Source organism: Condylostylus longicornis, unplaced genomic scaffold, assembly GCF_029603195.1.
Source record: "Condylostylus longicornis isolate FDR11 unplaced genomic scaffold, ASM2960319v2 ptg000027l, whole genome shotgun sequence".
Lineage (NCBI taxonomy): Eukaryota > Metazoa > Arthropoda > Insecta > Diptera > Dolichopodidae > Condylostylus > Condylostylus longicornis.
Window position 1 is genome coordinate 7,918,554 of NW_026577996.1, and position 258,052 is coordinate 8,176,605.

Below are 258,052 nucleotides of genomic sequence, written 5' to 3' on the forward strand. Positions count from 1 at the left end.
TACATACTAATTTATTTTGTATAAATATTATTTAATGACATTTTGTTATTATACTCCTACAGTCATAATTTCGAACTAAAATGTGCTATATGTTATTTCTTCAAATACAAGACGTCATCATTTACCATTATTGAAAATGTCAACAATTTTCGATCAATTAATGAAAATTTATTAAGCGTTTCACTTCAACTAAGATTCTTTTAAAATCTTATATAAGAACCTAAGTGTATAACTTATATAACAATATCAACAATATACAAACATAACAATATACACAATTAAATTGTTCATAAACTTTTTTATGTTATAAAAAATAAAAGTTTTAAAATTTGTTTTTCGAAAAATTACAACTTTTAGAATAACTAGAATTATTCACTTGTTTTTTGTTACAAAACTTATAAATTGTTAATTTAAACTTAAAAACAACCACCATAAAATTATATTATCGTCCATATTTACATTTATGTACAAGTACCTCTAGATTTATATATATATATATATATATATATACATAATTAAAATAAAAAATTAAAAGTTTTTTTTTATACCTTTTAAAAAAGATTTTTCTCTTCTCAGTACACAACCATGTTATGCTGTTAAAATTTTATGCTCTTAAGAGCAAAATAAAAAACAAAAAAATTTACAACTCTAACATTAATTTTAAAACTATAGAGAGAAATCTTTTTCTGTCCTTGTCATTTTGTTAGGAACCTTTTTTCCTCGTAAATTAAATACATACACACAAGAATTTATAAACTTGTTATATAAATAAATAAATGGAGAGAAAAAAAAAACTAAAACAAAAAGTTTAATACCTCCTTAACCCTATGTTTTGATTTTAAAATAAAATAATGATGAAAAAAAAAAAATAAAATTAATTTGACCAACTTTAGGATTAAGTGTACAAAAAATGGTGTTGAACTTTTTGACTTATTCACTGTCACTCATATTTTATTTAAGTAAGCAGTTTATTGTACTCATAAAATTCTCAAATTATATAAATTAATTTCTCTTTTTAAATTATGAACAACTTTTTCTCATTTTGAAAAAAATAGCATAAGAAAATAATTAGATCTACTTGTTTAGGGAAATTGTATCGGAATAATTTTTAGATTTAATTAAAAAAAAACTCAAAAAAAAAGAAGAACTGAGTGATAAATGAACAAATCGCTCTGTTTGTCAATAAGTGAGAAGAGGACGTGTTTGTTTATTATTTAGTAGAGAATATTCAAAATCTCACTCATTAAAATTTACTCCAATTTTAATAAATAAGCTCATCGATCATTATGTACGACGAATTCACTAACTTGTCGAATTTTTCTTGAGTTAGCGAATACGCTAGTATTTAGTCTACCATCTGGTGAGTGTATTCGTTCGGCAACTTTACGCATTTACTTTTCACAAACAAATTACTTTTCACAAAGACATACAAAACTCATCATAAAAAATCGACATACAAAACTCTAAACTGCCACACTCGTCAGATTTGTTAGCGAATTTATCATACCTACATAATAAGCATATAAAATGAATTACCTTCCATGTTTCATGATACTTTGAACGAAATATTTTTAATGTCATAAATGGAATAACTCCATTCGATTGCATTTTCCACTTTATATATACTCAAAGTACATGCTTATAAAATTTTAGATCGCATATTACTTGTAAAATGAAAAAAAAAAAGTTTTAAAATTGTTTTTAGTCCCTTATCATTCAACTAATTTTATATTAAATTTTACACAAAAAAAACACAAAATCAACAAGATATTAAATATGAAATTTTCCCGGGTTTTAGTTCGAATCTTTAGGTCGAATGGGAGTACTGCACTGTATATATATTGTAAATATAGATTTTGTAATTGCTAAGAAAATAAATTTCTAAATTTAAATATAAACTATTAGAACCTTTATGTACGGCGAATTTGTCAACTTTTCGAATTTTCTCAACAAGGCGAATTCTCGAGCTTTTGGCGAATGTATTTATTTGTGAATATTTTCTACGCAATGGCAGCCTGTTGCAACATTGATATTATTTGGAAGTAAACTGTCATATTAAAGTACTTTTGAAAAAATACGCGTTATTGTCATATCATATTTCGGTTCGCCACATTTAATTTCAAATTCGCCGTACATAACAGGCCTTTTAATCAAATAATAAATTATTTTTTGCAATTAACTTTATTAACCAAATTTGAAATATCGTAAGGCAATATATTAGGAATAGAATACACTTTAAAACTCGCTGTAGATTAATAATGTAAAAAAGTGAATTCGCTTATTGAACTTAACACATTCTCCTCTTTTAAATTAATGTTATTTAAACGGGAAAAATTATATTAATTTTAAAAATTAAATTAAAAAAAAGAAAAATATTTTTTATTAAACTAAGAAAACAAAAAATTAAAACCGTGAAAATCTGTTATCACAAGAACAACAATAAGAAGCAGCAGCAGAAATGATAAATTTTCCTTGTTTTTAATTTATGTCATTTTATTTAATCAATTTATATATTTTGTATAACCTAAAACACAAAAAAAAAAGGAGGAAAAGGAGACAATAGAAAAAAAAAAAAGAAAAAAGTCAAAAATTATCTACAAGGATATTTTCTTATAACAAGGATAATTTTTTATTCTTCTCTCTTTTTGTCCTTCTTATTTTCTTCTCTTATATTTTTTGTGCTCATAAATTATCGGTCAATGAACTGTAAATGCTTTTAGATTATGCGAAGATGCTTAAAAGCTTTCTACCATATTTTTTTTATTTTTCTTTTATTAAATAACAGTGAAATTTATTTTATAAACTTGTTTATATTATTTTTTATGCACATATACTCGTATACATACAAGCACATATATATTTCAAATATAATACAAATATATCATTAAAAAATGAAATATATAGCTGATAGTTAAGTAGGTCTTAAAGGATTTTTAAATAATATGATAAATGAAATAAATAAACACTTTGATTTTCCTACACACGGATATTATAAGTATTCAAATTCTAGAGCATTGTTATTTAACAGATTATATGTATAACGTGTAAATAAAATAAGATGATAAACAGTAACGGAACGTTAATGTTCAATCAGATCGTCCTATATTGAAGAAAGTGAATCTGGTTTTCTAATGTTAGCACAATTTAAATGTGAAATTCATTTCTGTCGATCTCAATTTTCGACATATTGTTCAGCTCAGATTTTCTAGAGTTATATTTTAGCCACATTTTCCTTTGCAGTCCTACACATGTTCTTTTCGACTTATGATCTTAAAATTTTATCTACTCCTGATTAACTTGCAAATATTAGAAAATTAATATTAAAATTAAATTTTAAAAAATTGCATATTTTTAGGGGTATATCTAAATTTTTTCTCTATATAGTGCAATTTACATATAATAATACATGAATTTACATTAAAATCTTTAATCTTTTGACTTGTGAATTTTTTAAAATATTAAGGGATATACATATTTCTTAGTGACAGATGAGCTGCGAAAAATTGATTCTAAAATAAGATACTCGAATTAGTGAATGTAAGTGTTGTGGAACTACTTTCGTAGGAATACAATAAATACTATTGTTTTGCTACGAGACCCACTGTCACCCTTATACCGCAAATTTATAATACCATATAGCAATGACCGTTCAACTCATAATGAAATATTTTGTTTAATTCGTATAACAATATAATTTCATTTAAAAATATATAAACAAATAGATAAATATATATGGGTATATATAGGAACTAAATATATATGGGGACTGAATTTGAATGATGAATTGTAAAAATTTCTTCAACCAACATTGTATACATAGCAACAATAAATTTAATTTTATAAGATAAAAGAAAAAGAAAAACTAAAATAATAAGAAAAATATAAAAAAATTTTAAAAGTAACACACCGAACCGACCCCACCAGCCCACCTATTTAAATAACAATATTAAAGAAATCTTAAAATTATATAATAACAATTATAAATATAGGTGTGTATGCATGTATGTGTGTAAAATAATTTATATACTTACAGAAATTACAGTTATAGCAGCACTCTCATAAATCCACTTTAAATTTTATGAAAAGGAATTTTTTTTTTTTTGTTTTTGAATGAAAGTAGTAAAAAAACAATAATAAAAAACACCAGTGAAAATTTTTTTTTTTTTTAATAAAAATCGAGAGAACCTTTTGTAAATCCTTTTGAATTTTTACTTATCGTTTTTAAGCTTTTCGTATATAAAGTGATTTTTCTTTTATTATTTTTTTATTTTGTTGTGTTTTTTATTTCAACCTTTCTTCTGTTATTTAAATCCTTTAGTTAATCCTTGTATTACAAGTGTATATTAAAAAAAAATTTTTTTTTAATCACTTGCTATGTGCAATTTCTCTCTCTCTCTCTTCCTCTGTTATTCCTTTTTAATTTTTATTATACAATTTTACATATACATATATGTATGTGTAATAATAACTTTTTGATTTAAGAGAATTAAAAAAATTTTTGTTCTAAAAAAAAAAATATAAAAAATAATTATAATTGTTAATTAAAAATTAATTTCTTTAATAATTTTTTTATTAGATAGTTAGGAATATTGTTTTATTTTTAAATTAATTAAAATTTCTATGTGTTTTTGTATGTATCTGAACTTATATATGTATATATAAGTATACCAGTTAATTCGTAATTGAATTCAAGTAATAGCGCTGTGCTAAAATATTTTTTAAAAAATTGCATATTTTTAGGTGCATTTTATTTAAATATTTCCACTATATTAAAATGTGTAAAATTTATTTATTTGTATTAATAAATTTTTGTTATTTAATTGAATTTGTATTAAATATTCGATTTGTTGGGCAATTTAGGGAATGCTACTTCAAAAAAAATACTTTAAAATTTATTACACTTACAATAAAAAATAATTTTTAATTCAAGGAAAATATTAGAAAATTATGTCTATCCGCAAAATAGTAGAAAAATTCTGATAAAATATGTGAAGTTTTTAGTTATTGCAATCGATTTTTGTATTACTCTATATGAGCTCTACATTAAATATAGACTTGATTAAATGCAAGGGTAATTTAAGAATATGATAACTTGCAAGCAAGTTTAAAACGCCCACTTAGATATAAACGTTAGACATCGTATAAAATTTTAATAAAATTTTTACATTAATGACATTTGATGCTAAATAAATTGTTATACAATTTGTTTTGTGGAAAAAATTACAATCATATACAATGTAATTTCGTAAAATATTTATTTTTGTACACAACTTTTTGTATCAATTGAATAAACGCAATAACGTAAACTTAAGAGAATGAGTAACAAATTCTTATAAAAAAAATTGTGTTACTATATTCAAAAATTGTACACACATAATTACGATATATGTATGTATATATAAAATTTTATTATATGTATACAATAATACAAGGTCAAGTAATCAATAATTATGTATAAACACTTAATAATTCAAGTAAGAAATAAATATTATGAAAATTTTATATACGATAATATTTAAATTATTAATTATAATACATACTTGTTGTATGTGTACGCTACGTTCTTATGTAAATTTTAAAGATTCATGTATACATAAAATATTTATAAAATAAGAAGAAATCTCAATGGGGATTCTTAAATTTTTTTTTTTTGAAAATTATTCCTTAATTATTCTTCTATATTAAAATACAAAATAAATTAAACAAAAATGTTTAGTAGAAAATTTTCCAAATTAATTTATAAATAATTTAAAATGTACTTAAAATTGAAAATTTTTTAATTAGCAATTAATAAGCAATTAAATTTGCTATATTAAAATTTTTATAAATTGAATTTTTGCATTTTACGATATTAGAAAATTATTAAAAATATAATGAAAATGAATATTATGGGAGGCATATTTGGAAATTTAATTGAAATTTTAATTGATTTTTGAAATAATATTGATAATTTCAAATAAAAATTTTGCATATTATCTTAATGTATAACAATAATATTAAAAATCAATGAAAATCTTTGTTAAATATAATAAAGAAATTCTGGTGTAGACGGCATAATTGAAAAATTCTAATAATTCTACCTCTAATACTACACTACTGGTTACATTAAATTCAAAGAAAATTTATAAGTTCCTATATAGTTGAGAAAGCTCTTATATTTAATATTGACAATACCCAACTTAAAGACTAATTGGTAACACCAACGTAGAATATTAAATTTCATATTAAATGTAAAAAAATCCTAATAAAATAGTGCAATTTCTATTGAAATCTCAATATGTAAAATTTAACATTTCATCTTAACACGTAGTTTATAATATGCAATGTGGTTAATTAAGAATTTATTTCAATTCCCTGCTGGAACAGATGACTTTTCATATCTGGTACTTAAGTCTCTCTTTCTATTGATTATGCCAAAAATTTAATAAAAAATAAAAAATTAAAATTTGGACAGCTCTTCATTAATAGTATAACAATATTATAATTCATATATGCACATAAATAATAATTAGAAATATTTAATATACAACTTGTTATATAAATAATATTGTATGTATAACAAATATAATAGTTAAATTTAATTGTATATAACAATTAAGTAAATAATCATAAATTACATTACCTATGTATTGCATTTACTCATATATCTTTATAACAAAAAATAGCAATAAATAATGAATAGAAATCATAAAAATCTTTAAGAAATTTATGGTGTCATAAAAACGATTAAAGAAAAATTATTATTAATCATTTCTATAAAATAACACACACATACAAAAAATGTGCAAAATTTTTGGATTAAATTCTTGATGTCATATATATGAATTAATCTAATAACTCTATAAGTTAAAATAGTACCACAATATATATATATATCAGATATATATCACGTATACATACATATATATCATGAGTGATTTGAAGCTACATACCATATTATCAAAAAATTCTATATTTATTTTAATTCTAATCCCCAAAAATTATTGTCTTTCTTATTTTCCATATACAATTTTATTAAGTATAGCTTTTCTATTTTTTATTTTTTGTTGTTTTTTTGCAAACAAACGATCTTCAAAAACTATATTTATACATAGATGAATTAATTTCGCATATCATCGTACAAAATTACAACTATAAACTATATATGAACTAATACATTTAAAGAAATTGCCAAGTGAAACTATTAAAATATAGTGAGTGTGTACGAGTATGTATGCACTCAGTATAATATAAAATAAAAGTTTTGTGGTAACACTAATAAAATTAATTTAAATTTTTTTTTTTTGTGTGATTTTTTGGTAACACACTCACAAAATAAGAAAATTATATTTTTTTTGGAGGTATATATATGGCTTGTAGCCATATATGTGAGAATATATTATTATGAATGTATATGTGCTATTGAAATATGACAAAATATTTTGAAAACAAAAAAGAAAGAATAAGAAAATGAAAACAAAAAAATTTTCCAGGCATTAGAGACAAGCGCAAAATGAAATTTTTGATTTTATTTTTTCCTATTTTTTTTTTTTTTTAACAAAGGAAAAAATATTTTTTTTTTCCGTATTTTATTAAATTGAGTACAAATTTTCAATAGAATTTTTAATATTATTTGTAAAATTTCCTAATTTCCTACATATATTTTTCAGTTTTCCTATTCTTTTCCTATTTTGTTTTAACACTACTACAACTAATATAAAATTTAGAGAAAAGGATCTAAAAACTTTTCTTATTGTTTATTAATAAAATTTCCTTTATTTTTATTCTATACTATTTTTGGTACCTAAATATATAATGAGAGTTTTTGTATGTTTGTGTGAGTATATTGGTATATATGAATTTTAATGAAATTAACAAAAAAATATAAACATAATAGATATTTTATTAATTAATTAATTTCTAAACTAGTAAATGTAATTTTAAATTTTTTAATTTTAGTTTTTAATTAAATATATAACATAATATAATCCGTATATAATTATTACGAATTAATACGAACAGTGATTTATTTTTCTTTATTATTATAATTATTATAACAGTTTAATAGAGTTTTAAATATTTTCAATTTTGACTTTTATAAAATATTATTTTAAATAAATTAAATATAAATATATTTTTAATATAGTTAATTTTTACTTCAAATATAATAAAAATATATATATATATTAACAAATTCATAGTATAACACATATACACATCTCCGTTATATATGAGACTTGTATATAACAGATAACAAAGAAATACCTTCAATTCGTATGTCAATTTAAAGATAATTTTGAATATTAAATATTTTTAATATCATTAAATTTAAAAACGAATAATTATAATTTAATATTGTTATACAAAAAATATTAATACATCAAAATATTTATATGAAGTTGAAAGAATAAGATACCGTTATACAATGTACATATATTATATTTAATTCGTCAAATTTAAAGAACTAAAATTTTTAATTAATTTTTAAAGTAATACAAGAAAATTCCTTCTTGATATTAACGTATAAAGAGTGACAAATAAACGAGTCTTGGGTGGATAATTAAAAAAAAAAAAGATATTTTAAAACTGGAGTTTGACTTTAATAGTACCAAACGAACTATAGTCTAAATTGTTTTATACGTATAATGCCTGAATATAAATTAAATTATATGGCAATTAATTTAAATTCATAATCATATATTTATTTAAGACTATTAGGACCGCAACTAATTATATTTATAGGCCAAATTTTAACAATTAAAGCAACAAAAAATTAATATTTGACAGTATTTGAAAAATAAAATATATTTTACAAATATATTGAATTTTAATTTCATAAAATTACTGTTATATATATTTGCATAATGAATTTACATATTTGTAATACATATATATACATAAAATATATATATATATATATACATAAATATATATATATAGATAAATATATATATATATATATATATATATATATATATATATATATATATATTATATATATATATATATATATTATATATTATATATATATATACATATTATACTGTTATTTGTATATTCTATTTACTTAAAATATAAAAATAAACAAAAAAAAGAAGAATCTTAATTTTTCAATTGATATAATGTTATTATAAAGTAAATTATGTTATACACAAAAAATTTATTAATATAAACATAAATAGTATGAAATATTAATACATATATATTTTACAATCCTGTATATATACGCATTTGTAGATACATAATATATATATATTACAGTATGGTATAAAATTGAAAATAAATAATTAAAAAAAAATCTCTGTTAATATTTTTATCAAATTAATTCCGGTTTAATAGGAAATTCACGCAATATATATATATATATATATATACATATATGTATATGAATTATTTATTTGTATATTAATATAGGTTATGTATTATATTATATAGATATACATATATGAGCTAATATAGGTTATTCATGTATAAACACAATTTTTACATAAATAATGATATATATATATATATACATATATTTATATATATTTATACATATATGTTTATACATTTTATACATATATTTATATATATATATTTATATATACATATAATTATTTATATATATATATATATATATATATATATATATGTATATATATATATATATATTTATATATAAATAATTTATTAAAATCAAAGATGTTTGCATTTCACAGTAAATTTATAGTTTATAAAAATAATATTTAACAATATTGTAAATATTTATATATATATATATATATATATATATATATATGTGCACGTATAAGAATAAGATACACGTATACACAATAATATTAAAAAAAAAATTTTTATTTCTTATTTTTCAAATAAAATTTATTAATTTTTTTTTGTGTTTTTGTGTTTTACGCTCAAATTAAAAAAATATTTTTTAATATAGAACACTCTTATTAAAATTCTTTAAGTTCTTTTTTTTGTTATTTTTAATTATATATATTAAAATTTTATTCAAAAATATTAAAAATAAATAATTTTTAATTTTAATTTTAATCCTGTAATTAAAATTTTTCATTTTTAAAAAAAAACAAGTTCAAGTGTACTTGAAAATAATTAAAACTAAGTAAATTTTTCAAATTTATAATATTATTTTATTCATATATTGTTATAACACTTAATATTTTCTATATGTACATAACAGTTTAAATATTATTCATGTAAAACAAATAAAAATTCATTCAAAATTTTTTTCCTATCTCTTGCTAACATTTTTTTTTTTTTTGTTACTTTTAAAAATAATTTTTCAATTCATGATATTTTTAAATTTTTTACAAAAAACCACAATTATTATTTTAAAATTATTTATGAAAATAAAAAAAAAACAGTTTAATTGTTTCCACTTTCAAAAAATTTAATAAACACAATCATAAGAAAAAAACAAAAGAAATAAAAAATTCACCTTTTTTTTCTGATAAAAAAAAAAAACAATTTTTTTTTTGTGTTACACAAAATGATTTCTCGAAATTCTCACTGAAAAAAAAATATCCCCAAAAGAAAAATATTTTTTTTTTCTTTATTCGTTTTTTTTTTTTTTTTTGAATCTCTGAAACGAACGTTTCAAGCTTACTTTGATAACTAAATTGAGAACCGTTACGAATGGATAACGGAAGCTATAATTTTTATTTTGTTTTTCTTTTTTTTTTCTTTTTTGTGTATCTGATATTTTATATTTATTTACTTTTTGATTCTATTTATTTTTTGTTACTCTAAAACATACTAGCACATACCAGCAACAAAGTAATATAAATTCAAATGTACATATATATAATTGTATATAATTGTATTATTATATGTATATACATATTGTTATATGTAAGTCATATATACAGACATACACATTCATAATATGAATATAGTATTAAGAATATTGCGTATATAACCACTATATATTCATATGATATATATACTTGTTATTCATTACAAAATAATCTTTATACATTTTATTCATGTAATGTAATGTGATATATGATACATTACAATTACATAATACATAAACCTAATATTTACGTAATATATACATATACATTTTATAATATAAACATATAAACCTAATTTTATCAAATATATAATTTGAAATGTGTATACTTACATATGTGTACATATTTACGCATAATATATCCATATATATATATATATATATATATATATTTATACATATTAAATTAATCTATACATACGTACATATACAGGTACTTTATATAAACTTATATATTTATATAGTATAACAATATTAATTTTATCTCTTCTTTTCAAAAATCTCAAGTACATTTTACATAATACTACAAAATCTGTTACAGTTTTATTTAAATTTTTTTTTTTTTTTTTTTATAAAAGAAAAATGTACTAAAAATTTTCTGGGAGTAATAATATTATACATATTTATATACGTACATATATATATGCTATATATATCTTCATGTATAACAAGATATATATCATATTATATTGCGCAATGGATGCTGCTCACTGTTGCTTGTTTTTTAAATATAATATAGAAAAATTTAGTGACGTCGTGTTTACACGAAAAAAAAGCAAAAAAAAAAAATTTTTTTTTGATACCGTTAGAAATATTATCTAGAATATATGAAAAAAAAAACTCTTGTCCCAATCCCAACACATATATAGTGTACTGTGAAAGTAAACATGCAAAATATGAACGGACTCAATTTTTTATATATGCGAGTTAGTACTATAATAGCATCTCCGTACTCTATCCATGTAGCCAGTAGTTACACTCAATTAGCATCAGCGTTCCCACTTGGATACAATTGTATCCATTTGGATACATTTTTGCTTTAAATTTGAGCTTGGATACAAAGATACTCAAATCTGCTAAAATGCCGAAATTGGCTACATTTTAAAATTTTGCTGAAATATGGATACATTTTTTTTCCAACACTAAATAAATATTACAAAACAGTTGAAATGCTGCTAATATTAAACCGCGAAGTTGCTTTATCTTCAATAAATGTTATTTGCTGACTATTCTAAGCAAATTTGTCCGTTTTCATGGTCAATCGTCTTTACCGCATAGTTCAACAACTACAGAAGGCATATATGCATATATTTTTTCTGACCTTAACATTTAAAATATAATAGAAGTTGTATGTGATTTCTTAAAGAATTTACTATAAATAACAAAACTCATATTGTGGAATAAAGCAAATTAATATTAATTATGGGTTAATTTGTACAAAATAAGACGACTTATTATAATAATGCTATTTTACGAGGTTGGATACATTTTGGATACATTTTTTTCTCGAAATTGGATACATTTTGTTTTTACCGAGTGGGAACACTGATTAGCATGTTCTCTCAAAGCAAAATTTTGCTTATAGAGAGAATTTTTCGCTTTACTCAATTTTTTTTTTTAACAATTGTACTAAATATTTTCTATTAAATCTAAGTATTTAATTATTATTTAATATTAATAGAAAATTTTGTTTATTTTTATTCTATTTTATTTTATAATTTTTTTTTAATTTTTCATATTATTAATTATTATTAAAGTAATTGTTAAGGATTACAAAAATATTAGGCATTTTTTAAAAATTAATAATATTTTTTTTTCTCATTTTCTTTTACGCTCCGCTTCATTCAAATCCAAATCAAACCCATTTTAGTACATTTACCCCATTTCCATTATCTTATAATATGAGTATATGAATATGAAATGAAAAATCCCTCTCTTTTTTATTCTCTCTCTCTCTCTCTATGTCTTTTTCAAATTTCCTAAATTTAAAACAAAAAAAAAATAATTATTTTGACGCTTGCGTTTTTAATGAGAAAATTTTTTGGGCGCGAAAAATAAATTTCTCTTTATTTTGTTGAAAATAATTTTTTGTTTTTCTTTTTTTAAGATTAATCTCATTATCATGTTACATGTATATTGTATGTAGCTATTCGTATTTAATTTCTATATGTGTATATACAATATTGTACAACAATACAAGATGCATTGTAATTTTCTCATTTTTAATAAAAAAAAAAAAAAACAAAATAATAACAATCAACAATTTCACATATCAAAAATACAATATTATTATATTTACATGTGTACATACATAGCTATGTATATATGTATGTTACAGCATGTTGTGTAAAATGATTTTTTCTTTTGAATTTTAACAAAAAATTTCTCTTTGATTTTTATTTTGTGTTTTTTTTTTTTTTAAATATTAAATTAATATTAATTTTTAGAGAGATGATAAATAGTGTACATATATATATGTGTATGTATATTTAATAAAATATGTAGAGAAAATATGCAAATATTTACGAAAAATAAAATAAAAAGAATTTTTGTATACAATACAAGGATAATATTTTCGTGTTAATAATATTTTTAATATTTAAGGATATACATCATATTATATGTATATATAGGGATGTGAAAAATATGGTATATGTAAAATATATTAAAATTTTTGTGTATAATACTTTCTTGTTAATATGTGTATATATATGTATCTTATATATAATATTTAATAATACTCAAATGTAGGTATATTTTAATCTTATATTATTCTAGTTAAAAATTGACACACATATAAAATTGACAAATATAAAATTGTGTATATTTACGTACAAATATTTTTAAGTATTTACGATATTTATGTTTGTTTACTCGTAAAAATTTACATACATCATATATTATAAATAACTACGCAACATGATAAATATATTTTTCTTATTTTTTTTTTTTTTGAAGAAGAAAAGGACCTCTTTAAATTTTCTTATTAAAATTTAATAGTATATATAGTATATATATATATATATATATATATATATATATATATATATATATATTAGTATATATATATATATACCTTGATGTTCTTGATTATCTCCAATTTTTATATATGTACACATAATATTTACTTACTGCATATATAATCATTCATAATATATAATTTATATTTATGTTTGTGTTTATAATATTGTAATTGAATTAGTAACTATTGGTAATTAATAAAATAAGTAAAAATAAATTTTAATATGTTCCGAAATCTTTAATTTTTAAAACCCCATTAAACTGTAAAATGTAAAGTGTTGAAATGGTTTAGGCTTAGGGTTTGGTCTTGAAAAATTGCTTAATGTAAAAAGTCTGAGAACAAAAATAAATATGTTACAAAAATTATACTCTTACTGACTTTACAACAATTCTTGTATTATAAGAGACTTCATCTTATTGTCTAAATTATTTTTAATATTTAACTACTTGCATATGCTACTTGTGAAGATTTTTTCCTATAAAATACTTATTCCATAAAACATTAAATACTTGAATGTAAGAATAATGTCTTTATTTTTTTAAAAATATTTTAAATTAATTTCGAAATTTTTAAATTAAATAAAAGAAATTCCAAACTTAAAAAAAAAAATGGGAGAACAGAAATTTTTTTTTATAAAAAATTTGTAATTACTTTCGTTCCAATTTGCCACAATATGAGCACCTGCACTTTAAAAAATTAAAAAACAAAAAACAAAAATATTCATTCATTCATACACATTCGTACATTACAAATATACCAAAGTTAAAAATTCAAAATTCTCCATATTTTTTTTTTCTTTTTTCAATTTTCTTTCATTTTATTTACGAAAAATTTATTATTTTTGAAAATATTTTATTTGTATAAGACAAAAGTAACTTAAAAAGTCAGCAATAATTTATTTTTTTAAGGGCATATGTACTTTGTACTGTTATAGTATACAGTAGAGTACATAAAATATTATTTACATTTTTATACACATTTATGTATATATATTTCAAATACAATATATTTTATTTAAGTTTTATATTATTTGTCAACAAAAATCTTATAAAAATATTTATTTATTTTCTTAAATTGCACAGAAAAGCTTTGCATTTGAGATTCTCTCATAACCAAAATGGATTGATGCAAAAAATTGCAGTATTACAATATCGTAGTAAAATTTTGAAAGCGACTGCAATATACAATATAGTCTCGATTGCTTTTCTTCTCCGTTCTCTATCTTACTGCTTAAGTTAGTTAAAATTAATATTTTAGAAATTTGAATTTTCCTACATTATGCAATGCAATGCAGTATACTGCATTAATACTGCATTTTGAATGTCAGGGAATATTATTGTACAAGTACCTTTAATTTATTTGAAAATAAAAATCCATATTAGAATTTTTTATATAAAAAGGTACACGGTACAGTAATATCAGAGAATAGACACGAATTATTTGAAAAACTCAAACACAATGTATTGGAATCTTCAATAACGAAAAATATTTCATTAAAGAAAATAAATTTCGAAAACTAGCTGGTACTTATAAAATTAATAAAACTTTTTCGAAATTTTCTGATTTTCATAAAAGCCATTAGATTTCTAGTTTTAAATAATAGCCATTAAATGAAAACTATTAAAATATCTAAGATCAAATCAAATGTTAATTGGATGTGCAAAAGAAATATTGTGGATATGATTTTGTAAAATTATGAGTTTATTATTTTAGAATTTAATAGTCAAGAACTTACAAAATTAAACTTGATTATATTGCTGTAAAAGTATTCTCCCTCAAAAATATGTAAACAAATTGAATTAAAGTAGAAGTTTCTCCTATTTGTATGTTCATAAAATAACTATTTTAGTATTTTTTTTAAATCTTAAAATTCTCATAAAATGTTACAAATTTTAATACAATACTCCTTTATTACTTTATAAAAATTTACAACAATATATGAGGTTTAATACCCTCAAAATTTTTAAATTAAAGTTCAACTTGAACTTATAAATTTCTTTTACATTGAACATATAATACAAAATTAAATACTACTATCATTATTATTGATATAGTTTTATTGGATGGTTCTATGGAAAAGTATATAATGTACAAATAAAAGAAAAATCAGTTCATTGTCCCATTTATTATCCTTTTGCTTGGATGTGTGCGTGTACCATATACCCAAAAATTTTTACACTATACAAAAATATATTTTTTATGTTCCTCTTCTTATTGTTCTCTTCTTTAAACAAAAAATAAATGAACATCTTCTTAATTTTAAATTCGAAATGAATTTGTAAAATGAAAAATATAAAATGGACAGAGATTTTTATGATACATTGATAAAAATTTTCGCTTTATCACAAATTATTGTTCAAAAACTTCTTAAGATAAACACGGTCAACATTATAACAACTAAATAATAAAAAGAGAAATGATAAAGAGGCTGAAAAAAGAAGAAGAAAAAATAAAGAAAACGGAAATGGAGAAAAAAAAAATCCAACTTTTGATATTTTCTTTTATTTATTTTTGTTTGAAAGGATATATGGTATATCAGTCCACAATAATAAAATAAGGACCGGAAATAAAGAATATCAAAATAATAAAAATAAAAGCAAAAAGAAAAACAAAAAACTTTTGAAGAGCTTTCTTTTTCTTTTCTAAATTTTTTGTAACACTTTAGAGCTACTAAAATCAAATATAAGTACAGTGATCCCTAAAAAAGAAAGGAATATATATTTTAAAATTGAGATTAGAATTGAATAAAAAATAGGTATTACTAATAATGTAAGAATTAAGTGTTTAATAATTATAAACCTTATAAAATATTAAAAATTTAATATTTGAAATAAAATTATTTAAAAAATTCTAGCATTTTCACAATAATTTTGGTGTCTATTTTGTACCAGTAAAATAACCAACATCGAATTGGTTATATTAATTTACCAGTCCAAACGAGATCCACACCTAAAACATTGGATTTGATGTTTAAACAAATTCACCTTCACATACTGTGTATTCTAAAATATCAATCTAAATTTAATCTTGTTGTACACAATAAATAAAAAAGCTTAATATTTAATAAAAAATAATTAAATTTTTTTAATAAATTGATAAATTCTTTGTATATTTTGTTTTAGTTTTCTCGAATTTCTGATTCAATAATTTGAATAAAGTGAAAATTGTGTTTAAAAGCAATGAATAAAATTTTAATGGTCCTAATAAAAATATTTTATTAAAAACCTATTTTGTATAATAAGAAGCATCTTCACAAAATTAAAAGAATGTTTTTTTTTTTCTAAAATCAAATAATAATTATTAATAATTGTTACATGTACATTTATTTTTTTGATTTTTTCAAAGAATTCTTCTTCTTTGCCATGATATCTTTTTTAACATTTTTCTTTAATTCTCCTATTGTTTTATTCTTTTGTTTTTTATCAATTTTCTTTTTCTTATCCGCTAATTTTTTTATTAATGGTGTTGATAAAGTAACATTATTTGTTTTTGATTTTAGGGCTGTTTTATCCTCACTTTGCTTTTCTAATTTTAACGAAATCTTTTTCGAATTCGATTCATCATTACCTTTTGATTTCTTAGGTGATGCTTTTGTTTCCATATTAGATTTTGCTTTAGATTTTTCTTTTAATTCATTTTTTTCCATATTATGCTGGTTTTCGTTACTTTTTCGTGAAACATCATTAGATTTTATTTTATTAGTTTGATTTTTTTTATTTTCACTATTTTCTATTGTAGCACCAATGCTGTTGGATTTTTTTGTAAATGTTCCAATTTTTTTATTTTCATCATTTTTTGTTGTATCAGTTGTTTCCGATTTCTTCTTAGGTTTTTTCACTTTGATCGGATTTTCAAACACTTTTGCAACGTATTTTTTACCTTCCTCTTCTTTCTTTTTCTTTTTCAGTTCAGTTTCTATTTCGCTCAAAATAGGTTTTCCAGCTCTTTTTTCAGCTTTTTTACTGTTACCCACATTATTTTCTATTTCATTACCATTTAAATTTCCATTTAATTCATTACCATTCTGAGAAGTACTTTCTTCTTCAATATTATCTTCAACTTCATCTTTACTGATTGGAATGCTATTTGAAAATTTTTTAAGTTTAGCAACGAAAAATCCATCCATATTATGGGTATGTGGATAATAGCGCCTAGTTAAATTCAAACTAGGATGATAACGATGCTGTCTATATTTAGTGAAACCTTCTGTTCCGAAATCAATTCCAGTTGGAACAACTTTTACATTTCTTTTTTTTAATGCATAATCTATAACCCATTCATTTTCTTCTGGTAAAACTGAGCAGGTTGAATAGACTAAATAACCACCCGTAGCAGATTTCGCATCTAAACAATCTATCGCGTTTAATAATAGTCTTCTTTGTAAATTATAACATTTTTGTACATCTACTTCGGACTTCGATGATTTAACACTTGGATCTTTAGAAACAACCCCGGTTCCGGTACAAGGTGCATCAACCAAAACCCTGTCAAAACCTGTCATAATTTGTTTAAAATTGCAACCATCTACAGTGCTTACTACAGAATTAACAACACCTAAACGATGAAAATTTGCTACAACTGCTTTTACTCGATCTGGATTTGCATCATTTGCGAAAAGAACTCCGGTATTCTTCATTATTGCGGCAATATGTGAGCTTTTACCTCCTGGAGCTGCGCACAAATCTAAAATTCTCTCATTTTCTTGTGGTGCTAATGCCATAACTGGTATCATACTTGAAGCACCTTGAATCATGTAATGACCCGCTAAATATTCCGGTGTAGCACCTATTGGTACAGAAGAGTTATAAACAACCAAACCAACATTAGTCCATTTCCCAAGGGGATCCAAATTAACACCCCTATTAATTAGAGCTCCAGCTAAATCACGTCTTCTTGTTTTTAAACTATTTGTCCGAATAGTTAACGGTCTCGGAACCTGTTCGAATATAAAAAACCAATTGCGCAATTAGATAAATTATCATATTCAATAATAAAAAACAAACCTCGGATGCTTCCAGATACTCCATTAATTCATTTAAGGAAAATGTTTCCATTAATTTACTCATAAGAAATTCATTATAACTGTAATATGTACATAAATCTTGTTTAAGCAAGTCCAAGTATTCTTGTCGAGATCTATTTTCTTGTCGGTACTTTTTAAAATCAGATAAAACTAAACAAACATCTTTTATCCTTTGTTGAACTTCCTGTATTGTCAGTTGTTGATCATCCTCGTCTTCTTCATCAGGAAAATTAAATACTTCTTGTCTGTCAATGGACATTTGCATTTCGGCATCTGCTAGTTTAGATTGTTTTTCTATGTGTTTCTTGAGTTTTTGATTAGCCTTTTCTATTGGCAATTTTTCATCATTGTCATAATCATCATCGCTGTCATTTTTATCACTGCCATCCTCTTCTTCAAAATCGTCATCATTGCTATCTTCTTTATCTCCTTTTAAATCATTTTCATATAATTCATCCGACTCTTCTCCAGAAAAATCTTCTAATTTTCCGACTTTAAAATTATCATCATCTGATTCTGCATCATCTTCGTCAAATAATTTAGTTGTGTTTTTATCTCCTGATCCGTCGTTTTGATTATCGTCCGAATCAAAGCTTGCCACATCTTTGTCACTTGAAATAAGATCTTCTTCGGATTCACCGTCACTTGTATATGATTTCGCTTTTGTTTTGATTTTTGGTTTCAGCCAACTTTTATTTTCGTCAGAGAAACCTTTTATTTCCCTTTGGGCCGAATTTTCATTTTGATCCTCCTTTTTCTGTGCAATTTGATTTGCTTTTTCTTTCGATTTTTCCGCTTGTTTTGCTAAACGTTTTGCCAATCTTTGTTTTTGATGTCGGGACAATTTTTTTTCGGCTCCATCTGGTGCTGCAGCTTAATTAGGAATGCATATGAAAAAATGTATTTAGCTTAACTTTTATTACACTTACCTTTAAAAGCTTTAATTAACTTAGGAGGTCCTTGTTTTTTCGCCTTTCTTCCTGGCCCTCTTTTAGGTTTTTCAGAAAAATTTGCCTTACGCCCCATTAAGTATTATTTCAATCTGTTTATTCAAATTAATAATATCCACCAAAAACGAAGTGGGTTTTAATTGCGAATGAATTGTGTACTTTCTCGCACGTGGTAAAACAAAAAGGTGCAAAAAAAAAATTAAAGCATCAAAATTATCGTTATTTTTGTGTGATTTTATTAGTGACAATTAAAATACTGCTAAATAAACTTATCGACATTATTTTCTGCCAAATTATTGAAAATGTCGGCGAAAATGCTAATATTGATAGACTGAATCATAATACCAAATTAATTAATTACTAGTAGACTCGCAAAATATGTTAAAAACCATAACAATATTGAAATTCTACAAAAAGCACCTAGAATTTCAAACAAATATAGAATAAAAACTGAGAATTCCCAATTTTAGTCAACATTTTTTAATTATAATTAAATCAAGAGACAAATTATCTTAATATAGCTGACACATGACATTTTACAAAACTGAACTAATGACACATGACATTTTACAAAATGAACTGTGGTAATACTGTCTTTGACACGTTAAATTTGGTGACGTTCCAAAAAATAAGTCGGCTCTGTATATTAAGTAAAGTGTTGTTTTTTATATTAATGATTAAATATTACTAAAAAGTAGCTGGTTTATAACAAAGTAAATTCAGAAAAAAATATCTTTGTTAATAATTGAATAAATCGTAATCAAAATGTTAACAAATTTCGAGTCGAAATCTGCGCGTGTTAAAGGTCTATCATTTCATCCCAAACGCCCTTGGATTCTAGCAACATTACACAGTGGAATAATTCAACTATGGGATTACCGAATGCATACATTGCTTGAAAAGTTTGATGAACACGAAGGTCCTGTAAGAGGAATAAATTTTCATTGTCAGCAACCATTATTCGTTTCTGGAGGAGATGATTTCAAAATTAAAGTGTGGAATTATAAGCAACGCAAATGTATTTTTACATTATTAGCTCATTTAGACTACGTACGTACTGTGGTATTCCATCGCGAATACCCTTGGATCTTAAGTGCATCTGACGACCAAACTATACGAATTTGGAACTGGCAATCAAGGAATTGTATATGTACCTTAACTGGACATAATCATTATGTTATGTGTGCTCAGTTCCATCCAACAGAGGATCAAATTGTTTCTGCTTCCCTTGATCAGACTGTAAGAGTATGGGATATTTCTGGTGAAACTTTCAAAAATTTATTTTAGTTCGCTTTAAAATAGAATTTTACTTATAGGAATTGCAAGTAGAGATGGAATGAAAGGATTAAAAAAAAAAGTTTTCTCGTCAGGAAATAATGCTTTGGAGGATCACATTAAATCTCCAAGTGGTGGAACAGATTTATTTGGGCAAGCTGATGCAGTTGTTAAACATGTACTAGAAGGTCATGATCGTGGTGTTAATTGGGCAAGTTTTCATCCTAGTTTACCATTAATTGCTTCGGGAGCTGATGATAGACAAGTAAAACTTTGGAGAATGAATGAATATAAAGCTTGGGAAGTTGATACATGTCGCGGACATTATCATAATGTTTCTTGTGTAATATTTCATCCACGTCAGGATTTAATAATTTCAAATAGTGAAGATAAAAGTATCAGGGTATGGGATATGACAAAAAGGCAATGCCTATTTACATTCCGTAGGGATCTAGAGCGATTTTGGATATTAGCTGCACATCCAACTTTGAATTTGTTTGCTGCTGGTCATGATGGTGGTATGATAGTGTTTAAATTAGAAAGAGAAAGGCCAGCTTACACTGTACATGGAAATATTTTATATTATGTGAAGGATCGTTTCCTTCGCAAACTAGATTTGACCACTACAAAGGATACAGTAGTAATGCAACTGAGAGGAAGTGGAAGCGGAAAGAACCCACCCGTTCATAGCATTTCATATAATCCAGCATTGAATGCAGCGTTAGTTTGCACACGTACAAGTAATTTAGAAAACTGTACTTATGATTTGTATAGCTTGCCATCAAAAGATTCAGAAAATCAGAGCTCCGAATCAGATAGCAAAAGGTCCTCAGGTAATAAATTCAAATAGATATATTGCACTTTGTTCCTAGTAACTCATTTTTCTTTCTTTCTATTTAAGGTATTACGGCAATTTGGGTGGCAAGAAATCGTTTTGCAGTGTTAGATCGTCACAATCAATTGGCTATCAAGAACTTTAAAAATGAAGTTACAAAAAAAATTCCAATGTTTTGTGAAGAAATTTTTTATGCTGGTACAGGCATGCTTTTAATCCGCGACCCTGATTATGTTACGTTATATGAAGTTCAAAGATTAATTGCAGTGGGAACAATAAAATTAGCTAAGTGTAGATATGTTGTGTGGTCCAGCGATATGGTACTTCTCGCACTTTTATGCAAACATTCAGTCACTATTTGTGATCGTCGCCTTCAACCATTGTGTACCATACAAGAAAATACCAGAGTTAAATCAGGTGCATGGGATGAGTCTGGAGTTTTCATTTACACAACTAGCAATCACATAAAATATGCTATACCAAATGGTGATCATGGAATAATTCGCACACTTGATTTGCCTATTTATTTAACCAAAATAAAGGGTAATCAAGTTTTTTGTTTGGATCGTGAATGTAGATCACGTGTTTTAAATATTGATCCCACTGAATTTAAATTTAAATTGGCTCTTATTAATCGTAAATATGATCAAGTACTCCATATGGTACGAAACGCACGTTTAGTTGGTCAGAGTATTATAGCGTATCTTCAACAAAAGGGATATCCGGAGGTAGCATTACATTTTGTTAAAGATGAAAAAACTAGATTTACTTTGGCTTTGGAGTGTGGTAATATTGAGATAGCTTTGGAGGCTGCCAAGGCTCTCGATGAAAAAACTTGTTGGGATAGATTAGGACAAGCTGCTTTAATGCAAGGGAATCATCAAGTTGTCGAAATGTGCTATCAAAGAACTAAAAATTTCGATAAATTATCATTTTTATATTTAATAACTGGAAATCTTGAGAAACTAAAAAAAATGAATAAAATCGCTGAAATTCGAAAAGATGTATCAGCTCAGTATCAAGGTGCACTCTTGTTAGGAGATATTAGGGAAAGAGTGAATATTTTAAAAAATTGTGGGCAGACATCATTGGCTTATCTGACTGCAGCAACACATCATGTGAAAGATGAAGCGGACACTCTAAGAGAGGAACTGAAAGCATCTGGAAATCCATTACCTGCCATAAAACCAGGTGCCCAATTTTTTGTTCCTCCTGTTCCGGTCCAGCAAACGGAAACTAATTGGCCTCTTCTAACAGTATCAAAAGGATTTTTCGAAGGTGTTGTTCTTCCTAAAGGTAAAAAAACTCCCTTTTTTTTTAAAGAATAAACATGACAATTGAATTTTGTAGATAAAAGAATATTGGAAGCAGCCAATATTAGTATTGCGACGATTGATGAAGGTCCTACCGATGGTTGGGGCGCTGATGCCGATTTAGATTTGGATGAAGAAAATGGCGATGATGATATTATTGTCAAAGACAATCCTGAAGATGCTGAAGGTGCTGGCTGGGATGTCGGTGATGAGGATTTAGTTGTACCAGACGAAATTGCCCAAAAAATAAAATCGGTAGCTAAATCTGGTGATTACTATGCTGTTCCAACTAGAAATAAGTCTCCAGCACAACACTGGTCCAATAGTTCGCAATTAGTGATTGATCATATTAAAGGCGGTTCTTTTGAAAGTGCTTTTAGATTGTTAAATGAGCAAATTGGGGCTGTTAATTTCCAGCCGTTCAAATCAATTTTTTTGCAAATATTCGCAGCATCAAAAACCAAGTTTCCAGGATTGCCCAATATGACTTCTTTAAATGCATATCCTTTACGTAACTGCAAAGAAACAAATATGAGCAATAGTAGGCCAGCTTTAAGCGTTAAACTGAATGATTTGGTTCAAAGATTGCAAGTGTGTTATCAATTAACAACGGGTGGTAAATTTGTGGATGCAATACAAAAATTCCAATCAATTTTACATAATGTTCCATTAATTGTCGTTGATACAAAACAGGAAGTGGCTGAAGCACAACAGTTACTTAAAATATGTAGCGATTATATAATTGGATTAAAAATGGAAACTGCTAGAAAAGCTCTACCAAAAGCAACATTAGATGAACAAAAAAGATTATGTGAAATGGCTGCATATTTTACCCATTGTAAATTACAACCAGTACATCAAATTCTAACTCTAAGAACCGCATTAAATATGTTCTTTAAATTGAAAAATTATAAAACAGCCGCATCTTTTGCCAGACGATTATTAGAGATGGGACCCCGACCAGAAGTAGCACAACAAGCTAGAAAAATTCTTCAAGCTTGTGAAGTAAATCCAACTGATGAACATGAACTATTATATGATGAATTTAATCCTTTCGATATTTGTGCTATAAGTTTCAAACCGTTATATCGAGGAAAAGCACAAGAAAAATGTCCATTCTGTTCTGCGTCATTTGATCCTAAATATAAGGGAGCTTTATGTACTGTATGTGAAATCAGTGAAGTTGGAAAATCAGTATCTGGGTTGAAAATTTCAAATATTCATGTTAGATAAATATTATTGTACGATTTCAATTAAAAATTATTTTATGTTTAGTTTTACAATACGTTTAAATAAAAAAAAAATTGTTAAATTTATAAAAATTTAATAATAATGGAAAGCGAAATATTTTAAACAACCCATAGTAAACAACTTTTTTTTAAATAAATTTTTTTTTTCATAAATACGATAAAAATAATCTATTATGTTAATCTATATTATTCTATAAAAATAAAGGAACTTAGACTGTTAAGAAAAAATATTGGCTTTAATCTATTGATTTCAACCACTGGTGCCTTAATACTTAGATTAAAACCACGTCATTGTTTACTTTATTTTCCACACCCAATGAATTGCAACACATTTCCAAATAGCAAAAAATATTTTATATAATGAAACAATCAGGGTTCACTTATATTAATTATACTTTATTTTCATTTTGAAAAGATAACATATCTAATTATATTAAAGGAACCTGAATTAAACTTATTTAGAAGTGGTTGTCAAGCATTCATGAGCTCTTCTTGTAATTGGAATAACAATTTACTGCATCAGTGGCTGTAAATTCTGTATAAGCCCTTTTACTTCCTTTGAAATTCTAAAATAATAAGACAAGTATGTACTTTGATTTAGATCTAGGATTATAAAAATTTCAAGAACGTATTTATAATAAAAATGTATTTTCTTGCTTTTATTTCCTTTTACATTTTCGCATCTACTTACTTTAAAATCACCACTTATTAGGCCCCATAAAAAAACGAATACTGATGGAATTACAACAGCTATAACAGGAGCTAAGAATACTGGAACATCAATAAGCGTTAAGGATATCATTTTCAATTATGAAAAAAAAAAAAAACTAAATATTTACTCTACAAAAAATTGTCTTATTCCTTTTTGTTATTTGCATTTGCATTATCTATGTATAACGTCATTTTTAGTTTGTCAACTTATCGTCATCCAGATTTAGTATTACCAAATTGCAAAATTTTTTACATCACATGTAGATTTAAACTTTAAAAACATTTTATGTTTTGTAAAGAAATTTTGGTTCATATTAAATAGCTGAGTAGAAATGAAAAAAAAAATTACGGTTAAAGGAAGAATATAATATTCACAATCATACAGAAAAGATAACAAAAGCAAGGATCAATATGGATTTAACAGCGTAACAATTGAAAAATTACTATTAGAGGACGAAAATTGAAGTTGATTCTTATAAGAAACTCAGCAAAATCCCAATTCAAATAAACCAATAAAGTTTTTGTAGGAGTTTTAAAAGATTTTCAACACTGTTTTCATAGAAAATGTAAAACAGAAAATAAATTATTTCGTCTTAATTCAATTGGCTTGGCAATACTAATCATGTATTATAAACTACCCGCATAGAGTTCTTACTTTATTCTTTTGGATGTATCCATCATACCGTTATTACATAATTTCTTAATCCAAAAACTAAACCCTATAGAAATGATTCATCCGATTTATGAAATTTAAAATTAAAAGCATATAACAGATATAATTCACATGTTAATACTATTATCCTTTAATAGATAAAAATTTGTACATACAAACTGCTTATAGCGCAAAACTAAATTAAATGGCAATCAGTTTTTTACTTGTATTATCCACCTTTAAAGCCTACAATTTTCTCAAGAAATTATTTTATTTGCTAAAAATTACAAAAAAAAAAAACAAGAAACTAATTTTTTAATAAAGTATTGTGAAATATTGTTTTTAACATTTTTATTTACATATTCTTAATTTAATAATATTTCGTTTAAGATTAGATATTAGGATTTAAACTGAAAAAAAAAAAAAAAAACAGTTCTAAATTTAAAATAATTATTCTGAATAAATACCACAAATGCTATCAGTTACGGTATTAAAAAAAAAATTAGTGATTTTTTTCAGTTCTCTTTTTTTTTGTTTTAATTATTTTTTATGGTACCTTCACTTTTAAGAAAAAAGTTATTATCCTTTTTTTTTTATTATTGTTGTAATGCAAAACATATAAAAAGTCGAGTTTGCACATAAACTGCATAAAAATATTTCCTTTTTTTTTTGTTTTTGTTTGTTTTATGGTTTTTTTTTTTAGCGAATCGCCAATTTAAGTCAACGTCAAACATTTAGACGAATATCTTGTAAACCTTTATTTTGCCATAAATTTGGAGTCTTCTTACAATATGATGCAGTATTATACAATGTAACTGATGCAATATAATTATTTGGCATTACTTCAAAAATAATATCCTGATATCCATAACAAAATGTTGAACCAAATGGATTTGCTGTATTTGTTGAACTAGCTCTATGAAGCACAACTGGCCTTTCTGATGGTGTTAAACGAGTACTAATTGTATCCCATTTTGAATATGCTGATATAATTACTGGCGAGTTAAGAGGTTCCTGGTTTGTTTTATCACTTGCTGTACAATTCAATTGAAATTCACATCGATGGTACATATTAAAATTATAATGTCCCGGATAATTAGTATGAAGAATAATTTTTTTGCAACGTTGTGTTATTGCATCGAAAAGAACATCAATTCCAAGTGTAAAATAATTGAAAAATATATCACTGCGTTTTGTTTGAGCACGTCTGTGAGCGCTTGGAGAATGAATTTTCATTTTATCTTCACTCTTAAAAAATATTTTATTTGGTGATCCTAAATTTGTTGATACATCTTGGCATGTATCACCAAATAAAATTTCTCTTGTAAAAGTTTGGCGACGAGGTTCTAATGCTCTTAATGATCCATCAGTAAATAATTGTAATTTTAAACCCCTTGTACCATTTGAATTTCTTAATACGCTCGCAGATTCCAAATATATTTGCCGATTATAGCAAGAAAATGGTAAGGGAGGAGCTCGAATTTCTTGCATATTGTTGCCACCTGAATAAATAGACATTTTTGAAACAACTGGTGAAGCACCACTTGGAAATATAAGAGATCCCAAGCCGTGAGCATAACCAGGATGAAGTTTGCTATCTACTGGGAAAAAAAAGCTTAAGCCTCGAAAATGAAGAGCAAATAATTGCTTGGCAGCATCATAAACTCCTGGATGAGTTGCCCCAAAAGAATGTTCAATTTGTTCGATTGATGGCACAACTTCAGGAGAATTGAAGGTTACATCACTGTACCGTAATTTAACTAATTTCATATTGAACACTTCAATAATTTTCAAACGTTGAACTACAGGATCAAAAATTAATCGAATACCATCTTGGGGTAAATTAATAACGATATCAACACCGAGAGGATTCTACGATTTCAAAAAAAAAATAATAATAATTAAATATCAAAATACATGAATAAGTAAAAAAATATAATTACTTACAGTATCTGAATACAAAACTTGCACTCCCTTAATAATACCAACTTGAGATTGAATTATAGCCACCGCTTGAGAAAAGTGCATTCCAAGAATAAATTCCCAGCTTTCACAGCCCAAAGAAATCTCTGGTACTATTTCTAAATCTAACATTTTTGCTTTTAAATTAATCACTTATTACTCAGATGTCAAGTCAAATATTCTAATTATCAATTTGTGTGACTTTCAATGAAAATTTTTATTTTCACAAAGAAACTTTTTTTTTTTCTTTTTGACTTGCCGTTTATCTCTTTGTTTTTGTTTTTCTAGACTAAAATTATTTTTCTTTTTTATCCCTAGATATATTCCTAATCTAAATTAATTTATTTATATAATTCTATTAAATTTGAAATGTTTTTTTTTCACTAAAGTACTATAATGAAATAAAAAAAAAATTCCTAAATTATAATTACGTTAATTTTTTATTTTAATGGAAAATATTACAAAATATTTACCTTTTTTGTTTCTACGTCGTAGTCCTATAAACGAGATGTCACAAACGCTTACTATGAAAGTAATCAAATGCACTCGTAATTACATACGTAATTATTTGAGTGATTTGAGTGAAATTCTGAAACAATTAAATTTTTTTCAAATTTCATATAAAAAAAAAGTTATTTTTATATTTGGATACAAAAAAAAAATTCAATTAATTGTAATGTAGTAATTATATGTAACTTTTATTGTTTATTTATTGTACTTGTTAAATGAATTAATTTTAGTTTTTTTCAACTTTAGATTGATTTGTGATTAATTATGTCCCAATTTTTTCAAATTTTATATTTGAATTAAATGAATGTACGCTTAAATAATGTAAAACTTCATTATTCTAATGTGCTGTCATATATGAAAATATGTGTCATTTTAAAAATGTGTCAAGTACAAAAAGTAAATACAAACATGTAAAATCAATTATTTTAAAATGTTTAAAGGGTAATAGTACTTGACACTAGAATAATTGTCAAAAAATTCTCTATAAGATTTTTTTATGTTTTGATGTTTTTATTTGAATAGGCACTTTACGGTCTTTCGGAATACGAGGTAATAAAAAACAACGCAAGTTAAAAATTTTGTTCCTAGCTATAAAAATATTTTGTAATGTAGACTTTGCACCTCATTCAAGAATTTATTGATGCCAATTTAATTATAAAAATGGAAGCTTGGATTAAATTAAATAGTGAAAGTATTGGTCGTGATAAAATTGCAAGGTAAAAAATATTTTTAGAGTTCAGTACCCACTAAAATTGAATAATATTCTATTTACAATTACAAAAATAGGTTAATACAATATTTCTCAAGAGCTGTTTGGGATTCTTTGGAACAAAATCATGCCAGCCCAATAACAGTCGATCAGTTTAAAACTTTGGAATATATACTGAGTTCCTTTAGAAAACGTATTATAATTTATAAATTTTTATATAACTAAAGTTTTAATATAATTTATTCATATTTCCAGTTTTACGTTTTGGGAAATGTCTTGATGTTTTTTATTCAAGTTTAAAATCATCTCATTATCCAGATATTGCACTTCGTATAACACTGACGATAGGCAAATTATCACAATCATTATTTCTTTTAGCTGATCATATAATATGGTTATCTAGAACTGGATTATTTAAAAACATAAATCCTAAAAAATGGGGAAAAATCGCAAATAAATATTGGTTGTTATCGATAATTATGAATTTAGCACGAGATGTATATGAAATTCACAGACTTATTGATTTGCACAATTCATGTGGTAAAGTTGGAATAACAAGAAGTAGGGTTCCTTTATCTATTACGTCGTCCAGAGATTTATCTCGTTTAGCTTTATATTCATATGGTATTATGCTAGGTCATCAAGATGTTGCGGTAGACACAATAAAAAATGTATGCGATTTATTCATTCCATTAACAGCTTTAGGATATACAAATTTAAGCGCAAGAACAATTGGAATATTAGGTATTCTGTCAAGTGCAGCAGGATTAGTTGCACTTATTCAGCCAAAAGCTAAGTTATTACCAGCTTAAAAGTTATACTAAATATATATATATATAGTTCAAAAATATTGTTAAGTTCTGTAGTTTTATGTATTGTTCCAATTTTTTTACTGTTAAATTATGAAAAGGGATATATGTATGTGGTAGGTGCCTACCTACCTACTCACAAATAAATCTAAAAATTTATTATGCTTCTAAGAAACATTTTAAAATATGTATTTGAAAAAAGCAGTTAAAATCTGCTGACGGGTTATTTTTAAAATAATAAATTATTTTTTATAACTATGAGAGAAATAAAAAATTTGTTTTTGTTTTGACTATGCCAAAATAAATTTATTTAAATTAAAACTTATCGTTTGGTTTTATCTTGTAATTTTTCATTTTAAAATCACATCTTATAGTACATATACAATTCAAGTTCATGACTTAGCATATTTAATTGCTTTAATGTGTGTAAAATCACATTTTATTGGCTAAATTCTAGTCAAACTCATATTCCTTATACTTAAGTTCAACTACAGTCATACAACTAACTGATTAAACGATTTTAAAATAGAATATTATTATGGTGTCACAATCTTGTACTTTTGCTTATTTTTTGGTATACATCTCCATTATATAATCACTTTGTGTTTTAGATAAGATAAAAATTGTACATGTACTTATATACACACATGTATTATTTGCAATTCCATATTAAGAACTTTAAGAAAATAGCAATGTTATTAATTTTGTAGATGAAAAAAAATAACACTTGTACTTCGAAATTTATTAGATTGTTTTTGAGACAAATTTTATTAAGAATAGTTAGAAGATGAATTAATGATTTTTTCTTTAAATTCCGGAATAAATTTTTTAAGAAAGAAAATTTTATATATTTTTCTGGTTTAACTCTAACTTATGTCTTAATATAAAGATCCATAAATGGAAAATAAAAAATCTGGAAAAGTAAAATAACTAATTAATGTAGATTTGTAAGACAAAAAGATATCTCCTCAGCTTTAGAACAAACAATTTCTGTTTTTTTCTATTTCGAAATTTTATAAAAACAAGAAAAGTTAATGTCTTGTATAACGTCTCACAATATAAGAATATGAGTTTTGCCCATATAATCTACAAATAATTTCAATCAAAAGCGAATATAATTCTAGAAATCAATTCTAATTACCAAAATAGGACATTAAACGAATATTTTTGTTTATTATTAAAGTAGTCTTTAACATTATATTATTTCCTGGTAGTAATTCCTAAACTGGAATCTCTCTTTTTGTTTTACTAAATATTAATGTATAATTTGTAAATTTTGACATGGAGCCATGTGTGATACTCGAATTTGTAAATTTTGACATGTAGCCATGGGCTTCGACACAAAAAAAAGAACAACAGTCCCTCGAAAGCTTCCCTTTTGATCAATTCGAGTATCACGGGGAGAGTCAATTGATCGCAATTATGAGGACGTAGCAATTTCTTTGTAATGTATTGGTAACAGCTTGTATAATATTAAAATAATTATTAATTTTTTTTCTTTTAATTTTATTTATAGAAGCATGAAGACATAGTTTTATTTTTTTTATATTTTTTTTTTTTTACATTTTTTGCTTTTCTTTTTATAATATGCGTTACAATTTTTTTCACATTTATATTTTTTTTTTTTTATTATTTTTGTTTTATATGAAATTATAATAATTATAAATTTTTTTTTTTTTTTTTTTTTTTTTTTTATTTTTTATATTATTCATATTATTATTACAATTTTTTTTTTAATATTATTTTTATAATTTGCTGCAATAACTTTTTCTATTTTCTATCACAGAATTTTTATTTGCAGTAAAGAAAAGTAATTTTTAATTAATTATAATTATAATTAATGTTTTTTTTTTTCAATATTTTGAACAGTGCCTATCTTCGTTAAAAAGAAGAAAAGACCTCCAAAAAAAAAAAAAAAAAAAATTTAATTTTTTTTTTTTATTTTTTTTTGAAATTTTTAATTTTTTTTTATTTTTAAAATTTTATTTATTTTTTTTTTTTTTTTAATATTATAAAATCAATTTTTGTGCTCCACAATATTTTTTTTTGTTTTTGGTTTAATGTTTAATTTTATTGGATTTTTTTCGGGTTCTTCAAATAAAATTGGAAGAAAAATTAAAATGGTGTTTTTTTTCAATGGAAATTTTAAAATATAAAGAAAGAAAAAATCTCATTATTAAAAATAATTAAAAATAAGTATATAAAATGTATATGTATATAGGTACCCAACAATATAATTTTGATAAATTATTTATATTTAATAATAATTAATAATTAATAATAGAAAATATTTGAAATGTTGAACAATGTTTTTTTTGCTTGTTTGTTTTTGAACAATTTAAGAGAGAAATTTTTCATTCACGGTTGTTTTTCTTTTAATTTTATAATTTGTATTTTTTTTTTTAATTTTTTTTGAAAAATTTTATAATTTCTTTTTTTTCATAAAAAGCATTTTTTTTTTGTATTTACGTATATAATATTTTAATTTTTTTTTTGTTGTTGTTGTTTTTCTATATAAATAATTTTTTTTCATTACTTATTTGAAATAGCTACACTAATTTCAGTGCCTTGGATCTATTTATAATAAGTACATATTAAAAAATCAGAAATTAAAACAATAGAAAAATAAAAATAATTAATTAATTAATAAAAAATAATTTCTCGTTTTCATCTCTGAATTTTAATATTATGTATTTTTTGTGTTTATAAAAAAAAAAAATATAATTTTATATTTTTCTTTTAAATTCACAGGTAATTTTTATTTTAAAAGTTATTTATGTTTATATACATATATATATAATTATTTGTTATTAATTTACAAACTATGTAATATGTATATATATATATATATTAATTCCAAAATATTCACATAACAAAATTATTTTTTTTTTTTATTTTTATATAATAATTTAAATGTAATGTGTGTATATTATGCATATTTTGTATATAATTTAATGATATAATACTACATAAGTTAACCATTGTACAAATCTTTAAAGTACTATAGTATATATAGATAATATTAATATAAAATATAAATTAGGTAGGTAAGTATACATTACATAAATTTTCTATTTAAAAAATTCTTTAATTAAGATATTGAACAATATTTTTTATATTTAAATTATGTGTACTGAAAATAAATATCAAACAGAAAGCAATTCTTAAATGAATATAATAAAATAGTATTATAAAAGATATATGAGCATGTTAAGTTAAAAATTTAGGTTAAATATATGATGGTATATAATGAATATTATGTGTGTTTTAAAACAATTTTAAAAGTTTAATTTAATTATGAAGATGGAACAACTAAAAATATCATATTAAAAAAATATTTTCAGAATCTATTATTTATAACTCTGATTAACATTAAAAAAAAAAATTTAATAATAATTTGGAAAAGACTCTTTTTAGTATTTTTCCAAGAAATTTGACAACAAGTGTATATTTTTTATTTGATTTCGAACTTTGAAATGCACAAATAGTATACACTATTGTTAACAATTAACTACAAGTACATTATGGTGTAAGGATAGCGCCGAATTCACTTATAGTAATTCACAATAATCGAAAATTAGGTTTACATTTTTTTTTAATAAAAACGGAATAAAAAAGCGAAACAATCCTTAATACATTTCGCCAATAAAATCGACCATATTTTAGTATTGAGGAATTTCAAAAAATTCATGTTAAATTTACAATCACACGAATAATTTGTTTAGTACCCAATTTGGGGCAATTATTTAATATTTATTGATGTATCCTTCTCACTATTGTAATTCATTCAAACTGGAATAATATTATAGTGACAGAAATTATTAAAAATCCGTAGAGAGTTTTCATTTGACCCTAATTTTCAGAAATTTCTATGACCATTTCAGAAATTTCTATAAAGAAAGAAAACTTTTTTGAAAAAAATAAAATAAAATTGCAAAACACACTTTATATTTTCAGAAGGATATAACCATATGGCTGTGAATTGAAATTAATTTTTAAATTTTAATTAAATAATATTTAAAAATTAAATTATATATATACATATAAAGATAATTCATATATTACATAATATGACATTTTTCTTATTATATTTACATTTTTCTATAATTCAAAGAGAACATTTTTATTGACGGCAATCATTTATATATATATATATATATATATATATATATTTATTGAGAAATAATTAAAATTACTATTCGAACAACTAAAATATAAAATTAAATAATAATAAAAAATATAAGAAATAATTTTTTATTTAAATTTTTATATAATTATTATTTGGGAATAAATTTTTCTTTATTTATTAAAAAAATAATTATAAACAATTTAAAAATTTTTAATGATTCTGTAAAAAATTATTTTATGTGAGCCTACAATAAAATTTATGTCTATATATATATATATATATATATATTATATGACTGCCAAATCGGAGGTATTTAATTAAAGTACCCTATAGTAGTATTAATTTTTTTTTTTATAATTATAAAATAATTTTGTTTTCATGTATATTATTTTTTAGATTTTTGTGAACTTTCATTAATAAAATGTGAAAATAAGAATAACCTGTACTATTTAAATTTTTATATTAATGAATATAGTGTGTTTGTGAAACGTTAATATTTTTTACAATAATTTTTTATTTAAAAAAAAAAATACGTACTAATCCGTGCACAAGACTAAATAATTTGGTTTAATGTTGAAATAATCTCAGTTTTTGCCATTCGTCATCAAAAAGTGATTCTACATTTTTAAATATAATTCTGTGAGAGATCATACAGTACTTATAATAATAAAAAAAAAATTAAAAAAAAATTTAAAGAAATTTTCTAATTTTAATTCAAATTTATCATATATAAGTAAAAAATAATAACGAATAAATATTCGTTATTTCAATTAAATATGCGAAATACAACACAAAAAAATCAAATTTGAAATATCAAAATATTTAACAAAAAAAAATTTTTAATTAAATTTTAATGTGCATACTTGTTTAACATACATATATTAAAAATTCACTTTAAGAAACTTTGAGAGTATGTAAAATTCACAATTTTAAAATAACAAATATAAAAATTAAATATTTAAAAAAATAAATATTAAAATTTCACATGATTACACAGAAGCACGAATTTCATTTTTAGAAAATTTTACACAAGCCATGATTCTGAGAAATTTTGTAATTCAATCCAAAAAATTCATTCAATAAAATCGACAAAATTAAATTATTTGTGAAATTTCAATAATTAACACAAATAATTTTTATTTTCTCTCATTCTCCAAAAATTGAGAGAAAATTGAACAAAAATATAATATTGTACTTTTACTTGCACTCATGAAAGAGTGAAAATTATGTAATGAATAGGCGTGAAATGAAACACTAAAGGTTTATATATTTGTAGTCTATGCTCAAAAATTATTCACTTCAAATCTATGAACTTGGCTACTTATATAAAATTTAAAATCAATTCTGTTTTTTAATAATGATTTTAATTTTAATACGTAATTGAGAGTGATTGAAAACAAAAAAATATTCGTGCTTCCAAATTTAGTGCTTTTTTTTTGTTATTACATCTTGTTTTTACAAAAAAAAAATTTTCTTTAGTTCTCTAGTTTTATTTTTTTTTATTGTTTTATTTAATTGCTTTCAATGGATTCTTTATTAAGTTTTTTAATTAATATATATTTATATATATATTTTAATTTTATCCACAATTTATTTATTTTTACATTTTTTTTTAATATATTTTATTTCCGTGCTAATTAGGAATTTTTTAAAAACTGTTATATTTTATATATTTATGCTTATACGTATATATTTCAAATTATAATAAATTTTTTTTATTTATTTACTTTTTTTTTTTTTGCTTTATTTGAGATATTTTTGTTTCATATTATATAGAAATACTATGTTTTACATTTTCATCTTTGGAAACATTGTAGTATGTACTAAAAAAATTTTGATTACAATTAATAGAGAAACAATAATATTTTAAAAAAAAAAAAAATAAAAAAATTAAACAAAAAAGAAAACAATAAAATAATTTTTTTTTTTTAATATTTATAAATAGTTTTTTTTACAATATTATTCAATAATTTTAATTAATATTGTAATGAACTTTTTAATTAAAATATAAGGCAATTTTTTATTTATTTATTTTGAATAATTATGCACTTCATTTATTGAGAATTTTATAAAGTTTGGCATACATTTTTCTTTTGTTTTTGTTTTTTTTTTAATTTATAATTTTTTTATCTAATCAACCAATTTATTTATATATATATACTTATAATCTAATTAATAAATGTTTTATATTCTTGAATTAAGAAAAAATTCAGAATTAAGAAAACTAAAATTTGTAATGAAAAAGTTAAAAAAAAAAACATAAAAATTTAAGCTTTTCTTCTAGTATATCATTTTGCTATCATATTTTAAAAATGTTTTTATATATATTAACGATATGTTCAAAATTAAAATAAAATTTATTATTGTTATTATTATTTTAAATTACAATATTTAAAAAATTATAATTTTTATATCAAAATTTAAAGAGATATACATAAATATAAGAGAAATTTTCAATATTAAAAATATATTTATTATTTGTATTTTGTGTATATTAAAAAAACCGATATGATTGTTTTCTTTATTCTACTGGAATTTGAAAAAAATAAAAAAAAAAAAATAAAACAATAAATTTAATTTAGATCTTCTTATAATTTTAATTTATACATTAGGGATCAAAATAAAATTAATCTAATTGTTTATCTAGCTTTATCGTCTCGCAATTTATTCACTTTCAAATCAAAATTTTCGCTCTCTTTCTCAAATCTAAAATCAACTGAAGAATCTTATCATCTTTGAAAACAAAGTAAAAATGACAAAATAAAAAACTAGATACGCAATACGATCCACTTTCTTCGCACTTTGCGAGTAAAATAACCGAGAAACACGATCTTGGCCAATATATTATTATGGTTTAGTATTAGAAAATTAAATATTAAATAGAATATGTAATTTCCGAATTTTTGCTAAAAATTCGGAATTAAAAATTTCATAATACACGAAAATTATTTTATTATTAAGTAAAAATTTAAGCTACCATTCTGATGCTTTATTAATAAAAATTAGTATGTATTGGAAATAAATTCAAAAAATTTAACATTAACCCATCTTGAATGAAAAATTGATTGCATACATTACATACTATGAAACTTCCAAATTTAGCAGTGATTTTGTTAAAATTGTGAATATTTTTATACAAAATTAATAATTAATAAATAAGAACGAAAAGTAATTCAATAATTAATAAGAGGGTTTCTGTCGTTTTTAATAACTAGGGAGGGATTCTGTCATTTTTAAAATTATATTATTAAATCGAATATAACTTTATAAAACTAATTTTTCTGATTACATAAAATGATTCTAGAAAAAAATTTTTGAATAAATTTTTATTATAATTTTGCATTAATTATAGTTTTTATTTTATTTAAATATTATTAAAAAAAAAAACATTTAATATCGAACACATAATATCGTTTTTTTTTTTTTTTTTTTTGTTTATTTTGTGTAATTTTGTGTAAAACCCAATAATTATTTCTGATTAATTTTATTTTATTTATTTAATGCAATTTATAATTTTAATATTATTAAATAATATTAGAAGCCATGATATGCCATTCTATAATTAAAATATATAAATACATACATATATATACTAATATTTTTTTTTTATACATATTATTTGTGAATTTCTTTTAAAAATATAAAAATACAAAATTATCATGACAATAATAATATTAATAATAAATATTATTAAAAAAAAAAACAAAACATGTAATTAATAAATTTTTAAAATAACATGTAAATAAATTTTAAATTTATTATAAGGCAAAAAAAATTGTTATATAACTGTTATACAAAATTCAAATAAAGCATATATTAAATTTTTTATGATTGATTTTTAATACAGAAAATATATCTTCATCGTTAATAATTAAAAAAAATATATAAATATAAAAATTTCAAAATTTAATAAAAATTTACATAAAAATTAAATTTTTTAATCGATATATACAAAAAAAAAATAATTAAAATATTTGACCAAATTAAACATAAAAAATAGGAACAAAAAAAATGGAAACAGTGAAATTCATTTTAATTAAATATTTTATTCTTTCTATCAGCCAGATTGTGTAGTTCTCTTTTTACATTCTGCAATTTAAATTTAAATTTAAAATCAGAATTGCAATTTTTTTAATCGGTCAGCTTCCAAAACGTAATAATCGGTCAGCTTCCAAAAGTAAATTAATAGAAACACAATAATCAATCTGATAAAATTCTTTCTAAATAAAATTATTTACTTTTTCCTCACCCGGTAAGTAAGTAAGGGAGGTACACAATCATACTTAATAGATATTCATTAATATATCTTGTATATTTTAATACAAATACAAAACAAATATTATACATTATTTTTTAGTACAATACCAGTAGATAAAAATACATATATGTATAAAATATTACTAAATAAAGAATAAACTTAAATACTAAAAAATTATCAAATTCAAAATTAATATTTTTATTTTTATAAACTTAATTGAGCAATTTTTTTTTTTTTATAATTATCGATAGTTAGAATTTAATTAATTTTATCCAGCATAAATATTTCAATCAAGACAAGAAAAAACAAAAAAAAACGATATAAACAAATTAATTTCCATTTGTATAATAGATAATAGGCCCTTAATTAAATAGAATAATTTTGTACGATATTTAACCAATAATATTTAATTGCAATAATTATAATAATATGTACGAATTATTATTTTAATTTATTTTCGTTTAATGATAGTAAAATTAAAATTAGATAAAGGAAAAAATTAAAATTATAAAATATAACAATAAAGAATTATAATTTTTATTATTGTTTCATTGTTTTCCCTATACTTTTTGTTTTAGATACATAATATATATATATATACAACATTTTTTTTTAAATAGAACAAAATAATTTTATATATATTATATTCAATAAATTTTCATATAAATAAAACAAAATTTTGTATAATATTATAATACTTTAAATGCATTTTAGGTCTTTCCTGCAATTTTTAATTTTATATACGTATAAAAAAAAAACTGAATTTAAATTAATAAAACAACAAAAAAACATATTTTGCAATTTTTAAAATATTCTAATATGAATAATAAACATAGCTGAAAATATAATAATATTTTTTTAAAAATTATTTTCTTTTTTTAAATCAATTGTACAATATTATAATTAACATAAATTTGTTATACATATTTTAATAATTTCATATCTCAATAAAATAATATTGGTCGTTATTAATATTTAAAGAAAAAAATAATAATTTGTGAAAATGGATAATTTTTAATAAAATTAAAAATATATAAATAATTAAAAAATTAAACTTAATTACTTTTAGTGAAAAATAATTTTACCAAACCAAAAAAAATATGCTACAGTTAAAATGATATTGTTATACAAAATTATATTAAAATGATTTAATGCCCCCTATTATTGAAATTAGTTGTATATTTTTAAAATAATGTGTTAAATAATGAGTGTTATTTGAATTATTTAGCCCATATTGGGTTTTTGAAAATTGTTCGCCGTACATCGGTATGGTGATTACTTCAATTTGATTTTGTCATATTATCAAATACATAATATGTAAATATGCATAATTGAACTTTGTATAATTCTCATAGCAGTTAATTGTTATTCGAATAGATTTCGCCTAGACACTCTATTTATTCGATGATCATTGACAAATGATTAATAAAAAATAGCTCTATAATTTTTCAAATATTATACAAATAAAGTAAATATAAAAGAAATTAATTTAAAAAAAAAATTAATATTATAATATTAAAAAATAGAAAAATTGTAAAAAAATGAGGCACTAATTTTTTTTTAATTAAAATTAAATGTTTAAATATAAACATATTTAAATATGTGAATATGCGGTAATAATAAAAAAAAATATAATAAAATAGCCTAATGTAATGTCTTACAAACTCACAAATATTATTTTGGGGGGTTAAAATCAAAAATTTTAATATATATGCGTTCTTAACAAGTTCAATATATTAACATGAACAGGGGATTAAATAAATGAACATGAACTGGGAAACTGGGGAAACTTGTGAATCATTGACCAAATTGAGAATTTATTTGAAAAATTTGAGAGAATACATTGCCTTATAAAAATTATAATTATAAATGGTAATAATTGAAAATTCAAACAATGCAAATGCAATTAAAGTACAAAAAAGTCGACAATAAAAAATAATGTTATATTTGAAGAAAACAAACTTTATCAATGTGATCTTTTTGAATATTTTTGAATATTTCTCGGGCAAACTCTGGATTAACCAAATATCGAGTATTGTGCTGTATTAAGTTAGCAAAATATTAGTTAGTTCTACTAAAAAAAAAAACTTGCATTCTTAAAATTCTTTGGAATTTTTTGCAACATTGGGCTTTAATATTGTGCACGTAGGTTCTTAAGGCTAAGTCATTTAGCATGTAAGTCACCACATTATTAATCTAAAATTTTAATATTTTTTTATTATTACCACATACATATGAAAAATATACATATTTAAAAAAAATTTTTAAATTTAAAATATATTATTACGATATTGACCATTATGATATTTTTTTTCAAATTTCATACAAAATAAAATTAAATTATCTTAAATAAAATAAAAATATTTTTTAGGTAAATTTGATTTAATTTGATTTTTTTTTTCTTTTGTGTTATTTAATTTTTGAATTCTCTTATATACATTTATTGTATTGTTAACATTTTTTATTTACTTATCTGTTTACATAAATATACATATGTATATATACTACATATTTTGTTTATCCAATTACATAAATTAAGTATATATTTTATAAAATATTAAAGTAAATATAATTAGGATTGGAGTGTTTTATTACAAAAAAAAAGGCAAGTTTTCTTTTATTTTTGCGAGAAACTTAAATTTAAAATTTAATTTATTATAAATTAGTGTTATCATTTTTGTTTTATTATTTATTTTATTTTATATTTTAAATTTTTTTACTAATATTTTTCTGTTTTAGATTTTGTGAATTTATTTTATGTTTTTATTTTGTGTTCATTTGCATTTTTGTTAAATAAAAATTAAAAAAATTAAATATTTAGTTCGGTTTTTTTTTTTTTTTGTTTTTAGCTTTCTATTTGCAGAGGAGCAACTCTTATATGAAATTTGCTTGTATTTATGAATATTGTTGGTTTACTTGTTTATGAAACTCATTTGTTTGCGAGAGATTTACCAAAAACACACAATTATTGGTTTTTAAATATATAAAGTAGGTGTAAAAGAAATATACTTATACTTATGTATCTTGTTTTACTTTTTTTTTTTGATTATTTTTATATTTATTTTCCATTTTTTTTTTATACTAAAATTTTATTTATTTAGCTATATGTTTTTTTTTTTCTTTACTACTTTAAATACAAAATATGATATGACAATAACAAAGAATTAATTTTATTTTGCTTATATATACATATATATATATATATTGTGTTTTTATATATATTTACATATATATATGACTTAAATATTATTTTAATTACATTTTATAAGATTATGCACTTTATTATTTTTATTGAATAAATACGGATTTCCAAGATAAATTTTTTGAGGTGTAGATTAAAAATTATTTAATTTTATTTTTTTGTTTTCTCTTCTTTATATATATATATAAGAAAAAAAAATTATTTAAATTATATATGTATGAAAATATAATTATATATGTATTTTAAATGTTTATAAAGCAATTATATAACAAATTTATTGAAATGTATGATTTTGCAGTTTAAAAAAAAAAATTCCTTTTTGCTTTACTAAACAAAAGAGAATGAACTGAAACAAATAACAAAAGTAAAGGGAAAAATTTAGAAAATTTATTTATTTCTCGGTTTCGGAAAGTCGATCTCGATTTATTCAAACAATAATTGATCATATCATTGACAATATACAATACATCAAAAATTTAAAAGTTTTTAAATTGTGTTTAAAAACAACATATCTTAGCAATTATGCGCTTTGAAATTAGAACTAAATTGTTGAATGAATAATATCAAAAAATGTAATGAAAGATTTTATTGTAATAAAATTCGATGCAATGCAATACGAGACTAAAAAAACTTACTTAAAACAAACTTTAAAATTGAAAAGCATTAGCTGAATTTACAAACACTTATTGAAAATTGCAGAAAACATTGCATATTTTTTAAGTCAATGCAATAAAATATGAGATCCGGGTACGATCTTTCCCTTTTATTTTTTTTTTGGTAAAACAAAAATTTAAATTAAATTAATTTTAAAATTGAAATATAATTAAAAAAAAAAAAAACCAAACAAGTTAATTAAAATTATTAAATTATGTATATGGTATTGTACGAAAGATAGAAGCAAGTTTGTTTGTTTTATATTTCACATTAATTTTCAACTCTTTCCTCTAAATTTTTAATTATAAATTAATTCAATTATTTTTATACTAAAAATGCATACATATATATTTATGTAAATATATATATACATACAAATTTGTATTGTTATGTGTTTTTTTTTTTTTTGTTTAAGTTTTTTTTTTCTGCAAAAATTTTGTTTATTTAATATTTAGTATTTTATTTTTTATTTATAATTAATTCTTATAAAATAGAAAAACTGCAAATACCTGTACAAAATACAAAGGCAAAAATTTAAATATTTTCAACAAATTACACTTTTTATTTTTTGTCCTTAATTTATTTTTAATTACACTTATTTATTTATTTTTATTTTGTTTTATTTTAACACATTTAAGTTTTTTTTTTTATAGAGGGGAGGAAATTGTAAAATCACATTTCGTTTTTCTTGTTTATATATGTATTGATATTTATATATTATATTTTTATATATATATATTATATTAAATTATTTAAAATAATTTTTAAATTCTGACTTATTTGACACATTTACAAATTTTAATATAATATGTATGTATATATTTTTTTCTCTTTAATATTATTTTTTTTTTGAAATTTTTTTTTTTGTTTTACTAGATAGTAATTTGAAATTATTGCTTTTATTGTAAAATATTGTTTTTATTTTTTTATAGATATTTTTTATATTATTTTTAATGTTTTTTTTTTGTTCTTGTATTACATGTTCGGTTGATATTATATTAAACATTCGTTGAAAAATTGATTAATATTCCTTTTATGAATATTAAAATATAGTGCTATAATTGATTTTATTGCCATTATTATTTTATTATAGAACATAATATTATAATACTTATAACACTAATGTGAGCGTAATATTTTATTAAAATTTAAAAATAAAAAAATTAATATAAAAGTTTTCTTACAATATTATAATTGAAAAAATTTGTTATACGAACAATAAGTATGAAATATTTAAAAAAAAAATATAATATTAACTTCTTTCCAAAGTAAAAAATTGTTTAAAAAATAATATTCAGAAATAGAGTTTTAGGACAACAAAAAAAAATTTAACAATATGACCAATTTTATTCGTTAAAATAAAATTGTTAAATAAAGGCAAAGTAAATAATGAAAAATATTTTATATAATCAAAGAAAAGCAAAGTTAAATTATGTAATTAAATTTTTACAAGTTTATAAATTTTTGAATAATAATACAACCTTATTGATTAGGAACAATATCATTAATGAATTAGATTAATTATAAATAAGTATGCGTAATTATTAAATTGTGATTTCATTAAAAAGAAAGCCAGATTTTGATCACAATGATTTTCTATTAATAATGAATTAATATATATATATATATATATAAAAGGTAAATCAATAATTTTTTATATAAAAAAAAAAAATTTTTAAATTTTATTCATTTAAATATTAATATTTAATTGTTTTATTATTAAATTTTTGAACTATTTTATTTAAAAATTTTGATAGTAAAAAGCTTTCTTTTCTAAATATTACATTTACATGGTATTTAAGTTTGATATGAAACCACAAAAAAAACAAAATTATTTCTTTTTATAAATGTAAACTTTATTACATTATTTATATTACAATAATTATTATTTTTCATTTTTACTTATTTCAATAATTCCCTATTAATAATTAATTATATTTAATTTTTTTTTTTTTTAAATTTTCATTACTTTGTATTTATTTCAGGTTGTGTACTACAAAAATTTTTATTAAAGGCAAAATATATATCATCAATACGATTACAATAAATTTATTCAATTTTTTTACTATTGAAATAAATTGAGGTATTTAATTTAATTAATTTGAAATATTTAAATATATATTACAAATATTTTACATAAAAAAAATTTTTAACAAGAGAATAAGCAAAAAAATTAATTTTGTTGGTAGAATTTTATAAATTACTTTGGAAAGATTTGTTTTTTTTTAAGAAGCAAAAACAAATAAAATCGAAATTATATAAATAAATATGAATTATATTTTTTAGTGAAACAAAAAAAAAAAAAGAAAAAACACCAAATATTATTAATTTTAAAATAAAGTTTTCTTCTAAACATACGATTTTTAAGATAAATAAATAATTTTAAGTAGAAAATACAAGATTCATTACAAATAATTGATTGTATTTAATAAAAAGAATGTTTAAAATGTAAATAAAAATATTTTAACTATTGTTTTTATACGCTGTTACTTATATTTTTGAGTATGTATAATGTTTTCAAAATATTGTATATAATGTTATAAAACAACTATCATATAGTTTATATATTAAGCTATTTAATTTACAATAATAATTTTAAGTATAAGAGGATATTTTATGTATTTATTTTTTTCGTTTATATTGATTTAATTTTTTTTTAGTATATTCTATATATTATGTCTTTAAATATTGACATAATATTTACGATTTATGCATAATCATAAATTAAAAAATTCTTATTAATAAATTGCATCATCACATTAGAATTTTTTTTTTAAATTAAATTTTTTTTTCTTTTCTTATTTAATTTTTTATTACAAAATGTACTTAAAATAATTGCAAAATTTATATTTTCACATTTAATTAACATGTTTTGAAATTGATTATTTCTTTTTTTTTTTTTGTTTTTATAAATTTTTTGTTTTAAACTTACACTTTTCTATCTTTCGTTTGAAAAAATTAAATCAAAATGCAAGAAAAGAAACAAAAGAATAAAAATAAAAATCTAAAATTATCTTTTCAATTTATTTTTTAATTGTTATTTTGTAACATTTTATCTTTTTTTTTCTAGAAGAATAAAACTTTTTTTAAAAAAGGGAAATAGCTATTATGTTTTTGTTATTATTTAGAAAAATAAAAATTATATTAAAACATTTTTAATTTTAATTCATATTCAATGAATTTTAAAAAGTTTGTATTATTTTCCACTTTTATTTTATTCTTTACATAATAAGTTGTACATTTACATAAAACACTTATTGTACAACTTATTATTTTATGTTATTTTCAAATGAAGGAACCAGCAAAAAAATACAACTATTTAATTTATATTTTTTGTATTTTTTTATATTATTTCAACTATACAAAATTTAATATTAATAACTAAAATTTATTCTAATTTAATATTTCCTTATACTAAACAGAGAAAATAATATTTATATTTTATTTAAAAAAATAATTGATAATAAAAAAGAAAAAAAAAATAATTGTTTTTTAAGAAGGCTTGTTGCGTGTACTCTTTCATGGAGGGAAAGATTATATAATATTATTATTTCTATAATCATAATTAATTAATAAGTAATTTGTAATATAATTTATACCATCTTGAGTAATATAATTAATTTTAGTTATGCATTTTTAGAAAATTTCAAAGTTTTACAGGGAAAATAATTTAATTATTTTATCCATAATGGTTTCAATATTTTTTTTTCCGGTTCATACCGTTTACTTTTCAGTTATAATCATTTTTTTAACTATAGTTTTTTGTGTTTTTATGTTTTTTTTTTCTTTTTATCTTTCATAAAAGGGAAATATGGAGGGGTAGAAATTTAATTGGTCCATTTATTAATGGTATTTATTACAAGATGCCATATTTTTTTTTCATTAACTTTTTTTATGTTTTTTTTTTGTTTTTTTTTTAGATTATACATATAAAAGTTATAATTTTTTTTTTATGTTTACTTTTTTTTATATAACACGTGTTTTTTTATTTTTTATTTTTTTTTTGTTTTTATTTTTTACTAATTACATAGATTAACTCGATTCATCTACAACGGATGCATTTTCATCACAACCACCATCAACATCGGTTTTATTAGTATTAGAACAAATTTCATTAGAATTAAAACTAGTGTCTTTTGCTGTTGAGCTTTTTGCATTATTTTCGTTTTCAGTATGATCATTACAATAATTTGAACTCTTTATAGCATTATCAGATACTTCAGTTGCAGACGATTTTGGTCTAGAATACGAAAGTTTTATTTTTTGAATAAAACGAAAAAAAAAAAATAAAACCCGAATCAGGATATAAAAATTTTTACTTACATAAATTCATCACTAACTGGACCATTGGAAGCGCTGTTAATTGTAATATTATTAGTATTATCTAAAACTTCTGCTTGCACTTTTTTAAAGCTATTATTTTCACCATATTTATTTACGAGTACATCATCATATTCATCAGTCTGTATTTTACCATTATCGTTTTCACTTTCAATAACATTATCCATTTCATCACCAATAATATCATTAGTATCATCATTAACAATACTTTCAATAATTTTTTCTGCATTCGTTTTTGTATCATTAAAAAAGTTATCATCATCATCAAATGATGATAGCTTATCATTACAAAATTTTTCAAAATTTGCGTTATTATCAGATTTATCTGCAATCGATTGTTCTTGACTCTGCTGAATTTCATTTAAATTTTTAGAATCTTGTTCTGTACTACTGATACCGTTGCTAATTTTTTCTGCTCCGCCATCATTAAAATGTAAATCAAAATCAGCAAAAAATTGCATAACTTCATCACTTAATTTTAAGCCTTTCACTACATCATCATCTGTAGCATTATCACTATTAGAATTACTTTCATTATTTGTATTATCAACATTTTCAACGTTGTCATTATCACCCATATCTACCAATATTTTAAGCTGTTTTAATGTCTGATTTAAGGTGATTGATAATCCAGGCGTTAGAATATCGGTTACATTCAAATAATCATCTTCAAAATTCGTTTTTTCAACAAATTGCTAAAATAAAAAAATATTTATGGAAAATAATATACGTCAAAAAATAAAACTAAAATTATGTTGTTTAAGTTAAATTAGTTACCTCATATAATACTCCAGCAGATGAAGAACCACCAAATATTTCATCATCTTCTTCTAGAAAAGCTCTGAAACGGGTTTAGGAAAATTTATAAATAAACAATATATTTTAATTTAAACTAAACTTACGGCAAGTTGGATAAAGTAGCGTTAAAGAGTTCTGACGGGAAGGTTTCGTTGTGAAATTCCTTTGCTAAATTTGTGTAAACTTCAGCTGATTCATAAGCATCACAATGTGCTAGCATTCTTTTTTGAGTATTCAAGTCTTTTATCAATTCACCTTCATCTTTGTTTGTTATCATACGCCAATTTTCTAATTCATCCTCACTCAAATTCGATTCAATTAAGGCACCCAATTTATCGGATTCTAATATTGATGTTGTGATTGTATCAAAAATTTTAATAAGATGACCCATATAGCCTAAACGACGACCTTTTGCAGATGACCTAAATATTTAAAAAGAGCAAATAAACATGTATCAATATTTGGAATAAATACTTTTATATATTTCTACTTACTGCATTTCTTTATTTAACATCCAACATTCAATAAGTTTTGATATAACTCTACAGTTAACTATTGCCTGTGAAAAATTTTAATAAAAACTAAATGGTTTATAAATAAAATTTTAACTTATTTACATATGTTTGTAAGGCAGATGGATTTATTTCAGGGTTTTCAACCGTATCACCATTGCTATTTTCATTGTCATTGTTTTCAGTTTGTTGTTGTTGTTCCTGCGGTTGCTTTTGCAACGAATTTGCTTGATTATTTTTCTTAATATTATTATTGTTATTTGAAAAAACAATTTTTAAACATTTTTCAACTTCACTATGTAAAAAATTATTCCAGCAATATTCCTTAAATAATTTGAGCAAAGTATTAAATAGATCAGTTTTACATATTCTAGAAAGAAAAAATATATTTAGCTTTTATTTAAAAATCACAATATTTTACACTTACGCATCAATTAGCCTACTGTTACCGATACGAATTAAAATGGTAAAAAGGCTACATATTTGAAGTCTTGTCAATCCAAAGGGGGGTGGTAATTCAGAATAAATATTTGAAAGATTTCTCTGTAGAGAAATAGAAAAAATTTACATTTCATTTTATACATATACATACCTTAGTACATAATACATGTATTTTGTAAATATACTTTAACTTAATATAATTAGACCTACTTGTGGTGGCTTTGATAAAAGATTATGAAAGTCATTTATTTTTGGTTCAACTACATCAATAATAATATAAATTATTCTGTCATGATTATCTTTTTCTTTATCCATTATTAACTGCAAGGCTAAATCTGATGCTGGTTCCTCACTAAAAATTAATTTCGTAAGTTTGTTTTATATTCCGCTCGAATTTTCTAATGATCAAAATACTTACACAATTGATTCATCAGCCAAGGTTAATAATACTTTAACACCAGCGACCACGGTTGTTTCTTCTGCTTCTGGTAATAACATCACGTCAACCAATTGTGATACCGCAGAATGATCCTCAATTGAAAGAAGTAACAAATTACCATTTACAAAACTTTGTTCAAACGAATCATTATCATAGGTTTGTCTTAATGATCTTCCATATCGTATTAATTCACACAGAAATTCAGATATATTTTTGTGCTTTTCAGACTCTTCTGGCTTCCCTAACATGCTAATCAGTCTTTCAACAAGATTTTGTTCCGTAAGCCACTACAAAATATTTTATATAAATCATATTTTACTGAGTCATAATTAAATGTAATATTTTTACCTCATATAAATCTTTTTTAAGTGCACCTTGAACTTCTCTGATAATTTGAAGCAGTAAATCCATAATAACTGATGTAGCAAAATGTCGAAATATTAAATCAAGAAAGTTACCACGTGATTTTATAAATTCCAATACTTGTAGGCACAATTTTTGATATAAAAACCAATCTGTTTCAGCTTTTTTTGATATTAACATACTAAACGTTTTATTAAAAAATGACGACAGGAGAGGATTTAACGGTGGTTCTTTTTCTAGATATGAATATAATGTTTGCAATATTTCTTCATCCTCTACTAGTTTCTCGTCAAGGGACGGTAAACCACTGTAAAAATAAAATTAGAACACAAAAAATTTTAGAACTATATACATATCTTTAAAATAGAATATAAAAGCTCAAACAATATAATTAAATGTGATATATGTAAATATAGTCTAACAAGATAAGAAGTACCTATTGTAAATATTATAGGAAAATTGTTACTACGTATATAAATATGTACATATAAATATGTATATCAATTTTGATAGCCTACATTATTGTCATTTACAATGATTTACTAAAAATAGAATTTTTCTTACAAAGTCAAAATTTCACATGCCATATTAGCATGTTTAAAGCGTTGTGTTATGGATACATCTTCTGGTGGTTCTGTGATTGTTAATTCAATAAGTCTCTTAATAATATCTGGACGAGTTAAGCTATAAATAAAAAAAAACTATAATACCTACTAAAAACAATTTTTTTTATTTTTGACTTACTACTGGATAAGATTTTTCTTTTGGTTTTTACATTCCTGCAGAATATCTTCATCGTCCAAAAACTCTTCTAATACTACGTTCTATATAAAAAAAAACAAAATATTCCATTAAAAATAATTATTATTTTTTAAAAATTTATATTTTTTACATCTTTTTGTAACAAATTTTCGATATTCTGTGAAGGCGTATATCCCTTATCCCAAAACATTATGCGTATGTGTGAATGTGATTTTACTACCTTATATTGGAATAAAAAAAATAATAAAACTGCAAAGTAATTTGTTCACTATTTTAATTTACTACAAAAATTAATAAAGAATTAAGCTGCTACGTATTGATATTTTATTAAAGTCGATATAAAAAATATTTTTTATTTGAAAAGAGTGGCCATTAGAATTTTCACTATTTTTCACTCAATCTTTAAATGACGTTTAAGTTTTGAATATTTTTGACATCTGTAATTGAGAATGAATTTTATATTTTATTTTTTATTCGTGTTCAATATTATATTCACAATAGCGTTATTCACAATTTATATATTATTTTTATTCATAGAAAAATAATATAAAAATTAAAAGAAATTAGAACAGAGTCCCCTTACTTTTGCGACCCTATACAACATAAAAATATTAAATTTTAATAATTCAGTTGACTTATTATCTAATAAGAAGCTTGATTTGTTAGCGGTATTTTTGACAACTTTTGGTTAAGAGCAAAAATGTTACTATCTTTCAAATAGAAGAAACGGGAAAAGATTTTTGAAATAGAAAGAACAAAAATATGCATATAATTAAAATAAAAATAATTTAATTATTTAAAGACTAACCTCAAAGTTTATCATTTAGTTAGGTCATTTTATTTAGAAAAAAAACTTTCTTAAAAAAATTTTATAAATATTAATAAAATTTAATTAAACACGTATCTTGTAAAAATATGAAAAATGAACTCTAGATTATTTATTTTGATTTTCGTTATGTAAACGAAAAGAATTTACGTAATAAAATAAAATTTTTGACAATTTATGCAATACATGACATTTTTGTGCTGAGGAATGACGCGTGGAAGCCCTTTACTTTAAAATGTCAACAATCAACAACTTTTTTTTTTCATTTTTATTTTGAATTTCAAATTAGCACTTGGCTTGCAAATCAGTGACTGAAATTAGGATCATACTCAAAATTCAAAAAAAATTTAGATAACACACAAATTTTAAGTTTTTGAGGATAAGTAGCACGAATATGGCTGTAAGTTTTTATGGGTTTTATTTTATATAAAAAGCAATAAGTATTAATATTATAGGTACAAAAGGGAAAGCAGGGTACCAAAGGTGCAAAACAAATCATAGAAGAAAATTCTGCAACTATTAAATTTTATAGAAATATGATGGCTGGCAGCGTATTATTGTATGTTTCAATTAACCTTGTGTTTTTTCAATTTACCACATTTTTAGCGGTATGGTATTAAAATCCATTAATATTTGTAATATATAATAATTCATCTAAGTATATTCTTAGGTAATGAGTGTACTTAGTTTCGCAATACTATTTGCAGCTTTTCAATTTATGAATTTCATGTCCCAACCAAAACTCTCGGAAACAGGAACGGTCATAGATAGTGGAACCGATTTAAATATGCAAGGTGGAATAGCTGAGTAAGCTACAATCTCTAAACTAAAAACTAACTGACCAAATTATTTAACGAATCTTTTGTTTTTGTTAGGAACGTGAAAGATTTAATAATTTTAACATGTGGAACACTGGTTCTCACTTTGTTATCAAACTACTTTTGGTTAACTTTATTATTAATTCCAATCAGGGCAGTTTGGATGTTATGGGGTTCTGTAATTAAACCTTGGCTGCAACAGAAAAACGAAGAACCAGAGGTTGACGAAAAGAAACAAAAGAAGATGGAAAGAAAAATGAGAAGAATGAGATGAAATACACACCATCAATATTAGGACTTTTTTATGTTTTCCCTTTTGCTTAACCTTAATTCTCTTATGAAATTTGTTTATTGTGTGTAATTATTTAAATTGATTTGTAAGATTTAGACAAAAAGATTTTTGAGAAATAAAAATTTTTTTTATAATTTTGTTATTTACATACATAAAGTTATAAAACTTATTAATTTATAATCTTTGAAAATCTTTAGATAGTATTTTACTTTAAGCGCACATTCTATTTACGAATATTAAAATAAAATATTAAAGTATTTATTCCTTGTTTAAGATATAGGTGTAAATAATTCAGCAAGATGAGTATAAGCAATTTACCTTAATAAATTATTAATAAATATTTAATTTTTTAAATTAATTAAAAAATTATGGTACATTAATTGTAGAACATATCTCTGTTTAACTACATATTACTTATTTATTTTTAGGTACTTAATTAAATAATATTAAAAATTATTTTATACAATAATATAACAATTTAAACAAATAACATGTTATAAAAAGTGCAAGTAACCGATATATATATATATATATAAATATATATATTTAAATTAAAATTAGTTTATGAATTTGCAGAAACAATCTTTTCGAGCAATATTTATTTCAAAAACGAATTCATATTCTAACAACTTAATTAAAAAATATTTACAAAAAAATTTCTTTTACATAACGTGTTTGGCAGGGTATATTAGTTGGTATTTAATGATTCATAAGCCTTACTGTAAATGTACAGGTATACAGGTATGCATATTCTTAAAAATTTTTAAATTTAATTTAATTCTGTTATTTATATATGTACATTAATTATGCCTTAAAAAATATTTCATTTGTTCATTAAATAAAAATTGAGTAAAAGCATACGTACATATTATTATCATACAGTGGGGCGTATATGATTGTATATAATTGGGCAAATTTGATACCCATATAAAAAGTAAGTACGAATAAAGTGTTTCGTTGCATATAGGTTTTGAAACACTAAAAATTTCCAATTTCTTCAAAAATTTAAAATTTGATTTTTTTTTTTATTTTGTAGCAAAAGTATTTATGCTTTAGCTTCCTATAGCTCTCATATGCATATAAATATGTACATTTATGTATAATAGCTCCTAAAATTTAAATATAATTTAATTTGTGTAAAATAGAATTCAAATTTAATATTAATTTACAAGAGTAACGCCAAAAATATCAAAAGTAAATGATTTTAAAAAACAAGAGTTCCAATTTTTTGTATAAAAAATACAAATTTCTTTTAAACTTGCGATGTGACCTGCTACGTAGTACATTAATGTACAACTTACATACAATTTGGATTACATTAAGGAATGTCGCATACATAATATTATGTTATTGTATTTGTATAGACATACTTTACGTATTCATGCATGAAAATTATAATACATATAATATAATAATAATACTTAACATTATTTTATAGGGCTAATAAGTCTACAAGACAAAAAATTCGTGTCCGTACTTTACAGTACGCTAAAAAAAATAAATAGGTAGATAGGTAAATATATATTATTTAACAAGAATTGAGTAAAAAGAGCACAATGCAAAGAATTTTCTTTAGTAAGATGCTCGCGCTGATACAAATGAAAAACTCATAAAATAAAAAGAAAAATAAGGAAAATTATTAATAAGAAAAAAAATGTTTAAATCAACTATAGGAACATTTTTATTACATAGAACTTATAAACTATACTATGAATGATTATTTTGTAATCTAATTATTTGGCCATAATATGGCTAATTTTTCGCAATAGCGCAGTTAAATCATATGATCTGCTTTAATTTTATAAAATATTTAAAAATTTATTATGTATGGCATATTTATTAATCGTCGCGTTATATTTTTTCACTATTGCTTTTCGCATTTATCATTCTGCAGTATTGCGTTTATGAAAATCGCTAAACTATAATTATATAACACAGGAACAATATTACATTTCTTTTCCATAGGAATATAAAAATCAAATATCTGAATTAATTTATTCTAATAAAATATTTAATAATATTTTATCTTTTAATATATACTAATGGGAATTAATTTAAAATAATCTAAAATTAAGCTTTGAATTTTATTTTTAATTACTTTTGAATATGACTTTTTTTATATTTTTTTAGACTAAGTAATAATATTTAAAATTTATTTTTATTACTTATAAAATTAATGTTTTAATATTTAATTATTAATTATATTTCATTACATTGTTTAATATTAAATTATACGAAATTACGATTTTATTAATATTTATTGCGTATATTACAAACGAATTATTCAATATTGAATAATGTGTAAGAAGAAAAATTTATTTAAAGAAAAGTAAAAGATATTATTTTATTATATTGGATATACTTTTGGGTTATAAAAATTTTCAAGGAAAATTTTGCTATTTCAAAAAATAATTATATTCAGTCGGAGATTATACGGGCTCCAGGTATAACATCTTGATGAGGAATTGTGAATTCGTTTAATTTACAAAACAAAAAAAAAAGTAAAGTCCTATGATTTTTTCTTTTTTTTTTTTTTTAATTTTATTTTATTAATAAATTTAAAAAAAGAAAGTAGTCTAATATTAAGAGAAATCTGGGACTCGGGAATATAATTTTAAGTTAAATATTTAATAAAATTTACATATAATAACAATATTCATGAATGTGCAGAGTTAATTGTATGATAAAGCGAAATATTATAGAAATTAAAAGATAAAAAAAATAGAGGAAAATTATAACAATTTTTCTTTTTCTATTTTACTAAATTCGTGAATTATATTATTTTAAATTAATTTATTTGAAATTTTATTTAAAAGAAAAAATATGATTAAATAGTTGTGTATTAATAAAATAAAAAATTAAATAAAAGAAATAAATAAATAATTTAATGCAGAAATTTTTAAATGTTTATTATATGCACATTTACACGTACATACATATATATATATAGAATATACATAAGTACATAAAAAAAAATATTGAAAAGTGTATTGAAATTGTTTATGAATAAAAATTTAATTATAGAATTATTTATATACAAAAATAATTATGATGGAGCCGACTACTAATGGTGTAGATCAAAAATCACCTTCAGGTAAACTAAATAAAAATAAAAAAAAAATGTGTATGTATAAATTTTTGTTTTTCCATTTTAAAAATGCATTCCTATTACGCAATACCCAGCGTGTGCAAATTCTCAAAAACGATTTATAATTTTAAAAATATATTATAAAATGAATAATTTTTAAAAAAATTATTATTTAAAATTTATTACTTATATGTGTGCTATTTAAAAAATGTTATAGGGTACTCAAATATGTATATAGTAAAATTAAGAAAAATTTTATTCATATAGCGGTTTGCAAACGATCGGAATAAATATAAAACATTTAATTTTAAATATGGGGAAAGAAATTAATTATTAATTTAATATTATAGGTATTATACTTAAGTTTAAAATATAGGAGCACTATTGAGTTACTCAATTCGTAGTAAGTATGTCAAATTTTAAGAATGACAATATTAAAAAAAATTTGAAATGGGATAATCATATTAAAAAAAATTAAAGAAAACCCTTATATCTATTAAGGTTATAAAAAGATCTGACGGTATATTCCTGAACACGCAACACAACTTGTATATAATGGCTTTATTTTATGAATAATCAGGTATAACATAATATGTAGTTGGAGTAACTGTTCAAAATTTCATGTAAAGCACTACTAATTTAAAACTGATATAATTTGTTATATATATATACACATATATGTATATTTAAATCTTGTTTTAACTTTTATAGTTTTAAATATTTTTTTCGACCTATTCTTGAAAATATCCAAATTTTGACTTTTCTTGATATTTGAATTAAAGTTATTAAATAGCGTTAGGTACTTCTATATATATTTTTTCTACATATTTCTACTAAAATAATTATGAATAGTTTTTTTGTTTTTAGGGCACCAGTTTTGATTTAAAATTATTTCGTTTACAATATTATATGTGTATTTGCATTTCTCAAAATATATTCATTGATTTATATTAAATGTGTTAACACTAACATGTACTTACTTCTTCAGTACTGGCTCTGGTACTATAGTTCTAGTGCGCTTTCAATTAATAAACAAAATGATTGCTCTAATTTTTTTTGTGAATATTTAAAAAATATTAATTTATAATTATTTAATTATCCATGATTTTAAAACTTCAATGATATTGCATTAGTTCACAATTCAGCAAACATAATTCATATGCTGAACTGCTTACGAATACCGAATACCGTATTACTGTAATTTTATATATTATATTATACACAAACCACATGCGACGAATATAATTTAAAAAAAAGTATACGCTTACATCGTGTACTTGTGTGTACTATTAAAATTTTATTGAATATATTTTTATAAAAGTTTATAAAAATTTTTTAAATATAGTGAAAATATTTAAAATATTAGATGTATTTTTTTTTTGATATTTCTGAAAGATAAGTTAATATAATAAAATATAATATTATATTAAAATATATTTTCAAGAAAAAAAAAATTTATATTTTATTTATATTCTTAATAACGTATTAAATAGGCGCGTCATAAATATCGCCCCGACCAATAAAATGAACATAAATAAAAGATTTTTTTTTTTTGTATTTTTCAAATATTTTTGCTTTGTTATACTTATATATAAATTATTATGTATATAGAATGTATACGAAAGTATTTCTAAGATATATTTACTTAAAATTGAAAATAATCTTATACCATCAGCTTTTTGCTTGATATTTCGTATATTGTTATACACTTGTACATACAAAACACAAATAAATATACTGTGCTGATATTTTGAGAGCACAAAAATCAATGTTCAATATTATTTGAATTAAATAAATGGGGTAATTTGAGTTGATAGCTGGTGGTTTTATATAACAGATTGTTATATAATGAAAACACTTTTTTTAATTGTTACATTTTAAGTAATAGAAAGGTATCAGGGCAAAAGTTCATGTGCTTACTTTAAATTAGTTTTTTGAAAAAATTTCAAGTTGACAAGTAAAGTTGATTTGAAGTGATTATATTTGTAAAGTAAGTGTTCTCACAGCGTCGGTCTCGTTAAAGAACTACTCATATTTGACAATAAAAGGTAACTCGAATATAAAAAGCCATAAAATTGAGTTAATTCTTAAAAAATTATAAAAGAAACTCCTTAATATTTAATTGTCAATAATTATTAAATTAAATAATTGTTAAATATGAAATTTGAAAAAAATTATTTAAAATGTTAGATTTGTGCGTATGTTGTGTAGGTATTTATGTAGTTTAGTTATTTTGGTTAGTTGTGTATATTCTACTGGCATAAGATTTATATTATGTGAAAATATATACATAAGTATGTTTGCATGTATGTATAAATTTCCTGTAGATTTCCTGTAAATTGTTTTTAATAATTTAATATAAAAAGGCCTGTTCAATCTTTTTGTACTAAAAATGAACTTTTTTTGCACTCCACCAACCTTATAAAAATTTATTTTATTTTAAAGTTAAAAAAATATCTTCAAAAACAAAAACAAGAAAAAAACTTAATAAACAATTTCAAATAAATAAATTAACAAAAAATTACTAAATTAGCAAATATAAAATGAATATGTTTTTCGGCATTGCTGGAAAAAGAACTAATTCAAACGACTTATTTCATATATAAAAATTGAAATAACAGTAAATAGAAATTGAAGTTTGACAAGGTGACGATTGCACGTAATAGTGTTCACCATAGCTCTAACTGAGTCGACTTCTAAGAAGTAATTTTTTAATATTTTTGTTTGTTTTTTGTTGTTCTCGGCTGTGTTTTTTTAGTAAAAGAGTTTCTTACGCGTAAAATACTTTTTTATTCTGCTCAAATAAACACATTTTTTTAATATTTATTTTTTTTTTTATAAATGAATTTAATTAATTTTATTTTATTTTAAAAATATTTATATGCTTTATTTACAAACGCTCTCAAAACAAATACCTTGATATCAGTATTGCGGTATCACCGCATTAATTACTATTAAATTGTTTATATGCAGCGCTATATACACAATTTAATAGTAATTAGTACTCAAATTACCCTGCGTCAAATGTCTGTATATTATTTTGGTATTTTGACACCATTACTTGACAGTTTTCAATATGAACTTTTAAAATGAAAAAGTTATTATAAATTAATAATGAAAATTCAATTTAATTTTAAATTTTTTTTTCAAAATGTATTAAGTTTATATCCCTATTATTATTATGGAGTTTCTTAAATTTAATATACTACCCCATGAATGAATTTACACTTATGAAATTACATGCGTATATTTAAAGTATTTCTGAAAATTTTATTTAAACTTATGTACGTACCTATATGCATTTTAAAATTTTATGCCAACTTAAAAATTCCAAATCGGATAAAAAAACAACCATAATTAATTTACAAAAATAAAACTTGTTTTTTTTTTGTTTTGTTTTTTAGATTTTTACATACCTACATATTACTAAAGTACTATATTAGAGAAAAAGTGAAAGAATTTTGGTTTTTGTTTTTTGTTCTTGGATAAAATTATATTTACAAAAATAACTTAAAAATGTTTTATAAAAATAGGAACCCTAGACGCGTGCTCAATTTAATAATAACTTCATACGTACATTTTTCCGCATTTAGTTTCATAATAGCAGCTTTTTATGTATGTATACAATGAATTATATTTGAAAGTTGTTATATATTTATTACTCCATTTATAATATTGAAGTAAATATCAATGTGGAGGAGAGTATCCACATTATTCTTTTATTATATTAAATTTTGTTTGCATGTAATTGAATAGTGAATGAGACTCAACGAAGTTTTGTTTCTTTATATTATAAAAGATTTTCATAAACGCAATTTTCAAAACCTATTTCAAAAAACTAGCCGTACTCATGATCAAATTACGCTAGCAACATTTGTTTATAAATATAAACATAGCGCAGTTTTTGCTATATATCATAATATACTGCATTCATGAAAAGGCAAAAATTATTACAAATTTCATTTTTGTTCACTAAATTTCATATTAATTCTTACATACTTATTGTTCATACTGTATAGTTGCCTTCAACTTGACTGAAATAAATTTATATCAACATTATAAATGTCTAGTGTGACAATTTATTTGAGTTTTTCAACATGATGTTTTTGTCTGACAATATTTTGTATAAAAACTGTAATAAAAAAACACATTCAAATAATTTAAAAAAGTTTTCTTCTTGCATTTTTTTAAAATAATAAGTACTTTAATATTTTGAAATATAAAGTCATTTTAATTTATTTGTACCGAATTTATAGTAATAAATATTAAATTTTAACCATTAAGAAATAAATAAATATAATTTCAACATACTTTTTGTTGTTATAAATTTAGTTTTAGAATATTCTACACAATTTTAACACAGAATTTCAACATACATAAATCTGTGTTGAAATTTTAGTGTGGTATCGGCTAGACTAATCATTTATTAGTAGGTGAAAGAGTTAAATACGAATCAAATTTATTTTATTTTAAAATTTAAAAAAAAAATCGCATATTCAAATAATTTTTAATTGCATGTTGATTAATTATTACGTTCGTAAAGAAAACCAAAATTTCGGAATTTCTATAATTTTATAAAAAAATTTTAAAAAGGTCTAAAAATCACTGATATTTCAAACCAAATCTAATTTAATTTATGACAAGATAATGACACAATTTAATGAAAATATAATTACCAAACTTGGCGAATGATTATTTTAGCATAATGTAAACCTGAATTTTAGCATAAATTTTTAAAGAGATATTGACATATCGGCTAAAAAAAAATTTCCGCTGGCTTTAAAATTGTGGTAATCAGGCAGTAGAAATACATTAATTAATGAAATTTCAAAATCCGAGACTCATTTACACATATTTCTATACACATATATATTTATTTTAATTAAATTTAATCAAAAATCATACTATCTAACAAATATTATTAAATTACAAACAAATAAATAATTTATGAACTTTTACATTCAAAGTTAATTAATGTTATTACCAACATTTCGTTGTTATATGGAAATATACATACATATAATGTACTCGTATATTATGTACAATTTTGTTTTTCTTTTTGATTTTTTTCCAAAAATAAATATTTTTAAAAATATTAATTTAATAAAGTTTCGTTTTTTTTGGCTTACTTGTTTTTGTATATATGTTTTTGTTTTTGTATTGTTCATTTAAAAATCTTCACTCTAAAAATATAAAATTGTTATTTTACCATTTTCTATTTTAGAATTTTTCTCGTACATGTACATATATTATAAATGTATATATGAACTGCTAAATTTGTATATAATTTTATAGTATATATTAATTTCTTATATATATATGTATATCTTATAATATTTAGGTAAATATACAAATATTCGTCGAATTTGGCTCATGTTTTTTTTATTACTTTCTATGAAAAAATTACCCAACAAAAAAAAAATGTATTAATAAAATAGAAAAAAGAAAACTCTATTTTGTCTACCTCAATTTTGACTTTTAATTTTAACCCCTTGAAAACTTATGGTTGACTAATATAGTTGACTTAATTATAATCATGGTTTTTATTAGTAAAAATGTACTAATTAAATAAAGCTCATCAAATAATCTACTTCATTCAGTAATTAAAAATTAATTTACTGAATAATTTGCATTTTAGTACAGACTCTTAAAAAAACTTTTGAAATAAAGATGAAGTAAAATATTTGATATCGAAATTACAATGACAATTTGTTGTTGACAAACACCAGGGATAACAGTGTTCAGTGAGAAAGATCAATCGTTTCATTGGTTGACGCAAGCGTCTATTCTTTCTCATTTATCTATGCTGTAATTTACTTGCATCCACATCAAATTTACCTTGTTATACCAGGGCGTAAAGTGTATCAGCGCATTTCTTTAGCAATTTGGATCCTACTACATCACAAACAAGGTCCCCATAAGAACAGCTTTACTGTCCGAATTAATGACAACTCTTTTTGATACATTCCAGAGCACACAATCAATTGTGTTAATTTAAAACAAAAAATTTATGGTTTATATATATATATATTTCTATATAATATTAAGTTATGCATGTCAATAAATATATAAATAAGATTAAAATAATAAAGACAATTGTTTTGAATTGGAAATGAGCAAGATTTTCTACTCTGTCTAACAACAAATTCTGGATATAAAAAAAAAATTCAATTTTATGTTTTTTTTTTCTTTTTCTATAGAAACAAAATTTAAAATAGATTAAAATCCAAATTATTTAAGTAGGTATATTATAAAAACAAATATTTTTTTTTTTACTGCGGTAAAATTTGTACATATATTGTCTATTGTAGGGTAACTATATTTAAACAAGTGTATATCATATGTAGTTCTATTTTATTATATATATTGACATATTTTTAAAACATTTTTTGTATATTCATTTTTGTGTGGAATTTTGTTCACAATTTCATAGGTATTTTATTTATTTTGTATTTTTTTAAGAAAACAAATTTATATTCTTGTATTTTATTACAAAATGAAAGAAATGCAAAAAAAAAAAATTTGTGTTTTGCAAATTAGATTTTGATCATAAAAATTTCCGAGACAATATATACAATTAAAATGAAAATTATATTAGTTAAATGGCCTGTGTAATTATAAAATAATATAATAATTAATTAATAATGACATATACAACATACTTACTTATATTTTATAGTGAAACTATTCAAATATTTATACAAAATTTTTAATTATTATGACCTTCTTTTTTTGTTTTCGTTTTATAAAGTACAATGTTTATTTTTAATGTGTCCTTTTTCACGGTTTACTACCCTAATTTTTTTTTTTCATTATATTATTGAAATTGTAAAAGAAAATTTAAAAAATTTTTAAAAAATAATAATAAAATTTAAATTATTTTAAAAATTAAATTATTTTTTTAACATAACATAACAATATACCTGTACTGTTATGCCAGAGGAACGAGCATTATACAATAAAATTTACCGGTAGCAAATTTTTTTTACTTTTTCAAAAACTATTGCATACTTTCAGGGGTACGTGACTTTAATAATATAAAATTCAAATGTTAATAAAATTAAAATCATTAAAATAATAAAAGTGAAAATTAAAAACAGAAAAGAAAATTATATTTTTAAAATAAATTTTTTGGCAAAATAGTTTTTGTTTTTTTTTTTTCATACTTGTTAACTATTAAAAATCAACTATTTTATGAGCGGTAATAAACAAACAAGTGCAATTATTTAGGTAAATAATTGGTTTAATTATTAAAATGACGACAAATTTTTTAGTTTATTTAATTATTATTTAGTCTTTGTTATTTTTATCATAACAATAAAAGATAAATTTGTCGATTTTAAATTTTATATATGTGGGTAGAACACTTTTATTTATTAATCTTATTACAATTTGGTTTGTATGTTGTACTCGTACATTATAATTAGATAGTGATGTGCTCAAATAATATTGCCCCAATTTTTATATATACAATATATTTGAAATAAAAAATTAAAATAATTTTAATTTTCGTCATTTGTTTTTTAATTTAAATAATCAAATTGTAATTTTAAATAAAATTTGTATAGAATATAAAATAGATTTTTAGAAAATTTAAATTTTGTGTTAAAACTACAAAAACTATAATAACATTTCTAACCGGAATTTTTTAATGTACAATAAATAAGATATGTATTTAAAAAATGTAAAATATTTACACAATTTATAAATATACATATATAATTTGATTACTTTATAAACGCCATTTAATTTAATTTTAAAGTGTTAATATATTTTTATATTAACAACAATATTGCACTCATTTTGAATTTTATAATTGCTTTTTTATTAAATAACAATTTAGAGGCGTTAAATAGTATGACTTTGGTGTCTGATTGACACATCTTAAACTTCAAATTGTAACCACTTAACGAATATCCGATAATTTGGAAACCATAATTGTCTATGTTACAGTCCGGTAAACACATGTTTCCATCGACCAATTTCTCCATTGCAATAGATTAATTTTTGAAAAATACAATTGTAATAAAAAAAAAAATAAATTGTTTAGAATAAAGCAAAATTAAGGAACTAGAATGCCAAGGGTCTTATGTGTGAGGAATGATTTCAAACCTTTATGCAAAAAAATACTTCTTGTAATTAGTTTTCAAAATTTTTCAGAATTTCATTGTGCATTAAATTGAATTACTGTTGATTGTCGATCCGTATAATAAAATTTATTTGATGCATATGACATTTGTAAGGACAAAAATCAAAAATAAACTGTTTAACTTCTTATATGGTGTTTTAGAATTCCATTCGAAATATAATAAACACTATAATTATAATTTATTCAATTTGATTATAACGTCACTTATGACAGGCTAATTTGGGTATTTGGTAATAACACTGAATTCACTCGCCATACATTTAAAACAGAGCTGCTTCATTTATTATTTTTGAAACAATTAATGAACTCAGCAATTCATTGTTTTGATCCACGGAGTCTTAAAGTTTTTATTTTGATTTGGTTCATCAAAGTTCAAATTTTGAAATAATTTAAAAGTTTTTCTCACTCATACAATTATTGAAAATATCAAAGTTTGATTTTAATTGTCATCTCCACCTGTATGTCAATATTATCACTTAAATTTTGTATAGCACCTCTTTGTATAAACCTTAATAATTAAGTGTTACAACAACTATAGCTATAATTTGTAAATTTTTAATTAAATTTTAAAAATTTATTTTTAATTAATTATATTTTTTTCTTATTTATTTTTATTAATTTATTTCAGATGTGGTCGCTGAATTAAATAAAATTTCAATAATTGAATCGATAAAAAATGCGGCGGCGATCACTACGAATGGTGATGCACAATCATCAACAACATCATCATCAGTATCAAAAGCGCCATTTTTAAAAAACACTGAACTTTTAGGAATTTCTTTTAATGAAAATTCAAGTTCATTGATTAGATGTGCGCCAAATGAACGTGCAACATTTTTTATAAAAATTGATTGCCCTGATGATCATGAAGCTATTCCATTTACATTTGAATGGTATGTATATATTATGTATATAAATATATATTGTAGACATTAAAAAAATTAGAAAAAAAAAATTAAATTATTTGAAATTAATTTGTTCTGTTTATTTTTGATTTAAAATATATTACATTATATTTTGGTATAAATACAAAGTATATATATAGGAATGTAAATAAATTCTTGTACATATGGGTATATTTATGTAGAGTTTATTAAAAATGTGTTAAGATTTGATATGAGAGTTTAAGACTTAAAATTATTGAAGAGCTCAAAATTTCAAATAAAACAAACTATTTTACTTAATGAAGGCTATTTGACCTATTCAACTACATTTCTAATTCTAAATTAATTCAGTAAATTTTAAAATTACAGTAGATCCAGAAAGCTCTTTCTTTTGTAGACAAAGTGTCTATGAATATCCTTCATTATTAATGTACACACATATACGTATTGTATTTTATACAAAATTTAATTAAAAATCATAAATATTTCAAGAACATATCGTTTGTTTACTGCAACACTAACATAACTCAAAATTTGCTTAATTGAAAAAATCGAATTTCAAAATTTTGAAGTTAACATGTTATTTTTCTTAGGGTTCAGTCAGACATGTAATTTTTAGTTTTGCAATTATTGCTTAGTTATAAAATCGATACGCGCATCTGTAAAAAACTAAATCGAATGCGTCAAATCAAATCGATACCGTTAACCAGTCAGTTTTTAATAAATTGTAATCAGCTTGTGAAAAAATACAAACTGTTTGATTGCTTAATTGCATGCGATCAGACAGTTGCATGTGTGCTCGCTTGAATACACACGTATCGAATACAAAACATCAATCAAACATTCGCATTCGTATGCAATTTTCAATTTTACCCAAAACGAATGTTTTAAGCCCTCATGTATAAATAACTTGGAAATCGTATATCTTTTGAGTTATGTCACTGTTGCAACAAATGAGTGATATGTTTTTATTAACACAATATAGGCATATAATGCTTTTTATTTCAAATTCAAATTAATTTAAAATTTAGAAAAAAAAAATATGTTAATGTCTATTTACCCGAATGTCTATCATTGTTGAGTACTTGGTGTTGGGACACAATCATTCAGCTGCTGCCTTTCAATCTCACTTATGCCTTTGATTTATGATTTTATGAATTTTTATAGTTCAATTTTTAAAATTTTTAATAAGATCAAGTCAAAATGTGTATATTATATTCTTTTGTATCTATTTAAGATACGTTCTTGTTTACGATTTCTAAAATATAAGTATTGTTATAGATATTTTTATCCTCCAAATATTGAGATCATTATATTACACGAAAATCAATGGTGCCGAATATTTTAGTTAAAAAATCGTATAATTGAAGTTTGATTTAATTGAATTGAGTGTAAAACGAGCAAGTGTAGTGCATTCGTAGTTGTAGCGCGTAAGTGTAGTACAAATGTACCAGTGTATTTCCTTAATTGTGCTGCATGCATTTGAAATTCTGGTGTTGAAATAACTTAAGAAAAAATTAATGATTTATTCTCTTGCAATTAGTTCTATTAATTGTCAAATCAAGAATGGTCACATTGATGAACACTTTATTTTATTATAGTGCTGCCGAGTTAAAAAAATTGATAACTGGAATTAAGTTATATTTTCAGATTTTTTTATAAAGTTCTTGAAATAAGCGCACTTAAATAACGGGGGAAAAAAAGAATGATCTCTATGTAATAATTTACAGCTCCTAACAGTCTAATATTTATACCACTATAACTACATTTCTCCAAAAAAAATTTTAATTAATTCTAAGTAATTTAAGACTTGCCGTAGTTTTCTTGAAAATTTTGTTTATTTACAAAATACTTTGGAAAAAAATTTTAATGTTCAATTTAAGAACTTTTTCAATTGAAAATGAAAAGTGAAATTATTCTTAATTCAATGATATGAAAAACTGAAGTGAACTTATTGACAAGTCATCATTATACTATAAGCAAAAGTATATGTGTGTAAAGGTACATACATATATGTATGTATTTGAAATCTGTATACAAATTGATTATATAAGAAATTGAAAAATTTTAAATAAAATATAAATAAAGTTTACTTTTATTGTTATTTTTTTTTTGAATTTCCATTTTGTAATTCCCGGAAATTCATATACAATTTTTTGTTTCTATATTTCTTTCTGTGCTAGAATATATATATATATATATATATGTACATTCAATCTTCAAAGAATTTTTTAAATATACTCGTTCTATATATCATTGTTAAAATGAGGTTTTTTTTTTGTATATCTAAAATGAAATTGTTTAAAAATTTTTTTCATTATTTCTAGGTTATTTAAATTAATCTATAAATTAAATAAGTTATGTATGCTAAATTTTTTTGCTCATATTGAAAGTACTCAATTTATATTATATTCGCGTCGAATATACGAAAAAATTCTGATATTCCTTCCTTGTAAAGATAACATGATTGGAGAATATAAATTAAGTTATTGGTGGTGTCTCAGAATATTATTTGCAAAGAATTTGTAAAGGTCATGAATTTCAATACTTTTTGAAACTAGCTTCATGAATTTAGTTCTTTGTGGTTAACGCAAGTGATTATCATGTTTTGATTATTTTTGCAATTGCTCTTGTAGTACTGCTGTAGCTCATAGGCTTTGTGGTAGCGGTAAAATGCTACAGGAATAAATTTATGCAACTACTTGGCTAAATTCCTTTTTTGGATAGACTGGTACGTTCTTATACGAATAATATTGAAATCTATTAACGTAAAATTTCGATATTTGCGTTGAAAATTTCGATATTTGCAAATTAAAATTTTTGAAACTTTTGGAACCATTTTGAAGCGAAGTGTAATCATAATAATTAAATTCTTTACATAATTTTACATTTTTTTTTAGAAATTAATGTTATAAAATATTTTACATTCATTTTAAGCAATTATTATTAGAAATATATACAAATTGTATTTATTCACATTTTCTTTAACAAAAAAAAAAACAAATTCGATTTTCAAAATTTAAAAAACAAAATTTGGAGACAAAATATATAATTGTTTACATGTATGCATGTACATATATTTTTTGTATACATATGCATATATATCTGTAATGCCTGTCATTATTCTATAGGAGCATTATATATGTATGTAAGTATGTATTATAAAATGGGTGATTTTATTATTGTTAAATTATTCTCATTTTAATTTTGACATTTAATGCGTGATTTATTACATTTATTACACAGTGATTTATTACGTCAAATGTACGCTATATTTTATTGAATTAATGCGTGAACAAATAATTTAACATTCTACATCTGCCAATTTGCAGCTGACATTATGCAATACAGAAATCTTCGTACGAACAAATAATTTTTGAGCACTTATCGATTTAAACTGTTAAGCTATCACTGAGCAATTAACTTGACGTTTTGGATTTATCAATTTGTAGCTAATATTATGCAATTTGACCGTTTCAGATTATTTTCTAGTTTAAATATTGTGCTTTTGCGGTGTTGGCATCAACAAACAGAATAACACTCATTTGGATGCCGGGACACAACAGAAATGGGGACAGCGTTCCCTTTCGTTGGGCCATCTCCTTATGTGGAATGTTAATGTCTGTCATTAAGAACATACTTGGCGCCCTGTTTGAGGGGGAATCGAATCTTAGCTCGGAGGCTATTGAGAGGTGTTATTATTCGAAGTTGTTCTCTCCATTCTGCTTAAAAAAGTTGTCCTTAGCGCTAGTTGAAATGGGCCGAAATTGGGATCGTGCTTTTTCTGCGCAAACTGGGCAAATAGGAATTTCTTTTGTGTAAATTCTGCCTGGACGACAAGGAAACGGCCCTACATATTATATGTGACTGTGACAGTCAGAAGGTGCAGATGATTTGGGCGGAGCTTTCTCAGTTTTGAGAAGCTCAAATTTAGCTCCCTTGGGTACATTTCCGAAGATTTAATTGAAACTGGAGTAGTTTACGTGTTATATGGGACGGCTACAATAAGTCATGATTGGTTGCGATGGTCGGAGGGTACAAGTTCCTTTGTTCATATCTATCTCTTAGTTTCGATATTTGAAAACTATCGATAATATCGATCGTGCAATTAACAGCTCCTCAACTCTATTTGTGGTATTTTACTTGAAAATATTGTGAGAAATGTTTTATATGTCTTAATTTAAATGTACAAATCGAAATCTTCACAAAAAAATCACCCATTTTATTTGTATATTGCAAAAAAAGAATATTCTGAAGAATTTTTTTTTAAATAAATTTATTAGAAATATGGCATTATACAACGTGATGGTTAAAATAAATATCATGCAAGCGTGTCAATATCTCATACTTTTAATGAATTTTCCTCTTGGTTTTTCTTGTTTTTCTTTTCGGTTCTTTTACTTTCTATCTAAATATATAAAATATATTTTTTTTTACTTTATTTTCTTTTCCATTATGATGAATTTTAAAATTGCGTAACATGTTTATTTTGATGGCGGCTATATAAATTGAATATTTCGTTTTTTTTTATTTTAAAATTTAAAAAAAAAATTATATTACAAACAAAATCTATCTATGTAAAAATGAAACTTTAAAATAAAAGAATTGGGAAACTAAATTTCAGATAAGGCATTGCCCCTTTGCATGAAATACTTGTGATGAAGTCATACCGAAAACATTATTAACATTTAATATGCATTCCCAAAAAATTTATTAGATACAACTGGAACACATAATTATTTTTAGAACTAACATATAAAATTATACATATATCAACATTAATGTATATGTAGATTCATATATATAAATAAAATATATTGTATATGCAGGGATAAGCGATTGTTCTTATAATTAAACGAAAAATTAGAGCTTTAAAAATATTAAAAAAAACAAAAGAAAAATAATGAAAGTCCCACATTTTATATAGGATTGGAAAAATTAACATTTTAATACTCAAAATAATTATAACAAGGAAATAAAAAGAAAAATCTTAAAAGAGTAACAGTAGAACACTTGTAAAATTAATTATAGTTATTAATTAAGATGACACATTAAAATCCTATGGCAACATCACACAAACTCGTCAATATTTTCTATTTCTAAAAGTATCACTCCAGTTTGGTAGATATTGATGTAAAGATCCATAATGTACACTAAGACTACAAAATATATCCAAATTTCTACCCTTACATTAAATAGTCTGAGCTTATCTTATCAACCGCTTGAAATCAATGCTCCATACATTTGCCAGAGTAGTAACCCCCAAAATGAAATACTCAAAGATGCCTTTATTTTTCTAAAGCCTGAAAATGAGGAACTCCTTCCCATCAATTTCTGTGGATACCGTTCCAGTGTTTCCCGCCCTCTTGTCATGAAATGAATCATTAGTTAAAGTTCATTGATGTATGGAAATCAAACAACGCTCATCTCCTTTTGAGTACAGAAAAAAAGTGCTTTTTACCAAAAAATTTACTGACTCATTTATTAGAGGTTTATTGTAAATTTTTATAAGCTAAATTTGGAAACAATATAATTAAATTTTCTAAATAGAATTTTTCTTTGTTTCATTTTTATTTTAGAACATTCAAAATTTAAGTTTGCAGTTTATATCAATTGTTATTTTAATTTATTTCATCAATATAAATTTACATAAATTAATCTTCTTTTAAAAATTTTGACATTTAAAGCACAAAACAACACAAAATGAAAAGTATTAATTATAATTTAAAACGACCGAATTTAAGATTTATTTTTTTTTTTTGATCTTACAGCGCCATATTGTTGTCGTATATTAATTACTAAAAATTTCTAATCGAATACATATAATTTATTTTGAATTCTAAAAATTGTCTTGAATTAAATTTAATAAATTAGGCTTTCTAGAGAACAAGTGAACACATTTTTTTAAAATAAAAATCTTCGCCTTAAATTAGTGTATTAAAATTTTAGTAGATATTGCATACTTTAAGGAATACGATAAAAAAAACACTGAGTTAAGACAATAGTAATTTTATTTTTTGATGGCAAAACTTTGTATATTGTTGAAAATTTTGAAAAGCTTATGCTTTTGAAGTAATAAACCAAATATTCGAATTTTGCAAATTCTGAAAGGCAAACGGATGGACGGGGTTGATAAGAAACAAATTTTGTTCTGACCAAATAAAACAATATTACTGCAAACACTTTTAGGGGGGAGTTAATTTCTGCAACGTTTAGTAAAAGGGAAAAGAAGTGAGGGAGCTACTTTTTTAGAGGAAAAACCTCTTCACAATATTCCATTTGTATTTATAGAAAATTCAGCTGTCTATCATAGAGGGTGTAGAAATTTTATAAACATACGCACAGGCAGTCTAATAAGCACAATTTCTTCTAATTTTATTGGAAATTTGTTAAGAACAAATTAAGGGTTTTTATAATTGAGAAAAGTTAATTTGATTTATTTTATTTTAGACGTTTAATTTAATGCCAAACTCTTATGTAATTATTTAAAATTATCTGATTTCGATCAAGTAGCAACTACAATAATATTAGCAAATGAATCATTTACATAAAATATACATAAAATATATATTTAAAATTAAATAAAAACTACAAAACTACAATGTATACAATACCCGTATAATATTAATATAAATCTCTAAATATAATATAAAATATTATTTATTGTCTTATATTCTAAAAATATTAAAATTTTATCCGCATTATTTTGAATCATCATTTTAATTTTAAATATACAAAACATACAGACAAAAGGATATACAAAAATAAAATGACGATCATATGTTTTTGTATATTAAAAATAAAAAAATAATATTGATGTTGTCAATTTTTTTTTTTTTTTGTTTTGGTCTTCATCTTACTCACATATACGCATGGAACACAATATCTAATAATATTAGTAAAATATAGTAAGTTTAAACTGAAAGTAAAAAGGTGGCTTTATTCATAACACTAGTTGAACAAGTGTTCGATCCTGAAAATGTAAAATGATTTAATTAACAAAAAGAAAAAATCAAATACCCAAATTTCAAGAAATTAATTAACCAATATTGTTATATTATGGACTATCTAATACATTTCATTCAAAATTTGAATAAAATGTTCAATAGAGGGGTTTTCTCAATTAGCTCTCAATATTCTAAAATGATTTAAAAATAATTAAGTAAACTCGGTCGCATCAAAAAATTTAAAAAAAATTTTAAATTCTTAAAAAATGTTCTCATTTGTAATATTCAGCAATTTTCTAAATATTATAATAATTTGCATACTTATAGGGAACCAAAAAATAAAAAAAAAATAAAAAAAAAATTAAATAGGTATTCTCTTCAATTTAAAATACCCTGAATTTCGTTCAGAAATGCATTATCCCTCTTATTGTTTACGTGATCAATATATACAAAAATATACTATATAAAAAATAGGGTGTTCATACTTGTAATATATATATATGAATTTCTCCCACAACACATGGCTTCATACACGTTCATACATGTATGATATGAATAAAATTTAAAAGTTGTTTAAAACTTATTTTAATAACTTTATATCTCATAGTTGTATAAAGTATAATTAATTTTGACACATGTAAACAATAATAAACATAATTTTTAAAAATTAAAAAAAAAAAAATTAATATATTTTTATTCACACAGGTAGCTATTTTATAATAAAATTTTTATTAACTTTAATTTTTTAAATTTTTGCACATACACAATCTAAATCTAATTATAAACTACGAATATGTATGTATATATATGTAAATATATGATATATTAATATATATAATATTTAATTAGCTCTCTGTCCCAAAATTTTTATACTCACTTCCTTTTTATAATCATAATTTATAATTTATATATGATTATTAAATATATGTATAACAGTTTTTTATTTAGATTATAAGAATTTATTATAAAAACAGTAGAACTATTTGTTTACAAAAAAAAAAAATTATTATAGTTTATATAAAGATCTGTGAATAAAATATTTTATTTTGTAATATTTACTTGTATGATATTACATATAGTATGAGGAACATACAATCATACTATATGTTGTAATATATTGCATATAGTATAACTGTATGGTACACTATATGCGATTAAAATAATATTTATTAAAATTTCTTTCATAAATCATGTTTTTCCCGCCACAATTAAAAAATGTTAATCAAAAAAAAAAAAAAATATTGAATGAATTTTATCGTTTTTGATAAAAGAGTAAAAAAAAAAACACGGTAAAATTTATTTTTTTTTTTTATTTTCTTTTAATTCTCAAATATCTCATAATGTGATCGTATTTTATTATTTTGTATATTTCTCATATAATAACAATAGGTGTATATATACGGTTATATACGGGTATATAAGGGTGTATTTCATAATAATATTATAAAGATAATATAGGTAACGGTAATTTTTCTCAATATTTCTCTCTTCTTGTTTCTTACAAAAAAAAAAATGAAACATTCGAAAATTAATTTCGAAAATGATTTTTTTTTTATTCTTACTTACTGTTTAAAACTCAGAAGTTATACAAAATTTATAAAAAATTTAAGAGAGTGAGAATTAAAAATTTTTGGGAAAATTTTATTTTTTAATATTATAATTTTCTTTTATTATGATAATATTTAAGATCTCTTTGATATTTTTCTTATATTCTCACAATTTCATTATTAAAATGCCTGCATCATATAGGTAAGGCATACATAATTATGTTTTTGATATTCTTTTTCGTTCTCCTCCTTTCTCTTATTTTGTGTGTGTATATAAATTCACCCAATAACCTAATTTTTTTTTTTTGAAAATTTTTTTTTTCTTTTATGAATGTATATACAAATTCTTCTATATACCTAAATATTTATATATTATATATATTATATATATATATATATATATATATGAAACATATTTGATTATTTTGTTTTTGTTTTATTTTTTCAAAAATCTTTAATTAAAAAAAATTTTTTTTTTATTTTTTTTTTTGAAAAATTGGGAGAATATGAAAATTGTTTAGTCGAGTTTTTCCCATCGTCGTGTATATTAGTTCCGAACGGTAAAATATAAAGTGTAATAAGCATATATATCATAAATTTTGCATATATATTCAATATTATGTTAATATATATTAATAATTTAAAAATTCATATAATAAATATATATTTGAGAAGAAAATTCTACAGAAAGGATACTTCCTCGGCTTCACATTAATTAAATCCACATAATAAAGAATAAAAATTTGAAAAAAACACACACGCACACACATACACAATAATAATTTTCTTTAAATTATTTTTTACATATCGTATATATATATATATATATAAATTTAAAATAATATTTTTTATACTTTTTTTTTATCCAAGTTTTAAAAGTAAATAAAAGTATATTATTAAGTATTCGATATTAAATACTTACATATATTTTTTTTTGTAATGTTATGTGGCATCCCTAAAATTAATATTTTTTAATTTTAATTATAATACAATTAATTTTTAAATTGGTTTTAACTTAAAAAAGAAGAGTTTTGTTTAAAATAATATTAAATTTAATAATTTTGTTTGTGTTTTACTAGTAAAATAATAATAATAATCAGATTGTTATAAAATAGTTCCAAAATTTTTATAATATTTCTGGTTGACTGGGAAAAATTTCAAATTTTTTTGATAAAATTTTTTATATTTTTGTTCCTTTTTGATTTTTGTTTTCTTTTTTTTTTTGAGTGCCCCTGGTGAAATTCTAAAATTAAAAATCAAATTTTCCTATAATTTTCTTTTTTCTTATAAAAATTTTCATTTATTTTAAATAATATAAATAAATTTTTTTTTTTTGTTTTAAATATTTTTAAATTAAATATATACAATATTTATGTAAAAAATTTAAATAAAGAAATTTTTAAAAATAAATAAAAATTTTTGTCAATCAAACCAAAAAAAAAACAAAAAAGAACGAAAAAAAAAAAAAACATTTCTTTTTTGCAAGTGCAAGGTTATTTTAATAATAAAAATTTGCAAAATAAATATTTATGTAAATCCTTATTTTAACATTTAACATTAACATTTAATTAAAATATATTTAAATAGGAAAGAGAAAATAATTTTTATTTTTCTTAATTTTTCTCTTTTATAAAATAATTGAATAATAGAAAATTATGTAATCAAAAACAAAAGTTGCTAGGTGTATTTATTTTATGTTTTAAAAACCTACATAATAATATACAAAATGAAATAAAACAGAAAAAACAAGAAAAAAAAACACAACAATCAAACGCAAAATATTTTCTTTATTTTCACAAAAAAAAACAAAAACAAAAATTAAATTAAATTTAAACGTGTTAGTGATTTTTTTTTTTTTCTGTGAGGTTTTTAATATTTAAAACAATGTTCATTTATTTTTTGCAAAAATAACTAAGTTACAAATAAAAATTTCAAAAAAAAAAAAATAAATAAAATAAAAACATATAATTATAAAAAGAAAACTGAAAAAAAAAAATTGGAAATTTATTGTCATCCCATGTAACAATTTTTAAGATATTAAAAATTTGAAGAATTCAACAAAGAAATTGAAGCTATACAATTAAATAATTTTCAATTAAATTTGAAATATTGCACAGCATTAATAAAATACTTTAAAAGTGACAAAAAAAAATTTGCTTCATTCACTTGGAATATAAATTTTAATTACAATATATTGAATATTAGTTGAAATTTTAAATATGTTAAGCAATTTTTTTTCAATTTTAAAAAATTCATTATCATTGTAATGATTATCAATTGTTATAATACGAATTTGATTATATTTCTAAAACAAAATATTCGGATTCAGAGGTATTTCTAAAACAAAACCTTCGGATTCGACTGAATCTTTGCTAAAATATTCGATTCGCTATTCGGATTTAAATAGCCGAGTATTTGTTTCTTTGTTTTTCAAAATTCCGTCTCCAAACATATAAGTTTAAATATCCATCTAGTGTAATAGTATTAGATAATTAATACTGCCTGACAGACATGAAATATTAATATTATCATAATATCATTACTACCATACTCTCAATATTACAATATAAAACGATGTTGACAGCATTTTCAATCAGGGCGAACTGTATTAAAATTTCAGTAAATCGAAGCAAGAGTTTGCATTATTCAGAAGCACGGGATAAGGAACACCAAATCAGTTAAGTCTACTTCAACTGATATAGAAAGACCATTTTTTGTATCTGCTAATTTTTGCACAAAAATATGTTCACAATTAAGAGGCAAGCCTATCAATGGATTGTCATTTTTGAATCTTTTTTATTAATATGATAGTAAATAAAGTAGGTATATATGTATATATATGTATGTGTCATTGATGATACTAGTCTTTTAATTTATTATTCGGATTTGGGATTGGAATCGATAAATTCAATATAGGATTCAATATATTCAGATTTGATGAATCTTAAAAAATACTAAATTTTCAAAAATTCTAATTCGAATATTGATTTGAAAAATTTTTATAAAAATTACAAAATTATATAAAATCTTTAATTTATTTTTATAAATAAATGACTATTATTAAATTTCTATTTTAAATTTTAAATTATTTTACAAATTAAAAGAAAGTATTAAATATTGAATATTAAATTATTAATATTTTGTAACATATACTTATGACATACGTGAAAACATTTAATACAATAATGGCAAAAAATTTATACACAATAATGCCTAATATTGCTTTGAATGCCATTTATTCCTATTAAAAAGTTATTTCCTATTTATTATGTTTTATTTATAGAAGAACATTTTTATTAGGCATGAAATATATAAAAAAAATAAAGAAAAATGCATAATTTAAAACTAAAACAGAAAAGAAAATATAAAGGAATTTTAAAAACGATTTGACTCCTTTTTTATCGAAAATTGTTTATACATAATAGTCATTAAAAATAAAAGAATTCGCGTAATTATTTTAAATTTAAATTTTAATAAAATTAAAGTGCATATTATTTAATTTGTACATATATGTATACATATTTCAAAATAATTTAATAAAAACCAGCTTAAGATATTTATAAAATTGTTGATTGCCCAAAAATAAAAAGTAAACAATCGAGAGTAAACGAATCGAGTGTGAACAGGGCATAAGTTTAAACAAAATTTTAAAAAGGAAAAAATTTCGTTCTAAATTTCAATTATAAGATTATCAAGATAAATGAATGGAACCTCTGCGAAATACCAGAATGGGAAATTAAATAAAATGTTTAAATTAAAAAAATTCAACTATTTTGACACTGTTACAATTAAAATTCTTATTATGTATTCGTATGTCAAAATAGTTTTATGTCAAAATTTTTATAATGTCAAAATCTGTTTTTATCAGTTACTATGTTTTTATTATAAGTTAATTTTTTTTTATTAATGCACTTAATAATAAAATAATTTTTAATATTAATATTTTTTGTTATTTTAATTGAATTTATATGGCATTTTCTTTATATATATATCAGACAAACATAAAGTTATATAGCCTTCTAACCTTGACAAATATAAATTTTACATAAAAGATATTCCGATAATTTTTCTATTTTTTTAATTTATTTGAAAAAAAAAAAATATTTTAAATAATTTTGACTGGTACTCTAAACATTTTCATGTTTTCCAGATAACATGATCGAATCAAGAAAAACATAAAAATTAAAGAAAATTTAAAGGCTCACGAAAACAAAATTTTGTTTTCTAATTACAAAAATTTTTTTATATACATATTTCTTTTTCAAAATTTCATACATATTTTAAAATTTTAAGGCCTAAATATTATTTATTTGATTTTTTTATTGATACACTAATGAAATTGAGTTAAAATTTTATTTTTATTATTAGAAAAATATTCTATGTACATACACTCATAATCAATTTATCCATCAGCTATTTACAAATTTTTAATAAATAAATGACACAATTGTGTTTTTAATGCTCTCAGACCTGAATTTTCAATGTAATGTGAACCTTGGTTATAAAAAAATCTCTATTTGTTATAATAATAGAGAACGTATACGACGTGTAGATTTGAAAGAAGAGCACGATTACTTCCACATTCTCCGCTTGAACGCTGCATGTCAGCTGGTTATGGAGTTATGACAATATTTAAAATAGAGTGCGCACACTTAACAAAAAAAAAAATTGATTGAAATTTTGCAGAAAAAGTATCAGAAATATATCTGTCAAAAAAAAAGTGCACTTAAACGCGTAAAAATTCATATAAAAAAATTTTTGATGAAATTTTGTGCTTATGAGCATTACACTTATCCGAGTTAAGTGTGTTCTACTGTATATATATTTTTATAGTATTTGTAATAACATTATTCCGGATCGATATGTCAATATTAATACTAAATTTAAATTTTCTTTTTAACCCATTAAAATTATTTAAGTATTTCAATCAATTAACAAAAAAAAAAATTTTTAATATAAAATTTCAATTTAAAGTTTCGAATACAATCGTAATGAAACAAAAAATATTAAAATATCATAATTGTTGCTTGGGGGAAAGGAACAAAAATATACATTCACATAGCTTATATATATTTCTGTATGGTTTCATTAATATGTTTTAAAAATGAAAACAGTGACTATAAGTATAATTTTTATTATTATTATATTTTAAAATAATAAATTTTCATTTCATGTGCCATGAAAACATGAAGAATTTTTTTTTTTAATTTTTTTCGGAGAGCGATATAACGCAATACAAAACAAACAGAGAAAAAAAAAACAAATTAAAATAAAAATAAATCAACCAAAATTATCTCATATCATAGTAAAAATATTTATATACCTTCACATACATATATGTACATATACAGCAATCCCTCGTTTATCGTAATTTTTTCAGACCGAAAAATATTTACGTTAAGTGAAATTACATTGCACGAGATTCCAAAAAAAACCAATGCTTGAATATCAAGCCTGTACTAATAAATTGTATATGTATAAGGGAGAGAGCTCTGATAGACTTCGGTGACACATGTTATACAGTGTTTTTTTTACCTAATTTCATTTTAATACATTTTTCTCTGCGATCTTTTATAAGTTTTTTCTTTTCTTTTTATTTTCATTTTAAAAGCATTTTCCCTTAATTTCTAAAATATCTCAATATGTGAGTTGGAATCGTTCACCAATCAGTTAAAAGCTAAGTTACAGTAATATGCAAACTATGACTGATGAACAACATAACGAAAAAAATGACAGATGATTTGTAATCAAAGAGTATTGTTGTCAGTCAAAGAAAATATGTTACTGACAGTTCATATATCTATTTTTTGAAGTGTATTATGGAAATAAATTTTAGTTTATTTAAAATAGAGTTCGTGGCGGTAATTTCGCTTGATTCTGGGCAGTCCCATTTAAATATGTGTATTTTGTCGAAAAAAAAATGAACATAAACGGAGTACAAATCACATTTTAAATGAAAATTGATCGAAAAAATAAAACTAACGTACATATCGAAATTACGTAGTAAGAGATGGGATTGCTGTACCTACATGTTATTTCTGTTCGAATGTACATATTATCAATATTAAATAAAATTTAAAATAAAAACCAAAAAAAAAAAATTCATTTTTGAAAATACATGAATTCCTTTTTAACATCATCAAGAATTTAAGAAAAAAAAATGTAATAAGAAAAAATTAAAAAATTTTTTTTTTTTAATGTGTTGATAGTTTCAAAATATTTTTAAGTAAATTTATTGAATAACTTGAAGAATTTTTTTGAAAAGTAAATTATGAAAGAAAAAAATATGTAGGTATGTTTGTCTGTATTTTTGAAACATGGAAATGTCAAATTTTGATTAATTAACATTTTTATTGTAACGAATACATACACATATACAAATAACTTGTAATCTACACACAAACACTATAGTGTACATAAATAATATTGTTAATAAGCACTAGGCATATATATATATTAATGAAACATATAAAAATTAACGAGATTAAAACAAAAAACCAAAAATAATCGTAAAAAATATTTTTATGATTTAAATTTATGCAAAATATTTTTTTTTTTTTTGAAATAATAAATATAGTAAAATTTATTTGAAAATCTTCCTACGTAATTATTTTTTTTTTGTTTTAAATTCTTTTTTTATGTCTGATCTCAATTCTTTAATATACATATAAGTATGTACACGTATGTATAAATAATATTCTAATAAATGAGAAATATGATTTATTATGTCATCATATAGCCTCGCTGTAAAAAAAAATATGTATTAATTTATAAGTTCTTTAACCCGATATAGTTTTATATATATATAATATATATATTTATGATTTATATATTATGATATATATGTATGATTTAATTTGAAAGTGACCCAAGTCCACTTGCAAATTCAAAACTCTTATAATTTCCAAAGTAATGATGTTAATATAAAGCAAATACCTAGTTAAAAGAATTTTTGGTTCTACTTTAAATGCAAGCGGAGCTATATTTAAAACAAGAAACTTGTTTTAATCTTTATAAAATCGATAAGATTTGACTTCTCTTGTCCAAGTAAAATCACAAATTTTCTTTCGAATTCAAGCTCGAATTAGGAAAAAACAAAAACAAAATATTGCGATTATTAATCTTGTAATTCGATATATATCATATATGGTATATATCAATTTCTACCTACACAAATTGGTTTTGAAAATTTTTTTTTGATATTTTTGTGTTTCTAATAAACAGATGAACTAATTTTCTTTTATTAACACAGAAAAATATTAAACATTAAAGGGTTAAAATTATAATAATTCTCATCGAATATATGTGTGCATATGTATATTAAAAACTATTAATTGAATATTCAACATTAATTTTAATTTAAAAAAAAATATTTTTTTTGTGTTATAATTAGAACAAAAAGGAGAAAAAAATTGGAAAATTAAATATATTAATTTTTTTTTATTTTTTACTTAAATCATCAACTTGATAAATTTTAATAATGTTAATTTAGAAGTTCACTTACCCATATTAATAATAATTTATTTTTGTAATTAATTGTTTTTTTTTTTATTTTGTATTTTTATTTAGAAAAAAATTTTTAATTTTGATTGGTATCAAATTAAAATTTTCTTTTTCGAATTAAAAGTTTTTAAAGTATAAAAATATAAGGGTATTAAATTAAGAATTTAGGTTTAGACTTTGCGTATAGATTCACTTATAAAACATCTGGTTTGGAATATAGGATTTGTTCTTAATTTTATGAAAAATATATGAAAGTAGATGAAAAATTATATTGGAATTTTTATAAGCATATTACGTGAACAAAAAATTTTCTCATCTCTGTGAAGACTGGATCAAATATAATACAATAATTCTAATATATTCCAAATAATTGAGTATAATATAATATATGATGATAATATAATAGTGTACGAAAAATATTGTAAACTTATTAAAAACGTGTGTTAAAGAAAATGTTTACTTAATTATTAAGGCAGTGTTTTATGTAAATAATTTTTGTTTTGGCTGATAGTTACCAACGTTATCAAATGAAAACAGTTTAAATAAGTTACACAATTGAATAGTTCATAAAAATTTTAAATAATAGAAGAATTAATTTTGAATAGGATTTGAAAAAATTCTAAAATTAAAAGTCATAATTATTATAATTTTTTGTGAATCTTGCACTTGAAATGTACTTATTAATTGAAAAATATGTAATATATAATAAATAAATAATAAATAAATAGAATTTTTGAGTTATGAAAATTAGAAATTTTTAAAATTGTATATAAATTATTATTAGCTATATTATTTTAGAAATTAAATTAGGTTCCGTTTTTTGGAATTTATTAAATTCCACTAACAAAGCTCTTTCACGCAACATGATTTTCTTCCATTAATTTTACCTAAAAGTATGCAATTTACACAAATAATATTAACCATACATATTTTACAAAATTGAAACGTTGCATTGCATGATATTGTTCTATATTAAAAATTATTAATTTTTTTAATAAATATTACATAAATATTAAATAAATAATAATTAAAAAACAAATAATATTTAAAATTTCCTTTTAGTATTTTACAAGTAAAATACTTTTTAACAATAAACGAACTGTGATATTAAAAAAAGAAATTATTAAAATTATGCATTTCAAATGCATAAAAAATTATAAATTTTCCATTAAAAATTTGTATACAAAATAAATAAAAAATATTAAGAAACAAAACAAAAAAATTATTTAAATATTTAAAAAAAAAAATAATTTCAATAAAATTTAATACATAAATATATGTATATTTGTTATATATATATATATAAATATATAAAATAATGGGAAATCAATGTTCAACATGTTGTAAAGCATGTACAGATCCAAAACATGCTGGACTATCTTCATCATCATCAATTTATAGACGAAGGTAAATGGAAAAACCATGACTATTTTCCTTTTTAGTTTTTTAATAAAACGAATACTTTCTTTTCAAACGAATTGAAAGTTTTACGTATGAGTTCAAAAAACCTAAAAATATAATAAATTTTGTTTAATATATTGGAGCGTATATGGATTTCTATTTGATTCAGTCTATTCTAATGGATTTCTATTTTGTTCAATCTGTTACAAATTTTACTTTACTGACATCGATAGGGTAATAAGTTATTGTAGTCTGAAGCATCAACTTTTGCAACGGTCACATATATGGTAGATATTATAAATTAAAAACACTGAATGGAGGTTGAACCTTATATATTATTTTCCAGAGGAAACTACAATTAACTGCATAAAAAAATTCAAAATTTTTCAATATTTTTTTTATAATTGAATTTCTGTTAAATATATCAATGAAAAATACTAAATTACTTGAAATGCTCCTTTAATTTTTTAATAAAAATTCTTCAAAATAGCTTCCTTCCTACGCATTATGCATTTTCGTTGTTAATAGTTTTCAACAACTGCCTCAATTGTTTCCTAAATTTCAATTGTAAATTAAAATTATTTTTAATATTTCTAATTTACACCAAAAATTTTTTTATCGAATGAGTGATTTTGTATACAAACTTAAAAAATGTGCAATGTGCGTCCATATGTACAGCTATGCATTATTTGATAATTTTAATGCTTTTATAGGTCAAACATATCAATTTTGATGATGATTCATTCAGAAAAGAAAGTTGAAACAAAAAAAAACATTTTAAAATGGACAAGGAATTCATTTAAACATTTTATTTTGTTTTGTTTTCAAATACACAAAATACCAAATTTATTTATAAAATTTTGGGCTCATTTTGTAATTACAAATAATAAAACAAATGCATTAATGTATAGATATTGTACAATTCAGTACAATAAATAAGTTTATGTAATAATAAATTTGTTTGTAAAAACAATTTGTTTTGTTTTATAATAAAAATGAAAAATTTTAAATAAAATAAATTCTTTGTTAAAGTTTTTTGTGTATTATAAGCGCAAGAATTGTCCGCTATGAAAAATTCATGGTGTTCATTTGACTATTTAGGTAATATGAAAAGGAGGATAAGCTTCTTTTCATTACTTCTGCGAGTGCCATATCTTAGGTACAGCAAAAATGTTCTTATCAGATGGGTTTCTTACCTATTCTTGTGAACTCGTATCTATGATTCCTGGACATTCCCATAACCTTTCTGTAACGTTTCTGGTTATAGTCCCTCAGAAGTTTCTTGGACTATCACAATTCTCAGCCAGTTCCTCCACAGTTCCGACCTCTTTACTTCAATTTCGTTTCTGAGTCTCTCCCGGGTCTGCTGCGGGCCTATTCCGTAGAAATGTTCCAGCCCTAGAAAGAGTGTTCTGGCCCCCCACGATCATAACTTTATAATGAATTAAACCTGAAAAATTGATAATTAAATCATATTGTTACTCATTATGTTCAACATAAAATATGAGTAACACATTAAATTATAAAAGTATTGGCTTTATACATAGATACATAAAAATACTTTAAAACATGAAATTTGTCATGTCAGGCACATAAAATGTATTTTTTTTTGAAAATTATAAAGCGAACTCCCACTTTTTTATATTTTTATCTAATTTGATATGGATATAGGCATTTAATAGTAGAGAATAAATTTATTAATTAGTATTGCCAGAATCATAAATTATCATAATTAGTTTGCTGAATCATAATGAAGCAGAAGAATCACAATTCAAAATCTGGTTGTACTGTCCTGCGTTATTGCATACACATTTAATATGTTTGAATTTATTTTAAAATTAAATTTCATTTCATATCGTACTTTATATTATTATGTAATAATTTAACTAAACTATAAAAAAAAACATGACTTCATTTACTTAATATATTAATACAAAAATTTTAAATAAATACCTAGATACATATATTATGTACTTATGCGTTGAAAAATCCTTGATCATTGTAAAAAAGAAAATTTTGTCATAGAGCAATTTGTTAAGGTTTTTCAAATTTTTGAAAATTTTTTTTTGGCAGATGCATTTTGAATTTAATAATAACCTTATATACATATACAATATTTATGCAACACGAACATTAATAACGTAATTACAGTAGAATCTTTTTTAAATTTCTGTTTCTAATAATTTAGTTTATAATAGTTTAGTTTAGTTTTATTTTCTACTGATGTGTGACATTGTGTTGTAAATAAAATCTTTAATACTTTGTGTGCACTTGATGTATATCATCCTCCTTTCTCAATTATGTTTATTTATTACATTCCGCAATACAATTGACTATTTAGAATCTTTCCAGACTTTAGTGTTATATGAGTTTAGGATGTGGATTTTGACCTCAATTAGACTTTTATTGATGTTGCTTCTAATATTAATGACTGTGTTGCACCTTTTTATTCTGTATTGTTTGATCATTTCCGAGTTTCGGTATTTCCAAGCCGCCAAGCGCATAATTTTAGAGAATGATGAAAAATTATGGTTTAAATTAAAAATGTTCAACTGTATAAATTTATAAAATTATTTTGTTGTCAAATTTAATAATAGTTTGTATAAGTAACAGCTTTCAAAAATTTAAAAGAAAGAACAATTAAAATTGGATATTAAAAAGCATTTGAATTGACAGTAGCAAAATATTTTTATATAAAAAATCTGGCCTTTAACATATTATTGTATGTATACATAAACGTATATATGTACATATACATATATCCATACATTGCGATGATTAAGATTGAATATAATGTTCGAATAAGGTGAATTTTTCATAAAATTTATTTATAGTACGAATTAAATGTGTTATTTAATTTGTACACCTTTTATATTCTAACAAAAAGAAAAGTGAAGTGATTACTTCTTAATATTGCAAATATCTGACATTTTATCTGTTCATTTCATATTACGTAACATACGCGTAAGTTGCTTAAATTGTTGATTTGAATAAAATTTTTTGAAATTTCAAATATTTTTTCTTTAAATGTTTTCACTTAATAACTTAATTTAATGATTTATGCAAATACATACATAGTTAACCAAAAATTTAAGTGAAAATTTAGCTTTGTGATAAGTTCATATTTACGCGGCTTAGTTACTGAAAATAAGAAAATTAACCTTAAATTTCGAATTTAACTGAATAACTTGAATTTATATTAAGGAAAGAGTAAACTTGTAATTTTATTATGTCAGAAATAATTTTCACTCAAAATTTTGAGTGTTTATAAATTAATATTTAAGTTTGTTCACACACTTTTCCATTTTTCTTTCTCTTTTGTGCTCGTGCTCGTCTTTACTAAGGCGAACTCTGTTAGTAGGTTTCAGTAGCTTTATGTAAACGTAAACTAGCAATTTGTATTTTAGGGTCTCTGATCAACAATTTACCTAAAAAAACTATTGTATATCAACTTTATGAACGTGACCGGTTGTATTGCAACCGCATTATCATGTGTTGACAACATAAAAAGTTATTATGCTTTTTTTGACTAAAATATCAGTTAAAAAATTGACAATTTGATTTTGTTTAGCGCAGATAATTTAATGTTTATTTTGTATTTCAAAATTTATAAAAATATTAAAAATTTCAAAAGAAAAAATGTAATTAAAATTCATTCCATTTCAAAGACATTCAAGAACAAGAAAGAATTGATATTATAAAAATAATTAAAGTGGTAGTAAGAAATTAGGTTTTTCACGATATTAATGTACTTTAAGTATATTCTTTTTAAATTCTTCTTTAAAGAATGCATTTTTAGCAAAAGACTCACAATTTTGAGCCACTGACAATACTTTCAGTACAGACTGATTCAAATTTATGAGTGATTTATTAAGTATTTATGAGTGCTTTATTAAGTATTTATGAGTGATTCAAATTTCTCACATTATTTATATATTAAGATGATAATTAAGCTGTCTAATATACAATATTTATTACAAAAGTTTATTGTTAAAACAAAAATATAGAAAAAAAATTGGCTCATATGTATAAAAGTTGTTCATATATCCATTAATTTTTGGAGAAAAGGTGGATGCGATAATTTTAGATTAAAATATTAAGGAAATTAAAAATTTTTACAGTATTTATACATTATGTATGTATTTACGAACTTTCTTTTTGCTCTCAACATTTTTAAAAGTAGCTTATATATTATGTATGTATGTATATATGAACATATATACAAATATAATCAATATCACACTCACATCACAATTCACAACATATTATGTACGTGTGTATGTAAATAAGCACATTGTTTGCGAATTTAAGTAGAAGGCTCATGTAGTAAAATTTCTTGTCAGAAAACTCGGATGCAAGCAACAAAACGAATACCTATAGTTCAATTTCACCATATACTAATTAGAGAGTGTATTTGTTTTATTAATTAATCTGATTTTTTTCAATTTTTAAATATTAGGTTCTTTTAACAATAATAACTATGATTTGAGTAAAATTTTTACTTCCCAGTTTAAAAAAAATCAATTTTATTAAAAATATGGAAGTTTTTGAGAAAACCAAAGGAAATAGAATAGTCTATAGACTTTTTGTTATTCAAAAATAATTTTTAATATTTAATTTAAATTTATATATGGATATATATGTATGTGTATGTATAAATGTACATACATCCCTATATATGTATATGTATATATATGCTTTGTTTGGTTATATTATTTTAACAAAATATTGTGACGTTTTCTTTATATGTATCGTGCAACATAACCAGGAAGGAGTTTCCCAAAAAAAAAAATTTTAGCATATGTTTTAAAGTAATAGTAGGCGAATATTGAACATCATCAAAGAAATATTTTGATAAATTGCCAACAAAAAATTATTGTTTTTTTTTAAGTTTTTTTTATTCAGTTTTTCATTAAAATTGTCGCCTAATTTATGTTAATCATTTACGTATGTATACTTAAAAATAACTAAATATATTTGTTTTATAATAATATAAACATATTTTTTTCTAAGAAGGCCTATGTCATGATGAATTTTCGAGTATATCTATATGTACACACATACTCATATTTGTTTGGTTTGCGTAAAAAAGACTTTATCGAAGAAAAAACAATTTTCCTCTTCATCATTTATTATTTACACTCGCTCACATAAAATGTACCAAGACATTTTTTTCGAAATCGAATTTAAAATTGTCTGAAAACAAGGGAAACATAAACAAGTGGAGAAAATTAAAATTAATTGAGAGAAATTTAAAAATAAACTTTTTCGAACTTGTGTGAAAGTGAGTTGAAATGAGAGAAAAAACATGTTTACGTTTATTTATTTTCTTTGCCTATAGAGTATAGAGAAAAAAATAAGCTGCAGAAACTATCAAGTAAAAAAAGAAAAACATGAAAATTTTAATAAGAATTTGATAATTTCACTGATCGATTAGCTTAGCATTTTAAATTTCTTCTCTTTGGAAAATAAAGGGAAATTTGAAAATTATGAGAATATTTAACAAATTGATTTGTCGGTCTATTAAAATAATTTTTTTTAATTGTGCATGTACGAGATTATAGAAAATGTTAATTTTGTTTTTTGCATTTTTTTTTCTTTGTAAAATTAAGGAGCCGAGCTGAAACTGCAATCGAAAATTCAGATAAATTTCGAATAACGCAAACAAGTAATGCTGTCCAATTAGCTGTTGAACATGTTCAAAAAGAAGATGCCGGACATTATACTTTATATGCACGAACGAAAAAAGGAAATTTAATTCGAAAAGATGTCGAGCTGGTCGTTGAAGATAGATCAGTTGGTGAAGATCCACCAATATTTTTACGTCGACTTACTGACTTATCTGTTAAAGTTGGTACACGTACAAGGCTTATAGTTGAAATTCGAAGCTCAACAGATGTTAAGGTAATTTTAATAAATGAAATAAATTATGTTATATTAATACATTTTGTTCTTTTGTAATTTTTTTTTTTAATTTTTTAGGTAACTTGGTATCGAAATGATAGAAGAATATGCGAGAATGATCGTATCAAACAGGTGAATGAAGGGAATTTTTTTTGCTTGGAAATAACGCCAGTAACATTAGATGATGGTGGTCAATGGATGTGTATGGCCGAAAATTTAGGTGGACGTAATTCATGTATTGCATTATTAAATATTTTGGTGCCAAAGGCATACAAATCACCAGAATTTATTGAAGAATTACGTGCTGTATTAACAGAACAAGGTACAGTTTCTTTAGAATGTAAAGTAATTGGTGTACCGACACCACTATTAAGATGGTTCAAAGATTCGAAGGAAATAAAAGCTGGGGATGTTTTTGCACTTACTGCAAATGCTGATGATCCGACATCATTAGGTACATATACCTGCGAAGCTGTTAATTGTATGGGAAAAGCTTATTCTAGTTCAAAAGTACATGTAGCTGGTAGAGGAAGTCGTGAAGGTTCCCTAAAACCGGCCGATAGGTATATTGCGAAACGAGTTTTTTGTTATAATTGGATTACTAAGTATACGTTTGTTTTTCATATTTTTATGTTTAGCATGAAAGTAAGTGCACCACCACCAATTTTCACTAATGAATTAAAAAGTATAAAAGTTAAAATAGGAGAAACTGTTATATTAGGTTGTCAAGGTATTGTAGATTATTGAATCGGTAAACACCGTTATTTAATATTATATTTTTGCAGTTGTGGTACCCCCTTGGCCAAAAAGTGTAACTTGGTACAATAAAGAAGGACGAATTGAATCAAATGAAAAATATCGTCTGATTGAGGATGGTTTGGGTGTATATATGGTCGAAGCGAAACCTTCTGAAAGCTGCGATGAGGGAGAATGGAAGTGTGTCGTTACAAGTAGTGAAGGAAGTGTTGGTATTTCTACTTGCACCGTCAACATGGATAGTAAATAAGCAATCATTTATCTCAAAAAATCTCATATATTTAATTTGCTAAAAAATTTTTTTAGTACCTAAAAATTATCGTAAACCAAGATTTATGGAGAGTCTTAAAGCAGTTCTCACAGAAGAGGGGTTAGTTTCCTTCGAATGCAAAGTAGTTGGTTTCCCCACACCAATACTGAAATGGTTCAAAGATGGTCAGGAATTGAAGCCAGGTGATGTTTATCAGCTAACAGGTACCAATTCTTTGGGAACATACTGTTGCGTTGCCAAAAATTGCATGGGTGAAACAAGTAGTGTTGCAGTGTTAACGGTGGAAGATATTCAAAATCAATTGAATGAGGAAGATAGATTGACTTTAATAAAGCAAAACCAACCGCCAAGATTTGTCGTTGGTTTAAAAAGCCAGGAGGCAAAAATCAATGAAGAGTTTGAATTTCTGGTTACAGGTAAGTACTACTCAAAACATTTTATTATGGTTTATGCATAGGAAAATCCACTCATATAATTCAACTTCAGTTAAAGCAACGCCTGAACCTATATTATCATGGTTTCGTGATGAATTACCCGTGGAAACAAACGAGCGATACAATGCATTTAAAGGTCAAAACGAGAATTTTCATCTTACAATAAAATGTGTTGAATTCGTAGATCAAGCTGAATGGAAGTGTATCGCTGCAAATGATTTTGGAACAACAATAACTTCGTGCTTTTTAAAACTTCAAATACCACGCCATTATAAGAAACCTCGCTTTTTAGAATGTCTCAGGGCTGTCTTGACTGAAGAGGGTGCCGTTAACTTAGAATGTAAAGTTATTGGCGTACCTCAACCAGTTTTAAAATGGTACAAGGATGGCGTTGAGTTAAAACCTGGTGATATCCATAGAATTATATCTGGTCAAGATGGTACGTGTTGCCTTGGAACATATACATGCGAAGCCAGAAACTGTATGGGTGTTGTTGCCAGCTCAGCTTCTCTTTTAGGTTTTGAAGACGCTTATAAAAATCAGCAACAACAGCAACAACAGCAAAAAGAACGTGAAGCTGTTCAGTTACAACGCAATTTCTCACTTTCGACCATACAAGAGGAACGTACATCTCAGTTATATGAAACTCCGGTTGGTTCAGTAGCAGTTGATGATAAGGGTGATGTGTCATTTTCATTTGACGGGAAAGAGGTTTCAGTTTCTCTATATGAAACGCCAGATTTAACAGAAGAAGAAGCTTTACAAATTGTCGAAATGTATGCAGAGCAAATATCTGAGCATGTAACAGATGGCAATGTAGTTGAATTACCACCTCTACGATTCGTGAAGGAGACATCTCAATCGGGGAATCTTCTTATGGAGGCAGTTGTAGTAGATATTTCACCAGAATATTTCAGCCCGGACGACGACCAAAGAACCGAAGCTGGTGTAGACGATATTTCTATTCATGAAGCAAGTGTTCATTCAAGCAAAGGAGGTCACGCAAGTTTCGATAGAGATATGGAAGATTTCGCAAATCAATCAATAGTAAAAATGGAGGAGGAGCTTAGCATGCAAGCTCCAATCCCAAGAAAAAGAAAGAAGTCAAAACCAGGTGCAGAAAGTGATGAATTCCAAAGTTTGTCCCAATCTAAAAAATCAAGCAGTCATAAAGGAGACGACGATAGTGAATCAGATTTACAAACCTTTGCTAGTGCCCAAGGCTCTGCTCCAATTTCTTCTTTAGAAAAAGAACCTTCATCAGTAAGTTCTGGAGCTGTACCAAAAGAACCAATTCCTCCTAAAAGGAAGAAGGCTGAAAAAGTGGAATTAGAATCAGATTCGTCGATGAGAACAAGTGAGCAAGAAGTACATTTGCAAGATATATCTGGAGCTGCAGGTGATGGACTAAAAGTGTTGTCGAAAACGTCTAAACAAATTACTGACGAAAAATTAATTAGAACGAATTTGGAAGCATTGGTGCCTTTAGCTAAAAGCCTGAAACAGGTTGAAAAACATTTGGTTGTTGTGCAGGACGAAGTTATTTCTCAATCCGCTATGATGATGTCTCCTGCATCAGCTGAACAAAGTATTGGAATAATACAAAAAATTTTGGAGCCTTTAAGACAAATTCAAAGCAAGATGAAAGTTTATTCAGGAGAAATTCCTTTGGAAACATTATTTGAATCTCTTGAAGAAGATGTTCATGAGCTTCATAGAAGTTTGCAAGTTATTGAAAGTTGTGTTGAAATGGATGAACATGGTGTTACCTTAATTCAAAAAACTAGTGTTTGTGTAATCGATAGTTCAGGAGATTTAATAATAAAAGCTTTAGATAATGTTAAACAAATAGCTCAATATTTTGAAACCGATAAGCTTAAAAATGAAATTAGATTAGTCGTTCAAGATATGCAGCAAGGAATTCAAATTACTCAAGATACAATAAAATCACAGGCACTTATACAGGAAGCATCTGCATTTGAAACAGCGCAGCACATATCTGAACAAGTGGCTAAAATGCAAACATTAGCACCATCAGCAACACCGTTTGATAAACAAACAATATTACAATTGCCTTCTGAAGCAGAATCATTAAAAATGATATGCGAACCAGTCATGAAAATACAACGCTCCTTAGAAAGCATAGAAAATGAATTATCCTTGGAAGAAAATGAGGAACAGTTGTTTTCAAAAGTCCATGAAGTAGTTTTAGATAAATTAACTGAACCAATAGATGAGTTAACTTCAGTGTTGCAGAAAATAGAACAAAATACCGTCAGCGCTTCTTCGGGGAAAGAAAATTTAGAACAAAAAATTAATATAACGGTTTTAGATATTGTCACTCCACCTTTATTTGAACTTAAAAAAGGATTGGAAATTTTAGCTAAGCAATCTTCCACAAATATTCATGCAGGTATGGTCAGCGTAAGCATCGTAGAACAAATGGTACCCCCACTTCAAGAAATACAAAATGGATTAGCCCAACTCGCTCAAGATATTGAAAGTGGACAAGTTGGTGAAGAGGTTGCTAATGAGTCAGCTGATGCACAAAAATTGTGCCAGTCTATAGCTCAAGCAGTACTATATTTAGAAACTAATATGGAACTTTTAGCACCAAAAATGCCAGAAGCAATTCATATTCAGATGATTAATTTAAAAAATGATGTTTCCCGTTTGGTTGGAAATATTTTAGATTCGTCATTTAACAAATACCACTTGACTCTTTTGGAAAATTTAAAAAGGCCAATAGATGAATTAAACTATTGCTTACGGCAAACAGAAGCTAAATCTATTTCAGGATCCTTAAGCGACTTATTAGAGCCTCTTGATCATTTAAATGATAAAGCAGTGCTTTGTGAAGATATTTTACTTCTCACTGGGCAGTCACCAAGCGACTTCAATTTAAAAACATTAAAGCAAATAAAACTTTTGATTAAATCTATTATAAGTGATATCGATAGTCATGATATGAAAATTTTGCAAGATGAATTGGAAACACAGCAAAGATTAGGAGATGAAATAGAAAAAACAATTTTGTCTATTCACGAAGCAAAGTCTTTACATAATTCTGAAAAACTAATTGCGAAGTCTAAACAAATATTTGAGGAATTTCATGCTTGTATAGCAGCTGTTCAACAGCAAACTGTATTTCCTGAATCTGAAGAAGCTGCTGTGCCAAAAGAACATATTACTCTTTTGAAAAATATTAAAGCTCCTTTGCAAGATATTATGCAAAGTATAAGTAAGGTTAAAGAGATTTTTGCATTCGAAACCATTGAAATGTTATCAGATACCGGAGATGTTTCAATTTTGCAAGAATTTTTAAGACCTTTAGAAACTATTATGGAAAATATTCAAGTAATAACACAGCATAATATTGTGGAACCACTATACACTTCTTCTGCAAAAGATGCACCAGAAGCTCTAAAAACATTGGTTGAACCTTTGCAACAACTTCAAACCTGTATAAATTCAATTAATGAAATAGGAAAAACTGCAAAAGTCCAAGGCTTAAATCCAAAAATTGTTCTACCTCTTGAAGAAATCAACAATTCAATTGAGAAATTAGTTAGCTGTATAAGCCCTCCCAATAAAGCAACCGAAGTTACAAAAGCTGCTATTCAAACTGCCACACCAATGGAGGTAGATGTCGATATAATTGATAAAAAAATAAATTCCTATAATTTACTTGTGCAGGAATTCAAATCTTCGATTTTAAATGTTTTTAATAAGTGCGCTGAGTTAGATGTAACTATGCTTGGGTTAGATCAAGTAGCTGCTATTAAAACAATTGTGACAAAACTAAAGTATATTGAGAATTTGATGGAGCAAGCTGGCCTTGTAACTGATGTAGATAAAAATTTTTTAGAAAGATCAAAAGAAAAAAATTTGGAAGATTCTACATTAGATTTGTTAAATTACATAGAAATTATAGAACGAGAAATAAATCAAGAAAAGTCAGATCTGGGTTTAGACAATATCTCGAAATTAAAATCAATCATTACACCTTTACAAGATCTGGCAAAATCATTGACGGTGTTTGATGAACAAATTCTCAAAGGTATCCAAAAAACCGTTTCCGTTAGTGAAACGAAAATTGAAGCTATTAAACTTCCTGATGTGAAAGTTAAAGTTGAGGAACCCAGTTTAAAGAATAGTTTAAAAGAAGGAATTAAGCAAATTCAAATTTGCCTAAATATTGTTGGTAATGAAAAACAGCTCTTGAATTCGAAAGAGTCCAATGTTGCTTCGGACATTCTTTTAAATATTAAAACATCTTTGAATGATCTAAAATCATCTTTTGAAATTATTCAAAGTGAATTTGCTGAATCACAAAGAGTAGATGAAGAAATTTTAAACAAATCAGATGTCTCAAATTCATTATTTAAACTCAAAGAATGTTTGGTGAAGACATACGAAGTAGCTCTAGAAAATTCTGAACTTGAAAAAATGTTAGAAGGACCATTGTCTGAAACTGAAAAAGCTTTCAATGATATTATTGATAATGTTCCTCTTTTGGAGTTTCTCCTAGCTGAAAAAATGGCTAACAAATCTCAAACTGAACTTAACGAATTGTTAAATGCCACTCGAAATGCTGTTGCTACTAATCCTAATTTAGCTTATATTAAAACAATAGAAAAGCCAATAATCAATTTACAACAGCTATTGATCAATATTAACAAGTCGCAGAACTTGCTGATGTCGAAATCTTCATCGATAATGATAACACTTCAAACATATTTGATGGATTTATACAGATCATTAAGTGATATAAGCGAACTAATTCCATCAAAAGGATTAAAACCAATTGCAGAATGTCAACAGAATTTAACATCTATTTACAATTTCATAGAAACTTCAGAAGATAAAATCAAGCTTACTGAATTTTTACAAGAAATTGATGCAATATCACCTAATTTACAAGATTTTAGTCGTGTATTAACTGAAATAACAAGAGACAGTGTTTTAGTTCCAATTAAACTTGATGAGATTCAGGAAGAAAAGGAAGAAGATTTGAAAAAGATACTTCCAAATATTGAAACCATGAAAGATGAAGCACTAAAGAAAGAGGAGATTATAGAAATTTTGGAGCCTGTTAAGGATGCTAAAAATTTCTTAATCATTTTACAACAGATCCTTTCTGAGCAAACGGAAGAAAACGCGAAATTATTTCTACAAAATTATTCTGGAGTTATCAATGATTTAAGAGAAAAATTGGATTATATTGAAAATAGGGTTAATAGTCAAAAAGATGTGAACATTTTATCAGAGCAAGAAAGAGAATCAATTGATGAGATTATCAAACCGTTACAAAAATTAAAAAAAGCTATTAGAAATGTGGGTCAATTAATTCAAGATGAAGACATATCTGTTACTGATTTGTCTACTATAGTTCGAACTGAAACTGTAGAGGATTTAACAAGTCAAGCTCTCGAATTACAAAAACATTCAGAAGAGCGTGAACTTACACCAGAAGAGCAAACAAAATTGCAAAAAATTTTAGAGAAAATTGATAGTATGGATTCTGAGGTTTACAAAGCTTTAACCGAACCAAAAATAATAAACAAAAACCAGGCTGAACTTTTTGAAGCTATACGCGAAGAAGCTGAAATGCTTGAGGAACTAAAAAAAAACGACGACAAAGACGGTTTTTCCAAAGAGTCCGCCAAAAGTACGGAACCGAATATTCTCGCTGAACAGCAATCACTTCAAATGGATATCGATAAAAATAATTTAAAACGTAAGGTAAGCGAAGAAACTCCCATTACTAGTGAAGAAGATGAAAAACGCCAAAAAATTGATAGCAGATCCCAATTTATAACGGAGAATTTAAACAATTTAAAAATTATAAATAGCAATATCCTTCAAATGATTCAAAATGAACTACCAAAAAAAATATTTGAACCATTAAATGCTCTTAAATCCACAATAGTTGAAATCGAAAACATATTGAGAGAAAAACCTGCAAAAGTAATTGAAGATGATCTTTTTCTTCCATTATTTAAATTAAGGGACCTTTTAAACCATATCGATAATGAGAAAAACTCAATTAGCGATCAAGAAATGAAACTAAAATTAGATCAAATAGTCAAACTAAATGAGCTGCTTTTCTCGAACATAATTAATAATCATAAAAATTTAAGACAAACTTTTATTCAGGACCTCATTACTAGTCCAAAAGACGAAATTAAGAAACTTTGCCGGATTGATAAAAAAATAATTGAAAGCTTTAAGCTTGAAAATCTTATTACCGGTTTAAACAATTTTGATGTGGCTCTTAATGAACTTGCAAAAATCAATGAAACAAGCATTAATAAGAACTTAGCACAATATGCTAATTTAAAGGAAAGTGCAGAGATTGTATTAGGTACTTTAAAAGAAGCATCTGCCGGATGTCCAAAAGAATTAGAAAAAGTCATTGGCGAACTTCAAAATAAAATTGAGGAATTATTTAATTTAATTACCGTTAAAGATAAACTTGGTATAACCGAAATTTGTTTAAAAATGGAATCATTATCTAATCCAATAAGAAATTTGGCAAATAAAGTAAGAGATGCAACAGTTGAAAAACAAGAATTAATTAAAATTGAGAATACTCACTTTAAGCAGCAATTGATCGAACTTCAAGAACATTTTAAGAAAGAAAAACATAACGATAATATCAACAGATCATTAGAAGAATTACAACAAATCCATGATGAATTATCTAAAACTAAAAATCCAAGCGAAGATATGAATAAGAGAGCTGCAAAAACTTTACTTAAGTTGAGAGAGCACCTAGTGCATACATATGATTCTTCAGAATTCACAGAAGGTGAAAACCAAAACATAGATATTATAGATAAGATTTTGAAAGATCATTTAGTTGATAACCCAGCTTTAGAGAAAGATTTTTCAAACCTAATAGTGAAACACACATTTACGCAAATCAAACAACTTATAGAAATTTTATCCAAAAATAGAGAAAAGCCTGAATTTAAAAATTTGTCTCATCTTGTTAATTCGATGACGGATCTCGAAGTTAATATGCAACAAATATTTAACCAACAAAATTCGCAATTTGCTAAAACTTCTGCTAAAATTATAAATTTACAAAAAGTTTTAATGAATGCTTTTATTAATTTTAATGAGGTTAGTGACAAAAGTGAAAGACATTTAAAAGATCATTTAGCTGAAATTGAAAAAGTTTTCCTTACTATTAACAATGTAATTGAAGAATCTGCACCTGTTCTTAAAATGATAGAAATTGCCAGTAAGGTTGAAAGTTTAGAAAAGCCAGTTAAAGTGTTAAATGACTACTTGACTCATACTTTAGTACAGTCTGCAAAAGATAAAGAAATTAAAGAAGACCAAAGGGAGATATCTCCAGAAATGGTTCAACACATTGAAAAAATTGTAACACAAAAATATATTGAAATAAAAGCACTTGAAAAACAGAACGAACAACAAGCAATTCTTGCTAAGACTGACGAGAAAATCTTATTAGAAATACAGAAAGTACAGCAACAAATTGATAAAAAAAAACTGGAAGTTGTTGCTTTGGAATCACAAATTCCTCAACAAGGTCAGTTTTCTACAGACCAATTAAAACCTGAAGAGATTCAACAGATGAGTCAAATAGTAAATCAAAAGAAAACAGAAATTCGAGCATTGGAAAATAAAGAAGCTGAGAGGGCTGAAATATCGATGGCCGATCCCAAAGCAAAAGAAGATATCAAGCAAATGCAACAAATAATTGAACAAAAGAAAATTGAAATACAAGCTTTGGAAAAGAAAGTAGCAGAACAAGGGGAAATAATTGTTCCAGAGGAAAGGAAACTTAATGAAATTGAACAAGTACAGCAAATTGTGGAACAAAAGAAAGCAGAAGTAAAAGCTCTAGAAACTCAAAAAGCACAACAAGCGCAAATTGCTAAAACAGATTCTCCTGCTGTTGAAGAAGTTAAGCACTTGAAATTGGTTATTGAACAAAACAAACTAGAAATAAAAGCTTTAGAATCAAAACTGCCACAAATAGGAGAAGTGGCTGAAGTTGAAATGAAATCTATTGAAGAAATTTATCAAATAGAGCAGATAGTTTCTCAAAAGAAAGCTGAAATAAAAGCTCTTGAAACGCAAAACGCACAACAAGCAACTCTGGCAAAATCTGATGCAAAATCTGCATCTGAAATAGACAATGTGCAATTGACAATTGATCAAAAGAAATTAGAGGTTGTTGCACTCGAGTCTCAAGTTTCTAAACAAGGCGAAATTTCTACCATTCAACTAAAACCTGAAGAAATCCAACAGATGAATCAAATGGTAGATCAAAAGAAAGCGGAAATTCGAGCATTGGAAAATAAGCAAGCTGAAAGGGCAGAAATGTTGATGGTCGATTCGACAGTAAAAGCAGAAATTCAACAAATGCAACAAATAGTTGAACAAAAGAAAATTGAAATACAAGCTTTGGAAAAGAAAGTAGCAGAACAAGGGGAAATAATTGTTCCAGAGGAAAGGAAACTTAATGAAATTGAACAAGTACAGCAGATTATGGAACAAAAGAAAGTAGAAGTAAAAGCTCTAGAAACTCAAAAAGCACAACAAGCGCAAATTGCTAAAGCAAATTCTCCTGCTGCTGAAGAAGTTAAGCACTTACAATTGGTTATTGAACAAAACAAACTAGAAATAAAAGCTTTAGAATCAAAACTGCCACAAATAGGAGAAGTGGCTGAGGCCGAAGTTGAAATGAAATCGGCTGAAGAAATTCAGCAAATAGAACTGATAGTTTCCCAAAAGAAAGCTGAAATAAAAGCTCTTGAAACGCAAAACGCACAACAAGCAACTCTGGCAAAATCTGATGCAAAATCTGCATCTGAAATAGACAATGTGCAATTGACAATTGATCAAAAGAAATTAGAGGTTGTTGCACTCGAGTCTCAAGTTTCTAAACAAGGCGAAATTTCCACCATTCAACTAAAACCTGAAGAAATCCAACAAATGAATCAAATGGTACATCAAAAGAAAGCAGAAATTCGAGCATTGGAAAATAAGCAAGCTGAGAGCGCAGAAGTGTCGACGGCTGATCCGAAAGTAAAAGAAGAAATTCAACAAATGCAACAAATAGTTGAACAAAAGAAAATTGAAATACAAGCTTTGGAAAAGAAAGTAGCAGAACAAGGGGAAATAACTGTTGTGCAGGAAAGGAAACTTGATGAAATTCAACAAGTACAGCAAATCGTGGAACAAAAGAAAGCAGAAGTAAAAGCCCTAGAAACTCAAAAAGCAAAACAAGCGCAAATTGCTAAAGCAGATTCTCCAGCTGCTGAAGAAGTTAAGCACTTGCAATTGGTTATTGAACAAAACAAACTAGAAATAAAAGCTTTAGAATCAAAACTGCCACAAAAAGGAGAAGTGGCTGAAGTTGAAATGAAATCTATTGAAGAAATTCAACAAATAGAGCAGATAGTTTCTCAAAAGAAAGCTGAAATAAAAGCTCTTGAAACGCAAAACGCACAACAAGCAACTCTGGCAAAATCTGATGCAAAATCTGCATCTGAAATAGACAATGTGCAATTGACAATTGATCAAAAGAAATTAGAGGTTGTTGCACTCGAGTCTCAAGTTTCTAAACAAGGCGAAATTTCCACCATTCAACTAAAACCTGAAGAAATCCAACAAATGAATCAAATGGTAGATCAAAAGAAAGCGGAAATTCGAGCATTGGAAAATAAGTGTGCTGAGAGGGCAGAAGTGTCGGCGGCCGATCCGAAAGTAAAAGAAGAAATTCAACAAATGCAACAAATAGTTGAACAAAAGAAAATTGAAATACAAGCTTTGGAAAAGAAAGTAGCAGAACAAGGGGAAATAACTGTTGTGCAGGAAAGGAAACTTGATGAAATTCAACAAGTACAGCAGATTATGGAACAAAAGAAAGCAGAAGTAAAAGCCCTAGAAACTCAAAAAGCGCAACAAGCACAAATTGCTAAAGCAGATTCTCCTGCTGCTGAAGAAGTTAAGCACTTACAATTTGTTATTGAACAAAACAAACTAGAAATAAAAGCTTTAGAATCAAAACTGCCACAAATAGGAGAAGTAGCTGAAGTTGAAATGAAATCTATTGAAGAAATTCAACAAATAGAGCAGATAGTTTCTCAAAAGAAAGCTGAAATAAAAGCTCTTGAAACTCAAAACGCACAACAAGCAACTCTGGCAAAATCTGATGCAAAATCGGCATCTGAAATAGAAAATATGCAACTGACAATTAATCAAAAGAAATTAGAGGTTGTTGCACTCGAGTCTCAAATTTCTAAACAAGGCGAAATTTCTATCATTCAACTAAAACCTGAAGAAATCCAACAGATGAATCAAATGGTAGATCAAAAGAAAGCGGAAATTCGAGCATTGGAAAATAAGCGAGCTGAGAGGGCAGAAGTGTCGGCGGCCGATCCGAAAGTAAAAGAAGAAATTCAACAAATGCAACAAATAGTTGAACAAAAGAAAATTGAAATACAAGCTTTGGAAAAGAAAGTAGCAGAACAAGGGGAAATAACTGTTGTGGAGGAAAGAAAACTTGATGAAATTCAACAAGTACAGCAGATTATGGAACAAAAGAAAGCAGAAGTAAAAGCCCTAGAAACTCAAAAAGCACAACAAGCACAAATTGCTAAAGCAGATTCTCCTGCTGCTGAAGAAGTTAAGCACTTGCAATTGGTTATTGAACAAAACAAACTAGAAATAAAAGCTTTAGAATCAAAACTGCCACAAAAAGGAGAAGTGGCTGAAGTTGAAATGAAATCTATTGAAGAAATTCAAAAAATAGAGCAAATAGTTTCTCAAAAGAAAGCTGAAATAAAAGCTCTTGAAACTCAAAACGCACAACAAGCAACTCTGGAAAAATCTGATGCAAAATCGGCATCTGAAATAGAAAATATGCAACTGACAATTAATCAAAAGAAATTAGAGGTTGTTGCACTCGAGTCTCAAGTTTCTAAACAAGGTGAAATTTCTATCATTCAACTAAAACCTGAAGAAATCCAACAGATGAATCAAATGGTAGATCAAAAGAAAGCGGAAATTCGAGCATTGGAAAATAAGCGTGCTGAGAGGGCAGAAGTTTCGGCGGCCGATCCGAAAGTAAAAGAAGAAATTCAACAAATGCAACAAATAGTTGAACAAAAGAAAATTGAAATACAAGCTTTGGAAAAGAAAGTAGCAGAACAAGGGGAAATAACTGTTGTGCAGGAAAGGAAACTTGATGAAATTCAACAAGTACAGCAGATTATGGAACAAAAGAAAGCAGAAGTAAAAGCCCTAGAAACTCAAAAAGCGCAACAAGCACAAATTGCTAAAACAGATTCTCCTGCTGCTGAAGAAGTTAAGCACTTACAATTGGTTATTGAACAAAACAAACTAGAAATAAAAGCTTTAGAATCAAAACTGCCACAAATAGGAGAAGTAGCTGAAGTTGAAATGAAATCTATTGAAGAAATTCAACAAATAGAGCAGATAGTTTCTCAAAAGAAAGCTGAAATAAAAGCTCTTGAAACTCAAAACGCACAACAAGCAACTCTGGAAAAATCTGATGCAAAATCGGCATCTGAAATAGAAAATATGCAACTGACAATTAATCAAAAGAAATTAGAGGTTGTTGCACTCGAGTCTCAAGTTTCTAAACAAGGCGAAATTTCTATCATTCAACTAAAACCTGAAGAAATCCAGCAGATGAATCAAATGGTAGATCAAAAGAAAGCGGAAATTCGAGCATTGGAAAATAAGCGTGCTGAGAGGGCAGAAGTGTCGGCGGCCGATCCGAAAGTAAAAGAAGAAATTCAACAAATGCAACAAATAGTTGAACAAAAGAAAATTGAAATACAAGCTTTGGAAAAGAAAGTAGCAGAACAAGGGGAAATAACTGTTGCGGAGGAAAGAAAACTTGATGAAATTCAACAAGTACAGCAGATTATGGAACAAAAGAAAGTAGAAGTAAAAGCCCTAGAAACTCAAAAAGCACAACAAGCACAAATTGCTAAAGCAGATTCTCCTGCTGCTGAAGAAGTTAAGCACTTGCAATTGGTTATTGAACAAAACAAACTAGAAATAAAAGCTTTAGAATCAAAACTGCCACAAATAGGAGAAGTAGCTGAAGTTGAAATGAAATCTATTGAAGAAATTCAACAAATAGAGCAGATAGTTTCTCAAAAGAAAGCTGAAATAAAAGCTCTTGAAACTCAAAACGCACAACAAGCAACTCTGGCAAAATCTGATGCAAAATCTGCATCTGAAATAGAAAATATGCAACTGACAATTAATCAAAAGAAATTAGAGGTTGTTGCACTCGAGTCTCAAGTTTCTAAACAAGGCGAAATTTCTATCATTCAACTAAAACCTGAAGAAATCCAACAGATGAATCAAATGGTAGATCAAAAGAAAGCGGAAATTCGAGCATTGGAAAGTAAGCGTGCTGAGAGGGCAGAAATGTTGGCGGCCGATCCGAAAGTAAAAGAAGAAATTCAACAAATGCAACAAATAGTTGAACAAAAGAAAATTGAAATACAAGCTTTGGGAAAGAGAGTAGCAGAACAAGGGGAAATAACTGTTGCGGAGGAAAGAAAACTTGATGAAATTCAACAAGTACAGCAGATTATGGAACAAAAGAAAGCAGAAGTAAAAGCCCTAGAAACTCAAAAAGCGCAACAAGCACAAGTTGCTAAAACAGATTCTCCAGCTGCTGAAGAAGTTAAGCATTTGCAATTGATTATTGAACAAAATAAATTAGAAATAAAAGCTTTAGAATCAAAACTGCCACAAAAAGGAGAAGTGGCTGAAGTTGAAATGAAATCTATTGAAGAAATTCAACATATAGAGCAAATAGTTTTGCAAAAGAAAGCTGAAATAAAAGCTCTTGAAACGCAAAATGCACAACAAGCAGCTATTGCAAGAACGAATGAAAAAGTTGCCTCAGACATTCAAAAAGTGCAACAGACAATTGATCAAAAGAAATTAGAGGTCGTAGCCCTCGAATCTGTAGTCTCTAGCCAAGGCCAAATATCAACAACTCAATTAAAACCGGAAGAGATTCAACAAATGCAGCAAATCGCAAATCAGAAAAGAATTGAAATTTTAGCATTGGAAACTAAACGAGCTGAGAGAGCAGAAATATCGGTGCTCGATCAAAAGAATAAAGTGGAATTGAATGAAATGGAAGAAATAGTTGAACAAAAGAAAATTGAAATTGAAGCTTTAGAGAAGAAAGTGGCAAGTCAGGGAGATATAGCTTTGACTGAAAAAAATATTTTGTCTGATATTGATGTAATAGAACAAATTGTAGAGCAGAAGAAGGCTGAGGTTAGCGCTTTAGAAACTCAGAAAATTGACATTAGCAACGCCGATTTAGCAAAGGGAATGGATAAAAATATTATGCAGAAACAAATGGAAATTAAAGCTTTGGAAGGTTCAAAAGTTTTGGAAGTTATTTTGGATGACGAAAAGCTTAAGAAAATCAATTGTATGTATGCTGGTTCTATTAATGAATTAGGAAACTTTGTAGAATTAATAACGTTAATAGCTCCAGAACAAAGTTCTATTTTATCAATTAAAAAAGCAGCAGATCCTGTTATTTCTCTTCAAAAGTGTTTGTTAGAATTAACGGATGATAAAAATGCATTTCTCAGCAAAAATGCTAATAAAATTATCAAACTTCAAAGTCAGTTAATGTCCGTTTTTCTCTGCTTGAACGACTTAGGAAATGAATGTGAAAACCCGTTAAAAGAACAGGTTATAAACGCTCAAAATAAAATTTTAGCCTTAAATGATTCAATAGATGGCTCTCAAAATGATATTGCAACATTAGCACTAGCTGGCGATGTTGGGATATTGCACGAAACATTTGGTAACTTAAATAAAATTCTCAAGGATTTTTCGACAGCAGAAAATCAGCCTTTGGAGTCCAAAGACAAAAGAAGCATAGTTGATCCTGAAGTAATATTGGAAGATAAAAATCAAGAAGTGGAAAGAAAAATACAATCTGAAAAAAAAATCATTGACAAAAATCTTAAAGAGACCAATGAAAAATATAGTTTTATGATTTTAGATGATTTAAAAAGAAAACTTAAAGATTTTCAAAAATCGTGTGACGATGAAATTGCCAACGCAAACGTTAGGAAAAATATAAAAAATTTGAATGATATCGAAAAAACTATTATTGATTCCCATCAAGACACGGAAAACTTGAGCAAAGCGGTGGAAGTTCTTTTTGAAATTCGAACTGATATGTTAGCTAAATGTGACGATAAAGAAAAATCAGTGACATCGGCAGCTGAGCAAATCGTGGAAGAAGCATTTACGATATTCAACAAAGTGACCGAATTTTTGCCAGATCTTCGCCTTCAATATTCGCGAAAAATGTTAATTGCTACAGAGAAAGGAATTGATACTCTTTTACAAGAGCTTTTGACAATACCGGGAGAAATAAAGCATCTACATGCATTTAAACAAGTTGTTCAACCACTTCAAAATTGTAGAAATATATTCGCCGAATATCAAACAAATGAATTTGAGAATCTTGAAAAGTCGTCAAGTAAAATTGTAAAATTACAAACCAATTTGATGAATGCATTTATGGCATTCAATGAACTTGGTGCAAGTTCACAGCTTGCAAAGGAATTAAGTGTTGTTCAAAATAAAATATTGTTTCTTAATGACTGTGTTGACAGTGAAATAACGAATGTTAATGTTGTTAGTTTGGCAGCAAAAGCAGAGCGTCTTTCACAGCCTTTAATGATGTTAAGTAAAAAAATTGCTGAGCTTAAAAAAGATTTATCGATAGAAGAAGAGAACAAGGGCGCTACAAAGCAAGACATATATGATACAAAAAGAAAAGATTCAGTAATAACAGATGTTGCAGAAGCACATGCACAAACGGGACAAATGTTGAATAAGGAATCCGCAGACATTAAACAGGAAGTTTTTGACGCTAAAAGAAAAAGTTCTGTTGTACAAGATATTGAAAAGGATCAGCCACAAGTAGCACAAATAACTCTTAAAAAGCCGGAAGAACTTACGGAAGAAAAGCTAGATTCAAAGAGAAGAAGCTCGATAGTGAAAGATATTCCAGAACCACAGGCACAAAAGGCCGAAATTTCAGTAACAAAACCAGAAAGAATTACACAAGAGACTGTCGATGCAAAAAGAAGAAGTTCTGTCGTACAAGACATAGAGGAGCCAAAGGTGCAAACTGCGAAAGTAGTAGCACCTGAAGCGATTCAGCAGGAAGATGTTGATTCAAAGAGAAGGAGCTCTATTATACAAGATATTGAAGCACCACAACCACTGGTAGCTCAAATAACGGTTAAACAGCCGGAAGAAATCAAGCAAGAAAAACTTGATTCACAGAGAAGAAGCTCTGTCGTAAAAGATATTGAAGAACCTCAAGCCCAAGTAGCACAAGTAACAGTGAAAAAGCCGGAAGAAATCAAACAAGAAACTATTGACGCAAAACGAAAGGACTCAGTTGTTCAAGAATTGGAAACACCCCAATTACAAGTAGCAGAAGTTACAGTAAAGAAGCCTGAAGAAATTAAGACGGAGAAACTCGATTCAAAAAGAAAAGATTCTATTGTTGAAAACATTGAGATTCCAAAGCCACAGGCTGCACAAATAACAATAAAGCAAGCAGAGGAAATCACACAAGAAAGTGTAGACGCAAAGAGAAGAAGCTCTGTAATACGAGATGTTGATGAACCAGAGGTGCAAGTTGCTAAAATTACGGTGAAGAAACCAGAAGAAATTAAACAGGAAACTATCGACACTAGGAGAAGAAGTTCTTTGGTTCAAGAGATTGAGGAGCCGCAATCACAAAAAGCAAAAATATTTGTTAAAGAGCCGGAAGAGATTAAAATGGAAAAGTTCGATGAAAAGAGAAAAAAATCAGATCTGAAAGATATAGAAAAAATGGAACCTCATGTTGCTAAATCATTGGAAAAAGCTGATGATTCAATTAAAGAGAAAAAGCTTGATACAACACGCCGGGAATCTATTTTGGAAGTAATAGAAAAACCCGAAGCTCAAAAGGCAGATATATCAGAAATATCTAAAAAAGAATCTTTGCCTGAAGGTTCTACAGAAGATAAAATTGAAAAGATACTTGACAAGAAACATGAAGAAACTAAGGAAACTAAAAGAAAATCCATTAAGGAAGATAAACGAAAAAAGAGTTCTGAAGCAACAGTTGAAGATTCTACGGAAGAAATATCCAAGAAGAAAGAGGAAGTAGAAGCAGCAACAGATTATAAAAAAGAAGAACTTAAACAAGCCGATGATTCAAAGGTGGACTCAGAAAAGTCAAGAGAAAGAGAAACTAAGACTGAGAGCTTAGAAGATGCGAAAATGCAAAGAAAAGAAAGCGATAAAGAATCTAAAAACTCAGTAGAAAAAGCAGATAAAGAAATATCAAGAATAGAGGAGGAAAAAATAGTAAACCAAACCAAATCGAAAGAAATTGTAAATGAAGCTAAAGAAAAGACGGTTCAAGAAGAATCAAAACAACAACTGGGCGAAAAAGTTAATCTTGAAAAAGAACGAGTTGAAGATTTAAATGAAATAAAAGCACAAGAAATTAAATCGGAAGTTGAAGAAAAAATGAAAAACAGAAAAGAATCTGAAGCAGAAAACATTGCAGAAAAGAAACAGCTAGAGGAAAAGAAATCAAAATCTGAACAAAAATCGCAACCAACAGAAGAATCAAAAGAAAAAGGTGTAAAACAAGTAGGTGAAGTTCAAAATGATGTTGAAGAACTGAAGGCGAAAGATAATGAAGATCCCAAAAAAAGGAAGTCTATTAAGAAAGAAACTAGTGAAGATAAAAAGGCCGAAAGTGTGAAACAAGTAGGTGAAATTATAAAAGATGATCAAGGATCGAAGGAAAAAGATGAACTTAAAAGAAGAAAATCTATTAAAAAAGAAATAAGCGAGGATAAAAAAACTGAAAGCGTTCAAGATGAAGTTCAAAAGGAGGAAGTAGAACCGAAGTTAAAAGATCATGAAGAACCTAAAAAAAGAAAATCTATTAAGAAAGAAACTAGTGAAGATAACAAAACTGAAACTGTAAAAAAATTAGATGAAATTAAAAAAGAGGAAGAAGAAACGAAGACAAAAGATGAACAGCCTAAAAAGAGAAAATCTATTAAAAAAGAAACTAGTGAAGACAAAAAAACTGAAAGCGTAAAACAACTGGATGAAGTCAAAAGAGAAGAAGCAGAACCAAAGGCAAAAGATAATGAAGAAACTCAAAGAAGAAAATCTATCAAAAAAGAAACTAGTGAAGATAACAAAACTGAAACTGTAAAAAAATTAGATGAAATTAAAAAAGAGGAAGAAGAAACGAAGGCAAAAGATGAACAGCCTAAAAGGATAAAATCTATTAAAAAAGAAACTAGTGAAGACAAAAAAACTGAAAGCGTAAAACAACTGGATGAAGTCAAAAGAGAAGAAGCAGAACCAAAGGCAAAAGATAATGAAGAAACTCAAAGAAGAAAATCTATCAAAAAAGAAACCAGTGAAGATAAAAAAGCTGAAAAGGTAAAACAATTAGATAAAAGTGAAAAACAGGAAGTAGAACCGAAGGCAAAAGATAATGAAGAAACCCAAAGAAGAAAATCTATCAAAAAAGAAACTAGTGAAGATAAAAAAGTTGAAAAAGTAAAACAATTGGATAAAGCTGAAAAACAGGAAGTAGAACCGAAGACAACAGATAATGAAGAACCTAAGAAAAGAAAATCAATTAAGAAAGAAACTAGTGAAGATAACAAAACTGAAAAGAGAAGAAAATCACTTCAAAAAGAGCCTGAAGTAATTTCAAACAAGTTGGAAGATAAACTAAAATCGGATATGGTGAAAGGAAAAATTGAAACCAAAGTTGTAGAAAATGAATCAATCCAAGAACAAACTAAAAAGAAAGAAATTGAACAAGATAATATTGAAATGGAAAAAAAAATTGATACATCAAAGGACTACAAAACACAGCCAATGGAAACTGAGGAAATAAAACAAACTTCAGTACAAGTAGATGACAAGACAAAAGATCTCGAGCAAAGAAAACCACCGAAAATTCAACAACGGGATACAAAAGAAAAAGAAGAATATGATCAATATAAAGATAAAAAACAACAACGTGAAGCAAAACGTAGACCTAATTTTGAAACGAAATTAACAAATAGGACTGCTGGTGTAGGTGGTGTTGTTAAATTAACTTGTAGCATATCTGGTTCAGATTTAACTATAAAATGGTATAAAGATAATACAGTGTTAATCAATGGATCAAAATATATGATTAATAATAATGATGGTATATCATCACTTGAAATTAAAAATTGCGTTTTAGCAGATACAGGCATTTATACATGTATGGCAACAAATCGTAATGGTGAAATTGAGACAAGTTCAATGGTAACTATATATGATACGCATAAACCTTCACAAGATTTATTAGTTGCGCCAATGTTTACTAGAAGTATAAAAGGTAAATATTTTAATAATTTATTGGACTTTTTTCCAAATTTTAAAAAATTTCATTTTCTAAAATATTTAAAACAAAAATATTTAATTTATAATTTACAATATTTTGTTATCTAAATTAGGTTAGGTTCTTGCATAATATTTAAACAAAAAATCGAAACAAAAATTTTTGAATAATTACTATCTGGGGCTTATTCCAAGTAAATGATAGTATAATATTTATCGTAAAAGTTTCTAAGATCCTATTATAGACGCGAATCATTTGTATGAAATGATTTGTATTTATAATAATAATATCGGATTTTCTACGATAAATATCACTATCGCTTAATGATCTGCATAGATTACCACTTACCAATATTATTATATGTTACATGTACTTATGTATGTATAGCAAAAAAAAACTATTACAATTGCCATAGTTTCTGAATATCGAGTCAGACAAAATTTTGCCGTTAGTTTGCCGAAAATAGGTGAAAATACACAGTGTATTTAAAAATAGAAGAAAAATTTTTTATTTATTTATTTCTTTTTTTTTTTGTAACAATCGGTGGTCATCAAATACTTGCCAAGCGTATATATGTATATATAAGTATATATACTATTTAGTATACAAATATACTAGTATACGTAATATATAAACGAAAACTGCAAACAATTGCAATAATATTTTAAAGTTTTATGCGTTCTATTTTGATTATATTAGATTGTTTTTTTTTCTGCTTTCTCTTTGAATTACATACACTATCGGAATGATTAAAAAAAAGGTATACTGACCAAATAACATTCTAAATAATATTTTTTTTGTTGTTTATTACAAAAATTAAAATTAGTTTAATAAAATCTAAATATATTTAAGTATTTTTCTTTTTCTAATTATTGCTATTAATAAAAAATAATGTTTACTTATTTTTATTTATTTTTAGTTTTTAAATGAAATTATTTAAAAAATTGATTCTTATATTATTAATTGGTATTGAATTAAGGATAGTTTTTGTTAAACTATTTTACCTATAGTTTTTAGTAGGTTAAGATAAAGAATAGACACAATTACCTTCCTCCACGAATAATTGAATAGTAATAATTAAATTGCATTCGTTTTAATAATTTATTTGTTTTCTTTTTGTTAAATAATTGTTAATAACAAATTTTCTATTTCCTTTATATTCTATCTATTTCAACAAATAATAAAAATAAAAAAAGGATCTACCGAATTAGAGGATTCGAATTAAATTCGAAAGCAATTGTGAAGTTCAATATAAAAGTAATTCACTGCTTAGTTTTCAACTAAAAAAAAAAAATTTAAAAATTTCAAGTTCTCCGAATCAATTGTATGAATTGATTAACACCAATTTTAAGAATATTTCGAATAAAATCGCAAAAAAAAATATTTCTTTATACTGCATATTCAATAATTCTGGATAATTCAATAATTTCTTGGTCTAAGCTGATATTTAATAGTAAAACTAGCGTTGAACTAACATTACATTAGTTTAATAATATAAAAAGTATTAGTATTTTATTGTTACCAGCTATACGTGTATTCAAAATTTACTATTGTTCATGCAAAATGAATGCGATGTACAAAAAAGATGAGGTTAGTCAACTGTAAAATTATTAAATTTTTGGCACAAAAAAAAAAAAAACATTCATAACAATAACTGTTATACAAATAATCATTCTTATTATTTCTCATATATCCAATATTTACTGCTAAACTAAATATATTTTAAAAATTATTTAACTTGTATATAATATATTGAGGTTAATTATTTTAAATGTGTAATTAAAATTATTTAGTTAAATTAAGAATATTTTTAAAAATGAAAAAAGTTTCTCATATATAAATGCATTTCTGGCATAAGCCAAAAGAAATGAGTAAGACTAGTATAATTTACATACCTGTATGGCATATATAATTATTTTTTATTTAAATTTAAATTTAGTTTATATATGAAATTTTTAGTGCATGAATATAATATTTCTATTTTGTTTTTTTTATATTAATCAGCTGTTTATATAGCCATAGCTTGATAAAATTTTATTATTTGTTATTTTTTGCTTTGCGAACAATATATTTTTTTGCACATGAATGAAATTGCAGTTCTATTTTGCTCTATATAATAAGTTCTAGTGCACAAAAAAAAAAAAAAAAATGTGAAAATGTGAGGAATTATCTACTTGTCTGAGGTCAGTATATACATTATATATTTATAGGGGTTATTATTAAAGAAGAACAATATTGTGGTACAAATTTCTGTAGTGTAACTAAGTTAATTTTGCTTGATTTTGATCTATTTTATACAAATACTTAAGATTATAAACAAATTTTTAAGGTGTTTTTTCTTTATTTCAATATTATCAGTTCTAAATTAAAAATACTTCCTGTATTTATATTCTTTTATTTATGTATTTTATTTATATTCATTATATGAATCAATTCGTGAAATTATTTTTCTAAAATTAATTAAATTTAAAAAAACGAATTTCAATAAGTCTCTTTTTATCATATGTGGTTGCCTTTTTTTAACACCTATTTATTTTTTTCATATACTTATTTACTGATAAAGAAAAAAACTTCTCATATTGTAGTAATGACAGAGTTAGATATATTTTTTAGAAAAAATTTAATTGTGAATTTGGCACATGATATAAAATTCAACAATAAATTATTGCCAACTAAATAAAAAATTTATTTTTGTATTGATTTTCAATCTATTTTTTCAAAAATTTTTTTAAAAAAGTTTTAGTCGTAATTTTAATCTCCATCGAGGCGGTCGATAATCGAATTATTTGAATATCGAATTCGACGAAAAAAAAAAAAAAATCGGTATATTTCATAATTTCGAAATATATTTCTTTTAGAAATATATTGATTATATTAATTAAAAACTTTTAATTAAAAATTAATTAAATAAAAACAAAAAACAAAAATTTAAAAAAAAATGGGTGCGACAGATGGTGAAACACCAGAAGGAGAACCAGCTCCAGCTGAAGAACGTGAATCTAGTATGGATACATTAGCTGTACCAGTAACAAAAAAGAAGAAGAAATCGCCAACTCCTGTAGCAGCTAGAGATCGAAGCTCTCTAACACCAGTTCGTGGTCGTAGTCAAACTCCATTTTCTGCGTATATGAATCGTCGGAGCGCTACTCCTTCGGGAGTACCATCACAATGGAGAAGTATAACTCCATTTTTAAAACGCGAAGAAAAGGAAAAAACACCTTTTGAACTCGGTCATGATTTAAAAGCTCAATTAATTAGCAATAAATTAGTTTTTGATAAAGCACTTGTAATGGATATTACCGAACCAGAAGATCCACCCGCACGTTATATAACATCTGATGTTTCTGTTATCGATCGCGCTGCCGTCATGGATGTTTCGAATGTCGAAGTTATTTATCTAATTGAAGAATACGAAGAAGCTGAACCCGAACCTGTAGAAGAAGTAGTTGTTACGAAAAAACCTAAAGCTAAGAGGACACCACGTAAAAGTAGAGGTGCCTCAGCGGACAGTAAAGTTTCGGAATCGCCTGCACGTGAAGATTCTGTTGGTATAGAAGATGAAAGTCCAGCACGAGAAGAAAGTCCAGCAGGAGAAAAAAAGAAAGCGCCTAAAAAGAAAGCTGTAAAAAAAGAAAAGAAAGAACGTTCACCGTCTCCAAAATTAACTTTAAAATTGGATTTGGGGCCTCCACCTGGATCAAAAGCGAGTAAAAAAATGTTTGATCAACCACCACCCGCACCTGATAAGAAACCACCATCAAAGGCCGCTGGTAAAAGTAAATTGGCACTTCAAATGGAAGAACAAGCGAAGAAGGCAGCAGAAGAGGCTGCTAAAGCAAAAGAAATGCAACAGAAACCTAAAGGAGAAACCTTTGAAGAAAAACAAAAACGGTTGAAAGCTGAAGCGGAAGAAAAGAAGAGATTGGAAGAGGAGGAGGAAGAAAGAAGACGACTTGAAGAAGAAGCTGCGGCTGCTGAGGAAGAAGAAGAGCACGACGAAGATTTAGATGATGAAGATGCCTCATATGCTGTAGAAGAAGCTGACGATGAATACCGAGATGAAGACGAACAAGAAGAAGATGAAGAAAAAGAACCCGAACCAGAAACAAAGGAATCATCAGTTGAATCATTTTTGCGTCCAGATCCTGAAGAAGAAAAATTATGGCAAAGTATTGCTGAAGAGGAAGGTCAGGAATTTATTGATAGAATTCGTAAATTTAGAAGCGAACAACGTGAATTGTTAAGTGAGAAAGAAAGGGACGCTACTTGGCAATTGAGAAGAGAAAAAGCGCGGCAACCTAAATTTATTAATTTCTTAACTGATAGAGCGGCCGAAGAAGGTCAAAATGTTAGACTGGTATGTGCAGTTGCTGGACCAGAATTATCCGTTAAATGGTTTAAAGATGGAAAACAACTAGATCCAGGCCCACGTTACCGAATAATAAACAATAATAATATTTTGTCTTTAACTTTAATTAATCCTACGATAATGGATTCAGGTGAATATACGTGTCTTATTTTGAATCCAAATGATGAGGCTCAATCAACTGCAATAGTTACAATTTATCAAGTCTTTAAAGACGAACCAAGTCCGCCAATGTTTAGTTTAATAAGAGGTAAATATTTTGTATTACAATTTTTTTTTGAAAAAATTTTTATGCATAAATTTCAAACTTTGCAGACTATTTCCATTTGCACGATGACGAATTGACTATTGAATGTCATTGCCATGGTGTTCCTAGGCCACGAGTTACATGGACAAAAGGAGGGCTACCTATTAAACCAAGTTTCAAATTTACAATATTGGAAGAAGCTCATGGCGTTCATAAATTGCTAATTTATCGTCCGTCTGATAAAGATAGTGGAATGTACGTATGTAAAGCTGTTAACAACGTAGGAGAAGCTGAAATTTCTCACAATGTTGAATTTGTTAAAAATCGCCATTGGCATGGGCGTGGTGTACATCTTGCACATGATTTTATTTCACAAGCCATGCAAGCTGAAGCAGCGAAAGCTATGGAAGAGGCTATGAAATCTAAAGCAGAATCAGATCGTAAATACGTTTCTGCATATACTCGTGCTCAAGACGAACCACAAGTATCCCCGAAACAAAAATTAAGAATTGCCACACATTTAAGAGATCGTATCGCTATAATTGGTTCATCTGTAAAACTATGTTGCAATATTTTGGGACCAGATCCACGAATACAATGGTTAAAAGATGACAAGCCAATACAATGGGGCGCTAAGGTTAGAAATCTCTCAAATGAAGGTAGAGCGGTTTTAGAATTGAATGAACTTGAAGCTTCAGCATCAGGCGTGTATAAATTGATTGCCAAAAATGATCATAGCGAAGTCAATACTTCGTGTTATTTAAAAGTACATTCGGCTCAAACAGAAGGTGATGAATCGGAACCAATGTTTGCATTGCCAATAAAAGGTAAGATAGGTCAATAAAAAAATGTGTTTTTCTTTGTATTATTTGTTTTTTATTCAGTACACGTTTTGTTCCAATACAATTTTGCAACATTTTGCATTTTTTTTTTAGATTTTTTTCATATGCTATTCGTATGTATGCATTTTTTATTCAAATGTGTCAGTTATAATTTTTTTTCATTTAATTAAATTTTTTTTAATTTTCTTTAGATGTATATCATTCTTCTGAAAATGATTTGGTAATAAGCACAAAGGTACGTGGCAATCCCCGGCCAATAATTAGTTGGATGAAAGATCAGTTGCCAGTTGTATTAGATAGTCGTATACAGCAAATCGAACATTTAGACGGAATTTGCGAATTAATTATTAACAAACCGATACAAGCTGAAAACGCTGGTTTATATACTTGTGTTGCTAAAAATAAATTAGGTGAAGCTACTTCCTCACACACCGTTGCTGTCGATAATTTACCAACGTCAAGAAGATCTAGTTTAAGTTTAAGCTTAAGTATGGAGGAAACACGTTCAAGACGTGGAAGTACAATTGGAGCTGGAGAAGATGGTACCTCGGCACCAAAACCTTCGCGAAAAAAACAACAAGAAACACCAACTGGGGAATATGAACGTCGACATGTTGCTGTACCGGAACCATCCATAAAAGAAAAACTTTATCTTAGTTCAATTTTGCATAATCGTTATGTGCCCGAGGGCAAAAGATGTAAACTACAAGCAATGATTGTGGGGCCTGATCCGCAAATAAGGTGGTTAAAGAATGGACAAAATGTTGTTTATGGTCCAAAAATAAGGAATATGTCAGCTATGGGCATGGCAGTTTTAGAATTTCTTAGTCCTACTGAAGATGATTCCGGAGAATATACATTAATTGCTCGAAATTCGGCAAACGAAGTGCAAAGCTCTGCTAAGTTAGAAGTTTATAGCACTCAAACGACTACTGATATTGAACCAGTTTTCACTCGAGCCTTGAAAGGTGAGCAAGCAGCAATAATAACTTGTTTCATAATCAAGTTATTCAGTCATTTGAAAATGTGATAAATTCTTTTTTTGAATTGATAGTGAAATTTTTTTTTTTTTTTTAAGATTCTTTTATTTGATTTTGAAGGAAAAAATAGTTCGATCTAAATTTAGATTTTAAACTTTTGCGTAACAATTAAATGAAATAATTAAATTGTTACGCAAATATTTGATGATCACGAAAATTTATTTATTTTAGATTGAATCGATATTATATTTCATGATCGCTTAATTTATTTAATTTTTTTTTTTTGATTTTATTTTTAGATACTTATCATTTAAATAGACATGAACTAATTTTGGAGACACATTGCCGTGGTGATCCTAAACCAGACATTGCTTGGTATAAAGACAATATTCAAATTACACCAAATGAACGTATTGAAATAGTAACAGATGTTCATGGAAATTGTGAATTAATAATTGATAAACCAAACAAAAATGATTCTGGAAAATATTCATGTCGAGCTGAAAATAACTTAGGTAAATCTGAAGTAGCACATTACGTACTATTTGAGAACGAAGCTTCAGTGGTAGCTGAAAATATCCATGGTGTTTTCCATGCTGATAAAAATTTGATGAAAAAGCACCCTCGTGAAGAAGCGGTCGAAAAACCTTCTGAAAAAGAAAAGAAAGGTAAAGGTGGAAAAGAGCCAAAGGATTCTAAGGAACCCACCCCATCTACACCTGCTGAGCCTGAAAAGAAACAGAAACGTGAAAAGAAAATCGGTATTCATTTCCCAACAAAATTGATGAATCGTGTTGTCGCTGAAGGCACTAAACTAAAATTATCATGCTTTGTTCAGAGTCCTGACCCAGTAGTAAAATGGTTCCGTGATGATCAACCAATTGCTTTTGGGCCAAAATCAAAACTTGGTTTCAATCAAGGCTTATGCACACTTGAACTACCATCCCCAACTGTTGAAGATTCCGGTACATATAAAGTTGTTGCAAAAGATGGTACTGGTGAAGTAATAACTTCATGTAAAGTTGAAGTATATGCTGATCCAGGTAGTGGTGATGTTGCTCCGACATTCACTCGTGGTATTAAGGATACATATTCTGGTAAAACCAATGAACTTGTTCTTAATTGTCATGTTAGAGGATTACCTCAACCAGAAATAACATGGCTTAAAGATGGCATTAAAATTGAAGCTAGTGAAAGATATCAGTTAACGGAACATAGTGATGGTACTTGTGAGCTATTTATTATTGGTCCGATACCAATAGACAGTGGTAAATACACCTGTAGAGCTGAGAATCGATTGGAAGAAGTTGAAGTATCACATCAAGTTGTCGTTGAACCGAGAATGGTTAGACCAATTTCACCAACTAGATCAGAAGATACGGATGCATCGAAAGCGGCTTCACGTGAGGCTTCCATTAAACCGCCATCAACTCGCGAAAGCTCTGTTGCAGGACCAGCTGAAGAAGAACAAAAAGGAAAAAAAAAGAAACAACCTCAAGTTCAAGAATATAGTGGACGTCGTAGTCCACCTCCACCACCAGATCCAAAGAAAAATCTTCACTTTGCTAATACATTAGCCAATAGAACGGTTCCGGAAGGTTCTAAAGTTCGAATGAGTGTTGCTATATTTGGACCAGATCCACAATGTCGTTGGTTTAAAGTTGGACCAGAAGGTGATGTGCCTATTGCTTTCGGTCCTAAATCGAAAATGTCGGCCCAAGATAATTTAGCGGTTTTGGTATTAGACCAGCTTACAGAAGCAGATTCTGGTGAATACAAGTTAGTTGCACGTGGTTCTGAAAATACTGTAGAAACATCTTGTAAAGTTTTGGTCTTCCCTAAAGCTAAAAAGGTAGAAGAAGTTGCACCCGTATTTACGGTCGGTATAAAAGGTAGGCTTCTTCAAATCAAATTTTACGTTAAATGTAAAAGTGATAGAATCCTCTGTTGTTCGAAAACGCCTTTTGAAACTGTTTTACAATTGTTGTTACAATTTTATGTAAGAAAGGTATGTATAATTTTTAATGTGTTTTAAAAAATTATTTTTGTTTTTATGTTTTAAGCTTATCTCTATACGCATTAAATACTTTAAATTTTTCTCTTTTATAAAATAGCTATATAGCACTAAATGATTAAAAGACGCATAAAATTTTTAAATATTTGTAAAAATCTACTGTATATAAAAAAATTGTAAATAGCTTCTGTGGAAAAGTTTGTATATAACTTAATATGGCTTCGAATTGTGAAGATGTAAACCATGATACAATATTGAAAATTTTTATAGAATAAATTTCAATAATAGTATAGAAAGATTTTAGGCTTCGCATAATTATGTTATTATTATTATAATATATAGCACGAATTCATTCAATCGTAGTACAGTTTGCATTAGATTGCATAATGCATAATCTCGCCTAATCATTTTTCGAAAATTTGTAGACGAATTTGTAATTTGTATTAATTATTTTATAATTTTGAAATAATTAAAGGAAAGAAAAATAATTAGAAAAAAAACTTAGAAAAATATTGTATTAGAAATAGGAAATTGTATAAAAATATAAATTACAAATTAATCATAACAATTAATTCATCATAATTTTTGGGGGAAAACATCAAAAAAATTTCAGATTCATATCAATCTCATAACAATCAAATTATTTTGGAATGTAAGCTAACGGGAGATCCAAAACCAAAAATTTTATGGCAAAAGGATAATATAGATATTTTATCATCATTAAATTCTGATAATAGATTTAGTGTTGAAGAACAAGAGGATGGTACAATTCAACTTATAATTAAAAATCCGGTTAAAGATGATACTGGAATATATGTATGTCATGCAGAAAATGAAAAGAGTAAAGTGAAAATTAGTAAATTTTTGGATATAACAGATCATGTTCGAATTCAATCTGAACGTAAAGAAAAGAAATTCCAAGAATTAACTGAAGAAATTGAAAGACGGCGTTCAATAACAATGGAACGACAACAATTGGCTAGCCAAAAATCAAAAATATTTATTGATACAAATTTCAAAGATTTAACAACCGAATTATATAATAGAGCATACATATATGGTTATATTAGAGGTGTTCCCGATGAGATAGTCTGGTATAAAAATGATAAAATTATACATCCATCTAGTTCAAAATATAAGATGACAAACAATAAAGATGGTCTTGTAACATTAGAAATATTTAATGCTACATTAGAGGATTCTGGTACATATAAATGTTGCTTGAAGAATATGCAAAATGAAATTGAAATAAAATCTAATGTTAAAATTTATGAAAAAAGTGACGATTGGTTACCATCATCGTTTTCATCTTTCATTAAAGGTATTTGCTCTTTTTTTTCTCTTTACCTCCAACTTAATTAATTTTACAATAAGTGAATTTAAAAATGCCAACAAATTTCTTTTCTGAAAGTAATAATGCCTATTTAACTCTGAACTTTCATTTAATTAGGAAAGTTTTTGCTTGATTTTATTTTTGTGTTCATTTTACTTAGTAACGAAATATTTGAAATTTAGATCCGATTTAAAGTGTTCCAACGGATCCAGCCTTTATTATTAGTGTAGTTGATTTTATATAAATTTTTCCTTATATTATTCAATGAATTTCAATGAATTCTTCAATTCTTTTTGATTTTGAATAAAATTTAACGAAGCAAATTCACTTTAACGCTATTCAATCCCTTTCATTACAAAAACTTAAAATATTACTAAATTCCTTCTCGAAATAAACAAATTATTTTCCCTTAAATAATTTCACTTAAACATTTTACATAATATTCATTTAAAATAAAAATTATTTTTTTCTTCTTAAAAAAAAATTAATTAAACACAAAAAAAAAACAAAAACGAAATGAATTCATCAATAGAATCATACGATTCACGTAGAAATGAAATAACATTAGAAGTAGGAGTTCATGGCCGACCAAAAATTTCATGGTTTAAAGATGATTTTGATATAACAAGCGGTCGTTATAGACAAATTGAAGAAGCGGGTGGTATACGAAAATTAATAATACGTAACCCAGTGCTGAGTGATTTTGGTACATTTATATGTAGAGCTGAAAGTGATAATATTTGTGATGAAATAACGTCACAAATTGACAAATTAATATTAGAAACTGATACATCAGGACAAAATGATGATGAACCATATACAAATGGTTATTATGATAAATATGAAGATAATGACTATTCAACAGGAGTTGGTAAAAATCGTGATCGTTTTGCATCATCAATATCACGTTTGAGTAGAGATCGTTTATCACCATCAGTATCACGTGATACAATTAATAGATACAGATCAATGAGTGAAGCATTATCTAATAGTACATCATCATTATATGTTAGAGATTCGAAAAAGAAACCTGTTTTTACCACAGAATTACGTGATAGAACTGCTATGGAAAATTCAACTATACGATTAACATGTAATATTATGGATGATGGTGATACTGATGTTTTATGGTTGAAAAATAATATGCCATTACAACCAAGTACACAATATAGAACAATATATGATAACGGTTTAGCAACATTAGAAATATTTTCGGTTACACCAGATGATTCTGGAAATTATTCATGTGTAGCTAAAAATCAATATGGTGAATCATTTTCGTTTTCACATCTTAGGGTTCATAAGGGATATGAAGCATCTCAACAGCCAATTACATTTACTCGTTTCATAAGAGGTATATTCATATAATATACAATATAATAACATATTTGTAAAAAAAATTAAATCCTCTCTATTTTTCTAATTTTAAATACAAAATATATACATATAAGATTTTTAAGCTATTTTGAACAGATTCATAAAGTAAACAAACAATAATGAATTTTTTGAATTTTGAATTTTTGATATTAAAAATGAAAAAAAGAACTGTACTTGTGTTTGTATTGTTTACTGTATGTTCTTGTCATAGATTTCAATGTCATTGTTAGTCATGTAAATTTACTGATTCTTGTCATATTGTAAAGATTATATAAGTGTTAATTTAAAATTGAGGTTATTTTGGAAGTTAAGTTCAAAGGATATTAAAGAAATTGCGAGTTTATTATTAATTTAAAATGTAAATATAAAATAAGATAACCATAAAAAGAACAAAAAACATTTTGTGAAACTAATTAATATTTAATTAAACACGCACTAAATGCAATTAAACTAAATTTAATTATTTAAACAATTTATTAACGAAATTTGCATTAAAATTTTTTATTTTTTTTTATATTTCGTACTTTACTTTTGTAAATTTATTTCAAAATCTTTTTTGTAACTAATGATTCTTTTTAATATTACGTAAATTGTGAGCGAAAAATTGTAAGCACCATGCAAATTTTACTGCAATTTATACACGAGGTGGCAACTCTTGAATAGTAAAGGAGTGTTTAATGTACGTAGATGTCAAATTTTATTAATTTGAAATTTTTATAACAAAGTAACTACTTATTATAGTTACTACAAAAATTTTATACGATATGGGTATACTTGTTCATAAAATACACTCAGATTTTTGTAAGCATTTAGGAAAGAAATTAGAAATAAATTAAAAGAGGAGCGATAACATTGTAATGTTATTTAAGATGTTGCTTATGCATTTACTATTTTCGAATTCCTTGATTGAAACGGCAAAATAGTGTAGTTTGCAGCATCTTCATGAAACGCTATAACAGTAAGTGATGAAGGGAATTCACAAGCAGATGGAATACAAGAGCAGAATGTTACGTTAAGGAAAAATTGTTTAAACTTAAATTTCCGAATTGTATTCTGAAAAAAAAATATCCAAAAAAATTTAACTTCCAAAAAATCTTTAACGTTTAAAATAATTTTCAAATAAAATTGTTACATAAATTTTTAAAATTAAAAATTTGTATTGCATCGTTTGCCAAAAAAACAGATAACTATTCATTGCAAGATGATGAATTGGTACTTGATTGTCGTGTACGAGGTGTTCCAAGACCAAAAATACGATGGATTCGCGATAGTGTACCAATTGCTGCCGATGAGAAAAAATATTTACAATATGATCAAGCTGATGGATTATGTCGTTTAGTTATTAAAAATCCGACACAAAAAGATTCTGGTAATTATGTATGTGAGGCTGACAATAATGTTAATGTTGAAAAAATATCACATCATGTTGATTTTGCTGGAAAAGAACGTTATATACAAGAGAAAACACTAGGTTATTTCCATCGTGATCTAAATAAACCACATTTAGTTTCTCCATTGGGTACACATATAGTAACTGTAGGTGGTACAATTGCTATTACAGCTGAATTTGCTGAAACATGTGGACAAGTTGATGTTCAGTGGTTTAAAGATAAACACCCAATTGATAAATCAGCTACAAAATCATTTTCTGAAGCAAACGCACATATATTGACTATTGAAAATGCTGGATTTGATTGGGATGGAACGTACACATGTCGTGCAACAAATGCATATGGTAAAATTGAAACAACTGCAAATGTTGTTATTAATGGTGATGCTGGCAAATCAAAACAAGTTCAATTCTTATCGAAACCAGAATCTGAAATGAAAATTCTTGTCGGTGATCCATTCTCAATTTCGTTTAGAGTGCAAGGTGATCCGAAACCGAAATGTAAGTTATTATTATGTTTCTAACATATCGTATTATTATGAAAATATGTTGTGGAAATTATTTAAAAATTCACGAGGTATTTTTAAATTCACTTAATTTTAACCATTCACTTTTCAGTGACTTTAATGAAGGGAGCAAAAGATATAACTCGTTCGGAACGTGTTACAAGAGAGGCACATGATGATTATATACGATTTACAATTCATGATTCAACAACTAGAGATTCTGGAACATATTTTGTTGTAGCACGTAATGAAGTTAGCTCAGATAGAATTTTCACAACTGTGAATGTAAGTATTTGAAATAAATCTTCGAATTGGAATATTTTTGATTAAGTCAAAATAATATTTTTTTTAATGAAGATTTTATTATATTTTTAACAGGTGCATTTACTTATTAATTAATTTATTTTAACTATAAATATTAAAATTTTTATTTAACCACATTTATACTAATTTTATATTAATATTTTCTTTACTTTCATGCTATGCATTTAATAATTGCTTGAAAATTGCATAAACACATAGGTTAAAACTCCTACTCCTAAAGAACCTAAAGAAACTAAATAAATTTTATATATTTATTAAAAAACAAAAAATAATTTTGGCTGTTATAAATTTATACACGTGTAGGTTAAAGAACGTGCTCGATCTGCAACTCCAACACTACCACGTTGGGGTAGACCCCTAGATGCATATCCAGAAACAACATTCTTCAAGAGTAAGTAAATTATATTTAAAAAAAATTATATATTTATAAACTACTTGTTCATTATCGTTGTTAAAAGCAAATATTTATGTTAAAATTTCCTTTTATCCATCATTGATTGTATAAGTAGACAGCCTTTTACAAATATTCCTGATCTTAGGCTTTTAAAAAATTCAGATTAGAGTCCAATGTAATATTGTTCAATTCCTAAGATTTATTTTAATTTTTGAAAATTTTTATTATTTATTTAGTTACGTTCTACGTATTACGTTCTTTTCAAGTCTTTTCAAATTTTAAACGGCTCAATTAATTTTGTCCCCAAACTTAATGTACACAATAATTGTTGTGATACAAATTTACTATGAAAAAAATTTATGTGATACGAAATTACGCACAATTTTTCGAACTTTCAAGTGATGAGCTATTTAGAGCGATTATAAAACTAAGCTCATAGTTTCATTTTAACTTGAGATAAAGTCTGTAGTTGTCTAAAGTAGCGTTTAGAGCTCTGATGTTGGATCTAAACATTATTTGGGCTGCAATGTATTTATCTGAATTATGAAGTCTTTTTGTAGAATTGTGAAGTTTTTCGGAAACGAGATCTAAAAGTTTAAAGAATGGAAAAATTTCTTGATATCCCGGGATTGCGCTTTGAAATTTGGTAAACATAGTATGGAATAAAGTTTGGAAGAATCCTATTCCGAAATATAAATATATATCAAATACCTATATATATGTTTTTGTCAAATTTTCGAATCTTTTAAAAATTTTGGCAACAAATTATTATTAGAGACTATTTAAAAAAAAAAAAATAACTACATATTTTAATTATAGATTATTTTATTAGTTTCGTATTGATATTTGTTTAAAAGTATAAAAGCGTTACGATTAATAACATATGATGTACATACACATATCTTGTATCAAAGTATATTATGTGCGGTTGCGAAACAAAACTGTAAAATTGTATTTTTGTTTGTTTTTACGTATTCTTCTTTATAAGTTTATGTATTTTACATCTTATGTAATTTTTGTAAGTGTAAGTCACATAAGTTAAGTGTCACATCTTATATATTATGTTGCGATTGTCAATACTGTGTGATTCGCAAATATTTGTTGTTTTGAATGGTATTATGTTCAAAATGCAAAAACAAAAGTAAAATAAATATTAATGTGACATTTTCTTCTTTCCGAAACCTTCTTTCAGAAATGCATCAACTAAATGAAAAAAGAAAAACGAATTCTATATGCAGTCATAAAATAACAGTCAAAATGAAAATTTTACAGTTATACTTCATAGTTTGATGTTTGAGCCCCACTATTTTTTTTTTTTGTATAAATTAATTAAATCTACAAAATATTATAACGATATTTTTTTTTACTTAAAGGTTTTATTTAAAATTATTTTTTTTTTTAAATTGTTTTTAATTTTTTTTTTATAAAATAAATTTGTATATAAAAGAACTAAAATATACAATAATTTTACATACATCCATACAAGCAGCAGTTAATATATAAGAATCAAATACATACATATATAATTTTGCAGGAATTTTAAAGAAAAACAAACATAAAATTTTTATTTAAAACTCGAATAAATTAAATAAAAAAATAATAAATTATATTTTATAATTAAAAAGCACAAAAAAAAAATTATCAAGGAAATGCAGCAAAACAATAAATAATAATTATATAAATTAAAAAAAAAAACCAAAAAAAAAACAAACAAAAAAATAATGTTACATACTTATTTTACAATTTTGTATACTGTATTTAAATTTTATTTTTATTTTAAAACTACACAACTTCTTTGAAAATCCATTTTTAAAAAAACACATAAGAATTATTAAATTTTACATAAACATATAATTATATTATTTTTGATATAAAAATGGAAAATAAAAATTGTTTTCTCCGGGGAAAAAAGTTTTTGTGAGCACGAAAATAAAATTACTTGGTATGTTTTATTATTTTGTGAATAATTGTATAAAACTTCCAGGGATATAAACTTCTCGATATCAGCTTGAGATTTCTTTAATTTTAGATTAAAATAAGAGGGAAATTATAATTTAATCCATATAAATATATTCATTTGAATTTGATTAAGAGCAATATGAAAACATCGATTTTTGAAGTGAAAGGAAGCCTTACCAAAATACAGATCTAATGTCAAATTAACTTATTCTGTAATTAAAACAGTATTGCACTAATTTCTTTTTTTGATATAATAAAATTTTGACATACTCTCTTTAAATATTCATGTAACACATTATACATCATTAATGTAATTTATGACAATTACGTTAACTTCGTTCATAGTTCTGACTAATTACGTACCAATGTGAGCTTTAATTTAAAAAAAAACCCTTCTTACTCCTCGTACCTTATGAGAACAATATTTTCCATCCACTTTCTAAGTTTATAATTTTACGATGTGACGAGAAATGAAAAAATTTTATGATTATTGTCTGCTATACTCAATTAAATCAAACTGTATTCTAATAACTCCAACTTAAATTATTTAATGTAAGTATATTATGACCTTAAAAGGACGATCAAAAATAAAAATTTAATAAAAGCAATATACTGGCATTAGTAAGTCATTTGTACACCTAAAAATGTTTATTAATATAATCTGTAATACAATGAGAAACTCTGAGATTTATTATTAAAAAAAGTATATGAAATTTAATAAGCAGTTATAGTAAGTAGACTAAATATTATAGTAATGATATCGTTGATTAATTCTGAAATTTGCTAACTTTCTTTAAGTCCTATACTGAAACTATACTGCAAATACAGAAAGGAATTAAACTTTCTGGCTACCTAAATTCGACCAGATTCCGGTCGACTTCTTGTTTCAATTTTTCTACATTCCACAAGATCTCTGAGAAACTTCCAGAACATAAAAAAAATTATACGCTTTGTTTAAATTAGGTTTATTTAAGTTGCATACACTAAACTTCTGGATAATCTATTTGGAATAGTGAAAATTGTTTGAATTACGAAAAATAAATATATAATAGAATTGTTTAGCAAATTAAAAATATTAAGCAATTCTTTTTCTTTTTTTAATTTTTAATAGATCCACCTGGTCCGATATCGTCACATCCTTTAGTTGTCGATGCTGGTAAACATCATATAAGCTTGCAATGGGGTAAACCTATTCCAGGCGATTCAGCTCCGGTAGTTGCCTACCGGGTTGACGTTTGGCAACTTGGTAGTGATGGTGGTGCACAATGGCGAGAGCTTGGTATGACACCTATTAATTCATATGATGCATTTAATTTAAAACCTGGATGCGAATATCATTTTCGTGTAACACCAAGAAATCGTTATGGATGGGGTCCATCTGTTCAAACAAGTAGTCCTGTTACAATTGGTGGAGCAGAATGTCTTCCAGAATTTATTAAGATTTTATCTGGTCAAATGAAAGCACTTAAAGATCAAGAATGTGTTTTGGAATGTGTCGTTAAAGGAACACCTAGACCACGAATTGTATGGTATAAAGATGGTCAACCGATAATGTCTACAGATCGTGTTATGATTAAGCAGGTCGGTTTCACGTGTCGTCTTCGAATAAGTCAAACAGATGATAACGATTCCGGGCGTTATACATGTGAAGCTAGTAATAGTATTGGAAGAGTTTCAACATTTGCACGCCTTCAAGTTGTTTCAGATCCAAAGATTTATGCAGCTGATAGTAAACTGAAAAAATATGTTGAAATGGAAGATGAAAAAGCTAGTGAAATGATACCGATGTTTACGATGAGATTAAGAGATCGTCGTGTTCAAGTAACGTATCCTGTTAGATTAACATGTCAAGTTGTGGGTTACCCTAATCCAACTATAACATGGTCAAAAGATGGCAGTGAAATTGAAAATGATGGAAGATTTTTAGTATGTGATGATGGTCAATTTAATACATTAGAAATATCCAAAACTACTCTAGATGATATTGGAACTTATACAGCAACAGCTAAAAATGATTTAGGTTCAGTTTCATGTAATTGTTCTCTAATAGTTGATAAAGGTATTAGAGCATATATTGCTCCAGATTTTTATATGCCCTTGGATCCTGTATATGTATTTAAAGAAGGCCAAGAAATTCGTTTAACGGCTAAAGTTGAAGCATATCCATCAGTTGGTGTATCGTGGCATAGAAATGGAGCAAGATTAAGGCCGAGTAGAAAAATTTTAGCAACACTAAATTATGATGGTTTCGTTGAATTGATTATAGCAGAAGCTAGTGTCAAAGATGCTGGTATTTATGTTTGTAGTGCTTCAAATCCAGTTGGCAAAGTTGAGAGTACTTGTAAAGTTATAATAGAAGAAGCAACGGAAGAAGAATTACGTAGTTCTAAACCATCTGTATTGAGAGGCAGCGATAAGCCGTAAGTATTTTGTGATTTATTTAAAATTATAAGTTTTAATAGTTTAATTTTTTTTTTGAATTTGCATTTTTTAGGTATTCAAAAGAACCAATGTTTGTTAAAAAGCCGCGTTCTAGTGAGGCATATGAAGGTGATACCGTCATCTTAAGTTGTGAAGTAGTTGGTGATCCTATTCCAGATGTTGTTTGGCTTAGAGACTTTATGAAGGTATGTTATTTTTTTTATATATGTGAAAATAATGTAGAAATGAGTTTATAGGAAGTCAGATGAAAAATATACAATTTTTAAATAAATATATAATTTTAGAAATGCTATAAAATATTTGATTAGAATTTTAAAATCTATATAGTAAAAGTATATGTATGTGCGATCTACCTGACGTGTAAATTGCCATATCATGACGAATTTTTAAATATTTATATTTAAATTTGCATAAAAGCCAAAATAGTTGAAACCGCAATTGTAAAAGTATAACCTTTTTAAGAATTAAAATTTTTGTTTAAATCAGCAAAAGTAAAACCTTGTACGTTCATACTCTTTTTAATCTGTAAAATAATGTTTAATTTTTTTTTATCTTTTTAATTTATTTATCACCTTTTATGTAATAATGCCTGTTAAATTGAGTATTTTTGGTTTTATGTTCATAGTTGAATTGAGCACGTTTTTATTCAATTTATATGCCAATCATTGTTTTAAATTATATTTAACCTCTTTAACTTTATAATAATTATAATGTAATCGCTTACAGGTTATTTAAAAATTTAAAGAGTATATTTATATATGTATATATTTAGATAAACAAATTAACTATCACATTATAATAAGAATATTAATATATATTTATTTCTTTTAAAGATAATTACCATATTAGTTAATAATAATATTGTAATTATATTCATTTTACATAATTATATTCTCAAACATGTGCACATTGACATTGACTTTAACATGTATATAGTTTTGCAGCAATACTAAATTCATAATTAAAATTTTTTTTTAATTAAATTAACAGAGTTAAAAGAATAAGAAGAAAGATTTTAAAAATTTAAAATTAATTTAAAATATGCAAGAGTTACAAAATCAGTTGTAAAATTAATTAGAACTCTAATTTTTCAAAAGAGCTAAAAGTCAATAATAGTACAATTGTCTTGAAACATTTTGTGTCTGCAAGAGCTCAATGAAATGTCACATAACTTTGACATGTTTGAGAGTATGAAAGCAGTCAAATTTTCAAAATTTAACTTTGCAAAGTCATTTTTCGAAATTTACAGAATTTTTCTAAAATTTCGTATATTTTAACTTTTGCTTTTTTTATTTTTTTTTTATTTTTATACTTATTTGCGCATATAATATTCTATACACAGTTATATACATATGTATGTACATATGTACTTATTCGTTCACATCAATTTTATATATTCGAATTATTTTCCATAAAAAGAAAATTTTTATTTTCCATTTCCATAATATATGGACTTGGAACGATGTTATAATTACAATTTTAATTTCTATTTTCGTTTGATTCTGCACTAAAAATAATCTCTTGCCAAATTAAAAGAACAGCGATTAATTAATATGCGGGCAAAGGCATGGCCAAGGAGCTTTAGATTCTGTGGGATAATGGAGGAGATTTTGATGCACCTACTCGATGAGTATAGAGCGTTGATCCAAATGAGAAGGGAGACTCTGAATGGTTATGTCCTGGAAGAAAGAGGAATATAAATTCTTTAAAAATAATTTCGGTCATACAAATACGTGCCTTCATCTTGCATTTACTAAAAATATCTTCCATACGATTTCCATGTATTTACTATAAAAATACCAAATATGCCATATGACCATTATGTAAAATAGTTATATGAACAATTAGTTTGAGCACAGAAAGTATATGTATTGTGAAAAATTTTAAAAATTATAACCATCACAATAAATTGGAGAAACACTGTTGCGGCCCGTATATATTTATACCCAATCTTAAATATAAGATGAATATAATATATACATATGCGTATGTATGTATGTACACCTCTAAAATTCCTTTTCTTATTTTTTTCATATAATTATTGTAAGGTGGATTTAGCAGTTTTTTTTTATTTTATTTCTTTATTTATTTTTATCTACTTTTATTTTTTAAAGTTGTAACTCAGTAACCCAGAGAATGAATAATAATAATGGCCATGATGACGATGAGAATTTGAGATTTTCCTTTTTTTTCTCGTTGTTTCTTATTTTATTTTATTTTGTTTTGTAATTTTTAAACTCGTTACAGTCACTTAGTTCACGTTTATGTCGTCTTATTATATAAATATTATGGTACTGAAACCAAATTAGATAATAGATATTATAGATATATTTAAATAGCAGAAAAATATACAATTAAGATGACAAATAGTTAAACCATAAAGAAATTTATGCATTCGTATATGAAACGTATTTATATTCGAATATTGTTGTAAAGTACTTACATACTTGCAATAATAAATATTTTGCGGTATTTAATACACTATGTACATAATTATACAAACAAATGTATTAGATATGTAGTTTGTATGTTATGAAAAACAAAAAATAAATCACAATGGTTTGACGACGAAGGCGCATTTGTAAGTACTCTAAATCTAAAAAAAAAATTTGAGTTTTGATTTTTTTAGTAAAAATTTTTTCATTTAGTTTAATTTCAGTCTCAATTACGTTTAAATGTTAATCGTATTGTTTGTGTTCGGTTGAAGTGCAAAAAAAAATATTTTTTATTACTCGTAATAATAATTTTGTCGGTATCTGCCTGTTTGCAACATAGCATATTAGATTTGATTTAATATTGATTGTCAAAATAATTAGTTATAAATAGGTGTCATTAATGTAACGAAAATATGTCAATAAATAGATGTCGCAGCGGTTTATTTCAAAAGATTTTTAACAAATTCATTTTAATTTAAAATGAACTTAAAATTATGGAAAAAAAGTAAAAATTGATGTGTGTGGAAAGATAAAAATAAAAAATAAAAAATTTATAAAATTGTTTGATTGAATATCATTAAAAGGAAAAATTAAAAATTCAAAAAATTTTAATACAAAAAAAAAGTAATTATTGAATTTAATTAAAATTGAATACACTGGTTTTTACAAGATTAATACTCTTACATACTAGATTAAATAGGCTGAATTAAAACTGTGTAAAATTAAATGCTTTAAAAGCATCTACATGTAAAGAAATAAATTTGCATTAAATTTGTCATTATTTTGTTGTTAATTTCGTAATACAAAATAAAAGGAATATTTTATTAATTACTATACAAATAGAAATATCATGTAAGTTGATTGCATATAATTATTTTTTTCTATTGAGAAGAAGTGCAAAAAATTTAAGTAAGCTATAGTACTAAATCACGGTGCAAATCAAATTTGGGCAATTCTTTAAGGCAGTATTTTTAATAATTTTTTATAGTTCACTCAACATATTTCATATTTTCACATAATTCATATTGATTGAAATGTGCTAAATTAGAACGTAAAAATTTAGTATAAACGATATTGGTATAATTTTGGTTATTGGCTTTATATTTCTGAATACTTAAAATATTTACTTTACATCGTAAAATAGTACTTATAGTACTTATCCGATGACATAAAATACCGTTTTTCTCCGAAATTATTTTTGTTAACATATTATTACTCTTACTTTTTGGAAACAATGTAGTGATGACCAAATATAATTGAAAATCAAGTTCAGTGAATATGAAGGCTGGACAATATTGAATATTAAAATAATTTGTCAACTATAAAATCTTATATAATTTAATATGCAATAAATTAGGACACAAAGTTCATAATATTATATAACATAGTTGTACTTATAGAGGAAGGAAGCATCTTGCACCATTTAATTGGACCTAATAGAATCAAAGAACAAACTTCCCTAATGAATCAATATTTTTTATTTTTATCCAACTTTATCTATCTTATTCCGTTTTAACAAAATATATAAGGAATTTTGTAATTTAATATTAGTTTTTTTTTTTCAATTAAAATAAAAAAGTTTAAATCTTGTAAACTACATTATTATAATTTTTGGTAATTGAGTATTATGTACGTTGAATTGTACACAAATTTAATTTTAAGCTTAATTAATTAAGTCACACAATGTAATTATTTGTGTACAATTTACGGTTTTTGCTCACTTAATACTCAATTACCAAATAATAATGACTTTTAATATTGTATTTGAAATGCACACCTGTTACAATATACTAAACATACATATACATACATGCATGTTTATAGCTGCATAACTTGTGCAGTATCATGTTTTAATTATGATAACTTATTATGTACTTTTTTTAATGTAGGTACTCAATTTCTAAAAGTAAAAGAAATAAGAATGTATACTCACTGTTTGTGTATTGCATTTTATAGTTATAATGTTTCATTCACATATAGGATGCACAAACTTGTACGAATTCAACAATTTTAACATAAATCCAATAATATACTTAAATGAATCAAAACAATAGGAAGTTATAATATAAACTCCAACAATCCCAATAGTGTTCTCCTACCTAATTCAGAATTTTTAATTTCTCTTACTTAATGTCGCCCGGTTTAGAAAACTTCAATTCATGTGGATTATAAAGTTCTCTTTCTAGCAAACAATACTTGTATTAAAGAAGTTTAATTAAGTATCTCTAAAGTATATGTATATATATGTATATTATGTATTTTTGTTAGAAAGAAATATGATGCTGACATGTAAGCGTCACAAAATTAATTTATTTCATTTTCTTATAAACTTACATCTTATTCAAAGTTAAGCATGTGTATTACGTGCCTACATATGTATGTACATATACGTATGTATGTATTTAAAAATACATTATATATGTTAATATACTAACATGTGTGTTTACATTATGTAAAACTGTGTTTTTTAATTTAAGCTTTTCTGTCGGAAAAAGCAAAAAAAAAAAATTGCGTGCTATCACTTTTCTATGACAATTTTATTATTTATAAAAATGCGGTAAAGATTACAAGGAAATTAAATTTGTTATATAATTGATATTATATATTAAATAATTATTAAAAATATTTTAATAAATTTTTTGATTGACATACTTATTATTTATTTTACAATATTAAGATGACAGAAAATAAAAAATTTGAAATAATTTTAGAAATGAAAAGTAATGGTAATTTCCATAAATAATGAATAAAAATAATTATGTGGAAGAGATTTACATATATTAAAAGAAAATAGAAAAATTTGAAATCCAGAATTTTGTTAAATGAATCACTATGTTACGTAAAAACTTCATTAAATTAAAAACTGCATTACTCTTTTATTAAGAGAGTAATGCATTACTGCATTACTCTCTTTCTTACAGTAAACTCTTTTATTATAAAACGAGTAAATTCTATTCATTTTATTCTATTATTGTCTATATTTTTGATTAATTTAGGTAAAGATATTTTTGAAAATGTAGTACAAATGGAAAATTTGCAAAATTACAAAAAAAAGACATTAAATGGTAGACATTTTAATTTTTGAGAGTATTGGTTATTATTAAATTCTAATCGAAATATGAACACTAATTAATAAATAACAAAAATAATTATTGTTATTAAACAATGTTATCTTTCATTTTGCGATAATTTTATATTTTAAAATCTAAAAACAATTAAGGTATTAACAAAAACTCCTATAGAGAATTTTTGAATTTTTAAGCTAATCTTTCTTTAATTTATTAATCACATGCACATACATACATATTGTTATATTTTGTATCTATATAAATTCATACACGTAAAATTAAATTATTCCATAAAATAGATTTATTCATTATATTGCTTTTGTAATAATTCTTAATGTTTTAAAAGGTTTCTTTTCATGATCACTGAAATCTAATTTTTAAATAATCTTAAATTTTAATATTAATTTATTAAAAGAGGAAGTAACCTTACCTCTTATATGTAATATTAACTTCATTTAATTAGAGCATTGCTATAACTATTTTAAATTGCCGAATATTTTGAATTATTCGGCAACTTAACGTATATTGCATTCAAATCAATTTACATTTATTTCAAAGTTTGCAAATATGTAAATATGAAGTAGAATGGAATAGCACCACAACTCGCTTATTTCCAAATAGACTTAATAATACAAAAATTTTTTTCAATAGCGTTACATTTATTGTAATCGGATAACGGAAACTAAGTTTGGTTATCGGTTAACGTCACTAAGTTCGATGCATTTTTCGATGTGATATTAACCCGATTCTACTGCATACTGTATATACAGATTAAAATGTATTTTATGCGATGATCAAACTGTGTATTTTGTATTTTTCACTAAATTAACAATAAAAACATTTATACATATACACTTATTAAATGAAAAAAAAAAATTCAGTAATTACCCTTTATCTTATCAATTATCCGTCCGGATTTTAAAATTCAATTCTCTTATAACTGTTAAAAAAAGCTTTACGATATACGATAAAATAATAAAATTGAATAATTTAAAATAAATATTATTTATGGTTAAGTGTGATATAAACTGAAATAGAATTTTTTAATAATTATAGCGTCAATTTTTCATTTATTTTTTATTTTTTATTTTCATTATTTTTGTAATTTCTTACTAAAAAGAAAACAAAAAAAAAAAATAAATCAATTTTCCCAAAGATGGATTGACATTTTGCTTTTTTTTTCTTGCATTCTAACTTTTAAAAAAAATAGAATTTAAAATGTATACCATTACATTTTTAGATTTTGAAGTAGAAAAACGCGTTTTAATTTCAAATTCCGCGCGATTAAATTTTTATTTATTTGAAGTTTTTCTTTTATTTTTTTTTATTGTTAATACACAAAATTGTGAATAAGTCTTAACTTTTTAAACATATTATATAAAATAAAAGAAATAGTCTTAAAAAAAAGTTTTAATTAAAAAAAAAATAAAAAGGAATTGAAAATTTTGTTTTTAAAATAAATTTTGAAAAGATTCCCTCCAAAAGTGTATGAAAATAATAAAAAAAAAAATTGTATATGTTTTGGTTTTGAATAAATAAATATTGTTATATTTTGTTTTGAATATTTCTACATTATAATAACAAAATCTTTATTAATAATTTAATTCAAATTCAAAAAACGTTCACATATAAAGTGTTTACATATTTAAATTAAAATAATACAGATTATGCACATAAATGAATAATAAATATTATAGAAAAATCTCGTTTGACTAAATAAGGTAAAATATGATATGGTAAAATATATAAAATATATTAATAATAATTTTCTTTTTAGTTCAATTTAAATTTTTATTTCATAAAAAAATAGTAAATATTTCTCGAAATTTAAACATTTTTCGGGTTCAGTATTTAATTGAAAGCAATAGGACTATGTTACACCAACACCTTTTAAAATTTATTTGATAAATTAATTTCTGTTAAAAAAAGAATGAACACACTAATGAACTATACTAATAAAATACCGAAAAAGCAAAAGTAAAACTTGTTGGCATAATGGGGCCCTGGTTTTAAAAATTTTGTATAATAAATGCCATAAATTATGTTTCGCGTGACGATTTGACTAAGTGTCAACTTATCCAGAATCTACTTTATGTGGCAATTCAAATCGTATTACTGACCAAGTCAAACTTTTACAATTCCCTTGCGTATATTATTAAACATGGAACGGAATTTCTAATGAATTAGATCAAAACTAGATAGTATAAGCATATCGTTTACCAAATAAGAAAAATTATCTGATTAATAATGCTCTTGGTGTATTTATGCTACATCTTAAAATTTAGGTTTCGAGAGCAATCAATTACTCACATCCATTTACATATATTTATTTCTAAAAAAATGGATTTATGTCTAGCGGTAATAGTAATTTTTCGAAATAAGATCTTTAAATTTATATATGTATAATAATTTGAACTAAGTTGGTGCAGTTATTATGTATATATATTTCTATGCACACAATATATGTGCATAGTGAGCATAACATTGTAATTTATAATTGAAATTTAATAGAATTTCTTTATTTGGTTTTAACAACAGCATGAAATAGCATTTAGCAACTTTGTTATTTTTTATTGATCAGGTATTACCAAAGTTAATTCACATATAGCAATTTTTTTAATGTTAAATTATAAGAAAACAGAATAAAAAAAAAATACATAACAATTTTAATTTTTTTTTTGTATCATTTGATCAATAAATTTTTATAAAATTCAATGATAATAAATTTATTTTATTTCATTCATGATTTAATATTATTAATAAAATTATTGATTTTTGTAGAACATATGTGTTTGTTATGCTAATTATTTTAAATCTTAACTTATCAATTCATATTTTAATTTTATACAATAACTTAATAAATTTAATTTTGATTTTAACTTATAAAATTATTTATAATTATCTTTTGAATCGATTCGTACGATTATCGTTATCTAATCTTTAAAAGATTTTTTTTTATATAAAAATGTTCATGTTAATTCAAATAACCTAAATCAGTTCAAGTAATCTGAAATATTTTATATACAATAAAATTAGCCTTTATGTCTGAAATGTGTTTAGTGAAAGCGCTTATATACAATTTCAATTTGTATTAATTAGTATACATTGCCTGACTAAAAAATTAGAACCACTAATAAAGATTTTAATGTTTTAATTCTTACAATAATTAATGTTCTAATTCAATCGTAATTAAAATTTGTCTAAAAGATTTATTTAATATTTAAAATAAAAATAATTTTTGTCTCAACATAGTTCATTGCAAGATCTTCTTTGAGAAAGGAAAATGCACATTTTGTAAAAGAAAACCTGTGAAATTTCAAAACCTTTTCTATTTTCTTATAATTAATAAAAGATTTGGTTTTTCGTTTAAATATACATAATATCTTAAATGTAATACAAACCACAAATTAAATATTTATTTTTATATTTATATATTTAAGCACATTGCAAAATATACTATGTATAGGTACAACATAGTTTTACTTAATTACTCTTTACCATAAAAGAAAACTTAAATTTTTAATTATATCATTTTCAAAAATTTGTAATATGCAGTTTAATTTCAATAAAAATAAATTAATTTAAATTAAGACCTTTCCAAATATGAAGATTTTTAACACGATTTTTATTAACGAATAAGTAAACATTAAATTATTTTGTAATTTATTTAATTTTGGAAATAGTTAAACTTATGTTGCTATTAGATTTGTGAGCTCTTTATATATTGGTATAAAAAATATAAGTATTATTTTAAATAAATATTTATAAATAACAAAAAATTTCATTTGTTATTGACATTTTAAGGCATTCTGTTGGATTCAATTTTTAATCCGTTTATTTGGAGTCTCTTGTTTTAAAAGATCTATAGGCACTTACATTGAGAAACTATAAATTAGTGTCTTTAAACAAGCAAAATTAAAATAATGCTTTAAAAAATAAATAATATATGCTAATATTAATTAAATAACTTATACTAACATAAATTGTTTTTTTTCCTAATTTAAAATTTTAATTGATATTTCATTCAAAATCAAAGTACCTACATAAAACTGCATTTCTTTTTAACAATATATTAATAAAATTGAGTTTCTAATATAAAATTTTAATTTGTTTTCAGGTTTTGTAATTTATTACTTTAAATTAATTTTTAATTACTATAATAAAAACTCAAATATAATTATTTTATGGGGTCATTTAACTGAAAACCAATGTTCTTTTTTTAAAGTTTTTAAAAGGAAAATATTTTATTTTAACCAATATTTTTATTTCCGTATTTGGTATATTAATTTAACAACCTGATTCAATACGTCCTTGCAATGTCTTATTATTTTTCTTTATTTTTCAACTTTCTGTTTATATACATAATTATATAAAAATACTTCTGGGACTTATTTCGTTATTAAAATAAATTTGTTTTTTTCTATGTTCAACTGAAATAATCAATCAGAAATTTTTAAGATATTTCAGTTAATTCGTTTAAATTATTTTTTTAAATATGTAGCTAAATAAATAGAGAATTTGTTTTACAAGAGTACATAAACGAACAATGAACAAAACATGAAAATTAAATTATCATGAATGAAACATTATATAAATTGTACTATTACACATCATGAATTACCATTGATTAACACTATGGTATATATATTAAGTATTAAGTAAATATAATACTATCATGGGCATTGTTTTTAAAATTCCTTTATTTTGGGATATATCTATACTTTTTGGTTGAAATTTCTTAAAGATTCTTAAAGATCAAATGGTTTTATATATCACTGAAATAATTAAATATTAAACGGAACCTAGTGGCATTATTAAAAATTGAAAAGATAATTGCGATAATTAAGAAATAACTGTGGATATGTAATTAAAATAATAGTTGTTAAAATATTGTGTGTATTAATGTTATTTATAATTATTTCAAAATGAACTTGTAGAAATTTAACTTATTTGATTTATTAAAAAAAAACGCAGCAAAACGAAGTAGAAATAAAATTTTTTGGCAATTGTTGAATTATTCAAAACTCTACGCACATTTAAATAAGAAAATTTATGCAAATTAGCTTTATTAAAATATTAATGATGTTTGAAAATGAAAATATTTTCAAATAATTACAAGATTTTTCAATTAAACTCATTTTTATTCTCTAGAAATGGATTTGTTAAGACATATAAGAAACCTAGTATGATATATTTTTTATAATAATATGTATTTATCTTCTTATAGCCTGAATATTATAAAGACGCACCACATTTTCATCCAGTTGATGATGGTCCAGAGTATCGCCTTGAAATACCAAGTGCTAAATTAGATTTTACTGGTACATATTCAGTGATTGCAACGAATTGCCATGGGCAAGCTAAAGCTATAATTTCTCTTCAAATATATGCAAAAGGTAAGTAAAATTAAAACTATATTTATTTGTCGAAAAAAAAAACTATTTCAATTACATACTCTCATACTTTATACCTAATTATTAACTATACTATAAATGTATAAAAGAAATTAAAAAATTTAGTCATTTATAGTTAAAAGCCATGCTAAATTTTGTTTAAAAATAATTATATTGAAAAGTTTAAAACTTAAAATTTATTCGTCCATATAGATTTTTTTTAATTTCGGAAAAACAACATCTTTCCAATAATCTTCGGCGTGGCTTAATAAACTTGCAACCATTTCCATATCTGCTTGTACCCAAACATAATGCAGTGCACCATTTGTATCAAATGATGGACTTAAAACACAATACAGAGCTTTTGTAACATTTGCCAAATACATTTGGATTTGAATTTGTGCCATATATTTAGGTGCAATAGTTTCCTTCCCAACTAAATATTTTTCGAATTCTTCATCCGTTTTTGGTGCTTTAATTTCAACAACATGATCATCAGTTACACCGTCTGGTGACGCACAAATATACGGATAACTTTCACTTAACAGTAAACCGCATTTTCTATACAATTTATTTTCTAATTTTTCAGTCTGCTTCAATATGAAACGTTTATGTTCTTTTAATTGTTTTTTTTCTTCAATGTTCCATTCACGATTTTGACACAATATAGAATCAATAATGGCTTCATCTTGACTTACATCAATTCGAGTTGAAATTCGATGCATTAATGAACATCTTATGCGCCCATATTGAGTTTCCATCCAAATTGGTTTTTTATAATTATCAATTGATACTTCGGATAATTTTTCAAATGCTTCACTTCCCTGACTTTCCATATGAAAAACAAATGATTTAAAGTCTTTTACATAATGATTCGCATTATCAAGCATTGTATGATGGATATAGATTGGTTCAAATTCATCTATCGATGGGCGGCAATGTTTATATAAGGCCGACTCAGTAAGTCCTATGCGTTCCATTTCATCTAAAACATTTTTTAAGAATAAATCTCCATCTTCTTCTGTGAAATCTTCAATTTCCTCATTTTCCAATATACTTTCATCCATAAAGATTTGCTTTATTTGTACTGCAGGAAGATACTGATCGTCGTCCATAACATCAGTGGATTCAATTACTTCTTCGTTATCTTTATCAGAAGACCAATACACTTTGTATTCTTTATCTGCGGACCTCCTGTGAACCCAAAACAAAAATGATATGGCATGCTCACACGGACCTAAAATTTTTTTAAACTTCTTTTGAATTTCTCTTATTTAAATATGTTCATTCTTGTTCATCTTACCTGTTTCTTGATTACATTCCTCACATTTAGCGCTCGTTACCTCATTTTTATTTTCATTCAAAATTAAAAATACTTGAAATTTTTCTTCTATATCTTCCGGGTTAAAATATGTTCCTTTTAGTTCACATAAATTTTTTGTTCTTTTTACTTGAACAAAATCCACTTTGAATTTTCTTTCATCTAATTTATCCCTAAAAATATTTAAAAACTATTTGTTTATGTGCTCATTTTATTTTTGTATAAGTAGGCAAGTACTTACTTCGTTGTAACTGGCTTCAATCCTTTATCCGCCAATTTTGTTACATAAGTTACAATCATTTCACTTGATATTTTTGGTAATGTTTCAGTATCAGCTTTGCTGAATCCTTTTTCTAGTATAGTTTCCATTTTATATCTATTTTTAAAAATTATGTATTTGTTTATTTCATAAAAAAAAAAATTCAATCGCTTTCTTTCTACGCTGTGTTGGTTATGTTTAGTTTTACAAAAAAAAATGAAAGCAAGTGTCTAAATTTAGATGCTAGGCAGATGCGCGTCATTTGTCAACGTCAACTAAACGGGCGTCGTTTTATTTTTAGAAGTTGATATGGCAGCACTGAAATTTTAAGATTTAATATTTTGTTTCAATTATAAAAAATTTCAAATTTTTTTTTTTTATTTTTGAAATACATAATATTATATTTACATACATATGTATTTAACTTGAAATACATACTTTTAAGACACTTTTCCACTAAAACATCTGAAAAAAAAAACGAAATAAAACAGCCTATAAAAACATGTATAAATTTAGTATTTAAAAGCTAAAAGCCGGCGTAGCGCTAGCTAAGCAGTCGGCTGGTTACTTATATATTACTTCAGCCGTTTTATGTTACGATTGCTTTTCGAATACAAAAATTTGTGAGTTCAAAGAGTTCAAAGATGGAATTACTGTTTGTAAATTTACATTACGATATGGAAGAAATAAGTTTTTGATCAGGCATTCAATTGTAGTACAAATGCCTCTGTAGTAATGCAAGCAGATTAGCTGTGTTATTCTGTTGACTGAACTAAATTAAATCTAAATATGTCTGAAACAAAACAACGGTAAATACATTGTATGTTAAAAAAGTATATTGGCTCGATCTTACATTTGATCAGTGAAAAAACATTTCTATTTGATGGGATTATGATATTCCCAAAATTAATTAAGGAAAATAAGGCATATTTTAAATTTGCAATTTTATTTTTGAAGAATACCTTATTCGAAATTTCTATAAAGTTATTTGTGACCATTTATACCATGTGATTCTATCTTTTCAGATATATCAAAACCAATGGACAAGGCATCTATTAAACATGGGTAAGTTTGGCTTAGTAGTTTTGGTACATCTCTTTATTAATTGCTTATATTTTGATTTTTAGCAATGTTGAAACAATACCAACTTTTGAAAGGCGTTTACAGGATATGAGATGTTGTGATGGAGATGCAATCACATTAGAATGTAATGTTCATGCTGTTCCTGAACCAATAATTATTTGGGAGAAAGATGGTAGAGTTCTATCAAGTACTTGTAAAGACTTTGAAATGAGATATGATGGTGAAAAGGCTACATTATCCATATTGCGTGTCTATCCAGAAGATGAAGGAGAATATACTTGTATTGCTAAAAATAATATTGGTAGATCATTTTCTTCAGCTTGTGTTCTAGTTGATGTACCTGAAGAAAAAGAAAATATGTTAAGTAAACAATTACATAGACCTTCAGGGTTCTTATCAACAACCTCAACTCCAAGATCAACACCAAGAGCTACTCCGATTCGCAATGTATCACCATTAAGATTATCGTATCGTGCTACAAGTATTGATTTATCAACAGAACGTAGACGTTTTGCTGCGCCGAAATTCTATGCTATTCCAAATGGAAGAGTTGTTGAAGAAGGTGATACGGTTGAGTTTCAATGTGCTATCGCAGGTCATCCAATGCCATGGGCGACATGGGATAAGGATGGAATGATAGTTGCACAAACATCAAGAATAATTATAAAAGAGCGTGATGATTTAAGATTTTTAGAAATTGAAGATGTTAATTTTGATGATGCTGGTCTTTATCGAGTTACATTAGAAAATGATTTTGGACGAGTTGAAGCTACAGCTCGACTCGATGTGATAGCAAAACCACGTCCTGATAGATCAAAATCAACACGCGCGGTTCGTAGCAGTTCAAGATCACGCAGTGGTTTCCATATGTCAAGAAGAATAATGGGTCCATCAACACAAATTGGTGGTCGTTTAGCGTTGGCAAGTGCATTCCGTGGATCTTCAGTACCTTCATCAAAATATTATCATAATGGAGATGAAGTAGAAGAATCCAACAGAATACATTTCGAAGTAATTGATAATTACACACATTCTTTAATAATTGATAATGTTGATAAATCAGACGAAGGCATTTACACATGTATAGCCCAAAATGAAGATGGTATAATAAGTACGACAACTTCAGTTGCATTTTATGATCATAATAATGACATTCCGGAAACTGAACCAATTATATTAAAGCAATTACCAAAACAAATTCGAACAATTGAAGGTCAAATAACTGATTTAAGTTTTGAAATCGAAAGTTTTGAACCATATTCATATATATGGTATAGAAATGACGAAATGCTCTTAAATAATGATGAATTTAGGTATAAAGAGCACCAATATTTTTATCAATGTATACATACATAAATGCGTAAAATAAATTTTTTTGTTTTTTAAATCACAGATTTATCGATCATGGTAATGGAATTTTAGCATTGAGAATTATGGACACTTTCGATTTAGATGCAGGACGTTATTCATGTACTGTAATGACAAGAAATGGATCATGTTCAACATATTGCGACTTAATTGTTGAAGAAGATCGATTAAATTATAATGATTATGATTTAGAAATTTTAAAGAAACCTCAACCTGTATTGGGTTTTCCAGGTTCAATTGTATCATTTTGTGCAAAAGTTTATCCACCGGATGCTATAACTAATTGGTCAATATGCGGTAGAGAGATAAGCGATGATTCACGTGAATATTCTGTGAGTAACTGTTTTGTAATAAATAAAATAATAAAATGATAATATTATATACACACTTTATAAGTATGTACGTATAATTTTTTTTTTTGGGAAAATTTATGAATGTAGAAAGTAAATTGTTCGAAAATATTCATAATTTTATTTTTTTATTGTTAGTCTATAACCAGTCAGTCTATAAAGTTAAAAAAAAATTTACGCGGTCGGGATTTTTGAATCAAAAGTATTAAATTTTATACAGAAAAACAGTTTCAGCTTAATTTCAAGTAAAATAACATAGAAAGGTTATGTCCAAAGTTTAAATATAACACAAAATTTGAAGATGCTCTACGTTTTTCAGGGTTTAATAGTTACTTATAATTAAATTTAGAATTAAGTATGTAAAATTTTAAAGTTATAAAACAAATTTACGATATTTTTTTTTTTGTCGGGAGAGTATGGCTTTCTAACTCAATTAAAATTTAAAATTAATTTGGCTTATTTAGCAATAAAATTTTGATTTTTCACTAACTTAAATCGACACTGGGCCCATGACATAGTTACTGTTTGAAATGTCTATTTATGTCTTATTTATTAATGCATAATTTTTATATAATTTGCTTTTAGTTTCTTAAATTCTTTGCACTAAATTTTAGTCTCTTAATTAAAACAAAATGTTTTTGTTTACCTTTTGGAATCCGTTCGTCATTTTATGTAGGTTTTTTCAAGTTTCATCATCAATTAACAAAAATGTGACGTCGATGATAATTTTATGATATGTACAGAGTTTTTTTGAAAAAAAAAAGAAAGAAAATAAAATGTTTAATTATGAACATTTTTATTATTTATAATTATGTTTACATGCAGATACTTAATATGTTATAATACGTAATATTTATAAAATCGAGAATGTATCGAAAATACTGCTGCATCGAAATATTCCAATAGGATTTTAATCTTGTAAATAGCTTTAAATAGGTTTTAATTAATACTTTTCTGTTTTCTTCCAAGGTAGGTTAACTGAAATTCAAACACTGCCATTCTATACTAATTTGAATTTCAATAAATTAATTGTTTCGATCAATTGCCCCTACTTTTTAAATATGATTAACAATTTCTAAGTGTGAATGATTTTGAAAACGTTTCTAAGGCTATAATTTTTTTAACTACACTAGATATCTGTAATAGATTCCTGAAACAATGTTACTAACATTTTATATTTTTTTTAAAAATTTCAAAAATTGCTTTTTAATTTGATTATGATTTTTTACACAAGCGGCATGGATTCGATAAAAAATGTTAAGTGACGTCGAACATTTAAGCATTAAATAATTTTTTTTTTTTTGTTGTTTTATGTACTTGTGAATTCTCCATATATGTATTTATCTGTAAAGTATGCGTAAAAATTCTGTTATCTGTTATATTTTTGTTACCTGTATTGCTACATTATTTATAAATAGTTGTTATGATAATTACATATATTTATAGATATTATACATATATACATATATGCATATGTCGATTGGTATATGTTGATACTTATTGATGATTCAAAGCAACAGAAACGTTAAAGGGGTCATACGGTATAGTGGTGCATGTTTTTTTATTTATTTTCACCTGATAAATTATTTTAAATTACTTTTTTTTTGTTATTTTTTAGATTTTTTTTTAATTTTATGTTTAAACTACTTTTGTTAAACAAGACTGTTTTCTTAGTTTAGTATTGAACGGCGAAAAGAATTCATAAAATGTTATTAACTTTGTTTTTTTAAAGTGAATATTCTGATATACGTACATGTAAATTATAAAGTCAATTTAATTTTTGATATTTATAGTAGTGAATTTTAAACCAAAAAAAAAAAATTAAAAATTATTAAAGAAAAAATAATTTGAAATATTTAATGTAAATATAAAATAATTATTTTGAAATTCCTGTGGGTGACAATATGCTGATTAATTTTGAAAAAAGAATAGATCTTAATTAAAAGAGTGAATAAAATTCGAATAACTAATTGAGTTTTAATCAATTGTAAGTGGTTTTAGATTAATCTGAATGAAAAATTTTGCATAGTTTTATATTAAAATAAATTCATGAATGTAGATAGTAAATAGGGAATAATATAGGCTGTAAGTGTATTCTATCAGTTGGATTGAAGGCACTTAGTTTAACTTTTACACAACTCATCAGTACATTTTTACATACGATAAAACAGTGAAGTTTGTACAATAAAGTAGAAAAATTGAAAAATAGGATCTGCTTGGCAATTCAATTTGATGTTGCAGCAAGATTTTTCAGAAAATGTGGTATGCGTACGCGTTTCTAGTTAAAATCTAAAATAATTTTTAATAAGGCCAATAAATATTTACATATCGCAATAACAAAATTCTATACGTAATATTTCATATTTAAATACCTTTACAAAAATAAAAAGACATCGTGAAGTTAGAAAATTTATTTCTTAATATTCACATTAAGTATTTGATCTTTTTTTGGTTAATTAATATCAAAAATTTTTTCTTATCATACAAATAAATCAAAATTATATCAACATTTATTATGTTATATTACCATTTATGAAAATATACCAAAACTTTTAATAAATTATAAATTTAATATACTATGGATATTGTAAAAACATTATGTACATATATTTAATTTATGATTTTTATCTTTTCACACTTCCAAATCGAAGAGAAAATGTTAATTAATGTATACGGTTTAAACCAGTGTTTTATAATTATTTTTAATGATAATTTATTTAATTTTAGGCATGGTTAAAATTAAATAAAATTTCTTATATAAGATGACTGTAATTATGATTTTCAAACAAGAATGCATTCGAAATTCAAAAAATTGAATTAATTTGATATTATTATTTTTTAAAACTCGTTTATTTTTACTTTCATTTTTGATATTTTACAGTCTATATTAGTTATAGGTAAACAAAATTGTATTATATATATATTAGTAAATATACTTGAATTTATTGTGATTTTGAAATTAAGTCGAGTCTAAAAATGAACGAAGAAATTGCTTTAATTCTTAAATAAAGAATTCCTATGTATAGTCTGATTTCAACAGTTTATTAATATACTTGTATATCTCGTTTACATTTTTGTATATTAATACAAGATTTACAAGATTAGGGATCAGAGACCATTCGAATTAATACAATAAGTATATTATGGCTACAAAATAGCAGTATAAACAAAAGAGAAAATTTACATTAGAAAATTCCAATTGAATTTATAATAATTTAAAATATTTTAAAATATAATTGTAATGGCCATAATTAATGTAAATAATAATTAAACACACTGGTCATTCATACTTTTAAAAACACTGATATGAAAAATTTTGTTTACAGGCTTTTTTATAAATGGCTATCGTCTATGCCTTTTATTTAATTATAATTTTTGAGCGTGCAAATAATTGAATGGGTAATATAAAAAAAAATTATAATTTTCTTGATACGGTTTGATTTAATTAGTAATAATTTTTAAAAATTGATTTTTCTTACACATTAAATCATTGTTATTTCAATGTTTTGTACTATACATGAACAAATATTCGAATAGAAAATTATTTAAGAAAGGCAAATTATATATTTTCACTTTTATTATTTTTTTAAGTTTCATTTCAGATTTCTTTATATTTATTATGTTAATTATAATACAAGCAGCATTGTATAGAATTAGAGCAGAGTCAGACAATTACGTTGTGCTGTATATATGTAATTTTCTACAATTTTTTGAAATTACGCTATAATTCAAGATATGTTCATATTTATTACATTAATATCAAAAGTAATGTAAATCTATGGAGAGTAAAAGCTATAAATGAATTTTTCAGCCAAAAGTTCATTGTTATCAATTACAATCACATTAGACCATTGAATTGAATCCTGCAAAATTTATACAGAAATTAACATGTACTAATATTTCCAAATTGCAGTAATATACTGTGTATTGGTACATAAATCAGCAATTACAATTTTTAAGCTGAATTTTGTATTACTGCAAGTTCAAAATTTGAGTTAGTTAGTTGTACTTAAATAAGTAAGAAAAATATTTGTCTTATACATATTTTATTCAATTCACATTCAATAAATTTCTAGATAAATTCAATAAAAAATTAAAATATTTAAATATTTTCCCAGAGTTATTCCAATATAATGTCCTCATGTGAATTATAAATAACATATGTATGTACATAATATGTATATAGAATATTGTTTCTGATATACTGAGTTTATCTGATAATTCGTCAATATTCTGATTGGAATATATATTAGAATATTATTGATTTATAATTCATAAATTGAATTAATCCGCATATTAAACATATAGTAAAGAGTGGATGCACACAAAATCTATAATATGGACATAAATTTCATAATATTTACATATTATTCCTTGAAGCAAATGAGAAACAAATTGAAAATTAATAAAAAAATGTAGAATATTAAATGATTCCCTAAAGTAATAATAAAATACATAATACATACAGGCCGTGTTTATAATTATTTATTCAAGGAGTTCAATCAGTTTCTTTAGAGTCAAATTTTTTATGGTTTATTTTTAAAAAAATTTAACAAATCATGGATACAAGATGTTTCACTGTTGTTATTTTATGAATAGAAGTGTCTTATTAGATTTGAACTACTATAAGAACATGTATTAATATTTTTTGGAAAGTATTCAATTTAAAAATATTGTCGTAAAGTAATTTTATTTTGAATTAAGTTCTGCTTTAAAATGGAAGATTTTTGGTCTTCTTTGATAAGAACATATTTAATTTTTAATTATATTATTTTTTTACCGTCCGCACAAAATGTGATAGTATCATCTCAGATGTCGAGTTTTTGGGGGAAATTCCCTTCTACACAGTAATGAAACGTAGATAAAGTTTTTTGAGAAAGTTATTTTAATTTTTCATATTTTTCTGTTAGTATGTCTCTCCGTCTAGTTTCTCTGTGCAATCCTGTAGCTCTATATTGTCTAAATCACTTTAATAAAAATTTTTATAAATGTTTCTTGCTTTATTACTACAGGTTTAGTTTTTATTATTTTTAAGGAATTAATTTGTATGAAACACCATGTAATTATGCTGTATGATCATAAATAAATCCAATTTTTTATATATAACATTATTATTATGTATAAAATATTCCCATAAATATTATTTGCAATTATATTTTAAATAAAATACATTCATATCAATATCTTTTATATTCGTGTAATGAAAACAAAACAAAAATAAAAATTAATGTTCAAGTCAAATTAAAACCAAAAAAAAAACATTTTCGAAATTGTACAAACATACATACATATATGTACGTCACAAGCGAGTTGTGTAAATTTGTCTCATATTACCAAACGTGCAAAATTTTGTTAAGTACAACAATAATATTAAAAATATAAACATATAAATTCCAAATGGATATGCAAAAAAAAAATAAAACTGATTCAGTTGTCCTAAATAACTGTAGGATTTCAAGTAGATTTATACAGCAATACAGCTGTTTTAAAATCAATCACTTATTATAAATATATAACAAAACCGGTGATCGGCAACGGCGGACGATTTCCGTTGTTTTCTCAGAGCAACAGCGGAACGGCAAAATTAACTGTACAGTATTTTGCGTATAATATCAAATACACAATTAAACAGTTGATGTCAAAAAACCCGCCAACGGTAAGATAGGAATTTAGAGGCTATTTTACCGTCGACGGTTAAATACGCGGCCGTAATTTTGCTTGATTTTTAGTTCCATTTAAATATGTGCATTATATATGAATACTAACATTACGCCTCCGAAAATCACGTTCTGTCTTCAACGTAATGGATAATCTTATTTACTGAATTACTTTAAATCTGAATAATTATATACAATTCAGCAATTATAATACATAAGCTGAGATTAATTTAAAAATTTAAAGATTATTGTAAAGGGAATATTAAAATTTAAAGTAAAATTTTTTAATTATTTTTTATTTATGTATAATTTATGAATTGAAATTTGCTATACAAATTACAAATTAAAATTGTGAGATTATAACGAAAAATTTTAAAGAAATCTACCATATATGCGAAAATGTATGTAATTAAAATAAAATAATTGAATACAATGTATTTATTATAAATTTATATATTAATTTAATTAAAAATATTGAACAGAAAAAAATTAAAGAGTTAAGTAACATTATAAATTTTTTGCAGAAAAGTTGGTTGTTCTATTTCTTTTTCTTTTTATATTTTGTTTATATTTTGATTTATCCGTGCCCTACGGTTGTGCCTATCCGAGAAATAGAAATTTTGCAAAAGAAGCGTAATGTAGTAAAGCCAATTTTGAAAAATTCTGAATTTTGAATTGTCATTTATAAGTATACACTTATATTGCAAATTTATTGTTATACAAAATGAAATATGAAGAAGTATATATATATTTTAAATTTTTAGTAATACTAGTTTTATTACATTGTATAACAAATTATCAATAAATCTAAAACAGTATGAATTAGTAATTGATTTATAAATTACTCGTAAAAAAATATAAGCAAAAAAAAAATTTTAAATTTCAAAAACTAAGTTAAGATGTTGAGGAAACAGAATGGTAGGAATAAAAATATATAACGTATAACTGTAATTAATGAATTTATAAGACTTCATTTTTTTTTTTTGTAGTAACGCCACACCATATTCTAATTGAACAGTAGCAGTTTCGTTATAAAATTACTTATTTTGAATTTTATTCAAATTTCAATTTCAAAGTATAAGAAAAATTTAATACAGTAATTAATCAAATCTCACGATTTTAAGATTATTTTAATTAAAACACGCATAGCTATTCTTTTGAAGTATATCAATTTTTATTTATATGTAAAATTAGTATATGTATAAGTAATGTAATTGTTAAATTAATAAATTAGTGTTTTTTTCTTTTGAATTTTGTGGATATTTATAATCGAATTAATTTGAATAAATCAGTAAAAGTGGGTTTTAAATTTCTTAAATTAGAAGTGCGGTAAGAAATTGTTTTAATTTAGTTTAGAAATAGGCAAATTATTTATAAAACATTCTTTTCTGATCAGTTATTGTGAATATTTTTGCAATAATTGTCTGTAAAAGAGGAAAGATTCACACGTTGTTCATCATATTTTTAGTTCGATCGTTCCTTACTCAATACATTCTAGTTCGACCGTTCCGATTTTTACCCCGGGATTTTTTTTAAATGAGGTACCGGTGCTATGACCACAACACCTTCTACTGAATTACAGGAATTTAATAGCGTAATAATATTCGAATTGCTTATTAATAAATTTTTATGGTGTTATGGATTTAATTTGAAAAATTTCATATTATATCAAATTTTGTGATAATCTTTCACATACAATGACATTCACATCGTTTATAGTTTATAATAAGCAATATTTTGTTATCACTTTAAATGGTAACAAGTACAGATTTTTAAAATAAAGAAAAAAGTTAAAATGATTTAATCATATTTTATTTGTATATATATATTTGATGCACATACATGCATTTGTATACATACATATATACACGTATTCTTATGATTTTTATTTGCACAACTGCATTTAAATCACTTGATTTTGAATTTTAAACGTTTACAAATAATTACATTTTGTATATTTAAGGTTATAAAGAAATTTTGCCATACCTTAAAAATACGGGATTAATGAATTTTTATTAAATTCTGTTGTCTTTTTTTCTTATTTTTATTATTTTAAAATATAATATTCAAATTTAGAAAATAGTTTATGTATTTTATGTAAGTTTACTTTAGTTGTGCATTTTATGTGCATTTCATTCGCTTTTTTTTTATTTCACGTATATTTTTATAGAATATGTCACAAGTGGGTATTTGTGTTCAAAAAGGTAAAAGACGTCAATTAAATGTCATGTTAAAAAAATTTTTTGCAAAAATTTTTACTGCTTTTGCAGCAGCTTATGTCATTGATCATATCAAATTTAAATATAATTGCCGGTGTTTATTGGTTTTTTAATATTTGATTAAAGATTTTGAATAAAGATTTTAGATAATTTAATGAACAACACAAAATATTATATATTATATAATTATATATTAATTATTTAGATAAGAATTATATGGACATATATACGATACAGTATACAACCGAACAATCATAATATAATCTGTAGTTGGAAATATCGCAGTTAATAATGTTAATTAAATTTAGATAAAATTGTATAATAATATAGAGAACTCAATTAAATTAATATCTTCAAATTTTCTAAAAGACCTGTAACCTTTTACAAGTTCAAATTTTAATAGAATAAAAATTAAATAATTAGCAAAAATACTTGTTTTTTTGAAAAATCAATTTATGCATGGCTATATATATAATATTGTGTATGGATGTAGGCAAGATAAATTCATAATACTATATAAAATACATTATACTAGTTTAAACTGTTTTTTTTTATTAACATTAAAGAAATAGAAGTAATGACAAAACACAAAAAAAAAAAATCTCATAACTTTTTCGTTTTTATGAATAAAATTCATAAATTTTTTTTTTAATAAATTTTAACTGCTTTTTATCCATTTGTGTCATTAAAATTATCAATTGAATTTTATATCTTTAAATATGAATACAATAATAAGCAGCTATTGTAAGTATTAAGTATGTCAAAAACACAAATAATATTGACAGTTTGTTTTGACATTTTGGCGCTGACCATTTTTCATTTTTATTATTTTCACTCAATCATTAAAGAGACACAAAACAAAAAGAGCAAAAAAATAATATTTTTTTTTTTGATATAATTGAAATAATTTCAATTATTAATGAAAATATTAATAAAATTATTTTTTAAGTTAAATGCGAGAATATTATGCTTGATTGCATCGGTGACTGAAAGCACTGTAGCGGTGTGAAATAAAATATATTTTTAATTAATTATAAAATTATGCGTTATTCTGTTATAAAGTTTAATCTTATATTTACATTTCGCACAATTTACAATTTGGATTATTATAAATTTTATAAATAATTTCCGTTTTATTTAAATAATCGAAAAAGAATCATCAAAATTCGCCAACTCGGCTAATAATTAAATATGTGTCATTAGTATGGTTCAAATGTTGTGTATAAATGTCGTGTATTGTATAAAGTAAAAAATTTGAAAGCATCTCTTAAAATATTGTGGTATATGCGGTTTCAAAAATAAACAAAAAAGAAAAAATATTTTTCTATAATACTATTACGGTTTCAAATTACTTAAATTTTAACGAATTTCGGGTAATTGATTACTTGAATCATTTTATAATATGTTTTTGACTGTATTATTTCTTATATACATAATATGTAAAATTTTAATTTTAATTAACTAAAATATGAATCAACGAAAATTTTCATTTTGAAAACGTATCTAAAAGTAGAAAAACCTAATTTTGATTGGAAGGAAAACAAAAAAATAATAAAAGATTAAACTGAAACTGGGAAGAGTTGAATGCAGCTGCAGGTCTCATGCGGCGTGTCCATACAATTGTAGTTTGAGCTAGATCTACATCATACGACAGATCTAACGTCTCCCGTCGGGGAGACATCGGAGTTGTGATGGGGTTATGACTTGGCATTTTCTGATTGAAAAATATGCCCGGAGGATGGGAGGCCCCGATCTCTGCAGAAGCTACTTTGACGAGCAGGAGAATAGTTCAGTTCAGGGTGAGGATATGGAAATTCAACGGTATCGCAATGGGTCAATCTGGCATAAATATTTCCTTTAAATCGCCGCGCTAAACTAACCCAACTTAACCTACTCATTTTTTTTTTTAAACTTTCAAGAATTTTTTATCTAAACGTCATATTTACTAAACAATATAATAAAATTATATAATAATTCCCAAAAATAAATTGTTATATTTAAGAATAAAAAAAATTGTTGTCAAACTTTAATGAATTAATATTATTTAATCTATTTTAATATTATTTCTGTCTGTTATACATACATGTATTAAATTGTCTATAAAATAATTATGATATGTACATAAAATATAGAAGCTGTAATATATTTGACTTTAGGTATACATACATCATGGCTATATTATACATATTTATTAATTTATAATATAAAATACTGACACACCATAATAAACTGAAGAAGGTACAATAAAACAATAATTATTATTATTATTATTTCTTTTTATTATTATTATTCTTACTTGGAGAAAATGATAATTATAATTTATAAGTATAATGCGTTTGTTATGTAGTAATATAAATTGTAGTAATTGTACAGTATAGTGAGTGTGTGTAAATGCAATATTGTATATTTTGTATGCCTGCCTTTTAAATAAAAAATTAATAGATCTTTAATTCGCTTCATATTTTGTGGCGAATTCATTTTCTTATTATTATTATTATTATATTACACACATTTACTGTTTGTGCATTAGATCTAGTATTAAAAATTGAGAAAAAAAATTAAAGAAAAACGAAAACAAAATTAATTTTTATTTTAAATTTTTAGTCTAGTTTGTTTCGTCATGGTAATTGGATTTCAATTTTATAAAAACGGATAATGAAACGGAATGTTCAAAGATTTTCATTTTCTTAAATGAAAATTAAATAAGAAGAAAAACAACAAAAAACAAAAATTCGGCGGTTTTATTTGGCGGTATTCTTATTATTTTTTTGTTTTTAAATTGTAGATTTAATAATTATTTTATTTTTTTTTTGTAATCATAATTTCATTTAAATTTTTTGTTGTTATAAGAAATATGTATAAGTATATGAATGTGTTTATATTAATAATTATGATGAGTTTTTTTTTTGTTTTGTTTAATTCAAGTTTTAAAATTTTAAGACCATAAATGGATTTGAGACAAAAATTAAATTTAAGAAAAAAAGTTTTTTTTTTTTATGGATGAAAATTATAAAAAATTTTTTTGTTCTAAGTTCTAAGGCAATTATAATAAAATTTAATAAAAGAACAAAATAAATAGAACTGTTTATAGAGAATAATTTTTTTATAATAAAATAAAATATAAAAAAAATATGATAAAGAAAATTGAAGGAAAAATAAATCTTATTAAGAGAAAATGTTTTTAATATTTAAATGAAACAAAGACAAAAAAAACTAAAAATGTGTAATTTTAAGTTTTGATTAATTTTATTTTAATTAAATTAAGACAAATATTGATTAATTTTCATATACTTAATACAATTCATGTTAAATATGATTATTACACTTTAATTTTAGCCATAAAGCCGAGAACCAATTGAAATATGAGTCACTACATGCAAGTGACATGAGTGATAAATATTTTAAAGTGATTGACAATATGAATTAAAATGAAAAAAACTAATTAATTTTTATTGAAATAATTTTAAATAAGATTTAACAATAAAATTTAAAGCAAGACTTGGGTACAATAAAATTCTTAAAATATGTTGATAAAATTATATCGAAAAATTCAAAAAATCGATATTTTTAATGTATATATGCCTATATGTATATGTGTAAACAAATTCTTAAAAGAAATATGTGTCAATTTTCTTATATTAAAAAAATTTTTTATTATAAATTAAGTAATTAAGTAACTTTAAACTAGTTTTAAAATTATAATTTATTAGTTCGGGCAGGTAGATTTACATTAAAATTTATACAAAAATTTATTTAAATTGAATATAATTGTAATTAACAATATTATTTTAATTTACTATAAAAAACTTAAGGGTTTTGTTTCAAATTTTATTAATAATTAATTATATTTTAATAAATAAAAAATTTAGTTGCTGAAAATTTCGATTCCTGCACTTTTTGGGCTAATCACACTATAGGACTGCTTTAAAATTTTATCTTTGACCATAAACTTGAAGTTTTCATTCAAATGAATGCCTTCAATGATTTAAATGTTACAAGAATGATTAAAAATAATGCTTTTGCAATTGAATTTACAAATAGAAAAATTGTACTTTTAAATAATTTTACTTTTTATACTCTATATTTATTAATGATCATTTAAATGCTTATATTGTGCTTTTTAGGATAGAAATGAATATTAATTAAATTTCTAAAAATGGAATGCGAAATCTTCTTCTCTTATATATCTATATATATATATAAATTACTATATAAGTGAATTTTGTTTCGTTGTTACGTACATTTGAATATTTAAAAAAAAAATTCTTTATATTATTTGAACAAATGGCACCTGTTTTTTTTTTTTATTATTATAAAAAATAAGTACTTTATTAATTTATATACGTAGACAAGATTTAGCGATTATTTGAATATTATAAAGATTTTTTAAGTTTACAGATTAAAATTTAAAGCAATTATTTCTGAAATAAAAATGTTATTAAAAATATGATTAAAATATGGGAATATTAAAAAATTTTCTTTAATAAAAATGTAGTTTCCAACCATATACAAAATTACGAAACATTGTTTTTAAACAATTTCTTTTGTACTCGTATTTGAATTTGATTTAATTCAAAGTCCAAAACAATTCCAGGATATTCTCTCCCGAAAGTCAACGTTAAGGGCGTATAATATTCTAATAACCGGAAATCATTCTAAATGAATAACTCTTTCTACTCCACCAGCATGTACAAAAAAGTAGTTGAATGGAAAAGTCATTATTCCAGGCATTGTAGCATATGTACTTTGTTGTAGATGTTCTTATATATTTTTATATTTGGTTTAATCCCCAATATTTGAATTCATAGATTAGTTTTTTTTTCTTATATGGTAAGATTTCAATATGGAAGTAGTTCGGAATATAGTTTGGAATATATATTTTTTTAAAGAAATGCAAATTACCTGGTGTGCTCTTATGAATCTACTTTTTACTATGTTTTCATATAAAAAATTATAATTCAAAAAATAATTCAATTTATTTTTCAATTATTTTAATTTCAATTATTTACATTTTATTATAACATTATTTTTATATTTGTTATATATTTGTAGTTGGAATCACAATCAGATGGTTTAAGAATTTTACATATATTAGGAATTGAATACTATCATAGCGGTGAAGTAAAGTGTACTGTTATACATCCAAATAATAAACTTATTAATTTATCAGCATATACAAATTTAACAATATTACCAAGCAGTTTACCAAATCAAAATATATTTAATTTCGAAAATACAGAAAGTAATGAAACACCAGATTTACCAGTTTATATAACAAAAGGACCAGATGATTGTACAGCATTAGTTGGCGGTACAATTGTATTAAAAGTCCATTTTGGTGGAAAACCAATACCGAAAGTTTATTGGTTCAAAGCTGTAAGTATATTCAATAATTTTTAATATAAGCAAAATTAGTGTTGGTAAAAGATCGGTTCACCAGTCGTTTCGTTCTTTAGTGCTTTTATAATGAAAATTATGACAATAATATGCTCTTAATATATAAATTCTCTAGTAATTACTCTTGTATTAGAAAATTATAACTCCGATGAATTTCACTTAACTCCTCCCAATTTCTCTTTTCTATTCGCTTTACTCTATTTGGACATAAAAATTTAATTGTTAGAAATTAAAAAAAAAATTATGTTTCAAGTTTATAACTTACATAATTATAATTTGTGGAATTCTTTATACACACATATGTATTCACTATAAAAATATTTATTAATTATTAAAAAATAATTGTTTTTAATTATGCATATTTTAAGTAAATTTTTGAAATTTTTAATTGTTAAACTGGGGTACAACTAAAAATCATTTAATTTTGAAAAAAAAAATTATTTATATTTGATCAATTGTTTTATTTATTAAAATTTTTTAAAATTCCTTTATATTGTTAATATTATACATACGTACGTGTATTTTATTTTTATTAAAATTCGTAAATATTTATTTTTATTCATTTACCTTTTTTTTTTGGTTAACCCGTTGAATTTCTTAGTACTTTTAAGGAATATAATGAAACAATAAAGCAATTTTTTTATTATATTTGTAAAATTCCAAAAACTTCTTTATAATTTTCTCATATTAACCAATAAGAGCCGAAAATTATAATGATAATTGGGATAATTTAATAAGGTTTCAAAGGGTTAATTTTTAAAAGGAATTTTAATGGCATTTTATTTATTCTTTATACCCGTACGAACGTATGTTCGAAGGGTATACTAAATTTGCCTTACCGTTTGTAACGCTAAGAAATAACGGTGTTAGATATAGACTCAAGTGTATGTTTTTGATCAGCGTCAAATTCTGAGTTGATTTAGCTTTGTCTGTCCGTCCGTCCGTCCGTCCGTCCGTCCGTCCGAACGATAACTCAAAAACTAATTGAGCTAAGTTCACCAAATTTTCACAAATGATTTATTGTAGTAAGTGCCAGAACCCTATTTAAATTGGACATGATCGGGGTACCGGTTCGGGTAGCTGCCATACAACTTCAAAATTTATTTGGCTATATCTCAGAAACTATAAAAGTTATGGTATTGAAATTTCACACAAACGAATATATTAGTAGGGCCAATATGCCACATAAAAGTCGTTGAAATTACTTGGCTCCTTCTGGTACCTGCCATACAACTTCAAAAATTATTTGGCTATATTTCAGAAACTATTAAAGCTATGGTATTGAAATTTTACACAAACGAATATATTAGTAGGGCCAATGTGTCACATAAAAGTCATTGAAATTACTTGGCTCCTTCTGGTACCTGCCATACAACTTCAAAAGTTATTTGACTATATTTCAGAAACTATTAAAGCTATGGTATTGAAATTTCACACAAACGAATATATTAGTAGGGCCAATGTGTCTCATAAAAGTCGTTGAAATTACTTGGCTCCTTCTGGTACCTGCCATACAACTTCAAAAGTTATTTGACTATAACTCAGAAACTATAAAAGCTGTGATATTGAGATTTTGCACAAGTGAATATATTAGTAGGGCCGATGTGCTTGATAAAATTCGCTAAAATTTCTTGGCTCTTTCTGGTAGCTGCCATACAACATCAATAGTAGTTTTGCACAACCAGTATTTGAATAACACATAGTACTGAAATTTTGCATAAATTAATATGGTAATACGGCAACTTAAAGTCATAGTCTGCCCCATAGTTAGTTATGGCACATTAGTTATTCGCACATAGGATAACAAATTCGTACGGGTATCACAGAGTTGACAAGGTCAACTCTATTTTTTTCTCGTTTTAAACTACTGTTAGTTAATAAAAAATATTAACTTTGATCTTTTTTTATTACATATACACATACATAGTATACATAATATGTTTACGTTGATTAAATATTTTATTTATATGAAATATTTCGAATCTAAAACAAAATTGTAATTTTAATAAAATTTTACAATCGCCCATATTTATGCAATTTTAAAGTATGTATTTAAGAATATATTTTTGTTGTATAAAGCTAATTGAACTACCCCAAATGTTTATTTTAAAGGCAAAGAACTCTAAATGTGTAGTACAACACCTCCAACTAATATAAAATACATATATAAATGAAGCAATTGAGCGGAGTAGTTAGACTCGCATCTGAGGAGTAGTTAGAATCTGAAAAATACGCGTCAAATTCTTAATATGTATTCAATTGCAATAAATATGTTAGATTTTAGTGCTATAAATAATAGGATCACACCACAGAAAGCAGTGTTTAAATTGACAAACTACTTCCACCTACTCCGAAGTAATTTAGAATGTTATATTTACTATTAAATGGATTGCAACAAATATTTTTATTTGAAATTTTTTGTAAAATTTAAAATTTTTATGAATGCTGTTTTTTTAATAAATAAAAATATTCAACAAATGAAAGATTAATTGAGCTGTATAAGTTGTCTTTTTAACAAAATATAAAAGTCATTCAGTTAGTTCAGTATATTTTGTGTTCGATTTGTGGTTTAAATTAATAATTTCCATTATAAATTGTATAGCTATACCTATATGCCCAATGTATAATGTATAATATGAATTCGTTATATTATAAAATAATATAGGGAGGTACCTTAATATAATGGCATAAAACAATTTTTTTTTTTTTGATATTATTTACAATTTGGTGGTTTTTTTATTCTATACTTATATTTTTAATTATTATTTTGCAATATATGATTATTTATGAATGTATTTATGGCGTACATGTTGTATTTTTTTTTCTCATAATTTATAAATTTTGCGCCAATTTAATTTCAAAATCTCTATGGTCGTACTTAAGTATTTCAACCTGTATTTGTTTTTTTCTTTTTTTTTGAAAAGCCAATTTATTTGTTATAAATTACATATTAATTTTTTGTTTTACTTCATAAAAAACCACATTTATTTTTTTTTGTATTCAAATTTTTATAGTTCAAAAAGAAATTTATACTTAATTAAAACTTTGATCGGTTTTATAAAGATTTAAAAGTAAACAGATTATCTATAGTTTTACTGATTTTAACCTGAAATAAAATATTTTACAGTTTTGTACATATTAAAAAAAAATTAGCATTAGAATTAATATTAATCCTGCCTTTATAATAATATATTTATAAAATTAATTTTTTAAAGGGTCATCCTGTTGTGGAAAGTTCAAATATTAAAATTACATCAACTGATACAAATTCTATTCTTCAAATAACTGATATTACAACTGATGATAGCGGTAAATATACTGTAGAAATCATGAATGACTATAGTAGTGATTATGCTGTTGCATCAGTTGCTGTAGAAAGCCCACCAGAACCTCCCAGTAAACCAAGTATTTCAGCAACATATGATAGAATTTCGATAGCATGGTGCGGACCACCATATGATGGAGGTTGTGTGATTACAGGATTTATGTAAGCACCAAAATAATATTAAAATTATTAAATAAATTTTTAAGGCATAAAAAAAATAATTTAAAAAAAATTTTTTTAGTATTGAAATGCAAGAAAACTCATCAGAATGGATTGAAATAGCACACGTTGTTGATTCATTAGCTTATACAATAAAAGATGTTAAACCAAAAGTTATTTATAGATTCCGTGTTAGAGCTGAAAATATTCATGGTCATAGTGAACCAAGTAAACCAAGCGACGAAACTATTCTACAAATACCAGAAATTATTAATGAAAATTATGATGAAATTGAAAATCGAAAGAAATTATTACTATTAAAACAAGGTGGCGATTTTAAACAAAGATTTGAAACACTGGAAGAATTGGGTAAAGGAAGATTTGGTGTTGTTTATAAAGTAATAGAAAGGGAAACTGGTCAAACAATGGCAGCTAAAGTTATTAAATGTATTAAAGCAAGAGATCGAGTTAAAGTACAAGAAGAAATTGCAATAATGAAATCACTTGAACATCCAAAATTATTACAATTGGCAGTATCATTTGAAACAAATCGTGAAATAATTATGATAATGGAATAGTAAGTTGAAATTCAGTTTTATTAAGATGGATAATTAAAACGTAATTTGCAATATTAATTTTTATATTTTAGTATAACTGGAGGTGAATTGTTTGAAAGAGTTGTAGCAGATGATTTTACATTAACCGAAAGAGACTGTATATTATTTTTACGACAAATATGTGAAGGAGTTGATTATATGCATAGCCAATCAATTGTACATCTTGATTTAAAACCAGAAAATATAATGTGTTATACAAGAACTAGTCATCAAATAAAAATTATTGATTTTGGTTTAGCACAACGTTTAAATTCAGATAGTCCAGTACGTGTATTATTTGGTACACCAGAATTCATTGCTCCAGAAATAATTAATTATGAGCCAATTAGTTTTCAGACTGATATGTGGAGTGTTGGTGTTATATGTTATGTTTTGTAAGATTTTATCAATACTTAATGATTTTATTCCACTAAATTGATTTTATAAATTAAATTTATTAAGATTATCCGGTTTATCACCATTTATGGGTGATGCAGATGTTGATACATTTGCAAATATAACACGTGCTGATTATGATTTTGATGATGAAGCTTTTGATGCAATATCACAAGAAGCTAAAGACTTTATTTCAAATTTATTAGTGCATCGTAAGGAAGATAGACTAACAGCTAAAGAATGTTTAGAATCTAAATGGCTTTCGCAGTATCATGACGAAAATTTAATAAATAAACGTATTTGTACTGATAAGTTGAAGAAATTTATCATTAGAAGAAAATGGCAGGTAAGTAAAGTCTTCAACGAAATTTTCCCGGTTTCATTTTTTATTTTCGTAATTTTTTAAAAGATATATTTTAAATACTCTCATTTCAAGATTTATTGCATGTTATAATTATAATTTATTTTAATTTTTTAAACTATGTGTGTTTTATGTGTGGATTTCGTTTTGAATTAACATGATTACTAAACACAAAAAAAAAAAAAAACAAATTGAACTACAGAAAACTGGAAACGCAATTCGAGCACTTGGGCGCATGGCAAATTTATCAGCATCAAGACGTAATTCAGCGATTTCAGCAACAGGAAGTAGCACTTCATTATCAAATAGTCCACGTCCATCAATTTCAGCTGGCTGTGGACAAACAAATTCGCTTTTAAATCCAAATATTGTTAATCATATGACGTCTGTTAACGAAGAAGAGGATGATGGTGAAATTATTACATCAGCTATAGTGCAAGTACCAAAAGTAGCTACAATCATTGAATCGAAAATAATTCAAAGACCCAAAATTCGCAATAAAACTGAATGTAGTGAACGTAGTGATTCTGGTTTTAGTGAATGTTCAAATTGTAGTGGTGGTGGAATCGGAGGCAATATTTCTTGTTTATGTCCACATCCTATACTAGAAAAACCACAAGCTATTCAAGAAGAAATACTTTTAGAAAAAATTAATGAATTTTCAGTTGGAATACCACATGATATTTTAAAAATAAAATTAGAGGAAGTCGCATCTAAACATCAAGAAATGATTGATAATGAATTGCACATTGAAGAAGTTGAAGCTTTGGAAATGGAAAAACAAAATAGAAAAAAAAATAGTTGTAGTTCAATTGAAAGTTTTAAAATTTTTGTACCAACATTGAATTATCAAGATTTCCCAAAAATTGTTTCATCAACGGATGTTAATACAATAGTATTAAGAACAAATGGTTCAGCTGATGGCTTAAATGATAAAAATTTAGAAAGTACAACAGTAGTTACTCCAAAAGAAGCGATTATGAAATCTGACTTTACAAATACAATTTCAATGAGAAAAAAAAGTTTAGAAAATAATTTTGCTAAGGAGAAATCAAGGAGCAGAATTTCTAAACCGATATTAGGTCCATTAGGAAAAGTTTCAATGTTAAAGAATAGATTCAATCAAAATCAAACCGATAATAGTGGGTCAAATAAAGCAATGCCAGGATATATGAGAACAACATTAAGTCGAAGTACTAGCAGTTCACCAGTAAAATCTTCAATGGGACGAGAATTTTCAAAATCTAAAAATGTTTTTGATCGTTTGGCATATAATCCCAAGAGTAATTTATTTTTGCTTTTTGCTTTTTATATAATTTAAAACTTTTTCTTTATTTAGCTCAAAGTTAATAATTTGTTTGAAATTTATTTTTAATTTTATTAACAATTTTAAATGGGCTTTTAAATCTGAAATAACTTTTTAGCAAAAATTTTCTTGTTTCTTTGAAGAATTTTTATAGTAGTTTAAAGGTTATTCAAAATCAATCCAGTTAAACTCGGAGTTTACTAAATTTTCTTTCATAATAATAGAAGAAATTAGTAGTGAAACAGTTAATATATTAGAATTCTAAATATTAACCTTATGACAATTAATTAGAGATAAAATTATCAATCAAAACTGATGCGTGCTTTGAGTACTTTTGATAATTTTTGCATATAGCTAGTTGGACTATAATATATGCTAATAATATTTTCGATTTAAGCTGAGCATTTAAGATTTTTATGATTGTTTTTTTTTTTGTCTGTGATTTGAAATCTTTTAAAGATCAACTGGTTTTATAATTATTTAATTAATTTTTTTTTGTTAATATTTTAGCAAATGCCACAGCGACAATGCAAACAAAAACAACAAAATATAGCCCTCAATCATTATCCTTACCTGGTTCACCATTACCACAGATGCGATCAACTGCGTCCATACGGTTAAGTAATAAAGTACGTGAAACAACAGAAAGATTATCAGCACCAAAATTCATTGCTGTCTCAAATAATTCAAATCAAATATCAACAACATTGAATTCTTTTGCAAATCGTAAATTAAATACTTTTAAGCAATTAAATATAAATTCAGATTTAGTAGAGACAGCAGTTGGAATTAATATGACATCATCAACAACAGAAAAATTATTAAAAAACAATAATAATAATAGTAACATATTAAATAATAATAATAATAATTTTAGTAATATTAGTAGTATTAAGATAAATAGCAGTACTTGTACTAATACAACTAATATAGAAAAGAATAATTTTGATAGTAAAGATTCGAAAAAACACGATTTAGAACATACTCCAAGAAATTACAATACTAGAAGTTGATTTAAAAACATTTAAATCAAAAATATGGTATTAATTGAAATATTGAAAATATTTTATTTATAGAAATATATAAATATTATGTTTTTCAAATTTTCTAATCGATTTTTAATATTGATTCAATAATTTCTTGGTTATATGCATCTACAATATATTTTATATATGAGTTAAATATAGTTATAAATAATATTGAAACTATATAACTACATATAAACGACAAAAATAAAATATTATATGTATTATTATCATTCTAAATTTTAATTCAATATAAAAAAATTAAAAAGTATGTATGAAAGATTTATTGTATATTTTGGTTTTATTAAAATTAACTCTTAATAATATAATGCGAATTATGAAATTAATAAATAGTTAAATGAATAATTCCAATAGCACAATAAAATCTTTATAATAAAAAAAATTATTTTAATTGGACATTAATGAGAAAAAATTTTTAAAAAAGATTTAGTATAAAATTGATAAGCCTTGAAAAGAAAAAATTAAATTAATAATTTTTGATATTTATTTTTCGTACGGTTAATTATTTACAAATTTTAAGTATGAATATTAATTAAATTACATTTATAATTTATGATAATAATACAATTAATGTTTTAAAAATAATAATGAAAAATTTAAAGTACGGGTGTAAAACTAAGCAAATATGCGACAAAATATTAGTATAATTAAGCACGAATAAATAGATAATATTATTAGTGTGCTCGATCTTCGAATAATTGAATTTAAATAGGCTAGCAGAGATAATTTTATTAAAAATCTATAAAGTACCTGTTAAGTAATTGTCTCTCTTAAATATATTGTGAAGATAGCTTGTTATTATGTGCATGTTATGAATATATTTTATTTTGTCCATTGTTCTATGACCAATTTTGGTTATATTATATGTCAACAAAAATTATTGCTTTTGCAAGCTATATACTTGTACGAGGTCGATACGTACAAATTAACAGAAAATTGTCGCTAAATTAACAATAAATGAAAAACGAAAGTTTAATGAATGCCGAAAAAAATTATTGTGTTTACATGTCTTCAAAGAGGCTTTTCTTGACAAAAATTAAAATAAATTTTATAAGAATAAACCAAATGTGAACTATTAAATCGAAAATAAGAAACATACATACTCTGCATATACAATCTTAATATAAAAAGACTAATTATTTTAAATGTATATTACCTTAACAAACGAAGACTCTATATAATAATTAAATTTAATTTTAATTTGAATAAATTCAAAATTGAATTGCAATTCCTCATCTCTGAATTATAAATTTAAAAAAGAAAAACAACTATTTTAAACCATTACACCCTGTACTTTCAATATATATTTAATTTAGAATGACTATTGATCGTTTATTTTTTAATAATATTTAATAATATTAGTAATTTAATTCTGTATACCTATGCTTGCAATGAAAATTATACCTGTGAGCCTATATGAAACTTGAATTTTATATACCTAATTTTTTCGAAACTCAATGATCCTAAATTATTTTGACTTAAATGTTTTTCATATTTAATTAAATTTTAAACAATAAAAAAAATAAACAATGTTTTTAATTATTTTTACGATATCAAAAATTTTAACTTATAATTTGTCGTTTTTGTAGTGAGTTACATATAAATAGTTATTAAGCAAACTTATAATAATTTGTACTTTTGTTCTCATGTTTTTTTTTTATTTTGTTTTAGGATTTATATAAAATAATATTTTTTTATTTTTTCAGTAATTTTGTTTTGTTATAAAAATTAGTTTTTATTTGAAATATATTGTATTATTATTATTATTTTTTTTGTTTAATAAATTATTATAATGTACTTAATGCTTTGAGATATAAAAGTAATTATTATAAAAGTAGAAATAAAAAAAAACTTAAAAAAATTAGTTTTATTTATTTTATTAAAATGCTGAAATATTAAATTTCTGAAACTAATGTTGTTATTTAACCTCTTCTTAATCTTCAATTAATTTTCAATTGAAAATTTTCAGTTCCGAATGAAGCATACTAAGGCTAACAAAATTACTCTAAGGGACCAATATTTATTGAAAACTAATTCAGTGTTAGAATTTGATAAAAATACACATTTTTAAGAAAAATATTATAACCCACTGGAATAAATAAAAGTAATGAATAAGATTATTCTAAATTTATTACATAATTTGTTTTCATATTAATTTAAAATTTATTAATAATTTATTCTATCACATATAACTATATAAATATTTTTTTATATTTATTCATTTTCGATCCTATTATATTCATTCATTCGAGGTTTCAATTTTATCCATAAACCACCAGATGCTCTTAATGTTATTCTAAAAGCTGGTTTAAGTATAGTTTTACCCGGTACTGGTAATAATTCATAGTTTCTTAAAATCTTTGATATAATTGTTTTAATTTCCAAAAATGCAAATTTATCACCAATACATTTTCTTGGTCCAGCTATAAATGGTATATATGCATATGGATGCCTTTTTTCACAATTTTCTGGTGTAAATCTTTCTGGATCAAATTTTTCTGGATTCGGATATATATGTGGTATTCTATGTGTTGCATATGGTGATATAAGTATATTACTACCACTTGGTATTCTATATTTTGATATTATTGTATCTTCACCCAATTTTCTAGCAACTGCTGGTACACTTGGATATAAACGTAATGTTTCCTTAATACACATCTCTAAATAACGCATTTCCTTTAAATCATTCCATGTTGGTGGACGCTGTTGATCATTACCAAAAATTAAATTTAATTCTTCAAAGCATTTCTGTTGTACAGATTGATTTTGTGCTATTAAAAAAATACAAAGTGCTGTTGAAGCACCAACTGAATCTTGGCCAGCTAACATAAATGTACATGCTTCATTAATAATATCATCTTCAGTAAATTCTGGATTTGTTTCGTTTATTTCAATCATATAATCGAGAAGACACTTTCTTTTTATTTCATTAGATTCTCGTAATTTTTTTCGAGTTTGAATCATTTTACGTGTAAAATCATTTAATCTTTTCTTTTGATTTAATTCTTCAGCAGCGGCTTGAGTTAATTTATAAAAACCATTAAGTAGAAGCCATGGACGTGATACACGATGTGGAACAACCAATTTTCCTCTGCGAATAATGAAAAAAATAATTTTAGAAAACGAAAATTTTCATACAGGTAAGTATTTTTTTTTAGTTATTGTATGGTTAATAAAAGTTGCGCTCGGCAATGTTAAATCGTATTAAATACCTAAATCTGCTATAAAATACCTAAATCTTTTATAAAATGTGAAGGATTTAACTGCAATTGAAAGTTTTTAATCGGGTACATGTTAAATACTCTAGAAAAAATGAATATGTTTTTTACAGGAACTTTGACTATTAAATCTAAGTTAGGATTACAAAGCTGAATTTATTGTATAATATTTTGTATAGTTATACAATATATGAATTTTTACTTACGACCTAAATGGTGAATCTTCAGTAATTAACATTTCTTTTTCATTTTTAATTACGGGTACACCCAATACAGCTTCATTCAAAATATCCATAATACATTGATTAACAAATGATGCAATATTAAGTTCTGATGAACTTTTATTTAATTTATCTAAGAATAATTGTGATGCATCAGCAAATGTACCTAAATATCTTTCAAGAATTGTAATATGAAATGATGGTTGTATTAATTTTCGATGAGTTTCCCATTTCATTCCACTATTTGTAATTAAACCATTACCAAGAAAATTATGCAATAATCCATATAAAAAATTTTTATTTGAATGTTTTTTTGATGATAAAATTGTTTGTAAATCATGTGGTTCTAATACTGCAAAAAATGGTATTATAGAAAGCCATAAACGTATTAAACCACCAAAAACTGTATACGCAGGTCCCATTCTTCGACGTAATACTATATAAATATAAAAAAAATAGGCAATATTCGTTTAATGTAAATAATATAAATTGGAAAAGGTTACAAAAATATAATGAAATTTTCTCATACTTACAGTCATCTTCTAAAATTTCTGTAGAATTGCCAATAACAGGAGTTGCATCTGGTCCGGGTAATTGTAATGCTAAAATCACTGATTTCAAATAATTAGAAAAATAATATAAGAGTCCACAAATGATTACAAGCGCTATAAAACTCCATAATTCTACAAAAGATGCTTTTTCAATCTAAAAATAAAAAAGATAAACACAATAAAAATTATTTCCAATATTTCATAAGCAATTAATAACATATTAAAAAATATATTAGTACATAATTGTTGAAGGTAATTATTTCATTTCTATTTTTTAACTGATTAGCGAAAAAATATAATTAGGATTTAACTGTAATAATTAACACTTGTATGTGAGTTTTTTTTTTTTTTAAAATACAAAATTATAATTTGAATTTGTTTAAGAAATTTATTTAATAATTGAAATCACGCAAATGTAATTACAAATAGCTACTAATATATTTGTTTTATTAAAATAAAAGATTTCCTTATTTAAGGTTTTTTAATATTTTCAAAAAATTCTACTACAACATATGCTAAGGGGAAATTTAATAATTTTAATTATCAAATTAATGTAGAGTAGCTTCATAAAAATATACATGTAGCGGTCATTATTATAACTAAAATAATAATGACGTCTATCGAAAAATAATTATCTCGTAGCATCCCTACGAATATCACTGCCTATTTTTAAATTCTTATTAATAAAATCAATAATTTATGCTTCTGTTTTCATTCTCTCAATATTAATGCAACAATTGAGTATAGTGTGATGTGACACACAAAGTACTAATATTAATTAAAGCTTAATATAACATTTAATTTTAATTTAATATTTAACATAAATTTTAATATTAAACAACATATTTAATTTATACAAAATTATTAATTTACATATAACGTTTACGTTTAATTTACAATAATGTTATTTATTCCTGCCTTTTGAATAAACAATTACATGGTGGTATAAGAATCAACACTATTTTATAATCACCTTATACATATTATCGTAAATTTTAAAAAAGACATTACTCAGTGTGATTGCGAGAATTGTTTTAAATATTAATTAACCGGTAGATGGCTTTAAAATTTTCACAATAAAAGTAAAGCTCTCTTGGTACATTTTTCATATACATATATTCAGGAACATGTACATATATGTGTAAGAGTTGCCTATATTACCCTCAACTACTTTTTTCTACTAATTTTGCGTACAATGAAAGCAGTTTGATTAATTAATTTTTATTATTAATCAATCATGTCCTCTATTTCACAATGTATATTGTGCATGACGTATAGTATATAATTTCTGATCCAACCCAGTATTTAATTCACAATGAGTTTACAATTCACTTAAATATTATGTCAAATATAATATTTGCAATTCTTCTCAGCTTACAATTTATAATCTACATTATAATAAATTTATACGCAATCAATACAATTTCATCTTTTCATTATTATATAAATTAAAAAGTTTAACATATTTTTAACACCACGCCATATTACAATATAAACAATATTATTTCAATAGATTAATAGGGAAGCAATATTTTTAATAAGTTTAATAAAATTTTATGCGATTATTTGAATATTATGAAAGCTTTTTGTGTGATTTATTGTTTATTGTTACTTTTTGTTTTGAGATATAATAAAATGCACATAATTGCAGTATTATATCATATATACCACATAATATCATATATACCACATATATTTGATATATAAGTAATAATTGTCAATTTAATTCCAAATCAGTTCTAAAAATTTCATTTTATCAAACGTGATCAATGGTCTAAAATTAAAAATAAATTATTTAAATTATTTTATTTATATAATTTTTATAAATTAAGTTATTTATCAACAAATATTTCATATAACAATATTGTTTACCTATTTTAGATATGATAGTCTGAATTTTATCACGAAGATTTCAATATAAGATCTTTAAAACTTTACATAATTGTTATTGTTATACTAATTGTTAATTATTGTATTAAAATCAAAATTTAATTTTAATTCAAGAATTTAAAAAATGTCAAGCCTATCTCTTTATATTTAATTTATTTTTTTAATTTTCTTTTTTCATGTTATTTATCAAATCGTAAAATTATGCAATTTTAACACGTATGCATTTTTTATGTTATTTCTATCAATTACTACTTATTTAGTTTTCGTTTATTTTAGGTAGATGTCGATGCCATATCTATTTTTACGTATTAGACATAAATCGGTTCTATTCGACAACACGGACATAACTCAAAATTTGCAAATTTTGAGAAAAACAAATGGAACGTTTTGGAATTTAATTTTTTTCTGCATTATATAGCATTATTTTATAATTTATTTTAAGCAACAAATTTCAAGCTTGCACCGAAATGGGAATGGTTTAAATGCTTTAATACAATAATAACTTGGAAATCGTATTTTTTGAGTTAGGTCACCGTTGCACCAAATGATCGATATATTTATGTTCTTATTTTGACATTTGAAAATATCAAAAAGAGCATTATTAATTTATTTTGGAATATGAAAGAATTATATTGTTTAAAATTATAAGCGCCGATTAATTTATGCAAAATATAAAATCAGAATAATAAATTGAATAATAAGAAAATCAAAAATGAATTCTGGCAAATTAATGAAAGTAAAAAATGATAAAGAGAGTGGCAAAAAACAAAAATTTAATCATAAATCAAAATATTTAATTGAGGAAAATTAAACGAGAAAAATAAGAAATTGGGGAAAAAAATCAATTGTTTATTCACAAAATAATTAAATGGTAATAAAAGTAAGTAAATTAAATTAATTCTATTATAATGGAATAAAAGTGAAAATATATTTTAGGTTGATATGTGAATCATTTATATCATTAATAACAATCATTTTGGCCAGCATTTGCAATTTGTGTTAATCCAAAATTTTCTAAGGGTATAACATAATAAAGAATGAATATTATGAAAACGAATTGAAAAAGGATAAAGACGACCTTAGGCTGATATATGACTCTTATATAATAGAGAAAATAGAATAAAGATAAGGATCACATGACAGACAAGGAGTACACCTATAGTTATGTTTACGATGTTACTTAAAATCGCTTTTTACTTAGCATCGAACAAAAAATAATACTGCAAATATTATTTTATTTAATCGTAACTTATTTTTAAATTATCATTTGCTTAATTTAAATACATTTAAGTTTCAATAATCTACTATTATACTATTATTGAAATGCGCTCATACAACACTATTAATAGTACAAAATTGCTACTATGTGTACAAATGCATGTATGTACATATAAAATTATCATTTATACTTAATGTTTTAACATTAATTTTCTATGTATTCAAATTAGAAATTTTTAATTATTACACAATTTTATTTACAGATATTTAACGTGATAAAAATATATATTGCACATTTAATATTTTAGTAAAATCACAATTGCAATATATGATATTTGTAATTCTTATATTATGATATAATAATTATTATTATAAAAGAAAAGTAAAAAAAAATTAGTAATATTAGTATAACAATATGTACGAGTACTTAATAACTTTTTCTTGGAAAAATTTCTTGGCAAGTTCACAAAAAAATGTATATAAATTTTACACTAGAAATTTTAATGTTAATCGATTGTGTACGTTTTGTTTAATAATTTATCAAATATTTTAAAAATTTGATAAACTATTAAGAAATTTAATTTTACAAAAAGTAGGCATGTCTTGTAAGGGATATGACATTTTTGTTTAAAAATCATAAATGTAATTTTAAACTTAATTTATTATAATTGGATTAAATTTAAGTTGTTGTATTGTGTTGTTATACACGCAAGACACATTGTTCTATAATGTGCTAATTCGTATAAGTTATACAACAATTTGCTGATATACTTAGTAAATTTACTTTAAATACAAGTAGTTAATAATGAACGAATACATAAAATATCAATTATAAAATAAAATATTTTTTCAAAAGTGTTATAATAGTTCTATATAATATTAAATCTTTGGAAATTTATTTTCCTGCAAAAGTAATTTTTTCGCAATTATATAAGATTAATTTAGTTGAAAATTAAGAACAAATGAACAAACTGGTTGAAAATTATTTAAATTAAGTTTTTTTTTCGAATTCTTCATGTTTTATTTAGAGTTTTTATAATAAAGATGTCGACTATTAAGTATTAGAGCTGTACGAATTTTGTAAAAATTGTGATAATTTCATTATAACAGGTATCACTCGTAAATACCATCGCCGATAAGATCCAGAACCGTTGTGTATTATTTTTATTAAGTAGTTATAGAATCTTTAGTTTGGAACATACATGAATAGAAATTTCAAAACAAGATTACAAGATATTTTTGTCGTTAGCCATTTATGGTGATTGTCTTGTACTAGTACAGTAATACTTTAAGCGTAAACTTATTACAAGTAATTTACGATATAATTTGGTAAACTTATAACAGATTAAAAAAAAAAAATAATTCTATTTTAAAATTTGTATGTATTTTAAAAGTCGCATAATATATACGAATGACATTGACGTTAATTTGAATTAAATATCTTAACTGTATATTTTTTTTATTCAGCTATTAATTTTACATTATCATAAGAATTAAAATTTCTTGATTGGACTTAGTAATAATGGCATATTTAATTGTTGTTTATTTTATTTTTTTTATTTCTTTTTGTACTTTTCGCTCTTTTATAGAAATTTCCCGATTTGACAGAAATGGAAAAATTATAATTAATTTCAATATATTTTTGGCAGGTCGTTGTGTTTTTAATGACTGAATTTTTTCTTTTAGTTTTTGCTGTTTTTTTTTTTATTTTGGCATAGTTGACTTTTTACAACTTGTGCAAATTGTATGTATGTATGTACATACATGTGTACACAGTTAAGAAGACCCATGTTTAAAATTTGACGTAGATAATATGCAAATTTAAAAAAATCAAAAAAAAAAAAATTATAAATTTTTGCTGACTAGCGTTGAATGGTGCCATTTTCCAAATAAAGTTTTTAAATTTTTATTTAATTATATTAAAAAATTGTTCTTTATTGACAATGTCAATGTCAAACTGGTGATAGTTTATTCATTTTTATATATGTATGAAGATACTCTGAATTAAATAAGTGATTTTTACCAAATTGGTAAAATATTTTTTTTTTGCGAAAAAGAAAACTAGATACGAAAATATTGTTTATGTTTGATTTTGTTTATTTCCGGATTACTATTCATGTGTTTTTATTTGGAAAATTTATAAATAGTTCTCAAAAAAATTTTTTTTTGTAATACAACGTATTTTTGTATTTTATTAGTTGTTATGAATGACGATAGTAGGGTTTTTCTTTGCAAGTTTTAAAAAATTTTTCTACGTATTCTATTATATTTATTGCGTATATTAATTATTAACGTAAGATTTTCGTTGATTATTAAATAAAAATCCTTTTGGTAGAATTTACTATAATTTCATTGATTATAATTTAGGAGATTTTCAATAATTTAGACATATGCTGTGAGAGTTCAAAATTACTCGTAAATCTTAAAAGCTTGTAGATTTGTGACATACTCGAGAAATTCTTCAATATTCGAGATTTTTCTATTATTCTCTCTATAATATTATTTATAAAATTATTTTTCCTTAAAAAAAAACCTAAAAAATGCCTTTAGTTTAAGCAATATTGTCGAATTCACAATAATTTGTAATATTTTATCTCGCCTTATTTGTTATACATATAATGTATGTTATGGTAATTTACCATTAACCGTTACTTTTTTTTATTTTATGAAATATTAACATGCCGTATAACTCTTAACTATAATAATTACTTAAACCTATATAATGCACGTAGGTACTTAAAATAATACAAAAATTCAAAGTATTTCAGCAAATGGTATATTTAGTAATAAAACAAATGTACATCCTAATAAATATTAGTGTTAATTATGTAAATATTAATTATGTAAAGTTAGCTACTTGCATTTAAAACAAAAAAAAAAACTTTAACAAGAGTGCTAATGAAAAAAAAATATTTATGAGAATTATGTACATAACTTCAATTTAGCTTCAATTTAAAATTTACAATCTTAAATACTAAATTACTGTCTTCCATATGGTATAATATCCCAAGTGAGCCAGTTTATATTGTAAGTAGGTGAAAGAATCGGTTGTGTACGTTTATTTCGGTAGATGGCTTTACATTTCTCATTTTCTACTTTATTTTTTTCATAAGATTCTCTCATTTTTATCATCTCTCATATTTTATATCAGTGCTGCCGTATAATTTCATTAACGGACACAATACAAAAGTTTTAAATATTTTTTTTAATTTTTAATTTTTCTTCTAATAATTTACTAAAAATTTTTAAGTTGGTGTACCTAACTAAATTGAATTCATAATTCATATATGCTTTAATTTTATTTATTTTTATTATAAATTAAATTCTTTTTTTCTTTGAAAATATCAATTTTATATTTAAATATTGAGTATGTATATAGAAATAAATACAAATTTAATAAATTTACATTCAAATAAGTATATACTTAAAACAAAATAATATTATGTAAAGACAACATACTTTGTTACTACTATTTAATAACGCATTATAATGTAAAATTGCATGAATATTTAAGAAATTAAATAAAACCTATTATTGGTATTTATTTTTTCTATTAACAATAATGTGCAGGAATCTATAATATTTCCATTAAAAAAAATTATTTTCATTGCTAATTCAATTTCTAAATTTTTTCAAAATAATCTTAAAATTTATTGGTGTTGGAACATAATATAACAGTGGTTATCAAATTGTTGCATAACGGTATTTTACTTGAATGAGAAATAAAATTGGCAACTCATATTATTATTATAATAGTAATTGGCATACCCAATTAATATGTGGAAAAGTTTAATATGAACTTAAATAAATTGAAAATTTACATTTTATATACTTTAAGAATTTTAATGAAATGTAAAAATTCTTCTATGATATTAAAAAATTAAGAATAATTTACTTTATTATTGTGGGAGTATGCAATTATTATTATTTATATGAGAAAGTGTTAAAAATTTCTAGAACAAATGAAATTTTAAAAAATTTTAATGAAATTATTTCAAATTTATGCAAATTTATTTCAAAGATATATGTAACTTATAGAATAACAATTATTTTAGGTTATGTTTGAGTATATATTCAATGAATTTGTACTATTAATTCTTATATTTAAGCCAGAAGTTATATACAATATGAGTTCATTGAATGATTAATCAGAAGAACCCTGTACATAAGATATTGTTTGCATATACTTATAAATTAGGAAGATTGATATGTTACTTATAATTTCTAATAAAGACTTACCCGGTAGACTATTAATTGATGATTATTTAATAGTTAAAGACGATCATAAAAATGAAATTTTGTATTTAATTAGAATTTTGATTACTGAGAATAATCAGAATTACAAAAAAAAAATGTTATTTTTTTCAAAGCTTTGAATAAATTTGCATATATGTACATAGTAGTAAATACACTGCACATATAGGTGCGTTTAGAATATTATTAAATATTTAATCAATCTTGTATTATATCAATACAAGAAAAATATATTAATGCTTATATATAATTACAGAATATAGAATATCTACATTCATGCTTGCAATGCTCACCATTGATAAATGAATTATTCATCTATAAAACAAATTAACTGTGTAGAAATTAATAAAAGAAAATTTTATGCTTCGTAAAAATTAATTTTCGCTTTGTAATAAATTTCTTCTATAATAAATTAAATCTAATTTTAATTGATGTATGAGAGTACATATATAAATACATATGTTTAAATACAGATCTTCTATGTGTTTATAATATTCTATAGAAAAATCCAAGACTCAAACCTTTATTTTTCTTTAGTATAATGGTCTTTTTTACAAAAATCGAAAGAAATTATTTACATAAATTTTCATTTTGCCTGTAAAATGGCACGAGTGCCATAAAAGTTACGTATAGCACAGTTATAGAGGACCATGTAGCGCAACAACAAAAAATAAAGAAATATAGCGAATTTATTGAAAAATTTTCAGATTTTTAACTCAAAATTTTATGTTTAAACAAATATTATATGAAAACGGTAAGTCTGACATCAACTATCAGCATATCGTTATGAAGGTCTATCAATTGAAAAAAAAGCTTCTCAATAACAGCTATAAACATAATATTAACAAAAAATTTTGAAACGACACACTGTTTCGAACTCATTTCTGTTCTCTTTGAAACTAGGATGGATATTCGAAATACAGAATTTTTTCAGTCCGATTTTTTTTTCTAAAAAAATCCAAGGAATCAGCCCCGAGCACGTTTACACTAGAATTGGACCACTCTGTATTTTTTATTTAAATAGGTACTTTGTTTACACCATTATAAAGCTAAATGGCAATATTTCTTTAAATTTATCAAGCATTTTTACTAAATATATGACTTTCTTATACGAGAAAACTTTGAAATATCTAATATAATATTTAATTATACTGTTGGTACTTGTTTGTTTTTATTTATTTACTACTATATTCTGTTTACTACTACTATGTTTTTTATTGGGTAAATAAACTTTTAAGAGTGTACCAACCACTTTTAAATTGTTGAAAACAAATATTTATTTTAACAAAACTTAAAAAAAAAAATTATGTAATTATAGAGAGATTATGTAATTGGGAATATAAAAATTGTAAATTCTATATAGTAAATTACTTGATTTATTTGAATAAATTGAATTTTTTAATTTTGTTTTTTTGTAAAGTAGCATAATTGTTAGGGTTTGTTGATTTAATATTTTCAAATTCAAGAATTTGATTTTCAATATTTTATACATAATTCTTCTCTTATTTATTTTATTCTCTTAATTTATTATTTTAGCTCAGATTTTTATTTATTTTTTCTAATTTCAATTTAGTTATTCGCATATAAAAAACATTTTTGTTAATAATTTTGTATTAGCTGAAAAAATTTTGCTGAAATTATAAAACTTCTAATAAATGTACTAAATGTAAAAAAGTTCCAATCGCATTTTACTCAAAATACCAAAAATGAAGTATTACAATGTTTTAAAATAGTATTATTCTCAGACTGAAAATACTACTAAAAATTTAGAAATGTACTATACCGAAAAAAATTTTGAAACGACAGCACTATTTCGAACTCATTTCTGTTCTCTTTGAAATTATTATACGTATGATATTTTCAAATTCTCTGGCATATGTATTCGAAAATTAGAAGAAAAAGTGAATACAAATTTAATTTTTTTTTTCATTTCAGCTTAATTTATCTAAAATTTAAATGATTTAAAATTTAATTATAATATTGAGTTTTATACATATATAAAACTCAATATTAAATTAAAAGAGAAAAATAGTAAGTTATTGACCACATTAATTCAATTTCAAATTAAATTTTGAATTAATAATATTGCCAATATTCTTGGACCACAATTTTTATAAAATACACAATTTTTATAATCAATTAATTCTTTTGTTTAAAATCTTAAAGATTAATTTTAATTAGTGATTTTTCTTATATATACTTAAGTAGACAGACTAAAAATATATTAATCAAAAGATTCTCTATAATACGAGTATGTCAACCAAATTAAATACGATAATTATCATACATGAAATAAAATTATAAAAAATAATTATAACTTCTAAATGTCAAGTTTTATTTATTTTTGTATTTTTCATTTTTGAATTATAATCTGATAGCATAATATTATATACAATATGTATGTATGTATATAATTTTAATATTTAAGAAAATAATTAATTACGATATTTGTATATATGCATAAATTTCTTGTAAGATTAAAAAATAAGATGCATAAAATATTCGAGAGAATTAGCTACATATTATATCCAGGATGATAAATTTCTTATTTTTTTAATTTAAATTATAAAAGCTGAAAAAATTGTTAAGAAAGATCATGCATCTATATGGAATTCACGATATTTTATTTTATTTCATAAAAAATTTAGTTATCGTATATGAAAATAGCAACAAAATTTTGTTTAAATAATAACCATAATATTTTATGGTATCTATTTATAATGACAATCTTGCTACCTATTTGTTTTTAGCCAACTATTGATTTGCTTTTGTAATAAATTTAAATTTTTTCGAATATTACGCATTTTTGAATATTAACATAATATAATATTACAGTTTTAGACTTACTGTCTTCCGAAATTTAATGGCAATAGGTAATGACAATTTTATTAAGACTTATTTTAATTTCATTTAATGCTCTTATAATGTTACTGTAGTTAATACGCAACTATTATCGTAATTAATTTTAATACAACATAATTATGTTTTAAAATAACTTGAAGTATTCAATAATTAAGCACAATATTTATAAGAAAGACAAAATTAAATTTTTATATAGTTGAATCTTGCAATTCTTTCCCGTCAATTTAAACTTCCTTAAACTTCTTTATAAATTCTAAACCAAATTATGATCGATTCCAATATTTAATCGGAATTAATTAACTTTCAATATAATATCGAAAATTTTTGTTGATATATGTATGTAACTCATTGAAGGGGTTTCGTAAGTATATACATTTGTTATACATAGACATAGCTTATAAAATTATTTATATATATTAAAAATATAAAATTAATAGAAGAAAATCAACGGATTTGTAAAATTCAATAAATTTTAAAATAATTGATAATTTCAATGTTTTAGAATAATTATTAATATTAGACTCCAAAAAAATACAACGGAAGCTGCCAGATAACCAACTCTAATGAACAAATATTACGAATTTGCGAATTTATGACTATAAAGAATTTTAATATTCAACAACAATTTTTCTATGTAAAAAATTATTTTAAAAAATTATTAAAAAGAATACTCACCATTCGATAAAATAACATTGTTATTATTTATAGTCCTTTTTGTATCCTTAAATATTTTTTTTTTTAAATATTTTAAATTCAAGATAAAAATTTTCAAAATTTTTTTTGTTTTTTCACTATTATTTTCTTACAAAAATTTTTGTGACTCTAAATTATTAATTTTTTCAATTAAATTTAAATTATTAAAAATATTTGCAATTAATTAATAAAATTGAATTTTAATAATTTTTAAATTTTCTTTAAATAATTTGTTCTTATTTTTTTAAAAAATAATTTTAATATTTTTTAAAATATTAATTAAATTATTTTTTTTACATAATATTTTCCACAGTTTAAAAAATTATTTTTATTCTAAAAAAAATTCCAATAATTTTAAAAAATGAAATTATTTTTATTGTTTTCTATTCACTTATTCGTTAATAACTGATTTGTAATTTTGCAAAATTTTCACTTAAAACCAATTGTAAAATAACCGTGATTTTTAAATAATTTTTTTTTATTTATTTTTTGTTGTTATTTTTATTTTTTTTTTCTTCATATATAACTAGTGTTTTTCCGTTATTGTTTGTTGATTTTTTCTCTCTTATTTTTTTGCGTTTTTGCTCTTGTGAAAAAATTTTATTTGTTTTTGTTTCTCTGTTTTATTTTTTTTTTTATTATTTAGATTTTTTTGTATTTTTAATAATGATTGAAAGCTTTTAAAATGAATGTATAGATGGGGCTTTAGAAAACGAGAATAGTTAAAATTAAAATGATCCTGGAATATAAAAACTTCTTCTATTTATAATTATTTTTTCTTCTTTACAAAATTAAATAGTGAAGTGTAATAGTGTAAATTTTTTTTTGTTTACATTTCAAATACAAATGCACAAAAAACACACGAATAGTATTGAACGGCAAAAATATGAACTAAAAATATAAAATTTTATCTTTTACTTATAGGCACGAGCAAACACATACAAATGAGTACTGAGTGTGTGTAGTATAGGTAGAATGTTTGTATGTATTATATGCTTAGCACTTTTGTAAAGTTTCGGAAAGGGTTAATATTTTTTGTTGTTGTTTTATTTTTTCTTTCTAACAAATACAAAATTGTATAGTTTAACAATGCAGATTATTTTTTCTTAATAACTAATTATGTAATTAATATTTTTATATTTTTTATTTAATTTTTTGATTAAATATTTGTATAAAAAATTAATAATTAAATAAAATAAATATTGATTTTAAATGAATTACAAATTAGTAAGAATTATCTAAGTTTTACGCCGCGCGATTAATATGAAGTCATTTTTTGTATTTTTTTTTTTGTTTTCTTTAATTGTTATAAAAGGAACAAAAATTTTTGTTAATGCATTTTTTAGATTTTTTTTATATTTATTTATTTGCTTGTATTCTATTGAAAATTAATTAATTATATTTTATTTGATTTGAAAATTGAACATTAAATATTTTAACCCCTAATGTCAAATTAAAATACATAATTAAAATACATATGGAGTTGGGGGTTAAAGAAATAATTCTAGAACTTTTTGTTGTATGAATTGGATTTTTTTGTTTTGGATTATATATGTATATTTAAATAATAAATGTAAGCGTTATTCTACAAATATTCTACAAAGAGTACATTTGAGTGAATAAATAATAAGTACTTAAAATGAGTACATAATGTTTATAAATACGTCCTAATAAAACTAATTTTGTTATACAATAAAATATATTATAAAATTTAATAACATTATTGTAGAACTTAATAAAATATATTTTATTAAATTTAATTTGAGTATAGTTACATAAAATCATTTAAATAAAAATTTAATTAAAAATTACTATTTTCAATATAAAATTCAATTTAACAAAATTAAATATTAAAGGGTTAACTAAAATATTGTACAATGTAATACAGTGTAGAAAAAAAAACAATTAATGAAAATTAAATAACAGTAATAACGCAAATGCATTTAAAAATTTTGTTTCAGATTTCTCACTTAACTATATACTCGTACAATGTTTTTCAGTTTAACCCCTTGATTTTTTTTAAACATATGCAGCTCAAAGAAAGACTCTTAAAAAATTTAGTATTTCATCTGTATGGTATATTTTTTATGATAGCAATCGATTTAATATTATTTTTGTATTAAAAATTTATTTTATATATTGAAACAATAGAATAATACTACAAATTATAAAGAATTTACGATATATAGATATACGATATTAGAGTATTAACCTTATTATGCGTAATAAAGCTTTTAATTTTTATAAACGAGATTCCATATTCAAAATTCTTATATTTATACATAGCTATTGGCAAAATTATATTCATAAGTATATCCTTTAAAATAAAACAACGCTCTTAAAAAATAAGGAAAAAAAATTAACAAATTAATTTTTTTCATAAACTGAATATCGTAAATGTTATATGAGAAGTATATAATGCTGTAAAATATTTTTTGTAAAATTATAAAACGACGCCTTGTTATCGTAAAACTATATCGTAAATACAAAACTATATCGTAAAAAAACGAAACAATTCGTATTACTACATAGTCTTCTTATTACCACATTTTAATGTTATGGCAGTAATCTTCAATGTTATATAAATATGTAGCGCCCTTTCTGATATTTCTTAATTAATTTGTATTTGTATTTTATTAATTATAACAAGAACTTGTTATATATTAAAGGTTCTAACGATTATTAATCAAAATTGTAAATAAAATTATATATATATTTTTTACTTTGAAAAACCTATCAAATCTGTAGTGTTAATGTTAATTTGTTACGTACACTATTTATATTTAAATAAATTGTTATTAATATTCCCAAGAACAATTAATTTTTCGCTTAAATTCAAACTTTAGTTTCACATCTCTAAAATGAAAATTAAATTTTTCAATTTTGTAAATATCCGATTTCGAATAATTAAAAAGAATTGCAATATTTATTTAATAATTCTATTTAATAATTAATTGTTATTGTATACGCGCCATTTTATAAAAAGTTTACAAAATGACAAGTTCATTGTTTTAAATAAAATAATTATTAAGAAATTAAAAGAAAGATCAGTTTTGAAGTCTATATTTCCTCTAAATGTATATAAAAAATTTTTAGTATAAAATTGATTACATAAAATTTAAATTGAACTTGGAAATTTTTTTATATATTGAGTAATTATATGTTAACATACTTACTTAAGTATAATACGTAGAATATTAACTAAAAAGGGTACAAAGTTTAAGAAGGACGTTCAAAGTATTCATTTTGTAAAAAAATTTATGTAAACAATAGTAGATTATGTATGTATGTACATATATACATGCATAAAATATGTGTGTACATATGTATATTTTATTTACAAAATAATTTACGATTATAAATATTAAAATAAATAATTTTTTTGCTGTTTTTCATCACTTTAAATTAACAAATTACTTTAAAATAACAAAGACAGACTTGAGACATTTGGGAGGCAATTTTCACAAATGGTTCCGTAAATTTTGAAAATCAATTATCGTGAAGTGAATTAAAATAATCAAGAAATTTCAAGTTTCGGGTTTTAATTCTATTAATTTAATTATTGAAATATTTCGCTCAAAAATACCCTAACTCTTATGGTTTAGTTAGCAAACGTCAAATTTTTCTCATATTTTTTTTATAATCTTTCTTTTTAAACCTCTTCATTTTAGAAAAGAGAATTTGATTGAATTTCCGCATGTAATGGGTTTTTTCTTGTTATTTCAAATAAGGTTTTTCTTTAAAATAATTCTAAAAATTCTCACTTATTAACCATGTAAAAATTCCAACTTTTATTTAGTTAGTTACGATATAATATGTATACATATTTGTCTGTACATATTTACCAATATGCAATAATTGAAATTAAGAAATGCTTTTTAAAATTTTAATATTAAAAAAGAAATAATAATATTCATAGATTTTTAATGGGTAAACCAAAACGAAATTCACTTCAAAAACTTGTATACAATTAAATTGTAATAGAAAATATTTACTAAAGGATTAACGATAAAAATTTAGTTCAATAATGATCTTATGACTAATGAAATTATTCAATTAAAATTAAAAATTATGCAATTTTTAAACTTACAAATTATGTAATAAATTTTAAAATTTATGTACCAATAATCCTTGAGTGAACGATATTTAGTTCATTTGCAAATGAAATCTATAAATAATTCAGAAGATGAACTGTCTTTATTTATTTTTACATCATTCACAATAATTATTTACAATAATGAAATTTTTGTTTTAAAATTATGTAATTATGTTTAATTATTTAATATTTATGATAATGAAAAGGATAACAAGTGCTTAAATATTTTAAGATGAAATAAAATGAAAATGCATTGAAAATATATGTATGTCAAGTGTCACAGACAAAGTAAATACTTATGCAATTTTGAATAAAGAAAAAGGGTCACATAAAAAAGATGTATGAAATTTTAATGAAATCGCGTGTGAAGTTTTGTGTACAATAAGTTTTTGAAAAAAACAAATTATTTTTGAAAAAGAATCGCTGTTTTATTATTAGTCCTATACATTAAAATAAAAGTAGTTGAATGGCTCTACTGTAAGAAAAAAATTCTAGGTAATTTGACATTTACCTATAACATAATTATAGGAATTATTTATAATACAATATAATCAAATACACGAATTTCTGGTAGGAATTATTTGAAATTCTGATTATTCAGCTAATCTTACGATAAATTCAGGTAAAATAATGGCTAAGTCCCTTCTTGAATTAGTTTTTGTAAAAAAAAAAAATTACCATAATTTAAACTTAGTTTGACAGCCAGTTAGAATATTGTCAAAGGACGCGCATATCAAAATAGCAAACATATAATTATTTGAATTTGAATCTACATTAGAAATGGAAAAGAAATTTTATTATCAATACGTTACATACATTCAAAGTATATTATGATTATTACTTATCCAAATTTTCAATTCAATTATAATTTGATTGTGTGTATACCTATACACAACTATAAATAAACTCTTTGAAAAACAAACATCTTGTCATAAAGGTATCAAACCAAAAAACTTTGACACTTTTTATGTCACTTTCGTTTCGTTATTTTATTTTATATACTAATAAATGAAATTATTATTCATGAAATGTATTGAGATAAATTTATCATAAAATAATTGTCGGCGTATTGTAAATATACATATAAGCATTTTTACGTGATTATTGATATTGTATATATTATGTCTATATACAATGAAGGTATTTATGTACGTAATATACGCATGATTTAAGGAATATTGAAATTAACAAACTTGATAATTACTTATATATACATATACAAATATTGTATATTTTTTTTAGGATGTTATGCATCTTAAAATTTTATATTTTTAATTGTTTTATGGTATATACGAGAGGAAAACAAAATTGAAAAATATAAGTAGTTGATTAAACGCATGGTTTTTAAAGTGACACATTTTCTTTCAAAACTTTGATCTCGAGTTTTTGTATTTAAATATAATACTTGCGAGAGAGAATGATAAACGAGTTGTCGCTCGTTTTAAATTTCTCCAACAAGTACAACGATTTAATATAACAATTAATTTGTAGTGTCAATTCAAACTAATCGATCATTGCCATCATTGATCATCGATCGTTGAATTAATCAAGATGGTTTTTGACACTACAGCTTGTCAACTATATCTTCCCTCTCTTAGAATTATAACTTGAAAGAGAGGAGAGAAAGGAACTTAAAAGAGAGGAATTTTTTTCACAGTAGGCAGAAGGACAGATAGAGTGGAATAAGGAAGCACATTTTTGGGAAAAATTTTTGAGAATGTGCCAAAAAATTAAAAAAACCATGGTAATATAATGAAGAATAAAGAGTCGTAATCAGTATTATTTTATTTATTACAATCTATTGTTCAAGTTCAAGAAGTTTTTGTTTATTTTAATAGTTTAAGCTTAAAAATTTTTTTGTTTTATTGAATTTACAAAAATAATTGTACACAAAAAAGTTTATAGTAATTGTTAATTAAGAGAAAAAAAAAATAATTTTTTTTTTACAATACAATAACAATAATGTAGTGATAATAATGACACGTTCGAAACCGACATGCTTTGAATTACATTTTAAAGAGATTTTTGACGTTTCGTTTTACTTCTTCCATACGGCGTTTTTATTTTTAATTTATTTTTTTTTTTTTTTAATGAAATGTTTGTTTTTGTACAGGAAATAATTTAATTTTTATATGCAAAATTAATGTATAGCAAAGTGCATATATATATATCCGAACACATTTAAAGGAATCTGTCAAAATAAAACTATGTTGAAAGTTTTTCTATAATTTAAATATTTTGAAATTTTTTTGAGAGCTTCATATATTGACGAAAGAGATCATAAAGTGACCACACTAATAAGCCATAAAAGGCATAAGGCTGGACCGAGAGAGTTAATCATGTAAGAATAGCTAGACTTATCAAAAATTTCTTTTTTACACTGACGCCATAGGCAAAATTTTAACTTGTGTAGGTTCTGCTGTATAACATTAAAACTATATGAATCCAAGATGTGTTTAGCTAATGAGAGATTCATTTTGTTATTTCTTGACAGATTTTTTAAGGTGTTGACATTATTCTGTGCGCTGTCAAAAACTTTTCTCCATTACCTCAAAAGCAGAGTCAAAAATTTTTTTTTTAAAGTATGAAATAACTAATTGAACTTGTTTTTAGTAAAATTTCAAACAAATACTTTTAACATCAAATATCATTAAAATACCTAAATAATGGTAAATATATAAAAATTTAATTTTTAATCAGATTTTAATGCCTTTGTCCTTTTTCAAAGGTTCAATATTAAAATAAAAATTATTTTTTAGGTTTTTCATTATTTTTCTTCTCTAAATTTTAGTATATGAACATTTATTAATACGTCAATAATCCCATTGTATGTGATACAAAAATTAACCCATCAACTCCAATGTATGTGGTACCTACAAAAAGTGCAATTAAAACTATGCATATGTATGTATTATAAGGGTTCAGACAGACATGCAATTTTGGAAATACTGCTTGATTGTAAAGTCGTTGCGCGTACATCTAAGCAACTAAACCACATTAAAATCGATTGCGTTCGAATTTTAATCTGTTTATAAAAAATTACAATCTATTTGATTTCTCAATTGCATGTAGTCACACAGTTGCATGTGTGTAAGCTTGAATAGAAATCTATGGAATAGAAATAAGTAATCAAACATAGTTGCAAAACTAAAAATTGCATGTCTATCTAAGCCCAAATGATACAAAATCTGTTGCCGAATTTACCTAGACGACTGCTTCTTTTTACATTTCTTTTATATGTGCCACACGTCTACATGCGCGATTTTAATTAATTTCTTCCCGTCAAAACAATAAGTACATAAGTATATGAGGTATTCGGAAAAATATTTTTTCAAAACGTAAGCATTTTAAAATTTTAAATAATTACTTTTTTAATTCAGTTTTTTTAGTTTACTCTTTCAAATTTTTAAAATAATTTCAAATTGCACGTTCATATTTTAAAAACTGTTCCATGTGCAAATTACGTATGATTAGAATGATTGATAACAATAATTGATTGCAATTGAAAATTCGGCACATGTGCACAAATACAGAGTGCAAATGTATTGCTGGTTCTTTAAATATCTTTTACTACATATAATTGTAGTTTTATTTTGCTTTTTAATTAATCAAGAATTAATTTACAAATAAAAATAAAAAATTAATATTGTAATTTAAGTATGGTAGCAAAATATTTTATTTTTCTCTATAAAGATAAAAAAAGAATATTTTTGAAAATAAATATATTATTGTCATAATTTATGTTGAAATTTTATAAAATGAGTAAATCGTTGAGTCGTTTTGATAGTGCAAGTTGTGCTTTTTTGAATTCTGATAAAAAGAAAATATTCAAGTTGTTTTTGAGTATAGTTTAAGATTACCGCTTTCGATTAACATTTTTCTTGATTGATATTTCTTCCGCTTCAAGACCACCACATTGTTGCGATTTTAAAAATAAAACTATAAATCATACTGATACACAATTCATATACGTGTAATATAATTTTTATTAAGAAAAACTATTTTTAGATAATGGAATGCAAAAATTATTTAGAGAATTTAAATAATTAGATAAAATTAGTTACTAATAGAAGCTATTACTAGTTTTCCTATTAAACTTGGTTTAACATTTGAAAAAAATTGCTAACTTTCAATCTCTCTCTACTTTGTATAAGTTCTTCTGAATAAGGTAATTCTTCGTACTTTAAAAAATCTTTTTTGTATATTTAAAAATTTTGGCTTTATATATAAGTAAAATATTTTATTTAAATTCAAAATTTTTAATTAGTTCTTTAATTAAGTATACAATTTAATTTAATTCATAATTTTCTTATTATATTGTTTTTAAAATAAAATGCTTGACCATATTTTTTTCACTTTAAATGTTCCTCTTTTAACCATAAAATGGAGGCATTAGTCTTATTACATATAATGAATTGGTTTGTGTCTAAGTTATGCATATAAAAATGTAGTTCTCATAATATTTTTTTGCATAAAATTAGGAGATCATTGTTAATTTTGAAAATAATTTTCTTGCATACATTTAGGAGGCTACAGGTTTAACTTTTATACTCAAAGTTTTGAAGTGAATAATATATTTTTTTTAAAAATCTTTTTTTTCACTCAAATTCTTAAACCTATATAAACGCTCAGTTATTTAATAATTTTTATTATTTCGTAAAGAGAAAGGTAACTTCAAATGTCATGGTTCCAACTCAATAGTAAATTTATTAAGATTTTAAATAGAAATAATTCGGAAAATAAATTAATGCAATGTATATTCGAATGTAGAGAATTTTTCTAAAATCATTTTTTATATTGGAACCTTGTTTGGTCATTTAGGGTTAGGTTACGGTATATTTTATGAGGGAAAAATTAAAAACCATAATATCGACTTAGTATTTTTAATACAGAAATCGATTTTTTTATACATTTTTTTACGATTTTTAATACAGAAGATTTATTTAATGATAAATTGTCCACATTTGGTGGCTCATATGTGGCGCAAAACAGACGACAAAAGTTTTTTTTTTAATATTTCCGAAAACATAATGTGTCTGATTCATATATATCATAATTAAATTGGTCCAAATCATAATTATTCGAGTGTTTTTTGGTAAATAATTAAATTTAGTAAAATTAAAACGATATATGCATAGTTCTCGAAAAACATTTTGAAATAAGCTCCAGATCACTTGCATCCTTTTTTGTTTAAAATTGAAAATTTAAAATTGATAATTAGTCGTATTAAATGTCTGTGGTTTTGCTAAACATTTTGCTAAAAATACAATAACAATTTCAAATTCTAAATCAAATTTCTTTATAAATTTCCAATTATTTCTTAAATGATTATGCGACCACCAAATATTACGATATACTTTATATATAATATTAATTTGTAAATAAAATAAAAATATTAAAACATTTTTTTTTACAATGCAATTTATTTTTGTTTTTGTATATATATATAAAAAAAATTCGTATAAAAAGGAATATAAAAAAAATTTCTTTTTTTGTATGCACTCATATTATTTTAAAATTATTTTCAAATAACAATATTTTTAGTTTTTTAATTATAATATTTAAAAAATATTGCTATAATAAATGTACATACAAAATAAAATTTTCAATACAATGATGTTGTACTATTAAATACGATCGTTGTATGTAAACCAAAAAAAAAAAACAATTATACATACCATGACTTCAAAATTCGAGTAATATTACGGTATTAGCACTCAATTCAGGAATTACAATTCAGAAGCTGAATTATGCATTAATACCGTTTTGCTCTAATTTTAAAGTCAAGGCCATTTTACATTTACATATTTCTTTTTTTTTTTGATTCATTAAAAATACCCATAAATTGACTATTAAAAAACAATAATGTAAAAATTTTTTCCCATTATGTTTTTCAAAAAAAAAAATTTTTTTTTTTTACTTTTTTTCTTATATGTTTAAAGCTCAAAACTAATGACTATATAATATGAAAGAATGAGGCAAGAAAAACCAAGGTAATTTTCATTTTTGAAAATTACGATACGAAGAAATATATTCCTCGTATCGCTTACAATATCGTATAACAAGCAATTAAAATTCACATTTCTGCATCAAAAATCAATTAAAATTATTATAAAACGCGGATGAAATACAGGAAATCTGTATATAAATGAAAGTTTTCAGTATCTCCTCAAAATTTTAGAAATTGCGAGTTATACGATATTGTATGTGATTCGAGGATAATTTAAAAATATTTAATAAGAATTAATTTTGAGTATAATTTTTTGTTTTCACTTAAATCTAAAATTTCAATCTCCCAAATTATTTAAGAAACAAAAAAAAAAATTTTTTTCAACCCAAATAAATTGTGCGCCCAAAATAATAACAATAATACTTATATAATACAATTATTAAAAATTATAGCGAAAAATACATCATAAAAAAAAATACAGCGGAAAAATAAGAATAAAATAAATTTAGGTCCAATATAATGACTTTTTTTTCTCTTGCAAAATCAATTTTCTATTTCCAAATTCATTTCTCAATGTTCAAATTCCAATTCAAAATCCGTGTAAGAATCGTCAAAGTTAATGTTCAACTGAATTTGTAATTCTTTTATAAATCCAATATAATGTTAGTCCCAAGATGAGAGCTTTACACAATCTATCAACAATGTATTGACTAAAAAGAAAAATATTTTAGTAAATTTAATAATTTTTTATGATTAACAATTTCTTAATAATTATGCAGCACAATAATAACGTTGTTTTACATTTTCAATTGAATTCTTGCTTTCGGTAAACTTGATAGTGGTTCCTTTAATATATATTGTCTGCCACCTAAAATACCAGCTCTCATATATGATTCTTCTTCAACTTTATATGCATCTTGATTAAATCTGAAAAAAATATTTATGAAATATTTTTATTGAAAAAATTTTTTTTAATAATAAATTTTTGAATTTTGGTTTGAAATGAATTCAATTTGTAAGATTTACATTAAAATTTAGATTCATTGTGCTCTTTTACTATTTTAAGTTTATATTTTGTAATTTTTAAATTATATTCAAGCATTATTTAAGGTACATAAGATTGTAATAATTTAAAAATGTATTGTACTAATATTGACAATTGTTATTGAAAAGTTATTGTTTAAATTGCATTCAATTGACGTACTGGTTCGAATTCGAGTGCGCCACCACTCAACTTCAATAATAATTAGATTATATCTTAAAATATGTTAAAATACCAAATTTGTCATAAATGAACTTGATAAATTAACTTGACTTACGATAGTTGTCAAACGATACTATACACAAATAATTGAAGGAATAATTGATTTCACCATATTTTCTCCCCCAAAGTTTTTATACCTGTATAAAATCATCTAAATTCTAGACTATTTGTTTTATTTTTATTTTCGATGTGTCAATATTTGGAAAATGTAATTTTTAATAAATGACGACAATCAGTAAAAAAGAGTCAAATATGCGATTATTGTGAATTTTGTAATCTATTTGTAGCTCAAAAATTTACTCTTGATTAAGATAATTGTTAACTCAATTATTTATAACTGAGGGCCACTTAATTATTTTAAAACCGAAATAATCAAATTATTAAAAGCAAAAAAAAAATTTTGTTGCAAAATTCAGCTTTAAAACAAGTTTTAACAAAAACCAAAATAAATTAAGGAAAACCTGTTTAATATTTGATTTGTTTTTTGTTTTTGGGGATTTTTCGTCTTTGTTACCTTATTAGAGAAATTCCTGTTTATATCCGTTTATTTGTCCTTATTTATCAAACTAACCATTATAATTTTAATATAATATTGAAGAATTAAATTTTAAATTTATAAATTATGTAAATTATAAATTTTATGAATAAGGAAGAATATTTTGTGAATTTAATGGCACACAAGTGAGAAGAAATTTTTGTTATACAACTTAATTATAAAATATTAAGATTAAAATTATTAATTTAATATGATTTTCATAATAAAAAACAAGGCCATATAAATCGTCATAGAATATTAATATTGTACTCATTACTAAGAAAAACGATACAGAATCAAATATATACATAAAAATTTCCAAACTATTGTCGAAATATTTTGATCAATTAACTAATTATTAATTAATTTAAATGAAAACCATTTTGTATAATAATTGATAAAGGAGTTCAAATAACATAAGGGGTAGAATTTTTTCAATAACTAAGTATGTCGACAATAATTACAACTAGATTTGAACTGAGATCAAATGGGTTAAGTAATTAAGTTCAACGATCTTAAATATCTTAAATACTATTATCGTTAAATCTTATAATTCTACAATTAATTTTGTATATATTAGACTCTATGCAAATATATTGTACTCTTACATTTCACGATCTGCTTCTGTTAAATTCTTACTAACTTGCTCATAACAAGTTGATTTAAAATTCCATTCTCTTGTTGTAAAAAATTGTAAAACATCCAAACCATCAGCTATTTTTGTTTGTACTCTTACCATACTAAAATTATAAAATATTTTTATTGAAATATTAAATAAAAAAAAAAATTTGTTTTAAACTTACAATCTCTTTTGACCAGCTATTAATAATAGAAAATCAATTAGATATGCAGGAATCCACATAAATAATATCACATTTAACATATGAACAAAATAATTTGTTGTTATATTTCCATCTGGATACCAGAGACCAGCTTCAAATGGATGCTCATAACCAATTTTTTTACCCAAATCCATAACAAATTTCCATGTAACTTTTTTCTCTTCAGGACATGTCATATTATAAACAGGAATACTTTCTGGCCTTTTAAAATAAAAAAATATGAATTATTTAAATCAATTTATAAAATTAATATTAAAATAAATTGTGTATAGCAATTTCAATAAAAAATTGTATTGATTGAAATTACAATGAAAACTTCAACAAAAATATTGTCAGTGTTAGTAAAATTGGAAAATCTTCAAAAATGTGTGTTTGAAAAAAATTCTATTTTGATCTTGATTTTTTGAAATAATGTTTTATTTTGTTCTTATGACATAATATGAAAAAGTAATTGAACTCAGGCATAAAATCTTAATTAAAATCAATTTAAAACAATTCAGATATAGTATAGTTCACAAATCGGTAGACGCAAGAGATATTTCGTCAAAAATAATTATTATTCAACACGACGAAAATATATGTCACGAATCATACATATATGTATATCAAAATTTCTGATGAAAACTCATTATGTCAAATTTTGTATAACAATTTACTTGCATTTAATGCATTTGCACGTTACATTTCGTTCTGATCTAATACAAAACAATTACGCAGAGAATTCACGTGTAAGCACGCGCCTAATTCAAAGTTCTATATAGAAAAAAAGGTTCGACTGAATTACACCTACTAAAGATAATTTGTTGGTAGAGATATATTAAATTAAATGTTTGTTTATAATATTTAATTAATATTCAATATATAAGTATCTACTTACTTTTCTTTTAATGTTGCAAATTCATATGCTATTGTTATTAAACCATTTATTGCATAGTCTACTGGTATCACTTCAGATTTATAGCGACCATTAACTAACATTGAACGTATAACACCTTTTGCAGCACCAATCATTAAACCAGTCGGTCCATTTAAATTATCAACCCATCCGGGTAATGGTTCAAATGCTGCCGGTGATACTATATAAAAAAAATAATTGCAAAAAATAAAAATTTCAATTGTAATTTAATAAAAATTGTAGAAAAAAAGTTTGATAATAAAAGTTTGACGAAAAATAGTCATAATATTTGACATTAGCTCACATAAAATAATGTTCCGTTACAATAAATGACGTTCAATGACATTTAACAATTAATAATAAATAAAATATTTATTACAACAAAACAATGACAAGATTTAATGTTATTATAAAACATAAAATCAAAACGTTTAATTAAATATTTGAATGCGCGTATTATGAGAAATTAATTTTACAATCACAAAAAACAGTTACATACAAGCATTTATCTACATACATAAATTTATTCAAATATTAAATTTTATTCGATTCTCATATGTGATGCTTACAAATCTGCAAAATTTTATATTCAAAAATACACGCATACATAAAAAATGAACAACTATAATTATCTAATATCGTATAGTTCGATTAAATCGATTCATATACTTATTTATTATTCACGATGACAACAAAAATAAAACAAAACTAAAAATTATTAGCATACAAAAATAAGAGAAAACAATCTAAACATAATAAGCTCAATTTACATATTACATACATTCACATAAATAGTTACAAACTCACAACAATCAACACTTTATTTGATAGTGAACAATAGTCAGTGTGTCAAATTCTAATACAATGAAAATTTACTATTCCAATGAACATAATAAAGAAATTCAAAATTTTATTTGTTTTCAATATAAATTAATCAATTTTATTCTTTTATTTTAATTTTTTATTACACTTATTATAAACATACATACAAATGTATGTGTATGTCTAAGAAAAATTGGGCGTAACATTCTTCAAGTTCGATAGCCCGAATTTAGGTCAAGGTCAAATAATCATTTGCTATATCCTCCTAATAACGTCTACACAAACACATACAAATTTTCAAATATTGTTTGAGGATATGTTAGATATAAGATGGTGTTATATTATGAAGCAACTAATACGAATGGTTCTGTTACTACTAACACACATACATATTTTATTTTTTATTTTAGAAGTGATTATTACTATTTGACATTTTGTTGTTAGAAAAAGGTGGGGCCTAAAATTATGCAAATTAGATTTTTCTTTTTAAAATGAGGTCAAGGTCACTTAAAAAATTTATTCTCCCCTCCCTTTTTTCTATAAATGTTGAATAAATAGACATATATGTTAGAACACAATTTATTTCCCATATCTAATATAAAAGATAAAAACTGATCTTCTTCGAGATATATTTAATGTTGAACTCGTTCTGAATTGTATAACATTAAGAAATTCGATCTACCTATACAATATACCAAAAGTAGACCAAATTTTGTTGGCTCATACCAAATTTTGACAAAAAAACTTTTTCGATTTCTTCTTATTTAGCAATAATATAACAGTTTTCAATTCTTATTAAGACTTAGATTGCCAAATTGCTGATTTTGTATAACAGTTTTGTAAAAGATTTTTGTATAACAGTTTTTATTTTTTTGAAAAATCGTTCATTTAGTTCTTGAACACCTTCTTTCAATTTCGTTCTATTGATTCAATTTTAATTTTAATGTCAAAAATTTTTTAGTCTAAATACAATTTCTTACTATATAATTTTTTTTTTTTTTGCGGTTTAAGCCGGTTTACGAAGGTGCCCTTTCTGTTTTAATAAATTAACTTTTTAATTTATTATATAATCGATTGAAAAGGCAAGAAAAATAAATCCGATTATTAAAACATGAGTTTAATAAAAATATGCATGTTTGTGTATAACTGGAATTTTATCAAAAAAAAAAATTTTGATTTTATAGTCTAACCATTTAACACGTCAACACTTTTTTTCAAAAAACACATGTTATATAACATGTGTGAATTTATTATTAAAACGGAAACAAAACAAGATGAAATGAAAACGAAAAAAACCTAAGACTATACAAGAGCCTGATATAAATTTTAAAAATTTTGTTCATCTTATTCATGAAATTTGAATTAAATTCCAATTAAAATGTGACATAACCTTGACATTAATACTGGAAATTTCATTCTTTATATTAACGCTGAAATTGTTTTTATTGTTATTGTGTTATTAAAAGGTTGTTTAACTGTTACTATGCTCTGTTAATATCAATTTTATTATTTAGCAAAAAAATTAGAATTATTTTAGACAAATAGGAAACTAGATTTTATTCTTTATTGGAAATTTCGATAATTTGCATAATACGCATATACAAATTATAATTATATTGTTATATCACACGAATGATCAGACATTTTGTGTTTTTTTTTTAAATAAAATTAATTCTTGAAAATCAGGATTTTCTGGAATATTAGAATAGAATATTAATGTTATTAACAATATTGATTTGGCGAAATTTTAGAATAAATTTTAAAATATTCTATTTATTTAATATTTATATGTGTCATTTGGCCAATACTATCTTGTGTACATACAAACGATAGCAATAAATGGAGCCGAAATAACAAAAATTAACAAGTTATACAACAAGTTAATTTATGTACACGGTTTTTTTTACGACATTCAAAAACTAAGAAAAAAAAACCGGAAATTGATTTCCTTGTTTCCTACAAGAGCATTATATAGTTTTTAAATATTGGTAAGAAATTAGAATTTTAATATGTATATTAAAATTTAAACAATAATAGAACACCTAACAATAATTTTATATAACAGTGAGACAATAGTCGGGATTTCAGAATAGAAATGAAAAGTTAACTTTCAATTTCAAGGATAACATGAATATTTTCTGAATATTTTAGGGAAATTTAAATTAAAAGAGAATTAAAAAATAAATTGTTCACATTTATGACCTCGAATTTAAATATATCAGATTTACATACATATATGACCTTGAATTACTGTTTTTTTTTTTGTTACCTAACATCCTAAACTAATTCTCTCTTGATTTTAGCTCTCTTGAGCATATATTTTCTGATTATAATCAACTTAAATTAACATTAATTTTATGTATAACAGAAGGAGAATCGAAAAATAATAAAATTATTGCTATTTTGTATATAGATTTGTGTGTGTTACTTGAACGTTGCATTTTACAATTCATTTTAAAAACCGGTTCTCATAATATAATATACAAAACAACATGATCGCAAATGAGTTCGCATTGGTATGCATATTTTTATTAACGGTAATATTAGTATTTTGATGAAAAAACATTATAATAACACAAATATAATATGTATTTGCTTTGGTTTTGTGTTAACAGAAGTTCAGCAAATATGAATATAGAATTTTAATAAGTCTTTTAAAATTTCTCGTGAGAAACTTTAAATTCTTTTGTCTCACTTTTTTACTCACAATTCAATTTTACTTTGTAATTCGTATAATACATCAGATATTTTCGAAAATGTGAACTTTTAAATCAGAATTCTTCGTTTTTCTAATGGATATTTTATTGTTCTAATATAATTACCCATTTTTTCAATTGGATTTTTGCATTTTTTCCCAATATATCGACTGAACGTCTCACTTTCAAAAACAAAGTGAATAAATTTTATATACCTATATTTTAGAAAAAAAAACGAGATACGCAATACCGAATAATTCTTCTCACTCGAAAATTACATAATACTAATATATATAATAGTTACTCATTTACTTCTCATTTGCCGAGTAAAATAGCGAGATAGACGATCAGACACTAAAAAAATGAGTTATTTTTATTTAAAATGAGGTATTCATGAGAACGATTATGACTAATAGTATTACTATTACAAACACTGAAACAGGCAAGGTAACTGTACTACTAAAGCAGACTAGGTTCTTTTACTAAATCAGTAAAATTATAATAAGATTCCAAACAATACAGAAACATACATAAACTACATAATTAAATTATTTTGTACTGACTCTAAACTTTAAAATAACTTCTGCGGATCAAAATTCTTTTTATTATGCATAAAGTGCGACTAATTTAGAAAATTTTACTTATTAATTTAGTACATCATCCCTTACATTATAGATTGAAATTGATTATTTGACGATAAAACTAAAATCATATTCGACGCTCTGAATGAAACCGGTTATGTGAGAATAATCTCCATGAAAGGAACCGTTGTTTAAGAATATGAATTATTGCAAGTAAGATTCTCACAAAAAGTGTGGCCATTCAAGAAATATTAATTATTCTCTTAACGAGTGCGGTCATTCTTTAAACGAGTGGAATAGAAATTCCGGCTCCTACTTATACTTACATAAATCTAAAATTAATGTTATATTATTAGAATAAAGTTAAGTATGTAATTATTATTTATAATTTAAAATTACCTTAATTATTTAATATTATTTTTGTATTTATAATTATATATTATTGCTATTATTAGTATTAAATATAATTTTATATTTAGATTAAGAAAAAAAATATTATTTTATATATTTTGTTTTTAATTTTTGTTTTTATTTATTTATTTCTGTACAAGTAAATTACATAATTATATCATAAGTAGTTTATTTTATTTTGAAAAAAAAAAAATTATATGGAGAAAATTACATTAAAACGTAATTTTTTTTAATTTAACAAAACTTTTCTCTTAATTATTTTATTTTTAAATTTTATTTTTTCTCAATATTCTAACACCTATATTTATTTTATATAGTACAATAACAAATATTTTATATATTTATTTAAAATTTAATAAAATTCTAAATAAATATTTGTTTTTTAATTTCCTTTATTATTTGTAAATTTGAGTATTTTTTTTTTGTTTCTGTTATACAAATTGTTATTTAATTTTTATTCGTAATAAAGGAATACTCTGCATTTTTTTCATTTTTTTTTTTTATAATTAATAATTTGGCGGACAAAATAAAATTTTGTCTTTTTTTTTTTATTATTATTAAAACAAATTTTTAACAACTTATTTTTTGATATAACAATTAAAATGGTATTTAATTTAAAAAAAAAATATTTAATCTCCTGTTGGTTTTTTTTTTTATTTTAAAAATTAATTAAAATAAAATGATAAATATTTTTTTTTTTTCCAAGTCTTCGGACTTGTTAAAGACAAGCATTTTTTTTGTTTTAGAATACTTTTGAAAGTAATCCAGTAACTAATCCAATTAATCCAGAATAATAACATACAGCGAATAGGAAGAGAGCTTTACAAGTACGATCAACAAAATATGCTCTATATAATTCAGAAAAGAGAGAAAGAGAAAAGAGAGAAATTTAATTATTGTTATTCATCTAAAGTTTTTAAAAATCAATAATTGAGAACAAAAAAAAAAAAAAATTTATTTACATTTTAAGTTGTCTTCTTGCTTTTGGTAAAGTTTCTAATGGTTCTTTCATAATCCATTGACGACCACCTTTTAAACCTGCAATTAAATATTCTTCTTCTGGATAAGGATTATCCATATCCTGATTGAATCTATATAATAAATAAAATAATTAATTTAATAAAAATATAAAATAATTAAAATATAAGAGAGAAAATTTAAAATAATATATATAGGAATACTGTATATATACTTACTCTGCTTTGTCTTTTTCTCCTAATTTTTTCCAAACGCTCTGATATTTCTCAGATGTAAAGTGCCATGGTCTCATTGTGAAAAATTGTAAAACTTCTAAACCAGTTGCAACTCTATCAGCAACACGTAACATACTGAAATTTTTATTTATTTTAATTATTTTTTAATATTAAAAAGCTAATTCTTAATTTGGAACTGTGTATATTCCTAACTTAATGGAGAAATTCATGAAATTGTACGGTTTTTTTGGATTAATGCTGTCAAAAACGGAACTGCTTGCCTCAGTTAAAGCAAATAATTAAATATTTGCTAGTAAAGCTAATTGAAATTTTGAGACATTTATTATATGGCAGGCTTTAAACCTTAAAAAAAATGTTCATGAATTTTCATTAAATCAAATCAATTAAATAGAGTTCGATATTCTCGCTTTAAACAAAAGCTGCCTTTATATAAAGCAACAAATTCTCAGTGAAATTTTTGTATAACAAATACTGAAAATTTAAAAATACGAGTATTTGATTATATTGAGAGTTCATTATTTACAGAAATTTTACTGTTATACACAGAAATTATAAAGTACCAATAAATAAATGTATATATACTTACAATCTTTTCTGTCCAAATATTAATAATAAGAAATCAATAAAATATGCTGGCACCCAATGGAATAAAATACAATTGATACGATGATATAATCTATTTGTTGTAATAACACCATCTGGATACCATAATCCAATTTCAAGTGGATATTCATAACCAATTTTTTTACCATGATGGATAACTTCACCCCATGTTCTTTTACGATGTTCAGCACATGTTACATTATAAACTGGTATTTCTTGTGGTTTTTGTTTCATTGTTGCAAATTCATATGCAATTGTTATTAAACCATTAATAGCATAATCAACTGGTATACATTCACCTTTAATGCTTTCATCAATTAACATTGAACGTATAACACCTTTAGCAGCACCAACCATTATACCAGTCGGTCCATTTAAATTATCAACCCATCCGGGTAATGGTTCAAATGCAGCCGGTGATACTATAATTTTTTTTTTTTTTTTTTCGTTTTTTATAAATTTTATATATTTAGGGAATTGGTTATCGCCAGATAATAGTAGATTAATATATAAAAAAAAAGTATAAAAAAAAAAAATTTACCGTCAAAAAATTTTCAAGAAAAAAAAACAAACAAAATCGAATACTCGGAATGAAATGCCAAAAAATTATTGTGAACTCCAAAATAGAATGAATGATGAATGAAAAATGAAATCTTGATAAAAAATTTTGATAAAAAAATTTTGATAAAAAAATTTTGTAAAAAAAAAATGAATCCAAAAAAATTTTTAAAGCCAAATAATTACCAAAAAGATGAATGAAAAATACTTAAAATGAAATAATATGAGTAAAATTTTGAGAAAAAATGAGAATTTTTTGTAATTTGAGAAAAAAAAAATCACTCAAATATTTTTCTTTTTCAAAAGTTTAAATAATATGAAGAAGACGTGAGATGAGAACTGAAATTAAATAAGAATTAGAAATGAGTAGAAATTTTCAAAATTAAATTTTATAATGAATTTCATAATGAATTTACCTAGTATTTTTTTTTGTACAATTTTTTACTGAAATAAATGATTTTTTACTTTTTTTTAATTTAATGATTTTTTATATGAACGTAATAATATTTTTTTCTAATTTTACTTTGACACACAATAACAATAACAATACTCTTGTAATATAAACGGAAAATGAGAGAAACACACTCATTATTTTATTAATTACTCAAATTTATAACTCAAAAATAATGTCATAATTGGTATACGTTAACTATTTGTGTAGAAACTTATGAATTTATAACAATTAAATAATGAGTAATTTTACGCATTAATAATGACTATTATTAGTTCATTAATAGTGAAGTGAGTAAAATATTGCTCTCTTATAGTGAGCAAAAACTCATTAGCTACATATAAATCTTGTAAGTCTTTTGATATTGTTTTATGAATATTTAATTAATATTTTAACAAAAATAACAATAATATCAATACACTTTTATACCGATAGCTGAGTATATGAGCTAAATGTACGAGATTATACGATAAAGACTTGATAATTTTATATTATTAAATATGCGAACAGAAAATTAAAATAAAAACTTAACGTTTACATTTTTTACGCTTCGAATTTACATTATTTACTTTTCGAATTTACGTTATTTACGGTAAGAGACTTAACAATTATTATTAAACATGCAAACAGAAAATTAAAATAAAAACTTAACGTTTACGTTCTTACGCTTCGAATTTTAATTATTTACGATAATACGAACTACGTTATTTACGATAAGAGACTTAATAATTATTATTAAACATGCAAATAGAAAATTAATATATAAAAACTTAACGTTTACATTTTTTACGCTTCGTATTTACGTTATTTAATTTTCGAATTTACGTTATTTACGATAATGCGCATTTTCTGAACTTGATTAGAGCATTTTACTATGTTATAACTCATTAAAATAATAAAATTATTACCCACAATACAATTATATATTTATACATATTGAAATATATAAATATTATAACTTTTTATTTCTTTGTATAACAGTTTTACAAATTGAATGGAATATATGTATTTATGTATTTAAAATATACGTATATGAATATTATACAATTTAAAAATCATGTGTTTTAATTAATCGTATACATTGTATTCAATTAAATCATCTTAATTATAATTAATAATATTTTAATTTATACTTAATTTTTGTTTACATATTTATTATAAGTATAACAGTCACTGAAGCACATCCAACCGAACTCACATTTACATATAATATAGTAATAATATATTATTAATTTTTTTTGTCTCACAAAATAAAATATAATAACATATAATTAGTACACTTTTTAAATTACACTATAATTATTTATTTAAAAAAAAAAAAGTAGACATTAGAACTAAATGGTAAATTAAAATGTTGTATAAAATCCGCCGAAGATACACACTGTTCAACCGCATGTTAAAATTGAAAATTTTACATTTTTCATTCCACAATCTCTTCTATTCTCTTCCCTAAAATCTCAATAAGAGAGAGAGGCAGAATTTATTTAAAAAAATTTATGTTGAGAATTTTAATACACTAATATATGAGAATTCCAAATTTATAATGTTATATTTGAAGTGCATAATATTTCGTAGTATATTGTATAAAGTATGTATGCTGCGTAGAATAATTTGTTGAATTTGATTGTTATTGGAAAACTTATTGATTAATATAAAAATAATTTTTATCGTTTTTTTCAGTATGCTATTAAAGAGCTAATCATTTTCAATAGACCCGTAAATTTCATTAAATAATATGCAACGTAACCATAGAAGAACGTTTTACACGCACGATCAAGTACATACATCCTTAAAACACAAAAAAAAAAATATAAAATTAAAAAACATAATTCAAAAATCGAAATGACAAGTAAAATTAAAACAAAGAGAGATTCCAATTTGTTTTATTTTTTTGGAGATTTTCTCATAATTAATTCAAATTTAGGAGGGGAGAATGTAAACAGAGAGAAAAATTTAGAATTTTCGATTATAATATTAAATTATTTTTAATAATAGTTTCATAAAATGTAAAGTGGCAAAACTGTTATTTATTATGAGATATTATTAAAATCTCCGAGGGATTATTTAAGAAATTTTTTTAAGAAATTGAGAGCAACCTAATTAATATAAAAGAGTGTTTTGAGAATAATTTCCATTAAAAAAAGCAAGGATTTCTCTTTTTTTGTTTTAATTTTACAAACGAAATTATTTTTAATTTTACATTGCTAATTGTCTTCTAGCCGATGGTAAAGTATCTGGTGATTCTTTCATTAAATACAGTCTACCAGCTATTACACATGACATCATATATTCTTCGATACTTTCCTTTGGATTCATATCCATATTGAATCTACAATATTAAATTATATGAAATTGTGAGGCAATTCAATTATCAAAATAAGTGTTGCCATATATAGCTTACATTTTTTTATCAGTATCATTTAATTTTTTCCACAATTGATCATATTTATCAGATCTAAATTTCCAATGTGTCATTGAAAAGAATTGTAAAACTCCTAATCCAATTTGTACACGATTTTGTACACGTAACATACTTTCCAAATAATTTTTTTTAAAAAATGAATATTCAATAAGTGTTTTTAAAAATTTTAATAATAATAAAAATATTTGGATATTATAATTTTAAGGCGGTTAGCTTTATCATTCATTTGATAAATATCGAAAGAGAAAAATTTTGAATTAAAATTTATTGTAAATTTTGAATTTTCACAAAAGAATAATTTAAATATGAAAAAAACGAACAGCCTTAATTAAATTTAAAACTTACAATCTTTTCTGTCCCAATACTAATAATATGAAATCAATTATATAGGCTGGTAACCAATGAAATAATAAAACATTGATATTATGATGTAATCTATTTGTTGTTATACAACCATCAGGATACCATAATCCAGCTGATAAAGGATATTGATAACCAATTTTTTTACCTAATTTAATAACATCACCCCAATATTGTTTTCTATGTTCAGCACATGTTATATTATAAACAGGTACTGTTTCTGGTCTGTAAAAAATTTTTTTTCATTAAATTCGAAAGAATGACACACACAACTATAATGTAATTTAAACGAAATAATTTTGAAAATTGAGGCACATAAATAAAGAAATTGAATTCGAGCTCAAAACGTGCAAAAAAGTGTTATGCCAATAATTTTTACCTGCATTGATATTATTGATCAAAATTTAAATTTGACAATTCGGTGATGATAAGAAATACTGTAATACTATAAAAGAGAGGGAGAGAGCGTCTAATTTTTAATGATAACATTTTTGACATATTGAGTGTTGTTGCTCAATAAATTTTGAAAACTTGCTCAAAAATACTAACATTTTCGTTTGAAAACAATCAGAAAGAGGGTTTTTATAACAGTTAAAATTTTAACAAGAATTCAATTTCTTTATATGTTAATGTTAAAATTTGAATTTAAAAAATTAATCCGAAAAATTATTTTTAATTACTTTTCTTCTGTTGCAAATTCATATGCAATTGTAATGAGACCATTAATAGCGTAATCAACTGGTATTACTTCTGATTTACATGTTTCATCAATTAACATTGAACGTATAACACCTTTTGCAGCACCAACCATTAAACCGGTAGGACCATTTAAATTATCAACCCATCCAGGAACTGGTTCATAAGCAGAGGGTGATACTTAAATTGAATAAAAAGATGAAAAATTGGTTGTGTTTTTTCTTTCACTTTCATTTTCTTATTTTTTCAATTTGATGCCTTGAACATTTTTTTTTTTAATCAATAAGTTGAAATACTATAAAATTTATTCGAAATAAATTTTTGTTGCTTTTTTCTTTTTTTTAGTTGTTTTTCTCCAATAAATTAAAATTTGTCAATTAAATTAAGTATAAAATTAAATAGACACGAATTTGTTACTAAACTAAACACACAAACTTTACGTTTTACATAATTACAATAAAACGTATATATACTCTTTACGAAACGTTTGTTTAAAATATAAAAGTAAGAACAAAATTTATTTTAACAGTTTCGTAATCCGTTTTCGATATCGGCGGTGATGAATGTAAGTAGCTGTATGGATTTAAAAGTGAAAGTAAAATTGCTCGTTTATGATTTCAAAATAACCGGCTACTTCATAACGTGCACTTCGTTCATTTGTGTACGTTATCTTATTTTCTTGTCACGTTCTTCGTATATATAACAGTATATAGTATAAGGATTTAGATAGTATTGCTGTATAATTATGACGCAAGAAACGAACTTGAAAATATTGTGTTGAGATGTAGGTGTTTGTATTTTGTATTAGTTTTGTATTTATTATGTATAACATATTTTTGTAATACATAATAAATACATAAGTAATACATAGTATTGAAGTATTGCTGAAGGAGTATTGTGTGTATGAATTTGTTTGTTTACATAAAATTTAGATTATTTTTCGAAAATTTCTATAATTTTTCGTATGACGAATTTTCGTGTCCAAAATGAGGATAATTTGAAATTTACTCAAAACGTAGATCGAAAAGACAGGCGAGAAAAATGCGACTCCCTTCATATTTCCGGAAATTAGGGAAAGACTAAGAATAAATTTTAGTTGCAGATATTACTTGAATAACTTAATAAGCGGAGATAATTCGAGAACCACCGAATAACATCCGGTATTTTAATTCTCGAATTATTAATTGGATTATAGCAAATTATTTCAGAATTTTCAAATTAGAAATAAAAATTATTATATTGCTTGTTTAATAGCTGTTCGTTGATAATTTATAAGTATACTCATACATATATCATTTATTATTTTACACGATAAATTATAACAATAAAATTATAAATTATATTTAAAATCTCATTATATAACGATTCTTGTATAACATAATACTTGTATAACAATTTGAAATCCGTTTACGATATCAGTTTTTGATACTTTCTTTTTGTCATACGTGTGTACCTTGTAATTTTTTTAAGTATATCACTTTAATTACATAATAATATTATATTATATATACATCATATTCTAACACATTAAAACAAACAAACCGAATTCACGAAACATACAACATATTATAAAAAAAACAAACTAAATAACATATAAAATTATAACATATATAAAACACACATATATTTTATACAAACTTTAATTAATATAACAGTTATACATTTCAATTACATTAAAGTATTTAAAATAATAAATATTTAATATCACTGAACGGTAATTCTATTATGAAAACACTCAAATTTTACGGTATTAAATCACAATCAGCTACACACACACATTCGAATCAACTTTAAAACTTTAAAACGATTAAAATGAATTTGTAATTGATATAATTATAATGATTTGCTTTGAATGTAAATAATTATGATTATATATATACTTAATTAATAATTAATAATATTATAAAGCGATTATTTTTAATTAAATTATACTACAAAAAATGAAATTTATTTTAAAGAATAAGCTTATTTTTCAAAAGTATAAAATATATAAATAAATTAAATAAATATGGTAAATATAAGAATTTAAATTATATATAATGATAAATAAAATTATGAAAATTTATAAAAGTATATACTATATTTAAAATGTAAATTGTATAAAAGATATAAAAAAATTAATAGATTTTAAATAATATTTTTTTAAATAAATATTTGTATGCCGCCAGTAGAAATTTAAAACGTTACCATACTATATCGTAAAAAATTAAATTATTGTTAAAAAAATTTCCAACAAAATGTTCATTTGATTTTTTACTTAACGTAAGTAATATAATGTTATTTGGACATTTAATTTACTAGCGCTTAATTATTGTTATAACAAAATAAAACGAGATTAAGAGTAGGAGAGTACAATGAATCCAATAAATTATTAATACGAGTGCTCTCCTCAATGAGAGTAATGCAAATACTTTATGATTAATGCAATTCAGTTAACGTGACATTGTGACAACAGTATAGTGACAAAAATTATTTTTAATTGAAAGTCTCCAAATTATACAACATTATTGTAAATGACACTATTATAAATGTTATTTTAACATATTTACAAGTACTGTCTTAGTAGTAAAATTAATAATTTTTAGCAATATTGTTTAAGAAAGAAAAATAACAAAAATATTTCGCCCTCTATTTGTATTTTGGAAAATTAATTATAAAATTTTATTAATTCGTTTATATTAATTTTATTTACACGATTATTATAAAGTTGATTATATTATGAAAAGAAAACTAAAAACAAAAAATCAAAACAAACGAAAGAAAGAGTAAAGTTTCATAACATTTTATCACCGCGACAGTTGTATTATACATTGTTGGCATGCTTTAGTAAATCTGAAGTAAAACAGAAAGTAAAAAATAATAACAATAAAAATTAAGTATTTTATTAACATTTAAAAGCTCAATGTTACCTACATGCCATTAAGATATTCAAAATATAAAAAAAAAAGAAAAACATTATAAACTAGTTACTAATTTTTTTTCTTCTTTTAATAATCAATAAAATAAATAACTGGTTTTCTTGTTTTTTTTTTGTTCAAAAAAAAAATTAAGTGTAGAAAAATGAGAAGAAAATAATATTAAATTTGATTATGAATATTAAATAAATTTTAAATAAAAAATTTCAAATTATTTTTACAAATTACAAAATTGGGGCAATATTTTAAACATTGTTTTTTGTTATATACTTATATTGAGAATTGAGATAAGAATATATTTTGAGAATGTTTAATATGACATTCTCAATATTTTACATTAATATGGTCTCATACTCTCATTGTTTACCTACCAGACTTTTTTAATGAAAAGAGAGTGAAGTTTTTATAAAAATACTTTTATAATGGAAATTTTTTATATAGCAACAATTCTTGTGTCGCATATAATTGTCTGTCAACAATATTATTGCCATATATATGGAAAAATGTTAATTTAATAAGAACAATTAATTAAGTTTGGTATATTCAAATTTTAATAAAACATTTTCTGGGTATTTTCAATTTTAAATTTATTTTGTGATTTTTTTTGACCATATTTCAAAAATTTCAAGGAAAAGAAATTATATAGAAACATGAATTTTCAATTTATTAAATAGCTTTCACTTGTCTTATTTTTATATTTTATTTGCAATAAAATAATATTGAAAATTAATCAAATTTATTATATTATTTTTGTTTTTGCGAATTTCCAATTACAACAATATGTAATACAAATAATAAATTTAGTATTACGTTTATAATATGTTTACAAAATTACAAAATTAAACTCAATTAGTTTGCATCTTAAGAGAAATTGCTAATAAAATCTTAAGTTGAGAGAGGTTGAGAATTAAATTTGAAATAAAAAGAGAAATCGGTAAAATTTTCTAAACTGACAAAGTTTCTTTGTTCGGATTTTTAGAAGTGTATTGAAAATATTGAAATTAATTTCAATAATTTTAATATTTTTAATAAACTTTTCCTCTAAGCAATCGTGTAATTAATCTCTCAATGAAATTTGAAGTTTTAATTACATACTACACTTTACTCTTTCAATTCATACTCCTGTCTATTACATAATTTTTTAATTTGTTTTTATTATTCTCTCTATTTTTATTGTAATATATTAAATACAATATTGTAGCTGTCGTCACAGTGCCAAAGATCAACTGTACATATATATATGTACAAAATATACATAAGAAGAAATTTAACTATTTTTTTTTTTAATTTCCTCAAATTTTAACTAACAATTAAATTTTCATTTTTTTTTAATTGAAATTTAAAATTTTAAAATTTTGTTTTTAAAATTTTTTCAACATTAAAATAAAATTGAAAATAAAATATGAAAATGGGAAGAGATTTTTGTTGTGAAAAATTAATTTTTCATTTCATTTTAGACATTTTGAAATATTTATTACATATAGTTTTAAAATAAAAACAAAATTGTTAGAAAATAATATTATAAAACAAGTTTTTTTTCTGAAATTTTCTTTCTTTCTGAATTATTTTTCAAATTTATCATAGCCATATTGAAAGAAAATGTTTTTCATTTCATTTTAAAATTTTTATCATATTAAATTGAAAACATTTTAATTCGCATATAAACAACAAAAATTTTCCCTCCAAAATGAAAACTTGTGCTTTAATTTATTATCTAGATTTAAATAATTTGTAATATGAATAAAATATTCATATATAAATATAAAGTTTATATATTAAATAATATTTGTAGGTATATAGTGAAAATATACGTATATATAGTAAGTAATTGAATTCATACGTACATTATTATATGATTGCATTTTCTATATTTAAGTATATTTTGTTGTGAAAAGGAAAGTGAAATATATAATAGGAAGAAAAAATTGTATTGCTTTCGAAAATATTATAGTAAAATTGGTAATTTCTTGATCGATTAAATGGTGCTTGAAATGCATTTATATTTATATTTGGTATTATTTATTAAATTTCATTTTATATTCATATTTTGTTATGGTATTTTATTATTTTTCATTCATTCTTTGCCATATATTTTATAGTTACAAATGTGTTTTTGATTGCTCTATAATTGAATATAAAGAAATTTTTACAAAAAGTATTATAAATGTTTTAAAAAAAATAATTATTTATTAATAGATTATGGAAACGAATAATTAATCAAATAGATAGCACAAATTAATGACTTATACAACAATATTAAGCATAGCTTAAAATTTATACCTAATTGATAACTAAAATTATCTGTACTATATGGTAACATTTCAATAAATTCTCTATTCTTAGTAGTGGCACTTGTAAATATTAGAGATTAAAGCTCAATTACCGTATTAAATTTTTATGAGAAAATTGAATAATAATTACTCTCATTATAAAAGAGGAAATTATTAATAATAAATAACAATATAAGATCATTATTCAGATGAGAGAATCTAATAAAGTTCTTAAGAGTTATTTAACATGGAGAATTTTACGATATTGTTTGCACGTGCATACATTACAATTTTCTGTGCATATAAATTAAATGAGGTGAAGTATTAATAATAAAATTAAATTCATTTAAAATATTTTTTATATTTTGTATTAAAAAAATATTATTTAAAATTAAATGATAATAATAATATGTTAAAATAAAGGAAAATATATTTGCATAAAAATTAAAAACCATTCACCAAAATAAATAAATTTTATTATACAAAAATATGAGATTTAGAATAAAATTTCTAAAAAATAAAAAAAAATGCTATAAAAAACAATGTTAATGTAATAATAAAAAATGTAAAAAATTCGAAAAAATTATGCTGTTCTTTGATTTTTTTTTTTTTGTATACGTAAAACATTTGTGCTACTTACCGATACTTGGTCTTGTTACAACAACTGGCATAGCTGGATAATGATCACGTACATAAATTTCAGCCAAACGTTTTGAATATGTATAAGTATTTGGATGTGGTTCTAATAAATCTTTTTGTATGGCATCCAGCATTTTTTTATCCATCCATTCACCCATTCTCATTAGATCTTCTGGTTTATGACGGAATTCATAAATTTTTTCATGCATAACATCTATATCACAATTACAGAATGCTGTTGATAAATGAATAAATGCAACTAATTTTTTCATTTGTTTAGCAACATCCATTGCTCTTTTTGTTCCATTTAAATTCATATCAATATTATATTTTAAATCAGCTTCCAATCTTAATGATGCAGCCATATGGAAAACAATATTTGTTTCATCAGTAACATGTTTTAATGTTTCACCAGTTAATCCAAGATCTATATAATAAATTAATTTTTTTTTTTTTAATAAAAGGCTAGATAAAAATTGCATTACAGTGGAGGTTCTATATAACAAATAATCAGAAATCTCCATTAGTCATGTTCTTAATACAGAAATTGTTTGTCATACAAATTGTATGAAATGTTTGTTATACAGAAATTCCGTATTTAACTACATGTATAGAAATAAAAAATATGAATACTTACAATCCATGGTAATGTCACCAGCAACCATAGTTACTTTCTTGAATAAATGCGGTTTTTCATCACGCATACGTTGAAACATCTAGAAAATAGAATTGTATAAAAATTATAATTATTCAATATTATGTACTTCAATATAAAAATAGAATATCAAAGTTTTATATGGCTTCATAATTACAAAAAAAAATTACTCAACGATTACTTAAAATTTTATAATTACAATTAATAATTATTTTAATAATTATTTAATCTGTACAATTTCAAAATATTCATTAAAATATTGAAAAAAAATTAATTAAGAAGCGCTAAAACTAAATTTTGAATTTGGAACGTCATTATAAATTGCTAAATCAAAAGTAATCAAAAAGAACTATTGACAAATAAAAGTAGGGTAATCACAAAAAGTAATTACTTTCAATAATAAATACTAACATTTGTAAAATGCAATAAATACAAATATAATGATTACTGTACAAGTACAAGTTTTAAAACTTTTGGTTTCTATATAAATTACTCAATAATAAAAATCATTTATCCGTAATTACGTTATCAAATTTTAATTATATATAGGAATTAAATGATATAATAGAATTTATTAATAATATACTCACTGGTAATTTCCACATATCTTCTAAACGGCTTTCTGGTGTCTTACCACGTTTTGGTCTCATTAAAATTATAATTTCTTTTAGTTCAGAACATGAGTACAAAAGTTTTTCAAGTAAAACTTTACCCATAAAACCGGAAGCACCAGTTATAAATATTGTTTTATCCTTATAGAATTGCTGTACTGGAGTTAATTCAGGCATTTTGATTTTTTTTTTGATTTATTTTATTTGTTTTTAATAAAATAAATTATTGAGTGTAATCTGAAATGATAACAAAAAAAAATAAATACTTGTTATTATTTTTTAAATTGTAACTAATACTTAAAGTACTCATTATCATTTAGAGTTATTGCAACATTGTTACTATAAAAATGTTAATTTTGTTTATTATTTTTTTGGCTATTTAATAATATTTTTAATCTTTGATCACATATGAATATTTTTGAAATTTTCTATATTTTCTAATCTAATGGATGGTTTATTTTAAATTACATTGAATGTAGCCGTTCAAAACAATTTTAATTACATAACAAGTTTATTAGACAATTTAATATATTTCATAACATTATAATTTTTTTAAATTCACACACAACATTGAATTTTATAGTGACTGGTTTTAAAATGTAATTAAAATTTTAAGTACAAAAACATTATATTTGATAGTATAAAATTAATAAAAGTACTCTAAACTCTAAAACTACTCATAATTATTTTAAAATCATTTTTTTTGCCATTATTAAATATACGCCTAAAAATTTAACTTAAAAATTATATTTAGTAAAAATCTAATTTTTTTTAATCACACATATTGACAACTCTATGGCTACTTTATTATCAAAAATTAAAACTTTCTGTCATTTAAATTAAATTTATAAATAAAAAATTATTAAATGGGAAGAGAAATCAGGGGAAATGTGAGCATCTTATTTTTTATCTCGGTTTTTACAATTTGAAAATTAAAAGAAGTGTCAAAATCTCTCTCGATTACTCTCAAATCACAATTTCTGTTCTTTATTCTCTTTTTTAGAACTACAAATACTTGAGCAGTCAAACGTAACTCATAAATTATTTCTGAATAAATTTGAAGGAATTTTGATTTCATATCGTATGAACGGTTTGTTGATTTATGAATTCAGAATATTTTAGGAGAAAGTTGACATAGTAGGCTCAAATGTGTATATTATTTTTTATATGTGTGTGTATGTGTGAATTTTATAAAATATTAATTAGTATCAAATTAAAATTCCAGTACTAAGTATAATTAAAAAAAATTTAAATATTTTTTTTTTTCATTTTATAATGCAATGAACTTAATTGAATTAATTTCAAGGTAATAGATAATATTAAAGGTATACTTAATTGTTATGCAAAGCAATTTTGAAATAAATTTTCTATTTTTTTTTTAGTTTTAATGTGTGTGTGTTATAATTACTTAATCAAATCGGTTTTAAATTAATATTTACGTATCGTAAACCAATTACTGTGCGATTTATAATTAGAAATTAATGCGAGTATTGTATGTGTGATAATAACAGCTTTTGTCATATGAAAAATTCTGCTCTCCTTCAAATGTTGTAACATTCACATTAACAAGTTAATAATTTCTTCATAGTTTTAAATGAGAAATTTGCCGGGCTAATAAATTTAAGCGAAATGATTTTTTTCTCAAACCTGCATAGGTATAATAGAAAATCATTCAGTCTAAAGGTAATATTTTCCATTAAAATTACTTAAAAAAAAACAATAATTTCAACATTTATGATAACATCATTGCCAAGTTCTGTTTTAAAATGTTAATCAAAAATAATTTATTATGATCATTTAATTTGCATGTATACTAACATACATACATTTGTATGAAATTAAAATATGCACAGGTATACATTATAATGTACAAATTGAAATTTAACATAACATTTTTACTATACGAAAAGGAGAAAGAAAAAAATCACTCAGCTGTCAGTTATTGTATATGTGCATAAAATTAAGTGTTTTGCAACTGTTTAATTTTAATTTCAAAAAGTATCCATTATGTATGTATGTATACATACAAAATAATGTACTGTACATTTAATTCTCTTTCATAAAAATCTTAATAAAGATTGTGTCATGTTAATAATACACTTGACAGTAATCTTAACATTAACACTGAAGTAAAAATTTTTCAAAATAAAATTTTATACATAAAAATCTATATAAACATACATATATATATATTCAATATGGATAAAGTAGCAGGTATAAATTGTGTGTGTATTTTACTATTATGGACATAGTAAATGATTTCTAAAATTTTCAATAAGATTGCCAGCTGAACTGTTTTTTTTTCGCGGTTGAAAAACATAAATGCTTATGGATAATTTCACTAATATAACTTTTAAGTTTTGATATTTTCGATTAAATTTAAAATCAAATTTGAATAAAATATTATTTAAAGTATAAATTCTACAGTTTATGTATATTTCTGTAGTATTTTCGAGATTTAGAATTCAAATATATCGAAGGCTTTCCGCATAATTTTTAAAATGTTTTGAGTAATAATTAAACAACAGAAATTTCATTACTTTCTACGGAAATTAGTTTAAGCTTTCTTAAAACACTAAAAATGTAAGATCAATTTGATAAATGCAAGTAAGTGAATGTGTAAGTATGTACATATGTATATTATAAATTTGGTATATAAATAAAAATTATAATGGAGGCTCTAAAATTCCTGAAGAATTTAATTTAAGTCTTCCTAGCTCCCAAGTCTACAAATATTTTAATATGAAATATTTAAAGTAAAATTTTTATGAAAAGCATTAAACTATGAACAACGAACGGTTTCATTCAATAAATTTCAATAAGTTTCATTAAAATGATTAACATATACATATGTAAATCTTATAAGCATATTAAATTTTATTATCACCAATAAAATTTTGTAAATGTGGTAAACCTCTATAAACCTCTAATAATATACTATATTATTCTATTAGCAATTTGTTTGGTATATTGCAAAAATAATAATTATATTTTTCAAGTTTCACATACATACATGAGCAAAATGTTTTCTAATATAATTGAATTTATAATATATACTTCAACTTGAAAACGCTACCTATATACCTACATTGTAAATTTCATATATAAAAAAAAGCTTGTATATATGCTTGTATATATCGTTATACTTTAAAGTTAAAGTGCGCCATTCATCATAAATCTTTATATAAGAAAATATAACTATTCTGGTTATTATGGATCATTAAACTTCAAATACGGTGCTATTTCAATATTTTAGAGGCACATTTATTATTTTATTTTTCGTTTTTGTTTTGCTTCTATACAGAATATATTATTTAGATTTTGTTGTATGTATACACATGAAAAATTAAATAATAATGTTATATATTTGTTATACAGAATTGTATATGAGTAGTTAAAGTTATAACAAATTATGTAGCATAGAAAATTTATAATTATTATGCGATAATTTAGATTCTCCATGGTTTTCTAAGTTATTCACAGCTTTATTATTAAAAAAACAAAAGATTTTATTTATTGAAAAATAAAAATTATTGTGTATATGAAAATATTTAATACATTACAAAATGTTGATTTTTAAACCATAATATTTAAGACAATATCAATTAGGATTGATGTTTTTTTTTGCAAATTATAAAATCCGGCAGCAAAATCAGTTTGCAACACTATATGAAACTGGCTACTTGATATGCTGAATCGTATAACAATCCTGATATATAACATTATACTAATTACAATAGCTATCTAAAAAAAATGTAAAGCAGTGTAATTACGTAAATTTATGGTAACTGATCACCCACCTTTTACTCTTTTATATGTATAACAGAATTTTCCTGCAATAATTTTATTGAATAAACTTCAATCACAAAGGGAACGCGAATATTATAATTAGCTGTCGTCGTGCGCACTTAAAAACTTTCATAATTTCTGTAAACTTTCTTTCTGTCTCTTCTAAAGAAGAGTATAAATATGAAATATGGTTTAACTTTTAACACGTTGTGTGATTATAAATCGGCGGTGTTATAATAAATAAACAAATATTAAACTAAATAGCTCTTCATTATAATAGTTTATTAATGAAAAATTTAAATAATCTTAATAAATGTTAAAAAATACAGAAAAAATTTTCACACTTTTATGGAAAATTAAATATTCAAAAAAATTGAAAGATATTTAAATCTGTTAATATTCTTTTTTTTTTGTTATAACTGACATGATCAATTTACAAGTCAATTAGTGTATATAAAGAACTATATAACAAACACTTAATATAATAGTGTTTAACCATATACATCATAATATTTAAATTATCATTAACACCTACTCAATAGCCCGGCACTATATGTACATATTCATTTTACATTTATTGGTATACATTTAAGAAATTGGTTAAAATGGAAAAATATAAAATGTAAATTGAAAATGTACAAATTTGTACAACATTTACATACATTTTTAAAAAAATTTTGTAAATCAATTAAATTGTAACTAAAAGTGATTTAAATGCTTTAAATCACCTTTAAATTGAAAACATTAATGAAAAGCGGTCGAAGTTAAAAAGTGTACGTGCTATAAAAATTTCTCATTGGTAATCAAGTCAAATTATCAATTGTCATTGTGTAATGAAATTAATGATCGGCACGTCGGCACGCGTTTACCTACATTATGTTAATTCGAAGAGAATTTTTTATATGTGTACCTACATAAGAGGAGAAAACAAATAAAATGAAAATAATTTTCTCATAACTTTCTTGCTATAGTGTTTATTTATTTACTTCTTATATGTGTTTTAGGAAATTATTCAGCAATAAATTCTTAAACTGATTTTTTACTATTATACTACTGTTATAATAATATTCGTGTACAAAATAAAACAATAAATTAAATATACGAGGGCAATAAATTGGAAAAAGAGAAGTAAAGATTAAGTGGAGTTTTTTTTCAATTATTGAAAATTTTGTAATACGAGTATGAAAATAGTTCTTTAATAAAAAGGGAAATTATAATTTGTTCATTTTTTGAGCGAGAACTGCTTTAACTGTAATATTATTTCATTAATGAGAGTATTTCTGCATGCATAATATTTTCTGTCAAATGTCATTTCATTTTATTCTCAAAAATTTATGATACAACCATTACCAATAGTATTAGAGAAGCGAGAGGCAGAATTTATTACCTAATCTTATAACGTAAAAGCATAATTTATACAGTAAGTATAATTGCCTGTATCGAAAATTTTGTAAAATTAAAACTGCATAAAATTTTTATAATATTAATATTGAAAAATTTTAATTTTAAAATTTTATCAAATTATTTAATAAATTTTTCTGACCTTTAATGAAAATATTTAAATGTTGTCAAACGGGAAATACTCCATTACAGTATAATATTGTTGTATATGTACATATATATATAATAATAATTATTGTAATAATAATTATAATTTTTAATTGTTATAAATATTGATATTTATATTTAAAATAATTGTTTCACAATTTATTATATAATATTTTAATTCTAAGGAAATTTTTATTATATACATAGTTAGAATATAGTTTTATAATCTCTAAATTGTTAACAGTTTGTTACGTTAAAATATTACGATTTTAATTGGTACGGTATAAACAAACAAATAATGAATATTGTTCAGGTTTATTCAACGTACATAAGTGATAATTCACAATTTATAATTTAATAGTTATCTAAATTTAAGTATTCTTGTGAATGATGTCAGAGAAATCCAATTACATAGTCAAAATAATTTGACAAAACCGATTGTCTATATTACGCTTTCATGCAATTTCCAAATGCAATTAATGGGCTAGAATCATAACGGAAATAATATACCAGTTTAAATAAACCAGTGGTTTTATTTAGTACATGTATGTATGCATTCACATTCACAACAAGTTCTCAAGTGTGTATCAAAGTACGATAGGTACTTAAATTTCATCATATTGTAACCCTTTTAATACTTTTAAAAACCAGTTATTAAAATTCACATTATTCTATGTTTTTATTTTTATTATATTAACTTAATTATATTATGTCGTTCTCTCTCTTTTTAACTTTAACAGTTTAAACAAATATAATAATGAAAAAGTAAATTTTGATTTCTTGTTTCTGTTAACAAATCTGTTCCGGAACACTTCATTTTTTGTGATTATTTACGCAATCACAATTTATTTTAATGTAAAAAATTTTATATTAAATTAAAAGTTACAGTTTCACTTATAAAAAAAAAAGAAATTATTTTTAAAGTTTTTTTGTTATATTCCAAACGAATTGTTATATATGATTTTTTGATTCTTAAATTAAATTGGTTGTAAAGAAAAGGTGTTGAGTAAATGTTCTTTGTTGTATTTTTAGTCATAGGTACTGGCAGCAATTAATTTTTTTTTTATAATTATGAAATTCGAGTGCAAGAGATTTTATATTTCCGCACCAAATATATTGAAAAAATAAAAAAAAGAATTAAGCAGAAATTTTTAATTTGCAAATTTCTTTTTTTCGTAAAAAGAGTAACGCAACTAATTTGAAAATTAAGTGGCAATCGGAAATAAAAGATTAGTCAATTTAGTAACAGTTTTGAACATTAGGAAATTTTTGGGAAATTTCTAAAACACATTACGTTACCTTTCCCAAAACATTATATTTATTATACTTTGTAATCACATAGAACTTGTACTGCTAAGCTGACATTAGACAACATTTAAATTTCAATAATGCTAAAACAAGCCTCAATAAACATTTAAATTTCAATAAACAAGCCTCTCTTGATTTATTGAATTCCAAACTGATTTGATGTGAGAGTGAGAGATAATTGAATTTCATTATTAAATCTAATTAAATAACTCAAATCTGTTTTAAATGAAAAATTGTCAGCCGGTGAGTATTGAGCACATAATTAAGTGTGAGTAAAATATATAGAATTACCCACATGATGGTTAATATTTTTAAAATTTTGTTCTTTTCATTCTCTAATATTGTCGGCTAGACATAATAAAATTTATATTTTTAATAATACAATAATTTTCAGGTTAATTACGTTAATTTTATTTTATATTAAGAATAAAGAACGTTATTGTATAGTTCAAATACCCTTGATTTTATCTCATAATTTTATAAATTATTTTCTCTGCACGAAACTTGCTTTTATTTTGAACAAAATAATGAAGAATAATTAAATATTAGGATAATAATTATAAAACAATGTGATGTAATCATCAAATTAAATCATAACAGCGACATATGAGATTCAGGAATTTATTTAATATACGAGTACATTATTGTTATATAAGTATGTATATACATACATATACATAAATGTGGTTGTCTTTATTTTAAAACATTTTCATATTCACCTATAGGTTAAAACAATTAAATTTTATTGACATCTGTATGAATAAAAAAGGGTTTAATTATATGGTTTAAGATTATTTACTCAAAAATTAAATAATTTTAAAATTTTAAATAAATGAACTAGACCTTAGGTTCTGAGCGGAAGAGTTAGCGTTTTTATCATTTGTATAACACCATTTTTTTTGTGGGTTATTCGTAATAATAAACCAGTCGGCCAAAAACTTCACATAAGTACAAAATTTTATCACACTATTATCACAGCAATCCAGGTAAAAACAAATGATATTTAACTCAATTAACATGAGAATTATATTGGGGAAAATACTCAATTTATAGACGCACCCATAATGGCCGTGAATGAGTACATTGTTATATTCATTTTATTTCCTTAAAAATAAAACTGAATTTTATTGATTTTTGAAAAATAAAAAAAAAATAAAAAATTTTTCGAAATAAAAAATCGATTAGACTTACTTATACCTATAAGATATTTATGGCGGTCGCGTGACTAATTATCGAATATTTTGTATCTTGAAATTTTAATTGAACTTGAATTTAATAAAAAAAAAAGGTAAAAAATAAAAAGAACAATTTGATTTTTCTGTGGCGAAATTTTTAATATTTCGTAAATTTAAAAAAAAAAATTGCAAAATTTTTGTATTAGGCCAAATACTTTTCTTATGCCCACAATATCGCAAAGGTTTCTATTTAAAGGAAGTTTTTATTCCTGTATGGATTTTTGTGCAAAAGAGCGTTCCAATTACTGTGAACTATCTCGGCTGAATATAATTGAAAATGTTTTAATTCCGCGAAAGGCTTATAACAAAAATGCCAGAAAATTTTCGGAACGAAAATTTTTCTGACTACACTCTCTATAATTGCTCGATTATTAGGGCTATATTGTAGGTACACGTGAAAAGTGCTGTCATTTTTAAAACATGATACCGTATTTCGGCACAATTCAGTTAAATACTTAACGAAAATAGGCTAAATAGTAACTTCCAAAATACTAGTATTATATGTATTAATGTAACGTATGAGTGTACTTTCATTTCATTCAAAATTTGCAAGAAAACAATACCATACACTTTAAAAATCAAACATACGAGTATACTGATTATACATATGTATACTGATATATATACATATATATACTGATTTTTTAAAGTTTAAGTGAAATTCCAGTTTAAACAAGGTTTTTTTTCTTATTTAAAAAAACTATGAAATTTTCTTGCAATATGCATCTACTCACATACGTATATGAACAATTACTTTATGCATTATTGTCTTATTAAAGGCCAAAATTTTTTTACATAATACGAGTATAATGATTTCAAAAATATATGTATGTAAACTGTTATAATCAGAAGGCTTAAAATATCAAAAAAAAAAAATTATCAAAACAAATAATATAAAAAATAAATGATATATAAAATGTATAAAACCCTGAATTTATTGTTTGTGTGCATTTACCATAATATACGAGTAATAACATGCTTGCAATAAAAGAAATTTTACATTAATGTAAGTAATAATACCATAATATTGCAATATGGAATGCAACCTATATTTTACGGTATATATATATATATAGGCATGTAGGTAATGAGCATAATAAGAATATAAAAGTATCATTATTAAATTCAAACTTCCTGTTAAAATAATTTATGTATGAGTAGATATACATATATTATACTTTCTTAACGTAAAATGGAACGTATTTTACGTTCACATCCTGAAAGCGGACTTATACTATACATAGGCATATAACAGTTTCATTAAAAATTTTTAATTTTTTACCAATATTTTCAAATAATTAATAATCTGAATATTAAATAATCTTTTTATAAAATTTTCTTATTTTCCCTGTTATAATCATATGTAATAAGCGTTTAAGATTAAATTAAACAAACAAACTTATTTTTTGCAGACAATACAAAATATGTAAAAAAAATTTATAGTACTTTTTTTTTAATTAACAAATAATAGAGCAATCATTATCATAGAGTTCACCTCTCTTACGATAAATTATCATTAATATCGTATATGAAAATTATCTCATAAAATTTCAAATTATGAGAATGCGAGTGTAAATTTTTATCAACAGATACGAAATAACAAATTGTTATAACATAGAGAAAATGTATATAAATATTATTGTTATTTACTAACGGTAAGCTTTATCATTATCGTGAGTATCAAATAGAATCAAAAGAGAAAGGAAAACGGTAATGCAATTGATTGGTAATATACAATTTATATTTTATTTTTAATTAAAACTTGAAAGAGTTTTCTGAACAATTGTAATTGTATTTACTTCTAATTTTACTCATTATTCATGAAACTCTTTATAAGAGTAGAGCATAAGAGTAGAGTAAGTAAAGTACCTCTCGTAAATATTATTCTCTCGTAATTTTATATTAAGTATTTTTTAATCGTAAAAAAATTTTCAAACAAAATATGAGAAAAATTATTCAAATGCTTGAAAAATACTTTGCCTTGTTCACCTATACACATATAAATAAAATTTAACGCTCTTATTTAAATGAAATTATGTAATAGGTATGTATATATATACATATATATATATAGTTAATAGATAAGAGATGACATTATAAAATTACGATATTCTTGCAATATTTACAATATTATTTACAATCACGTTTAATTAAAAATACCAAACAATATTATAGCAAGTGTGTTATTATTGTATTTGCTAGCATAACATATTATTTGTAGCGTGTTAAATGAAATGAACCTGAACTTAAAAAATAAAAATTAAAGTTTATTTTTGTATCGTCGTCACAACACAATGTTTATTTTTGTTTTTGGTTTTAATTAAAAGTAGTATATTACATTAAAAGGTTTAACATTAAATTAAAATTTATTAGATTATTGTCATTAGTTATTTATTTGCAATATTTTTAATTAAGTATTTGTTTTTTATGATTATTGAAAAATTATATAACAGTTTAGAGATTTAATGATATTTTTGATTTATAAATATTGAAATTGTTATATATACTAACTAGATAAGAGTAATAAAATGAGATTTAAATTTTAAGATTTTAATATTTTAAAAAAATTGAATTAATGCAAAATGTTATATATTTTGATGGTTGTGAACTTAACTAGAAGAACTGTTATACTTATATTTTGCGAGAGAAAAACTAAGAACATTTAGAAACTAATTGAACATTTTTCCACAAAATTAAAAATATTAAAAAAAAAAATTCACATTATTTTTGAAATGAAATCATTTATTGTTGGTCATGGATACAATCACATTTATATTGTGTGTACATTATTTATAGTGTTAAAGAAAAAACCCCAAAAAAATACATTTAAAGATACCGACAATTTCAAATATTTATTTAATATTTTTTTACATTAACTCAAAATATTTAGGTGTAAAAATCAAATATTTGTATCGTATTTGAGAAAATCTTTAAAATGATCTTTAAAATGATCATTGCATTATTTCAATTTGAATTGAAAAGTATACTTATGGTCCAATACATTTTTTACTAATAATGCGAATAAAAGTTATAAAAATAATTAAAGACTGTATTAAAGACATTATTCCTAACACTGTAATAATGTATAATTAAATACTGTAACAATTATAACAAACTTTTATCTCATGTTCGAAAATAGAATTTCGAATTCGAAAAAAGAAATTCGAATTCGAAAATACTACTTTGAATTCAAAAATTACGTTTCGAATTTTGATTATAATATATGAATTTTGAAAATATAAGTTGTGCGTAATTTTATTTAAAATAAATGAAATTTCATATGACTTCTTCCTACTCTAAAAAGAGAAGGGGGAAGAGACAAAAGCAAAAGTCATTATTGAATGTATTCTCGCGCTCTCTAAGGTATACGCAAATTTTTATGCAGATCATTGGTTTAACTGCGGAATATATACAATACTGTGATGACTGCAGTGATTCAGTCAATGAACTAGCTCTTACATTCTGTCAATCAATCTATTTAGTACTAACATATACTGAACAATAGTCTATGTTTCGTTAAAAAAATCATTTTCATCTAAAACAAATTTATAATATGTATGTATATTTGAATACATCAAATAAAATAAATAATTTCTTAAGAATAAGCTTTTTTTGTTTATCTATAAATATGTATGTACATAATTGACAAAGTACATAATTGCTATATATGTATGTATATATCTATAATAAATATGTATTTCAAAGTATATATTAGAACTAATTATAATAGATTATCACTAAATTACCAAAAAATAATTATGTACTTTGTCATCTAAATAATAAAAACATAATATCAAATTAAATTTAATGGCATATGAAAATCATACCATTTAACACATTAAAATTTTCCAAAAAATTATTTATTTACATACAATAATATTTATACACATACCCTTATTATAATATATTAAAAATGTGACATCTCATGTAAATTATATGACATATTCGAAAAATTATTGTATCATAAATTTTCCGCTTGAGAGCTATACCATAACAAAAAAAAAATTATAATTTGACAAAATTAAAAAAATTTCCATACGCATATGACAAACAATGACAATTGTCTTGACAATATACGCACACACACACACACACGACCGTGTACCTCAAAATATTATCAATGATCATATTGAAGGCGGATGAGTAATTAAAAATAATAATTGTAATTATTATTTTTTATTCTTCTGTTTTTAACAAAACACAACGAAAAAAAAAAGAAAATATTTAATATTTAAAATTTTTTCCAGCACATAAAATTTAAGTTGTCTATAAATTAGTTAGATGGCGCTAGCAATTTTATTTATTATAACTGAAGTAATAAAATTCATAAGTATTTTTTAAATGAAAATGGCCAAAGTAATAATAATAAAATATTAAGTGTATTGTATGAATTATTATTGTAAACCCTAAACAATTTTATTTAAAAAAGAAAACGATTTAGCTATTTTGTATTCAAATTTTAAATTATTGTTTGAAATTGAAATTAGTATAACAGTTATGTGTCAATTTATTTGCAGTTCATGATGAAAAAAAAACTGAAATTTTGTTGATTTCGAATATTGGAAATTTTTAGAATTCAAAAAAATTTGTAATGAATTTTATTCCGTGGTAAATCTATAAAAAACCAAATTAAAATATAAGTTGGCAACGCGGCAGCGTTACAATTTTTAAATTAATTTTAATTATTAAGATATTGATGACTATTGAAAACAATATTTCTCTTATTTCAAAAACAAAATTGTTCCGTAATTAATTAATATTCAAAATGAGAGAATTATTTATTATTTTAGCAATAAAATGAGAGCAATATTATAACATCATGAGTAATATTTTCTCTAAAATAAAAATTTTACCTAATATTATGGCACAACACTGTTTTGTTATTACTAAGCACCCCATAATTTTGTATTATACTATTATAAAAGTGTATTTATAAAAATAATATAATACAAAAGATATTATAATAATTTTAAGATGAGAATTTTTAATGGTATGCCATTGTAAAAAAAAAATCATACTGTATAATGGAAGAAAAATGAATGAATCTTCCAAACTATTCAAAACAGACTTGATTTAGTAGTTTCAACCTATGTTTTACTTTTGCTTCTTTAAAAAAAATGATAGATCAGTTTAATAATTTCATGGATGTTTTATTTTGCTATATAATATAAAAAAAAAATGTTGGAAAATTAAGAAAAAAATGTAAAATGTCATAAGTCAAAAATGTGATAGCATTTTATTCATATTTTTGGTTTTAATCGTACAACTACAACTAGTATTAAATGGTGTAATTAATTTGTAAGTCCCTTTTTAAGGGATTTTTTTTCTTACATAACTACGACAGTTAAGTTTAGGGTATTATCTACAATATGTACTAATGAAAATTTTTGATTTATTTAGTTGAAATATCGAACTAACTGAAATGAGACAACCAAAGGAACATTTTTACTAACAGAGATTCGAAGAGTATTCGAAAATCTTTTCACTTTATTTAAAACCTAAGTGTGAGTGATTTCTCAAAATTATAACAGAAAGAAATGCAAGTATCCTACAGTTTCGCTTCTCAATATTTAATTTTTGTCTTCATTTTTAGCAATAATATCATAAAACTATTTTATTATATTCGTTAAGTTGTTACTGTAAAAAAGAGTCCGTGCTCATATATATACTGAGAAAAACGTATTGTATAACACAATTATTCTTGTATAAAAAGTTGATTTTTTTTTGTTTAATTTTGAATTGTACTTTTAATATTTCAAAAAAGGGCCATAAATTCGAAAGTCTTTCGTTTTAATCATTTCATTTTTTTTTTTTTTGAAGATAATTTGTTGCCAAATGTGTAACAAAAACTATTCCAGCAATTTATAAATTTTTTTTGGTTAAAGTTCATTATAGAAAGCAGAATAGACAACTCGCACTTTTTTTTACCACGATAACTTGATTTCATTTAATTGAATTAGAAAAATTGTTTTGTGTATATAACAGTTATAATTCGCGTTTGTAATATTTTCTCATAAATTTTTTTTTATTTTGTCTCTATTGTTTCGTATCAGAAATTCTGAGATCTAACAAAATAGAGAAAAAAAAAAAGAAAAATTTTATCAGAAATAATCAAAAATAAGATGGCAACAGGTGATCAAAGGAAAAAAAAGTCTTTAAGTTTAATATTTTGCTTTAACTTTATTACAATAATTATTTTTTTAATTTGTTTTTGGCAAAAAGAATGCCATAATTCCAAAGATATTTATAATAATTTCAGAGAAAGCTTTGTTTGAGTGGTTTTTTAATTAATTATATTGAAAACACTTTCTAGCATAAAATTCAATTTCAGTCATAATATATCACTCATTTGAGAGTCTTTCAGAAGAGAATTACAGTTCAAAATTAGTGAGTAAAATGATTAAAAAGTTTGACACGTAATTTACCGAAAAATTCTGAACTACGACGAAAACTGTTGAAACTAAAGAGATTAGAACAGGCAATGTCAAAGATTGCACTAAACAAGGGGTTAACTATTAAACTTTTGGTATTTGTGACTCTCTTATTACATATTAGTACCTATATATTTGCTCAAATATAACGGTATACGAAAGACTAAAGAGAAAAACTTTTTATGTTTATTGTGAATGTCATTATTTTTCAAATTATTGCAAATTAATTTTTTTTTAAATTTTATTCTACAATTATTTGAGTAAATTTTTATTAAATTACAGTTATTAGTGTAATTTCTAATATTTCACATTGAAAAGATGTCCACAATTATCAAAATGAGTGAAAGGGTTAATATATATACAAAGTTTATAAATATACAGTCATTTTAATCAAATATTTAATTAACATTTCTATATGACCCGGAAATTAATCATTAAAGGAATTGTAATGAAAATCATAATCATTTTTGTTTTTGAAGTATTTAATAACCGTTAGGCATTTGTTAATCAATTCTAATACAAAATAATGAATTTAAATATTCAAAATTTGCATAAAAAACGGAAAGAAGCTTACAAAACAAAAAAGCATCTAACCTTTTCATGAATTTTTATTTTTGTTAAAATTTTTTTGCCGATTTCAAAGTTACACTTCTTCTTTTTTTTACTGTATGCCAGTTAAAATGGTTAAGCGTATTATAAAAAAATTAAGTTCAAAATCAATATTTATGACTTTGAATACATGGAAAATATTGTAACATAAAAACATATTTGTTATACTGTCTTTTTTTTATTATATTTGAATAATTTCTGAATGAAATTGATTTTTTTATTAGAGTTTTATAAATTGAACACAATATTTCAATGAAAAAAAATCTTGAAAACGAAAAATTGATATTGACCTTAACCACGAAAACTTCAAAGAAAATAGAATCACATAATTTTATGGTATGAATATGCGAGAATGTGTTAAAACAAATCTGTTGTAATTTTTGAGTCTAAATTATTTATATACGTATACGCAAATATAATGAATGTAACATACTTAATTTTCTTGTTATTATATTAATAAAATGTCAATATACTCGAGGATTTCCCAGACAGCACCATAAAAATGAATGTCACATAACACAAATCGAAATTACCTTGAAATTTGTTATGCTTTCATTTTGTATTGAGTAAATGCATTTGATATTGAGTATACCGCTCATTAACTTTTGTGGAAACTGTTATGAATTGTTAAAACTATTGATGTGTAATGTGCTCATCTTCGAAAAAAAATCATGTTAATGAGAAAATTATTGAGAAATTTCTTAATACTCAATGGTTACAATAAAACACGGAAGCTCAATGAAAATATTCAAACGTAATTCAATAGTAAAAATTTACAGTAATAATAAGTTGCTCTCATCTCTCAATTATAATAAATTAAATACAAAATTAATTTAAATAATTTGAAATGAAGTTCTCATTTTTTTTATAAAGGTTGTTTAAAATTATAGATGAGAGAAATGACTCTGAGAACAGAAAATTGCATATTTTTCTAAAATGCTCAGTTTTTATAGATTTTGTATTCTAAATCGAGCTACTTCGGAGCAAAATATAAGATATACCCTCTCACAGCTTTCATATGTAAAAATTTTGATATTTTGACATTTTTTTTTTTAAATTCGAAATTAATTAATTTGCAATTTTTAAATTACTTTTTAAAACTTTTTGCTAAAATTATTTTGAAACTAGTTTTTAAAATTTTTATTACATTCAATTTTTTTTGTAGCCTTAAATTGAGCTCATTTCATTTAGTCATTTTTTTAATTATTGAATTTTTTCTGCACACGTTCCAAAACTAATATATAAAGCCATTAGTTATAAAATGACATTAAACACCTATATGTATATAAAAAAATATAATAAAAAAACGTAATCCTTTTAAAATTGCTAAAATTTAAAAGCCACATAAATTTTGTACATCAACAATTTTTTTGTTACCAAGTTTAGTTCAATGTCCTTTTTTAGTTATTTATGTACAGTACTGAATAGTATGAGCCATTTCATTGTTGCTTGTTTACATCGTATTTGAAAAAAGTAATTAATATGAGAGTAAAAAATTCAATTACATTTTGTGCAAAAGTACTAAAAACCTTTTACACAAAATAACGATTTAAAATATTTGATAATTCGAAAAAATTATTTTAGAAAGTTTATTAGTGTGCCTACAGCAAGTAGCCAAAATGGTGAATTATTTAGTTTAAATTAATTTAAAATTCAAAAAGAAAAAAATTCCTTTCCTTTAATAACGCCTTCATTTTATATAAAATTTGAAAGTAACAAAAATTGAAATTGAAAATGCGAAAACCTTTCACATTTTTACTCAATATAAATTTTTTTTTGGTAGTTAAAATTTATTGTAATTGAAATTGGCAATTTTGAAAAATTTATAATTTTAGAAAAGGAAATTTTAATAATACGGGATTATTAAGAGAGAGATTGTCATCATCATGTGGTGTTAATGGGGAAAATTAAAGTTTTATGTACCTATTAAGTAGCCATTAACATAATCACGATGCAATTTATTAAAATCAGCAAGTTGAAATTTGCAATACACGCGTTTCAATAATAAATAAAATCAACAGAAGCTGAAAATTTTATTTGTAAGAGTTTAAATTTCAGTTTGATTAATTAAATTTCAATTTTATTAAATTTCGTATTAGAAAAATTGAAAAATTTTGTGTCTACCACACGAACTATTGATATAGTTTATATTGAAACGATTGAATTGAAACATACAAGAGAGATAATCAAATTTCAACCAGATGGATTTTTTATGCTTTTACTGTTCTGTTATAGGGGTGAGGAAGTAAGTAATGGATACTATTTATTTACTGTTGAATGTTCTAGCTAGACTCTCAGAGTTTTAATATGACATGACATTAAATGTATAATTCAAGAGTATTAAATGTTTTATTGAACAAAAATATTATTTGAGAGAGAATTGAGATATGATTGAACTATAATTTTGTAAATTTGATATTAATTAGATTTGACCTTTATTTTATACTCTAGAAATCCAAAAACAAAAATAATTTTAAAATTTTCAGCCTAGTCAAATTGCCCAGCCAAATCAAGTGTCATTATAATTACTTTCATCATTTTTTTTATTGTTATTATTTTGTATTCGAATATTATGATAGTATTCGAAATTTTATTATTATAAAAGTGTTATACAATCTTTAATTATATTTATATACAATAACAGCTGAATATAATTATTATAATAAAATTTGTAAAATTATATAATTGAGAGCAAAATATGGAGAGAAAAAATTATATGTTTCTCAGTTTTTTTTTTCCTTTTTCTCAATTTTTTTTTTCAATTAAATTTGTTTGCTTTTGACATATGAAAACGAAATTACTTTATTGAATTTTTATTTTTGGAAATGAATTAAAATTTTTGTAATTATGAAAACACAAAAAGTGAAATGATTTATACAAAGTAAGATTCATTTTATTGTAAGGCAAGAGTATAAGAGACTAAAGATGAAAGCAACATTGAAATATTGAAATTAATTTCCTTAAAAGCAAATAAGTTCAATGAGAAAACTTGAAATTTCACAAATATGAATTTTGATGCCATTAAAAACTGTTATACATGCAATTAAATTAATTTATTATTAAGATTACTTAATAAAATAATGGTATATTTGATTGAATTCATCTTTTTATTGGCATAATTGTTATAATGTGCAATGAAATTTTAAAGACAGAAGGTTTTTTTTTTGTTATACACACTATATAACAAAAATAAACTAATTTGCTTAACCTTTTACAGCAATAAATATTGACGGTTAATAAAATGTGTTATATATGTATACCAGTATACATATTTTTTTGCGAAATATTGACCTAAAATTAAATATTTTATAATTTGTAATCTGTTAGTTTTTTTTTTTACTTTTCTTGGTTATTTTATTAATTGTTACTTTTCAAAATCAAATAAAAAAAAAAGTGGTCAAGAGTAACAAAAAATATGCCATACAAGTAAAAGCCCAAAGAAAAAAAAATTTGTTAACAAAATTTTTGCACATTTCATCATACAAAAATCGAATGGAGTTCAAGGTTTATAACTTCTAATCAATAAATATGTATGAGAGATTATAATAACCTGGTTATGAGATTGTGATTTATTGAATTTTTGTTTTTTGTTAAATTTAAAATTTGAGAAGTTTTTTGTTTTTAGTTAAAAAAATTATAATAAATGTGCTGGCTATTAAAATATTTTTCTAATTTATTTAAAGTATTAAAAATATTGCGGCATTATATTTGTAAGAGAAAAAGTTATTATACGAAAAAGTTTGTGAGCAAATTTACTATTGCATATTTGTCGCTTACATTACAATAGATTATAGTAACAGTAGCACTCAACAGACAACAGTATTGAGTAAAATTGTTATTTGAGAGTTAGCATTGATAATGATTTATTTATTTCAAAAATGACTTGCAAGATTACTCTCGTATTCTCATCTGATTGAGTAAATTTTAATTGAGAAAAATTAAATAAACAACTCAAATAGTTTTCCTGCGATAAAATTCTAATAACAATTACATGAGTACATATATCACAATTTTATTCTGAGTAATATTCTGAGCAGAAATTATTTGTACAGAAATTAATAATTTTTGGTAAATGTTGCTGCTATGATAATAAAAAGAGCATATACAGCTATGATATATACAGCTTTAATATAGCATTCTATCATGACTGTTATATTTTTAATATTTAATAACTTTAAAATGTATACATACATACATTTAAAATTACATACATACATATATATGTGATTACATACATATAACAATAATTAACATTCACAATAGTGCGTAACTCAGCCTAAATCATTATAGTAATTAAAATGAAGTACCTTAGGTTTAGGTATGTATACAATAATATATTAAAATGAGCAAGTTTTTGTTTTTGATAAAATTGTTATATGTTTACCGAGATATTGTTATATTCAAAAAAGCTAGTAAACAAGAAAACTATACAACATGTCCGCCTTCTAAATAAAAAAAAGAATATATATAAAATGTAGATTAATGTTCGCATTATAATTATTTTTTATATAAATAAATAAATTGTGATATAAAAAAACATTAAGTATATAGAAAATAGAAAAATAAATGGCTATCTCTTTAAAGTTGAAATGCAAAAAAATAAAAAATAATTAAATTTTTCCTTGTACATTTATGTGGTTACGAGAAAAATATCTGCACATATTTGTTTTCAGAAATTAGTAAAAATGTCTAGTTACTTTTTATACTAGTCATAGTTTCTGAACCGTAAGAGAAGTAAATTATATATATCAAAATATAGTTGATATTTCAAAGAATCCAAATTCAATTAAATTCCTATAAATTAACAAATTCAAAGTAGGATATTTATTTTAATGTTAAAATTAAATTTTTGCGAAAAGTTGGAATTTTTAATATTTCTATTTGCAACTTTAGAACGAATAGAAAATTATCCAAAATCTTGAGTGGGCAGAATAATCGTAAGAAACAAAAGCTTCGGGAAAGTTCGGATTTTTAATTTTGTTAACAAACCTCCCGAATTCAATTGTTGAATTGAATAATCGATTGTTGCTTGTAACCACACATTTAAATCAAGTCTCTAAATATTATTTTTTCACTTTTCATTTGAATATAAAAAAAACTCGACTTTATGGAATATTTTACACGTATCGGGCATCTGTTTAGCTTTAAATTTTTTAAACATGACTTTGATTTTGACTTTTGTTTTTTTCTTATTTTTCTGAATTTCTTTAACATTTTTTTTTTTTTGTTTCTTTTAAAAAATTTTTTGTTTTCATCATTGAATTATTTCTTTAAGATTATAATGGATATTATAAAAAAATGAAACCTGATTTGATTATAACAACAAAAATTAAAATTTTTAAAAACATATTTTATGAATATAAGTAGCTTTTTTTTATGTCTTCAGTTTACACAAAGAAAAAAGCACATACCATTTTAATGTGTGATGTTATTAATAAAAAACACAAGAAAAAAGAAATTTTTTGATAAGAAAAATTTTAAATTTAAATTTGGTTTTTTTTTTCTGAAAATTGTGCTTTTATAAACTGATATTTTTATTAGCTAGTGTTTTAGGATAGCATATGAATTGATAAACAAACTGTCCAGGGTCCGCTACTCATTTTTTCAATAATAAATTTTCACTATAATTTTCTATAATGACAAGGTGTTTATGTTAATTTTATATTTTATTTATTGTAATATTTTATCATATATTAATAATGATATTTCCAAGTAGGTCTTCATTTAATTTTTTATTTTTAATTTTATATTTAAGGTTTTTTCCTACAATTTTATAAAAACAAAACATGCATATTTCATTCAATATGCCATTCGGATATCAGGTAATATAAATTTAGGTATCTTTAAATTTTTGTAGCGTGTCGTAAGGTCGAAAAAGAATCATTAAGTGTAAATTAAATATTAGAATGTTTTTTAAACGCTTAAAAAATTAATTGTAATATTTTACTAAAATTTAATTTATTTTAATTATATTTTTAAATTTTAAGTCAAAAGTATTTTAAAATTTTTAATTTGAAATGAATGGGAAGTCCATTTTTTCTTTTGAATGTTGGAAATTAACATTTTTATAATAACATATAAATACCGTTATTAATATAAATTAAATATATACATATAATTGACATATATAATATAATTATTTTTTAATATAACAGTTAATAAACTGTTACAAATAAATATTGTAGGTACCGTTATTAATATAAATTAAATATATATATATATATATATATATAAAGAACAAATATAACATATTTAATATTTTGTATAACAGTTAATAAACTGTTATACTAAACATATATACATAATATATTTAGTAGAACAGTTAAAATTTACAAAATCAAAATAATATAACACTTACCTTATTTATGATAATTATGCACTTGTAACGAACGCTAGTTACGGCTGACAATATGTATATCTTTTATATATAAATATTTTTTTATTATTATATATATAAATATATATAATTATATTTCAATATAATATAAAAGATTTTTAATTCTGCTGCATTTACAAACGCACCTACATTTATAATAAAATTCCATTATTTGCAGATAAGATAACAAGAAAAAGATGTATATATGAAAATAAATAAGAAAAGAAGAAAAAAATATTAAATTATTTATTGGTACAACTACTTATTTATATATATATATATATATATATGTGGGTATAAGTATACAAAATATTGGTATATAATGAAAATACATAATATAAAATAATTTTTAAAAAAATTTTATGTTGCATTATTACAAAAATCATTAATATTAAGATTAAGAAATCTTTAACGAAATGCGAATACGAAAACAAAAAAGACATGTAAATACCAAAATACGGTAAGGAAAATAATGTAAAAGTTGAGCTAGTACGGAAGAAATAAACGGTTTTCGAAAAAGCACAATTCTTTTTAATAATTTAGAATTAAAAATTTTTTGATTTTATACTAAATTTTTTCTCTACTACTCAACATTAATGGTGAACAGCTATTACCGAATGTTTAATCTTTAAACGTGTTTGCCTCTATTTGAAATCTCATTTCTCATCTTTTTTTAATACAGTCAAAGAGTTTTGTCAAATTTTGAATTCATTCGAAAGATTTTATGTTAGAATATAAAATATGAGAACAAATTCAACACTAAAAAATTTTTATGAATGAATAAAGTCACTAGCACGGAATGCATTTTACTCTTATCTCGAATAATTTTATTTTCGAATAGAAAATTTTCCTTAAATTTATAAAAAATTTTATGTAAAATTAATAGGAATAAGAAAATGTCTGCTTTCATATAAGAACAATTATTTCTAATTTAAAATTTTTAATTCGAAAATTCGAAATTTTTTATAATAGTAGAAATAGAAGCACATTATTTTAAATACATTTTTCTTCAAACATTTTCTTAAAAAATGTGCTAACTACGAAACAGTTAAGTTAATAAAGTCTGTGAAACAATCATAAATATTACTAATAAACCGCAATAGCATAAATGCAAAAATAAAAAAACAAATAATATTTTTATAAAACGCGATATATAATGTGCACATACAAAGTCTTATATGTATGCATAAATACATAAATATTGTATGTATAATGAAAATAATGAAAATAAAGTCAAGTTTGATTGTTTCATTACTCTTCTTTCCCCGTTCTTTTAATCAGCATGTTTTTTTATAAATAAATTTTATTAATGAATGCACGTGTATAGGAAAAGTAGAAAAAAAATTTTTTTTTGTTTATTTATTAAACGCTTTTTTCAATGATTAATTAATTGTAAACGATCTAAGAAACAAAATTTTTCATTTATTTTTTTGGTTCCCTTATAAACTTTCTATTGATAGCTTCTTTTGTTTTATAATATTTGTAAATGCTTATAATTATTATAAAATAAGAAATTAATTAATTAATTAAAATATTTTTTAAAAAAATAAGAATTTTCAAATTTGACTATTTCGGCTTCAACATATTTTTATTTTTCGAATGTTTATAACTGTAGTTAAACATGACAACTACTACCTTAAATAGAAATTATATTTTTGCAATAAGAACCCTTCGAGAATTGCAGAAATACCATGTGACTAAATAATCTGAAAATCGGGGCTTATAAGCCAAATTTTGTAGTACTTAGTACAATATTACGGTAATTCCGATACTTTGAAAATTTAATATTACAATTAAACTCTATAATAAATAAATTTTATAACAATTACAAACATTTGTATAACAAATTTTTAAATTTATATTAATTTATGAAAATTCAAATTTTACTATACTTAATTTTAGAATTTAGAATGAAATTAACTGGTAATCCAAAAAGTTTCGTAAATTTTGAAAAATATCCAAATTTAAAACTTTATTTTAATAAAAATGTTCAATTAAAAATAAACTGTTATACGTATACAATTTAATATTATAATTTAATATTAAAATTATATACAATTACCGTTAAACTTGCAAAACAAATTAATTTTTTTTTACTATTTTATTTGTCTGTATATTATTACTTATTATGTCACAGATAAACTGTTGGTTGTAAATTTGTGCATAAAAGAGAATTTAAAATAAATATATTTTTGTAATAATAGCAACAATAAAATCACAAACAATAATAATTATTTAAAATTGATTTATTTTTATTTTTTTTAATTATATTATTATTTTTTTTTAATATTTAATTCACCTTTTAGTTAAAAAAACTGTAAGAATCCAATAGAATAACACTGAATTATCTAACGTCTTAATAACAATACGTCCGAATTGAGACTGAAATAGTTTACGATCTTACCTTCTTCTTTTTAGATAAATCCCCACCGATTAAAATTTCAAATATGGATTTGTGGTAAAGGTAAGAAAATAACAACACACACATGAACGAGAAAAAAAAATAAACAAGGTTTTAATTCTTTTTTTTTTTATTTTTTTTATTATTTACTTCTTTACTTTATAATATCGTATTGCAAACTCTGCATATCTGTTATTAAATCTGAGAAATCTGCAAAAAAAAATGTGAAAAAAACATATGATTTTTTTTCTGTTTTTCTGATTTTTTTGTTAATTTGCAGTTTGCACTTTGTTTGCACTACTCGACTAGCACAAAATAGAAGTAAAAAGAAAACCAACCTGTGAGAAAAAAAAACTTTGAATATAAGAAGAGTAAATGAAATTGAATATATTTTTTCTTTCTCTTCTCATTACAGTTTTTAATTATTTTTTGCGATTTTTTCAATTTCTTTTAAAATCTTTCATTTTATTTTTTTTTGTTGCATATTCTTTTATTTCAAATAATTTAATGAAATTAATCAAAAAATTTAGAGTATTTAGGACTTTTTGAGTTCAAGGTTTTTTCTTTTATTTTTTTTCTTCGAAAATTAAGAGATAAAAGCTAAAATTTTTATGAGTTAAAATTTTAAAAGAGAATATTTTTTAAAAAAATTGAATTTTCTCTTAAAAAAATTACTATAATGTCACTAACTACGGTTATTTGTGATTTAATTTTCAAAACTGTTGATTTTAAAAAATATTTACCATTCCATATGAAAAATTCATAACCTGATAGGGTGTTTTTTTTTTTAAATTTATTGATACATACTTATTGACACCACTCGTTTTTCGTGTGAGAGATCAGGCCCCATTGGCCGTCTACATTAGGCCTTGCCTACACCTCGGACATTGACATACTGCAGCACCGCAACCAACCTCGATATTTCCGCCGGGTTTATGAAACGCCCTCCAAAATGTGTAAGCCGCAAGCGAGCAATTGGCTCAAACTCTCCGCTTGGCCCATTCTCTTTAAATGGTGGATCGAGATATACCTGCCACATAAAATTTGGACAGCCTAACGCAGCCAGTTCACGCTCCTCCAGTCTTGGGAGAGACATACATTTTTAGAAGTGGGAAGGGCACTGGCCAAGCCAGCACCTACAAATCGTTCATGGCGGACAAGATCATTACCCATGGCACTTCAAAACATGGCTCCGACCCAATAAATAACTCCCCTCCGGGAAAGTTTACCTTCAAGCTTTATGTTTTGCTTTGCCTATTCTATAGACTACTTCAAGTGTGAAGCCAAATGTTCTTCGATACAGACTCGTCGAAGACTACAAAGCGAATAGCTCAATTGATTCTGATCAAAGATTACCGCTAGATACTTGACCAGAATATTAGACTTCGACCAGATCATCAGTGTCTACCCTCCAGCTAACGTGAACAGCAGTTTATCGACCACCATACACTAAAGTCGAGATGACAAGACTTCTTCCTGCAGGCAGCCACGCATATAACGTGAACGGTGATACTATAGTACTAGTAGAAGAGTGACTACTCCTACTGTCGATTCAAAAAGGGAATTATCGCTTTTAGTTTAAAAAGTCCTGTTAAGAAAGTTTAATTCACCACCCTTCAATAGTGTTATACGTCAAAAAATATCAGAATTGAAAGTTTAGTAAAGAAATTTAGCATTTACTGAAAAGAGTACAATTAAAAACTCAAATTTTTTCTCAATATTTAAGAGATATTTTTCACTCAACAAAAATTTTATAATAATACTCAAATTCTCTTTTTTTTTCATTATTTAATGAATAAAAATAGAGTAGTCAAAGAATTTTATACTAATTGTACCTACGTTATATTATTTAAAAGGTAGGTGACTCTTATTACATACAGTAATGTTAATAAAATAATATTAAGGAAGAAATTATATACCAAAAATTATAAAAGTATATGACATTAATATAAATGTATGTAAGTAATTTCGATTGCAGATTTATAAACAAAAATTTATAAACATAAAATTCTTCGAATGTAATTGCTGTTACTGTTGTGTGCTCTGATTACCATTATTATATGAGAATATTAATTAATTCACAAAAGACTTACCATTATTTGAAAGCCTAAGAATTGAATTAAGAAAAATTCTAAATCTATTAAAACTCTAGAACTTTGTCACTCACTAGATCGCTATAGATACGAAGTAAAGGAATAGAAAAATAAAAGATAGAAAAATGAATTTTTAAAATTTTTAAATGAATTTTAGTAATCAATGAATTAAATTTCTAATTTCTGTGCTAATATAGGAGCTGGTTTTATGAGAATACAAATAATTTAATACAAAAATAAAGTTGTTTTTAAAAGGAATAATTTATTATTTAAATTTTCAACCTATAAAACTAGAATTTCAGTTAGAACATCAACAAGTCTTGTACAAGTCTACTAATTTAATTATTAGCATAATATTTTTGTCAATTCTTTTGAAACCTATAAGATTCTTAATTGTAAAAATTTGGCAAAAAACTGATTAAATAATGCGAATATTTAATTAATCATAACGGTAAATTATTTTTGTCTTACAAATTAAAATTCGTATCGTGTAGAAATTGAATAATTTACGTTGTAAATGAAAGTTATTGGACTTTAATAGAAAAATTAATCAATTTTTTTGATAGCTTACGCACCAATTATAATTAAATTATTATTCAGTTACATGACCTTTCTGTTATACATATGATTGATATTTACAGTGTATACATACGCATATGAGGTGTATTTTTGGATACCATTTATTAATCAATGAAATCGGAAATGAAAGATTTACAACCAGTTAATCACATATCACACATATTAAAAATGTGTGTGAAAACGGAAATTATTTATGATAAAAGTTCAAGAATGAAGGAAGTCAAATACGTATCTAATGTAAATAATATTCAAATGATGTAAAAATGAAAAAACAAAAAAATTTTTAGGTCACGATCAAGGGACTGACATTCAAAATGTAACATTATTAATGTAAATCTAAAATCAATTTTTTATTTTATATTTGAATTTTCAATATTAAAAACTTTTTTTCAATTTTATATACCCACAATAAGCGTTCGTTGTTGGTTGATTTTAATTATTGTTTTAATAATTATGTCAAGAGCTTATAAAAATTTACCGCTGTATGGCGCTAAATCTTATTATTTGTGAGTATATAGGAAAAGAAAGAAGCTTATATGAAAATCATGACTTTACAAATTCTGTTTCTTTTTTTTTTTGCCTCTTCATATTCACCTTACATATTGCTCGTAGATTTTCAATCAATTCACATAATAAATATTAAAGTTGGTCTATTGAGTAGTAACCTTAATAAAATAATATAGAAAATTTTTCTGTATTTGAACAAATTATTTTAGATTTATAAAAAATCGAAATTAATCGAAATGCTTTAAGGTTTTCTTGAGGTTTGTTTTTTTTTTTGTATTTCTTGAATAGAGTTTGAAAGTTTTTGATATGCAATTTACAATAATTGCATATATTTTAATTATATACATATACTACATAATGTAACATAGTGTGTAAAAATGAGAAGTACAATAGGTTTTTAAATTAAAAAAAAAATTTTAAGCTATCTTAAAAGGTTAGGGTTACTCAGTTGTTAAATTAAATGTAATAAAATTGTTTTCCTGTATAACAATAACTTTATCTTAAAAATTATTAATGAAGAGGTGATCTTGTAAGACCATTAAATTTATTATAATATTTTAGATATTTTTCATCATTAAAATGGATTATATAGTTGAACTGCATAAGACGCCTTTCGTGTTATCCTGTTGTATTGCTTTAAGAAGGCATTCTTTATAAGTTATTCCTAATATCGCATTCTGGATTTCTAAATTAGGGGCAATTTTAAACTTTGGTAGGGCTTTAACTTACGAATAGCACGAGTATTGTCGGACGGCATATAATAAATTGCTAAACATAATCTTGCAGAATGATACTCGTAGCTTGTTTTGTAATTAATTATGTCCAAATATTTTTTTTGAACTTTTAATTCGATAGTTTTGTTTGCAACAAGTTTGATTTTAATATGCAACTAGATTCAAATATTTTGATTAAGAATTTATTAATTGATTCTCAAAAATTTATTTATGTTTTTGTATACGATAACCTTATCGATATAAACTCTTACTTATCTGTTAACAAACTTAAGACATCTTCCTACAAAAAAAAAACAATTGAAACCTATTAATATATTTTGGAAATTATTCAAAAAGTAAAAAAAATATGTATATTGTTATAAATCTTACTTAACACTGCTTTGCCTGCTTTGTATACTTAAAAACTAATTAGTATTGAATTATATACCTGTCAATTGTAACAGTGACGATTCCATTAGTATACAAAATACTTTCACATTACATGAATGCTCATTTGAATTGAAATTTCAGGCAGGTACTTACCTTTTAGAAATTATGAATTAAAAATGGTCATTTATTAATAATTATGAAAATAAATTTTAAACTAACGGATTTTTTTTTTTTAATTTAAATAACTCAATTAACTATGTCAATTAACAACCCTATCAAAAATTATAAATGTATAACAGAAATATTGTAAACTCGCAAATTAAGTAATTAATGTTAGAACCGGTTCCGAATTGTTAATATGACTAAAAGCTGCGAAATTCTTATCTTTTAGAAATTCATTAGAAATTGAGATTAATTAAAAGAAGTAAAACATGAAAAATAATAAAATTTGGTCAGTAGAATTCAAGCAAATTTCGAACTCGTATACTTCCCATCTAAAGTCGATCCGATAAAATTATTAACTTGACATGAAAATTAACATACATATATTCATATGCGAATTGAAAGATTGAAAATGAAAAATTAAAATATAATACTTGTCAGGTAATGTCAAACTCAAATCAATTTCAAGTAATATTATTGCTGATATGTACATACATATCCTATATACAGATTAAAATATCAAGTCAAGTACTCGACCTGCTATGTACTCGATATGCAATGTCGCTTGATATTTTTGATTATCAAGTACTTGATAAAGTTTTTATTTAATGAATTTCTAATAGCTTTTAAAAAGTATAACCACAATGTATGTGGTACATTTTTAATATTTTAAATAGCCAAAACATATAATTAATTAAAATATTTTCTTGTTCTAATATTTTAAATTGTAGCAAATAAATATACATATGCACCTACGTATTTGTAATACACAACATGTATATATGTATACACACACAAAATTAAAAACAAAAAGTCAATTTTTCGTACTTGTGTACAAAGCCATAATTAGTAATTCTGTATGTACATACATAAGTATATATATACATGTGTGGAATAAGATTTCTATTCTAATTGAGATTATACCAAAATTGTTAAGTTAAAAGTTAATTGAACTTTTAATGACTTGAGTAACTCGTATATCATTTGTCATTTCAATTTGCTTTCAAAAATCACTCAAAAATTACACATGTCTTGCGTTATTTAGGCGAACTAAATTTAATATTTTAATTAACGAAAATGTTTTTAAAAGGATTAATTATGTTTTAATTATATCTATGTTAACACATATATTGTATGTATTTACATACATATGTACATATACTGTATATATTTGGGCATGTAATATAAAATTATAAATTCGAATAATAATTAATTTTAGATTAAAAACTGATTTGACAACTTTTTTTTTAATATTAATTTTAATTTTGATTGAAATTAGAAAAAAAACGAGATTTTTAGGTGATAATAGAAAATTTTAAATTCTTCTTGTTTTCGAAATGATTTTATATTTTTGCAAATTATTTCGAAATAAGTTAAATAATTTTATTTGATCTAGCTATTCTAGAGATTTTTTATTAAAATTTTTAGTCACATTCAAACGACAAATTACTAATTCTGTCCGTCTTGACTAAATATGATTTTTGTATGCTTTGTTTTTACGAACGATACGATTTAATAATCTTCTTAATTATTTTAATAATATCGAAATTCAATGTCAAGTTCAATATACCTTTCACGTAGTTATTATTAACCTCATTAAATTACGTATATTTATATACCGTCTATTTGCATTTTCTCGTATACAAATACGTTTTTTAAAGTATAACATATTATACCTATAGTATAACTGCATATATATATACATATATCACATGATATGTGTATATCATCATATGATATATATATACATATGATATATATATATCATATATATCATATGATATATATGATATATATGATATATATGATCATATATATCATATATATAATATAATAATCATATATATCATATGATATATATGATATATATATATATATATATCATAAATTTAATTTAAATATTTTGAATATAACAATAATAATCAAATCTTCTTTTTTTCAAATACGGCTTAAGCACTAAAAATATTAAAAATGTTATACTAATATTATTGGAGACTTTAATTAATTATGCATAATTTGTATGGTAGTTATATAATTTGCATAATCTAGTTTATCAAAATATTAAATATTTCAATTTAAATATTTAAAAAAAATTTAGAGAGTATGACCTTGAAAAAAGAGCTAGTCAACAAATTAATTATTTAAATTTATAATAAAATTGTTAACAATCACGGTTGTTACAAACGGTGTACCAGGTATTATGTATGAAGGACTATTTATTTAGCCTATAGCAGAGAGAGTATTACAGTTGCAAGTACAAATAAGAGAAAGATCGAAAGACGCGAGCAGAACTATAAGGTAAATTTTTTCCAAACTCTCTAAGCCCTTTGCTAATTTTTTTTAAACATACTAACAAAGTCAAAGGTCGTCACCAAATATATTTTTAGAATTCAATTATTGAATTTCTTTGGTATCATGAAATAAAAATTTTTAACAAATATTATATTTTTAATTTTTTTAAATATTGTAAATTTTATGTGCATTTTAATTAGTATTTTCTCTATATTTTTAATTATTTGATTTTAGGCAAAATTTTATATATGTATATACTTAAGAGTTTAGGATTTTATTTGAACTTTAAATTCATAGTGAATAAATTTAATTGCATAGATTAAAAAAAAATTTAGCCCAAAAACCTCAAAATTTTGTAAAATTTATTGGAATCTTAATTATATTGCACATACAGCGTTGATATAAGCGTATGTGTTATCGTATATTAATTTTCTATAAATTATTAAATATATATTTTAATTATTTGTGTTAATCAATAAATAATAAAAAAAAATTTGGTCAATAACCTATGTCTGAATGTTGGTAACATATGATTATTTAAAAAAAATAAGTCACTTTCTCAAAAAATTTCAAAATATTTTATAAAGTTCAAGTTTACAATTTTTTTTCTGCTATAGCGTCGGTTTATTTTTAACTCAAAAGCAACTCAAGGCCAAACGGTTAAATATTTTTTTTATGTTAGTAGATTGCTGTAATTTAAAATTTGTTGAAATTTTGTGATAGTGGAAAAAATTAGGTGCAGGTTTTTAAATCGTTTATCAATTTTAAAATAAAACTAAAATCAATTAATAAAAAATTGGAAATTAAAAAAAAATTTAATGTGAGAATTCATAAAATGCAAGTTTTTATGAAAATTTTAAAATTTTATAAATGTTAATGAGTTATAATAACCTATAAGATTTACTTTAGTAGCTCTAATTCATATTCAATAACTCAGCCTCAACGTGAACTTACAAAATAAAATTGATGAAGCCAGCTCAAAACACAAATCAATCCTCGTATCATTTGAACTGTCGTGTGTATCATTAGAACAAGGATTGTTATTGAAACACAATTTTTTTCAAAAAATCAAATAACTATGTTAAACTTGCGTATATTTTAATAACTTATCAATTATTTTCTATAGCATTGGCAAAAATATCAAAATTAAATTTGAAAATATTGGAAAATTATTGTGGCAAATGACGTTTTTTGTATGGACCCTTGAATTAATTTTAAAATGTGACTTTAAACCTAACAAAAATTGAACTTTGTAAGTTTTTGAAACAGGAATTTGCAAATTTATCGAAAATCAATTCAATGCATCGTAATTTATATATTAATACTAAAAAATGACGTTATTAATCAACAAAAAAATTATTAACGAAAGCTTTTTTTATTTTAAAATATTTGTGAATTTATATTAAATTTTCAGGATAAAATATCATATAAAGAATGAATGAAAAATTTCTTATTAAAATAATGAAGTAATTTTTTATTGAAATGTATAATAAAATTGATTTTTTATAAATAATTTCAATAACCTTTGTGATAACGTAAAAATCCGCGTAAAAACATTAAATTTTTTATATTTTTGTAAAAAGAGTTTTATAATTTTGAAAATTTTATTATAAAGAACGGTGTTTTTTTAATTCCACTTAAAGTTATTGATCCCTTTTAACATTACCGAGCTCAAAGGCTGACAAAATTTAAATATGACCAGTGAAAGGGATAAATTAAGCTTTCGTGGGATTAAATGACACCATTTTTACTTAAAGTTTAATTAAAATAAATATTTTCCAATAATTCAACTTGAAATATTTTGAAATTTCAACTAATGTAGTCAAAAATATATTGAAATAGCAAATATTATGAAAATATAAAAATATTCATTTTACTTTTCCATAATATTATTAAGTTCCTTAAAAAATTGTTTAATAAAGTAGAATAATAACTGTAATTAACTCGCCATCCCAAGTTCTCTATAAATAATCTAAGCGTAAATTAATTGAAGTTAAGCATTTTATAAAATTAAGTTATTTTAAATATTTTTGTTTTTTAAAAAGAATTTACCGACAATAATATTGTTCTACATTAATGTAATTGGATAAATATGTATTTGCACATTATTATGTATGTATGTATGGAAATTTTAAATATTAAAACTATTTAGTCATATTAAAAAAATCTTTTATAAATTTCGTGTAAATAATCAATAAAATTTAAAAAATATTTGCATATTAACAATTTACATAAGTTTTAGTAGTAAATTACTTAGATTTAAGAAGATTATTTTACAAGATTCGAAAACTTATCACAAAAAAATATTTTTTAATCTCTTACATATTATGATTTTATCATTAAATTTTATTAAGACTTAATTATCGCATAGAAAACTATTAATTAAGAGTTTTGAAAATATTATAAGCATTACACTTTAACTAAAATTACAACTTATAAATTAAATTAAAGTATTTCAGAAAAAATTATGACATTAAAATAAAATTATCATTGGCAAAATTAATTCAATTTTATTTTATTACAAACACTAATTTAATTTGATTATGCGAATCAATGAAGTCATAATATTATTACTTAGTTTATCACCAATATTATATTAATTTTATTGGTCATACATTTTTAATTTCAGAAAAAAACGTGTTTCGAGTAAATTTAGTTTGGATTTTAAAACAGGAATGGGTATAGTATTGATTCTGTCAACATTTTGAACTTGAATCATTGCTGAAACTGAAGGACAGACAAATATGAACAAATCATCTTATAATTCTATACTAAACAAAAATATATTTACAATGCCTTTCGAACATATTTGGTATTTGTATTATTACGTATAAAAAAATTGTATCTTTTCATACTTTTATCCTTAAATTTGGAAATATATTTGCATATGTACAAAATATCTAGAACAAAAATTGTAAATTCGACTGACAGCATTCACTCGTATTCTATAATTTTTAATAAAGGTATCCAAAAAAAAAAGCTAACACTTTTCATATCCAAAATTAGAACATTTCAATTAAAAAATATTTAAAATATCTTTAATGTTCATTGCAAATTTAATATTGGAAAAAAGTCTATGTGTTATTCTTTACAATATTAATTGATTATGATACACAGAAAAGAAAAATTAAAATATGTAGTCAAAATTCTACTATTTTTAAATTTCCAATAATTTTAAATTACGATTCAAAAACTTGATTAAATTTTAGAAATTCTTTTTAACAAGTTTTTTACAATAGACAACGTTTACTAAGTATTATAAAAATATGAGTTAATAAAGTTGTAAAATAAATTTTTAAAATTTTTTTCTAATATTTTTGAAATTCTATACTTTAAAATTACTTTCAAACTGCGCATATCTTATATTCTAAAGGCATTTTTTTTTGTTTTTCCATTCATAATTTTTAATGAGCCACCAAAGTTCATTTTAAGTAAAGGTAACGTTGATGTCCTTAATTAAAACTCCATAGGTTATTATCTCCATATCTTGTTTAATGCTATTTAATTTAATTTTAAATATTGTATGAATGTTTAGTTTTGATCTTACTTAAAAATATTCGCATGTTATGCAAGCTATATTAGAACGTATAAAAATTTATGTTCGATTACGTGCAATGATAAAAATGCTATGCAGTTTTTTTTCTAATGTTGATTTCTGATTGAAAGCTTGTTGATGTTTCTATTATAGAAGAATGCCTAAAAGAAAAATAAAATATTTTTAATAGTTTTAGTTTCGTTTTTTTTTTTGCAATTTTTTTGTTGTTCTTATGCAAGAGTATTACTTAATAATTTGGAATACCTATGAAATGAATTATTATTGTTTAAATTTTTATAAAAAAAAATTAAATTCGAAAATACATTTTCTGTTTTTTATAATTATTTTGAAAATCTTAACCAAATTACCTTGATACGTTTTATTGACTTCTTTTATTAAAACACATTTATTTTGCATGAAATTTCCTAAAATTAAAATGAAAAATATTAAAATTAAAATATTTTTTAGACATAAAAATGTAAAAATTTAGAAATGTTGTAAATTTTTTCAAATTAAACCTATCTACGGCAAGCATTAATATTCTTTGCAACATAAATTTTTTGAAATATTTTGACAATGTCTTTTTGTGTTTCTTCAATTTTTTAAAAACAAAATGCCACCTACATGATAAAAACAGTAATTTAGTAATTTCATCTATGCGTACTTGTATGTGGGTAATACTTTCGTGTCTGACAACAATTTAAATAATGTCCACAATTCACAATATTTTTCTAAATATGATATTACGCATTAGCAGTTGACCGGAAGATGGCTGCAAACATTATAAGAACAATATGCCTGTTTACACAACGACTTTTGTATCAATGTCTACAAAAGATCTGCCCATAATTCGGACACAGAATTTGTAGATAAGAAATAACCCAATTTTACTACTTCTATATTGTGACAGTATTTGCCGTATTTGTGTATCAATTTTCCATTTTGACATTTTTTGTAAATAGGTGTCTTTATTGGCAAATAGTTTTTTTCGGTTCTATCGTGTTGTGGAACATATTATTATTTTATTATTATTTTATATATTATTCAGTTGCTTGGAACAACTGAACTGCAAACATTAGTATAAGGAGTATCAGGTAAACAATTAAGGTAAAAATCCGAAATTGCTCTCAATATTTCAACAGATTCAATCATTGGAATTTGGAAAAAAAAAACTAAATAAAGTAATATGTGCATTATGAGTTGACAGCACTGCGTATAATTTCAACACTAAATTTTAATTTGTAAACATGAATAATTGCTAGAAAAAAAAACTTTATTTTTTCACTATTTAAAAAACAATTTACAATATAAAATGCTTTTTACTCAATATAACAAATTTTATTTAAGCTTGGCAATTTTTTAATAACTAAAAATTTTGATAGATTATTTTAAAAAATCGTGTTAAAAACTTAAACAAATATTACATGTAAATTTTGTACTTTAATTTTAAACAAATCGTGCCTATTGAATCTTATTTTTTAAATTTTTAATAGATGTAATAAAAATCTTTATTAAAAATATAAAATGTGTGTATTTGGTTTTACATAATAAATAATCATATAAGAAAACACACACTATTTCTCTTTGATAATCTAAATAAATTATGGGAAAAAAATTAACAAAAATTAACCTTGAAAAAAAAAATTGCATGATTTTAAACAAAAGTACTTCGTGTGCATAAATGCAAAGTGAATATAATATTATGTAAAGCGCAGATTTTAGATTTTAATGTAGGTCTGGCAAAACCAATACATATATTGTAGTACGCAAACATTTGGCAACACTTACAACATATGGTTAACAATTCATAATAAGATATTCGTTATGTCATAAATCATTTTTTAAACAATTTGAAGAAATAAAAAACATTTTTCAAAATATAAGAGAAAAATTTTTCAAAATAATGAATTAATATAGCATAACTGAAAGCTTACATTGTAAACATTCTTAAAACTACTGAACTAAGTTGGGCTATTTTCAGGATTACAAGTTTTATTTAAAATAAAGGATTTGTTAAACAGTCAGTATTATAAGTGGTTTAAATTTCGCAGTAATAAGTCTAAATCAAAAGTAATTGAATTAAACTTTTTTTATTACAGCTATAAAGTTCAGACATTACGAAGTTAAAATGATCGAAAATATAAAATTTTAATAGAAAGGAATATCTGCGTTGTTGTGTTTAATTTCATCAGTTAATGTTACATCTGTTTGGTAGTATGGTAATTGTAGTTAAAAAATTAAGAAATTTCAGTACAGAAATGAATTATCCGTTTTCAAAATAGTGACTTGTAAAATTGGCTTCACTCAATCAACAATCATTTCAATTTTAGATGCTAGCTATAACTTCATAAATCGAACTTGCTGATTAAGTTGGACAAAACACATACATACCAACATATAATAAATTAGAGATCCGTAAAACCTGCTCCCTATCTTATTAAATTTGTGATATTAGTATTTTTTGTTAATATTTTTAATTTTACATTTTTTAAAATTTTTTTTCCTTTTTATTTTTAAGCGCAAGAAGATCTACTATAACAAAACAGAGATTCGAAATACAGACAATTCAAACATCACTAATATCTGGAATAGACGCACAGTATAGTCACCAACACAGTTTTTTTTTTGTTTTGTTTTTATTGTAATGTGAGCTTGCAGGATTGAAAATATGAAACTGTAAATTAATAATTTAATTAGCAATTAATTTCTTTACATTTTATATAATTTATTATTCACTTTTGTATATTATTCATAATTTTTACTAGTTTAATTAAGTTATTGATTATTTCAGTTAAAAATATTAAACTCCAAAATTAATTTTAATTTATTTTATATCACAAAATAACAATAATCTACTCATAGCAATTTGACCGTAAATCATTTATTTAATCTAGATAAAATATTTATATGTGATAATAATATAAGTTGCCAAATTACCTAAATTATTTCCTCTTGTTATGGTTCATATAAATGCAGCAAATTATTGTATTATTTTTGATACATAAACAAAAACTAAAATTTAAATAATAAATTTAAATTTAATATTTTGCAGATTATTTAAATATATTTATATACCGCAATTATTTCTGATATTAATTATAATTAAATTTTTTATGTATATAATTATAAATTTATTTTATATATTTAATATTTTCATATTTTCTTTCAAACTTAAATAAGTAATTGTATATTATTATAATAATTCTTAAAATGAATAATATAAAAGCCATTTTTTTTTTAAACAAAATATCCTTATTCAAATATCCTTTTATTGAAAACAAAATTGTTAAAAGGATAATACTATTTTATATATTTAAGATAAAATAATTTTTTTTTTCTCTCTTAGATAAAACTTTAAAAATGAGAGATTATTTTAGAATGCAGCCACTTTAAAGACTAAAATCAACATTTAAAGAACGTTCTAACCAAAGTATTATAATATGTCTTCGCAATTTTTTATTAATTGTGTATATATATAAAAATTAATACCCACTACATAAGCATGTATTGCATTATACAAAAATATCGATATATATTTATATATTCGTATACATTATACAAAAAATGCATTTAAAATTAAAATGCAAGTTAAAAACGAAAAAAATAAAAATATTAACAAAATAAAACAAACCAAAATCATCGTTATAAACTTTTTTAAGAATTAATATAGTAAGAAAACATTGCGAAAAAAATTAAAATATATGAAAAGAATAAAAAAAATATAAAAAACATAAAAAATTAACCAATATTACCATAAACCAAGTGTTAAAAATGAGGTTAAATACATATATATACAAGTACATAAGCAGGTATGCATATAATATGTAATGTTTTATATAAGTATATAAATACAATAATTTATTAGAAATTATCATAAGAACTTTTCACAATAATTAAAAATTTATACATATACTTTTTGGTGGTATAGGCATTTTGCAATATTTTTCAATATAATTAAAATGCATATAACATTAAAGAGTAATAAATTATTTTTAATATTTTTTTACAATAATAGGAATTTTTATTATTTTTTACAAAATTTAATTTTATTGGTAATTTACTAGCATCAAGTTTCTCTTTCCTATTTTTTTTTGCCAAATGTATATTTAATTTATTATTTAATTTATTATATAAATTAAAATTAATTACCACTATATTGCAAATATTGCATTTATATGTATATTGAAGTATACATGTACATAATACGTGTTATATATTATATAATTGAGATTTTTTTTAAATATATTTAAATAGAAGCGATAAAATTTAACGAAAAGAAAAACTAATCAGGTTTATAGCCATATTTAAAATATTCTAGTCGCCTTTTTTTATGAAATGCAATTCTAGTTACCAAAAAACCAAAATAAAAAACGTATGATACCCACCTTAGGATTAAGTATAAGACATAAGTAGCACAATAATTCTATAGTATAAAGTTGTATATGAATTTCAATTAAAATATTACGTACAGCATATAAAATAATGATGATTGTTATGAGGCACAATATTGAGTACAAAGTTGATTGAGAATAATATCAACACTACTATATTGTACATTATACAGGTCTTACCTTAATAAAAGTTTGTACCTATAATACAAAAAAAAAAATGATTTATTAAATTTTATCAAGCTTTTTATAATTAAATCAATTTTATTAAAAAAAAATATCTTAAAAATAATTACTGTCAATCAAATATAGAAACGCGTAAATCAATAAAAATATCTTGAAAATATATATAGGATTTTTACAAAACGTCAAATTCTTAAAATGCCAAAAGTTTGTTCTTTTTCAAATTAAAAAATTTGCAAAAATTTGCAATAAAATGAAGCACAAAACAAATACAAGTTAAAGCTATAAAATGGTGACCTAGTATTACAATAAAAAAAAAATATTTTAACAACATCTTAAAGGCATTAAGCATTAATACATAATATTACTTATCGTCTTATATTTATGATAAATCATAATATTGAACTGTTATATTTGTGAACTTTTTAACTAGATTAACCGCTACCATATTTTATATGCAGTGGTAAGGTACATATAAAAACAATATATTGCATAAATTTATAATACAAATGTGTAAACTTTTCTAATTTATCATTTTATATTATTATAATAGACTATATAGAGAAGGGCTTTCAAAACAGTACCCATGGGCCATATATAACCCGTTTGAAAATTTTTTATCTTTCGTAGCTACAAAATGTTTTATATAATACGGCCCGGAACATCATTTAAAATACAAATCACTTTATTATAAAAAAATGAAGGTGAGTGAAATTTTTTTTTAAGAAACATCTTTTCTTTTTACCATTTTGTTTTATTTTTCTCTTATAAAATATTTATATTATTTTTTCTAGCTTGCTTGGCCCTCCAAAAAATTTCAGAATAAAAACTGGTCCTTGAGTATCTAAAAATTAGGCATTGCTGGTAGAGAAACGTTGGGCGACATACGACCCGTCTGCTAACGAATAAATTATAATCCGAACAAATTCTATTATTAGTAGACGCTTATTTTGCTCCACTGAGTTATGTGAGCTAAATAGTAAGAAATGAAAATACTATCGTTAAAATGTATTTTATTCACTCATAAGACTATTCTGATATGAAAATATTCGCAAACCAAAAGGTGTCTTTAAAATTTACATTTTAGTTGATTGTGAAACACGCTGAAAATAGCCTGGCAACCTCTGAATATAAAGTATTAAAATTATACTTATATAATAACACAAGTATCTTAAATTAATTAGTTTTAAGCAAAAAATTCTTTTTCTAAAATGTTCAATTAAATTTACAATTTAAAAGCTTTAGTGACTGGTTTTTTTAATTTGCAATTTTTTCTTGCCTCTTAATAGAATTTTAACTATTGTGAACGTTTAACATAAATGATAACAGAAAAAAATGTTCTAGTTTCCGATTATTTTATTTTTTTTTTACTTCCTTAAATACATAAATAAAGAAAGAGAAGGAGAACAAAATAAAAAATTTATGTCAACATCCTGTAATTAAATCAATCAAAATATATTATTAAAAATTATACTTGAATTTTAATTGCGTATAATATGAATATAAAAAATGACAGCAAATTAAAAAAAATGTTACAAAAGTTCAATAAAGTTTAAAGGAAAATCAATTGTCAAATATCGTGATGAATGATATCGTACTCGTATTATAGAATCGAATTTTTGGTGTTGACGCTGCTATACTGGTAAAAATAATGTTATACATAAGAGGGGTAGAATTTAATATTTTGGGAATTGTGAAAATTCGCCAATACACTGAACAGGTAAAGGTATGAAATACACATGATATAAAAGAACAATAAGTCGTCCACCGAAAGCTAGTTCATTCACTTTTTTGACCAATTTCCTTAATGTGTTAATAAACTTTTCGTTAGAGTGCACGCATGTACTTTATAACCCTTATAATATATATATTATTAATATCCAATTTTATACCGGTTCCGTTCTATTATACGTATTTCGGTAATACGTATGAATGAAATATACATAATATACGTATGTAACGTATATTCATGTAACTATGTATTACTATATAGTAGTTACATAAATACAAAAATAATTAAATCAAAATCAACAAATAATGTCGAACTAAAAATGATAAAATAAGAACAACATTTTTATATTTTTTTATATAATTATTACGCAATTTAACTTTTAAGAATGCACTACAAAATATAATTAAAACGCAGTCATGTCTAACGTTTACTTTTAAATCTTAATTCTTGTTTCTAATTTATTTACTAATTTAATTTTTTGTTTGCATTTTTTTTATTTTTATTTTAACCTAAAATTTGATTGATTGTTGATTATTTATTTATATACATACGTTGCTTAAAATAAAAAATACATACAATTTAGCATAGCTAAATAAATATTTAATTTATGATAGAATTGTAATAAACATACAAATATAATCTAAATGTGATTTTGACATAAACCTATACAACTTAAATATTATAATGGAATGACAACAGCCAAAACAATAAATACTGTGCGGTAAATGTACAAATCATTAATAAATAAAATAAATCAATATTTAGATTACAATTAACAAAGTATTATTTAATTAAAATTTTAAGTTAAAAAAAAAATAAAATGTAGTATGAGGCCGTCTACTTAAAAAAAATTGCTCTTATACCACTTTAAGATTTTATGAAGCGATTTTCATATTCTTTTGCGTTAATATTTGCAGTTGTAATACATGCGGCGAACAAGTACACTTGCTCAAAGAAAGAATTTTATTTGTTTGTGATTGCATTGAAATATTTTTTTTTTAAATATTTTTATAATTTTGTTTTAATTTTATTTCACATTAATATATAATAATATGTAGAGGTGAATTCATTAAAGCAGTACAAATTTTATTCAATTTCTGATATAAATTTTATACAAAAGGTATTTAATTGTCAAAAATAATGAAGAAGAATGAAAATATTTTTGATTCTTAAATTATTGACATTATAATAAGTATTCTTAATAAATTTACTCTCTTTAAATGTCAAAATAGAAGAATATTGAAAGTGAATGCACATAATCAATTGAATTAAAAATTATAAAATAATTGTAATTGGTAGAAAGAATTTCAATTTAGAATTGTTAATAACTTATTTGTCAAGTCTTAAACATTAATAATCATACATCATTTTTGTTTACTATTATGCCAATTCTCATAAGATTTCATTAGAAAATGTAAATAAAAAGTGTAATATGTGTACAGTACCTGCATATACTTCAAGTATACATAGCTATACAAGTAACTAAAGTACATTTGCGTACATTTTTCATGACATTTATGGTTATATAAATTTTCAAATTAGGTAAATTACATAATACTGTTGATTCTAAATACAAATATAGTGTAAAAAGAATTCAATAAGTTGCTACATGTTATTACTTATTTCGTAATTTTATGTCAAATATAGAAGTATGTCCAACATTTACTAAATCATATTGTTCTAAATTTAACAAATTTATAAAATGATGCCTTATTTAAAATTGGTTATTTCGTAATTGAATAATAATTATTCTAAAATATTCGCGTATTAAAAATACTTAAATACATGTACAAGGTGGCGCATTCTTGCAAGCATGTCATCGCAATAAAAATGCAATAAGTAAATAATTTTCATTTTGCAGAAAAGTATACTTTTAAATTTTTCAAATTTTTGAAAAAAAAATTTTAGAATGTTTCCAACGAAATTTGAACAGAATTTTAAACGTATATTTACTCTGACCGTCCGTTTAAAACTTAGTTAACCGTTATGTTGAATACTTTTTTGAACTTTCATGTTGAAAAATCCTCCTAGATCGTAAATTTTGCAAGTCCGAAATTTTAATAACTTCTCTTGAATTGTGCGACTTTTTTCGTATATAGTATCTAAAATTATAATAAAATTTAAATTTTTGGGAAACCATTTTTTTAAATCATATATAATAAAAATTTCTATACAAGCAAAGACCGATACATAAAATATTTTTAGAAAATATATTTAAATGATTAGATATGTTATTTAAATCATTTCATTATTATATATGTATAACAATATGTACCTATGCAAAATTCTTTTGTTCTCACACTGTTCCTAAAAGTATACAATCTTCCTTTTCTAAATTGTCGAATGTGCACACATTCATGTATAGAGATATACAAATTAAATGTGATGCAACTTACGAATTAGTATTATGAGACAAAATTTTAGTTACTAACAAGCGATGTACTTAATCATCTCTTTTTTGGGGAAGAAATAGTACAGTTTAAACGCATTTTGAATGATATACCTTGTACTACGTTACTGTACATTCTTCATACTTATTTATGTCAGAAAATAATATATTTTATTTATTATGTAATTAAATCACAAAATTTTTCTTCTCTCAATACCCATAATATGTTCTATTGAATAGAAATAAACAAAAAATTATTATTACATAATAAATAAATAAATATTCGTGCATCTATAGCGATATTTGTGTATGTATGAATGCAATGTATTTATACATAAAAAATTTTTCTTAAAATATTTGTGTGTATGAGTGTGTTTGTATAAGCATTACTAATTTTTAACAACTTTAATGTAACATTAAGAAAAAAAATGAATGCGCTAATGGTAAATGGTAATTTGAAGTGATTATCTAAATAGAATAAAGATTTTTTTTTATTTTTAATTTTTAAACTTTTAACGCTTGCGCTTACGCCATAAAAAGTTTAAAATTCTGTTTATTTTTTTTTTCTCTTTCTAAACCATTTGCATTCATCCGTCCAATTCTTTGCTGATCTGTTATGAGATCAAAGTTTATGTACAATATGAAATAATAAAAAAAAAAAATAGAAAAAGAAAAATGGTAAAATGAAAATAAAAGTTGTTCTTGTTTACAGTTATTTTTTTCAAGGATATTTGTTCTTGTTGTTACGCAAAACCAATAATTATTATTACTATTTTTGAATTTGTTTTGACTTTTTTTTGACACTCTTCTTATTCTATATTGCATACATACATACATTATGTATATAAAATAATATTTGCAGTTATGTGTGTCAAAATAACAAAAATTATGAAATATTATTTACCGGATCTGAAAAATATAACAACATACCTTTAAATTAATATTAAAATCGATATTACACATAATTTGATTAGTCAAGATAATTTTTTTTTTAAGAATGAAAATGCTTAGAAAATGGGGTAATTACAGTTATAGTAAAATATGCTTGTACTAGTACGTGCTAGTACTATAATGTTACTAATGAAAATTTATTAAAATATTCTCTTAAAATATTTTTTTTATTAAAATATATTTTAAGCTTACGAAATATTTAATAAATACTTTATAGAATAAATATAGAATAAATATGGAAAATATTACTCAATATTAATAAAAAAAAATTGTTTTAATATCGAGGGGCGTTTTTTCTTAATTTTAATATTATTTTTTAATTTTTTTGTTTTTTATAAAATAGCGAAAATTGAATAAAAAAATAAGTCAATTTTAATAAAAACAATTCTAATGCATTGAATTTACATCAGGCTTATTTTATTCTCGCTTGAATTTTGACATTTTCATTAAAATATTTTGGCCTCAATCTATACATATGTAAATAACGGTACTAGTAAGATACATGTGGATGGTTAACGCTTAATTTAAAGAGATGTGTAAAATATCAAATATGCGGTGAATTTGCACTCAAACAATCTATTAATATAAATGTCATGTCCCTACACAAAAAAATTTTTAACGAAAAATAAGTGAGGGTTCGCTTAAAATATAAACTCACTGAAAACCAGAGTGGGGTAATTAAAAAGTTTTATTCTACAATATATTGACATATTATATTATCGATTCTTTTATTAGTTCTATAATCAATTAGATTTTTATTGAAAAAACTGAACAACGCTAGTATATTAGAAACTGTTTGTGTTTGTTACATGTGTATAGAATTACATATGCTAGTGTGAACGAAGTGAAAGATAATGTGGGGCGAAAAATTCAAAAATTTTTCAAGTGTAGTTATTGTAAGTCGCGACAAATGTTTGTGTTTACACTTGTATTTTCAAGTGGATTAGTTTGGCAGTGTAAAATTCTTCAATTTTTTATTGTACAGTATTATAAAAATACTTAAACAGAGTGCTTCATATAAAAAATTCAATTGAAAAATTTTATATACAGAAACTGGAAAGAAGAACAGAACAAAATAAGAAATAAATCAGTTAATTTTTGCCATACATGGTTGATATTATAATCGAATAGATATTTGCTAATTTTTTGAAAATCAATATTCGAATTACTTAAAAACTCATTTTAGTTTGGTAATTTTTTATAAATTCCACATTATTATAAATTTTTAAAATTAGTTAAAATTATTTGATAATTTTTTTGGTTTTAGTTTACAATTTTAATTGAAAAAAATTTTGTGAAAAATTATTCAATAATTGCAGAAGGTTTCCCTAATAATAAAATTTTTTAACATATTATATTAAACGGTTTTGATATAATGTCAACGCCAAAATAAAAATTAAACATATTTAAAGTGAATCGTCCAACAAAGGAAAAAGTCGACATGGCATAAATCAACGTCAATATTTAGGTTCAGTTCTTATCTGAATTATATAATATTTTAAAATATTGTGGTATAAATGTCAAATGATATCTATAAAATTTGTGAAAGGTGCAGCAGTTATGAAGTTAACTATGCAAAATTTAGCACTAGTCTTCGAATTTAAGAATTGCAAAAGTTAGAAGAGCATGTGCTTGTGTTTATATGAAGGAATAACAATTTTTTGAGAACAAGGTTTTTGAACTATCCATGTACCTATCCATGGCGTGTGATCTTACCGAATAGTCCGCGAACTTGCCTCTCCAGTTCTTTTTGTAACTAGACTTGTATTATATTTAGTCTGTTATTGTTGTACATTAACTATATGTAAGAAATTTTATGGTGTAAACGAATAGATTAATACATTTTGTTATTTGCTTATACATACATATGTTTATTAATTAGTAATGTCACTAATTTGCATATGCGTAAACAACTATATATGTATACATAATTAAAAAATTGATATTATATGTCTATTTATTATTATGTATGTATATTCAGACTTATTGTGTTAACGACGCTATTTTTTTGCTTCTAATAGTAATTTTAAAACTCTTATACAAAAAATTATATTATATAGCACAATATAAATATGTATAATAATATGCGATACGTCTAAGAAAAGTTATGTTGAAAATATTTCATAATTTCACCTTTAAATAATTTATAAAAAAATATTTGTATATAAATAAATACATAATACGAGTATCAGCAAAAGTAGTAAAAGTTATTTTTAAAATCGATACAAAACCGTTTCGTCCAACATTAACCTTCATAAAATTCAATTTCATTCTTTATACTATTGCACTGCTGTTACAATGTTGACGTTGTCTTCAACATAATTTCATCTCTTCATTTTTTTTTTTTGATTTAAATTTATCCGGTCAAAGTTTCTTTATCATAATAATGATAATAGCATTAATGACTAATGGTTATAATATTAAAATTTCTGATATTTGAAAAAAAAAAAATGTTGCCAAACTGTTAGGAATATAAAAAAAAATTATACACAAACAAAAAAAATCAAGTTGTTATACTAAGTCAATTCGCACATTTTTTTTTTCTCAACATTATTTAAAGTTTTTTTGCTAGTTTTTGCAATTATCAATTCAAATGTTAATCTAAAGCCATCGAAATTTTATAGATTAAAAAATTATTACAATTTTAAAATATTATAGTGCAATATTTCTACTGAATTATTTATTAGAAATTTGCACATAAACAAAATTTTTTTTTGCATATTCAAATATTTGAACCTTAAAAGAAAAAATTTCTGTACAACCTGTGAAATAGTTGAGAGAAACATCAAAAAAATTGTATCATTTACGCCGTTGGCGTTTGAAATAAGTATCAAATCGCAAGATCACAAACGTTTTTCATAGCATTAATTTTAATATTATATTTTAGTGAAAAACTAACAATGATAAGAAAACACTAAATAAAGAATTTAAATACCAAAAAGTTGGAAGAACAGTTTGCAATTTAATCAAACTTCGTTGCTTGTCACTGGATTTTTAAACGTTGCAGTACGAAAAAATATTGTCGAAATGAATTTTGATTAACTTTGAAGGCATATGTGGCATCCCTTACAGAATACTTTCTTTCTTTTATGTTGAGAAGTGTCACAATATTTGTTTTGAAATTAATTGAGTACGAAAAGGATTAAAATGCTGTCATTCTAAGTTTAAATAAATTTTTATTCAATTTGTAAATTTAAACATACATTTCATAAATTTGCAATTATTGCTTAAGTAACAATTGGTTTAAATTACCCTTAAGAACTCTTAAACGCAAAATACAAATATAAAAGCAACAACAATAAATTAATCTTGTCCAAATTTACAAATTCAAAATTCCTACAGCGGGCAAAGTTAATATATGTACATACCAACATTTATGGTACTGGAAGTTAGAATTAAAGAGCAAAAAAAGAAACAAAAAATGCAAAAAACCAAAAAAAAAAATTTAAAATGTTTAACGAGACCGGAAAATCTGTGTATGTATGAAAATTAATTTAATTACTCTTTGCTGAACTTTAAAAAAAACAAAAATTATATTTGAATTAATAAAAAAAAAATGTAGATAACCTGTCATGTCGTATTTGTTTAATTCTTTAGATTAATGTAAATTTCAAATATTTTATGTAAATATAATGTCTATCAGTTTAATCTTAAAATGTCATATCATTTGCATGATTTCAAATCAAAATCAAATCTCTGGAAATTGTAAGTATAAGCAAAATTTTTTTTTGGTTGGAGTTTTAAGGTATGTTAAGTTAGATATCAAACTGTGCTATTATTAAAAGTTTGTAATGCATCATATTTAATATATGTGTAGTTATATGTACTTAGATATTAAATATTTGTGCAGAAATTATTAATAATGACGAATTCCCATACTGTATACTTTTAATATAAAAATTTAAGTATTCACGTACATATATCAATTGCTCTACAAATTATGTCAATATAAATTAAATCATTAATTTATTTGGTGTATATTTGATTTTTCAATTGATATACTAGAATTAATGTGAGAATGAATTTTTGAATTAAAAATTAAGGTTAAAATTTATTGATTATTAGTAGAAAATTTAAAGAAATCAATTATTTAATGCAACAATATTATTGTTTTGATTTCGAAACTTTTAAATATAAATTCTTATATAAAATTTAAGGTTCACCGGAGTTCTTAATTGATCTAGCAAAGATATTGAAAAACCCCGTTTGAGAATGGACGAAAGATTTTAAACTTTATTGCCCTAATGACGCATGCATATTTGTGCTACACTCAGAATGGTTTTGAAAATTGGCTACACACAGAACAACTCAAGACCGGCTTTCTTCAAGGAACGAAAAAATTATAATAAATATAAGTTCATGCAGTAGTACATCATTGAAAAATTCTAATATTCTGAACAAGTTACTTTTATTATTAACGAAGAATAGGTGGTCAATTATTTTTAGCTAATGATGCATTTTTTGTACCCTATTAATATCAAATAATGGTAAAAAAAAAAAAAAAACAAAAATTTTAATTAAAAAATATAAAATATTTTATTTCATCAAATTAATCTACACTAATTTTAATATTCAAAAGGAAGTAAAAAAAGTAACCTAGTTTTTTTTCTGTTTTATTGCTAAAGGATTTTCGGTTTAATTCTATGGGAAATAAATATTTTCCCACAAAAAGTAATTTGGTGCAGCTATAAATTTTAATTAAGCTTGAGTTTATCTATATCGATTGATATCAATCAGCACATACTTATGTTTTATGTAGTTTATTGTAATTAAGGATATGCTTGTTAATTATTTCTTTTTGGTATAAAAACTTTAATTAATATGTATTATTCACAACAGAATGAATTAGAAGTAATCTAATTAAAATCTCATTATTTCAGTGAAACAAAATCATTTTCATATTACTCGCATTTGTTTAAATAAAGTAATAATTGACATTATTAAAATTTTAAACATTTTAAAATCATTATGTACTTAGTTTCAATTAACAATTATAATAAAATAGGCAAACAGAAATTTTTCTATTATTTATTTTTATATAGCTAGTTCACCTTTTCATCTTTTGTACTAAATTCAATATCCAAATAGAAGATGAAAAAAATAATTGAAACTTTCGTAATACACGCAGTTCATAATTGAATTGGAAATCAGACGGTATTCTTTAAAAAACTAAAAAAATTATGGAATAATGCAAGAAAAAATGTGTGCATTTTCTAAATATTTAATTAGCAAAACGTTATGTTCGAAATATTTATTAATTTTTAAAAAGTTTTAGTTACAAAAAAGTAAAAAAAAAAGTAAAAAAATGTCACACATTTTTTTTTTCATTTTATTTCCTTTCAATAGTTTTTTTTCTCTCATATTAATTGTATTTACTTTAATATGTTGGCGGTGTTATTAAAAAAACACAAAAAAAAATAAACCTAAATATGCAATTATTTCAAAATATGATTTATGGCAGATAACAAATTTTGTAAATACACGGTACGTTCTTTGTAAAATGTAATAAGTACAATTATAACTTTATTTGAATAAATTTTGTTAAGACACTTCCAATTTGCTATATAGCATACCGACAGAGTACGACACAATTTATGTCCATATGTGTATATATGTATGTATGTATAATAGCGAAAACATACAAAATACTCTACAAATTTTGACATTTATTTAAGAAAATACAACTTTATTAAATTTTTCCATATTTGAGTTCAAAACTAATAAAATTGATTTATTAATTTATTAAAAAATAAATTTGTAATGACTTTTTTGTAATATTGTTCGAAAATGAATGCATGCAAGTGCAATTAATTTCCAGTTGCCGTGAGGCCAAAATTGAATAATAATCTATTTTAAGTTCTATGATATATATTTAATGGTACATAATAAATATTAATATAAACATAATTAAAAAATTCTAAAGGCGCTAAAAAATAGAAAAAAAAACAAAGGAAACAAATTTTTTACTAGATTTATTTTATTTGAAAAAGTAATCTTAAATTCGACGATTATATTAAAAGTTTTATTATACATTATACCGGTTAATGTATATTAAGAATCAAGTTTAAGATTAATTTAAAAAAATAATATAATTTTAGATTTATTCAAATCAAACGTTTAATACAAGTTATAACTACAAGTATACAAGTTATTTTGTATATTTTTGTACTATATTCTGATTACATTAGAATTACCGTATAATATTTTAATTTTATTTACAGGTATTACGAAGTATAAAATGAATTTAATAATTAATGAGCTATTAAGGTGGCTTTCTTAGCGCAACTATTCAACCTGGATTTGGAAAAATTTGAATATACTCAAAAAAACTAAATCTAAATTTTTAATTTCAATATATCTCGATCTTTAGGATTTTGTAAGCTCCATCTGAAAACAAAAAATAAATTGGAATTAAAAATAATTATGGATATTTAAATATTTTAACTTACTTAGTTTGAAAACACACATTTACAGCATTATCACTTATCATTTCCACAATTTGAGACTGATTGTCAATAAAACTGCGGGTATTGTTTTTATAATGATCGTAAATTTTTTAAAAATGCTTGATTTTCCAAAGTTTTTTTATGTTATCTTTCACAGTTCTTAAAAATTGAAGGGAGGTCTTACTATCCAACAAAGTTAAATGCAGTCAAAGATTCAACAGTTTCAGCAACCGAAAATCGTTTTTTCTATAAATTTATTATTTTAGCAGATAGGTAAATGAAAGTATTAAAAATTGATAAAAAGAACGAAACTATTTTTTTAATTCTAGTAAAACATAACCATATTATCTCTAACAAAATTATAAGGACGAGGATTATAAGGAAATTTCCGAAGGTATGAGATTATCATAACAATTTGTTATAAGGAACAATTGAATTTTTTTTATGCAAATCAATTAAATTCTTAATTTTGACGTTGAATTTATCATTGAGCATGCTGTGTGAGTGACAGTTACATACATAATTAATGTATAATTTACTCAGAAAAATTTTGCATACAAATTTATTCGTAAATATTCAAAAATCAATGAATTCTGAAAATATTTTTTTATGCTATTACTAGTATATTTTAAATATTGCATATTTCGAAATAAATTCGAAAAACCTTAAAATT

At 23.5% G+C, this 258,052-nt stretch overlaps 11 protein-coding genes across 16 annotated transcripts; 4 read left to right on the plus strand and 7 right to left on the minus strand.

The window, feature by feature from the left end:
* Positions 1-17,017: 17,017 nt before the first annotated feature.
* Positions 17,018-20,004, minus strand: LOC129607190 (26S rRNA (cytosine-C(5))-methyltransferase nsun-1). The gene is made up of 3 exons (XM_055517980.1): positions 19,752-20,004; positions 18,803-19,695; positions 17,018-18,735 (listed from the first exon to the last, which is right to left on the minus strand). Exons 1-3 carry the CDS (start codon positions 19,846-19,848, stop codon positions 17,122-17,124), a joined length of 2,604 nt encoding a protein of 867 aa, XP_055373955.1. The 5' UTR covers positions 19,849-20,004; the 3' UTR covers positions 17,018-17,121.
* A 388-nt stretch (positions 20,005-20,392) lies between these two features.
* LOC129607199 (coatomer subunit alpha) lies at positions 20,393-24,652 on the plus strand. The gene is made up of 4 exons (XM_055517991.1): positions 20,393-21,033; positions 21,089-21,880; positions 21,949-23,178; positions 23,233-24,652. The coding sequence occupies exons 1-4, from the start codon at positions 20,538-20,540 to the stop codon at positions 24,426-24,428; spliced, it is 3,714 nt and encodes a 1,237-aa protein (XP_055373966.1). The 5' UTR covers positions 20,393-20,537; the 3' UTR covers positions 24,429-24,652.
* Positions 24,653-24,820: 168 nt separating this feature from the next.
* Positions 24,821-25,337, minus strand: LOC129607555 (uncharacterized). The gene is made up of 2 exons (XM_055518606.1): positions 25,137-25,337; positions 24,821-25,011 (listed from the first exon to the last, which is right to left on the minus strand). The coding sequence occupies exons 1-2, from the start codon at positions 25,245-25,247 to the stop codon at positions 24,925-24,927; spliced, it is 198 nt and encodes a 65-aa protein (XP_055374581.1). The 5' UTR covers positions 25,248-25,337; the 3' UTR covers positions 24,821-24,924.
* Positions 25,338-26,217: 880 nt separating this feature from the next.
* On the minus strand, positions 26,218-28,280 carry LOC129607381 (PHAF1 protein CG7083). 2 transcript variants are annotated; one of them, XM_055518356.1, is made up of 3 exons: positions 28,244-28,280; positions 27,756-28,161; positions 26,218-27,680 (listed from the first exon to the last, which is right to left on the minus strand). In XM_055518356.1, the coding sequence occupies exons 2-3, from the start codon at positions 27,900-27,902 to the stop codon at positions 26,535-26,537; spliced, it is 1,293 nt and encodes a 430-aa protein (XP_055374331.1). In that variant the 5' UTR covers positions 27,903-28,161; positions 28,244-28,280; the 3' UTR covers positions 26,218-26,534. The 2 variants fall into 2 exon arrangements, with proteins under 2 accessions (XP_055374331.1, XP_055374330.1); XM_055518355.1 differs by lacking the exon at positions 28,244-28,280 and having other exon boundaries at positions 27,756-28,230.
* Positions 28,281-28,794: 514 nt separating this feature from the next.
* On the plus strand, positions 28,795-30,098 carry LOC129607457 (peroxisomal membrane protein 11B). 2 transcript variants are annotated; one of them, XM_055518489.1, is made up of 4 exons: positions 28,795-28,829; positions 28,893-28,996; positions 29,067-29,182; positions 29,245-30,098. In XM_055518489.1, the coding sequence occupies exons 2-4, from the start codon at positions 28,941-28,943 to the stop codon at positions 29,799-29,801; spliced, it is 729 nt and encodes a 242-aa protein (XP_055374464.1). In that variant the 5' UTR covers positions 28,795-28,829; positions 28,893-28,940; the 3' UTR covers positions 29,802-30,098. The 2 variants fall into 2 exon arrangements, with proteins under 2 accessions (XP_055374464.1, XP_055374463.1); XM_055518488.1 differs by having other exon boundaries at positions 28,799-28,996.
* A 15,576-nt stretch (positions 30,099-45,674) lies between these two features.
* LOC129607291 (serine/threonine-protein phosphatase 6 regulatory subunit 3-B) lies at positions 45,675-50,086 on the minus strand. The gene is made up of 13 exons (XM_055518188.1): positions 49,828-50,086; positions 49,680-49,759; positions 49,500-49,619; positions 48,921-49,242; positions 48,552-48,859; positions 48,344-48,485; positions 48,120-48,235; positions 47,798-48,062; positions 47,675-47,739; positions 47,285-47,602; positions 47,160-47,223; positions 46,365-47,077; positions 45,675-46,281 (listed from the first exon to the last, which is right to left on the minus strand). The coding sequence occupies exons 1-13, from the start codon at positions 49,885-49,887 to the stop codon at positions 46,074-46,076; spliced, it is 2,781 nt and encodes a 926-aa protein (XP_055374163.1). The 5' UTR covers positions 49,888-50,086; the 3' UTR covers positions 45,675-46,073.
* Positions 50,087-50,735: 649 nt separating this feature from the next.
* On the plus strand, positions 50,736-51,789 carry LOC129607513 (transmembrane protein 208). The gene is made up of 4 exons (XM_055518542.1): positions 50,736-50,923; positions 50,979-51,131; positions 51,194-51,330; positions 51,399-51,789. The coding sequence occupies exons 1-4, from the start codon at positions 50,918-50,920 to the stop codon at positions 51,613-51,615; spliced, it is 513 nt and encodes a 170-aa protein (XP_055374517.1). The 5' UTR covers positions 50,736-50,917; the 3' UTR covers positions 51,616-51,789.
* A 2,843-nt stretch (positions 51,790-54,632) lies between these two features.
* Positions 54,633-162,777, plus strand: LOC129607486 (myosin light chain kinase, smooth muscle). Of its 4 annotated transcripts, XM_055518515.1 has the most exons (26): positions 54,633-54,727; positions 63,499-63,763; positions 86,765-87,056; positions 87,135-87,619; positions 87,695-87,786; positions 87,842-88,054; positions 88,119-88,499; positions 88,570-107,010; positions 116,076-116,783; positions 117,328-118,149; positions 119,356-120,063; positions 120,181-120,353; positions 120,696-120,783; positions 123,857-125,165; positions 125,240-125,372; positions 135,918-136,086; positions 138,689-138,728; positions 138,791-140,059; positions 140,140-140,446; positions 153,393-153,716; positions 156,953-157,224; positions 157,304-157,798; positions 157,871-158,212; positions 158,280-158,559; positions 158,777-159,857; positions 160,391-162,777. In XM_055518515.1, exons 1-26 carry the CDS (start codon positions 54,682-54,684, stop codon positions 160,891-160,893), a joined length of 29,238 nt encoding a protein of 9,745 aa, XP_055374490.1. In that variant the 5' UTR covers positions 54,633-54,681; the 3' UTR covers positions 160,894-162,777. The 4 variants fall into 4 exon arrangements, 3 of the variants coding, with proteins under 3 accessions (XP_055374490.1, XP_055374489.1, XP_055374488.1); XM_055518514.1 differs by lacking the exons at positions 54,633-54,727; positions 63,499-63,763; positions 86,765-87,056; ... (9 more) ...; positions 120,696-120,783; positions 158,777-159,857 and having other exon boundaries at positions 124,054-125,165; positions 160,391-160,640; XM_055518513.1 differs by lacking the exons at positions 54,633-54,727; positions 63,499-63,763; positions 86,765-87,056; ... (10 more) ...; positions 123,857-125,165; positions 125,240-125,372 and adding an exon at positions 127,972-128,474 and having other exon boundaries at positions 160,391-161,217.
* Positions 136,108-137,853, minus strand: LOC129607487 (uncharacterized). The gene is made up of 3 exons (XM_055518516.1): positions 137,646-137,853; positions 137,387-137,577; positions 136,108-137,320 (listed from the first exon to the last, which is right to left on the minus strand). The coding sequence occupies exons 1-3, from the start codon at positions 137,771-137,773 to the stop codon at positions 136,281-136,283; spliced, it is 1,359 nt and encodes a 452-aa protein (XP_055374491.1). The 5' UTR covers positions 137,774-137,853; the 3' UTR covers positions 136,108-136,280.
* A 278-nt stretch (positions 162,778-163,055) lies between the features above and the next one.
* On the minus strand, positions 163,056-175,958 carry LOC129607577 (probable cytochrome P450 4aa1). The gene is made up of 4 exons (XM_055518656.1): positions 175,819-175,958; positions 164,902-165,073; positions 164,354-164,804; positions 163,056-164,020 (listed from the first exon to the last, which is right to left on the minus strand). Exons 1-4 carry the CDS (start codon positions 175,834-175,836, stop codon positions 163,141-163,143), a joined length of 1,521 nt encoding a protein of 506 aa, XP_055374631.1. The 5' UTR covers positions 175,837-175,958; the 3' UTR covers positions 163,056-163,140.
* Positions 175,959-185,396: 9,438 nt separating this feature from the next.
* On the minus strand, positions 185,397-230,994 carry LOC129607522 (uncharacterized). Its single transcript, XM_055518553.1, has 19 exons — positions 230,918-230,994; positions 228,601-228,764; positions 207,302-207,559; positions 206,694-206,772; positions 206,058-206,483; positions 200,217-200,412; positions 199,522-199,761; positions 199,156-199,287; positions 198,955-199,083; positions 198,469-198,542; positions 195,729-196,167; positions 195,125-195,256; positions 194,891-195,019; positions 194,754-194,776; positions 189,401-189,599; positions 188,485-188,724; positions 188,290-188,421; positions 186,684-186,809; positions 185,397-186,592 (listed from the first exon to the last, which is right to left on the minus strand). The coding sequence occupies exons 3-19, from the start codon at positions 207,497-207,499 to the stop codon at positions 186,499-186,501; spliced, it is 2,988 nt and encodes a 995-aa protein (XP_055374528.1). The 5' UTR covers positions 207,500-207,559; positions 228,601-228,764; positions 230,918-230,994; the 3' UTR covers positions 185,397-186,498.
* Between the last annotated feature and the right edge of the window lie 27,058 nt (positions 230,995-258,052).

Bases quoted from the DNA above. Each gene is read 5' to 3' on its own strand.
- LOC129607291 (XM_055518188.1), bottom strand. From the start codon at position 49,887: ATGTTTTGGGATAAGGGATATACGCCTTCACAGAATATCGAAAATTTG. The intron at 49,760-49,827 runs GTAAAAAATATA...TTTTTTATATAG, and splicing joins AAAATTTGTTACAAAAAGAT to AACGTAGTATTAGAAGAGTT. The intron at 47,603-47,674 runs GTAAGTAGAAAT...TTAAATATTTAG, and splicing joins ATGTTAAATAAAGAAATGCA to GTCATCTGCAAAAGGTCGTC.
- LOC129607513 (XM_055518542.1), top strand. The intron at 51,132-51,193 runs GTATGGTATTAA...GTATATTCTTAG, and splicing joins AATTTACCACATTTTTAGCG to GTAATGAGTGTACTTAGTTT. The intron at 51,331-51,398 runs GTAAGCTACAAT...TGTTTTTGTTAG, and splicing joins ATGCAAGGTGGAATAGCTGA to GAACGTGAAAGATTTAATAA.
- LOC129607199 (XM_055517991.1), top strand. From the start codon at position 20,538: ATGTTAACAAATTTCGAGTCGAAATCTGCGCGTGTTAAAGGTCTATCA. The intron at 21,881-21,948 runs GTAATAAATTCA...TTTCTATTTAAG, and splicing joins AGATAGCAAAAGGTCCTCAG to GTATTACGGCAATTTGGGTG. The intron at 23,179-23,232 runs GTAAAAAAACTC...TGAATTTTGTAG, and splicing joins AGGTGTTGTTCTTCCTAAAG to ATAAAAGAATATTGGAAGCA.
- LOC129607457 (XM_055518489.1), top strand. From the start codon at position 28,941: ATGGAAGCTTGGATTAAATTAAATAGTGAAAGTATTGGTCGTGATAAA. The intron at 28,997-29,066 runs GTAAAAAATATT...TTACAAAAATAG, and splicing joins GGTCGTGATAAAATTGCAAG to GTTAATACAATATTTCTCAA. The intron at 29,183-29,244 runs GTATTATAATTT...TCATATTTCCAG, and splicing joins ACTGAGTTCCTTTAGAAAAC to TTTTACGTTTTGGGAAATGT.
- LOC129607577 (XM_055518656.1), bottom strand. The intron at 164,805-164,901 runs GTAAGTATGAGA...ATATTTATATAG, and splicing joins AGAAATTTTAGAAGATGACT to TATTACGTCGAAGAATGGGA. The intron at 164,021-164,353 runs GTAAGTAAAAAT...CATTATTCGCAG, and splicing joins GAAGATTCACCATTTAGGTC to AGGAAAATTGGTTGTTCCAC.
- LOC129607486 (XM_055518515.1), top strand. From the start codon at position 54,682: ATGATGGAGCCGACTACTAATGGTGTAGATCAAAAATCACCTTCAG. The intron at 120,354-120,695 runs GTAAGTATTTGA...ATACACGTGTAG, and splicing joins GAATTTTCACAACTGTGAAT to GTTAAAGAACGTGCTCGATC. The intron at 158,560-158,776 runs GTAAGTAAAGTC...ATTGAACTACAG, and splicing joins TCATTAGAAGAAAATGGCAG to AAAACTGGAAACGCAATTCG.
- LOC129607522 (XM_055518553.1), bottom strand. From the start codon at position 207,499: ATGCCTGAATTAACTCCAGTACAGCAATTCTATAAGGATAAAACAATA. The intron at 206,773-207,301 runs GTGAGTATATTA...TCTATTTTCTAG, and splicing joins AAGATATGTGGAAATTACCA to ATGTTTCAACGTATGCGTGA. The intron at 196,168-198,468 runs GTCTATTGAAAA...AAAAAATTATAG, and splicing joins TTATTTAATGAAATTTACGG to TATCACCGGCTGCATTTGAA.
- LOC129607487 (XM_055518516.1), bottom strand. From the start codon at position 137,773: ATGGAAACTATACTAGAAAAAGGATTCAGCAAAGCTGATACTGAAACA. The intron at 137,578-137,645 runs GTAAGTACTTGC...AAATATTTTTAG, and splicing joins TTGAAGCCAGTTACAACGAA to GGATAAATTAGATGAAAGAA. The intron at 137,321-137,386 runs GTAAGATGAACA...AAAAAATTTTAG, and splicing joins GGAATGTAATCAAGAAACAG to GTCCGTGTGAGCATGCCATA.
- LOC129607190 (XM_055517980.1), bottom strand. From the start codon at position 19,848: ATGGGGCGTAAGGCAAATTTTTCTGAAAAACCTAAAAGAGGGCCAGGA. The intron at 19,696-19,751 runs GTAAGTGTAATA...TTCCTAATTAAG, and splicing joins GTTAATTAAAGCTTTTAAAG to CTGCAGCACCAGATGGAGCC. The intron at 18,736-18,802 runs GTTTGTTTTTTA...ATATTCGAACAG, and splicing joins AGTATCTGGAAGCATCCGAG to GTTCCGAGACCGTTAACTAT.
- LOC129607381 (XM_055518356.1), bottom strand. From the start codon at position 27,902: ATGTTAGATTTAGAAATAGTACCAGAGATTTCTTTGGGCTGTGAAAGC. The intron at 27,681-27,755 runs GTAAGTAATTAT...TTGAAATCGTAG, and splicing joins AAGTTTTGTATTCAGATACT to AATCCTCTCGGTGTTGATAT.
- LOC129607555 (XM_055518606.1), bottom strand. From the start codon at position 25,247: ATGATATCCTTAACGCTTATTGATGTTCCAGTATTCTTAGCTCCTGTT. The intron at 25,012-25,136 runs GTAAGTAGATGC...TTATTATTTTAG, and splicing joins TAATAAGTGGTGATTTTAAA to AATTTCAAAGGAAGTAAAAG.